Source organism: Perca flavescens, chromosome 3 (genome assembly GCF_004354835.1).
Source record: "Perca flavescens isolate YP-PL-M2 chromosome 3, PFLA_1.0, whole genome shotgun sequence".
Taxonomy (NCBI): Eukaryota; Metazoa; Chordata; class Actinopteri; order Perciformes; family Percidae; genus Perca; species Perca flavescens.
In genome coordinates, this window is record NC_041333.1 from 24,296,462 (window position 1) to 24,584,819 (window position 288,358).

Here is a 288,358-nt window from a genome sequence, read left to right on the forward strand (position 1 = left end):
ACATAAATTATTCTATTTTTGATTCACTATAATTCAGTTATGTCTATTTTAGTATCACTTGTTTGATATAACATGTAAATAAAATACTCTGGTCTTATTTTATAGGAGCTCATGCCATGGGATCATCCGTACCTCAGTGGTGTCTTGCGTGCTGAAAGGTGAGTAGTTGGTATGTCATGAAACTTCAGTTTCAGCCTCAGGTGTCAGATGTTACAAAAGGTGTTAAGGGAGAAGCATGGGACTTCTCTCCAACTCCATTCTAATTCAGGACAATATGATCTGGTATAATCTGCTGCTTCAGCCTTTTTTTAGTGTTTGTAGTTGTGGCATTTTGGCATTTGTTATGTTTAGGCCATTAATTCCAATGTGTTTTAGGACCAGCATTAATTGTTGCCCATGCATACAGCATTGACATTAAGTTCCAGTGCATTTTGCAGCTCGTTAAACATTTGATTGCTACATTTGACACGGGGCTAGATTATTGTGGACAAATTGTTGCTCCTAAACATGAGGACTACAAATTTTTTCTTATCTATTTTTTTTTGGACGATGATGCGTTGTAGTGATGGGTATTCTTGCTCTTTGCCTAATTTGACTTTGATTACAACACTTAATGAAACTCATTTCTCGTTTCAAAGTCATTTAAACAGCGATCATCTAGGTCAGCTGTTAGTAGTCCCATTGAGAGTATTTAACTTTTTACAGATTTCTCTGTTCTTAATGAAGTGCACTTTTCCCTCCTAGTACTCACCAGAGACTAATAACATGATGGGCCAAATTTTCCAGAGAAGTTAAATAAATCTTTATTGCAGACATCATGGACCCCTCATGTGTCCTTTGGATTAGAGAGAGAGAGAGAGAGAGAGAGAGAGAGAGAGAGAGAGAGAGAGAGAGAGAGAGTCACTCACTCCATCAATTTCTCTTTATCTCTGCTTTTCCATAAGTAACCATTTGAACTGGAAAGTGTTCAAACCATATTGAAATGAGGTGTGTGTTAGTGGGAGGGAGAGGGTATACACTCAGCAGCAGTCTGTTATTCATCACTGATTATACACTAGAGTGGTGTTCAAGCTAAACAGGCATTTTGATTTGGTGGTCTTTATCTTATGTGCCTCAAAGCAGCATGAATGCATCCTTTTTGAGCATGGGTGGCCCTCCCCTCGCCCTGAGCTCGGGCAGTCTTGTGGCCTTTGTCCAACAGTTGATATCGCAAATGCGTAATTGTCAGAGGACTTTTAGCCAGACTGCTCACCAGCCTGCATGGCGACATCTACAGAAAGGATGTGCTTGATTTAAAAAGTGTGGTCATTGTATATCTGTAATTGTGTGTGTATGAGGTTTGTTATAACAGGTCTTTTTTGGACATTTAGTCTCATCTGGTTGTTTTAAATACTTTTGACACTCTCCTCAGTCCACTTCCAGACACGGGTTGATCTTGATTCAAATAAGGCTTTTAATAATAAAACACTTTGTTCTGGTTTATGTTTTGCTCATGGCAGGTACAACATAGAGCCCAGTCTGTACAGTCCATATTTGTCTCTGGGTGCCTGTATGGAGGGTTTGAACAACCTCTTCTCTCAGCTGTACGGTGTGTCCCTCATGTCCGAACACCCCAGTGCTGGAGAGGTCTGGAGCGAGGATGTCCGCAAACTGGTAGATCTTACTAATAGTGCAAAATGTCTGGGATTGTGTTGAATCAATGTCTCCTTCTAATAGGATGTTGGTTGAAGTCTGTTTCATGTCCTATGTTGTAGATGGGTTTTCTACAATCTGGTAGCAAAGGTCTATATATTTCAAAGATCAAAGATTTTCAATACTGTGTGTTTTTTATTAAAGCGGCCGCCGTGTGTGTGTGTGTGTGTGTGTGTGTGTGTGTGTGTGTGTGTGTGTGTGTGTGTGTGTTGTGTGTGTGTTCGTGTGTGTGTTCGTGTGTGTGTTCGTGTGTGTGTTCGTGTGTGTGTGTGTGTTTGTGTTTGTGTTTGTGTTTGTGTGTTTGTTCCCAGGCTGTGGTACATGAGACAGAGGGATTATTGGGATATATCTACTGCGACTTTTACCACCGGCAGGATAAACCTCAACAGGTGTGCATACACACATTCATCTATATAGTCTTCACAGGTTCATGTTAGTTTCTCCTCTGAAAATAGGGCTCTCCATATTTTAATCATGCTCTTGTGCTCCAATGTTTAGTTCTTAATTAATTCAGTGATAAAATATGCATCTACATTATTATTATTTTTCGATCAATTTCACCTCCCTTGCCCACCCCCACCTCCTTGTCCTCCTCCTCCCAGGACTGTCACTTCACCATCCGTGGTGGCCGCTGGTGCCAAGAAACCGGTCAGTACCAGCTTCCAGTTGTGGTGCTGATGCTGAGTCTGCCCCACCCGACCAAGAGCGCCCCCACCCTGCTCACACCGGGCATGATGGAGAACCTCTTCCATGAAATGGGACACGCCATGCACTCCATGCTGGGACGCACTCGCTACCAGCATGTGACAGGTGAGGTGTGAGCACAGATTGGACACTGTAACCATGGGCAACTTACTTAAGACATAATGGAGGATTGTACACATGTATCATTCAGTAGGTGTTATTCAAACTGTTTACCTGGCAGACAATAAAGCAAATGTTCAACATTTTATGAGCTCTGTATCTTAACGTGATGGCTATGCAGTTCCCAAATGTCACAAGCTAGAATTATGTTGTTAGATAAGGAGCTATAGGTTATTCATTACAGTGTCGCAAGTGAAAATAGAGTGTAAATCGGATTAAATGTGAGCCCCGAGGAGAGCTTTAGATTATCCAAAGCTGTCATTTGATACCGTTTCACTTGTCAGATAAAGCTGATCATTGTTTTCTCTCTGGTAATTCAAGATCCCAAAAGTATTTATTTTACAATAATAACAATATCTATTACCTCGACATGTTTCCTCAGTGGACACCATGTTTACAGCAGTTTAGACATGCTACTTGAATCACAATTGTATCTGAAAGCTCATAACAGTTGCATTTCCAGTGACTTCTATCTTTATATTTTACCTCTCTAAATCTATTTTTATATCAGATGTTGTACTTGATATTGCATTTAAACATCTGTGGAAGGTTAAAATGGTGTACAGTACCGAGCACATTGCAGTTGTGTGTCAGGTCAATTCTGTTGTGGTTCGACAGACCTTCCTTTTGTTTTAATTTGTGTGTTCTTATGTCTAAGCTTTGACGTCTCTCCTCCAGGAACCAGATGTGCGACTGACTTCGCTGAAGTCCCATCCATCCTCATGGAGTACTTTGCCACTGACTATAGAGTCCTCAGCCAATTTGCACGCCATTATGAAACTGGACAGGTACGCCTAAACCTCAGAATAAAGGCCAACTTGAAACTCTAAAAAACATTACTCAATGGTTGTGGAGGGATATTTTCCAATTCACCATAATTTTAGTGATATTAACACCTTCGTATTTCATTTTAGCTGTGATGTTCATTGATCGGCTGCCGACCTTGAAACATTATTAAAACTTTCATAAGATGAAAATGATGTCCTACTAGTTCTTACTGGTTTATTCTGTCTGTGTCATTGTCTGCTCAGCCTCTGCCTGAGAGCATGGTGGCTCGCCTTTGTGAGTCAAAGAAGGTGTGCGGAGCCGCAGACATCCAGCTGCAGGTATGACCAACCTCACACACACCACTTACAATTATATATATAAAAGTAATTTTCACTTTTACAAGAACACCCAACTAAAAAAAAAAGTGCTGAGTGATGAATAATCAAGCCTCCAGTCCCTTTTAATGTATACAATTATAAACATTTACCAGCATCTTGGGGACAACACAAGCTTCTTTTTTCGACTTGGTGTTCATGAAATCAATACTGACTTTGTCAGATATTAGGTTAAATTATTAAACCTTATAACCCCTTAACCTTGTTGAAGGCTGCTGTTTTTTGGCCTTATCTGTCTTTTAGCTGGTTTACAGAACGGGGATTACACAGTCCTAAACTACTTTAAATTTCTTATCGATGGAAAATATACTGAGTTTAAAAACATATATTCTACCACTGCAGAGCAACCCATTGCATTTGTTTTATTTTAATATATTTGTATGTGACTGATTTAGTAGGAAATATGTTTTTATTTTCTCCTGGCAGATTTTCTATGCTGTTTTAGACCAGATCTACCACGGCAAACCTCAGAACCGCTCCACCACAGAAATCCTGAAGGAGATGCAACAGAAATTCTACGGCTTGCCTTATACGCCCAATACGGTACATCCTCAACTGTCTTTGTGCTATTTAGCACACTGTCTTTGACTTCTTCTGAGTAGCTTGTCTCTTTAAGACTGTGTCTTTAGGCCTATTACAGTCCTTGAGGTGATGATAATTTAGAGAAAGTTCTGTGCATGTTTCCCTAAAGACTCTCCTCTCACTGCTTAGTTGATCACAGCACAGAAACAACGCATACTTGACTGAGGAGTTGTTTTAGCTTTCTACTCTCTATCTCCTCTTTCCTTTCTTTCTGGTTTTATATCTTTCACCCAGGCACAGCAGCTTTTAAGGGATTAAAGCCTTTTTTTTTGAAGCCCTGATAAAATAACAAAGCAGAGGTATACTTTGAATGAGCTCTCCCTGGGGGGAATATTTGAAAGTCTTCCTCCCGGTCCTTTTAATGAAAAAAGATCTCAATTTCCCCCACTTTTGCAGCTGTGGGCGAGTGGATGAGGCCAGGAGGGAGAACGGGAATCAAACATAATAGTCAAGTCATAATTTAGCCAGGAATGGCCTTCATAGAGCATTAACTCTGGGCTATAATTATGTGGGGTGCCATCAGGAATAGAGATTACAGAACTGCTGTATATTCTCCCAAACGTCAGAGTGCCGGCCAGCGTTTCTCCTCACAGGAGTCCTCCCACTCTCCTGCTTGTGCAATGCTTTGTAGCTCCCTCTCTAGAGATTGTGGTTTATGTTATATAGTTTCCCACTGTCGCAGTCGTTCCTCTTCAACTTTTCAAGCCACACTGAAAGCTCTAACAGACACTTTGCCTCTGTGTGCACAGTTAACCGCAGGATCGTTTTCCTCATTTGAACTCTCACAGAAAACTGCAGATGATCGCAGCGCTTAAGTTTCTTGAATTGGATCATCATTGAATCAGAGCAAGTGAAAACAGATTTGTTTAGATCCTTCAATGACAGACTCTACTTAAACCTTTCTTTTCGTTTCTTTTTTAAATTCGCCCTCTGTGTCTCTCTCTCTCTCCCCAACCGTCCTCATGGAAACACAGCTCAGGAAACGTTTCCACAGCAAAGTGAACATTTGAGTGGCTAATAGGTTACAGAGAGCCTCAGATTATAAACATTAGGGTGATGCTGACGTGTATAGTTTATAGAGCATGGTTATCATTTCCCGCTGTGTGCAGAGAGAGAGGAGCAGCTGTGAGTAACATAGACCACATGCTCACCCTTGAGCTGAAGATAATATTTGGAAATAAATGTCAGAAAGCAAGGTGTTCTGCTCGTGTGTGTTGACATTTCTTTAATCTGCGATTCTTGGCTTGAATGCATCATGGTGGTCCCTCCTCTTTTTTGATGATCATCATTTTTAATGCATACAACATATAATCCACATTCCCCTTCCAAACTGTGGAAATGCACCTTAGCACAAGTTAAGTTTAGAAAGAACAAAAAGTGTTTTAACTCACTTACAAGAGGAGCAGAGTAAAAAGCCTTTGCTGACTTTGTCTCCTTTTGTATGTAAGGATCAAAAGGATATTTCGCTGACATGTTACCCACTTGTACTCTCTTACAAAAGTTGACATTAATCATTTGATGCAAGGCAAAGGGTTTAGAAAAAAAGAGGAGCTTGGAAGTCTGAAAATCATTTTCGTGGCACGTTTTGACAAAGCGTTTAAAGCGTCTTTTCAAAGACTCAGACAGCACACTAAACAGCTCTTCAATAGCTGCTTATTTGTTTCCAGAATATGTGCGGCCATAATCCACGTCGAAAATACAATGGAATCAAATAGTCTTCAGATGAAAGGCTCACTCTCCCATTGATTTAAAACTTGAACAATAAATCACAAAACAGCTTTTTGTTTGGCTTTTTTCAATATTTGAACTTTTTCTTTATGCATCAGAATATTTTTTTGTCAGTGTGTGAATTAACTCCAAACAGCTCAAACGGACTTCTAACTTACATGACAGAAGCACTGTATCACTGCTGCGTAGGGCTGACAAAGCAAACTCAGTCAACTTTATCTTGCCCGTGGTTTTCTGAGCCAGGACTTCTCTCCAGAGTGCTATTTACTCTTATTAAAGTCACCGCAGCCCAGAGGAGTCTTGTCAAGTCGACACTTTCGAGCTTAAGCATTTTTAACGGTATTGGATCAAAGAGGTCGCAGGCAGCCCCCAGTTTAAGCTCTCAAATAGTTTCAAAGGTTATTACACTTTGTTATCCAGTACAGGGCTGTACAATATGAGGAAAATATGCGATAACGTTGTTGACTATCGCAATAATGATATTGCGATAAATAAACAGATATCAAAGTGTTCACAGTTCTGCTGCTTTCAGTATTCTGCTAAAATACAACAAATTGCTTGTTGAATTTAAAACAAATGAAAGGAAATCATTTCCAACATTCTTTTATTGAACAAATTGAACATTAAAGGCACCACTAAAGAATGACAGATACATTATAAAGTGCAGTTTTCTACTGATATTTTCTTTCAACTAATACAATCTCTGGTCTTTCGCGATGTCTCAGCCTTTCGCGATGTATTTAAAAAAAAAAAGATGTATTGTGCAGCCTTAATCCAGTAACGTCATTTGAAGGTATTTATTTATCTTGAAAGTGTATGTAATATACTTTTTTTAGCAGGTGTCTTTTGGTGAGGCTGTTTTTAGATTAGCTGTCCACGTTCAGTATTTTAATTCATCCTGTCCTCCATTACAAGGACTTTAAACAGCTTTATAGGCATAACCAGGCTAACACATTTTTATTAGAATTAATGCATAATCATTTCAAGGATCCATTTCTCCTTGCTATGCCTTCTACCTCTGACTCAGTATGTTATAATAAAGTGTAGACGCAGAGGTAGCGATAATGATTTCTCAATACCACCCTGTCAATATAATTGGAAAAATGATGAAACACACTTTTAGTCAATTTTTACAACTAGTGCAGTGCCCGTTCAAAACGTGCCTGCTTGGAACAGGCCGATGGCTTGGCCTGTGGTATTGCTGCTTGTAGCTTTGTCCAGAGCCATTGTTCACCGAAATAACTTACAGAAGGACCTCAAAGCAACCCAACTGTGTACTACTGACTTACTGTGTACTTCTACTGCAGAGGAAAACATTGTACTACAACTTTTACCTGACAGAGAAAATGTACCTGTTACGTTGGAGATTCAGGTTTTCCTCACAAAATTTACAAACTTACAGCAACTAAATACGATATAGTGTCTAGCTTTTGTTTGATATCTCGTGTCGGCAATTTTATTGCATTAGCGAAATGCTCTGATAAATTGGGCTTTTACTGTGAAGGGTAGACATGGAAGAAGTGAAGCCTGCGTTATGCCATTGTTTGTTTTTTCCTCAACCTTTATTGTGCGGTGGCTATATTTAGTTTCTTTTATTAATATTCAACACTGTCCAAACTGCTCCAAATTCCAAACGGCAAGTTCATTGGGTAGCAATACATCTACAAAGTAGATCGGATAAACTGTTCTCGAGATATTTAAAAGACACAAAGAGGGTCCTCGCTTTATAGTTAGTCATTAATATTATTTCTAATATTAAACAACAAAGTATTTAATGCTTTTATATATTCTGTACTCAGGTCTCCCTTTGAAAGTTAGATCACAGTCTCAATGGGTCTTATCTGATTAAAGCTGCCATAGTTAATATTTTGATATTAACAATGGATCACATGTTGTGACTGTGTTATTTCAAATTCAAGTTTCTTTTATTCAAGTCTGCCTCAGCTCTATGGGGCTTTTTGGCTTCTTTTAATCAATTGTTTTGGTGAAGAGTCAGATATTTCCCTCTGGAGATTAAATAAAGGTTATATATAAATGTGGAATGAAAATTGGATAAACAAGACTCCACATAAGTGCTAATGTTACTTCCTATCTACCACATTTGTAAATTAGCAACAGTTTGCTAACAACTTCTTCATAACTGGGTGATCATTTGTCAAATAGGATTACAGGAAATACAGTGACCTGATAATCATTAATAAGTTTAGTTTTTGGCTACAAAGATTAAAGTCACTTTAATTACAAATCACAATAAAATGTACCAGGATTTATTCTGGCACGAACAAAAGCATAGGTTATCTACGTCATTTGATTCAGACAATTAATTCACTTGCAGCTGGTGTATAAATCATTAACATGTTTAAAGTTGTTATTTTATGTGGAGGTAGAAGGAGGTGTCTGCATTCTGGTATGGTTTTGTTAACTATGGCAGCTGCTGTCTTTTCTAAATGGCTGAATGTTTGAGTGTTTGCCAGCTGAATTCCCCCAGACTCCCCGTTTTCAGAGATCATAAAAGCGCTTGCCTTTATAGATATGGAAAGGGGCCCCCTCAGGCAACTGCAGAGAGAACAGAAGAGAGGAGAAGGGGTCTTTCTACCATTTAGGAATTTCCATGTTTTGTCCTTTTTTAAAGAAGGAGCTGGCAGGTTGTGATTTAATGTTTTGTTATAGAGGTTTGTTGGAGGAAAATATGTTTTTTATTAGACCAATATAATGACATTAACAAAGACAATAGAGGCAGCTTAAAAGATGAAAAAGGTGTTTGACGTGTTTTTCAGCAGACATTTAAGTTTTTTATGATTTACTTTTTAAATATCCACTTGTTTAGTTGCTGTGCCAAAACTAGAACCGGATTTTGTTTTTGTTTTGTTTTTCAATTTCAGTGTCTGAAGATGTTTTTTTTATCCCGAGTTTGAGTTGTAATTAACATCTTCAGCCTCGCTATGTGTCTTTTACTGGAATAGTTAGCCGCGGTCATGGAACAGCTTTTCTTTTTTAAAACTTTTTTTTTTTTTTTTTTTTTTTTACGAGCACAAACATTTAAGCCTTTTAAGGCTGTGATGTCCTCCCTCTGCCACACTGCTTCCTGACCACACTCACTGTATCCAACAAACCCACCATTTTAAAATTTGGTCAAAAGCTAATATAGTGTCCCATGGGATAAATGCAAGCCCTCTTTGTGTAATTTCTTCATTTGGGAGCCAGAGTTAACTTCTATCAATTCTCCACCTCTCGGTGAGTTTGTTCTGTCACATCCAGTCTGGTGAAGTAGAACCTGTTGACGTCCAGATTATTTTAAACAGTTTTTTCACTCAGGTGAAGGTGATAATATTGTGGCGTCATTTAATGTTGTTTTTTTTAATATCCCCCATAGGCATGGCAGCTGAGATTCAGCCACCTGATTGGCTACGGGGCCAAGTACTACTCCTACCTCATGTCCCGGGCCGTGGCCTCAATGGTATGGAAACAGTGCTTCGTACAGGATCCTTTAAACAGGTGAGACAGCTGCTTCAATAACAAACTATTAAATTGAGTAGGCAGGGAAAATGTTCATCTTTCCTCCAATGTCCTCACCTTCTTACATAAGACTAGCTCAAATTGGGCATTTGCTAGCCAATTTACTTTTGTATGGGAGAAAACAGGTTTATTATCTGAGACTTTTGGCTCAACTTAATTTCACTTCTTATAAAATGTATTAAAACTGATCGTCCTTGTTATAGCAAGAAAATATAAAAACATTTTTATGGCAAGGCTCATTGCTAAAGTAAAAGGAACGAGTGGCAGCCTCTGATAAATGCATTAACATGTGTCTCTTTTTTAAGACCTTTACTGTAAAAGGGCCATTCAAACGAGTTTAACAATCAAATCCTATAACTGTGAATTTGCATTGGTATTGACTCACCAAACTCCACTAGCCCAAAATGGGGGTATAGGTGGTGAGGTGGAGAAATAGGTTCCATGTTGCTACTTTACGATTTTTGGATTTAGATACAGAATAGTGGAGTTAAATTAAATAAGATAACTTTATTTCCTTACACTATAGGCATATGTGCACATTTGAGTAATGTATATCCAGGCTTTTATTTAAAGTAGGGCATATCGGGTGCCCAGATAGCTCAGTTGGTAGAGCGGGCGCCCATATATAGACGTTTACTACTCCTCGACGCAGCAGGCCCGGGTTTGACTCTGACCTGCGGCCCTTTGCTGCATGTCATTCCACCTCTCTCTCCTCTTTCATGTCTTCAGCTGTCCTGTTGAATAAAGGCCTAAAAATGCCCAAAAAATAATCTTTTAAAAAAAAGGTAGGGCATATTATGAAGATTTTCAGTGGGAAAATCACATGAGCAATATATACCTGCTTAAGGTGGAGAATTGCAAGTGTGCCCTGCAGTTTACCTTTTCATGATACCCTAACCTTCTCCTTTAATGCAGAGTGCCCTCCACAGCTACAGGTGCATCTTCATGTGGAGTGACATTATCAACATGTATCTCCTGTACCTTTTGTGTAATGTTTGCAGGCGTGGGTTTATGTTTTCTGAGAAATCTTGACGCTTCTACTTTTCAGATGATAACTTTTACGATGATTTTTAGATTGATTAATTGATTTTAATAAGTTGCCATATTGGATTATATAATTATTAATTGATTTGCATCACAGTGATGAAAATTACTAATTTAATGATTCAATTTCAAGTCCGTAGAATGACAAGGTCATGAGGTTCAGAGGCATAATTTACAGTTTAGAAAAGTTATAGGTTCAGCTCCTGTACTTCTGTTTCCACAGAGCTATAAGATATATTTTGGTTAACCCACAGTCTTCATTCTCTTTTTAGTCACTCGTTACATTGTGTTCATGGTGAGAGAGTCGCACAAAAAGCAAAGCGTAAACCTGTTTTGCGTTTGAAGTGCTGAGACAGATGCCTCCTGACAGGCCACCTTCCCCTGGATACTGTTTAAGTCTGTGCTGTCTGACATTAAACATGACATTAATATGAAACTCACGCCGACTTGGCAGGTGCTATAATTCACAGACACTCACCAGCATCCAGACCCTCCCTTAACACAAGTGTTTGCCCCTGGACAAAGCACAAAGGCTTTGTTTTGAAAAGCGAAGCCTCTACCGTTCCTCTATCACGTGAAGCCCTGCAGCGTTTTCCCCCTGCCAATCTTTTCTCTTCTTTTCTTTTTTTCCTTTTTTTGTCCTTTGCTCTTCTCTGTCTTCCTATCTTCCCTTTCCCTCTAAAATTGTTTTAGTTCCACCTGCAGTTGTCCGATCTCTGTTTCCTGTCACTTGTCCGTTGTGAATAGGCAGCTTAGGAGACTCGGCCCTGGGCTCTGACTGACCGTGGTGGAGGGGTTGACGGCGGAGAATACAGGTGTCTGTAACCTTATCTCATTCTCTTCTGTTTGCCTTTCCTTTGCTCTCTTTCTTTTTGTCAGGGACATGGGTGAGCGTTACCGTCAGGAGATGCTGGCCCATGGAGGAGCCAAAGAGCCCATGCTGATGGTGGAAGGTAATTTACCATGTCCAACCTTTTATTCCCCCTAAAATGCTGAAAGAATCTATCTATCTATCTATCTATCTATCTATCTATCTATCTATCTATCTATCTATCTATCTATCTATCTATCTATCTATCTATCTATCTATCTATCTATCTATCTATCTATCTATCTATCTATCTATCTATCTATCTATCTATCTATCTATCTATCTATCTATCTATATTTGTTTGGTTTTTTTTTGACTTCGGAATTGCACTTCTAGGCCTTAGTTCTTCACTATTTTTGGGCTTTCACCTAAGCCTTTTGACTCCACAGCTTTCATTCCACCTTTTACTGTACAGGACCCTCCCCAGGGCAGATTTAGCTGTTTTGTACCATAGTTTAACAGTTTCAGGATTCCCCAGAGTTCATCTCTAGGCTTCCTTCAGCTTATGAATTAAAGTGTCAGTCCAATAGCTTCCAGTAGCACCAGTAAGTCTCCTTGCATATGAGGCAGAACAACATTCTTGGAAAAACATACTGATTAGATTACTAGTTACAATTAGTGTCGGTGGGAAAATGTCTGCACATAAAAAGTTAGATAATGTATAACCAATAATGATTAGTGAAGTAACTAAATTAATATATTGTGAACTAGTACTTTGCTTTGTTACAATTTTTGCACATTTGACAAGATTTCTTTTTTGTGATCAAGTTGTTAAAATAAAATGATATAGAGATTACAGAAGAGATAAAGTGATTACATAATAAACAGATAAAATAAAAATAAAATAATACATGAAAACAGTAAACATTGTAATATATTACAAATATTAATTAATATAAGACAACCCAATTTCTCCCAGGAAGATTATCAATTAGCAACAACTTGGGGCAAATAGGTATTTATATATTAAATATGATTGACAAGGCTTCTTGATGTCCATTACAGTCCTATAACCTCACCAGTAAAGATTGAATTGAACATCATCTGAGGGTAAACTTGGCTTGAGTTTGTCATCAGACAGAAGCAGCTCTGTGTTCCATTAGTCAGGTTGTGTTTTTTTTCTGGTGTTCACAGCTGCTGCTGTTGTGGTTTGGCTTGCTCTGTGCTTGAGCTCTAATATTGGGACTTTTTACCAATTTAACACACTTCCTTTTTTTAATCTTTGCAATAAACTGTCAAGTCAGCTCCCTCTGGCAACCACACACGATTCAGTTTATCTGTGTTTTAAACGTCTCCTTCCAGGCAGCGCTGCTTGGAAGGCACTAGGATTAGGCTATGGTTAAGGTTAGGGTTAGGTGCCTTGAAGTCAACAGTCGCAGCGCTGCCTTGAAGTTGATTAGGCAATGGTTAGGGTTAGGTGCCGTGAAGTCGACGTTCGCGCTGCCTGGAAGGAGACGTTGGGGGCTTAAAACACCATCGAGCCACAATTCATGCTAGTCCAACCCTTTTCTAAGGTCACCTATTTGCTCTGCTTTAAAAAAAAAAAATCGTACCTCAATAATATTACGCATTATGCTGTTTGTTTTTTTAGCACAGCAAAAATCCAGAAGGCAGCAAAGACAGACATTGGATGATTACAGGTTTAAGCCCTAAAAACTGCTGACTCTGCAGGGCTGAAAAGACAGATTGGGGCATTCTACTTTGCGTTTAACCAAAGTTTTTTCAGTCACGCTAGCAGCGTGGCTCTAGACATGGCAACGTCGGTCGGTTGGTCCATCACTTTGGTCCAGACTGAAATTTCTAACTATAATAACTAACTCTATAGATTACCATGAAACGTAATATTCCCCTCAGGATTTACTCCTAATAACTTTGGTGATCCTCTGACCATCATCACGTCAAAATTTAAGTTTGTTCAATATTTTGATTTATGACCAAATACCTGCAAAGCTAATGACGTTCCCATCAGCCTCAGCTGTAATTTGTGTTTATTGCTATTATAAGTAGCAAATGTTAACATGCTAAGACCCTAAACTACAATGGTAGACACGGTAACAGCATGTTATCATGTCATTATGAGCATGTTCTCATGCTCATATTAGCATTTAGCTCAAAGCAGCACTGTTCCTCAGTACAGCCTCACAGAGCTCCTAGCATGGCTGGCGAAGTCTTGCTTGGCCATGTGCTTATGTTTCTCTTGTTTTTCTAAGTTTGTAACAATCAAACTGTAGTAATAGTGCCTTCCTTTTACCTCGGAACTCAGAAGCCGAAGCTGGGAATGACATCACACCTGAGTTGAATGCGTTCCATTTGCAATTTGGATTTTCATTGGTTAGCCATTGTTAGCAATGCCAGTTTATAACGCATTACACTGTTTTTAGTGCGTACCAACATGTCCATGGATAGAAGTTGGACAGCACTGTGTGTACGACTGATTTAGTTAGACACAAATAGGACAGAAGTGCTTATATCTGTATGTTATTACAGCTTTCACAACTGTTGATGCACAAAGCAGCCATGTTGGATTTTTAGCTTGCGGTACTCGGTGGTTGTCCGAGTTCCAAGTTCGGAAATCCGAGGTCAGGGGGCGCGTTTCCAACTTTGACCTTGGAAAATCCGACTTCCGAGTACAAATGGAACTATAAATGGAACACTATAAATCAGCTTTAACGTTAATATTGGCGTGACAGGCAAAACCAACTACTTCCTCCTGTTGCCCTCTTCCCTTCATCCTCCCATCACTTCCTCCTCCCCTCCTTGAGCAGTCACTGTGGCATGTCTGGACAGGACAACAGAAGAGAAGGTGAGAGGAGAGTAATATCGGGTGACATTTGGGAGTGTACTGTAAATCTCTCCCCCAGGGTCACCTCCTCCCTCCTCCCTCGGATTGTCCCTCTGACAGCTCCAACCAGGGCTGCGCCCAGCCTCTGAAATTACACCCACCAACAGATCAGATCCTTGTTATTAGATCTACTGTCCAATTAACTGTTGTTAAACTGACAATATTGACTTTTATGGCTACCTTTGAAGTGAATGCAACTCTAATTAAAGGCCAAGGCCCTGTGTGCAGAATAGTTATCAGGGTCATATTGATCCCTCTGGCTGTCTTTCCCAGCCATAAGTCATTGTACAAAACTGTAAAAATGTCCGCTTGAGGAACAATACGAAATAATTTCATTTTATAACGGAACATGTAGATCAAATTAAAAGAGCTTTGAAATGGTTAGATGTTAATTCCAGTTTCACATTTTGGCAGTTTCCCTAATAAATATTTTCAGTCCATCCTGTGCAACTGCATTTATAATAATCATCTGAAAACCTATTAATTTCTTTTTTTATCATAAAATCTATTCCATGTCTGGAGAAATGCTCAAACTAAGATAAAATGTCTCCATATTTTTAAAAAGATCCATCCAGCCACTCTGCCATTTGATGGCTTTATATGTCCTCATATGTCCTCATAATTGACCTTAACATCATGACAGCCATAGTCAGAGTAATAAAAGTACATCAGTGCATGTGCTGAAACATTTAGCTTTTCACCACTATTTGCTGTGGGGTTGAGAGGTTCATAGCGACCATCTTGAATTCCTTTTGGGGAATGGAAAAGGATTTTGAATAAAAAGGGGCCTTTTATATTTATGCCAGAAGAGCGGAGAAGACTAGAGGAAGGACACAGAATCCAGATCCAACCCATTACACATAATCTTTTCAAACAAAGACCCTTGTAAATGGAGGTGTGTAACATTTCCCTGCTATCCCTTTTGGCGAGGGTGTAGAGGGGGCACATGGGCACACAGGGAACCGGAGCAGGCCCAGCAAGGCTAATCAGAGGCCAGTCTTTATCTGCATGGTTCCCTCCCCGCTACTGGATGTTTCCCAGGAAAGACAGTGTTGAAATGTAAACCCAGAGCAGCAGCATCAGGACTGAGTGAGCAAGTCAGAGTAAAAGTAAGAGGGAAGAAAATGGAGAGAAAGGGAAGGCGAGAGTGAAAGGTGATCGACTGACTGAACTGAACCTCTGCTCCTGCCACAGAGAGGGCTTTCATGGCCCAGACTGTTCCCATAGCCCCGACCGCCGAGTACAGAAAATAGACCTACAGCTTGGTAGCGGAGTTCTTTGTCCGGAGGCAGCGTGGCTGAATAGTTCTTATGGTTGCTTGCATAGTTGCTAATAAACTCCAAGAGCACGGTGGTCTGTACAGTCCCACAACACTTTTGTGACAATGATGTATAGTTCAGTCTAAACCGGAGAAGAGGAACTTCCCAGTGAAGATGTAAATCTGCAGAAATAATTTATAGCCCTTACTTAAAAACAGACATGATTTGTGATGAAAATGATCTTTCAGTGCTCCATAAAGCGCATGTTCAGATGGAAGTGTCTCATCCATGACTTACTGATGGTAGTTTAGCCCTTTTGATGACCACATCGCTGTGTAGAAAACATAATTAAAGAAAGAGAAGAAATACTTGACCATACTTGTCATCGCTACAGACATAGATGACAAATTGTTTTAGCTTTTGTGTGATTAAAATGTAACCAAATGGATGAATTTTAAATAAATGTGACACTTGCAGAAATAATTTTAGGTTTGTCTCCGGGCTTGAGAAGTGTCTTGAGTTTTCACAAAGATGTAGAGTCTACAGCTGTGCTTCCAGCTCTCTGAGACTGTACTTTGCCACAATAAATGCTAGATCAGATCTGGTAGACATGTCGACGTAGTTAGGTTTAGGCATATGGAGTGGGGCTTGGTTAGGGTCAGAATAACAGGGCAAGCCAATCAGAGGCAGAATAAGGCAAAAATAAGGCGGGCCATGAGGCACGTCCTGTGACGTCGACAACGTCTAGCGAGTCCGATCTAGCATCTACCCTTTGCCACATGCAGTGCCCTGAGCTAAATGCTAACATGCAGATGTTTATCATGTTTTTTTTAGTTTATCATGTTAGCATGCTAGCATTTTCTAATTGGAACTGAAGACTGAGTTCATTCAACCTTTATCCAACCCTCATTTACAATGACATTGAGTCAATTACAAAGATACACAAAACAACAACAAAGAGATATACTAACAGAGAAGAGGCAATGCTATTATAAAAAATAATAAAGCACCAGAAGAGAAAACTGAGGTGGTTGTTTTTGGAGCAAAAGAGGAACGATTGAAAGTCAGCGCTCACCTTCAAAAGGCAATGTCAAAAACAACACACAAAGCCAGAAATCTTGGTGTAGTCATGGACTCAGACCTGAATTTCATCACCCACATTAAGACAATAACAAAGTCAACCAATTACCGCCTTAAGAATATATCCAGGATTAAAGGACTTATGTCTCAGAAGGATTTAGAAAAACTTGTCCATGCTTTTTATCTAAAGTAGACTTGACTATTGTAACGGTGTCCTTCAGGTCTACCTAAAAAATCAGACAGTTGAAGCTGATTCAGAACGCTGCTGCTCGAGTTCTCACTAAGACCAAGAAAGTGGATCACATCACTCCAGTACTGAAATCTCTACACTGGCTTCCTGTGCCTCAAAGAGTTGATTTCAAAGTACTTCTGCTGGTTTATAAATCACTAAACGGTTTAGGGCCAAAATACATTTCGGATCTGCTACTGCACTACAAACCACCCAGACCTCTCAGGTCGTCTGGGACAGGTCTGCTATCTGTCCCCAGAGTCAGAACTAAACAGGGGGAAGCAGCGTTCAGTTTTTATGCTCCACATATCTGGAACAACCTCCCAGAAAACTGGAGGTCCGCCGCAACTCCGTTATTTTAAATCAAGGCTGAAGACCTTTCTTTTTGATGTTGCTTTTCTTTAATTTCTTATACTGCACTGTGAATTTTATTCTCCTATTTTATCTGTTTTAAATTTTGTATTCGTTTTTTTAATTCCTCTGTAATGTTTTATGTAAAGCACTTTGAATTGCCCTGTTGCTAAAATGTGCTATATAAATAAAATTGCCTTGCCTTGCCATTAAAACTTAGAGAAAATAATTTAATAGATAAATGTACAAATCTTACAATTAATGTAGATAGTTAAATACTTAAATGTAAAATAAAATACAGTTATGTAAAACAATTAGAAATAGGGGTTGTGATGTTTAAGGAACTGTTTTTCCAAGTTCAGACCTAGCTTGTGGAACATGAACAGCTGAGGCTGATGGGGATGTCATTAGTTTTGCAGGTATTTATTCATAAACCAAAGTATTGGAACAGAGTTAAGTTTTGATTTGATGATGGTGCTAGATGAAAAGTCTGACGATCACCAGAGTAAATCTTCAGTTATAATTCATTTCCTGCCAATTTCATGGCAATTCATCCAAAAGTTGTTGAAATATGTCAATTTAAAACCACAAATGTGAACCTCATGGTGACGCTAGAGGAAATGTCAGGGCATCACTAAAGTCAGAAGGATTCATCTTTAGGGGACCATACATGGCCAAATGTAACGTAAATCCACACAATAGTTGAATACTTCAGTCAGGTCTGATGTGGCAGACCGACCAACAGACCAACACCACTAGAGTCACACTTCTTCCGTAGCTAAAAATCATCCCTGTGCATAAACATTTCTTTAAAAAAACATGTTAGGGGCGCCTGGATAGCTCAGTTGGTAGAGCGGGTGTCCATATATAGAGGTTTACTCCTCGACGCAGCGGACCTGCGGCCCTTTGCTGCATGTCATTCCCCCTCTCTCTCCCCTTTCATGTCTTCTGCTGTCCTATTGAAATAAAGGCTGAAAAATGGCCAAAAAAATAATCTTTAAAAAGAAAACATGTTAGATCCAAGGTAGATACATTTCTCAGAATGTGAACATATTAACTTGCATAAATCGGATTGTGCATTTTAATACAGATTCATTTTATGCGTGTTTAGGTGGGAAAAGTTTTCTTACATTAAGAGATTGGTTTACTGAGTTGTGTAGGGTTTATTCTCAATAACATTGCAGGTTTGTCTTCTTTTGTGAAGGCACTTACTCAACAAAAAGCCTCCCTGTGCAGTGTTTGTCATCACCCTTGTCTTGCTTGCTTTCTGGGCCTGTCTGTAAGTGTTGTTTGTAGGAAAAGCTTCCTGAACTTCAAAGGAGTAATTACAGAGGCAGTGAGGTTCGCCTCCAGGTTTGACAGAGGTAACTGCTTTTCACACCTCTACATGTTTCCAATGGTTACAAGCAGCAGCTGAACAGCTTCTGAAGCAGCCAGAAACATGTTTTGAAATGTGTGATCATAAACTCTTAAGTGACTTAGAGCTCTTGTGTGCTAGTTGGTGTAAGAGTATTGTTTTATACACATGCAGGGAATAGGACACTACAGAGGCTCAAGTTACTGCACGCTGCAGTCTGTTCCCATTTTTGAATGTAGAAATTGGCGCACTGCTGCTCCCTTCAACTTGCATGTGGGTGTAATTGGCCTATAAACCTAACAATTAAATAATGAAAGAACAGAACGCAGCCAGCCCAAGGGTCTGGGATCAATGGCTCTTATAAAACAGCCAGTTTCAGCTAAGCCCTCTGATTGGTCAAAGACACTTTCCACCAGTGATTATTAGTGCTCTAATGGCAGAATACAGTTTTTTTTTTTTAACCTCCATTCTGCTATTAGAGCAATACAAGTGTAAAAGTACTTGCTACCCTTACTTTCAGGGAACCAAGAAATACATCGTTTTTTTTTGTAGAAAAGCTGCACTACTCCAAAGGTTGTTCATTAGTCAAATATGCATTTTGATAGTAAAGATCAAAATCTTAAAATTAAACCCATATTTAAAATTTTCCCCAAAATGTGAATACGGTTTATTTATCTGTTTAAATGTAGGTCATCAGACACGTTACTCCCATTTTCAGAAAAACTCTTGCTAGGCAGTAACTCGGATGTTTGATAAATTCAACCAGCAGTAGCTGCAGGCTGTGCAGCAATTTTAAAACATTTCAACTGAGTTTGTGTCCCCAGAGCTGTCATTAGCAAAGCTCAGAGCTGTTAGCCAGCCACATAAGTCTTCATTTGACTGATACCCATCGCCCACCACCCATTAAGTAAATCAATTATTTTGTGCATGCTGTGTATGTTCTCCTGTAAGAGATAAAGCTCTGTTTACTTGAAAGATGTTTTTTTTTAACTTTCTAGAAAAATATTAGAAGTTGCAGCTTCTTTTGGCGCTCAGAAGGGAGGACATGGTAACAGATTTAAATATTCACAAAGATTTACAGTACATGTTTAGTAATTTGTTATTAAAGCAAGTGGCACAAGCCAAAACCTATGTTTAAGTACACTGTCGATATAAAATAAATTGCTCTGGTCTGTATTGAGAAAATAACTATTTTAGACTAAAAGAAGCCGTGGAAGTCGAGCTAAAGAAGAGGGTCTCTGATTTAAACGTTCCCACACCAGCTTAGAAAGATTGGGCAGGGATAGAGAATAAGTAGTGCACTTTGCTTCGCCCAACAAGTCTTGAAGTACCCTTGAGCAAGGTACTCAACTGCCAATAGCTCCAGTGGTGCTGTTCAGCGGCCAGCAGTTTGTCTGAGAATACAGTCGTTTAGAAAGATCCACTGGTTTTTTAAATATTTTGTTGTTTATTTGTCTTATAACACCTGCCCAAACTCTAGTTTCCAAGTTGGCTACACTCCAGGCCCCGAGATAACTGTAATGGGTAGACGCCTTGTTCCTCAATGGTCGTGTCAGTAACCTTATGAATGGAAATGGAAACTCTTAAATATGAGATGACTTACACGGCAAAGCCTCTGTCCTAAGGCTCTCCTAACAATGGACAACAAGCACAGCCTATGTTTAGTTTGGCTCTGCGTCTCCTCGGTGCCTCGCCAAGAGTGAGTGTATAGTGCTGCCCACTGTAATGCTGTCAACTGTTGTAAACCATAGAGGCTGGGAATACTTTATACCAAAGTAGTTCCAGAGAGGTCTGTGGATGAACCCGTGTGTAGGGACACTGTATCTGGGAAAAACAAACAAACGCATTGCTGTTGAACTATTTGATGTAAACTTTCAAAGCTGTGAGCACTGCGAATACAATTCTATTCACCTCCATTGTGTTGCGGTGGAGGCACATATTTTAAAACCTGGACAAATAAATCTAAAGCTATGATCATTCATGGAATTTGGGTGAGACAATCCTTTTTAAATGGAAATGAAAAAAAATGTGTGCAAAAGAATCTGTCTCGGTTTTTATGGTTGTAGCAGTGTAAGCGGTTTCTACACACATTATTGTGATTCATACTGTAGTTTACCTTGCACAGCTGCACCACTAACTTGTGTGGTGCATCCAGTTTCAGCTTTAGTGCTCACTTTTTTTTTTTTTTTTTTTTTTACATTGTTCTGATTGTACCCTGTCTGTTTCGCCTGACTCAGTCCCACCTCCTTGTGTGTATCTATGAAAGCAGCTTCTCTGATCAGATAGCCTACTCCTCCACAGTGTTATTATGACTTTGAGGTTATCTGTGCATTCCTCTCAAACTCTCCCAGGGATGTGGGTTGAGAAAAGACTCACTGCTTATTGTTGTACCTCTTTTCATCTGCTGTCGGTTGCCGCGTGAGACCCAGGTGCTGACACCCCAACCTGTTGGTGATGAGAAGCCGGCGAAGGCGCTGTTGTTTACCTGACTAACCTCTTTCACGATCACGCCTCCCTTTCCATCTCTTACTTTCTCTCCCCTCCTCCTCTCATCACTCTTGTCACGTTAACCCGGCTTGTTTAACACACTAACTTGTGGCAGGCGAGGCTCCAGACACCAGATCCCCCTGTGGACACAGTCAGGAAATTACTAATTACTCATCTATTAGAGAAAGTGCTGGTGACGCTGCAGACAGTGGACTGAGAGTTCAAATTAGTAGCTGAGCCCACAGCTCCGTCTGCTCACACGCTGTAAAAATCAACCAAGTAAACAAGTGTCATGTTGGAACATGTGTGTCTGTGATTATGTTGTTTTTGTGCTGCACACTGCTTCTGGTGACTTGGGAAGATGACTACCCTTCAATCCTTGACTCTGCCCCTGAGCTTTGAGGATGCTGTTCTGTGATTGACCTCTGACCTTTTGTTACATTAGATTATGTCATTATTTTCTCAGTTGGTAACCAACCATAAACAGCAAAGTGTCAGATAACGATGTGTAGGGCTGGGTATCGTTAAAAAATACCGTGACTTTGATACCGTTTCCTGAACAATACAAATTTTTATAAAATCCATTTTAAAAACAAAAAAGGCTACGGCACACATATTTTTATTTATTTTTCAGCTCCTACTACGTGAGCCCTAGTCTGGCTGACACCAGACCCTTCTCAGTTGTAACTGAGAGCAGGTCTGGGAAAGGTTCATTTCCAAAGGGGGGCGTCACCAAGGGACGCTGCTCAAATGTCTCTGGGCGCATTGGATAGTCCTTCAACCAATCAGACCAACAATCCGGGTGACGCTGCGCTTCAGTGGCCATCGTGTTGAATGTAAACAAAGAGCTGCTCGCCGTCGCTGCGCTATCGTCGTCACGTAAAGCCCGCCTCATCGGTTGTGATTGGTGCCTGGATTTTGGGGACATTGGAAATGTGGTTTGAATGGGCTCTTCACCAGACTACTTGCAGAGCAAATCTCAAATTTGCCGGAAGTTCGTCAGGGTTTACCCAGGCAACGTGAGCCCTGTCTCTGTGCGTAACCTAGTTTTTCCTGCGTGCCTCTATGTGTAACGTCACGCAGCCAATCAGCAGCATTATTAGATCTTGGTAGAAGCATGCTGCATGCTTATTGGCTCACTGACACTGAAGAGATTTACTACTTGAAATTTGGTATTGAATGACGAGGCATTTTTCAAAACTCCAAACTATAGAGGCAATTCGTTGGGTTCCTAAAAAGTATTGAATTTGGTGGCCAGCCCTAACGATGTGTAATGTTAAGGGGTCTTCCATCTCGACATTTTGGTTTTATTGCATGCAACTTTATTGTTAGCGACTAGCTAGTGGAGCATTTCATTTGAAAATCAGTAAGGTTGGTTAACGATGCCTTCAAATGCTTCTAATACAAATATAGGTGGTTTTTGCGTTAACTACTCATGTTATGTACTTGTTAATTAGTTGAGGCTGCTGGGGTTTGAAGCTGCAAAACAAATCGCTAATAATACTTTTCAATTGCAATTCCAGCATTTGTCGTGGATGTCAGCCATTATTACAGCACATGAAAACAAGCTGTCTAAATGCTAGCATGGCTGTAGAGTCTTGTTTTTCATCATTAAATGGATATGAATGAATTAAATTTCCTCACAATGCCAGCTCTCTGAAGATGGATTTAAGTGCAACTTGATAAGCTGGCCTCAACATCCTCTGTATTAACGCCTATAATGCAGCTTGAGCTGTTCATAACATTTTGGTCTCCACTTTAAAGGGGCCATCAAATCCCATAGACGTCAACAGTAGTTGCAGCAAAAAAACGTCTTGCAGCCCTTTAATTAGGACTATCATTTATGGTTGGAAGTCATCACTTTCATGTGGCTGCCCTGTTCCCAGGGATCCAGGGGCCTTGCGGTTGTAGTGCGTTAGGGACCCCTGTATGCTGGTATCATCTTGTAGCCAAGGGGCAGGGAGCGACCGGTGGGTAAGAGGAGATGATAATCCCTTCTCTGGTGCTCTCATGCAAGGCGGTTCACTGCAGGCCGGGCCAAACCTGCGCTCAGTTAGTTTTTACCTGCTGAGCCAGTTTCAGGATGGCAGCAATGTAGACTCTCTCTCTCTGTGTGTGTGTGTGTGTGTGTGTGTGTGTGTGTGTGTGTGCGTGTGCGTGTGCGTGTGCGTGTGCGTGTGCGTGTGCGTGACTGTCCATATCTTGCTCTGTGTCCATGCGTTCAGGATCGCTGTGTGAAACTCTTTGTCTCCATTCAAGCGTGCCTGTGCAGACATGCTTGTGTTGAGTGTGTGCGTTTGAGTGTGTGTGTGTTGGAGGTGACCCATGCAGGAAAGAGGGGGAGGGGGAGAGCGCCTATTTACATTGGCAGCCACACAAGGGGAGAAGGGGAAATGAACTGACTTCAAAGCGGGCGTGCAGCTGAATTGTACAGCGAGCGAGGGAGTCCTCCACGCATGAGCTGGCAGACAGGCTCTCAAAACACAGACAGACATTCCCAGGGCTTGCTCGCCGGCTGCACAGTCATATTTCCTTACGGCACTAGTCGCAGTCTGGTGTTACGAGAATGTATGTGTATGAGTGCATGAGCTCAATATCACCCCTATAAAGCACTATATCCCTTTTTGGTTTTGTTAAAGTCAGAAATAGAAGATGTTGAGAATGTCATAGCTGTGTTTTATTACTTGCAGTCCGTTGGATCATATCACCATCTGAGGCCTGTTAGAGGTATCCACAAAGCTCTGAATTTCTGAGCATGTAAACACTTCTTTTTAGTATAGGGAGAGGTCTTTAATGCTTGGATATAATATATAAAGTTTTTCTGTTTTCATATTAAAATACACTGATTAGAATCCAACAGATATATGAAATTACAAGATCCAAATGTTAAAAATAAAGCCATTGTTAAATACATTCTATACTAATGATGATAACATTGCAGCATAACTGGAATTGGAGCAAAGTGTCAGGAGCAGCATGAACATAATTACATTTTAGCTTAATGTGGGATAAAAATAGCACATGGTTTTAAAGATTTCTTAAAAGATTCTCCTATTAGCCAATTTCTTCTTTTTTTTACCCTTAGAGTGCTCTGTTTTGTAAAACCACTGAAGTGACTTCTGCTTAAATGCTGCACTTTTCCTGTCAGAATGAGGTGAGATGATGAAAAAGAGAAAACCAGTTTATCCCAGTGCCCAGCCAGAGCTTTTTCTTTCCCAAAGACAGACGTGCGTTGGACACACACACACACTCACACACACTAAAACCTTCTGCTCTGTGTTTTTGTGTGACAGGGATGCTGCAGAGACAGCCCACCATGGAGGACTTTGTGGATGCGCTGGTGTCTGAGCTCAGCCCAAACTTTGAGACCTTCATCATGGACTCTGAAAGCTGAAAGAGGCCTCTGGCGCCACGGAAACGGTCTTGTGCACTAAAGAAGCACACAGATGCCTGGCTAAGTGGCAGCCGGGTGCACGCTCATTCTTACTAAGCATCTTTACTTTGTAAATTAATAGTCAGCATTTTATATATTGCCGTTGTCCTCTTAAAGTCACATTGACTTATTTTGATGTATCTGGCTAATTCTGCTGTCAATATAAAGTAATATGGTAAGAATAAAAGAATTAAATTGCTACAAACCCTGAAAACTCCCAGTCATCTCTGAATATTGATTATTGCAGATTAGTAAACTGTATCAGTCACAGACATTTTCCCAATGCTCTGGACTCCCTTGCGTCACCATTAATGATATTTCAACAGATTCCGCAGTAGCTTGTGCCAGGTCAGATCATAAAACCCTTTTGAGTTTGTACATGTTATTTTCACCTTTTTGTAGCACTCAACATTGTTAAAAATGAACAGAAAAATGTACTCTGTAATGTAACGTAGCGCTATACATTTCACTACAATCACTATTTCTATGATTTTGGTCATTTCAATTGACTTTATTGTCATTATTCCACAATCTCCTCATTAAATATAAATGTTCAGCTCACATACTAGCAGGACATTGTTTTTTCCTGATCAAATCAGCGAGAGGAAGAATACTTAATCTGCTCTTCCTGTCGTGGTCATTGTTTAGACTTTAAATCAATACCGCTCCATCTGTTTTGTCTGTCAGGAGTTGTGAGGAGGAGGACGACGAGTGTTTGGTGCGGTGGAGGTCAGAGTGAGAGCACTTTGTTATGAATTTTCAGTCAGAAATGGCAAAGTTGTGGTCAGTTTCTTTTTGGATTGTCGTAGCTGTTGCAACATAGCGTAGAAAGTACTTTTAACTTCACGCTGTGTTAAAGCTGTTTAAACATCACACATCAAGCAGAGCCTCTTGTAGCTTGGTTTATAAAGGAGTTGTTCCACATTTACACAGATGCTCCAGAACAGTACAGTCTCTTTGACAAAGTGGCTGTTTACATCTGTTTTAACAGATTCAGCCAGGAATTATCAGCTGAGCTTGGAATGCAGCTGCTCCCTGAAACAGTGTCTTCCTCGCCCCGAAGCAGGCGGGCAAGGCAGCAGCTTCGCATTGTTTTTGAAGGTGTGAACACGTCATCAGCGAGCTTAGTGGCTCTGGCCACACAGAGGCTGCAACGCAGCAGCTTGACTGATTGTCTGGATACGAAGCATCACTACATTAGATGTTTTTGAACCTCAACTACATCCTCCAAAATGATGTTACATTACATTTAGCTGACGCTTTTATCCAAAGCGACTTATAATTGCTATATATGTCAGAGGCCGCACACCTCTGGAGCAACTAGGGGTTAAGTGTCTTGCTCAGGGACACATTGGTTGATGTATCACAGTGCAAATTGAACCCAGATCTCCCACACCAAAGGAACGTGTCATATCCACCGCGCCACCACCACCCAAGTGATTATAAAGTTAAATCGACACCTTTCAACCAGTTTCAACAAAAACTGAACATTATAACCTTCATAATTGTAGGATTTATTGCAAGACTGCTGTATAAAGACAGCATCAGTTCTAGCTAGGTGTACAACTAAGTGTATGTCTTTTGTGGCTCTGGAGGATCTTTGTAAAGTTTGATCTCATCAGGGATTATTTTAGTCACGGCTAAGAAATAACAGCTTTTAAATAAAAAGCAAGTATTCCAAACTCAGAACATGAGTTTGAAAAACAGGAAGGATCTGACGAAAAGACAGTTGAGTTGTAGGGCTGCAATCAACGACAGAATAATCAACTGTTTTGTCTTTAAAATGTGGAAAATTTGCCATCACAGTCTAGAAAATGCTTGTTTTGTCTCATCCAAAAAGTCTACTTGTTTAAGCCCCCAGAGTTGCATTATGGGAAGTGTAGGATTCAGCGTTTTTGGAGGGAAAACTAAATTAGAGACAATTCAGTGGCATTGTTTGAAGTCATTAAAGAATTGAGAAAAGATATTCTTCAGTATGTAAACTTGTTCAAGTGGTTTATTTACAAAAACAATATGTGGAAGTCACCAATCACAACCATCAACACTATAACTGGGGGAAGAAAAGCAAACATATTGTCAGTCATGTCTATGTTAAAAAAAATATTGACCTATTTAATATTTTACAGTATCTACAACACATTTATCACTTAAAGCCTCTTGTAAACCCACACAGGTTATTTCACTTATTCTGACTTATTCGACTCTGCTCAGGTTTAGGGTTGCAACTAACGATTATTTTCATAGTCGATTAATCTGTTGATTTTTTTTCTCGATTAATCGATTAGTTGTTTGGTCTCTAAAATGTCAGAAAATGGTGAAAAATGTGGATCAGTGTTTCCCAAAAGGCCAAGATGATGTCCTCAAATGTCTTGTTTTGTCCACAACTCAAAGATGTTCAGTTTACTGTCACAGAGGAGAGAAGAAACTAGAAAATATTCACATTTGAGAAGTTAGAATCAAAGATGGAAAGTTGGCGATTAATTTGAGAGTTGACAACTAATCGATTAATCTTTGCAGCTTTACTCAGGTTGAAGGTGGGACGGAGCTTTGATGGGAACTTATTACGTCACAAATTTCATCTACCAATGAGGATGATAAAGATGTCATTTAACTGATGCAACAAAGCTAAAAGGAGGCTCAGGAAGATGTCAATCAATCAGTCTAAACACACCCAAACAGTCCTGGGAAGAGGTCTGATCAGCCAGAATAACTAAAACACCTGTGTGGGTGTCCAGGGCCTTTAAACATTCCTTGTCTTAACTTGTTCCATATTATCAAGATTGTCTTCAATGTGCAACATAATCACTTATGCCACTTAATTTCTTCACACCTAAAATTTGTTACCTTTACACACAAAAGCTTCATAACACCAGCTGTTAGATCAGTGGTACAGTTTATGGTCTCCTACACGTGAAGATGCGAGACATTCTCGAGGCAGAGCAGAGGCTCATTTTGATTCACTTTGCTCCGCGGTAATAAGTCATACTTGTCGACGTTTGAACTTCATTCGATTTCACCTTCTGGGCCAACAAGTTCACATTCTGTGTCTGTGTGTCCATGCGTGTGTGTGTATCTCTATCCCTTTGCCCTCGTGCTTTGCTTTTCCTCAGCAGTGCTTTTTTTTGCATTTATGTACATATTCTGTTTGGAGCCTTTGACGAGGGGCTCGGAGGTCAGCGGCAGGCATTTTGAAGAGGAGGCACGACCACATTTGAGAGTGGCTGCTGCTAGTCTGTACGGGGGTGGTGGTGGTGGTGGGGGGGGAGTAATCTGATCTGGGATCTGGCCGCGGCTGTTGTTGAGTCCAGGGTGTTTCAAGGGTGGAACACGAGCCAAAGAAATCCATGTCATCCTGGAAGGAGAGCAGGAAGAGGAACACAGACACGCAGTGATTAGTAACGTATCTACTCAGAGCCGGCCAGCGGCCGACTTAAAACAGGATAGTCTTGTCTACATCAAAGACCTTGTGGTATCTGCTCTTCACACACACACACACACACACACACACACACACACACACACACACACACCAATGTCTCAGACCATAAAACGGGAGCCTAAGAGTTAATTACATGCGGCAGTTTGAAAATCTCTTAAAAGGATGACTACCGTTTTTCCAACCTGGACCCTATTTTTCTATGTTTTTGTGTCTGAGTGACAAACAATCTTTGAAATTTGTCCAGTATTAAGCAAGATTGCTGCAGTCGGCAGCGGCGAAACAAGCTACAATGTAAGTTAATAGGGCAATTGTCCAGCTTGTATTTACCTTCACAAAAGTGCTAATTTTGACACTGACAGGTTCAGATTAATATTCTGTGTCTTGACAACATTATGGAAAGGATTTCTAAGGAGGTCGACCTTTCTGTTAAAGAGTAAGATCCTTTGTTTATACTATAAATATACTTCATTCAAAGTCGACGGAAACAAAATAAAACTACCAAAAGCCGTTTTGGGTCGTCTTTCCGCTTTTCCAACCATCACAACTCTAGTTTTGGTTGAAATGAACACAGTTCACCGATTTACATGTGAAAATATGTTGGTTAAACAAACAAAAAAGGTTTCAAATAGTTTTTAAAGGTCTATCTCTGAAGGGATCCTTTCCATAACGTCAGACACATAGAATATTAATCTGAGCCTGTCAGTGGCAAAACGAGCACTTTTGTGAAGGTAAATACAAAATGGACAATTGCCCCATAACTTACATTGTAGCTTGTTTCGCCGCTGCCGACTGCAGCGATCTCGCTTAATACTGGACCAATTTCAAAGATTGTTGTTTCCATCAGTTCCATCAGTCACTCATCAGACACAAAAACATAGGAAAATAGGGTTGAAAAAAACGGTAGGTACCCTTTAATGTCTGTTGGAACTAGTAAAATACTACACACTCTCAGAGGGTCTACAGTATTTATTTTATACATTCTTTCTCTGTGTTTTCTGGACTGGGAGAGGCCATGTTTTCTTCTTTGAAGTTTGCTCTCACATACTTGCCTCTTTGCTTGACACTCTAAAGAATACGCGGATCATTTAGCAGTTTGCTTTGAGGCAACTAATTTGAAATGCCAAGGGAGTGTCTTAACACACCTAGCCTAACACTCATGAGGAAAACTGATTAATATCCAGGGGGGTTATGAGCAGGGGACTCAATAGAAATGTGTGTGCAGTTTTGTGTCTAGAAAATGGAAATTATGCATAATTAATCAAGAATATTCATAGGTTTCTGGTCTTGTGTATGAGAGCAATATGTCAGCTCACCTTCCTGACTTGATGAGTGCTGTTTGGGAAGAAGTGCATCGGTCACAGCTTCACTGTGTCTCTGTCTGGACCTCTCAGGTGAATTTTCCCTTGACTTGCACCCTTCCTCTTCATCCCCTTCTTCTTCTTCCACCTCCAGTCTCCCTGCATGTTCAGCATGGCAGTGAGGCAGCCCAAAACACTCTGCAAGCTCTAAACTCCCTCTCATCCCACCAGCCTCTGTGCAGACAGACTCTGGGTGTCCCATCTGCATTGGGGTGCCCTCCTCATCCTGATGTGCATTTCTGGTGAGCGTAATAAAGAACACTGTGGTTATTATTCCCATGAATCTGTTCGCAGCCACACCCTGTGGTGCAAGATGCCTCCGTTTTTTCTCAGCGCTTCAAACAATCTAATTAACCCCATTAAATTATGTTTACAGAACCCTGAGCAAACCGTAGCTAAGAATAGCTAATGGGTAATAACAGTGTGTGAAGTTATTTTATGTATATTTTATTCTCAGTGTATTAACACAAGTACGCTCCTTACTTTACATGTTGTATACAGTATAATATATAATGCAGTTGGGACTAGTTGCGCTACAGGAATATCTTCTATATGTTGAGCCATACACTATGTAAGCCGTAACTTATATACCTTGCAAAGGCATGCATTTGTTTACATGATGGTAATTGGATTATGCAATCATCAATATGCACTCATTAAAGTTAATTTAATTGGCAAAACAGTTAAAGTCCTTCTTACATTACACAATAATAAAAGTCATAATTCTTAAGAAGTAAAAAGTTTTGGAACAATTTTTACTTCTTCCAACCATATGTTAAATTAAGAGTCAATGTTGATTTACATATTGCAATAATATCATAATCCTACAATGAATCATTGTGAAAACTAAACTTTCTAGATGTGTTGTTACTTTGGCCAGGTCATCATCAAAAAATTGAATTAGTACATTCATGATTTTGTCCATGTTGATATTAGTTGTCATGTACATTTATTAAAAACGTTGCATTGTATAGCTTTTCATATAGCTAAACCGTTATGTTTATATAACTGCCATGCTGATTCCAAACAGACAGCTTTGTCAAAGCAGTTTGGGCTTCAGATAGCTTTTACACAGTGGCCATAATGCCAAATCGTGTTCCGCTATGAACGTGCACACAGTAACGTATTGTTTGTATCACAAACAAGGTCGGTCAGTAAAGGCGCAGTCGCAGTGGTAGCGGTAGCCGTCGTTGCCGGTAACGTACTTGTATGACTGAGTGCACGGACCAAAGCTTTGTGACTAGCATCTAATGACTAGCATGCACTTTCTTACTGAAGTACTGACAAGTATCTTCCTTGAACATGCGCTGCAGAAGCACCCGGCTCCCTCAATTTTAGGCACCAAGTGCTAAACGGCTTCCCGTCTCCACCCTTTTCCTCTTGTCCTCTATTCATACCCAGCGCCATTTGTTTTTAACTCCTTTCTCAACTAAAACTGTATCTACATGCTCCAAGTTTGATAAACTTTTCCTCCATTTTCTTTTAGCCGCGTTACCACGGAGACCACACTGCACTCTCGCTTTTCGGCAAAGACCCGCCCTACTTTGCATCTGATTGGCTAGAACTCGTTTCATTTGTAGGTGGAAGTTTGATGATTGGCTAAATCCAGCGCATCAAAAACAAATCCCATGTTGACTTTTTAATTTATTTACTTTTTAATAGTCATACGCCAGAAATCGGGCACCAGGCCCGAGTACTTTAAGCCCTGCGTTAGTTAGAGCTGCGTTCTTCTCATATGATTGGTAGTTGAAATCAATTGACTCAAAAATAATTATTTTTTCCCTCACAGCCGCACGTTGGAGACCCGGCATGGTGCCGGAATACTTTAAGCCCTGTGAGCATACAGTTCCTCACCCGTCACTGAGGCTCATCTGGGACTGGAAAGGACTGTTGTTCAGGCTGCGGCCCAGACTGCAGCTTTCATCACAGTACAGAGGTGGGATTAAGTGGACTGGACCTGAACATCGCACACACATATACAATTTCACATAAATGGAAATTCACCCACACGCCATCTCCTCCTAGTCTAAAAGGAACAATAAGGCCACTCTACAGTACACCATTGAAGTTACAATGCTTTCCTTATAGACATCAGTTGTTTGATTGGCTATAGCTGTATTATAAAATCTCTTTAGTCTGATCCACAACCTACCACAGGTGTGTCCAGGCACCAGGTGACACTGGCAGCAGGGTCTTTGGGGAAAGTCGTGAAGCCAGCGTGGGTCCAGGCAGGACAGCTCTGCTCCACTGTAGGGACAATCCTGGGACCTCAGAGAGGCTGCTGAGGAAACATGTTGAAGACAGCCAACCACTGAAACCACGGCCATAATCACCTGTTTAACATTGGGGGTGGGGCACTTGAGAAACTATAATAATATTGTTTACAGTATAATACAAAAGTGTTCATTCAAACTGGTTCCGTACTTTTGATAAGAAAATAAAAATGTTTAATATACTGTATAATAATGTACTATGACTTTTTTTAATTGCCATTTTTATGACATACTATACTATTACTTTGATGCTTTTATAAAATAAAAAAATTAAATTTTTATAAAACTTTTATGACATGTTTATGCCATACTATACTTTCACTTTTTAATGACATTTTTATGGCATAATAAACTATGATCTTTTTAAGGGCATACTATACTACGACTTTTTTATTACATAAGATATGACTATGACTTTTTATGAAACTTTTTACTTTTATTTATTTTTTTTTTTTTACATACTATTCTATAACTTCTTTATGACTTTTTATGACATACTATACTATGACTTTTATGACATACTATAACTTTTTATGACATACTATACTATTACTTTTTTGACTTTTTAACAACATACTATATATACACTTTGACTTTTGTGACACACTATGACTTTTTATGAAATGCTATACTATAACGTTTTTATTAATTTCTATGACATACTATACTATGACGTTTTTATGACTTCAGCCTCTTTTTTCTTTCTTATGCAACAGTTATTTTGTAAATATTTGTTTTCTGTATTTTTCTGTAGTTTTTTTTTCATATTAATGTTTAGTATGTTTGTTTGTTTGTTTGTTTGTTTTTGTGTATGCTCCTTTCACCAAGGCAAATTCCGCATAAGTGTACTTATGGTGGCATTAAAACCTTTTCTGATGACCTTTTGCTGCACTTTTCAGGACATACTATACTATGACTTTTTTGCAACTTTTTAATGACTATACTATACTATGAAAATACTATATTTACTATGACCTTTTATGACTTACTACACTATTACTTTTTTATGACTTTATGACATAGCCTACGACTTCTTTATGACTTTTTATGACAACACTATGACTTTTTTATGTATTGTTGACATACTATACTACGACTTTTTTCAACATACTATATTTGGACTTTAAGATTTTTTCAACATACTATCCTTTGCCTTTTTATGACTTTATCCTGACATACTATACTACGACTTTTTTTGTCTTCGGGAATGTGAACAATAAATACAATGCCGAACCAATCCATTACGAGCTTCACAAACAGCTCAGTGAGATAAGCTCTTACAGATTAAAGGAAGATTGGAAGTTTAGGGTTCAACTCTACAACATACCATGACTTAATTTACATACTATAACTTTTTTTTTTAACACTATACTACGACTTTTTTATAATTTTTTCTTTACATACAACTTTTTTCGACATAATATACTATGAATTTTTTCGACATACTATACTATGACTTTATTACTTTTTCAACATACTATACTATGACTTTTTTTGGCTTCAGTAATGTGAACAATAAAACAATGCCGAACAAATACTTTACAAGCTTCACAAATAGCTCAGTGACCTAATCTGCTAGAGATAAAATGAAAATTTTAGGTTGTGGGTTCAGCTTAAACACAGCCTGACTCTTTTATGATTCTTTTCATAAAGAAAAAAAAAAAGAATCATAAACTACGCTTTGACTTTTTTCAACATACTATACTATGACTTTTTTCAACATACTATACTATGACCTTTTAAAGACTTTTTTCAACATACTATACTATGACCTTTTAAAGACTTTTTTCAACATACTATACTATGACCTTTTAAAGACTTTTTTCAACATACTATACTATGAGTTTTTAATGACTTTTTTTTCCTACATACTATAACTTTTTTTGTCTTCAGTAATGTGAACAATAAATACAATGCCGGACCAAAACTTCGTGTGCATCACAAATAGCTCAGTGAGATAAGTTGCTGAAACTAAGGTAGAAGATTGGAGGTTGAGGGTTTAACTCTTCAGCATACCATGACTTTTCATTAATCTTTTCGACATACTACACTTTTACTTTTTTTCAACACACTATGTTTTTTTTTTTTTTTTTTTTTGTCTTCAGGAACGTGAACAATAAATACAACGCCGGACAAGTACATTGTGTACTTCAGAAATAGCTCAGTGAGATAAACATCTAGAGAAAAAATGAAGATTGGAGGTTGAGGGTTCAACTCTTCAGCATACTGTGACTTTTTATTAATCTTTTTGACATACTATACTATGACTGTTTTAAGACTTTTCAACACACTATACTAGGACTTTCTGATGCATTCTTTCGACATACTATACAATTACTTTTAAGACTTTTTCGACATACTATGACTTTTTTTTCGACATACTATATACTATGATTTTTTTTATCTTCAGTAATGTGAACAATAAATACAATGCCGGACCAACACATTGGGAGCATCACAAATAGCTCAGTGAGATAAGCTGCTGAAAAAAAAAAAAAAAATAAATAGAAGATTGGAGGTTGAGGGTTCAACTACTTCAGCATATCATATCTTTTCAATATACTACACTTTTACTTTTTTTCCCACACACTATACTAGGTTTGTTTTTTTTGTCTTCAGGAATGTGAACTATAAAGGTTGAGGTTTCAACTCTTCAGCATACCATTAGCCTTTTCGACATACTATGACTTTTTTTCGACATACTATACCATGACTTTTTTGACATACTATACTATGACCTTTTAATTACTTTTTTCGACATACTATACTATGACTTTAAGACTTTTCAACACATTATAGTATGACTTTCTTATGCATTTTTTTGACATACTATGACTATGATTTGACAACATACTATACTATGACTTTTTTTCGACATACTATATACTATGACTTTTTTATGACTTTTTCGACATACTACTTTTTTTTTAACTTTCCTTTATTGCTTTTTTGAAGTATAGTTAAAAGATGGAAAGAGAGCAATAGAGAGTAAAGGATGGAAGTTGAGAAATTAAGGGAGAACAGTGCCTGTTGGGGGACATTATACATTACATACAAGCAATATTTTACACTTGTCTTTATTGCCAAGTACATTTGCCATTAATCCCAGCCTTTAGAAAATGAGTCTTCCATAAATTTTTAATCTATATGTGAGTTTCTCCATCATTTGAATGTCACTGATAATAGTCAGCCATTTTCTGTGTTCAGGTGCATCAATCTGGAGACAGTTCTTAGTGATGCCATTTTTTGCGGTTGCAAGAAGAATCTTGACCAAATATTGGTCTCCTTTATTCACAGATCCTTCCAAATATCATTATGACTTTAATTACTTTTTTGGACATACTATACAATGATTTTTTTTTTTTTTTTGGGACATACTATACTATGACTTTTTTGACATACTATACTATGTTTCGACATACTATACTATGACTTTTTTATGACTTTTTTTCGACATACTATACTATGACCTTTTTAATGTTTTTTTTTTTTTACATACTATAACTTTTTTTTAAACTTTTCAACATACTATACTATGACTTTGTAATGCATTTTTTCGACATACTATGACTTTTTTTTTGCATACTATGGCTTTTTTATGACTTTTTCGACATACCATACTATGACTTTTTAATTACTTTTTTCTACATGCTATGACTTTTTTCAACATTACTATACTATGACTTTTTTCAACATACTATACTATGACTTTTTTAACATACTATACTATGACTTTTTTCGACATACTATACTATGACCTTTCAACTACTTTTTTTATGTACAGTATATAGTCAACATACTACCCTTTTTGGGTATAATAGAAATAAGTGCAGTGTTGGTTTGTTGGTGAAAAGTACCCATCTCTATGGCCGAGGTTAAAGCTTGTAAAATGATATGTCCTAATATGTCAAAGTACTGTGGAAGAAGTTCTGATGGAATTCCATCAAATCCTAGCGTTTTCCCTTTAACGGTTTTTAATGCTGATTTAAGTTCCTCTAACGTAATAGGTTGACCCAGTTCTTCTGCCTCCTCTGGGTCAAGAAGAAGCAGATTTAGCTCTTTAGGAACTCCTGGCACTGTGTCAGATCTGGATTGTAGGAGGACAACTTTGAATAAAAGGATTGGAAAGGGGTGTTGATATCTTTAGGATTTGTGGAGATACCTCGGTCTGTGCGGATACTATTGATAGTAGTTCTGGACTCACTTTGTTTTAATTTCAGAGCCAGCGATTTGCTTGGTTTGCAACCATTGAAATAATAATTTTGCCTCACTCTGTGCAATATGAATTCAGCTCTCCTTAGCAAATCATTTAGCTCTGCTCGACTTGTGACTAAAAGAGTAGGTGTAGATTTAGAAAAACATGTCTTTAGAGACTGCTCTAGAGATTTACCACAAGAAAGTTTTAAAACATCAAACACAAGCACTGAACTGCCCAGGAGTTTGTGGTTTGCGGACATTCAGCTGTTACACAAAGCACTGGAGCTGCATTCAAGTGCGGTCGGGAACGTCCTGATGTATAAATGATCTGACGGAAAACAGTAACTGTGAAATATAAAGTCTTGTGCTACATTGGATGGTTAAAGAATACAACACAAGAGGACGTTACACAAATGAGCCATTTAAGTGACACTCCCACTGCCGCACAACCCTGCAGAAAATCGCCGGCTCGCTGTTTTCCAGTCTGAAAGCAGCCTTAGCTTAACTGTTGTCAAAATGGCAGAGCAGGCATTGTTCCGCTTAAAACAATCTAAATACACCTGCAGATTAAAGCAGAGTTGGACTGAGCAGTTTCCATTTATATCTGATAGTCACCAGGAAAGTGACCAAAATTGCATTAAACAACAAGCATTCAACAACAACACATTAACTGAGAAGAAAATGTATACATAGGCAAACTTATTAATATTTAATCATGAAATGATAAAGGTTATTAATTGATATCTGTTTCTGTGATTGATGTTGATGATGTCATAATATTAAATAAAATATAAATTAATCTGGTGATATATTTATGTACCACCCTCCCGTATTTTGAAACCTAAATGTTGGCTGGTATGAATGGGGCGTCAGCCTCAGATTTGTTGACAGACTCAACCCAATGCATACAGCTTGCCCTTCAACTGGATTACAATGCTTCTGAAAGGGAGATGCAGCGCAGGCCTCGTTGGTAAGCTACGACTGTATCCAAGAGGAGGCTAAGTTGAGATTACATTTTTATTACAATTATACTATGACAGTTTTTATGGCATTTTTTTGACATACTTTAATATGGCATTCTTTATGGCATACTATGACATTTTATGCCATACTATACTAAGACATTTTTCATGCCATACTATACTAAGACATTAATTTGAAATATTAATGGCGTACTATGACATTTTTATGCCATACTACATTTGACTTTTTTATGGCATACTATAGCAGGGCTTCTCAAAGTTTTGATGACTGAGTGTTGCCAACTTTTTTCAGTGAAATTCACCAAAAGTGGCTAAAATGCAATTTTAGATTAGTTTTCTCTTCGATTTTGGAAAATAATGTAATGAACTGCGTCGGCGAGCGCCTGGTGGCCGGGTTTGCCACGGAGCCCGGCCGGGCACAGCCCGAACAAGCTATGGCTCCCATCTCTCCAGCCCATGGGCCCACCACCTGTGGGAGGAAACATGGGTGGCAGTGAAGGTCAGGGGCCTCGACGGACCAGAAGACGCTGGCTCTTGGAACGTCACCTCTCTGTGGGGAAGGAGCCGGAACTGGTGCGGGAGGTGGAGCGCTACGGTTAGATCTGGTGGGGCTTACCTCACGCACAGTCTCGGTTCTGGAACCATACTCCTGGATAGGGGTTGGACTCTTTTCTTCTCCGGAGTTGCCCAGGGTGTGAGGCGCCGGGCGGGGTGGGGATACTCACAAGCCCCGGCTGAGCGCCGCTGTGTTGGAGTTACCCCGTGGACAGAGGGTCGCCTCCCACGCCTGCGGGTTGTGGGGAAAACTCTGACTGTTGTTTGTGCATATGCACCAAACAGGAGTTCGGAGTATTCGGCCTTCTTGGAGACCTTGACTTGGGGCTCCAGTGGGGGACTCCATTGTTCTGCTGGGGGACTTTAACGACACACGTGGGCAATGATGGAGACACCTGAGAGGCGTGATTGGGAGGAACGGCCTCCTGATCTAACAGTGGTTGTTTGTTTTTCTGTGCTAGTCATGGATTGTCTATAACGAACACCATGTTCGAACATAGGGATGCTCATAAGTGTACCTGGTACCAGAGCACCCTAGGTCAAGGTCAATGATCGATTTCATAATCGTTTCATCTGATCTGAGGCCGTATGTTTGGACACTCGGGTGAAGAGAGGGGCAGAGCTGTCAACCGATCACCATCTGGTGGTGAGTTGGGTCAGGGGTGGGGAAGACTCTGGACAGACCTGGTAAGCCCAATTAGTGCGGGTAAATTGGGAACGTCTGGAGGAGGCCCTGTCCGACAGACTTTCAACTCACACCTCCGGGCGGAGCTTTTCGTGCATCCCTGTGGAGGCTGGGGCATTGAACCCGAGTGGACAATGTTCAAAGTTTCCATTTGAAGCTGCGGCGAGGAGCTGTGGTCTTAGGATCTTAGGTGCCTCAGGGGCGGTAACCCACGAACAACGTGGTGGACACCAGTTATGAAGAAGGAGTCCTTCCGGGATATGTTATCTCGGAGGACTCCGGAGGCAGTTGCAGGGTACCGAAGGGCCGAAGGGCTTGCCGTGAAAGAGGCAAAGCAGCGGGTGTGGGAGAAGTTTGAGAAGACATGGAGAAGGACTTTGGTCGGCACCAAAGTGTTTCTGGAAAACTGGGGAACCATCCAAGCTGTGTACAGTAAGGATGGGACACTGTTGACCTCCACTGAGGAGGTAATAGGGCGGTGGAGGGAGCACTTTGAGGAACTCCTGAATCCGACTAATACGCCCTCAATGCTAGAGGCAGAGCTGGAGGATAACGGGGATTGTCGCCGATTTCCCAGGCGGAAGTCACTGATGTAGTCAAACAACTACACAGTGGCAAAGCCCCGGGATTGATGAGATCCGTCCAGAAATGCTCAAGGCTCTGGGTGTGGAGGGGTTGTCCTGGTTGACACGCCTCTTCAATGGAAGTCTGGGACGGTGCCAAAGGAGTGGCAGACTGGGGTGGTGGTTCCTCTTTTTTAAAAGGGGGACCAGAGTGCCAATTATAGGGGCATCACACTTCTCAGCCTCCCTGGTAAAGTCTACTCCAAGGTGCTGGAAAGGAGGGTTCGCCGATAGTCGAACCTCGGGTTGAGGAGGAACAATGCGGATTCCGTCCTGGTCGTGGAACAACGGACCAGCTCTTCACTCTCGCAAGGATCCTGGAGGGAGCCTGGGAGTATGCCCAACCGGGTCTACATGTGTTTTGTGGATTTGGAGAAGGCGTATGACCGGGTCCCCCGGGAGATACTGTGGGAGGTGCTCGGGAGTATGGGGTGAGGGGGTCTACCAGGGCCATCCAATCTCTGTATGACCAAAGTGAGAGCTGTGTCCGGGTTCTCAGGTAGTAAGTCGGACTCGTTTCAGGTGAGGGTTGGCCTTTGCTTTTTGTCACCAATCCTGTTTGTAATATTTATGGACAGGAGTCAGTCGGGTGGGGAGGGGTTGCAGTTTGGTGGGCTTCATCGCTGCTCTTTGCAGATGATGTGGTCCTGATGGCATCATCGGCCCGCGACCTTCAGCACTCACTGGATCGGTTCGCAACCGAGTGTGAAGCGGTTGGGATGAGGATCAGCACCTCTAAATCGGAGGCCATGGTTCTCAGCAGGAAACCGATGGAATGCCTTCTCCAGGTAGGGAATGAGTCCTTACCCCAAGTGAAGGAGTTCAAGTACCTTGGGGTTTTGTTCGCGAGTGAGGGACAATGGGGCGGAGATTGGTCGGAGAATCGGCGCAGCGGGTGCGGTATTGCATTCAAATCGCACCGTTGTGACGAAAAAAGAGAGCTGAGCCAGAAGGCAAAGCTCTCGATCTACCGGTCAGTTTTCGTTCCTACCTCACCTATGGTCATGAAGGCTGGGTCATGACCGAAAGGAGATCCACGAAATGGGTTTCCTCAGGAGGGTGGCTGGCGTCTCCCTTAGAGATAGGGTGAGAAGCTCAGTCAAGCTCGGAGAGAGCCGCTGCTCCTTTGCGCCGAAAGGAGCCAGTTGAGGTGGTTCGGGCATCTGGTAAGGATGCCCCTGGGCGCCTCCCTAGGGAGGTGTTCCAGGCACGCCCAGCTGGGAGGAGGCTCGGGAAGACCCAGGACTAGGTGGAGGGATTATATCTCCAACCTGGCCTGGGAACGCCTCGGGATCCCCAGTCGGAGCTGGTTAATGTTGCTCGGGAAAGGGAAGTTTGGGGTCCCCTGTTGAGCTGCCCCCCGCGACCCGACACCGGATAAGCGGACGAAGATGGATGGATGGATGAACTGCTAGTGGTAGTCAAGTCATATTATCTTATCATATGTCCTTTCTCCACAGTGAGAAAGTCAGTGCGTTCTTGTTAAAATGTGTTGCAGGTTCACCTTTGCGCTGGAAATTAATGTTGATCGGTGCCAAATTTTATGCACATTATAAGAGTAGTGAGATTGTAATTACACCCCAGACTAAGACATTTAACAAACCTTGTCCTTGTACAGCAGAGATCTTCTACTGGTACCACTTTATTATAATAATAATAATAATAATAATAATAATAATAATAATAATAATAATGTATCCTTTAGGATGGCTTCATAAATTGTCTTAATTAATTGTTAATTCATTGTTTATTAATGTTTTCAGATCAGTTACAAGCCCTTTAAAATAACTTCTGGTTTGCCATCTCCTTACATAACCTCTTATCTTCTGAACGAAAATGCATTTATTAACAACCTTTTAAGCATTTAGTTATGGCTTACCAACATTTATAACTTCAATTATTACCAAACAAAAGGGATAAAAACAGCCAAAGAAGTTTTCCACAACCTGGCAACTCAAAATGTTGCCTTTTATAAAGAATGCCTTATTAGAAGTTGGTACCTTTCTAATTTATAGAAGAAATGCTTCACATCTATTAAGAATAACAACAGAAACCAGTCTGGAACTTTTGGTGTAATTGATATAAGTGAAATCCTCACAGCTCCAGTTGTGGTGCTTATCTGACTAAATTAACATGCACTCCTATGTGTTGGGAAATGCCTCACAACCCTCTCTGTTCATGAAGCCGATTAAAATTCTTTTGTATAATTTAAAAAGCAACCGTTAGTGTTTTGTAGCAGCTTGCATTGAAGGGTTGCATGTTTGGACTGAGTGAAGAGTATTTAACTTGTGCATTCACCTCACACCATTACAGTAAGAAAAACACATAACTGGTAATGCCTTGGTAACTTCTACCACACTCTTTGTTTCAGGCAAGCTTACCAGGGAAACTTATTGTGATTCCTTCTTTGCCCGGGGACGTTTCACAAACTCAACGCTTTTGGCGTCAAGAATGCTGCTAATTATACAAGTTCCTACAAATATGCAACAATCAGGGTTTAACACTGGAGAGCACAACTGACAGAAACTGGCAATCCGGTTGGTTAAAAAAAGAGCTATGAAATCATGCTCATCTAACTGAATATACTCCTCTTTATTTACGTTATTAAGGGCTCTATAAGTGCCACTCATATTTTAATATACATGTAGTTAGCTCTTTCTTACACAACATTCATCCCTTCAGTGCACAAAGAAATACAAAAATAACAAATATTTTGCTTATAGCTACAATTTGTATATAGCTACAAACTGTGAATAACACATTTGAAAAAACTTATCACTATGTATTTCTTCTTTGTTTGGTCTTTCTGACAACTGAGTATGTTTCGTAATACATGGTAAAGTATGAGCTTTTCCTCCATTTTGGTAATCTTGACTAGAGAACAATTTGTACTAGAGATTCATTGGCTGTGCATTGAAATGCCAGAACCTGGGAGGGGGTCAAAGTTCAATGCTCGCTGCATGGAACCACATGCAACCCTGGCTTGTGAAAAATGCACTGCCTCCATAGTGAGCAGTTGCAGTGGTGCAGGAAAAGTTTAGGCCTCTGCGCTGGTCTTAAGCCTGCATACATTTTTCAAAGCACCACTCTATTAAATTGTTTTAAAGAAGCCCATAAGATACACTTTTTGGACATTCACAAGAAAATATGAACACGCGCACGCAGATGTTGTGACTCACCACTGGGCTTCTTCTCCAGCAGCTGTCTCTTGCAATAGATGACACAAAGGACCAGCAGGGCCAGCAGAACAGTGGCCAGAGCACTGCAGATGACCGCGGCCAGGGCCATGTCCCGCGGGCTGGTCACCACCGAGGGCAGCGGCACCAGGTTCACTCGCCCGCTGCCTGCAAAGAAGGCAGAGAGAGATGAATGTGAAACACAGCTGAACAGCAGGGTCTAAAATGTTGACTGATTTGTTGATTTTCCACATGACAGGGGAATTAATATTAAACCAGAGTAAACACAGAAGAACTTATCTCATATGAATAGCAGGCATGGTATAACCCATGACATGGTGCAGTTATTTCATAATATATGACACTCCTCAGCCAATCAGAGACAGGTAACGTGAGACAAATTTTTCCTTTGTGCCTCAAGCCAGTCATCTTTTTGTTAAGTCTAATGAAATGCACAGAGGAGTTTAAAGAGAAAACGCCTGTGGCAGATTCTCTCTTTATCTGCCTCTGTCTTGTTCTCTACAGAAGATGATTTACAGACCCCCACCGCCCGCCCGCCCACCCGCCCTCAGGCTCTCCACATGCTAGTCGCACAGCCCTGAAATCAAGAAGCAGACATGCTGGTCAGGCTTTTGAAATAGGTCAGATATGAGTATACAGGTGTTTTTTACACTTCTGTGTGTCATTGTCTGTGTGTGGGGGTGAGTTGTGCACATGCACTGATTTTATGATTAAGCTGCTTCAGGACTTGTCACACTCTCATGTCTCAACACTTTGGCCTCAAAAATGTTCCTCATTATACAAGTTCCCACAAATACAGAACATCAGGGTTTAATATGGCTTAATGCTTGATATCACAACTTAAGAACTGGCACTCGTTTGAAAAAACTGGCATCTGCTACATGTTATTATCCTAAAAGGCACAATATGTCATCCAAATGTAAACTGAAGAGTGGCAAAATTCAAAACACAACAAAAACTTGAATCATTCTCAATCTTTGTTTTTTATAAAAAGGATGAACACAATACAACCATGACTTATTTGTCTTTTCTGATACTGTTTACTAGATTTTTTGTTTTGGCCACTTGGACGCAGCTGAAGAAGCTGTAAAAACAACACTGCGTATTATCGATCATCTTATGATATGGTGAACGTGTTAGCAAACAGTTTACAGCCTCTTTACACATCCAGCAGCTACAAAGCAACATTATCATTCATTTAGAGTCGTGTTACTGGACATCTGATAAATGGGAGTGCAATATTCATTCTTTTAGCTCTCTTTTTGGTCTCCACCAACTCCTGAGGTAAATATCTGGCTCTTCAGCTGCTGACTCTGTCTGTCTGTCTGCTGTTTGGTGCTGGACAGGTAGCGTAAAGCAGGTTCATCAGAGCTTTTTCTCTGAAAACAGCTGCGTCGGTGAGAGTGAACCAAAACATTATAGCTGTGGGCCGTAAAACCAAATCAATAAGCTGAAGAACACTAAAATGTTCCGTGAAGCCGAGTGAAACTGCAGAGCCAGGTCATCTTTTACATTACACGAAGGCATTCAATCCATTGTCAATATATTAATGTTGAGCAGCTTTAAGGTTTGGGGTTATTGGTAGTATTTGTAAATGCAGTAAGAAAAAGGCCTTCATTTTCAAGTATAATTAAGGTGACAAACACAAAGCTCCACAATTCAGATTTTTCATTACGATGTAATCTTTTACTCATATTACTTAGCTTGTACTTAAAACTTATGTGAATTTAGCTCAAATTTACACAGTAAAAAAAAGAATGGATTCGATAATAAGATCACAATAAACTGGTGATTCATACTCATACAAATGAATCCCTCACATTCCACTCACTATCAGAGAAATCACCATTGTGTCTAATTACTACAATTCCTGATTGGTGACGTGTAATTCTAATGAAAACAACTACACTTTCCGGTTCTGAAGTTGCCAAGAAATATGGGCTCTTATACAACATATACCTGCGCCTCTGCACCCTACCTAGCAGTGAACAAAGAGCAAATGTCTTATTATGTGTAGGCGGCTTTAGGGATAAGCAGCAATTCTTTTCTGACAGCAGGTTAAAACTGAACTATGACATTAACAAATCATTTGGTGTTCTGGATTTAAATGGAGAGCGGGGTTATGAAAATACAAAACCAGCAGTATCTGCAGCAGCAAGTTACTGTTAATCACACAGAAATTGTAAACAAATAAACAGTAGTCTGAGACTTTCCAGACATCCTGTATGATAACTGAAATATCAAATGTTATCAGCCGCATGACCCTTACAACAACCTCAGTTCTCTGATTTGAAGCTTTAAGAGGGAGTTGAAGAAGAAACCTTAGCACGCCTAAAGTCTCAGGTTGAGTGACATTTCTCTCTGAGGCCATGTACATTTGGCTTAACATAATTGTCTTTGATCATCATCAGTAATCAAATATAATTTTCCTGATCAATGAATGTATGATAGGGAGGGTGTGGGTTATTGCAGAGCAAACATTACAAGTACGCTGGTCTGACACTGTTAAACAGACTGACATGTAGGGAAAAAAATAAATTGCGAGAGATTTTTGATTAATATGGCAAATATAGTGAATGACTGTTTGAGAAAATCTTTTTCAGTGAGCCCTGCTGTTTGCTTTTCAGTACATTATTCATGAAGGGAACTGGTTTCAACCTTTTCACATCTAGGATCTCTTTGTTACACACTGTAAACATTACTTTAGCTTTGGGCAGTTTTTTATTCAGCCAGATAGGGGATAAGGGTATTTTAACATTCCTTCTAAAGGAAAGAAAAAATAAATAACCCTTAGCAGCTTGGAAACTTACCCAGTTAGACCCAGAGGGTACCATAAAGAAGCATTTTGACATACACACTGACACTGATAATGTAAAAAACATGACTTATTACTGTTATTAAAAACAAATACTGCCACATTCCAGATCTTTAAAACTGGTACAGCAGCTACAATTTCAACTGCTAATTAGCAGTTTATTTAAGGGTATTTGTATTACAATTACATTTTTGTGTGCATTTAATCATACTGATCACACTGAACGACAAAGTTTCACCTTTTACACAAGTGAACATTAAATCACAGTAGAGAGACAGGGCACAGGGGTATTCTCTTACTATTAAAATAATATACTGTATATAAAAAAATATATTACCAAAACTGTGTATTTTCTTTTTCATAATGACAAGGAGTAATATCACCATGTTTTATATTCATGTTTGAGACTCATAATTAGTTGTCATAGCAGGGATTACCATCAGAATCTTCCTTTACACAGACACTGTATTGTACTGGTAATACATAACATCTGACCATCGTGTTTATATTCAACTCATCCAAGGTGAGCATCATCTGCCCAGAAACACAAAGGCAGCCTGTTATCAGAGGCCCAGCAGCTGCAGCAAACAGATAAACACTGGGCCATTGAAGAGACCTCACCTGCTGATATAATCTACACACAAACCAGACCAATAAACCACAGCCTTTTATACACTCCCTGCAAGTTGACTTTATGGGATGCCACATACTCCCAATAAAAATGGAGCACTTCTTTACACCTCTAAGACTGTCTTTTTGTCTGCACTCTTTTAAGAGCTTCTTTTACACTGAACTCTGAATAACAGAAGAAAGAAAATAAATATTTTTCTGTGAAAACAATGCTTTCTATTTCATGTTTAGACATGTATAATGGTACAACCCTGAATTTATACCCAGAACCTTGGGTTGACCACTCTGACTCAATTGCCATATGAGGAACAATAAAGGCTTGGACCTGAATCAGATTATTATACATTGTTTTTTAGAGGCCATGCTATTCTAGACCATTACCCTGGTGAGTAGCTTAAAGTAGCTCTTAAGATCTGGCGTCTCTAGTCAGCACGACCTAACTTGAAAACACATTCAAAAATGTAATTCGGTGAATATGTTAACAAGGGAATTAGCTGTTGCCCACTCTGGCTTTCAAAGCTACGAAAATGTAACAGCTTTGCTTGATTTGATGCCATTTCAGAGAGAATATGAAATGTATGAGTTTAGTTCGAGGAGATGTGCATCTTATCATCGGTTATTCCCTTAAATCTTTGATCATGTATTCAGTTTCCTCTACTAGTTAGTGAGCATTCACATGAAAGTCTGTTTTAGATTAGCTTCTCCAGATGCAAGTATACTTGCACTTTTACAGGAACTCTTTTTGAACTTTAATGCCTATGGCATAACGTATTTCAGGCAGTATTATTAAAGTCGGTACAACAGACAAATTTTGCATTCTTTTAAAGTGGTAAAACATTTTACAATCATCACTTCTTGTAATGTGACAACACCTAACATAATTATTGCTGTGAGGTTGTGGTTGGATAATTGCATGATATCTTGATTAAGAGAGCAGTGAGGATAAACTGATCTGCAATCAGCAGAGATCATCAATCCAGCTGCCGAAGTCGGAGTATGAGAATATTTAAAGGCTCAGGTTTGAATTAGTGGCAGGCGATTGTAGCTAGGAATGTTTCCTGTACTTTGCCAGCCTAATATGCTTTGTGCCATCTGTGGTGAGAACTGATTGCATGAAACTTTCAAGTCAGCGAGCATGCTGCAAAAGCAGATACAGATTATGTTTTCTTCATGGTACAAGATGGAGCGGTAAAGTTATCAGGAGGGACAGTGGTTTGTTGGATAATGTTTCATTTGTGTAATCTTCACGCTTAAAGTGGCATGTAAAAGCATAAGAATAAAAATATCAAAGATAACTTGTTGTATAGCTGCACTTCAAATCCATACCATTGTTTCTCATCTGACTTGTGTCAAACCCAGTTGGAAACAGTAATAAAGACAATACAGGGATAAGCTAAAAAGAGCAGGTAGCACTTTTTTGTTTGTGTGCGTACATGTATCGGTCTACATGCCTGTGTGTAGCATGGGCTAGTCAGCTCTCTGAGATCTACTGCGACAGTGAAAAACTCCAGCACATGAAACACATGAAAGAGGCTGAAGAAAATCCATAAAACACAATCTCGTTTTTTACTTGGCTCCTAAAAGCCACTGGGGGAAAAGGGAGGCGAACAGGGGGGGGGGTTAAGATTTACAGTCCACCCCAGACAGCGACTGTCTCCCCTGCACAGATGCACCGTTGCCCAGGGGCCAGTGTGGCCTATTAGAATGATCTGCCCTTCAAGTTTTCACCACCCTCCTCAAGATAACACTGGAGGGAGGGAGCAAGACTTTCAAATATTTGGAAATGCTCCATCGAGAGTCCCTGTAGGAGCTAACTACCAGCTATGTTTTCAGACACAATGGCTATTTTGTTTTGCAGGCCTCCTCCAGTATCAAAACGGGAAGCTGCACAGATGGACAAATGAGCAGATAGAGGGATGCCAGTTGTCTCAAGGCCAGCGTTCATCACACAACAAGATATTTAAAAAGAATCTAGACTGAAGAAGACACTGAATTAAAAACCAAACAAAAACTGGATGGTCTGATGAAAAAAGGATTCTTTACATTTGGGCTTGTGAGCAAACAAGATTTTTTTGAGTTGTCGATATCCAAGAGTCTCCATTTATGTAACACTGGGGTGCTAACCCTGGCTGGGACTGCTCGGATGCTCATGCTGCCAAAAAGTCTCCACAGAAACAGCTGCAGCCTCTTCTACCATCAGGAAGTCACACTCAATTACCAAAGGTATAAGTTCACTCGCCTGTTAGTTTTATGTGGAAACCTGAAATCATAAGGTTGTGCTTAACTACGTCTAATGGCCGGAAGACAGACGTTAATTGGATCTGTAGCCTACTGGAATGTGAGTCCTGCTTTGTGAACATACTGTTACACACCTCCTGTCTCCTTTTTGCATAATGGATCTTTTTTTTATGCTATTGAGACATGTTTTGTCTAGAAATATTAATGAGGGTTTTGTTCAAGGAAGTTTGCTCATTTAATCCAAATTGAGTGCTGAACATGAGTGACATTCTAAGCTAATATAATATATAGTGTTGGCAAATCCAGTATTATGTTAGTGGTATCCATTCAGCTTTTCAACTGCTCAGCTTGTAAATCCAACCATTTATTTGCAAATATAGCATTGCTGCTTGGCTCAGTAAGACTTAGTGAATGAACTATGGCCGCTCCACCCTTTAAAGTCTGTAGTTCTGGTTACACCAAAGACCTTGTGCTGGCATGTTGTGTGTGTGCAGGCTTTGTTGTGGCACTGCAACCTTAGTTTGGTTTTGCTAGCATGTAGCTAGAAGTTCAATAGTGTGCTATAGCTGTTGATGTTTGCTTTTAGACTATTGTATCCCTGTTGTTTCATCTTAAAACATCACCTACAGTGGGAACATTTAAAAAAGAAAAGTCCCACTAATGTTAGGTCAAGGAGGTAAAAGAAAGGTGCTTACAGTGAGGCTCATAAGGAGGCGGAGGGTCCCCACAGAGTATACACTCCATGTCTTGGAAACCACTTAATTTTGTCTTCCTGTAATATCTGTTGAAGACACAGAAATTACATGTTTTAACCTTCATACTACAAGCGGTCATTAACATAGGAGCAGCAAACTCAGTTCATAGTGTTACATATTAAAAATACTGTTCTGTTAAAACATGTTTCTGTAATTCTTCTGTGTCTATTATTGTGAAAAGCAATCAATACCACAACTGTTTGTCCTCTCACCCCGGCAGACAGTCGCCACACACAGCGTTGCTGGTGGTGGAACAGTTGCCCTTCTGGAAGCGGTTGATCAGTCCACAGTCCAGGCAGGGTTTGCACTTCTGCAGGCTCCGGTCCTCCTTGAAGCGACTGCTCCGGCAGGGCACGCACCGGGCATCCTCTCCATAACCAAAGCCACATTCCTGGGGGGATTAACGGAAGAAATACACCGAGTAAGAGGTGGGGTCGGGGTTTGGGGAGATGTGAAGCTGGTGAAAAGAGGGCTTAAATGTGGACTACAAGGGGTCTGGAATTAAAGAATGATATTGGCTAGCGGGATCAGAAGAGAACAATGGCCTGCCTCTTTTGAGAGTCCATCTTACACTGGCAATAATCTCCCTGACTCTCTCAGTATGAATGAGTGGCCTTCCGCTGCAAGACCCAGAAAGGCCAAGCATTTGAATAATAAAGGCCCTAGGGGACACCCACTGTTGTATTATTGCAAGTTTATTGCTGGGTTTTTGTGTGACTCCCTCTCCAAGCAGACTAAGAGTGTCCCGTTGATTGAGAGGCCAGCAAGCAAAGGAAACACTTCAGGAAGGGGGCAAGGATTATGGAGAGAGGTATATGGAGAAAATAAGACGAATACTCTTTTTTTCTTAAACAATTGAAAGTGCACTTAAAAGGCACAGCTTCCTACTACCATGTGACTGATCTAATGCTGAACCACCTTTTGAGCATTTGTTCACCTGAGCTAAGCAAAATCTAAATTATGAAATATATTTGAGGACAACACTTTATTGTTCATCTATGAGTAAATTATAGACGGAAGATCAAATATGAATCTTGTTGGGTTGCAATAGTTATTTCTAGGTATTTTAGAGTTGGATTAAGTCTTTTTTTCACGTCACATTGTTTTCGTGTTATATACAGCAACTGGCAATTTATGAAATGCAGATGTCTGGAATAGTTTAGAAGCAAAATGAATGGTAAAAGGAACCCAATCTTAACACTGAATTAATTCCAAATGTATTAATTGTCATTATTGCTCCAGCTGCTCATTTCCATCTGCCAATGTTAGTCTTGTTAGTCTTGTTGTGGCTCTTTCCTAATTGGTTCTCTGTCAAATCCCTAAAAGTTATGTTGAAAGACAATAAGAAACTGACATTTACATGACAGATGATATTACTGTACACTACACTGAGTGAAAAGACCCTGCAGGGATGACATCATACATTGATCATTCATTATCAGCTCCATAGCAGCTGCCCTCCTGTTGTCCAGTGTTGCCACACTGCAATCCAAAGCCAGAAAGGGGGTGTGTGGGGTGGGGGGTGGGAGGGGGGGGGGCTCATATATCATTAAAGTGAAGGCCAGCTTCAAACAGACTTCTCTCTTCTCTCTTCCCCCGTGTCCCATTTCACTGCCGGGCATGCAGTCCTGCTGGAATGTGGGCACAAGAGTCTGATATGGGGGTTGGTTTTGGGGACGCAGGCTGGCAAGAAATAAAAAGGGAGGGAAGAGGAAAAGATGTGATTGTGGGATGGCACCATTGAGTTGGGACAGAAGATAAGGATTTCAGTCCTTCCATCCATACACATGTGAGCCTGACATTAAACCCTTGGGCCAGGCCTGGCCTGAGGTGCACCAGATAGGGCTGGACTATTGCAGCTGTTGTTATGAACTCTCCATATAAGGCCTTGCTCTCCAGCAGGGCAGCGAAGGGAACAGTGGAGGTAGGGGGGAAACAGAGGGAGTAGACATAGAAAGAGTGAGAAACAGAGAGGGGGTGGCTGATGAGTGATAAAGAGGGGAAAGGCGGAATAAAGAAGACTCGGCCGCCCACTGTTGCAAGCCATGGCTTTGCCTGTCTGAGGGGAATGAAGCTCAGACTGAGCAAGTGGAGGCTGGGAACTACCACGACACTCAACTGCTTTTACTGCTATTACTGTTCCTGGAGAAGGCGCTGTAGGCCCAGCCAGTGCAGGGTACCTCACAGTGGTTCTGTGACCCACTTCCACATGAAGGAAAGGGCCCAGCGATGATTTATCTCCCCTAAGCCCAGCACAAGCTCTGCCTGTGGGGCACCACATGGCAGGATGGGGGCTGATGCCACGTAGACACGGGCAGGTCAGAGCACTGAAAAAAAGAAAAAAGAAAAAAGAAAAAAAGAAAACCGAGCCAAATTCTGCCTCTTTGATCCAGGCAGAACAGATCATCAAGAAGTGATCTCTTTTGTCTTTTATCCCTGCTAACAAAGCTCTACAGAGCTGACATCCTGCACTGACTGAGACTAATTTAGCAGCTGAAAGAAAGACTATACTCTGTAGTAATCTGTGATGTTGAAGTTATTATTACATGAAAAGGGTGAGTACACAATGTATAAGCCTTTTCCAACACAAAACTAACATAAAACGGCCACCAATAACGAAAGAATACATATTCAGTCTGTTAAACCTCACTGATTTGAAAAATATTTTCATAATTTTTATGTTGCTCTACAGGTAAATTATGTTTATATTATTCAAATGAATGAGATAAAACGAAACATTTGGGGAAGAAACTACAAGGGATGTAGTCGATAAAAAAATATAAAAAAATTAAATGAAAATAAAGCAAATCAACATTCAAGTGTGCCTGTCCCTCCATTACCATATTGTACTTTAAGGTGATTATGCGTCAAAGCCCTACAAAAAAAGCAGATGCTTAACATCCCATTTCCCTGTCCTATCTCCTGATCTAGTTTGGGAGAGACTGCCAAGCATAACAGCAGTGTGGAGGGGAGAGGAGTGGTGAGAGCTGGCTGGGACCTGAAGCATGTTCAGACGCAGAGATATTTCTGAGATTAGGAGGGAATCACAAGGGGGGCGGCCAGTCATCTGGTAATGAAACAACGCTGAAAACAATGCACGTTAGTTAAAGCAGTGTTCTGTCCGGGACCAAATACACTCTTACTCCTTTTGTTTTCCTCTATTACACTTTTAGAGCTTTTTTTCTTACTGTCCGGTTTCAACAGACACAAGAATAGTGGAGCTAATGTCTGGCCAATCTGATTTTGACCCTTCTGTTGCTTATGCACTCCTTTGTCTCTCTCTTTAGCAAGTACCATACAGAAGCCCTTTGCCCTGCGAGTGTGGCCGAAGGAAATGTTACACTCTTGCTACATACTACAAGATGTCGACACATCAAAGTTGTGTCCCTGCATTTTTTTTGAACCAATGGCAGTTTTCCAGCATGCACTGGAAAGCAATTCACCCCTTCTCCTTCATGCTTGACACAACACAAGAGACGAGGCAACTTATGAATGAAACCTAGAATGAAATATGTCTGAAAAAGAATAACTGGTTTTAATTGACGTCTCCTCTGTGTGGGTGGTTCTTTTAGCTACAGTTAGTGTGAAGGGGCTAATTGATGTTTGTCAGGTTGCCTATGGGCGGCTTCCAGAGGCAAACTTCCAGAGCAAACTGGGGCACATTCCTCTGGGATCTCTATGGCAGCTGCACAGAGTGACTCCAAAGGTCTGCTATCCTCCCAACAGTCAGCCCGGCATTTCAGAATATGGACAGATTGTCTTGGTTACGCAGAGCTCAGATCAAAAGTTGTTTCTCTGGGAAACTTTCTCTGAGTGCAGGCCTAGGTCGCCACAGTGAGCTGGCATCCTGCTACCTTCAGAAAAAAAAAGAATGAGGCAGCCAATTATTAACCAGGACCCCAGGGTGGCTAGCAGAATTCATGCCTGTTGAGCTGCCATAGGAACACGAGGACTACTGAAGCGTATTACCAACCACAGAGTGCATGTCTGTGTGCACTGAGATTAAAGGCAACTGGGCTTAAATGCATGTGTGCAACAGATGTCAAGGGTGATACAGAGTTTTTTCACTTGAACTCAAAGATGTAGTGGAGTGGAAACCCACCTAAAGTCAGTTTACTAGCATTTTTATTTACAAAAACCCCAAAGCTGCCATTACTATTTATAATGTAAACATATGCCTTACTGTATAATAAACTGAAATTAAGTTGAGGGCAAACAAACAACAACTTCTGAAGCCATTTAGCTTACAGTCCTATCTTGTTTTCTTAGGCCCATCAGGGTGAATGGCATCAGAAAATGGCAGGTATACTTTTATGCATTCAGTAGCTAGTTTATTAGGTACACCTAGCTAGTCTAACACAACAGTCCTGCAATATATCCTATATTCATTAAGGTTATAATGTTCAGCTTCTGTTTAAACTATTTTGATTCAACTTAATTGTCGTTTGTGAGCTGTTGAACTGTAGCTGCAATTGACTTTACTGTCATAACCTTTAACCTTTTGTACTAAACTTAAAAAAAAACTGCACAGGTAGAATTATCTTATTGTTTTAGTTAATAACATTTTGCAAAGCTGCATATGATACAACAGATTACTTGTTAAGATTGAGAGGTTTGAGGTGTACCATTATTTACTGTTAAATGAATCAAAAAAAGTAAAAGGGTTTCTTAATATGTTTGCTTTCCACAAACTGATCAGTGATTATACTTCACTCACCTTTACATCACTGTCTACACTTGCAAAAGTAGGTGCATAGCTGCTGCCAGAGAGGAAAGCCTAAGCTGACACAATAGAGGTCTGTTTGTACAAAGCACACAAAAACCTGTGGCTAAGGTGGTGGAAAAAAACTATTCCCAGTTGAAAGAGCAGCAAGCTAAGGCATGGCTTGCTTCAAACAGTGAAGACAATAAGTTGGACAGGGTGCAATGGGGAAAAACAATGGAAGCCATTCAGCTGCAGAAGGTCAAAAGTATGGGTGTGACTGATTAAAGAGGGGTCGGTGTTCTACAAAAGCTAATAACAGCTTGGCTGTTCTCTGCATGAAAGAGAGGAAGTAATAAATAATGTTGGTTCCCTGGGTAAAATACACTTCTCTAAACAGTGATGTCCATTCTTTACATCAACCCAATGGTTTTACATTTTTTGTGAAGGTTTTTTTCACCACAGGATTAATCCATCCAACTTCTTTTCAGTTTAAGGAAGTTGATTCAACTGACCAGTTATGGATCCTTTGTGTTACTACACTTTCCTCTTCCTAAATAAACAAGTGACAATATTTCTTCCTTAGTGGCTCTATGGAAAAATGTTCCTGTGTGAACAGAGTACTTCAGACAGATCTTCTCTTTTTTAAACTAAAGTTAATTTATTTAAGGTGATTCCAAAACAATTGTGTCCCAACCTTTGATAGCTCCTGTCCTGCATCACACTGCTTGCAGGGTTTACAGTTCTCAAACCGGTCCTTGTATTCCTGTTCTCTGCATTCTCTGGTCTCTTCCTCGGCCCGCACAGGAATCTGAGAGGGATAGTCATTTGGTGAAAGTTAGAGATTTCTGTATTTCATCACCACTTTTTATCCATAACAGAAAAAGCAGACTGAATCCACAGCTATGCATAATAATCTCTTATAATAGTTTAAGGGGATCCACCCCCACCTTGGACTCTTGGGGGAATTACTGGAATTGTAAATTATAGTGTGTGGTCTAGACCTACTCTATCTGTAAAGTGTTTTGAGATAACTCTTGTTATTTGTTACTATAAATAAAATTGAATTGGATTCTTGAAAACAAGTGTGATATTGTTGGGATGAGATAAGAAGAAACTTTAAAGAGCCCTGTGGGAAAATGGTATAGTTTTCTGCTGGAGCAGAATCTAAGTCACAAGCAACAATACAGGGATCGTCAAAACCAGAGACTAGAACGTAGATAGCAAACCCAATTAGGACAGTGCAGTGGACAAAGGTAAAATGATACTTAGCATTGTCAGAGAGTTACCAGCAAGGACTTTACAGATCCACAGTGTAAGCAGTTGCCTGTTTAACACTGGCATGCAGTGCAGTTCAAGTTCAGTTGTAGCCTATGTAGCTCACTTTTGGAGAAGTTTTCCCCAGAAGTTCTGGTTTACTTAGTTTTCATTGAGAAAATGTGCTTGAAAGCTTTGAAACAAAGCTATTAAGTTGAGCTTGAGTTAAGATTTATTTTGTTGAACCACTATTTCCTATCAGTCAAAACTCCAAACGTAGTAGAATATAATTAAATTAAATGGAGCAGGTAATGTAAAACAGTATGTGCAGTGTATCTTTCCTTATAGTTTGTCGACTTCATCGACAAACTATACACACAATAATAATAGATTTTGGGTAATTATAGGCTAGGTGAGCAAATCAAAAACACTAAATTATCTTGCTTACTTGTGCTTAAAATACAATATTTGATGAAATGCTTACCAGAGTTGAATATATGACATGCACAGTTAGAAGCGAGAAGGTGTGTTGAAGGATCCAGCAGACCATTTTGATGAGCCACTGATTGCGTGCAGCTAGAAAACGGACACAACAATAAAAGATTTAGATTAAGTACGTTATCATGTTGTCTCTTCTCTATAAGACAACTGTATTTGGTTGGGTCAAATTTCCTGAGGTAAAGAATAAAATTTTGTTATGATTATACAGGCAAATTCAGGTTTGTTTAAACACATTTAAAAACACGACAATAAAGCAGGTATAGTCTGTGAAGCACGAGTTAAAAATTAACACGCACGTGCAAACTGTAGCAGAGTTAATTGATGCTGTTTAATTAAAGTCCCATCAGCAGACACAGTAAAAGCTCAGACAGCTTCCATAGCTTTACAAGAGGAAGACTTAGGATGTCTAAAAGTCTCAAAACCCCATAATATGTCGACTACCCTACATCCCTAACTAAAAAGCATTCAAATATTCATGCGTGTAAAGCGAGTGTTTACCAACTTCATTATATATATATCATTATCGTCAGTTTCTCTAACAGTGTGTTTATAATAATAGCATATCATACTTGTAATATACATTTAAAGACTAGAGGTGTGTGCCTTGTATTCTGAAATGAACCAAAGGCTTTTGCCGTGAATGTCCAAAAGCTAATCAAAAGCTCTTCTTACCTGCTTAAAAAAAGGAGCCTGTTGATCAAAGTATTGGTTGTTAAAAGTCGAAAGCAGACCGGTGAGAGGTGTGGTGGTGTGTTTCCCGCACCGGTCCGCTCACCATGTCAGCGCTGCCGCTCCAACCCAGCACTACACACAGAGAGAAGCAGCAGCAGCTCGAGGACTACAGCGCCCAGATCAAAGGCGGGGAGATGGGGGTGGCTTTATGGATTTGAAGCGCGTGTATCTGATCTGTGATCAGCCTGCCTACATCAAAGAGCCGGCCGGTCCCACAGAGAGCCAAACACGCAGCCTGACTAAGCTTTTCAGTTAAAGCAAAATGTGATCAATAACAACGTTTCCTTTCAGCTGCGAGTCGAGAGACGATGAAGACGGTTGGGTGAACAAATGTCTAATCAGAAGACGAAGACTCTCTCTCTCTCTCACTCTCCCTCCCCTGTGTGTGTGGTTTATTTGATGGCTGTTTCATAGTAGTCGGTCTTCTGAATTTTGATCACCAGCCATGCGGCTCACCAACAGTGGGGGACCTATAATGGTCCTTCACAGTGTCCCTGCCAGTCCCCATTTACAAGTTTAATTTCTTATTTAGCTTAAGTGACTGAAAATTAACCCAATAACCATACAGACCAACTGTTCTAAAGTATATGGAGATGCAAACTTCTTTTTTTTAAACGTGACTACTCATGACATAATTCTGATTTGTAGTCTAATATGCCTGTGTATTTGAAAGTTGTCGACATTAAATTATTTGATAAGCTTTCATCTCTATGAGCTGCAGATGTCATGACGTCAGTGTGCTGCTCCAGGATTGGCTGAACCCAGCTGAATTGTAGACCTATCTGTTGGGGAAGAGCAGGGTTCAATGTCAAGTTACTGATTTTATCTGCATGGTGGGGGCACACTGGAAAATAGGTACTTATTTATTACTTGCATACAAATCATTCCATTTACTGTATGTATTTGGACTTCTTTCCAATGTTTTCCAAAGTTTTTTTTAATTTAACAAAACACAGCATAAGAAGCTAATTGAATCCCACTTTTTGCAAATTCATCATGGTCAAGGTCTTTTAATTTAAATGCATAAGAAAATGCCACACTTATTATATTATTTTATTATATTGACCTACCTAGTCTTTCTATAAACTTTCTATAAACTGAAGCTTCAACTGATATGACAGAGGCCACGTTGACACAAAATGTACATGATCATATCCACCTCTGGCAAAAATGTGTGCACACACTGGTCTGTGTCTGCACCAAGGCAAAGACACAGAGGACAAAAGTTCAGCACTGCAGCAAAAGTGGCCAATTACTGTACATGTCTGGGCATGTTGTATATCAATTCCAGGAAATCTGTGTCTACTTTGCAAATGTAATTAGCTGTTACTTTCTATTGTGGAATATTAATATTCCAAATGCTTCATACGTCTTAAAACAAATCGGTTATTATTATTACTTCATAAGTTAAAAGTCTGTCATAATTCTTTCATCAGCTTTATGAGTTTTTTTTTAATGAAATCATAGACCAATAGTTATATACTGTAGCAGTCACAATACAGCTATTCTAATTTTTCCTGTTAATGTTTATACTGTATATATTAATGTCCACTGTTTTGAGGCTAAATCTAATCTGCATGTCACTGTGACATAGTCATAGCTGTGAGAGCATTGTACTGCACTCAAAGCTTTCCGTACAGCAGGAGACTAAAGCTTTGCTGTTGTCTCCATCTACTGGGACATTGGTGTCATGGTTTATTAGTTAATTTACTTCTGCTGAAAGTTTGAGTATGTTTACTGCAGTCTGCTATAAAGCATCTATTGAGCAGTTTTGTAATTACGAAATGTATGGATATCATGTCCTACCACTTACTCTATTCTATTATTTAGTATAATATCATATTTATTGCACACTTGATTATGTTCTGTAACAAGTGGAGTTCTAGTCTATAACTGTCTATATATGAGTCGTATTCATAGACTTTACAGTTTATTTTACTGTGGAATTCTATTACATTCTAAAGCATTATCATATTTTTGCATACTCCATATATATAACCAACCCAGTGATATAACGACCCATGGCAAATAGACTCCTATTCTATTATATTCTACTTAAATTCATAGACTGCACAGTCTATGACTCTATTCTATTCTAAGGCTGAAATCACTCCCTATTTACTATATAGTGCACTATATACTGTCCACTATTTAATTTGAGTGTCCGAACTCTGAGTGTGTCAATGAATCTGCCATATTGTGCCTGGTAGTGAATAAGTACATAAGAGAGGGATTTCGAACAGAGCCATAGACTGCACAGTCTGATTCTATTCTATTGTATTCTACTCATGGACTGTATGATTCTATTCTATTCAAGACTGCATAGTACAGTATAGCCTATTAGTCTATTCTATAGCCTACATGGACTGTATAGTCTATGATTCTACACTATTCTAAAGTAGGCTATTAAAATCATACTTGTGCATACTCTACAACTATAAATAATGTCACTTTACAAGTAGACTTTTGTATTCTATTCTGTTCTATTCTATTCTATTCACCCGTGACCCGTCCCATATTTGCTGGTGGTGTGGTAAGTCCCATCGGAGCTTTACATCGCAGCTGTCGCTTTAAGAGACCTGTGCGTTATGGTTAAAACCTGCAGTATGAAACTGTCCAGAGGTGTTTACGACTATTATATGTTCAATCTTAAAACGTATTCCATTCAAACCATCATCTCTTAAGTGTTCTGAGTCGGGTACCTATGGTACCGCGCTATTTATGCGGTCATTTAAAGGAACTTCACTGCGATGCAGAGGACAGGACAGAGATGCTGCACTGAAGCTGCTGCCAGCCTGCTGCTTTCCTAATGTAAGTACCTCTCTCTCTCTCTCTCTCTCTCTCTCTCTCTCTCTCTCTCTCTCTCTCTCTCTCTCTCTCTCTCTCCAATGCGGCATTAGAATGTAAGCTATGGGGTGTTAGGGCACGAGGAAATGTGCTTCAGCAGCAGGCTAGGATATTTTAGTTACAAAACAATGAATACTTTTCTGAATTGGAAATAAATGAGACTTGAGAGAAAATCACTACTTGGGCGGCTGAAATCGTATTACCCTACTCTGGTAAGTTTGAGGTAGGCTATTTTTGCATATATGCCAGTTCTGACTTATTGTAGCCTACTGTGTTCTGTAGGCTATACGACTGTTGTAGTGTTTTGGACGGTGACCCATGATGCCATTTAGAGCAGTTTATATTTTAAGGTGCTGTGACTTTGAGATGATGATGTCATGGTTCTACGTATAGGCGAATCCTGCTGGTTTTGTCAAAAGGCATTGCATCACACTAAACGATGTTTTCAAAACATTAGAGAGATATTGAATGATATATGCTTTAGAGGTCAATGTCAGAATATCCTCTGGATAGTCAGCAGCATCCAAACCATCCCAAATGGGAATAAATGGATAGTGGAATTTCTTAGCCGACTGTCTAATGCAGGGTAGCCTAAAATGTTTTCACCTGACAGACCCTGGTCCTTAACAAAATGTGGCTGATCATCTTTATGGGGCTGTATAGCCTATAGGCCCGTACCTCAGCCACTGATTCTCGTCTACAAAGTTGATATGCGCATCTTGGACTGTCACTGCAGCGTGCTTGCGTCTCTTACGGTCTACTGATCACTTTGGTGTCCTGACTACAAATCCCAGAATTCAGCAGGATAAGCCGCTCAGGCAAAGTTGCAGCTGCAAACAGTCACTGGTGGGACTACGTTTTAGAAGTCACTACTGTCATACAACCTGCAAGGATTTAGTTGACCGGTGTCTTTTGACCCGTAATGTTATATTAACAGCTTTTAGATAATGTTGCTGCTAAACAGGCTATATGCAGACTGATTCTCTTGAATGAGCCTATTTACAGTCAAATAAACTGGAAAGGAGGCAGCTAAAGACACCTCCAAATGAATGCTAAATTGCTTCATGTCTGCTAAATGTGTAGGCCTCAATACTAGGCAATTTGCATAGCCTACATGTTAGAAACTGTCAGTAGCCTAATTATATATACAACAGACTATTTTTCAGTTTGGGGAGTTCTTCTCCCTGTGGTCCAAAAACAATTACAGTTTAAAATTCTATCAATTAACCTGACCCTTTCACCACATATGCTCATTGTTTAAACAGATGGTTTCAAGCCCACCCAAGCCTTGAAAGTATCTCACTTATCAATAGTTTTACTTCCGGAACACTGGGCTCGTAGAATAGGACTGAGTGAAAGCTCTTCGGTTCTCTGCAGACCTTTTTAATACAGTCTATGCTGCAGACGTGTGACTTTAACTGAATTAAAGATAAACTCGCACCATGTGTACACTATAGTGTACATACAGTATTAAAACATAGTAAGTAGGATTATGCAACAGTTATAACTTACATGAATCGTTGTGAATAAAGATAAATAAGCTTCTACGCATGCGTAAAACAAAATGGTTTGTTTGTATTAGTGTTACAGATGTAGCTGATGCATATACAATACGAAATAAACCTCTCAAAGAAAATATATATTGAGTAGTTCACATAATACACCTTTGGGGACTCCCAGCGAAAAGACAAGAGGTAGTTGAGGCCAGGCTGAGAGTGCCTGACTGGATTTAAGACGACACGGAAGTAACCGGGAGTGAAATATCTCGCTTCTACAGTTTTTTGCTCTCGCACGCAGTGTGATTCATTATTATTAGAACATCTCCTTTGAAGGAGTCAATATGTTGTTGGTGGGGAAATAACCATGCCACCTGCTATTGTTGTCGTTATTGTTTCCAGGAACACTGACTGTCGTGACATGTATCAGCTTTTTGAGAGGACCGTGAACGGCGCGCAATGGACAGATTCAAGTGAGTGGGTTTTATTGGGATAACGAGATAACGCTCCCTAAAGAGGCTAAAAAAAATCACCCGGCACCGATACACTGTTAGAAGAAAGCCTCTTAACCACAGTCACATTAACTTATTGAATGCATGTGTCTTCTTGTATCGCATACATCACCAAACGAGGGTTGGTATATATTTATCACACAGTTATACAGAACAGGCAAGTGTTTCGAGGAAAATAACGGTATTCTTCTTTTGCGACAGCCGTTTTCCGGGTGGAGTATTCCTCCGCTCAGTGCAGAAGATAGTCCAATGAATGTTTATGTGCTGGGACACATAACAGCAACGAGATGGCCAACTGTCCAGACCCGTGGTAAGTTTAACATATGCTGTACAATATTTCTGGAAACATTACTAGCATTATGAATATTAGCACTGATAGGCCCTCCACACTATTCAGGTTGTTAACAACTGACAAATCTATTTTCATGTCATAAGTCTCTAACGTTACTGGCCAAGTATTGTTTAGTATGGGCTGCTTTTCAAACATCCTATGCTGGCTGCCACACCCACTCCAGCTCCAGTGAATGCACCACTGTGGACTTGGTTGCATGGGTCTAACTTAGTGCCCTGCTGCTGAATAAGAAAGAATATTTAGCTTTATTGCTGATTAGGAGTTGACAGGCTAATATTTGCCTTACATTAATTACTAGAATTGTTGGGGCTTTGTAAACTATAGAGTGTGGTCTAGACCTACTCTATCTGTAAAGTGTCTCGAGATAACTCTTGTTATGATTTGATACTATAAATAAAATTTAATTGAATTGAACATAGGCCTAAGTAAAATACCCATGTTACACCCCTTTAAAAAGCAGCATGGACCATTTTAGAGTGGGTGGTAGCTAAAGTAATGGCCATTGAGTTTACCAGCAACAAAATGACAGAGGTAGAAGGCCTACTGATGGGAAACAGCACAACTCTCGAGTAGGGGATCAATCAACATTTGTAAAGGTTTTACTTCACCCTGCAGCACTTCAGTGCAGTAAGGCTGCAGGTTGTATGGGAAGATATACAAGGTAATGTTCTCAAAATCAAAATCTAGAGCAGATGTCCAAATGGCACTAATGGACCATTACCGATGGACCTGGTGAGGTTTTCTATTCTCATGTTTCTTTCTAACCTAAACCTTGATCAATAATGACTGTAAGCAAGACTCTTGTGTCCTCTCGAGTTGAGTTAAAATTTGATCTTTGACTTCCCTTTCTATGCTAAACTACAGTGACTATGCAGTCTTGCCAATGCATGCGTAACAGAGTGCTCCAAACAATGAAAAAAAACAAGGGTTTCATTCAACTGTTCTAGATCAATTTTGATACTGATTTGATCTGATAGTAGCCTTGTGGTTAAGACACAAACCATATAACTGCAACATCCCCTCTTGCATTTTATACTTCTCCCTGTTTCCTGTCTGTGTCTCTGTCAAATGAAGACAACATTCAAGACAGCTTATAATGAGAATGTTTCTCATAATGATTTTGCCTACTAGCAGACAGTTACTAATTTCAAAGCTCTACCCACATCCCACACAATTGTATCATAAATGTATCCAAACTTCAAACAAAATGTGTGTATCTAATTTTTAGGTTGCCACGGGTGACAGTTCGTCATGAGTACATTGGCCTGAGATCCTACGAGGTCTCTCCCTTCACATCTATTGAAGATGTTAAACAGTTGCTCTACGAGGAGACAGACCTGCCTGTCAAAGAGCAACGGCTGACTCACAATGGGAGAGTGGTATGTCTTTTTTTCATATAACAGCAAAGGAAATATAGTAAAACATACCATGTACCAATTGGTAATTTTTCCAGGTTGGAATGGCATAGCCAGTTCGTCACAACAAAACAGATCCAAATGAATTAGCAAAATGATTATTAGTTGATAATTAGGAAAGATGTCTGTTCATTGTGTGTATACATTGTGTGTGTGAGGCTAATGTTTTTCATTTTTGGGCTGAATGTTTATTGTTTTGTTATGTAGTGGAAGGCTTTGCTAAAGTATTTTCAGTCACAAAAATAGTGCATGACAGTAGATCAAAGAAAAACATTGGAAAGTAACATTACCTTTTTTGTCCAAACCAAAGACAAAACACAAAAATCTAGGTTTTGAAATTGGCCATAATTAAGTATGTAGTTAAGTCAGGATCCTATTCCAGTCAGTGTTGGGTATTTTTTTTTTACATTGTTGTCATTCTTTGTTGCAAGAAATTCAAGAAATGACACAAGTTCATAATTTTACCCATGTTCAGTTTGTGTATTGTAAATGCCACATTTTTTGTATTTGTCTTGGCGATTTGGTTTGCTTGCTGCTCCATGGTTTGTAACATTTTACCAATAATATTACATTACACAAAGAGAAAAAGATTAACTGAGTTTTTTCTCTGATGGTAGATAATTGCCAGCAGCAGAATACAGATCTGTTGTAATGACAACAGTGCCATAACTGCAGGACAAAATTACGTGATACTGACCAAATCATTAACAGTGCCTTCATTGTTGAGATGCTGTGAACCAAGTTTCCCTCACATGTTTTATTTGATGTTGCTGTGAACAAATTATTGAATCCTTTTTGTTTTATTATTGATCTTATGACTGGTTTGTGTGTGGTGATGGTCATATCTATTTATCTATCTTGCGTTTACTGTGGGCTGTTGGATTCCTACAGAGTAATGCAGTGGTCCTGAACACAGTATCAACTCAGATGACTGCAGTCAAATGATCTGACTCATACTGTGGACAACATGACTAGGCACCTCATTGTCGGTGTATTGAACAAAATGCAATAGTTTGCTTACTGCTTTCTAAGCATAAGAAACAAAATAATTCAAAAGCTAAAACACATCTCCAGAGTAATTAACAACATTTAAAAATTATTTATTTTATTTTCATAGATACATTATAAAATCATATGTAAATACGTTTTATACAGTTTTTCATAAATTAAGGTCTTACAATTGCTTACTATAAAAGTATTTTTTTGTGTGGATCAAACAGATGTGTCAGTAGTGTTCATTTGATTAATTGGTTGTGTCTGTTAGTGTATGGCCTAACATGACTGGAGTTGATCCCCTGTCTTGGGGTTCAGCTGATGGAAAGCACCAGGTGGTGGTCAGTGCTCTACAGCCCCCACTGATCTCATACGCAGAAATGAGCTGCAAGTTAGCCACACCTACACACCAATACCACATACACCACAAGGTCAGGCCCTACAATTCAGAGTTTAATTAAACAAGAGGACTATTTAAGACTGTGAGTATTATATAATGTGAACTGTTTCCTAGAAAGAAAATATATGAAAAAGATTTCCATTGCTCCCTCCAGATATAAGTTTAGATTTCAAGTTGCCTGTTCTGCCTGATGCAATTAAAATGTGTAGCAGTCTGATGGAGGAGGCACTGTGCCAGACACTGTACTTAGCAGAGGGGTGGCATGCCTTTTAGGAGAAACTGAAAGGCAAATTTAGCTTGTTCTCTGTGATGTTAAAAAGCATTCTTCAATGTAAATGCCTGTCTATGGGTGCTCTGAAATGAAATAAAACATTCAGTCCAGTAGCCAATGAGGTAAAACACTACCATACATTACACTAGTATCTTTGTTCGAGAGAGCGAAATGTACAACCAAAGCACTCTGTTGTTCTCTAGATGAATGTTGGATGCACAATACATAAGATAATTTTAAATATTCAATTTTATTGCTGTTTATAAGTCTGATTGTGTTCTGTGTGGGTAGATTTCCACCAATATCAATGTCTTTCTCACACGTCTGACATGTTGAGACAAGAATGCAGCTTATCTACTTTAGCGTATAAGCTCTTGTTTCCCATATTAAATATTAATATGTCATTAAAGACTTAAAATCCTTCATCCTGAATTGTACTAATGACTATTGCACAGTGCAGTGACCATGATGAGGATGATGACTGAGAGATTTGCTTATCCAGAGCTCAGTTTGCCAGACAGCATGTTGATGTGCAAAGACTGCTGAGTGCAGTGGGTCACAGTGTCACCTTGAAAAGCCTCAAATGGCAGGAGCAGCAGTGTTGGGGCCTGGCAGTATTCTGGCGCCCTACTGCATTGATTCGGAAAGATGCATCAGAAAAAAATTGTCGATCACACTAATGTGTGCAATAATGCAGCCCAAAACATTTAACTAGTGCTGTGGTGAGAGACTGATGATACATTCATTCTGATGGGAGGACAACTATCAGTCTGTTAATAGTAAAATGACAGTCAGTTCCAGTTGGCTTTCTAACTGTTTCATGAGTCATGTTTCACAAACTACCTCTGTCAATAGAGGTAGTTTGTTAATCTTTCACAATAAAAATGTTCTGACACAGTACAGGGCAGTTAGTTACATTCTGCTAAAGCATTTACTTTGATTAACTGACATTGCAATTTTGTTGAGTTGATGCCAAATTTGTTGTTACATTTTCTCCATATAACAGACCAGACCATTCAAATTATTTTGTTTTCCTCAATTCAACCCATTTTTGTTGTATGTTAAATTACGCGTTGTCTCCGCATCCTACCTTTCTAGCTGGATGACAGAGTGCAGATCAGGACCTTGGTGCCTGCTGGAAGCCCAGAAGTATCTGTCACACTGGAGGGAAGAGGCCTTAAAGGGGGAGGTAGTATTAAAACCACCACATCTCTGCAAAATAACCAAATCTTACAACAGTTAGGCTTACTCAGCTTGGCTTTTACAGGGAGGTTTGGACAGACTACACCACCGCTAGTTGAGTTTCTAAAAGATATTCTGAGGAGGTACCCTGAAGGTGGACAGATTCTGAAAGTAAGTGTCATGCTACATTATTATTTCACATTTTTCACAGACATTAAATACATTTAGCATCATTCTTGTGGATGTTAGCCTGATATAATTCCCTAAACAGGAAAAACAATATAGTTTTTTGTTCTGTTATTGCTCTGTAAAGCACATTGGTCAGCTTGTCTGTAAAAATAGTGCTGTATAAATAAACTTTGACTTGACTTGACTTTGTTGCTGTATTAACAGGCTGTGGTCGAGATTTCTTCCAGGCAAATGCTATAGTCAATAACATTGATGTCATGGGATTTGGAGAGTGAAAATATGTCAAGCTTGCACAAAAACAAAGGGCACAGTTTTATTTTGGCTTTATCTGCTGGCATCAGCCATATTACAATACATAGTTGCAACATTGCCAGGGTAAAGGGGTGAGGTGTCGCTGGGGACAGCCACTCTAATAATGTGCTCATTTTACTGTAAGGCTGGATAAAAGCAACCACCAAATAAGCTGATGTCATCATGCACATTACATTGCTTAAAACCACAATAAAGGCCCTGCATTCATGAATATATATTTGTTTGTGTATATTTTGTAGGAGTTGATTCAAAATGCAGAGGATGCTGGAGCCACAGAAGTCAAGTTTATGTACGATGAGACGGAGTATGGAGTGGAGTCGCTGTGGTCACCTAACATGGCTCAGCATCAAGGTTAGTAATGACAGTTAACACAGCGCTTGTGTTCGCAAGAATCTCTCCTGCTCAAGTATCATTAAGTAGGTGCTGTGTAGCTGATCCTCTACTCGGAGGGAAAGACAAATACATTTGTTACAGATTATTTAAAAAAATACATTTTACATTGTACCTTTACTGTCTATGTATTTTTAGTTTGTCTAAACTTGTTTATGCTGACCTGTTTTTAACTCATTGTATTGCAGGTACGGCATTATATGTCTACAATGATGCTGTGTTCACTGTGGAAGACTGGAATGGAATTCAGGAAATTGCGAGGAGCAGGAAGAGAGAGGATCCTTTGAAAGTTGGACGATTTGGGATTGGCTTCAATTCTGTGTACCATATTACAGGTGAGGACTGTCCGAAAATGCTAAATATAATTTCTGTTATCGAATGCTTGCAGTACAAGAATTTTCCTGCCAAAATGTCTTCTGTATAACTCTTTGAATGTTTACTTAATACCTATACATTTTTTTCTATGGCGGTTTGGCAAAATTACTATTAAGATGCATTAGGCCCAGATCAGACAGAGCACATTTTAGCAACCTGGGGAGGCTTTTTGTTTAGTTTTAAGTGTTTTGTCCGTGCTTTTGCATTGTTGAGCTCTTCGTGTTTTTTTGCAGTAGCGTCCTAAAGGCGAGAAAAAAAACAACCTCCAAGCAGAAGAAAACGGCCAACGTCATTCAACTTAATAGCAAAATGACGCTTGGTTGACGACGGGTGATTCAATGGTTGCCTAGCAAGAATAACAGAAAGATGCAACTGGTCTGATTGGGACGTCTTCAACAAAAAAGGCAGTGCAGTTCGCTTTGCATTTTGCGACCTGCAAACGCACTCTTTCTGATCACAGTGTAAATGGCTAATTTGAGTTGTACAGCAGAGGAAATTGCTAAAAGGCAGCTAATGATTATTTTCTCAATTAATTGTTTGGTCTATAAAATGTGACAAAGTATTAAAGAACTGCCCATCACAATTTCCAAGAGTCCAAGGTGTCATCTTCAAATGTTTTATTTTGTCCCAAAAAATGACATTGATAATCACAGCTCTAAATTAAAGTTATATTTATTACACTATAGAATTAACAACATATTTAATTTGGAATTTATATTTTTTGTGTTTTTTCTTCTTACTGTTTAGATGCTCCCAGTATATTCAGTGGAGACCAGATTGCCATGCTGGACCCTCATCAGACCCTGTTTGGTGTGCATGAGTCTGGGCAGTGTTGGAACTTGAAGACAGACATTAAGGAGATCACAGAACTGAATGATCAATTCGCTCCGTACATTGGGATGTTTGGGAGCTCTGAGAAAATCATTAAGGATGGCAGCTTTCCTGGAACATTGTTCCGCTTCCCGCTCCGCCTGAAACCTTCCCAGCTCAGTGGCAACATTTACAACAAAGAAAAGGTTTTGGAGCTCTTTGAGTCTTTCAAAGCAGATGCAGACACAGTGCTCCTCTTCCTCAAGAGTGTTCAGAAGATCTCCTTGCATGTGCGTGAGTCTGATGGTACAGAGCGCATGTTGTTTCAGGCTACAGCAACAGAGAATACTGATGATAAGTTAGAAAGACCGAACGCACTAAAAACACTGGGTCAGGCTATTGACAGCTACAGCAACGGTGTTCCCAGTTCTACCATCACGTGCGTCACTTATCAGGTCAACATAGAGACTCAGGATGAAATGGCTAAAGAGACTCAGAGGATGACGTGGTTGGTTTGTAATGGAGTTGGGGGCAGAGGAATGTGTGCTGAGTTGGACTCTTTGGCAGATGATTTGAAGTTCATGCCTACCATTGGCATTGCTCTGCCTCTTACTCTGATCAGTAAAGAAGAAAAAGGTGCCACGTCTGGCTTCTCAGGACGAGCTTTTTGCTTCCTTCCTCTCCCCCCCGGGGAGGAGAGTGAGACAGGGCTTCCAGTTCATGTCAGTGGCTTCTTCGGTCTCACAGACAACCGTAGGAGTATCAAGTGGCGGGAAGTAGACCAGTGGAGGGATCCAGCGGCCTTGTGGAATGAGCTGCTTATAATCACTGTCATCCCGAGGGCTTATTTCACACTCATCACTGAGCTTATTAAAAGGGTGCAGACAAAAAAGGACCAAGACTTTCCATTGTCCCCTACAGCGACCTATGGGGCCTGGCCAGATCCTAAGCAGGTCAAGTCCCGCTGGAAAGCCATCCTCCAGCCTCTGTTTCATGACTTGCTACAGCATCAGATCATCTATTCACTCAGTGAAAGCTGGATCCGGGTGGACCAGGCTGTGTTCTCAGAGCTGGACACAAACGAGGACATTTCAAAAACTGTGATCAACTACCTCCAAAGCTCAGGAACGCAGGTGGCAAAGGTGCCTGCTGCAGTGGACTTTGTTGTGGCTGCCTACATGACTGAGTCCACTGAAGTAAAGAAAGTGACTCCATCTTTGTTGCGGCAGGTGATCAGGAAGTACAAACACAAAGGTCCCTCACAGGAGAAGCTGTTGCTGTTGGAGTTTGTGCTTAGTGACGGCAATTACAGTGACCTTATAGGACTGGAGCTCCTGCCGCTGCAAGATGAGACATTTATAACGTTTTCATCTTCTGTCAGTGAAAAGGATTCCATTTACATTGCATCTGAAGAATACCCCAGGTAGAGATAGAGTGAATTAGTGTATTTTCACTATCAAGTTTTTGCATTTCTTGTCTCAATTACCTAATTATTTAGTCTCTCCTTAATGTACATTTACTTTTGACAAAAAAAGATATCAATAGGTGGAATCATTACAAAATAGTATTTTTTTGACCAGAAATCAACTGGACAGTTTGCCATCTTAAGTCACAGTCAGTGTGTTATTAATGCATTTATATACATATACAAGAGTAGATAGAAGTGTGGTTCATTGTCCATGGCTTTAGTAAGGTTACTGCAATTTGCAAAGATCAGTTTTAAAGGTAAAACATATATACATCTGAAAGGCAGATGCAAATTTGTGCTAGATTATTTGAGAGGTTGTGGCTGTAGTGGCTTTGCTTCTGCCTTTTAAAAGCAGACAATTGCAAAAAACACAAATTGAATGGCAGTGCAAATTTCACTGTCCTTTCATGCACATACAGTAAATGTGGACCTCAGTGCATCTTATTTTCAGTATTCAGAGGAATGTGTTTTTAACAAACTTCATCCAGATGTATTATTTCTGCTCAGCTATATTTTCATTGTTATTTTATCCCATTGGTTTATTTGGACTTCAATGACTAGATCAATGACAGCATCAAACATTGTATATGGAAAGTTTTCACCAAAAGTTTTAAAACACATGAAAATGTCTCACCTTTTCTTCCTTTTGCTTTGTCCTAAGGTCTCTGTATCCCGGACTTGAGGGTCGGTTCATATTGGAGAGCATTAGACCTTCAGTAATGTACAGTTTGAAGAAAGCAGCCAAAAGCAGAGGTAATGTAACTTATTTAATTTACTTGTAATCTCTTCCACATAAATACATGTATGTATAAATAACCTTGGTCCCAAACAGTGACTGGTGACCTTTATACTGTAAAACATTTGACCAATTTTGTACAAATTCTTAACAATAGGATCTGACAGTAAAGCTGAATAAATTAACAGATTGTTAGGGGCAGCTTAAAGCCTTGTGCGAAGTATGATTTATAGTTTTAGTCGTATAAAATATCCCTGTGATGACTTTTTTTGTTATGTGAGTTCGGCCATGTTGTAGTAATACTGGGACAGAAAGGGAAAGAGAGAGTGAGCATGCTGATTTATGGAAGAATTGTTTTTTTTTGCTACACATTCCACTCAACCCACGAGATCAGGTCACTGCCTTCTTATTATAATCATGGTTGAGTATGGCAGTAAGGACACAGACCGGAAATGTGCTGAGTAACAAATTTGTACTTTAAATCCAAAATGAAAGGGCACAGAGAATATTCTAATCCAACATTTAACTAGAGCAATGTGGACTCCTATTCATTTTTATTTTATATATTTTTTTAAGAAATGTAGTATTGCTAAAAGTTTTTACGGTGTCTACAGAAATCTTTCATATGCTGCCCACTCTGGCCCCACCCCTTTTAATGACGTTTGAGTACCACTTTGGAGTTACTCAAATCCCCTGACATCCCCTTAACCTCCCCCCTTTCCACCCATGTCTCACTCTCTTACTCTCCGCAACAACTATTTTTCTAAACTGTGCATTAGGTTGAGACAGGCAGGAAATAATTCAGCATTAAATGCTGATGCTGAAAGACATAATTAATGTTATTAGTAACACCTGTGTTTTACTGACTATGACCTCAAAATGTTTTTTAAATATACATAAGACAGAACCAGAGTAAAATTCATTCCATAAGTCTTAAAATGTGTCACTCAAATTGCAGTGCAACAATACCTTTGGGGGTGCTCAGGTAGGTATTTCAAAGTGTGTCAAGTATTGAACCTTTTTACTATTAACCAAAACTAATGCGTGACTGTAAATGAGCACCATGATAACTGCAGTCAGAAACTCTCACAGATATGAGAAGTTTCTTAAAAAAATCCTTTTAACAAAAATATTTTTTTTTTTAACAAAATTAATTCAAAGGTTAATCTGCTTGTGGCATGTTGCTCTCGAATTTATCTAGAAACTGATTTAGTGGATTGTAAGGACAATTTTAACAGTTGAAATGTCATCCTCAGATTGCTGCATCGTGCAATAACAACAAACCTAATTTTGACAGCTTTGATAGGTAGCATTTACTTCTTCAAAAATAACTAAGGCAAATTAAATTTTTTCATTGTTATTTAAACAGGAAGACCCTGCACTCAGCTGCAAATGCTGAACCCTGAACGATCAGCTCGACTCATCAAGGAGATCCTATCAACAGCCTGGCCAGTTAGAGACTTCATTGTCCAATGGGAACCTGGAAACAGAGAGTTGAAACATCCTACAGTTTCCTGGCTGAAGATGATTTGGAAGCATCTCTATATATATTTTGCTGATGACCTAAGTACCTTTGAAGACATGCCTTTGATCCCACTTATGCCACTTGAGGAAAGCATGGACATAGTTAAGCTTCTACGTCTCAACACTCCATCCCCCATTATTCTTGTGGATGAGGAAGAGGTGGCGCTTTCTGAAAACCTTCTTGACATAATGCAAAAGCTTGGAGGAGTAGTGATAAAAAAGCTGGATTCGTGTTTGCAGCACCCTCTGCTAAAGAATTACATCCATCCTTCCTCACCTGGAATGCTTATGCAAATTATGGATAGATTGCCAACACAACGATTATCCAGCCTAGTCTCTTCTTTCTCAGTCAAACAGAAAATTGCGCTCAGAAACTTTCTTGCAGGACTGTCTGACATTACAGAGAGGGAAAAGCATACCCTGCTTGAGCTTTCCATCTTTGAGAAAGTGGGGACCTGCTCTGAAGGTACCTTGGCATTCACATCTCTGAGAGGAGCTAGAGCTTTACATCACAGGGCCAAGTATCCACCAGATGTGAAATTATCCATAAATCTTGTGGGTTGCTGTGACGAGGAATCAATCCGCCTCATCAAGATGCTGAATGTAGAACAAGTGAAAACAACAGAATGTTTGAAGATTATTATTCAGGATATTGAGAGGGGTTTCTACACAACAGATGAGATAACCCATGTCATGCTTTGGGCACTTAAACATCTGGCGTTTCTAAAAAATGAAAACTCATCTGTGATTGGATGGCTTTCTGCTCTTAAATTTATTCAGTTGCCTTGTGGAAAGTCAGTCAAAGCCTCAGATATTTTTGATCCTGAGCTGGAGATTCTACAGAATCTGTTCTACATGGAAGAGAAAACCAGGTTTCCCACAAGTATATTCACGTCTTCCCCTGATATTCTTCACTCACTCAGACAACTGGGACTAAGAAATGAAGTACAGCTCAGTGAAAAAGATGTACTCAAAGTGGCAAAGAAGATAGAGGAATTACAAAGCTGCAAGGAGCCTGAGTGGGACTTCATAATCAAAAAGGCGAAAACCCTCCTGCAAATACTTAACAGACAAACCAAGTTGGTAAAATCAGCTGATGCTCAGACATCATTGCTAAAACTGAAATGGGTACCTGTCTGCAAAGAAAGACCTCTAACTTATCCGAAATCCCTTGCTTGGGTTGGAGATACTCTCAATATCTGCTCTTTGTCAGTGATGTGCGACATATCCCATGCAGTGCTTGTGGGATCTTCAGTAGCAGTAGTTGAACACACATCTGCAGGTATGAAGAAGGCACTGAAACTAACTGTAGAGCCACCGGTGGATCAAGTATTACAGCACCTAAAAGCAGTGAATGACTGGCATAAATCTCAAGCATTCACCACAGAGGATTGGTATCAATTCCAGCAGATCTTGTTTGAGATATATGGTTTCATGCAGGCTCATCTTGAGGATGCTAGAGAAGCAATGAAATCACTGCCTTTTGATTGGGTGTGGACGGGGAAGACATTCTCATCACCTGGCCAGACAGTCCTAAAGCCCCTCCCTGATCTAGACTTGCAGCCTTACCTGTACTCCCTGCCAAAGACAATTAGAAAGTTTCACAAGCTGTTCAAGTTTTGTGGTTCAGTTGAAGAGGTGGAGTCAAGACATGTTTTTGAAGTCATCAGCACAATCCGACAAAGATGTGAGAGAGAGATTACCAAGGACGAAAGCAAACATGATATCCTACTTTTAGTCAACATCCTGAGATGGCTGTACAACAATCAGATACCTGTAGATACTAACATGCATGTGCCGATTCTTTTTTACAAGGACCCAAGCAAATTAGGGATGAAGCCCATACATGAATGCACCTACTGTGACATCAAGGTTGACGATTTGAATGACTTACTTGAAGATGCATCAGAGCCCATTATATTAGTCCATGATGACATCCCCATGAAAACTGCAGAGTGGCTGAAGGTGCCATGTTTGAGCACAAGGTTGATAAACCCAGAGAACCTTGGTTTTGAACAATCAGGCCAACGAGAACCTCTAACAGTGAGAATAAAGAACATCTTGGAGGAATATCCATCTGTAGCAGACATTTTTAAAGAGCTCCTCCAGAATGCTGATGATGCAAGTGCAACAGAGTGCAGTTTCCTCATTGATATGAGAAAGAACACAGACATTCGAGAGAATCTTCTTGACCCTGGCATGATTGTTTGCCACGGACCCTCCTTGTGGTCTTTCAACAGCTCTGTATTCTCAGACACTGACTTTCTAAACATCACAAGGTTAGGTGGTTCAGTGAAGAGATGTGAAGCAGACAAGGTTGGCAAGTTTGGCTTGGGCTTCAACTCAGTTTATCACATCACTGATATCCCCATCATTATGAGCAGAGAGTTCATGATTATGTTTGATCCAAACATCAATCACATCAGCAAACACATCAGAGACAGGTCTAATCCAGGGATCAAAATCAACTGGAGCAAACAACAAAAAAGGCTGAGAAAATTCCCCAACCAGTTCAAACCTTTCATTAATGTCTTCAATTGCCAGCTTCCTCTAGCTCAGGACTCCCCATACAAGTACAATGGTACGTTGTTCAGACTCCCATTCAGAACAGAGCAGGAAGCCTCAGTAAGTGAAATCAGTAGTTTGTACTACAACACCACAGACATATATTCCTTGGTTGATGAGTTCAGCATATGTGGCCATCGGTTCATATTGTTTACTCAGCATGTTGGAAGTATGGTCTTAAAATACCTGAAATATGAGGAACCAAATCCAGCTGGAGCACAAGATGTCGTCACCATCAACAAAAGTGTGTGGTCATCCAAATCCTCATACGGACCTCTGAGTATCCTAAAATCTGCAGCAAAGGTTATGAAAAAAGTAGCAAGCACCAACAGAGTACCTGCTGATGTTCCCAAGTCTGGCTGCATCATACGCGTTTTGGTGGAGGAGTTTCATAACGTATTCAAACGCATAGTTGATCTCCATTCACCACTGTTCAGAGGCTCAGAAGAGGATCCTAACCAGTACTTTGAGATGGCTGCTAAAGGTGTTCAGACAAGAAGACTCACAGATGAAATGCCCCCAAAGGCAGTCGAGGTCACCAACTGGCTCATGTGCTCATGCATGGATGTAACTGAGGCACTCAAGTTTTCCCTCAGTGATATTGGAAAAAGACTTGGACTAGTGCCTTGTGGAGGAGTGGCTGTTCTGCTCTCAGAAGAAGAGAATCGCAAATGGACAGTAAAGACAAATACCACACCAATCGGAGAGGTGTTTTGTTACTTACCTCTCAGAATTAAAACAGGCCTACCGGTCCACATTAACGGCTGCTTTGCTGTTACTTCCAACCGCAAAGAGATCTGGAAGACTGACACCAAAGGACAGTGGAATTCTGTGTTCATGAGACATGTCATTGTCCAGGCCTATTTAGCAGCACTCACAATGCTACGTTCAATGGCTGAAAGTGGAGAACTGCTCGACTACAGCTATTATGCAGCATGGCCAGATCCAAGTCAGGTGCACGATGACTTCACACTGGTCAGCCAGGGTGTCTACCAAGAAATAGCTAAAGGAGGTGACAATGAGCATGCAAAGGTTTTCTCAGACGGAAAAACCTGGGTGTCCATCAAACACGTCAGATTTCTTGATGATGCCTTACTCTGTAGGCCAGACATTGGTCCTGCTGCTTTCAAGATATTTTTGAAATACCTCAAGAAGAGTGGCTCACAAAACCTCTGTGCTGTTGAGCTACCTGACTGGGTGAAGGAGGGATTTGATGATGCTGGATGTAAAGGGAAGTTGATGGAAAACACCCTGACAGAGAAGCAGTTCTTTTCAGATGTCTTTTTCCCTCACATCCAGGAAATCGACAAAGAGCTTCGAGATCCCCTGATGCATTATGTCTTGAATGAGAAACTTGAAGATTTTTCATTAATCCTCAGGGTTACTCCTTGTATCCCATGCTCTGGCCCTACCAAGGAACTGGTTTTACCTTCCAGACTTATTCACCCAGAGGGAAGAGTTGCTAAACTCTACAACACTGATGATGGAAGATTTCCTGAAGGGACTTCAAACGACTACCTAAACCCTGTGTGTTTAGTGAAGCTAGTGCAGTTAGGCATGGTCAAAGATGATCTTTCATGGGAGGACCTGATTGAACGGGCTCAATCTGTCATTGAGCTTAATGAAAATGATCATACAGCTGCATGCTTTCGTAGTAGTATACTACTCAGTCTCATCGATGAGAAACTGAAGATGAGTGATCCAGGAGCAGTTGAGCTCCTAGAAAAGCTACATGACACCAAGTTCCTTCCATTCCTGACAAGACCTGCAGGCTTTTCACTACCATGGCATGGGAACAACTTTTCCCCAACAACAATGTTCTCTGCCAGAGAACTCTTCACAACTGAACATCAGGAAACCGTGTGTCTGATGAAGCCAATCCTGAATGAGAATTCTCCATCTTTCAAAGGTTGTGGTGCAATGTCATTGGCTGTAAAAGACTGTCTTGGTCTGATAAAGAAACCCTCAGTTGGACTGGTCATCAGTCAACTCAAGAAACTGTCTCAATCATTTGATGGTGTCACACTGTACCAAGAAAACATAACAAATGCCTGTTACAAGTTTATTCATGAGGAAATGCTGCAGGATGAGAATGCAAAAGGACAAATAACTGAGGAACTGAAAGAGTTCAATTCCATCCTTGTGGAGAACACATATGTCAATCCCTCCAAAGTTGCATTCCACCTTAATTTTGATGCAGCTCCGCATCTTTATCAGCTCCCTAACAAATACAGAAACAGCTGTCGTGAGCTCTTTGAAAATGTTGGGGTACAGCCTAGCTTCACAGTCGAGGATTTCGCCACAGTTCTTGAAACTGTGAAGCAAGAATGTGGGCGAAGGGTACTCAGCGAGGAGAACTTCCAGTTGAGTCGCAGAATTATTAGTGAGGGAATATGGAGCTTGATACGAGACAAGAACCCAGAACACTGCCAAGCAAATTATGGTGGGATTCTGTTACCCGACTCCAATCTGACATTGCAGCAATCAAAATCACTGTGCTACAATGACTGCCCTTGGATAAAAGTCAGAGACTCTTCTGTGAAATACTGCCACGGGGATATTCCAAGAGAGGTCGCTGTAAAATTAGGAGCAGTCCCAAAACGCCACAAAGCCTTGGAGAGGTATGCCTCGAATGTCTGCTTCACTACACTTGGGAGTGAGTTTGGACAGAAAGAAAAACTCACAAGCAGAATTAAAAGCATTCTCAATGCTTATCCATCAGAAAAAGAAATGCTAAAAGAGCTGCTTCAAAATGCAGATGATGCCAAAGCCACTGAAATTTACTTTGTTTTTGATCCAAGGATACACCCCACAGACAGAATATTTGATGACAAATGGATCCCAATGCAAGGCCCTGCCCTCTGTGTATATAACAACCAGCCTTTCACAGAGGATGATGTCAGAGGTATACAGAACCTCGGAAGAGGAACAAAAGAGGCCAATCCAGGCAAAACTGGTCAATATGGCATAGGATTCAACTCTGTCTATCACATCACTGACTGTCCGTCCTTCATCTCAAACAATGACATTCTGTGCATCTTTGATCCACATGCACAGTATGCACCTGGGGCGACATCCGTGAGTCCTGGAAGAATGTTTAGAGACTTGGACTCTGACTTCAGATCTCAGTTTTCAGATGTTCTAAGTCTTTACTTGGGAGTCCAATTTAAGTTAGAACGCAGCACAATGTTCAGATTCCCCATCCGGTCTAAGGAGATGGCAAAGACATCAGAGATCAGTTCTGTCCCTGCATCAGACAGAATGGTGCAAAACCTTCTGGATAAGCTAAAAACTGACGGTGCAGAGCTTCTGATGTTCCTCAACCACATGGAGAAAATATCAATCTGTGAAATTGATAATGCATCTGGAGAACTGAAAGTCCTCTATTCTGTGACAGCCAAAATAACCGATGGTGATCGGCTAAAACGCAAACAGTTTCATGCCTCTGTCATTGATAGTGTGACAAAAAAGAAGCAGCTCACTGCCATCCCAGTCCAACAGATAACCTACACAATGGACATAGAGGACAATGATGGAAATTTAACCACATGGATGATCTGCAACCGATCTGGCTTCCCTAACATTGAAAATGTCTCAAAAAGTGTCATCTCAGCTCACAAAAATGAAGACATAACTCTATTCCCACGTGGAGGGGTAGCTGCATGTGTAAGCCACAACTACAAAAAAACCCACAGAGCCTTCTGCTTTCTGCCCCTTTCACTGGAGACTGGTTTACCTTTTCATGTCAATGGACATTTTGCCCTAGACTCTGCCAGAAGAAACCTATGGAGAGATGACAATGGAGTAGGGGTAAGGAGTGACTGGAATAACAATTTGATGACATCACTGATAGCCCCTGCCTGTGTGGAACTGCTGATTCAGCTTAAGCGTAGATACTTTCCAGGTCCTGATCCCACCATGACTGTACTACAAGGTACACCGCTTCATGTTGTTAAAGATACATTGCGGAAATATCTGTTCTTCTTCCCAGTCAACCGACTTGATATACAGCCAGATTGGTACTGCCTGGTTAAAGCAGTGTACAACTGTATCCATGCTGACGTGAAGCGTCTGCTACCTGTAGTCAGAGCAGCGCACATGGACAACTCTGACATGCACTCTGTCATTTACATTTCATGGGTGAATACATCTACTGCAAACAAAGGCAGAGCCTTTTTTGATAATCTGCTTCAAGATGAACTTCAGCACATGAAAAACACAGAGTACAACATCACCTCAAGGAAGTCTGTGGCTGAAAATGTCTACAGACTAAAAACCTTGCTTCTGGATATTGGTTTCAACCTGGTTCACAGCTGTGATGAGACAGCAAATCTCTACTTCTGTTTGAAAGATGCAGGGATAACAGTCAGTTATGTGACACCAGAGGATGTCCGCAACTTTCTTCACACTTTCTCATCACCAGACACATCTTGCCATGTTGGAAAACTCCCCTGTCGTCTCCAACAGTCAAACTACAAGCTAGTTCATAACTTGAAGCTTCTAGTTGACTACTGCTTCAAAGATATAGAAGTAGATGAAGTCACAATTGAGGGTTTGCCTCTGTTGATAACAATGGACACTATGCTTCAGGTGTTTGATTCAAAGAGACCAAAATTCCTGACAACACATCATGAGCTAATCTCATCAAGGAAAGACATGTTCATGAATACACTGTACACCAGGTACAGCAATATTCTTTTGAAGACAGGAGCTGCAAAGATGTTTGACATTAGCTGCTTTGGTGACCTACTTGGGTCTGTTCTTCCAAGAGAGTATCGAACAAGGATCCCTGTTAAATGGAGAGACACCTTTGCAAGTGAATCTTGGCTGAAGAATGTGTGGAACTTCATCAGTGAGAATATTGCTGTCAAGGAGGATCAGGTGGACATCAAACCCTGTTTTGACACAGTGCTTGACATTCTGAAAGACTGGGCTTTGCTACCTGGAATCAAATTCATGGCAAGAGAAAAAATAGTTGTTCCTGAGCATGATGTGCTTTTACCTCTGAGTTTGATGAACATAGCCATATTTCCACATGGCCAAAACGATAAAGTCTTTCACACCCTAATGAAAGCAGGGTGCATTCAGCTTGCAGTGAACAAAATCTGTGTCAAAGAGAATCCCATTATGCCTTTTCTGGCACAACACACAGCCAACATTGAAAATCCATCAAGTGTTCTGAAGGCTGTAGAGTACATGATCCAGACATCTGCATTCAAAGCAGCAAACCTGACTGACAAGGACTTTGAGGCTCTTCTGTTGTATTTCAACTGCAACCTAGCTAACCTCACAAAACAGGATGCACAGAGCCTAAAACTCCTCCCATGTTTTAAATCAGTTAGTGGGAGATACATCAGCATTGCAAACTATGAGACAAACTATGTCCTTGCAAAAAACATTCCCACTGCAGACATAGATAAATGGGCTCACACAGCCTCCTTTGCCTACCTTGCTGACAATCCGCAGCTGAAAGAACTGTACACCTTCCTTGGCTGCATGCCAATTGATGACTTAGAAATCTACCTTCAACATCTCCTGCCAAAGTTTGAGAGTTTTTCCTATGATGCCAAAGTTGTACACATTGTCTACTTAAAGGAGAGACTTTTGTCAATAGAAGAATCATGCAACATGAAAGATCAGCTCTATGACAAATTGGAGGGACTGTTGTTCATCTATGACTACTCAAACAGACTCAGGCCAACCAAGTTTTTCTACGATGAGACAGTAAAGGTGTTTGAAGTAATGCTACCTGCAAAATCATTCATACCAAGTGACTTTTTTAAGAAAGTTGAGCAAGTGTCAAAACCCAAGAACGGGACATTGTTGCTCACCTCATGGATAACCTTTCTGAGAAATATTGGTCTCAAGCACGAAGTGTCACTGCAGCAAATTCTACAGTTTACAAAAGAGGTCAGCATCAAAGCCCAAACGGAGAGCTGGACCAAAGAAAAAGTGCAAACCATTGTCAATGTTCTCTTGAACCACATTTTCAAAGAGAGGACGGACTTGTTCCAGGGTACTTTCCTCAAAGAGCTCTCAATGATACCATTCTTGTGTCCTGAGAGAGCCCCTGAAGAACTCATCAAGCTTCATTCGCAGTACCAAGAGATGAGTGGCACACTTCCTCTAATTCGCTTCAGCGGGTCTCAAGTAAATCCAAAATTTAAGCAAACAGATATCATTCACTTGCTTTGGACATCTTGCCCAATTCTACCTGAGAAAGCTACACCATCAAGCATAAAGGACCAGGAGGGGAACCCTCTCACTGGACAGGAACAACTTGACCAAGTGCTGAACATGTTAGGTGTCAACTTGGACCCACCATTGGAGAAAGTCATAAGCAACTGCAAGAACATCTGCAACATATCTAATCTGGATGATGAAATGGTTAAAACAAGGAACAAAGTTTTAAGGTCCACCTATGAGTTTCTCAATGCAGATAAAAGAGATTTCCGTTACCAGCTCCGTGGGGTGGCTTTTGTCATGGTTGAAGATGGCTGGAAATTGCTGAAACCTGAAGAAGTTGTCATTAATTTGGACAATGAATCAGACTTCAAGCCTTACCTTTACAAATTGCCTCTAGAACTTGGTACCTTTCATCAATTGTTCAAACTTCTTGGTACAGAAGACGTTGTGTCAACCAAACAGTATGTTGAAGTGCTGTGGCGAATTTACAGAAGTTCAGAGGGCAAGCAGCTTGACCCAAATGAAATGAGAACTGTGAAAAGGGTTGTTTCAGGATTGTTCAAGTCCCTCCATAATGATCCAGTGGAAATTCGCAAAGATCTTGAGAGCCTCAAAGATTTGATGTTTTATATGCCTAGTCATGACGGTAGATTAGCTAAATCCAGTAGCTTGGTCTTTGATGATGCCCCACACTACAAGAGCAGAATTCATGGTAATGTTGGCGTTCAGATGCTTGTGGACATGAGCCAGTGCTATCTGGGCAAAGATCATGCCTTTCACACAAAGCTGATCATGCTACTTCCACAGAAACTAAGGCCTAGACTGTTGAGTGGCATTCTTGAGGAGCAACTTGATGAGGATTCTCCAAGAATGTGCCAGTTTGGAGCTCTTTGTTCACTTCAAGGTCGCCTTCAGCTGTTGCTGTCATCAGAGCAGTTCATCACGGGTCTGATTAGAATAATGAAACATGAGAATGACAATGCATACCTTGTGAATGAGGAAAAAGCCATTCGTCTCTGCAAAGCACTTTGTGAAGGATTGAAAGTTTCTTGTTTTGAGAAACTCCAGACAACATTAAGAGTGAAAGGATGTAGCCCCATCCAACACAGTCGCAGCGAAACACTTGCCTTCCTCAAGAGATATGGGACAGCTGTGATTCACCTGTACATCCAGCATTCAGACAGCAAAGACATTAATTTTCTCTTAGCACTGGCAATGACATTGAAGTCTGCAACAGACAATTTGATTTCTGACACATCTTATTTGATTGCTATGCTGGGCTGTAATGACATCTACAGAATCACAGAAAAGTTGGACAACCTTGGGGTTAAGTATGACTCAACAGAGCCTTCAAAACTTGAGCTACCCCTCCCTGGAACCCCCATACCAGCTGAGATACATCACACTCTCCTGATGGATCCCATGAATGTTTTTTATCCAGGAGAGTATGTGGGTTACCTTGTAGACTCTGAGGGTGGAGACATATACGGATCCTACCAACCTACATATACATATGCCATCATTGTTCAAGAAGTAGAAAGACAAGAGGAGGAAAACACAAGTTTCCTTGGAAAATGCTTCCAGATTGACATTGGTTACAGTGAGTACAAAGTAGTCAGTTCCCTTGACTTGTATAAATTCTCAAGACAAGATGAAAGCACCCATGTTCAAGACACCAGTGCCCCATCAACTCCTACAAGCCCAAACAGTCGTTCCTCTGTTCCACGAATGATCCCTCCTGTTTTTCCTGGTAAGGAAAACCTCAGACCCCCCCCTCAAAAACAGTCTCCAAAAAAGATCAAGCTTCATGCATTGCCTGAGATTCTGAAAGAAGTGACTTTAGTAGTTGAACAAGCTTGGAAGCTTCCCGAGACAGAGAGAAAGAAGATAATCCGCAGATTGTATCTCAAGTGGCATCCAGATAAAAATGCAGAGAATCTGGAAATTGCCACTGAAGTCTTCAAGCACTTACAGAACGAGATTAACAGGATGGAGAAACAGACTTTGGCTGATCAGCAAAATACGGACCGAGCTTCCAGGAGATCCTACTCCACATCATCATCTCGCTTCCAGTCAGAGAAGTTCTCATATCAAAGGTTTTATTCATCGTGGAACCAAGAAGCAACAAGTCACAAGTCAGAAAGGCAACAGTTCAGGGAACATTATACAAGCTATGCAGGTTCGTCACATTCTCACCGTTTCTTTGTGCCCCCTACATTTAAGACAGTTGGAAACCCAGTGGAAGCCCGCAGATGGCTGAGGCAAGCAAGAGCAAACTACTCTGCTGCTCGGAATGATCTCCATAAAAATGCCAATGAGTGGGTTTGTTTTAAATGCTACCTAGCCACAAAGCTTGCACTGATAGCTGCTGACTATGCAGTAAGAGGAAAGTCGGACAAAGATGTGAAACCAACTGCTCTGGCTCAAAAAGTGGAAGAATACAACTCCCAATTAACAGGCCTCTTAAATGATGTTCAGATCCTGGAAGGATATGGTGTGGACAGCCTGAGAACTCGCTATCCTGATCTCCTACCGTTTCCACAAATTCCCAACGACAGATTCACATCTGAGGTGGCAATGAGAGTGATGGAATGTACCGCACGGATTATCATAAAGCTTGAAACCTTTGTGCAGCAAAAAATATAATACTGTTGTTGAAGATAACAATAAAACTACAGTATGCATATATCCTCTGTGGAACAGAGGACGCCCATGGCTGTGTGCAATACAGATCATGTGTATCACTTTGAATAAAATTGAAGTATCCAGCTGGCAGCTTAAGGCTCTGTGATGGTGGTTCCGTGGCCCATGCACAGTAAATAAATGTATGGCTCCGATAACCGTTTAGGCTGTCTCAATACACATTTGCTGTAATATGTGAAAAGAAATCTGCATATGCTGTACATACAAATGCTTAAGCAATATGTTTTGTTTACCAAGTCCCCACAATGACGATTTTTGCTCTGAGTTAGATTAAAAATATGCTGTTTTTTTACTTTATCTTTTATAAAAAAAAAATCAATATATATTTTCTTGCTACAGAAAACCAGTTGAGTGTACTTAAAGGATGCACTTATAATGAAGAAATAAACTCTAAATGTCAAATACGGCATATACTGTCATGCAACGTGTCCCATTTGCAAAATCTCAACAAGTCAAGAAAATTACCATCATGTTTGTAAATTTTCTTTTTTGTATTTTTATGGTTGATTTCTTATAATTTCTGTAAAAGTTGTAAATTTTCTGTAACATAGCCAGTCACTTGTTTATGAACAAAGTACTTTTTTTTAACTCCTCATGTACTCGCACTTGCACTGGTAGAGCGCTTGTGTCACCCTCAGCAACTCTGGAGAATCCAACTGTGAATGGAAAACTCTTTACTTTAAATGCAATTGTTTTTTTTCATTGAGGATATGTTTTGTTATAGCTATGTTTAATGTGTGTTGGGCTCGATACATTAACATTTGGTGACTGTTTTACGTTACCTGTTCATATGAACCATGTGTACTCTGGGGCCCTACAGCAAGTCTGCTTTGATAACTTAAGTTTTTTTGTTGTGTTTTTTTTAAGTTTTCGGTAGGGCAGGTATGACTGCAGCTCAGCTTTTGCTTAGAAGTTGCCCAAAATTTGTTTCTTTTTACAGTGATGACCTGTTTGAGAATACTCTGTAGGACAGTGTGATAAAATAAAGCCAGATATACGCTTTTTATTATTTGGACACAACCCTTAACAGGTTAACTTTTGCCAGCATGGAACAATGTTTATATGTTATGTTCATACGTTTTTGGTAATTTTAACTTTTCTGGTTTAAGAAACCTAGAGCAGCACCAAACTGTGGTGCTCATGTGTTTTTATTGCATTATTGGCTTTATTTGACCTTTGATTCAAAGGATTATACACACACAGACCACATATTGTAAATGTAATTTCTAATTATAATTTGTGTATCATATGATCATTGATCATACATCATTGATGTACACTGTGCCATAGGAAGGCCTAATAAATTCCCCTTAACTCTATTGTGTCAAGTTTGTTTATATGTTTATAAAAGATGGACTTTTGAAAAAAAAATGTAATTGTCATATTTTCTATTGCATTCTTTAAACATTTCATTTAATATGTTGCCTCACGTTTGCAAGCAAAACAATTCATTTGTCCTTTTAGGTGGAGGAATATGAATTCAGTTAAAATGTACTCTTGATTGTTGGTATTGACATGGAAATGTCAAAGGCGGAAGGAGTAGCTCTAATGTTTTTTAGAAATCCACACGTTAACAAAAAACTGATTTTCTGATATGACATTTGTCTGAACAATCTTGAGAAAACGTTGGATTTGAAATTTTTTGAATTCTAAGCCAGATCTAATTTTTAAACTAAGGCCACAAATCTGTGCTGTAACAAATACACATTGGGACCTACTGAATATGATAAGAAAGTTTGCTCTCTTGGCTTGCTGGTGTGTGTGGGGTTTGTGCTGATGGTTAGACCAACTGTTTTGTGCATCCTGGTGGTACTGTAGAGCTTTTCCACTAGAGTGCATCAGAGAGCCAATAAACATGGTTAGGGAATGATTAAAACTGTATCCATCTCCACATAATAGCTTTAGTGCACAGCAGAACACAACAGTTTTAAAAGAGTTACAAAATGATATAACCCATTAATAGACTGCCAGTCACTTGGTGCCTTCATCTTCATAAGATTGGATTAGAAAACATGAGACCAGTCTTATCATAAAAGAATAGCACAAAGTTTATTCAACATACAAAAAAATAAATACACATTACACACTTTATCAAAATATGCCAGAACATATGTGAGAAATTGCAATCAACTTATCAATACTGATAACGCCATGAGATATTACTTATGCTAAAAACAGTAATCTGAAAAATTTATGCTAAACTCAATGTAACCATGACTACAAAATATTGCCCTTTTTTGACGTAGTGAACTGAGAATCTTAATCTTACAACAGACGCAAATGTTGATTATTACCTGTCATGCATATTGTGTAAAAACCATAAAATAAAGGCATATTTGGCCGAAAAGGCAAAACGTTCACACTAAGAATCCAAAATTACCTTTATTAGAAATGTTTTGTTTTTGCTTCCATGTTGCCGTGGTCATAGACCCTTGGCTGTACAAACATAGACCAGTTTACTTGTAAGAAAAACTGTCTGACTTGTAGCTAATGTATAATTGAATGCTTATAATATTATAAACTAAATGAAAACACAATTACACACGTGATACCACACAAGTAACACTTTATGGTACCATAAGCACATGACATTTTAAGCTCAACCCTATAAAAGGAGTTGGAACAAAACAAGAAACAAGTCTGTTGTCTAGTGTTCTAGTGCTATTTGAATTTAAGTTAACAAAGAAAAGGATATAAAATCCATCTGTGGATCTCTGAAGTGACAAAATATTTGCTAATAAAAATTATAATATGCTAAAACATAAAAAAAAATACATACCAAGGGCTTGGAGCCAGAAGGGCATACTTAAACCAAAATAAATATTTTAATGACATTCTGTCCTCATATGAGAGATTTATTTTAAGATTATTCTAAGCCCTTGATATGTGTCAATTTAATTATTGCACCACAAGATAATATTGCATAGAATGTAAGCTGTTACCAGCTCCTCAGTGCCCAGCCATGATACTATACTCTCCATGTAAAAAATCCTCCACAAAGTTCTGATGCAGATACATTTGGAACTGAGTGCCAATTTGTTTCAGCTGAATGGTTAGAAGGTCATAATGCAACTAAAAGGATGCATTTCTTGACATCTCCAACATGTATGCCAGCAGGCATTTGAATTTGTACAGGCCTCGATGTGCCAGTGGGATCAGACCAGATGTAAACAGCTGTGCTTGTTGCCTCCCAGAAGATGCATCTACTGAGAGATGGAAAATCGATTACCTTGTCAGTCTTTCTAGCACTCCTGATTCTCGCTGCAAGTGGAGGTGACCCCAGCCTTGGACAGGAAGAGCTTGCCGCTGGGACAGACGCAGACCTCGTAGAGACCCTGAGCATTTCCAGAAACCCCTCCTTCGCTCAGGGGCAGACTCGGCATGCGCACCGTCTCAGCATCCAGCACCAGCTGCACAGCAGACAGTAGAGAGCAAGGACGATACAAGGAGAGACCACAGAGTTGCACTGCATCAACAAGGAAATATCAATCTGTTTCATTCTTTCCACTTAAGGCGTGTGCATATAATACACACATAATGAAACAGTATGCTGGGAGATAGAAGGATGTCCAGTGAGTGCCTAAACAAAGCACTGATTCATAAGGAATATATAATAAAGAGAATGTGATACAAAGTCCACATTCCTGTGGCACAAAAAAATATTGAAAACAGAGAATGTGAGCATTAAAATAAGTTGTTATTATCCAGGACAAGTTCAGTGCAGATAAATACCCAGTTTTCTTCCCTACAGCAAGAAAAGAGATGAGCGTGTGTTACATCCTGCAACTATTTGTCATATAAATGTGCCGCTTTACTGAGAATGCGTTCAAAAAATGTCAAATCAGTGTCTGTGATACAAATGCTTTAGTCAGCCAGTTAGCTGCACCACAACAATTTCCCAGCCCTGATTCAGCCACAATCAATCATCAAAACTCACTCTAAACAATAACATGGAAACTGCAAACCACTACACCACAACAGACCTACAGAGCCCAAACAACTGTTTTGTAAGTTAAAAAGGCAATGAACTCATTACAGCTTACAGACGAGGGTCTTGCTCTTTTTTGGCTTTTAAAAAGAAAGCTCGTATTCACAAATACAGATTAACTCTGCTGGAAGGCCAAAGATACAGTATAGTCCAGTATGATTATAAAAAGTTCTCACTGTCAGTGCCTTACCTTTCCAAGCACTAACAGCTATATATGGATATATGTTGCCTTTTTACAGCAAACTAAAGTAGAAATGTGGAACTAAAGTAGAATGGGTCTAATGAGCTCTCTCAGGGTGATATGTAAGGACAATATCCATCCAGTAAATGGGAAAAGCAGAGCTATTGTTAAACTGCACTTGAGTGAGGTTCACTTGAATGAAATTCGCCGAGGTTTGACCGAGATATTATAGAAGCACGAATACTGTATATATTCCCTTGGTAATCAAAAGAAAAAAACAGACCTGAAGTTGGTGTGTAGAAGACTTTAGGAAGTGAATAATGTTTTTCTTACCAGGCCTATACTAGACTGCAGAATAACATCCATGTTGGAAGCAGCTTCAATGTTGCCCGCCAGCGATTTGAGATGAACTCCTTTTGGTGCGTCCATAGTAAGAGAGCGAGTAGGAGACTCCAACCTAGTGCAAAACAGCTTGGTATTATAAGTACAGCTTCCATCCATATTGTTTATCCGCTTTTTAATTTTTTTTTATTAAACACTACTTATATAAAGCTTGAAAAATCACATCATTACTTTTTTTTTTTTTTTTTTTTTTACATAGTATGTACCTCTGTATATGACATTTTGTTTACTGCAAGGACTCAAATTAATTGAAGCTTCTAAATATCTTCCTAATAATTCCTCATGACTTGTAGTCTTCATGCATTATCCAGTAATATTACCCATACAAGGTGGATCAAATCCTCACCTCAGGTCTTTCAAAAGTTCAGATTTCAGCAAGGGCACCTCTACTGAATGCTGGAAGAATGCTCCTTCAGGACCTGATAGAGAAAGAGACACATAGTTTAACAGCTTGTTGAATCAAGGTGAGTTACAGAATCTACTGCAGGCTGGGGGTCTGATGTACACACGTGTAGACTGATCCTATAATCGTATGCGTAATATTATTTAACACTCTTGAGAGCTGTGCTGATCTGAAAACACGATTTCTGTGATTTCCAAATCACCACCTGTCTGCCATCTAGCAGTCAAAATAGACTGAATTATGGGCTAAACATTATTTGCAACTACTTAAAATTAGCATCTAATGAGCTATGAGAATCTGCAGCAATTTAGCACAACATTTACACTTTTAGCCATGCTAGCAGCATGGCTCCAGGGATGTTGGACTGATGGTCGGTCCACCACTTTGGTCCGGACTGAAATAACTGAACAACTATTACAGAGATTGACATCAAGTTTGTAGACATTCATGGTCCCCAGAGGCTGATACCCGCAAGACCCATGTTTGTCTTTTAGTGAAATATCAACAACTATTGAATAGCCATACTTTGTGTTTTGTGCTAAATAGCAAATGTTAGCATGCTAACCTAAGACGGTCAACATTGTAAACCCTATGCTTGATTTGCATCAGCGTGTTATTGTGCGCATGTTAGCATGTTGAGATTAGCATTTAGCTCAAAGCGCCGCTGTACAGTCTCACAGTAGGGCTACTGGAAGAAAGAGAGGGCTGCTCTCTGTGGATCCAAATTACCTCAGGCATAATGAAGCTATCAGCAGACACTCCCTTCAACATTAATCAGCCATCACAGAGTGTGGTTCGTGACCCACCACAACACAACCAATACACACACTGGACACTAAGAGACAGTAAGTGAAAGAAAAGCTCATGGGGGATGCTCACAGCCTGATCACAGACTGTAATACTTTATCCTTCTACCCTGTGTTGTGTAATATGACATTGTGTGGTACCTGTGCTTTTTGTTTGTTGGTTCAAAACTGTAGATGAAAAAGTACCATATAGATATCCATGCACTCAACTGTATGACATGAATGAAATATGAAAATGAATGCATTATTTGTGCTTGGTTGTTGCATAGATATCTGTCATCAAACCAAATTGCTCCTGTTGAGTTCACATCTGTTGTCAATACAATATTACCTTCCCCCCCAAAAAAAACATTTTCGCCAAGAGGTGTGCAATATTTCCCAGGAAACAGTAGGTGGCAGCAGTTGGTATACCTGTGACTCGTAGTTTGTCTGGTCCAATTACTGCCTGGTCGCCATCTGCAGTGAACAGCGTGTTGTCATTGTGGGAGTTAATGAGCAGATTTCGAGCATGTCCCTGAGCCTCTTTTGGACCTGCAACAACAAAAACAACATCAAGAACACCTGAAGGGGTTTGGAAATATTACATGGAAATAAAACTATCAAAATCAAATCTTTCTCCTCCTGCTATACTTTTCGAATCTGCAGTGCTTAGAGAATAGAATGAGGCACATTCATGCTCAACCACCTCACAGGCAGTGGCACAAAAGTGAGTAAACAACCACCTTCTGAAAAGAAATGTGTAGATTAAAAATGTGTAACCACAATACTGCTCAAACTGACAGGTAACGTATCTGAGGTCATTTTAATTTACCCTTCACTACATTAATGTTAACAGCCCTGTGAGAGGCAAATCTAAAGCAGGTAGATCAGTCAGATTTAACCCACTTCAGCACCTACAACTGTGAACCAGCATGTAATCTTCTCTAACAAGCATTGCACTTTTATTCACAGAGGGCCAAGAGGATGCAGGCTATGCTTTTTACGGCTTAATGATCAAGAACACATAACGGCACTGTGGAACGCGGCAATTAGTTGGGTCATTTGTTGGCCTTTTAATTATGACAAAACACCCCAACGCAGCCGTTGGTGAGCCATAAAAGACGCACAAATATGATCCTCCACAGGCCTCGGGCCCTCTGTGTAATATAGAATGACCCAGAAGCAATGGTAGAGAGAGGAATGTTGCATTTAATGGATTTTAAATGGAAATCGAAGAGATTATAAAAGGAAAGACAGCTTCTTGTCACTGTTAATGTTGGATGAGAAATCGCTGCAGGACAAGGGCATGAATGACTTTACTATTGCCCTCGTACATCAATGGTTTACTTTGTTATGCATGAGTGCTCAATGTGTGTCTCTGTGTGTACATGCTTCCTCTTTCATGATCTTACCCACAGATATCCTCCCTGTGACATCACCATTTTCATTACGGGCATTAAGGAAAACATTTTCCGATGACTGCACTAGAAGTGATGAGTCCTGGGGAAAAAAGAAGCCTTTTTACCATGCCAATATACATGTGCAACATAGAAATTAGAAAATGGAATTCAGCTTTATTATGTGAAAGAATATTTTTAAGATTTACACAACTTGTATGAACTTAGATCAGATTGGTTTATGACCAAATGCCTGCAAAACTAATGACATTCAGCCTGAGCTGCACTTTGTAGCTGCACTTGTTTTAGTTCTAATTAGCAAATGATAGCATGCTAGCAAGCTCAACTAAGATGGCGAACATGGTAAACAAGTACAGTGTCACAGAGCTGCTAATGTGGCTGTAGTCTCCTAGATTGTTTGGTACCACCTTATAACACTTTATAAAACTTTTATAATGATGGCTTAAATTATAGTAAATAAATGTATAAATAAAACAATAATAGAACAACTTTTAAGTTGCCAGGTTGAGTTCTTATCAATGGCTTATAAACGGCCTACGAAGCATTAGTAAGTGATTTACTAAGCAAGAATAAAGCCTTTAGTTAGTTTATACACCCATTATTAATAGTGCCTTATTAGCAGAAGACATGAACCCAAGTGATTGAGTAAGACATGACAAACACTCAGAAAAAGTAAGCTGTTCTAAAATGTTTAAATGAAGCAGCTTTAGCAATAAATCACCACTGTTCCTCTGCAGCTGTAAGGAAGCCCTGTTTACATACATGATCTCCGAAAGGCAAGGCGGTGGCTCACAATTAGACATCCATAGATTACATTAGAGAAAGTGTCCATCCATAAATGAGGAATACATTACCTTTTAATGAGGCCCATAAAGAAGAAAGAATGCAAAAAAAAATTGCTGCTATGAGCAAGAAAAGCCATAACGTGTAAACAACTGCAGAAAAGTGTTCCCATCTGCTGCTATAGAAGGCAGGCCATAAACTACTTTCCACCGCACATTTCCCTGAGGTTAATGGGGAGCTCGCTGCACCCACCACGTGCACTGTGTGGGACTGCCAAATCCAGTTTGTTCTGACACATCTCCCAAAAAAAGTACAGTCAGAAATATGCAATTCACTCACTACAGCTGCACAAAAACTGCTCAGAATGTACTCTGCATGGATCCAACTCACAATCAAGTTTAAGTTTGGTAAACAATGAGGCGCAATAATGGCCAAGCTGTCAGTCACAACTGAGCAAACAGAAGTATGAGAATGAGCTTAGAAGAAGATAGAAGAGGAAGGAAAACAGAAGGTAGACAGGGGGGAAAGAGGGATAGCAGAGTAAAGAAGAATGTGGGAGGAAGAGAAAGAAAAGTGTGTGTTCCTGATTATGTTACTTCTCTGGAGTGGATCTCCTGAGCGTAGACAGGGAATAGAAACTCTGACTCGCCCTCCTCCAGCATGACCCCATCTGAGTTCACTTGTAGGAGTCCCATCCCTTCCTACAAACGAAACGAAGACACATGTATTCGGGTAAAGATGCAGCAAAGCAGGTTTATCAGGGAAATCACAATGTGAAAGCAAAGCCGAATATTTAACAGTAGATCAGCTTTCCAAGTGTGAAACACAAGTAGCAATGTTCCCTGTAGGACAAAACCAGCCGGTTGATATAGCTGTTTAGGTACTTTACGACGTGTGTGTGTGTGTGTGTGTGTGTGTGTGTGTGTGTGTGTGTGTGGGTTAATGTGATGAATACACAATCAAAACTTAAAAATAATATTAGGAAGTGACACTGCCATAACACTGAAGATACAAAGAGAAGCATGGAAGAAAGAAAGAAAGGAGAGGGGGGGGAAAAGGAGAAAAAACTATCCCAGCTGAAAAAAGGGTTGTTGTGCTTACCGTGTTGAACCACATCACCCTGAGGATCCAGATGGTGAGGGCGAAGTTGACCACCAGGATGATGATGAGCAGCAGGACAAACAGGTAGAGGCAGCGCTTCCTCCAGCCATAGATGCCGATCTTGTAGACATGGTCGGGCACCGGCCTGGGCGAGCTGCTGCCCTGGGTGGTGGTGACATATTGCTCCCGCACCATCTGCTGGCTGGGCACATCACACGTAGGCAGGTACAGGGGCAAGTAACAGAGACAGATATTAAAAAAACAAACACACACAGGCGTATTGCTCTTTCGTGCTGTTCGGCCAGATTGGACATGACATGATGCCACAGAGTCAGTGTAGTTTGTCGGGGGTCAGAGAAAAAAAAAAGAGAAAAGCCATGGACAGTAACTATTAATATGTAACACTGGATGAGCAAACGGTTGCTTATTTACACATCCGGCCGTTACAGAACATTAGCATTTATTTGGATTCGCATTTCCAATATTGAGCTCTGTTTTTGGTCTCCACTAACTCCTGAGGGCAATATGTAGCTCATAATCTGCTAAATGCTGCACGTACCATGTTCGCCAGCTAGTTGCTAACTGTGTGTCTGTCGTTAGGCGCGGAGCAGGTAGCGTACAGTGAGTTTTTAGAGCTGCTGTGGTCAAAATTACATTAGGAGAGCGCTGAGAGTGAACCAAAAAACTAACGTTACGCCAGAAAACCAAGAATATTAGCTGAAAGTAAAATCTCTGTAGAGCTCAGGGGAACTGCAACAGTTGATTGAAATTTTGTTACTAAAAGCGACCTCTTCCACTCTTTGTAAATGTAGAAATATTGATTATAGCAAGTACGATTGTACAGTCATGATGACTAGTAACATATTCATACTTATTTCCTGCACAAACTAGTTTACATACATTTGTAGCCATTTACATTATTATGATGGATTCTGATTTTAAGAAGGTTTGGAGAATGAATTCAGACATCAATAAGACACAATATCTGGACTAAATACAATATTGCAATATAAAAGATGGTAATCAACAGATGCTTATGGGTTTTGTCTGAGGTGGATTTCTGCGCTCTTAATCATGTCATGAGTTTGATATCCATCTTTCACACATCCTGTAAAATCTGAATTCACTATGTTCCGTTTAAGTCTTTACATTTAATTGTATGCAAACACGCTGCCTACTTGCCATTCTATACAATACCTTGTTCACACAGTGCACTAGAGTTGCAAAGATTAATCGATTAATCGATTAGTTGTCAACTCTCAAATTAATCACCAACTATTTTGATAATCGATTAGTCGGTTTGAGTAATTTTTTAAGACAAAAGTCAAAATTCTCTGATTCCAGCCTCTTAAATGTGAAGATGTTCTAGTGTCTTCTCTCCTCTGTGACAGTAAACTGAATATCTTTGAGTTTGGACAAAAAAAGACATTAGAGGACGTCATCTTGGGCTTTAGGGAAACACTGATCCACATTTTTCACAATTTTCTGACATTTTATAGACCAAACAACTAAAAAAATAGAAAAAAAATCAACAGATTAATCGATAATGAAGATAATCGTTAGTTGCATCCCTACAGTGCACAGTATATCATTCATGAGCCCAGAGTATGGGCTGAAATATGTGCCACCAGAAACTGAATTTGAATAATTTATATTTGAATTTGAATTGCTAAACTTGAATAATTGCATTGAAAAACTGAATTTGAATCATATAATTTGAAATTGTATTGTTTAATTTGAATCATTGCAATGAAGTATAATCATTGCAATGAAGTATAATCAGTATAATTAGAGAGTTGAGTATATATAGTATAATTTGAAATTGAATTTATTTGTTTGGAACTGAAGTCCAATAAAATTTGATCCTCCTGAAAATTCAACTCTCTATATATCTTCACATTCAGCCGAAGAGGAGTCCTGTGTATCTGCGCCACTTAATCGATTTGCCCTCGATTGCTCTTCCTTCATCCTTCAACTACTTGGATGTTTTTCACAGTAACTTGAAATTTCATTTTGAGAACTGAATTTGAATTGTGAGAACTGAATGTGAAGATATATAGAGAGCTGAATTTTCAGTGAGGATGAAATTTTATTGGACTTCAGTTCCAAACAAATAAATTCAATTTCAAATTATACTATTCAATTTTTCAATGCAATGATTGAAATTAAACAATACCATTTCAAATTATGTGATTCATATTCAGTTTTTCAATGCAATTCAAGTTCAGCAATTCAAATATAAATGATTCAAATTCAGTTTGTGGTGGCACTTATTTCAGCCCATAGTACCAGAGCTCGTGCACAGACCCAGTAGATATCTGGCTCATTGCGCCAATGGAAAACTTGACGGAATTTCCAGCAGCTTTTCAAAAAGTCAAAAGGCAAAGGAAAATACCACTTCTTACAGAGCAGACGGGGTACTTACTGGCTACACAGCAGCAGGCTATCAGTGAGTGAGATGAATTTCAGCATATTTCAAACCGCAGCATGTATTAGAAGGTATGACACCAATAGTAGTTTTCTGTATTCAGCTCACGTGAGGGCAAGCAGAGCTCCAACTGCAGGACTGCAGAACCTGCGAGCGAACCCCCCAGTCAGCACATTTGGACCATCTGACAATGTGACAACAGGGAACCTCAGGGACAGATTTCACAACAACGCGGGAAGTGTGTGTTTTGAGCACAGCGGAGCCAAGGACTGCACAGCCTCACAGGGCTGCAGAGAGAGGAGCGGTGTCACTCTATCGAATAATCTGCATTAATAACCAGACACAGAGAAAGCTGCTTTCACCGAGAACAAGGCCTGAAGAAAATGCTGTGGGTTGCAGATTATTATAAGTCAATAAAACAGAAACCCAGAACAGGCAGAAACAAAGAGAGACTGCAGCTTTCTAAACTGCTCCAAATCTTCATTTTAGAGCCAGCACATCTGAACTTTTTAGGAAGGTTATCTGAACAAAGATGTATCTAGTTTGTCTCAGCAGTGTTTTCTGAACCTGACAGCGACTCCAGTAGCCAGATTGATTTATATACAGGACAGATGTTGCATCTTACTACCACAGTAAAGGCGTTTTCCATCATGTTAAGGGAGCCACAATTCCATACCAAAAAGTAATTCTTCTTTGACATTAACAGATGTTCAGCTTGGGACATCATCACGCTGTGAAACAAGCAGAAAAGGGCTGACAGATTCTGCATACAGTCACATGCTGTATAAAACAACCTCAAATAACACGTGTTTCTGTAAATAATGAAGTAAATATGCCACCCTCACAGCATGGATGATGAATAAAAGCAAACGTGCTCGCTGCTGGGTTCGGAGCACACTGAGGTCCAGGCGATGTTTCAGAGAGCCGATAATAAAGGCCCATAGTCGCCACAGCTCGTTTCTTGCTGTTTGCAGTAAACACAGGGAGATGTGTTGGCATAAAAGGCTGAGAGGATTTCTATGACCAAACCCGCCTCTCCACACGGACTGTCACATGGCCTGCAAGCCCAGCTGTGATGAATAGCTTTTATTTCACAACCAAACAAATGAATCTTGCCTGCAAAAAGGAGGAACACATGTGATATTTCCACATGGTAGAGGAGGTCGAAGGTTAAGTGGTAAGTTATGTGTAATGCTAATTTTTTTTCCTCTTGCATCTCACCTCATTTATATTTATTATTTGTACTTGTGAGAATGAGTCATGATGACAAATCGAATTTCAGCAACGCAGCAGAGAGTAACAGCAACTTATAGTGAGCGTGTATTCTACAACATGGCATTGCCCAGCTAGTTTCACAAACATGGATTCAGTTGGGTTTTATTTTTTGTTTTCTTTCCCAGGGAGTTCTCCATTGAGACTCAAAGGAGGACCAAGATTAATCAGTGTCTGTTAAATTGACCGATTTCAATACTGACTCAATCCCCACACCACATACCTATTAACAACCACAGATCATTTGCGTGGTAACATGTTGATTAGCCAACTTTGCACTTTGGGTCAATGAGCAGTGAGGGTGGAATGCATTTGTTCATTATGATGTTAATGAATTTGATCTAACCCAGTCTAATTACTTTAAAATGAAGGCATTAAGAAGGCCTCTGTACTTCAGCAGCAGTGGGAAGAGGAAGTAGCTTTAAAGCTGGATCTTTAAAGGCGTCTTCCAGCTCCAGTTTCAGTGTTACCATCATCCCTTCAGCCACAGACTGCTCCTTCCATAGCAACCCAAATAAACACTCCGTTAACAGTCTCGCTGCTCAAGTGCCAGGAATGCTGAATTCATGGAACTTTATGATCCGTAATACAGTCTGACCTTCAAGAGAAAATAGATGTATCAGGTCCATGCCTTTTTTAAGCTTCCTGGGGATAGAAAACTGCTTCTTTTTTTTATTAGATTCTTAAAAAAACTTTAAAACAAATATGGATCTTAGACCACAAGTGAGACAACTATATTCAAGTGTCAAAAGCACTGTATATACCTCCACTGCTCCCAAAGAGGAGGAGCACTTTGCTCTCAATTAACCTTAAACAAGTGGTGCTCCTGTCCTGGCTCTGTACCTCTCTGACCTCTGGATGAGAGTAAGGGCCGGGCCGGACAGGCTAAAGGCTTGCCTAAAATCCACAGGGTCCAGCTGTAATTGAGAATCCAGGCTTCCTTCTGAGCTGAGGCTTGACCTGACCAAATACCAAAAGTGTCAGTGAGTTAGGAAAGCTCACATTGTTTAGCTGGAGGGTTTTCACAGAGGAATATTCAAGGAGGAGCTCCGCGTGTTGAGTGATCAAAAGCTGAGCACAGGGCTGAAGTTTCTGTCTGGGTCTAGTGAGTAGCCGGCGTCATGTCTCCACTCTGCTGTGATGCCTTAACTTCTAAAAATAGGACGCAGCATTGTGAACTAAATTTAAAAAAGCAGCACAGGGAGACACACACACACACACACACACACACACACACACACACACGCCATATCCTAGGTATAACTAATGGAAAATAATAAGACACTGGAGTATTGCTCATAACACATTAGTGAGGTGCTCTTTCACTAAAGGTATTTTTGTGTTCTAATACTGATGGCCATGTATGGTAAAACTACAGACAGCTGGCAACCTAAAACGCTTTTTCCAAATCGCAAACTACTTCTGTTAAGGACTATCACAGCACAACGCAAGATACACATAGAAAAAAACATTTAAACATTTGAAGAAATTGTGCATTAGGTCAAAGGTTGCCATTATTAAAAAAATTACCTTAAGAGGAAGTTATTAAAGAAAGATAATGCTATATTGGAGTATTTGTAAAAGAAAAGGCAGAGTACTCACCCGTTGTATGTTCAGGCACAGCAGTCCTCTTTCCTACGCAACAGTAAGCGGAGCTCGAGCTGGTAGTACGAGCAGCTTGAGAAGCAGCAGTGCTTGAGCCCCTGACACGTTTGTCAGCCACTCAACAGCTGCGTGCCATAAATCCTGCTCTGGAAGTGCCCTGGCTAATCACCACAAGACGGCGCTCCCACTCCCCCTGCATACTCACTCTGCCATTTTAACCTTCCTGCAGACATTTGAACATCATCAGCGTGTATGAGAGAGAGACACAAACAGAGAGCAGCAGGAGAATTAACTATCAGTGGACACACACACACACACACACACACACACACACACACACACACACACACACACACACACACACACAAGCCAAGGCTCAGTGCAGTCCAGTCTAATTTGAGACTTCAGTCATTGCTTTCAGATAGCTCTGCTGGGTGACAGGATGGGCGGACCTTGAAAAAGGGCAGTTAGTAAGTCAGAGTGGCGGAGGAGACAAAAAGCAAACAGCAAATCAATCAACAGAAAGGGGCTGAAGGTTGCAGTTGTTGAAAACAAAAAGTTCTGGTTTAGAATTTTTTCTATCACAAAATACAGCTCATTCTCAGAACTTTCTATATGTATTTTAGGTAACAACTAACTCAAGATCATCCTTCAATATTACTAAAATATAAATGATTCAGGCTGTTTTTAACTGAGCCTCTAGCTCACCTGGTTGAGCATGCGACCCATGTAGGCCCCATGTGTCCTTGCCAGTCAGCCTGGGTTTGAATCCAAACCAAGGCCCTTTGCTGGATGTCATCCCCTTTCTCTCCCCCATTTCCTGTCTATCTTCAGCTGTTCTAAATAAAGGGAAAAGCCCTAAAAATAAAAAAAAGTATTAACTGTCACAACTAGCTCAGGAAACGTGACGAGGTGGAAGTCCACGCATGAGATTTACTTAAACAATTTATTAAACTAACTAAACACAAAACAGTGTCAGTGTCAGTGGCAATGTCAGAAATGAAAGCAGCACATGGATGTGTAGCATGTGTGCTGTGGCGGTGTTGAAAGTGCAATGCAACAATGAAGCGTGGATGCAGCAGCTGTCCTGTGACTCCCATGGCTGTCCCAGGACAGTCATGGGAGTCACGGGACAGTGTCTGGGTATCACAGGACAGTGTCTGGGTGTCACGGGACAGTGTCTGGGTATCACGGGACAGTGTCTGGGTGTCACGGGACAGTGTCTGGGTGTCACAGGACAGTGTCTGGGTGTCACAGGACAGTGTACAGGACAGTGTCTGACTGTCCCGGGACAGTCATGGGAGTCACAGGACAGTGTACAGGACACTACTAACAGGACTGGACAGTTTTTGCTGACACTGCTGTGGATGTCAGCTCTAGGAAAGGAACAAGCACAGGGGCCAGCTTTTATAGCTTAAGGGCCCAGGTGAGCCTAATCAGCTAAAGACCCTCCCATTTTAGACAATAGTGGGAGAGGTGTCACATGACATACTCCTGAGCCTGACTCTCCTAATCTAATTTTGTCATTTAACAACCTGAGTAAAATGACAAAATTTGTTTTTTTCAAATTATGGGTAACTCATTTTGTTATAAAACATTTACATGTAGATAGTTTGCGTGTACTCTTACTTAACTGCCGGACTTCTCAAACGTATATGTTAAAGTGGCCCTATGAGATTTTTAACAAGGCAACCTACCACCCGTTGAAGAAAACGTCTGCATGTTACCTTGTGCTCAAGAATAGATGATGTAAAAAAAAAAAAAAAAAAATGAAATTAAAGTAGAGTACCTATATGTTTGGGTATACAAACTTTTGTAACCCTTATTTTTTTTTTAACCTTTCTACCATTTTACAACAGTATGTACCATTTCAAGGGCAGTAAAACCACATAATTGTTTTCATTTCATTTCATTGTTTTGGCTGAATTGACCTGTGCTCAGGTTGAAGTTGGGCGGAGCTATGCTGTGACCAGGCATTTCTACAGCAGACATTTTGACGTGTCAGAAGAAGGAAAGCACAGGTGAAACTAATGTTGCTAAAGATGGCTCTGTAATGGAACACGGTTGTCTTTAATGTTATCAATCACACTTGAGCTTTTTCCGTTATGACATGTCAAAATGTTTGCTGTGAAAAAGGTCTGTTTTGACTTGTCGTAGTAGGAAAAGCACAGATGCTTCCAATAACATTAATGATGGCTCTGTTCTATTCAAGTGTCCACCGTTAGGGGAACTGCCCATTTCTCCAACGCTACATTGTTCCGACCTCTCAATAACCCGAAAAATTCCCTTTGGTCCTACAGCCCACTAGTCCGATGGCCACCAAAGGGACGTCGGACTTTTTCGGGTTATTGAGAGGTCAGAACAATGGAGCGTCGGATAAATTACATGGCACCCCAGTAAGCCATTACAATGTGACAGTGAGCCAGCATGAAAAATACCAGGACCTTGAAACTAAAGCAGCGAAATGGAATTCAGCCATCATTAATCTTATTACCTATTACTGCCCTGCACACTCATGGTGACCGACATGGGTGATTTGAATTATTTTGTCTGATTAGATCTTTTCTCAGGATTGTGTGGGTGTGCATACACTGAGCTTGATTGACATCTCCCTGACTCTCCTGTTAGCTTTGGTGCATTAAGGCAGAACCAAATACCTCTTAAAGGTAGCCATATTACACTTTACTCTTATTTTTGTTTATTTGTAGTTTATTTAAATAGGGACAGATACAAAAAAAAAACATAGATTATTACAGAAATAACAATCCGATGCCTGTATCACAGTGTTTGTAGCCAAGGCTAATTCGCAACACCTGTCCCTAGGAGGGCTTTTAACAGTTCAAATAATAGAAGAAGTCAAATTTTTACAATGAATACAATAAAATGTCCAAAAAAACAGTTAACAGCAATAAAAATAAGTGTAGTAAATAAACACATTAACTCGGACTCACACAGATGCACACCTCACAAACACACAGCTATGTATTTCATATGGCATGATCACACTGCTGCTGCTGTATTAACCATGCTTTTACTAATTTTTTAAAGGTGGACAATTTAAGTATAGCCTTTATATTTGTAGGGAGCCAGTTCCACAGTTTGGCTCCCTTCACGGAAAAAACATTTTGGGCAAAAGAGGTTTTACAAAATGGAATGGAACATGCAGCAGCTCTTGTGGATCTTGAAGATTCCAACCTGTTCACAAATTTACAAAGTGGTTCAGGTGCAAATCCAGCTAAACATTTAAAAAACAACTGTATGTATCTAAGATTAACAAAATTAACAAAGTTTAAAATTGTATATTTATTTAAAATGTAACAGTGATGGAATCGAATGGGCTTGTTAACCAAAATTTTTAGGGCACAATTATAAAGCCCCTCAATAGGCTTTAGGATAGTTTGGCTGGCCTGGTACCAAACAGTGGTTTACATCGCTTTGCTCAATATTTATGTATTATCCTCTATGGAATTTGGACATCACATCCTTTGTTGAAGCTGAGTCGGAAAATTTCATTGAACTGAAGGCTTATATGACCGTACCTTTACATGGGATCTGGTGACCTCACTAAATTCCCAGCATAGCTCCACCCACCTTCAACATGTGCAGAGGAGTCAATCACAATAACTAAAAACACCAGTGTCAACTTGTTCTTACTCCCAACTCGTCAAATACGGCAGCTTAGTCAGTGACCCCTCAGCATCTGATACTGATGCACAAGGCACCCTTTAGTGTCAGTGTCTGTGTTTCAACTAACTCCAATGTAAACCTATCTGCAGCAATATTAGACGCTCAACGCAACTGCTTGATGGCGCCGCTGTGAAATTACATGGTATAAAAAGCGACAATGTCATTTCACCCAGGAGACCGCTGTGCATGTCCTGTTGGTCAACATTAACTTATTCTTACAAGTTAACTACGTACTTACCTAACCCTAAGTTACATAACCAACTACAATCTTGTGTAGTTTTGTTGCCTAAACCTAACCTGCATGTTGAAAATGCAAAGGGATCCTGACCAAGCATCCGTATGTGACAAACTGGGTGTGAGAATGTTGTATGCCTACGCAGTGCCTTGAAAAATGTATTCATAAACAAATAAATATAGAAACTCATAGAGCCGACACACTGCTCTTTTTTAGTGATGCAGCAGGGAAATTAACTAAGTGATTACTGTCAAACATGATTACAAGCACTGACTGCACTATCCCAAATTATAGAAACACGAGTTCCATGTTAAGGGTTTGAATCCAGAACCTTTGGAGCATGTCTTCCCCTCTCCCCTACCTTTCCAGAAGCAGAAATGCCAAAAGAACTATAAAAAAGATGGGTTTCTGTATCACACAGGCACCTTCATTGTGCAATCCAAACACAGTATAAAGGGTTAAAGAGATTTACAGCAGTATGTCTGTTCCACACATTAATGACAATTGATTTAGCAAAAATCTTTACATGACAGTTTTTTAAGACACAGAAAATGCAGTCAGACTTATGAAGAATTCAGTTACGTGTGACAATTGGTCTGCTAAAGTTTCAGAGTGAGGAAAGACCTCCATTGAAAAATAGGTAGTAATATCTTGGTTCTCACAGGCAGATGCTGGAGGAGCTGATGGGTGGTGCATCTATCAGTGGCAAAAATCCTGCAGCTTGTTTTGCCGTTGCTGCTCGAGGTAGTGCTGAGAAGTGACAAAGGGACATCTGACAGCATCCATCTCATGACTCCTGTGTCTTTCATGCCCTGAGCAAACGGTGGGGCTAGCTTCATTTCTTATCAATATCTCATAGCTTTTCACTGCCTGTGGCATTAACAGACAATTGGAAGACATAAATGATAAATCTCTTGTGCCAAGTAACAAATAATTTTACACTGAAAACAAGATCAGTTTAGAAGATTAGAAGACAAGATGTCCCTTTGGATTTATTGGATGACACTAAGAACATGGTGTACATTCAGCAGAACTGAGGACTTTAAAACCAAGGACACTGATAAGTAACACACACAAATGAGATGTGAATGCATCTGGTTGCATATGCCTAAGTGCACTCATCCTCAGTGTGCAGTTTTGAGCATATGCCTGGAAAGCTTTGAATGAACCCACACTGTGCATTTTCAAAATATCCCAAACCAGGTATTTCTATTTTTCCAGTGTCCACAAGAAAGGGGATAGATCCCCATCCACAACATTCAAGGTACACTGCTTTGAAGTTTAAAAGCCTTTATCGTAGCTAGATATTAAAAACTAGACCAACGCATATCATTTAGCCACAACAATAAAGCCCTTTTAACCTTTTACATAATGAAGCAATGTGCCTTTAGTTTTAGAGGAACCCATTCCCTCTTTTAGGACAGCGTTGCCTACATGTACACCTATTGTGTTCTATCACAGTCAGTTCCAAGTAGTGCCTCCTGTTTTTACAACTTCGTTTACAAATCTGAATTTTTGTACACAGCACAGGACAGATGATTGCCCATCAAGACATGTTCTTTGCAGTTAACTCATAATTTAAACATTAAGCAAGCCAGTACCTTGGTCTAGTGCAAAGCTATGTGATATTACCTTAATTTATACCAGACGTACCTACTCTTGTCCTGTGCACAAACACCAACTGAATAGTGTTGTGATCGAGCAACTTTGTTTTTCCATTTACAGAGCCAGGGCTGTGTTTGACCACTGACACACATTTTTCACATAGTTGCAGAAATGACCAAACCAGCAGGTAATCCAATTACGGACACTGGAACAGTAAACAAATACACAGCTGCGATTTTGTCTTTACAGTTTTTATTCATCTTTTATTACAAACGGCTCATCAGAGGAAACAGGAGAACCTGCAAGACAAAAAAAAAGCTGCAGGTCAGTGGATGCAGCAAAAACAAAGAAAAACTCAAGCAGATGTACAGTTTCTGTTGTACCTGATTATGCTTTCTCTGCTGCTTTCTCTGCTGCCGCCTCCTCATCTCCACCCTTGGTGTTACGTGTGTAAATCAGCTGGGCTCTGTGTTTGGACACCAGTTTGATCATGCCTGGAAGACAACAGGACCATGTTCTGTGAGCATACTCATTTTTACCCACACATTAACCATTTCATGTTCACTTATTTTAATTATCCTGCACTGAAACTCACTTGACCAGTAAACCTGTATAACAGATAATTTTAAATGTCAGTGAAAAGTGTCTAAATGCCCCAGGTTCAGAGTTAAAAGATCTTGTTATCTTCTGAGCTATTTGTATACTCCTTATAGAACAAGTATAAACACAAGTGTATGCATTTTAGCTACGCAGTTGATCAAGGCATTGCATCTCAAAATCCATATGACCACAGCCTTTTGACATCACAGAAATCCTGCAGTTTAAGAACAAATAAATTTTGGCACCATTACTGTTATTAAAGGGTCATTACTGTAGCCTATTTGAGTGCCAATGAGAAGTCACTGAAATGTGAAGGGTAACCCGATCAAAGTTCCTACTTCAATTATTTTTTGCAATTCAATTAAAATAATTGAGCAAACACTTAGCAAACTGTTCTTTGTTACAGGTGGCATATACAAAGACACTGATCCAAGTTCACCATTAGACATGTTAACAGTTTGCGTGACATCTGGTGGGATGCAAGTACTTACTATAACTTTTGAAATAGCATTCACTTTAATACTTCTTGCTTTCATCTAGCAATTCGTACTTTAAATATTTCAAAGAGGGGAGTCTAAAGGAGTACATAATATATACTTATTTTGGAACAACAGATGTCAAAAACACTTGGGCATGGATATGTAGCGTACGTAGCGTATGTTACGACACAGCCAACGTGCAGTGCTGATGATTCTGAGACATACTGATGGGATGAGCTTAATGTAGAATCGCAATATTGTAGATGACAAAACACGTTATTGCTGCTGTTAGAACCATCTCCACCCCTAATGATAAAAGATGTATTCTGGTAGATGAGATAACTTGAGGTCAAAAGAAATGTTTAGCACAGCTTCTATTCTAACTCCTATTAACTTTTTCCCTGGATCCACGTTTACAAGGTGATAAAACAATTGTAAATATTTATGGACATTGTATATGACATTGTTCTGCGCTTTTGAATAAATTCCACTTTTCACCCCCCCAAAAAAATCTAAACAATGCTTATAGTGTAGCAATTAAACAGTCATACAATTTTTTTTACCTGAACCAAAACTGAGCATATACACAACCAGAAGACGTGTGGTAAGTGCAAACCACACCCTGGCCAGTGGCATCCTATCAAGACCATCTCCCAATGTGTTAACCCAAACGCAAATATATTTGATTTAGATGCAGATATTTTGTCTGATCCAGTGTGCACCCATAGCCCCCTATGGAGCAGACAAATTCACCTTTGCTAAGCAGCTCCTGGAGGGCGTTCCTGGCCAGGGAGCCACGGATCTTCAGCCTCTCAGACACAACAGCGGGGGTGATGAGCTTGTAGTTCGGGACTTCTTTGTACAACTTTTCGTAGGTTGCCTTGTCGAAGAGGACCAGGTTGTTGAGCTTATCCCTTACTTTTCCCTTGGACCACTTCTGCTCAGAATCACACAGAATATTGTTGCTATGATTAAGAAAGCTCTATACTGCACTTGATCAAAAAGTATTCAGCACAACCCATCATAAGTGAAAGGCCAATTCTGGATGATTAACCAGCGCGTACCTTCTTCTTGGCTTTGCCTCCGGACTTGTTGACTGGGTCCTTGTCCTTCTTGGACTTCCCAGAGTCCTTCTTCTTATCCTGCTTGGGAGGCTGAAAACAGAAGACAAGTTTGACACTCAGACTGGGGCTACATGTGGGACACGTCATTACATGCTTTAATGTTGGTGTATTTAATTATAAAGATGCTTTTGCAGTAAGGTTAAGGTAATGGGAGACAATAGCAGCAGCCTGAGGTTAACTCATCTGGCCGGCATGGGTTGGCCTTGTCTGTATCCTCATAAAGCGTTTTAAGCCTCACGATTAACATTGGTTATTTTCATTGTTAAAATAAACGTACTATTGTAACGTTAGCTAGCTAGTAGGACATGAATGTTAAGCTTCATGTGTACATTTATATAGTTATTTATGCGGAATTGTTGGGCTCATTTGCTGTAACGTTCACCAGTGTAGCATTAAAGCATGGTGGAGCTAACTAGCCAACCAGCCGCTTAATGAGTGAAATGTAACAACGTCATGCTTCATCCACACACTCTTGACATAGCGTAGGAAAGCACATTGCTATCGTCAATTAATCCGAATAATTATAACTCGACATAAGTAACAGAAACATGGATTTTGTTTAATTTGTTTCGACAAAACGTGTAATAATTGTCCTCACCATGTTTCCTCGTCAAGATGTCGGAGCGAAAGGAAGTTCACCCGTGCGAGAGCCCCTTAGACAACCCGTATATGCGGAAAGGGATTAGGGAGTTATGGGAAACTGAGTTTTTCCGTGTTTTGTTGTCTTAAATAATTTTGAGAATTTTTATCGGCTCACCAAACTGCTGCATAGCACTTATATCAGTATGCTTAAGATCAATACGAAGATAAAAAAGCCAAACTAGCAAAACATGAACTCGTTTAGATTTTTAAGGTCTTTTGACACGTTAAGGTCACGTGACACTTTTGTCAGCTGGGCAGGACGTTGCAAAGATGGTGATCTTTAGTGTGTATGTGGTGAACAAGGCTGGAGGTTTAATTTACCAATATGACAATTATGTCCCGAGAGCGGAGGCCGAGAAAACATTTAGCTATCCTTTAGATCTAGTGCTGAAGCACCACGATGAAAAGGTCGTCGTATCGTTTGGACAACGGGACGGAATCAGAGGTAATGTTTTAGAGCATAGTACGTCAGTTCATTTCACTAGCTACCGTCACTCAAGACTTAAAACCTAAACAAGTAAATGTGTTAATAAATGGACCAGTCATCTATGCCGAGCGCTTAATTAGATTGCAGGTATTTGGATAGTTTCCTATTGATTTGCTAAAATGTCCCATACTCTGTCTCTCTGTCTGCATGATTCAATTTACATTGAAAGTAGCCTTATTTTACATGTGGAAATTCATTAGGATTTTCTGTAGTGTACGTATTTCGTCATTAGGCTGTGTTACTTCTCAAAGTCTGACTCTAAACTGTATCGTGTTGTCATTCTCCAGTGGGCCATGCAGTGCTGTCCATCAATGGAGTTGATGTGCTTGGCAAAAACACAGCAGACGGAAAGGACACCCTTGAATATTTAAAGGATCCCTCAAATTACCCAGTGTCTATTCGCTTTGGACGGGCACGCCTGAGCTCCAATGAGAAGCTGATGCTGGCATCCATGTTCCACTCGTAAGTCATATCCATGTGTTTCACAGAGAGCTCTGGGTCTAATGTGTTTCTAACTAGGGACAAACAGATCTGTCTTTTTCTACCCTGACTCCAATTCTGATACCCAAACTCTGGGCTCTGCCAATACTGAGTACCAATCCAATTCTAGTGCTTTTTTCTCCTAACTGGAACCAATATACATCATTCCTCTCCGTGTACAGTAATGAGATGCTGTAAAGACACATTAATTCATATCTATAAGTGGAGACCTTTGTCCTTTTTAAGCTTGTGCACATTTAAATTAAGGTAAAAGGCTTTATTCAATTTAATTACATGCATCTGCATCTCTTCCCCAAAGTACTTCACCTGTGCTTGGCTCAATGTTTAAACCTACTGCTGGTTTCACAGTAAAGGCCTACCATTTTGTGAAGCATAAGCCTCATGTGGTTCAGTCATTTTGATATCGGCTTACTGATCCCGATCCCAAGCATTAAATTGCCTATTTTTGTGTTGCTACCCAGGTTGTTTGCTATAGGTTCACAGCTGTCTCCTGACGTTGGCAGTTCAGGGATTGAGATGCTAGAAACGGACGTCTTCAAACTCCACTGCTTCCAGACTCTCACAGGTCAGTAGTGTAAGTGAGTGTTACTGTAGGCGAAACAAAGACCCATGCAATAAGCCATTATTAGAAAAAAGCAGACAATGATATTGAGTCCCTTTTTATAAAAAAATAAAATAAAAAAAAAAATCTACCCGCTCAGTAACATCCTTATTAAACGACAACATGACACTTTCAATTATTGTATGTTTGACAGTAGTGACATCTTTCTCATTCCTCTGTTCTTTCAGGGATAAAGTTCATTGTGCTGGCGGACCCTCGGCAATCTGGTATCGATGCCCTATTGAGGAAGATTTATGAGATCTATTCAGATTTTGCCCTCAAGAACCCGTTTTATTCTCTGGAAATGCCAATCAGGTAATGGAAAGAATCAGGATGATATTGCCTTCCAATCTGTGGTATTTGTATGTTTTTTACACTCACACATCCAATTGTGTGTGCCCTGCTATCACTATACATTTTTGATTTCCAGGTGTGAACTCTTTGACCAGAATCTGAAGGGTGCACTGGAGATTGCAGAGAAAGCTGGCAACTTTGGAGCTGGATCTTGAGCTAGATAAGACTAGATAGAAGGTGCTATGATTTCTAACCACAACAGATTTACTGACTTCATATGAAGGTGGTTTAAGTTCAGGTGGTGGGGGGAAAAAAAACAAGTGGATTTTCTTTTTTATTAAGTTGGTATCGGACTGGCAATTACCAAATTGTAAATACGTTATGTTTTGTAAATACTTGAAGATTAAATACCATACTGTCTTTAAAAGTTTCATTTATGTTTTTTGGCTGCATATACTGTATATTGAATTAATGAGGGACCTAACTATAGTCTTTCGGGCATTGAGCATAAACTATGAATGTGGCTGAAAAAAACGTAACAACAAAGTATCATTTATTCAAGATTTTGACTGTTCTCATAAGAAAGAATACACATTTTGCCTTCTAGAAAAAAGTTAAAAGTATGTCTTGTAAATCAATCAATTTTAACACCGACATTGTATTATATACTACTTTCTAAACCAGGTTCCAGTTTTGTGCTCTTATCAATGTAATACTGCAATGGCCTTCGGAGAGAAAACCATATTCTAGTTGTGTTTTTGCCACATTTCATTATATGACATGCATAATGTAAAGGCATTTACATTCCCTTGTTGAGTTATTGGTGCCATTTTTACATACTGTAATTAGTGTATGTAGATAAACACCTTCCAAAACAGGTTTTTTTCAACTTCTCTGAGCTTAATTTATGTTATGTCCTGTAAGACAGAAAATAATGTGGTATAAAAAAAGAATAATATGAAAATACAATGATGGCTCAAAGTATCCTCTGGGTGCAGAGGATGAGGGGTAATAATGTTTTAGTTGGCCTTCTTGGACACGTGACCCATCTTGGTTCGGACGTTGCGCAGCAGGAAGAATCCAACAGTGGTGATGGCACAGGTGATCTCTGCTACCCAGAAGGCCATTTCCCACCCGTGGTGCTTGGCAATGGTGCTGAATGGTAGTCCAGACAGGAAGCCACCGACTGAGGAGAGTACAAATGGTTACGTTTTTCAAAGATTAGAGAATATATTAAAAAGTGTATCTTACAATATATAAACTAAACCAAGTAAAAAGTATAACAAAAAAACTATTGGTTTGTATTTGTATTATTAGTGTAAAGGCATTTAGCAGTAACAGCTGTATGTCAGGCTCCATGTGTGTAGTTGATGCACAATGTGATGATTCTGAAATGAAAACTAATCAACTTACCGTTGGCCATCAGGGCAACAATGGCATGTGATGTCCCACAGTAGTTAGATGGGGCACTCTCATTGGCTATAACTCCAAATAACGCTATTGGTCCGTAAGAGGAGAAACCGAAAACTGCACCCAAGCTGAGTATCCACACCTGAAAGTACAAATGAGAGGTACAGCCATGAGCATGACAAAGTTGGACATGCAGTGTGCTGCATTAAATGATCTCTCAGTAATACATTTTTGTCTAATGGGACGTCAGTGTTAGAACAGATACCTTTGAGCTGTCAGGAGTAACTGTGACTCTGAACAGGTACATGGACACAAACATTCCAGCCATCATGCAGATCAGGATGAAATGACGGGGATTGCCATATATTCTCATACCTTGCTGTACAAAATAAGGACATATGTAAAGAGAAGTGGGTTTTACTGGTTTCTATTGTTGCAACATTCCATTCAGTCATGAAATGGAGACCAAAAAGCCGAGAAAATAAAGTGTCATTTCTAGGGCTGTGAGACATCACGACAAGACTTGGAATGTGCAAAAAAGTGGTGCCATACGATATTAGTGAGGTGGTACTAACGTTTTTACCTTATGCGTACTGAGTGACAGTGAACAAGTCACCCTTTTCACAGACGCAGTCCCCCTCTGTGCTAATCAGTAATAATATATCACATATATGAAGTTATATTGTAGAAATAGGAGGGAGCAATCCAGAAATAATCAATGTGTTGTGGTTTAGTAATCATGAACTTCCATGACATGTACCTCCATGAAAGTTATGGTGCAAACAATACCACTGCGTATTATCTTTCTTTGCAGGGAATAGATTGGCTAAATGGTAAAGTCAGTTCTGGTACACATACCTGATTGTGGAGGCAAATTTGCAGAAAGAATTTACCTGAACGGACCCCTTAGGGCAGCACGTGTACTTAAAGAACACCCACACCATTTCCCAAATAAAAAACAAAACCAACAGAGGCTGAGGTAGGATGAGTTTGACCATATTGTGGGAAACCGCTATAATCAAAGCTGCATGACAAAACATATTTAAAATCTTTCCTATATGTACTATATGCAAACTCACTTTGGCCACCGCTTTGTCAGAGAGGTAACCCGCTGCCAGACTGCCCAACAGGCCTCCAACCTCCAGGGCACTCATGTATGAGCTACCTATGAAGAAGAATATAGTGAATTACAAGAAATAATAAGATGACAAAAGTGAACTCTAAGCATATTTCTCAACAGAAATTGGAGGTGTCTCCTCTACCAACTTTCCCATACCCATAAGTGGAGACTGGCCCTTGTCCTGAATGAGAAACAGCTGGCCCCAGTCGGTGCAAGCCGTCTTCACCCCGAACACCACCAGGTAGGACATAGATAGAAGCCACAGGTAAGGTGACAGCAGGAACTCAGACAGGGTGCTTTCATTACTGGAGGATCCTGAACAGGAAGCAGACAGAGTATTATTATACCGATGTGGGGATGGGAAGGATATCTGCTTCTAATCGGATCAATGCTCTTTCTCACTTTGCCTGTGCGTGAACTAGACACAGCTCACACATTTGGCATGTGAGGGGCAGACTGAGTACAGAGTCCACGAGTCACTGACCTTTAGTCACACAACAGAAGAGGCACATGCAAAAAAACACACACATCTGGACACTGCACAGCTAGATGTTAACGGAGTATTGCCTATATTTAAACAAATATACTGTGCCTAATTCAGTCACAGTCAGAGAAAAGGTAGTGGCAAAACAAATTGTGGTTGTTATCAAACTGAAGAATTATTATCATTAATCATTCAGTAAGAGTCAGTCTCACCTCCTTTGCTCTTCTTGGCTGTTGCCTCTATGTTGGGCAGCCCCACCTCCTTGGGCTCATTCTTGATGAACAGCAGACAGAAAAAGGAGGCCACCACACAAATCATTCCAGATACCGACAGTATTGTCCTCCAACTGTAACTCTGGGTCAGCACTGTGGCAATAATGGGGCCCAAGCTGCCAGCCAGATTCATGCTGCAGGACAGAATCGCCCACCATGTCCCGAACTGTGAGGGCTCAAACCACTGACAGCGGAGAAGGGGAAATAATGGTATGAAATCATGAGTTGACAAGAAGTCTCATTTTCTTGCCTTTAAAATACAGGTGAAATGGAATAATTGAACCAGTGCAGTGTTCTGAATTGACAGCAGGTACTAACTGAATGGTGGTCATTTGACAGTTGCATGATGGCTACACATTTAGTGAGGTCAAACATGGGAAGGAGGAACTTTTCACTCATATGTTATTACACCGGTTTCATCTCTTAGGCTTAAATGCATTGTAAACATCCACTGGTGAATATTGAGGAATGCTGAAACTGTATTGAGGTAAAGCAAATTATTGTTTCATTCAAAGATAGTAAAACCCCTAAAAACATAATTGAGTTGGCATCTTACTATAAGCAATGGGGTCCTATATCAACACTCGTTTTTCTGCCAAATCCAATCAGGATTTACCAACATTTAAATAAAATGGGTCGATAGTGGTGGAGTTGTTTTACCACACCCAAACAGTCCTGATGAGGATTATTTGAGGATTTAAGTGTTCAATTCCTAATAAATAACACATTTTAATTCCTTATTTTTGTGCTCTGCATGTATCTGATTTGAATTGTGTTTCTACCTATAAATGAACCCAGTTCAGTTCATAATTTGTTGTATTATGGTGCCTATTTGATCTTAATAATACAGGAACGAAAAAAAACATTTTGAATCTCATGTCACTATATTGCAGCACTGATAAACTGGCTTGTGGCTCGGTACCTTGCGCAGCACTCTGCCACAGGGAGGCCAGCCCAGACCCTGGCCCAGGCCGTTGAGAAACCACAGGGCAGAGAAGACAGCGACAGTGGAGGACCAGGAGAAAACCACATTGATGCCTCCCACCATAAACAGGCCAATAGAGAAGAGCCAGCGGGCGCTGATCTGGTCTGAAAGCACGCCACTGATGAACTTACTGATAGCGTAGGCCAAAGACTGACTGCTGGTGATCATGCCTGAACAAATTGAGGGCAGAAGAAGATGAGTTTACACAGAGCAGATAAAACTTCTAGCAAGATTTTCTTGTCTGAAATATCTCTGGCACACAGCTAATATATAATGCACATTAGAAGTGTACCTGTAATTTAGAGTCTACCAAGAATGTGTCAATATGTCATAGGACTAATAATAATTCTAATAATTCATCCAGTTTTGGATTTTTACAAATGTCCAGTAAAAAAAAAAAGTGTAATGAAAAATGCTAACAGCATTAATTGTGATTTACGTGCCTTCTTATGTAGAAAATGTGCAAAACATGACAATCAAGCATAAAGTTAATACAAAATCAAGAGTCTCCTACCCAGGTCATCCTTATCCATCTTTATTTCTTGCATTATAGAAGGCATCACAAAGGAGAAAGTCTTTCTGTTAAAGTAGTAAAGTGTGTAGCCTACAAACATGGCCAGAAATATAGTGCCTCGGTAGTATCCATAACTTGCTGTAGCCATGGCTGCAGATTTAGTCCTACAAATGGCAAAAACTGGAAGAACAGAGGACAAATCCAGAAGAAGGAGCAAGCTCCTGTCGTTTGACAGACTTCTGCAGCCTGTGACAGTGAACTTTGCTACAGGATCCACTGTATAGAATCAGCTGCTCACAAGGAGAGATGTGCACGCAATCAGTAGGGGAGGTTAATGGTCAACTTCTCTGCCCTGGTGCAGATTTAATCTGGGTTGTTAGCATGTGCTACAGGCCAGCCAGAGGGGTTAGAAAAGGATATTAATCAGTTTGTGACATCAACGCTGTGTATGATCTTTTTTTTTTTAGGCACCTATTTATATAAAAAGGGGACCTTCTACTTGAACAAGTAGTGTGTTCTTTTCATCTGTTGCTGTTTGTTAATCTGAGGATGTTATGGAAGAAGTCCTCAGATTGATGTGGTTAATGATTTACTGTGGAGTCCAATAGTTAAAGCAGACCAGGGGGAGGATCCTCTCCTAAGTGAGGGTGTGTGGTGATCTTCAACAGCAAAAGACCTATCAGACAGAAATAGTGTGTACAAAATGTGTTAAAAAATTGCAAAAGAGAGAGTACACAGTAATTGTGAGTTATGGTCAAGTGAATGTAAATAAGGCATGAAATATCACTGTAAACATAAATAATAAATAATAATAATAATAATAATAATAATAATAATAATAATAATAATAATAATAATAAATGTGAGGCATACATATTCTACAAAAACAATCGTGGAAGCAAACCACTCTGATACCTCATGTCCACTTCCTCTTTTCTGTGTAGGAATGTTATTCACCTCCCAGCTGTTTGCCTGTTGGACGTTTTTGCAAAATAACGTTGCCTTCGTTTTCACTGTAGCCTATAGCTCTTTTTTTACAGTCTATGGTACAGCTGCGGTTCATGTTAAGGCATACATCCATGGTAGAGCTATACATCCATGCTGCAGTCTGTAAAGTTTCCGACTCCGCATTATGTGGATCAATCAACTGGCACCGCCCAGCCACGGAAGACTTCAATAAATATCTAAATAAATAACGTTACACAAGTTAGTAACATAAATGTTGAACCAACAAGTTTCAATGTAACCTGTATACTTCATGGTATACTTAGTGTAGCTAGCTAAGTGTTAAACTTCCGCCTGCAAAGTAACGTTAGCTATCTAGCTCTTGAAAATCAATGCGGGTTACAGTCTGTGGTTACAAAGCACAACGTTACTAACGTCAGCTTAAAGGAGCACTAATGTGAGTGTTAGCAAAGATCCATAACAGTCTCTGGTGTTAGTTAGCTAGCTAGCTTAATGCAGGTGTAATGTCTGGTGAAGCACGCTGACGCAACGTATTTTTCCCCAACCTTCATTGAAAAAAACATTCAAAACGTTACGCGGTTAGGGTTAGAGCAGTGACTGTAAAAAGAAGGGTTAGAGCTAGTTACGTTTTGTCGTGTGATTTTTTTGTTGTTGTTGTTGTTACGCTACTTGTGCGTATAACGTTGTTTTATGAAACAATAAAGATGTATTTAAAAAAAACGTTATCATGCCCCGCCTCCCTTTAGCCCCTAACATTTGTTCCCGTGGCAACAGACAACAAACATTTCCAAATTTTGAACGGATGTCGCTAAGTTGTCAAGTTTATGAGTAAGCTAGCGACATTTAGATATAACAAAACATTTAGCTCGTATTATTAGTCTTTGGAACTTGTTAACAATTAACTAGAAACGTTAGCGTTTAGACTAGCTAGCTAAAACGTTAATTTATTCTCCTTTGCTCTGGACACCAATAACCGAGGACCATGGTAAGTAGCTATAACGTTAACGTTATTAGGGTTGAAATAAGTAATGCCACTCTTCATAACTTGTATGCTATAATGTTAGTTGCTAAATCCTAGTTTTCAAAGGAGTCTCGATTTAGGAGACATTTGTAATTAAATGGGAACGGTTATGTTGTATTCACACATAATATGGTAACGTTAATGTTACTCCCTGTAGAGACTGGCATCCAGCTCCACGAGTTCAAGGAGCAGCTCGGACACCCGCCGGTACCGCATGCGAGCCCCAACCTCTCAGGTGGATGAAACCCTGTTTGGGAGCCCAAAACCGGTGAGTGAGGCGCGTTAACATGTTGTAACCGACCATAGACAATGAAACTGCTAGCTAGCTAAGTATTTCACATTTCTAATGATATCACTAGCTAATTTTCCTGGCCTGATAGCATCAGTTTATGGCTATGGTGTAACTGTTATGTATTGCACGGGTGGTACAGGAGCATCATAGAACTCATCTTCCTCTACTGTTCCACATGCTAACGTTACTTCACCATGCTCCAGCTGTCACCATCAGGAACAAACTCCTCAAAATCACACACACAGCGCCTCTAAAATCATTGGTCTCCCACCTCCCAACCTCCCACCCCTTTACTGACACTGCTATCACACGCAAGGCACTCAACATAGCACAGGAGCCCATCCGCCCCCTGAACTCATGCTTCACTCTACTCCCATCCGGCTGCAAATACAGACTTCTGATCGGTCAGAAAGCACGCTACAGCAAGATTTTGTGCCTGTGTCATTACTGTCCTCAGCAAACTGAAACAATAATACTCAATGTTCTATCTATCTATCTATCTATCTATCTATCTATCTATCTATCTATCCCATCCATCCATCCATCCATCCATCCATCCATCCATCCATCCATCCATGAGATGTTGCTAACAAACCAATTCTGTCCAGATATCATCACAGCTAGACATACGTGGAAACTCAGCCTCCAAGGCCAAGAATCCGTCCCAAAAGAACCAAGGAGAGACTGTTGTTCAAATCGTCACCAAGGACCTCATTCGCAATCTCAGGTAGGCAACACTCATTGATAACCTCCAAAATGGTCTGTCAGTTCAGCCTGTCAGCACATTTTAATAGATGGAAATTTAAGTAGCTAAATGGAATTTCAAATAATTTAAAAGTGGGTGCTATGCCAAGCAAGTAATGAATACTAACTTTATAATCAAATCCTATAATTCAGAGCTATTGTATATCATATGTATAGATTAAAATAAATAAATGTCACAATATTGTAAAGGTGCTTACATTTCAGTGATTATGCAGTACTGAAACATATAACAAACTACCCACTTGTCATTATGCCAGGATCCCATTTAAGGATCCTTCAGGAGAGTCCATTATTCTACCATCAGCTGAGTTTGAGCGGATCACCTCAACGTCCCGGGTTGTTACCAAGGAGCAGAGGGAGGCCCTGAGGGAGGCTTATCACAGAAAGAAAGAAGAGGAAATTGTAGGAAACGTGAAAAAACTTCAACCAAAATTATCCATTAACTTGGAGATTTACAATAAGACAATACTCCCTTAACTCTTTTTTTCAAATATACCTCTCATCCAGAATGCTGCAGAGGAAAGGAAGCGTCAAATCTATGAGGCAGACTTGTCCCGTAAGGAGAACCAGGCACTGACGGAGCTGGAGCGCGAGGCCCGGGACCGTGCTCAGCGCTTAGTGGAGCGGGCCAACGCCTTAAGGATGGAGCAAGAGGATGAGATCAAAAAGCTCAACAACGTAGGAAGCAGCTGTAGACATGTTGACCACGAAAGTTTTAAAATGTGCCTGAAAGTGAACCCGTCAAAGATGGGCAGTACTGCTGATTTTTTGTATTTCTGTGTGTGTGTGTGTATGTGTGTTATCCCCTCAGCTGATTATGGGTGCTCAGTGTCAAGCCACTCGTGACACCCAGATCCAGGAGAAGAAACAGATCCAGGCAGAGTTGTCAGAGGAGGAGAAGCGTCTGGATACCATGATGGAAGTGGAGCGCCGCAAGGCCTTGGAGACCGTGGAGCAGATTGATGAGCTGCGCAAACAGCAGAGGATCGGGTAACACACAAAATCATTTATCGATTGATTTGCACATAAATAGTTGTAAAAAAAAAGAAAAAAAACACCCACATCCTTCTAAAGACATCCATTTTGTAACCAGTAAAGGCAAAGGTCTTTAGTGTAGTTATCGTGTATGTGATGTGCCCGTGTTATATTCCAGGGGAATGCAGAAAATCTACGACCAGATCCGGCAACATTTGGAGGAGAAGCAAGTGCAAGAAGTGATGAAAGAGATGGAGAGACAGCAAATACGAGAGAACCAAGAGAAAATGAACCTGGAAGACCTGAAGGTGCAGACACAGACCATGCAGAGAGAACACTGAACACAAGCACTAGAGATGAACATTTACAGAGTCACATACAGGGGGATATGTACAGTACACATCGCATTGGAGTTTGTTTCTTCTCTGATTGGTTGTCTTCTTCCAGGCCCTAGAGAAGAAGAGGGACGAGCAGCAGCGTCTGTTGGAAGAGATCAAGTGTATCAACAGAGAGACTTTGCGGGCCAAGGAGCAGCGGAGAGAGGAGGAGAAGCTGGCTGACATGAGAGATTTGGAATACATACGGAAGAAAATGGTCAGAAAATACAATTAAGACAAACAGCAGCAAGGGACAGTTTACACCCATAAAGTTCAGTTACATAACTGACTCTCAACATATCTTTGATTTATTCTATCATGAAAATATTATTTTTCTTCATGACCTCTGCAGGAGCGAGAGGCAGAATATGAAGCAGAGCAGAGACGAATCAAGAAAGAGAAGGAGTTGGAGATTGCCAGGATGAGGGCCCGTCAAGAAAAAGAAAAAGACTACAGGGCAGAGCAGGTCAGGAATAAAACTACCAGCTGACCACCACCATAAAGGTGGTACCTGCTGAATTTAATATAACTTTAATAACTATTAATATCACTTTTTAAAGGCACTTATCTTCCTTAGAAATTCATGGGAATTTTGTGTGTCTGTGCATTTGGAAGGATGAGCTCCGTGCCCGGAGGAACCAAGAAATCGCAGACAGAGAATGGAGGAGAAAACAGAAAGAGCTTGGTGAAAAGAAAGCGAAGGAGGAAGCGATGCTGAGGGCGGCTCGCTTGGAGCAGGTTCACGGCAAAGAGCACTTCCTGTCGATTGAGGCTGGCCGGGAGAAGGCAGAGTTTGAGAGACTGCTGAAGTAAGAAAGTTGTTTAAAATTTTTTATTTTTTACTTTTCTTCATATCAAATCGAATACCACTTACAACCTAGTGTAGGATGGTTCAACTACAAATGCAAGTTCAAGTACAAACGCACCTAGTATTAAAGATAAAGGTGCTCTAAGCGATGTTGGGTGACGTTACTTCTTATTGACTTTCAAAGTATTTTCAAACAAAACGAAGACTAGCTCGCTCCTCCCTCCTCCTCATCCCATTCCCTCCCTTCTGTGCTCCAGCGCACTAACCCCACCCCCAAATCCTTCTTGTCCGTTATTGGCTGAACACTGGAACACGGTTTGTGTATGTTTGCATGGTCCAGGGGTCTGTTCCAGGAAGGAGGTTTAACAAACTCTGAGTCTAACCTGATTTGAGCTGATTTGAGTTGGTTCCATCAACTCGGAGTAGGTTCACTCAGGTTTACCTGCGTGCACCACTATAAAAAGGCAGCATGAATGGATCTTTGATACTACGATTCACCATGGTAACAACCACAAACAAACGGGTCGGCGGAAATACTTGTGCACAAACAGCGAGTTTGAACATGCATTTCGTTAAAAAAGCAAGACAGTGGTTGCTGCTGCAACAGAGTGAGAATTGGTGTGGGAGAAAATTGCTGCTCGAGTCAATGCGTGGGCATTAACAGTGTATTAATTTCATATTTAATCACAGTTAACTTATATTACGTGAAAACTGGAATTGTATTACACCTATAATTTCATTTGGGTGCAATCCTGCGGGCGAAAAAGTAAGCTACTACTATATCCCATTCTGAGGCTGCAGTACCATGAGCATTAACAGAACTATAATTTATAATCATTAATTCTTTTTAATGGCTCTCACTGGTTTGTGTCCAGGGAACACTACAAAAAACGTTTCAGAGCGAGTCACACTTTTCTGATGGCTCTGCATACAGTGGCTTTACTATTACAGTATGATCCGTATACACACCAATAAAGAAAACTGCCGTTTGCAAAAAAGTTAATGCGACACAAAGAATCTGCTGGGATGTTAAAGCCTGTCCACGATGGTTGATGTTAGTGATATGAGGACGGATAAGGTATCTACATATCTGATGGACTGTGAAAAAATGTGGAAATGAAAATTAGTTGGGACTCAATATCATCTCCCGACGTAAACTCTCTGTGAAGTAATGCAGCTTTTTCGTCAACAGCATCGTCGACAAAAGGACATGACGTGTTTGAGAAAAAAACTTTTATAATCTGCCTAACAATACGTTTTTTTATTCATGCAGATAACAAACTGCATTAAAATGCGCCAGATACAGACTGAATGAATGAGGAAATGAGAGAGAAGAAACCTAGAGTTTCTCTCAGTCTCCTCCTTCTGACACTGTGTCAGAGGGAGGAGACGCAGAGAAACTCAAGGTTTCTTGAAGAAAACCTGCTCCCAACCAGGTTAGGTTCACAGGCAGTTACCAAAGTAACTGACTCTGAGGTTAAGTTACCTCTCTTTCTGAAATGGAAAACCCAGAGTCATCTCAGGGTTAACCAACTCAGAGTTTTCACTAAACCTGCTTTCTGGAACGGACCCCTGGTTGGACCACTTTGTTTTTGTTGGCGTGTGTGGACCCTGGGCTGTCTACAGAGACCGCGTTTTTTTAGTGTGTTTAGGGGACCGGCAGCTCGCGGATAGTGAGTAGATGTTTTCTGTATGTGACAAAAAAATGTTGTAGCCTAAAAAACGTGTGACATCGCTTAGAGTACCTTTAAGGCTTTAATATTTGTTTCAATTTATTCCTACTAATTTTACACATTCAGCTGTACCATTTTATTAAAATTAGTTTTCACTGCCACTTTTACCTTTCTCCACACAGGGTGCAACAGGAAGCAATCATCAAACTGAAGGAGGAGGAGGAGAGGCAGCGTCAGAAAGCACACCGTCACGCAGAGGTAATCCGAAATCAGGTGAAGGAGCGTGAACTCTCAGCCGTAGCCAAGCGCAGAGAGATCTTCAAGGAGGCCGATCGGTTGATCGAGGATGCCCGGCAGAGGCGTGCGCGCCTCGATGAGATCAGAGAGAAGAAGCTGAAGGAGCTCAAGTAAGTACAGGCGGGTTAATGGGCCTTTCTTGTGGCTGATATTTTTTTGACAGGACTGTCTTTAAATAAATAAATCGGACGTGTTTGTCAACGTGCAGGGCTACGGGGCTCTCTGAACAGTACTGCAGTGAAGTGGAAAGGAAGGCCCGGGCCTGCGTACTCTAATTCACTCACTACTGGATTCAAATGGTACGAAGGCATCCCATTTTCTGTGGTCTCATTTAAGTAGAAAGAACACGTTTCAAGTACTAATGTAACTTGAACATATATAAGAATGTACCAATAAAAGGTTTCTACTGCACTTTAATTGCTTTTGACCATCGGTATGTACTGTGTACATTTTAGTAGTTGGTGTTTTAGGATGACTTCTTTTCTTTGAGGCATTACTACTTCCTCTCACACAGACTGACTCCACAGGAGACTGGGTACAATTTTTAGTTTTTATTTAGGCTAGTATTTCCCTTTCAGTTGAGTCATATTCTTCCACTTATCAATGACAGATCCCCTTTATTATTAATATGCATGACAACAGAAAGGAATTCAACTTATGTTAGGGTTAGGATGACACTTTACACACACAGCTTAAAGCATGTAGGGAAGTTAAGTACATCAAGGTAAATACAGGCTCTTATTTCAGACAATTCTTGAGAAAGAATTGGATGTACTGAGACCTAATTTCTTCATCATAACCATCTAAACAAACAACCTACAGGAGTGTTCATGGATCTAATCAAGCTGTCATTAGAACACCAAAGGTTCCACCAGCCTGTCTTCTTCTGCCTCCTTGTTTGTTCTTGCTGCTAAGCATTAAAAGGAGGAGGAACCAGGACAGGAGAGTGGGTGGAGGACAGATGGGTGGGGTATCCATCTAAAAGTTTTCAATTCTTCATGTTCACATCCGTACACGCAAAAAAAGTAATGGTGACCGAGGGAAACACTACAACACCTGGCATACACGGACCTCAGCACAAGGAGGGTTCCGAGTAAATACGCACACACACACACACGGTACTGTTAAGGGTAAGGGCCCTGGGGTTTGGGAGCAGTGGTCCCGTCCTTGCACATACACAGATACAGTCTCACACAAGCACTGTACACGGCACAAGAGGTCACCTAAATACATGGAGCCAATGAAGGAGAGCTAACATCTAAGAGGGTGGATTGGATAGCCCAGTACAGGCTGAGAGGGGGTTAAAATTCTTATTAAGACCATCAGGTCTCATACTCACTCTCACACTCTCTCTCTCACACACACACACTTAAAACTCCATAAAGCTACACGCCTGTGCAGAATATCCTATCATTACTTAGTGTTGCTAGCTATAGCCATTTAAATGGCAATATATGTTCAAATATTATATGTAACCTTTTTTCCTCCGAATATACAACGATGAAATGCATTATACAGACAAACGAAACAATGAAAGCTGTTCACATGTTCAGTACATCAAAAGTAAGAGCTTCTCTACGTTAATTTCTTCACGAGTGCAAAATCCAATGCTCCTCCACCTACTTCCAAGGTTCGTTGCTGAGCTTTAGCAAGTCCACTTCTGCAAAAACCATAAACCAATAAAAAACAAACATGACAATAACAAAACACAAAAAAATATTCTAAATAAGTAGTCATAAATATGGAATGTGAAAAAAACAAACATGTGGTCCAATTTCTTTCCAAACAATACAAATAAAAGTCCTTCAATGCAGTTAAATGTTTTCTCTTGTAACAGGACAACATAATAAAAAAGTAGTACTCAAAACAAGAGTGGGCTGTTGCTTGCTTGTGGCCCCTGTTGTGAGTAGAGGACCATGGGAAGCTGGTGAGGAACAAAAAGAGAGGACAGATGGAGGGAAGGTGTTGGGTCAAGTTTTGGTGGTGGTGGTGGGGGGTTGTTGGTTGTTCACATGCTATAACCGAAGCTGGGCTGTGGGGGCTGGCCGTAGCCTGGTGCTGCTGTGTAACCGTAGCCATAGGGCTGCTGAGGAGGCACGGCCACGTTGGGCCCTGCTGTGAGCATGAGCTGGGGTGTGCCTGCAACAGAAACATCAGTAGTGAAGAGCATGGCCATAGTCATATCGTTTAAAAAAATATTTCATAGGTTTCCTTAAAAGGTCCCATGGCATGAAAATGTCACTTTGAGGTTTTTTAACATTAATATGGAGTTCCCCCAGCCTGCCTATGGTCCCCCAGTGGCTAGAAATGGTGATAGGTGTAAACCGAGCCCTGGGTATCCTGCTCTGCCTTTGAGAAAATGAAAGCTCAGATGGGCCGATCTCAAATCTAGCTCCTTATGAGGTCATAAGGAGCAAGGTTACCTCCCCTTTCTCTTCTTTGCCCACCCATGAGAGAGAGACATCATGGCTTTCAAACAAGCAAAGTGGCAGTTGGTCAAGGCCACACCCTCACCCTGCCCCCCCCCCTCTCCTCCTCAATAGCTTCAGACACAGAAATAGCACATACTAAGGAAAGCTCATCCACCAAGACTGAATTTCAGGAATGAGACTTCAGATACAGTATTAGGGGACCACTAAGGCCTATATAAAAGCATCCAAAGAGCACCATGTCATGGGACCTTTAACAGCAACACAATTATCATCTTCGAGTGGCCTTTTTTATTTATTTTTTTTACCGTAAACAATGGGTTGAGACTCGGTAGCTTGCTCCTCCTGTTTCCTCAGGGACTCTGAGGCTTCGAGTTTGTCCACCTGTGGAAAACACAACAGTGGCGGTGTCAGACTTCAGTTACACTGTGGCCGACGGGGCTCTTGAAGAGCAAGGGCTGAGGCGCAGAGTTTGTAAAAACTGACCTCTGGGTTATTTCACTGGCTGACGGATGGGACCATTCCTGACTGGCGAAGACGAATATAGTCCAGATTTAAATAAAAACAGGCTGCAGGAGGCAGGCCTTACTAATGGGTTGAGAGGCCCTCTATAAGAGCAAAAGGAGTAACTACAACTAGAGAGCTACTGGCAACTATCAGGCTTGGCTACAACACTGTCAGATACTTTTTCTTTTTGGGGTGGGGGGGGACGACGACAAAGACAAACAGCTACGGGGCAATAATGGTCCCACCATCCAGCCACCCAAATCATCTACTCTAACATGTTGGAGTATGTAGAGAACCGACCCCTCACCAGTACAAATAGATTTACTGAGACCAACATTTCAGTTTTTCACCCATTAGCTAGTGTCCATCTCTCTCTGCACATTTTTTGTGTTAGGCTGCATTCACATACAGTCAGGCGGTCGTAAGGTGTTCCGGCGAAAACGCAGCTCTTCCCAATCATTTTGAATGAGGCTAGTGCGTTTAGGCTGCGGTAGTGATGGTCAAATGAAGCTTCGCGAACCACTGTCTTTATTTTCTGAGCTCACTAGATGGCGCTCTCTGTTCAAAGAAAAGGTTAAAAGGAATGGCAACTCAGCAACATGGCATCAAACGCCACACGCGGGACGCAATCCCGGCCCTCTTGGGTGAAAGTCCTGTGTTTTACCCATCCGCGGACTTGCGTCCTTTCATACTACTCGCTACGGCGAAAATTCACACGTAATGTATGTCAATGGAGGCTAAACAGCGTTGATAAACACGCTAAAAAGCGAGTATGCGTCTTGATAACATGCCAAAATGGCATACGAATTGGCGTGTCATACATACGCCACTTTATGAGATCAGTCTGCAATTCAGAGTGTTTTCAACCCTTTGTCTAGTGAGCTCAGAAAATAAAGACAGTGGTTTGCAAAGCTTCATTTGACCATCACTAGGCTGCGGCGGCCGCAGGAGAGAGCTGGAAAACATGCAGCGGCCTGCGGTGAAAAGTTGAGACAGATTCAACTTTTGGAGAAACGCAGCCCTTCATCCTGAAGGGGCCAATCATGTAACGGGCGGTCAGACTCGGCAGTCCGTTTTGAGGCGGTGTGAGAGTCCCGTACAGTAAACATCACTGTCTCTACAGTCGGTTTTCTTTTTCTCAATGAAATAAAGCTGCCTTCAAGTGCAGTCGGAAATAAAACCGATCTGACGGACAACAATAAGTGTGAAATATAAAGTCTACTTGTGCTACATTGGGTGGGACAAATAACACAATATGACATCACACAAATGGGCAATTTAAGGGACACTCTCACTGCCGCACAACCCTGTGGTTTGAACGCCTCCTTAAAGTTGGTGGACAGAGGACATAACTTGATTAGCCTTTGGTAGCAATCAGGATTTGGCATTTCTGTCAGTAATACTTCTAATACATTTTAAAGCTATGAGCCCAATAGAGGTTAAGACTTGATTCTGAAAGACTTGGCTCTGATGACGCCTTGGTACTAATAAAATAGTTATTAAGGAAAACTTGAGGCTAAAACATGCTTCATGTGCCTGTGTGTATGCTACCTTGTCTGTAAACTTGTGTGTGCCATCCACAAACTTTAATGACCACTTCACTATCATTGTTGGAAATTCAAGGGACTGGTAAAGCACTTAAAGAAATGATTTGAATTCTTTTATAACCTTTTATAATCTATATTGGGGTTACAGGAATAAACACAAACCGATATTAAGTGTATTTATTTGAAAATGCACTGAAAACACATTTACCAAGTTTCTACAGTATAGTGTAAATGATTAATGTTAAATATAGGGCTGCATCTAACATTTATGTTATTAATTAATGGATCATTCCTATGGTCTAAAGAATGCCATAAAATAGTGAAAAATGCCAATTACAATTCCCTATAGTCCGAGGTGATATCATCAAAAGACTTGTTTTGTCCAAATCCAAAACCTAAAGTTATTCAATTTATTATCACATAAGAAAAACATGATCAATTAATTGATTAACAAAATAGCATTCGATTTATGTATTGATATGATTAGTTGACTAATTGTTTTGCAGTGGAAACTATCAAAAATACCTGCAGGTAAGAACAAACATTTTTTGTCCCATTTGCCTATTCTATGATTACCAATTGCCACTATTTGGAAACAAATAATCACAAACAATTTGTGGAGTACTCTCGGTGCGTTAGCAAGTTTAGAAATTTTAAGAGACATGCTCCCGGGCCCATGCACACGGCCCAATTAAGTCATTGCCTGCGTACAAACAGCTACAAGAAGCATGTAGCAGCGTTGAGAGTCAACTTGCTAAAACTGCCTGGTTTTTCTTTGGTGCTTTAGTATTTGCTAAGCAGCTCAGATGCAGACAATGATGGGGAAGAGCTAAAAACAATTCAAAGAGTTAAGCAGCCAGCAAAAAGCTTCAGATACCCTCAGTTATGACAGTGTGCAGCTTAAATACTAAAGAAATCAGTTAAGGACAATGCAATAGGATAGCTTTCCTCTTACAGTGGTTTTGGGTTCAGTTCTCTACATACTATCTGGTTTCTTACGACTACAGTCAGTCAGCCTAGTTAAGCAGGCTGTTTTGAGAAAAGACAGGCTCTTGTTTCGTTTCAGAAGAGAAGGGTTGACAGACATGCTGAAGCGGCAGTTGAGTTATTTTCTTCTTGAAGAGTGCATGAGAGAGAAAGACAGAGAAGCAGAAAGTGGAGGTAGTGTGAAAGAGGGTGGAGGGGATGGATTTGTACAGCCAGTTCAAGGTTTCCAGAAGCAGGCACAGCCAACGATGTCTCATAGCCTGGCCTGAGTGCTGCTGATGCTACCAATGGAGGGGGGTAATGCATGCTTGTCGCTCTACAAAGAACACACCCAAACAGATTATTTGCTCTCATAAACTCAAGCCGTTTGTTGCTTAAAGAGACCACACTTTACAGTAGCAAATACTCCTCAAGAGACCTATACTGTAGAAAAATACCCCTCTCAAAATGCCTGTCCTAATGTTTATGGTTTTTAATCGTCTGTGTTCTTCTATGGCGTTGAGATGAATTCAGTACAAACAAACATGGAGAAAAATAATAGAAAGGCTCTGTAAGAATGGTCACTTAAAATGAAAATAATGGCACTCTACTGGCTCTTTTATTACCGAAATCAGGTCTTACACCTAGCTCCGCTCTATGCTACTACACCACTGTCCAAATACAGTTATAAATATGCACTCACCCCTCTCAACATAAGGATGTAAATCAAGAATTATTAAAGTGATAATGTCTTAAAAATCCCTTTACAATGTCTACAAAAACATACTATTCCTGAAAGGGTCCTGAACTAAGTCAGTATGATGGAGAGCAGCAGACGGCAGCTGAGTGGTGTTACAAGACAGACCAACATTCGCATTAATCTACAAGTCTGGTGAGAAAAGGACCTGACCACAGCAGGTGAGTTTGCTATCCAGAGTGGCGCTCTTCACCCATGCCTAAGGAGAGCTGATGGGCATGCAGGCTTAAGTGGATGGCTCAGTGTGTTTGAGGAGAAAGGCTGTGATGGGGCACAGACGATTATCACTGGACCTGGCTGTTCCCCTCGGCTCTGTGGGTTTTTATAGCATCTTTCAGCTCATGGTTTTGGTTTTTTGGCCCGTAACTTATCGTTCTCGTTTACGCTCACTGCTCTCATAGTGTCGTTGGCAGCCGTTTTCAGCGACCAAGCTCTAGTTCGCCGTACCAACTTAAAATGTCAGGGTTGTGTTTACTGTGTGTTTCCTGCTGACAAAAAACTGTTCCAGGTTTGAGGTGAGGCTTGGAACAAGAACAATTAGCAACGGCCTCATCAGCAAAACTTCAGTGTTCAACTGCTGTTAGCAAAGTACAAGTATATTGTGTCTGTAACTGTAATCCTGCAAATTAAAAAGTATATAAATATAGACCCTGCTTAAATTAGGATCAAAGCTAATGGTTACTGTATTGACATGCCTGAGCAAGTCTGGCGACCTGACAGCAAAATGTCACCACTTTAACAAAAACCAAATATTTACAGTGATCTCTGTTCAATTTCTCAGTAGGTGAATATTATCAGCACTTATTAATAATTAGATGTAATGTCAAGTAAGGAATAGAACTGTCACATCTTAAACACATAAAAGAACTAGATTTTCACACCTCCTCTTGCTATGTGTTTTGTGCGGGTCTAATTAAATAATGGTTTGATCCAGAGCCATCACTGACGACAGCAAATCTAGCAAAGGGACCCTGAGGGATGGGTGTGAAGAGCCCCGCTCTGGAGTCTCGTGGGTTGGTAGGTGGTCTAGTGGAGATGTGGAGTTTACAATCAGAAGCAGCGGAGTGACATGGGGGGAGAGGGGTCATGCGGTTTCTGCTAATTTCACTCCTCCAAACTACAGGCTACAGGGTATGGGAGAGGGGTCAAAAAGAATGATTAGAAAATGGATTCGACTTTCACCTTTTCCTTTATCGCATCAACCTGGAAAGGAAATTCAGAGAGGCAACTTAAGGAGTAAAAAAAACAAATGGAAGTCTCCCAAAATAGAAATTGAGAGAGAGAGAGAAGAGCAAACACAGGGCTGGTCACTTAAAGAAAACACAAAAATCCTGAGAGACAGATGCGGGTAATAACACCACTTTTGATACAAATGCAGACTTGAGATCTCACTGATACTGTGACTTTCCCCTCGTTGCTTACAACATTGTAAACAATAAAATACATGTGGGCCTACAGTAAGTTTGAACACTTAAACAAAATGTACTATGTAGAGTGTTTAATATAGAATGCAAATACTTAGGAAAATGATTTATTGTCACTATACAAATGTTTCCTTGTTTTTATCCATTTCAAGTAACCAACTGGTGGGGTTTTCCACAATAAGCACCAAAAAGTAGTCAGCCACGAGAAGATTCACTAAATGTGTAAATGTATATTTGTGTAATTAACAGCTTATATGATAAACTAAAGTATTTTTGATTCAGTAACATCCACCAAGTTGGCAAATAAATGGAATTATTATTATTATTTTTTTTATTTAAACAAATGCTTCACTCTGGTCCGCTGTCTGTTATGAAAGCAATAGGTGGGTTGTTTTGTATGCCATGTAACAGAGACAAATGGCAGGACGAGCAACACAGCAGTTATGAATCTCCTCTGGAACACATTTGTATGGAAAAGTAGCTTGAATGGATGGAAACCAAAATATAAAAAGGAGAACAACAGTGATGACACATAACTGATAGAAGCATAGAAAGATGAGCATGAATGGAGTAAAGAATAGGCAGTACTGGGGGAGGTTTATCTTCGATACTGTCTGGGGAAAACTGTGGGACACTTCCTATAGTTGAATAGTATTTGCAAACATTTTATTTTTAGAAGCTGCTGGTGCTTTTTTAGGTGTCAGTTGGGTTGAAACCAATTAGGGAAAAAGTATTTAAAGATTCAATTGAATATTTTGTTTCTTTCTGTGGTACACCCATCTGAACAGGTCTGACATTTCCTCAAGACATGTGGGTCTCACAGATAGGCACAGGTTTGCAAATACTAGTTCACAAGTATTAGCAACACCTGACAGCCGGAGAAAAAAACCCATGGTCAATATTCTGCCCATCTATCTTCTTATTACCTTTTGTTCACTGTAGTTACCTTAGAATTGCAAAAGGTATCTATAGATTGATGCAATATACTTTTCTCTCTTAAGAAACCTCCTCACAAAGCCATCTAACTTGTCCTGATACACCACACACACTGGTTACCTCTGGCCGACCCACCTTAGAGAGATACTCCCTCATGACCTGGATGAAGTATGGCATGGAGAAGTCCATGATGTTATGTCGCCAGGCAGTCTCTAGCACCACGTCGGGCCGCAGCAGGTCGTAGCAGGTGAATAGGCAGGCTGCAAAACATTCCTTCTTGTCCTCATTCAGGAACCAAGCCAGGAGCTCCTCTGCCAGCTCGATGTCTTTGGACTCTGATGCGTACTGCATGGCATCCTGCAGAGCGGAAAACACAATTACAGTTCAATAAATTGACTTGGGAAAAGTGACCACATCTGCCATTTTACATTTCAACACAGTCAGTTGGTTTCAAGGTTGAAATGTAACGCTGTGATTTATACTACTTGGAAGAACTGCAGTATATATGGAAAGTTATTATTTGTTTTAGTAGCCATGCACCTTGTAGAGCTTGTCCTTCTTGCAGAGCTCCACACTTTGTTTCCAGCGGTTGTTGCCCTTGAAAAGGTAGGCTGCGATCCTCCTAAACTCAATCAACTCATGCTTCTCCAGGCCCTGGGCCAGCGTGATATTGTCAAAGTTGTCATAGGCATCGATGGAAGCACGTAATGCCTAGATAAGTGTGAGAGGATATAATAAGATTCAACTGAAAATCCAAATTGTTCTCACTTCCACCAACATAAAATATCTAAAACATAGATTATCATACCCTTATGATACACAATGTACAATATCAAAATATCATACCGCATAGTCTTCCTCAATGATGAAGAGGTTGTTGAGTGCCTCATTTACTGACTTGTTGTTGTGATTCTGGACAGACCTTAGGTAAGGTTTAACCAGAGGCAGCTGTTTCACCTAAACAAAGAATCAGAAAAATACATCATCAATGTCCATTTTCAAGTAATCTCTTACTTAAATTTTCTTTTTTTTTTTGTAGGTCACCATCACATATCATTCTCTATCAAAAACCTACCTAATCGGGAACAGTCACTCATAACTTTGATGTGATCCACAACACCATTCATTTTTTGATATTTTGTGAATGTATACAACCTAACACTTTGGAGAATTGTTTACAGAAAGCAATAATGGCCCAGGACCTTGCTGAAGAAGTTGACAGCGCGTGAGTGGTCCAGTCTTGGAGAGAGGACGATGAGCAGGTCGTTCAGCAACAATGGTTTGAACTCCAGATAAAACTGGACGGCCTTGTAGTACAACTCCACATTGGCCACCTACAAAAAACACACACATATAGTCAAATTGAAAATCTACAAATAATTTCTACCACAGTTATAGCTCAGTATTGTGCTTTGGCACTGTTGTTAATAGTATAAGTTGTTACCGGAATGAATACTAGTATCACTAATCAAGTACATGTTTTTTTTTTTTTTTAACCTTGGTGACAATGTCCTTGAACTGGCCCTCCTTCCAAGCATTGGATGGGTGGTTCATCATAGTGATGATGGCGTTGTCGTACTCCTCGTACTTGTCGTAGAGGAACACCAGCTCCCCCCAGAGGTGGGCCTGCTCTGCTGCCCTGAGAACCTGATAAACACACCCAGGTTAGTTCATGAACTTATATTTAAATTGGTAAATTTTTTTTTTTTTTTTTTTTACAGACTAAGCAGAGAGAGGCTAGTAAGACTGGATCAAATCAGTTACCATAAAGTCTAACTAAAACTGTTGATAGGGATGGAACGGTTCAAGTAAAAAATCCAAACCGTTTCGGCCACTAGTCATGATTCTGGGCATGTATGTATTGTTTGGTTCATGTTAGCCTCACAGATTTCAATCACAAGGCTTGTGAAACTGCAGTTGGCACAGATAAGGATATGATTTAAGAAATCATTAAATTACATCCCCATTAAATCCCGTTCTATAATTTCCGCCAACATTTCATCAACACAGTGTTCTTTTGAAAACAGTGCAGTGTGCATTTGGGTTATGTTGTTTTTAATAACATAGTAGCTCTTTTTCTTTTGATTAAAAGACACACACTTTTATTCAAAGTGGAAAAAGTAATATTTCCATTAAGAACTGACGTGTCATAGGCTATGGTTTAAAAAAGTGCCAACGCTAGTTGAGCTTATGCTTCTCTTTTATGTTGATGGCCTTAGTCTATAATCTGGCCATTTCTATATAAAAATAACAACGCTGCATTTTCTGTTTACACTAATAAGGAAACCTATTATTTTAATAAAGATTATAAATGAAGAAGTTTATGTTCCTTATGTTCTTAGCTAGTACTTTTTTTATGGTAAACAGTTAACTTTGTTTGCCAAATAAATAAATAAATGAAAAGCCTGTTGAAATTGTCAATGTACCAAAGATGTACCAAACTGAACCGAAAACTGTGACCCCAAAACAGTGATATGAACCAAACCGGGAATTTTGGGAACCGTTCCACACTTAGTTGTTAATCAAGCTGTGCTTCTACAAAAGAGTATGAGGGGAAGTTACATCTTTTATGCTGTAAAGATTATTATAAATTATTTTTTGTTTCAAGATGTTACCGTTGTTCCCCTAGCCTACCTTTGGAATGTTGACACGGGACCAGAAGAGCTCCAGGTGCTCCCTCATCTTCTGGGGTTTGAATTTGGAGTAGAGGATGGCCAGCTCAGTGAACATACCCATGTGAGCACGCTCCAGTCCAAGGGCAGCCTCCAGCATGGTGATCAGCTCCTCAAAGTAACCGCGGTCCTGAAGGTACAGACAGACTTAATGACACTAACCATAACCAATTAAACCAGTAATACAAACAAAACAAACAGTGCAAAACCTTATTTTCCCCCTGATTTTGAAACCTAATTTAATATACATTCCGGTTCAGATTTGGCTGGGCGGTTAAAAACCCATTTTCCTGTGGTGTGACAGATTTAGAACACATTTATTTTGGCTTTACCAGGACTTTAAATATATCACTTAAGCCAAGGAATGGTGGTTCTGCTGAACCAGCACCGTCAAAACAAGATTTACTGCCATAAAGGTGCAACATAAAGAAATTTCATCTGTAAGCTTTGACTTTTTATTGTAAGACAAAGGCAACAGAAAACCTTACTGTCCAGTTTACTATATGTCTGATACCAGATATGTGGTATATGTGCTGAGTAGTTACTCAGCATTTATAATAAGTGTAACAGGTGAGTTTTACGCTGGCCCCAATTACCCCCATTACCTGGTAGTAGTTGATGAGTTCCTCCAGTTCATCGGCGTGGACGACAATATGCAGGCCACACATTTGGGCAAGACGGAACTCTTTCCCATCTACACACGCAAAACACACCTGGAAGAGAAGATAATCAAATCAAACAAACAATGTGTTAAATAAAGGCTAGTGGACAGTAACTGGCTTTTCTTTTCTGACACTATAAAAGGAAGGCTTAGTGTTGAGCTTGAAATCAGTACAAGCTCTAAAGTGCTACATCTGACTCTTCACTATTCAAAGGACTTTTTCTCCATAAAGAGTTAAACAGTATTGTAATTCCTCACCTCCTTCCAGGTGCGGGTGCTGTTGGCCTTGCGAGCTCCGTCCACAGCTGCCTGATACTCTCCCAGGTGCACCAGAGTGGAGGCCAGACGGCCAAAGTTGGACACATTGTTGTAGAGCAGTTTGGCTGCCTCATACATCTTGTCGTCATAACAACGGTCACCCACCTGAAGGAAAATTGACAAAAAAGGAGTGCACTAGCAAAGTAGCAACTGTTGAACAGGTGAAAGAGAATTAAGTGGTAACAACTGTGTATGTGAGTGAGTGCTGTAAGTCTGTATGCTTCCCAGGACCTACTTGCTGAATGTGAGCATTATTGGGTCCGTTAATGAACTCTTCCAGCTCAGCGAGGCGGTTGGTCTTGGCCAGGGCAAAGATCAACTCTGTTTCAACGTATGACTCGCGGGCCTTCTTACGGGCCATCTGCAGAAACTTGACCAGGTCCTCCCAGTTCCCTGCACACAACAATCAACTCGGATCAGTTTCATGAGCACATCAATCTACAGTATATTTACCAAAACACTATTAAAGTGTCTTCATTAAAGAAAACAATAAATGACAAGTCACACTAAGTTCAGCATTTATCCAAAATTCTTCAGATCTAGGCACCAAATGAGCCGATACGATGGACATTGTTCATCTTACCGCTTTGGGCTGCAGCTTGTCCCACCTCCATGTAAGCAGAAGGGTCATCCGCCTTAATGTAAGAGTCAATGGCTTCTTTGACCAGGCCCTTCTGAAGCTGGGCCTTTGCCAGCTGACTCCACACTGGTGGCTCATTGCAGCGCTCAGCAAACTCATAAGCTCTGTCCAGGTTACCAATGTGCTCAATCAGAACCTGGACAAAATGAGACCACATTCAGATCATGTTAAATCAAGCTCAGTAACACAATTCTGGTGGCCATTATAATCAGGGTTTAGGTCAAGTATGTGATTCCTGAATAACACGCCTGGGTTAAAACTGTACACAGTACAAAAGCTTTTGGGTTAAGGACTCTAGTTTTTAGACCCCTTACAGTCGAGCAGTAATGGGCACTAATCCACTGACCTGCACAGCAGAGGTGTTGACATCAAATTTTCTAAAAATAGCAAAGGCCTCCTCAAACAGCTCATTACTGATGGCGATGTTCGCAATGTCTGGGGCATCATAGTTGTCCAGACGGTTGATGTACTCCATAACACGTGTCCGGTCAGCTTTAATAGCTGTCAGGATGAGCAGATTCTGGAGGTTTCTGAAAGACAAAAGCCAGTCTTAGTCAAAATACATTTTTTAATATTTCTCAATATGATCACAATTCAACTGAAAGCAGTTCATCAGTGAAAAAATAACTGACGGGCTTGTGTCCAAAACTTTCAAAATTGGGCTTAAAGAGACTTGCTTCTTATGGTCTTACAAATATCTTTACTGTTGGAGATTGCTGCATCTTTCGGAAACACAATCACAAACATGCAGCCAGTAGGGGTGGGAGATATTGACAAAAATGAATATCTCGATTTTTTTTTTTCAATATCTTGATATCGATATTCAGACGATATTTTTGAAATCCTTCTAGAAGTTAAAAGAAGCCTTGTTCGGAGGCTATTTTGGTGGTTCTCTTGGGAAAATGTACAAGCAAGATGAAATCATAACAATAAACAAAGGGCTCTGTTCTGTAACATATTGCACACAACCATGTCCTTATTGGAAGCAGTCCTGGAGCTGGGACAGGGCCGGGTCAGACTAGGTTCTGATAGTCCTTCTACTTGGCTGTATAGTCCTTCTGACCGGGATTTATGCTGGGATCAGGAGTTGGATGTGATCTGACTGGCCCAGGTGAGGGAGAGGTGCAGTTCTGTGTGCTTTCTTGATGTTAGAGTATACATGCTCTAGTGTGTTCTTCCCTCTAGTAACACAATCTACATGCTGGGAGAAAGCTGGGGGGGAACAGACTTTAAGGACGCCTTGTAAAAGTCCCCTGTATCCCGTATCCAGGTGATCGCGCTGCTGTTTGTTCACTATGGTTAGCAGTGAACCAAACTTTTGCTAACGTTAGCATCGGGGGCTATGTAGACGGCAGTGTGCTGTTTTCGTGGTAAATAAAATGGTCAGTATATTACCGACAGGGCTCCAAGTCAGGTGAGCCGTGCTGGGCAACGATCCTGCAGTTGGTACTCCATTCATTGTGCACAAAAATGCAGTCCTCCGCCTCTGGTTGTGCCAGAGTTATTTTCTCATTCTGCCGGTAGATAGCTAGCTCGGCGTGCTAGCGCCGACAACAACCTGGAGGGCTCGGTCAGGCTATATCCTCCGGGATGTTATGAGCCGCCTGGAAGGCTCTCGTAACGGCTGTGTTGTATCGTGGTCCTTATTGATTAGTGCAGTGTGGCTGTACGTACTTGTATAAATATACACCGACAGGAGAGCCGCTGGACAATCGCGCACCGCCATCTTTGTTGACATGAGTGAATGTCATAACGCACAGGTAAGAACTAGTAGCAGCTTACTCTCGTGCGGGACGATCGTGATTTTGTACAAAAAATACAGTCAAACAAAACCCTACAGTATTAAAATCGCTACATATAATTGTTTAGAAGGTTATAGTGTGTGTTATTTGTTTTCTCTTTAACTTCCTTCAGCTCTTTTCATGTTTGAGGGGTCGGATTGTACAAATTATGAAATATTCGATATCCCAATTTTGCATATCGTCCAGACAACAATTTGGATATTATCGTCTAAACGATATATCGCCCACCTCTAGCAGCCAGCCATAAACAATTGGGATATACAGGTAACATCAAGCCTGTCTCACCTGTGCTCGCTAAAGACAGAGTTATCCAGGACAATCTTCTCCAGAAGCTCGATGAGCTCATTGGGAAGGTCCGCGGTCATAAAGGCCTTGACTGTGACGGACACCTCCTCTGGATCCTGGGTCTCAGACAAGGCTGTCTGGACAACCTTCAGCAGAGAGGGACAACAGATTTGATACACTTCAGCTTCAGATGTTTTAAAGTCAATTTAAAAAATATCCTAGATTACAATTTGATAATCCTATAAAAAAAAAAAAAAAAAAGACACAAATTGTTAAATGGATCCAATATGAATGCTAATTTTGTTTCACAGACCAATTGCGAAAGCAATGTCTGTAATGCCATCAGCTTTTTGTATTTACAATTTAAGTAAATTAGTTCATGTGGCACAATTTAGTATCAAGAGACGCCAAGGGGACGGACCTGGTCGATGAGTGGTCTTCTGTAATTGTTGGTCTCCAGCAGCACGCTCGCCCACAGCTCAGGGTTCTTGCGCTTTACAAGGTAGCGGGACAGACTCTTGAACAGCGAGTTCTCATTGCACACCTGAAGCATAATATACAAAAACAGTTAACATGAGAGGAAACAACAGTTCAAAATGTCATGAAAGTAATGTAGCACAGTAGAACAACTAAAACAGGTAACATTAACAAACAAAATGAAATGCAACATATTGCATTGGTCACAAAGCATGGCTAACAAGGCTTCCCATGTAATGTAATTTATTTTAATTTGTTAACCATTGTATTTTAGGATGCCTATTGTCAGCCGGCCGGGGACTACAGCTGGAAATTAGCCAAGGAGGCTACAGCTGCACCTTTTAAGCTGCAGACACACCGACCAGACGGCCGACCCTCGGCAGAAAAGGCACTTGGATCGATCAGTCTCCCCGAGTTGGTCAAAAAAATGCCTCGGAACACACCAAAGCATCGAGATGTAATACGTCTCCATAATAGCAGGCGGCGCTAATCTGTATTGTCGCCCAAAAATGAAAACCGGCAGCTGATTGGACGAACGCATCACTAGGGTCTGGTTTCTCTGGAAATTCAAAGACAGACTGTCATGGCATCTTGTTCAGAATACGATCTCATATTGTATTAAAATAGTTCACCGAAACGAGTTTCTGAAAACATTTTAAGTGAGAACTAGGCCATGCAGTTGCTGAATCTGTCTTCATTTCAGATCAACAAAGGTCAGTTTAAAAGATTCGCAAGATTTTAAGAGAGTCTATTCACGCTCATTCCGCTCCCCGTTTCCGGGTTAGCGCTCTACCAATCAGATGGGTCCTTTGAGTCCGACTGCTGGCAGTGCCCGCCCCGCCGATTATACATGTCATATTGGCCAAAATGAAGGCCGATGGCCCCTCGGACAGACGACGGCACGGAACACACCGAACAGACTCGAGTCACTGACCTCGCCAGACCGTCCGACGGCTGATTATCGGCTTGGTGCGTCAGCACCATTACTGTGCAGTTAATTAAAGGGGACTGTCCATGACATTATAAACTAATAAAGTAAACTAAACTAAACAGAATAGGAATTAGCAAATTACTCATAAAATTACCCATATTTTTTTGCCTTTCATGAAAGTAGTATTTCAGTTGAAACTCACATGAATCAGTTCCTGGTCACACTGTCCTCTTTCATAGGCCACACAGGCCAGGTGGGGGTCTCTTTTCTCACAGTACTTGCCGACCACGCGGCTGTCGTAGTAGGGGTTCTCCCTCAGGAAGCGCTCAGGGTTGTTGTTGCTGTCAATGTAGATCTTGGCCAGGGCATTGTGGGTAGCAGGCTCCTCACAACCTTCATGAATACGAGCCTCTAACCAAGGCAGCAGCAGCTTCAGTCTAGAGAAAAGTACACAGTACGGATTTTACAGCACTCTAGCAAGGTTTGAGCAGAAAAGCAACTCATGACTCTATAAGGCCAGGTGTTGACTCAGTGATTCCACTCTTGCTATGCAGTTCAATTAGTTCCTCTCTTCTTACCGATTTCTTTTCTCCACTTCAGCCACCAGTTCGTCTGTGGAGAACTGCCCTCTAACCACCAAAATCAGGTTCTTAATCACATCCTCAGCACAATCTACATCCAGTAACCCTCCAATGACCACCGGCAGACGGCTTGGGTTCACCTGGAATACATTATCTCAAAGTTACAACATATTCAAGGACAAATGCACAACAATAGTTTATTTCAAGTGGCGTGAGGCCATCTGATGTCTAAAGCATTCTTTGCATCAATGACAAAGTATAAAAGGTGTAAGTGTACCTTCTGCACGTAGATCTCAATGTATTTCTGCAGGCTGTTGCGGTACAGGTACAGGACCAGATCGTGGACAAAATCAAAGCGGTCACACACAATGATCAAAGGCAGCTGGTCAGTCAGCTTGGCTTCCTGTACAGATAAATATTTATTGGCCATTAAAAACTACCTTTGTTGAATGATAGTCTGCATAAATTAGTGGCAGACAGTTTAAGATTATTTTAAAGTGACATTTTTATTCTGCACTGGTCCTATTCTGACCTTGAGGAAGTTCTTCACACGTTCAGGGTCGTAGCAGTTACTCTCTCTGCAGATTCTCTCCACCTCTTTGATCTGGCCTGTCTTGCAGGCAGCCTGGATATATTTGAAGTGGACCTCTGGATCCTGGCTGAAGTTCACAATGGAACCCAAGAAGTAGAACAAACCTGAAAGACAAAAAAAGTCAAAATCAAGAGGAGAACTAACTGGAACTTCTTTTAAAATGTGCCGTTTTCTCAAAATGGACAGGAAGGGCAAAGCACTTGACACTCAGTATATTCCCATCATACCTTCAAAGCTCTTGAACGACTCAAAAAGTTCAGTGAGGGACTGAGTAGTGAGCTGCTCATGGTACTTGGAGGCGACCTGGACACAGATCTGCAGGTTCTGGCGGATGTTTGCAGATAGCATGGCCCTCAGACACTCCAGAGAGTCCTCCACTGACAAGGAACCAAAGAAATTCACCAACCACTGCAGAGACAAACAGAAAACAATCAGCAATCTAAAAGCAAATAATGTTTAATCCATTTCTGTTAGTGTTAGTATTTTCTTGTACCTCTGGGTTGAGAAGATGTGTGTGCACCACAGCGCGCTTAATATCATACAGGTCAGTATAATGCTCCAGTGCCCTCTGCAGGAGGCCGGCCTTCTCACACAGCTGTGCCACGTGAGCACGGTCATAGTGGGTGAACATCTGATTGCCCAGGATTGCGTCTGCAACCTGCAAGACATGACACATGGGCAAAGACATTTCAACGTAGTTTGAGGCTTTGTTTGAAGCTGTGTTAACAGGAAACTTAGCAAATAGGCAACAGGAAATTAGATTGTTGGTAAAAGGAAACCTAGTGAGACACTGTTTAAAGCAGAAAAAAACCTTAATGGTTTTCTAATTTCTAATGCATAATACAAAAATAAGTCTAACTGATCTGGATGAATGCTGAATGCAAATCATTAAAGCTATATAAAACTTACAATCATGAATTTGTAAAAGATCATTTTAGCCTTTGGACTTCTGTCGGCCAAATAAACTGTGGCGTTTCAATTCTAGATCAGGTCATTTATGTACCTGTGGTGCATGCACCAAATTCATTTCCAGCAAGCGTGTCTGCAGTGGTCCCTCCGTGGGTCTGTTATTCTTCAGGGCGTCTAGTAGGAAGGATGTGCACTGCTGGATCAGGTTGTACTCCATGAACACATCAACAATCTGGAAACACAAAAGAAAAATAATCATAGATGTCAAACTCCTCTCAAAAAGACTGTTTGGATTTCTCTTTAATCAAATAACAGCTTCCAGATATGACATGTAGGTGCTTATGGTACTTATACATGGTAAAGATGTGTTGTAGTTTCTTTTGTTTATTTTTACCTGTGTAATGTCAGCAAGTGGCTCTTCGTCCTGTACCAGCATCTGGGAGAACTGAAGTCCCTGCTCTGGACTGATCCGCATTACGTTCCTTAGCAAGAAGATCCAGTCTGGAGTGTAGCCCACCTACAGGGACAACAGATCTTTAAGCATGATAGCCCTACATCTAAGGTGCGACATATAAAAACACAGAAATGTAAAGATAACAGAGGAATACAGATTACAACATAGCAAAATAGTCCCCTTCTCTGTACAACAATTGTCTAATGTTTAGGGCTGCCACCTCTTAGTTGATTAGTCGACTAATCGGTTGTTTTGGTCTTAGTCGACTAAGATTTCTTTAGTCCATTAGTTATTTTTTATGCTTATTCATGCTTAATTATTTATTTTTTCAGAAACTTCTGAGCACATTTATGGTAAACACAAGATTTAAAGTGGTGCTTTTGCAGGATTAATTGTGGACAAACTCAGTTTTACAGATGGTTAATTAACTACATTTATATTGTGCTTTTCTAGTCTTAACCACCTCTCAAAGCGCACAGCTCTGTCAATTAAATCAACTAATCGATTAGTCGACAAAATCATGTAAGTGTTAGTCGACTAAGAATTTCTTTAGTCGAGGACAGCCCTACTAATGTTATACATGATAAACCTGGAATAACAAAGTCAGGCATTGTCACAAACCTTCTTGGCATAGAGGACAATCTTCTGGAACTGTCCAGTCTCTGCAAAGCACTGAATGACCTTATTCGGGACGTTGGCTCTGAGGTAGACACTGAGGGCAAGAGTAGGATCTACAGACTTCACCAAGTCTCCAAGCTCCTCAGAGCACTCCAGCTACACACACACACACACACACACACACACACACACACACACACACACACACACACACACACACACACACACACACACACACACACACACACACACACACACACACACACACACACACACACAGGTTACAAATAGATACAAATAACATTTTATAAAGCAATCAAAATGACCAAACTGACATCTATTTGTAATCCTCAAGCCACAGCACTGATGAGTTTTTAGGAATTGGTCAGATTAAATGAAAGCACCATACTGGCAACAACATTTTGATTCCAATCACAGTATTTCACAAACTTGCTCAGTTCTTCCAACAACAAAAAAACAAACAGATGATTATATGCTCAAACATAACTGAAACCAGCAGTACAGTGGTATTTGTAGAAGTGGAGGCGCCAACTAACTTAAATGTGCTTTTGTGGCACTAAAAGTGTAGACTAGATAATCAGTTTTTCTTCCCAACAAATAATGGATGTCTTGCTTTGGAATACATTTTTAATGTTGTGCGTGTTTATAGTTCGTTAGTCCATCACTCAAGCTCTATGACATACCTTGTCCTCTTTCAACCATTTCTCTAACAGTTGCTTGCGGCCCTGTTGGAGGACAGGCCTGCACAGCTCCAGAGACTCAAACTTATTAAGTTGGCCTTGGTCCAGCAAGATGCCAAAGTATTGGAGCAAGGGAGACGTCTGGCCTGGCTGGGCTGGAACACTCTGGAACCGACGGATGGTGTCTGGGGTCCGCAGGATACCCTGGAAAAGAAAAATGAATGGATACACAAAGTAATTAAGTAACAGTGGGAAGATTCAGTTTGAGAAAAGTCATCTTTGAGCATTGCATAGAAGAATGATGGTGTACATTTATGTTAGGTGAACATTATTGACCATAAGATTCAAAAAGATAACTTTTAGAAACTTTAGAAACACTGAAAAACTGCATTCCCAGTTGATCTGTCTAATTGCTTTTAAACTTGTTTTACATAAAGCTGGTGTTTATTGTCATACTAAGCTACAGAAATCTGCTTAGTCTTAACAGTCGGAGCTTGTATTAGTTGAACTGAGAATAACGTCATGTTGTTTGACCCCTCTCTGAGTGCACGGTGGCACACTGGCTGTACCTTGGGTGCATTGGCTGCCACCTTGGCAGCTTCTGAGTAATTCCCTGCTGCAAAGAGGGTGTTGAATTTGCGGGCAAACAGCTCCTCTGCACCGGCAAGGTTGTTGCGGACAGCCATGCGGAGTGCCAGGTCTGGGTTCTGGAGCACATTGGTAATATAGGGAATGATGTTTTCCTCCTCCACGCATACCGACAACACCTGGAAAAGCACATTTGCATGCTTTATTATCTGTACATTACATTTGTATGCATTTTATTCCACGGTCCATTAAAAAAGACAATTACCACTGCAGCAGAAAAAAAACATATGTAGTAATATAACTTCACAAAAGGAATAATTTTTTACCGAGAGTACCTTCGGTAATCTTGGGTTGAGCACCACACATTCTACTCCATGCAAAGTGAACAAAAATACTAAGATTATTTGCAAGACTTTGACACCTGCCTGTATTAACTTGACAGTGAAATGTTGGCATGTTCTTTGTACACACCCCCATTAGAGTTGGGCAATATATCGATATTATATCGATATCGTGATACGAGACTAGATATCGTCTTACATTTTGGATATCGTTATATTGTAATATGGCATACGTGTTCTCTTTTCCTGGTTTTAAAATGATACATTACCGTAAAGTGATGTCATTTTCTGAACTTACCAGACAGTTGTAACTGTTCTATTATTTGCCTTTACCCACTTAGTTATTAAATCCACATTACTGATGATTATTTATCAAAAATCTCATTGTGTAAATATTTTGTGAAAGCACCAATAGTCAACCATACAGTATCATTGCAGTATCGATAGAGGTATTTGGTAAAAAATATCGTGATATTTGATTTTCTCCATATCGCCCAGCACTAACCCCCATATGCAAAAATGGATTTAAGTGAATTATATCCTAAAACGTGTACTTGTCACATTCCTAAATTACACAGAGGGATTGTCGGGTATAGTGTCACATTTTGTGTGTGTGTGTGTGTGTGTGTGCAATACACTGAGCTGTACATGGTAGACCTGCAGGTAACAGCCAAGAGCAATAACAAGATTAGATTGTGTCCTGCAAGCTGTCCTCCAAGCTTAGCCCTCCTGCTGTGACACATGCTGCCTGACACCAAAGATGTTGCTACAGTCTGTTATCAGAGATTTCATCGGTCAAGGTCACCCGACAACAACCAAAGACCTATGCTGATAGACAAAAGCGCTGACATACCACAAGGAGAGTGAAATACCAACAAATATCAGCAATAACAGACCAACTTAGGTAAGAATCTATTATGAGGTATCCAGTCCTCTGATGCCATCAGTCAATTCAAATAAGAAGCAATCTGCAAGATGTAATTTCTTTTGACTCTTGAAGGGTATATATTAATTAAAATTTCACACTATTAGATAAATGAAAGGCCCGAGTAAGTGACATGATTGAAAATAATTAGAGAACCACTGCATTATAGTACCTGTCCTTTCCTGTTGACTCCAATGATACCCGCAGTAGGCTCATGGGGGGCAGTGACAAAAATGGTCTCCCCACTGATCCTGTTCATGTAGATACAAGTTCCAGTCTCCAGGTCATAGAGGTGGATGTAGCCATATTTGGTGATGAGAAAGACTACATCTTGCTTGGAACTGATCTAGGTGTACAGAAAGAGAAATCTGGTTACAAAGTGTAAATAATAAAAAAAATGATCATTATCAAAATGCCCTTCAGCAAGACATTGAACCCAAAGCTAATGAAGTATTGCCAGGTCCCAGTCTGGTGCAATTTTAACACATCGACAGTAAAGTAAAACAGTGAGTCGAACAGCTTCCTGTTTTAACAGCACTTAAAATCAGGGTTTCTGCAGATTTCACCAAGTAAACTTTAAGACTATTTATGACCTTTTTTAAACCATTATGAATGAAATTTAAGACCTATATCATGACATATATAAATATTTGCGGAGCTGTTGTGTGGGTCTCGCTTAGGCAGTGTGGAGGTAGCGCTGGGGCCGGGGTTGGAGACCCTCACAGCAGTTAGATGCTTCTCACTTTTTGTATGAGACTCCAGTGCCCGTACACCCAACGTTCCCAGTTTTATTGCTTTCTTGCATAAGAAGCCATAAATTCAGTTTTTTCAAGCCAAGTATTGCTAAACTTGCACTTCCCCATAGCTGAAGAATAAAATCGTTTTTACGCCTGTGGTACAATCCGTAAGAGACTTGCGCCAATAACAAGAAAGCTGATTGGCTGCAATATAAGTTGCATATTGGTCTCATTTGTAGTCATAATACAGCCAATTATATTTGGACTAGCAAAAGAGAGAATTACAACAAAAAAAAAAAAAATTAGAGGTAGCACTACATGGACGTAAGAAAATTAAGACCTGTTTAAAATTACTTAAGACCTAAAACACAATACTTCAGCGAATTTAAGACTTTTAAAGGGGTGATAGAATGATTATATAGGGTATTTCACACTGTTCCTTAATGTCTCCTAATAGGGTATGTAACATTGGTTGGGCTGAAAATAGCCCGCTTGCTATTTTATGGGCCCTTAACTACCCTGTGAATATGGCCCTGTTTGTAACAAGAGCTTTTCTTCCAAATATGGTATGCTCATGAATATTTAGATGAGCTGCGCTGTGACTGGTTGAGCGAACCATACACACATACATTGGAGATGAGACAGTGCAAAGTTATACATTGTTTGTCTGCTATTTCGTTATTAAATTCATTAATGAGACTTTTTTTTATGCGAGAAATCAACTATATAAAGCTCAAATATGTGCCGTTTTACGAAAATTGATGGCTAATTGCAAATTTGGTAAGACGTGTCAGACTTCATAAGCTCCACACAGTCTGATGAGAAAGCCTGGGCTCCATACCAGGGTAAAGTCACTGTTTCTGGGTTACTGGACTACCGGGGCTCCGCGAAGCTGGCCGGCATAACTATAGTATAATTACAGCTTGAAATTTCGTCACGCCACTTATATTACAGCTACCCCAACGTCATACAAAGCTAACCCTTGTTTCCGAATTCAATTTAATGCATTTTTGTGAATATGAGGAGTTTCGTTAGCTGCTAGTGTCCCTTCAATTCTATGGGTAGAGATTGCGGCTAGTTAACTACACTTTCGGCATAACTAGAGTATATTTACACTTTGAATTTCGTCACAGCATGTATATCACAGCTACCCTAAGGCCTTACAAAGGTTAGCTAACCGATTTGTCCGATTTCAATTTATTGCATTTTTATGAATTTCAGAGGTCTAGGAGGAGGCTAGCTAGCTCTCATTGATAGAGCTCCATCCAGCTGCGGGCTCTATCAAGGAGACTCACGGACAAGAGGCGGTGACTTTGCACAGGTATGGAGCACCGTGGGCTGCCAGCCGTGACGGAGCTCCATCTAGCTCACAGCAGGCTGGGGTCTGTGAAGGACAGGCCGGGCGGCAAGGCAGCAACCCAGGCAGCACCGGCCACTGAACTTCCGACACATAGTCGGACAAAATTTGCAATTAGTCATCAATTTTCATAAAACGGCCCATATTTGACCTCTACATAGTTGATTTCTCGCATAAAAAAAAGTCTCAGAAGTGAATTTAGTGGTAAAATAGCAGATGAACAATGTATACAATTTCTGAGATCTGCGCAACCTATTCAGAAGACTACCTGATCTCAGATCAGTGGTGTAGCCTATGTAAATGTTGGGGCGTGACAAAGGTAGAGACTAGAGCCAAATAAGGTGGAGCAACTGAGTTCAAGTCAACTTGGTGGTTCGTTGAGATTTGGCCGTTTTCAGAGGCAGTTTCAAATTGTGAGTTTTGCAGAGGAAAGAGGTGTCAATGGGATTTTGAGTAGAGGTCGACCGATATGGGTTTTCTCAGGCCGATGCCAATCTTTTGAAATCAGGGTCGGTCGATGGCCAATATATGCTGCAGATTATTTTTGGCCGATATTTGCTTGTTTTTAACCTCTATTTGAAAGATAAAATTTAACACTAATAAGTACTTAAGATACACAAAATTTCTCAACAAAAACATTTATTGAACACTTGAAAACCAGTCTGCACTTGTATACTTACATTAAACATGTATAATGTAAAAACATATATTGTATAAATAAACAAAACTGGTAAAAAGAAAGAAAGAAAATAAACTTAACTTTGTCAAATAAACTTTTCAATGAAAAGATAGTTTAGTGCACTTAGCAGCATTTATCAAACATCTGAGAACAATAAAATAAATTAACCATTTTAACAATAGTAGTGCTGACACACAGTAGCAACCAGCAGCATTTCTTTGTTTTGGTGTTGGCTGGGTGAAGCGCTGCCATAAGGGGCTGGTTTTCTTTTCAGCCATCAGACTTAATGACTAAAAAAGGGGGAAAATACAAGGTTAAGTTAGTATTTTTGTATAGTATCTTCTTCAAGTCATTTTATAGATAGGTATAGATATAAAATCTAACATTTGTTTTATAAATCAGCTAATAATTCAGTGCATTGTAAGTGATACAAGGCTAAAAACGTTTCTATAATCTTCCCAAAAACTGTCCTGAAACATGTATTTTTGTTTTGTTTTGTTTGTTGACAGACAAAGCCAAATGGACAAAACCTAATTATCGCAAAAGGGGGGAAAACAACTTTAGGCCATATGGTCAGAATTAAATGATTTAATAATATTGTAATAACTATAACAATAATGTATTCCACTAGTAAATTGCTGTTGAACGACAAAAACAACCACCATGGCAAAAGGGTATTTTACAACAACTTTGAATGCACTGCGACGCACCGTCTGTGTTGTTCTTCAGACAAGTAGACAACCGCAGCTGCACACTGCTTAACATGCTGCTGTTGGATCATATACACTGAAATAAATCACACTTTACACCGTTTAGCTGTCAGCATTTTAATTGTGTTTAATCCATCTGCTAGCTAACGGTAGGCTAACATTAGCTGCTGACGAGTGTAATGTTAACTAGCGTCACATGCTGCGATGTTTCTGTTATTCTAACATTCGTTTTCGAGCATCAGAGAGCAACGCAGGCATATCAGTGGCTCCGAAATGACTCACAGAATTCCGCGTGGCCATATTAGCAGCGGGTCTACTCTGTACCAACCCTAGCAACAACGCTAGCAAAGCAAAGCCAGTCCTTCACTAGCCCTATGGTGCGGTGGTCTCTTTTAACTACAACTTCTTTCTCTGCATTGAGTTGACAACCCTCTCAAATATAGACACACAAACAGAACAAATAATAAAAGTCTCATATCCACTGTCTGTGATTGCAAAATTCTAGCTTAATTATTGTGACATGACAGAATGACATGACAGCTATTAATATCCAAAGTAGCCAAACGTCATGTCGCCTAATCATGTTTTTTTCTCGAAGTTGGCAGTAACATGTCATACGTTTTTCATTAAATATATAGGACTTTAAGAATTTAATCCTTACCGTTTTCTCCGAGGAACAGCTCCTTCCTTAGGCACTGGGTGAGGTCTGCTCACTCTGCTGATAATTGACTCTAGGTGCAGCGTGCATTGAACACGTGTTCCACAACAACAACAACACCAGGCTGCCCGCAGATGCGCCTGCCTATTAATCGGCTTGATATTGGCCGATGCCGATTATGTAAAAAATGGCAAAAAATCGGCCGATTAATCGGTCAACCTCTAATTTTGAGGTTCTATGTATGTCCTATTTACCCACCAAACGGTCGTTATTCAACTATGACAAGGTAAAATGTTTTTTTTATTCTATCACCCCTTTAAGGCCTTACATTTTTATTTTGAAATTTAAGTTTTTTGTTTTTAAGAGCCCCACGGAAACCCTGTTAATACATCAATAGCTAAATCCACCCCAAGTTTAGACAATTCCTGTTTTTGACAACATCCCTTATATACACCCTAAAACACCCCCTATCTCAATCTTAAAGGCAGTGATGAACCAGTGGGGAGTACGGTTTCCAATCAGGAGGAAATCTTGTTTACAGAACAAAAACATGCATCAAGTACAGGCTCTAAATGTCTTCTCCTAAGTAGTTTTTGTACCTGCATGGCAACAGGGAAGTCATTCTGAGCTTCTGGAGGAAAGAAAACGTCCACAGCTTTCTTTGGAAATGGCTGGTTCCCAGTCGGTGGAGTCCCTACTTCAATGATATGCAGCTAGAAGCAAAAAGACATTGAGATAAAATCAGGTTACAAGGGCCTGTGGATTTTTTTTTTTAAATGTAGTAAATTTGATTCTGCAAGCTCCTGAATGCTTATTGATTTTCACTTTTCAAATGAGTGTATCCTGAGACTTTGCAGTGCTAGTAAATCTTACCTTTCCTCCTGCCTGTCCTCGCACTGCAAAGCAGAACAGGGTGGACTCTTCAGTGTTTCCCTCCATCTTGAACTGTGCAAAGCCGGCGGCATGCCCCTCAATGGGCTGAGACACTTTCCTGTCCACTGAGTACAGCTGCATGGCTCCAACAACACGGTTTTGCTAAAGAGGAGAGAGAGCCCACAAGTTAGGCCAAAAGCATCTGTGATTTATCGTTGCATTACGATTTCTTGGGGTTTTATTGATTATTTAACACCTCTGCTTACAGCATCACTAAGACCATTGAAGTCTCTGATGAAATCTGCTGTTTTATAACACTAACTTAACCAGCAATATTTAATACAAATATATCTTTACATTATACACATCCCAGACATTGAACATTTTTTTGTACTACACTTTACGGTAGGTGAAAATATATATACAGTACACTACCGTTACGTTTGGAATTGCCTGTCACAAAAGCTTGATTCAGTACAGTCAGATGGCTGAGAGGACTACTCTACATTTTTGAATGGTCTTTAATGCTTTATGATTTTAGAAAGTCCTCTTTACAAATAGATGCTATTTTGTATAAAGGGTCTGCAAAAAAGGAAAATTTTGTTTTGTACTAGAATCACACTCTGTTGGAAATAAGATATTTAGATTAAATTTTTTATTTAATGTAGCACAATAAACTGTAAACAGTCAGTTTCACCAGAACTCGTTAGTAGTCCTAGATCTCATTTTAATGGACACCCTGCAGCCAATCAGAATTGAGTATTCACCCAGTCCATGGTATGATAGTATTTAGTGAATGTGTCAACAATAATTTTGTCAAAATGATTACCTGTGCTGAAATGCCAATAAGCAGCAACCACTTCTGTTTGGCATCAGTGCGGTAGTTGATGATCTGGCAGCCTGCCAGGCTGGAGTGACGGTCAAAGACTTTGATTGGCTGAGAATCACCCTCCATGCTCCAATGGTAGACTGCATTGTCTGTGACCAGGGCAACGGTGTTGAGGGAGATCCACTTCCAGAAGGTCACGTCATCGGTCATCGTGTGAGCCTTCATCTTGCTCTTCATCTCAATGTTAAAGATCTGCAGGGTTTTTGCCGCTGAAAATATTCAGAGCTAAGGTTAACGTACAGTGACGCATATGAACGCTGTGACCCCCCCTACCCAAAACATTCTAATAATGATAGTTAAAAAAAAAAAAAAAAAAAAAAAAAAGGAAAAGAAGAAGCAAAATCAGTTAGTGACTAAAGCTACCACGCACAAACCACAGCAAACTTTGGGAGTAAACATACGATTTGAGCATACCAACGTCCAATTGCTAGAGAGATGTTGGAAGTCAGGGTTTAGTTTAAGTAACACCAAAGGACCATACAAAAAGCCAATATCAGTGACAAAACAAGAGGCAAAACCAACAATAGGGCAACCACTGTTTGATCTGCATTCAGTTAGGTCTGATGCAACAAACTGTGAAATGAAATGTATTCAGTTGAGGCTGAATATGGAAACCTCTTGGGATAATGTGAAAACTCATCTATAAGAGATTTTATTATTTGAGAACCTCAAAACAGTCTAGACTGTGTTTAGACTGACATTAGCAATGCATACAAAAATGCAGTCCTTTCATTCATTTCAATGAGGCCAGTGTGTTGACACAGCGAGGGAGGGCAACAAAAAAGTTGAATGTGGCTCAACTTTTTCCACAACGCTATGCAACAGCATAAGGCAAAGCACTACTTTGGCTAAATCTGTGCAGATGCAGGTAAATTAATTTGCAATGTGAACGGGGTATCGCTACAGTTGACCTTGTATCATCGCAATGGATGCCAAAATGATCGTCACTGTAATTATTTTCCAAAATTAAAAAATCCAGTCTCGTAGGATATAAAAGGTGCAGCATTTGGTGTCCGATTATATCCTGGATCCAATTTCATAATCCCACTTGTAAAAAGACGCCTGCATCAATAACACAGTGCTATTTTGGGTCTGGATGCATGCTTTATGATATTACAACTATTACTACACTTTATGTGCTTCTCAACTGGATCAACAATGGCTTTCCATGTTGTTTTGGTACAATGGTCTAATTCTCTACTGATCTTCAACCAGATCAATTAGGAACCAACGTCTACGGGAAAACATGGTGCTGAATGCAAGTCAAAACGAGGCTTTATGGCCCGTGTCCAGCCCTCCACCCCCTTCACCTACTAGAGAAATAAAACTACAGGCATGTTGTTATAGCTCTTAAGGGATTCACTTCGAAATGTAATCCTAAAATGAGGGATGTGGGAATTTGGGTTGGGTCTGAATGCAGATTAGCAAAAGACGACCACAAAGCACACAAACAGATGTGAGGATGAGAAGGATGCTGGACGGATGCACTCACACGCATTCTATTTTTTTTCTAGTCTTACTGGAAGAAACGCAAGCCAATTCTTTGGGTCCAAGACACATTTTAGATTCAATCAGGCAAGTCTCAACCACACTAAACCCCACAAATAACTGTTAATACAGCATATGAGTGACAATGCATACAGTGACATTTCTGAACAAATGCTTTAGTAATACATTTTGATATAGTACATTGAAGACTGCCTCCATAAAATGCAGTGACAAGAAGTGAAAATCAGCAGTATGTCTAGAGCACATATACTGCACTTGAAACAGTATTTATCCAACAGCAACATTCAACATCCAAGCAGTTCTATAAGCCACCTAAGAAGACTCCTTTGACATAATATAAACGGTAGTAGGTCCAGATAGCAGTATTTTCCAAACACAGGCCAAAAGGAGGAAAGTAACCATTAAAGCACCACATTTGGCTTTGATCTCTGCAGTATCCTGGGGCTGGCCGGTCAAGATTGTCCCTGCACATTCATTTGATCTCTGAGACTGGTGTCACAGGTTAATCCATGACCATCATCATTCTCAAAACCTTGCACCTCTAGTTGAATATATAACAATGATAAACCACAGAATTGTGATGTATAAAATAAGAACCAAATAAAGTTAGCTCAGTTTTACTCTCTTGCATGCTTGCTCATTTTCTTTCTCATACTGGAAGCTGGAATAGATAGACCAAGGAAGGCAAACTATTGATGTGCCTTTCTCTGTAATTGATACATTATGTATAATTAACAATGTGCATCTCCCTGTGTCATTATTCTGTGCTTTGCTACATGTGACATCAAAATGGGAAATTTTCTTAATTCTACATATATTAACTTAATGGAAAATTTGGCATATATAATATAAATTATATCACAACAAAGCCAAGGCTAGATTAGCATATACTTGAACGAAGTAGAGAAACAAACAAAAAACAAAACACTTTAACATCACAGGCTAGTGGAACACAATTCTAAGGAGAACTAGTATTACCGTTGTGCTTTGCACATCAGGCACACTAAATAACGCCAACCTCATAGGAACATGTCCACAAGACAGCAATACAAAATGACTTACAATTTATTCAAGCCTAGCCTAAATGTCACTGCTTGCTTGATTTCCCCATGGTTTAAATTACCTTATACATTTTTTCTGCACGTTTTAGCCCTTTTACTACATACGCTACCGGTAAAAAGTTTGGGGGCACTTAGAAATTTCCATTTCACTCCATTACAGACAGAATACCTTAATACATTGTTTTTTAACCAGGGCAGCAGTTTTCAGATTACATTATGCGTTTATATAATTGCAAAAGGGTTCTCCAATGTTTTCTCAGTTAGCCTTTTAAAATTATATCAGATTAGTAAACAGAATGTGCCTTTGGAACATTGGATGAATGGTTGCTGATAATGGGCAATGTAGATATTGCATTAAAGATCAGACACTTCTTTCTACAACAGTTGAGAACCCTTTTGCTATTATGTAAACACATAATGTAATCTGAAAACTGCTGCCCTGGTTAAAAAAAAACCAATGCAACTGATCTCAGCTGGTATTTTGTCTGTAATGGAGTGGAAAGGAAATTTCTATGTGAGCCCAAACTTTTGACCGGTAGTGTACATACATATACATTGATACCAACTATTTTCCAAGGCACATAATATTTTGTAACATTTCTAAATATTCAACCAATTCTCTATTAATGCCGGGGTTTGTTTAAATTCAATTAATAGAAGATTTTTTTCTTCAAAGACCATTTTCTGGCAGAGCTGTGTATTATGTTACATGGGTGCCTTCAAATGTTGACTAACAACTTAAAAGTAACAGAGAAAAACTGTGTTATTTAACTTGGTTTGTTTTTTTAAATGAAGAGGCAGCCAGATTTACATGATTATCACACTGCCTATGTTAGCCCTGAGGTTTGCTACTTGCGAGTCAACCTCTGGGAGGTTTTCGCCTCCAAGTCAGTGTATTCATTAAACTATATTTAATGGATTTGTATGTTTCAAAAAATGGTCAGCTGTAATATAAAATATATGTAGCGCAAATGGGACAAACACACACACACAAAAAAAAGAAAAGAAGGTACAGTCCTTTAAGCTGCCCTCTTACTTTTGCTATGCTTGTTTGTGTTGTTATTGTAAATCCAAGCATTCATTAAAATGACCAAGTGTGCAAACATTTCAAGACAGTGCAAACAGGATTACACTTTGACAACTCATGATATGTAAAATTCAACTCACCGTCTGCAAACATAAGAAAGCAGTAGGAAATGAAAAAAGAGCAAAAACAAGCAAAATAGACAAAGCATTCATGACAGCATGACATTTTACTACCACTAGTACTACGGCTACCTCTCCTAAAATATCAACGCCTTGTACATTTAAATTTGTTACACTATACCTTAGCTACTGAAACTTTTTTGACAAACAGAAATGGGGTGGTCTACATATGAACATCAAAATGAAAAGCAGACTGTGACAGCTACATAACTGACTGACAACACTTTTTTTTTTTTTTTTTTACACAAATGAACCAATGTATTAGAAAAGCACCATACCAAGGTATGTGACCGGGAAAAACTGTTTACTTTTTAGTCTATGTGCTTCCCAGAAACCTGGCACACTCCTATCTTGGTGGCACATAAAGCTATGTGCTAACAGCGCTAGATATGCATTTCAGCTAGAGCTTACCTTTAAGGGCAATAACTTTGCTGGCAGGGTTCATGATGGCACTGTCTGCAGAGATGGGCCTGCGGATGGGATTGTTGGGGTCGGCCATATCGATGATGACAACCTGGGCCTGCTCTCCCACTTTCTCTCTTATACAGATGAACTTGTCGGACTCCATAGTAAGAGTGCTGAATCCAATGTTGGCTGGGTTGATTCCCAGGTTCTGGAGCTGAGATATGAACACATGACCTGTTTTAGTAGCAGCTCATGACCAACATAGTTTACTTTAAAAAATGTCTCAAGGATGATACAAATTAAGTACAATACTTATTTACATTATGGTCCTTTATGTAAAGATAACATATGTAGGAGTCCAAGTGAGGAGGGAACAACATATCAACACCTAAGGCATCATTATCTATCCACTAGGATGATGAGCTTACACATTTAAGTCATCATTTTACCTTCTTTTTTTTTAATAAATTGTATTTGTAGTGGTTACTTTCTTGTTTTTTTATTTTAAGCTAAATGGCAACTTCTGCTGCAAATTCCTGGCACAACAGAATCTAAAGGAACAAGTAGCTCTGATGGTATTAAACCCTGTCAAGCACATGTCAAAAAGACTACCTCAAGTCTTGTTTTCTGTAAAAGTGTCCTTGGGTTACGTGAAAGATGCTTAAAATTGAATTTATTATTAGTCTGGTTTGAGGATGTCATTACTGACAGAATGGGTGGACTACCTGGTTCACCTCGGACAGCTGGATGAATACAGAATAACAGTCTCTCCTCAGCTGTATAAATGGCCTGCTGTCACACAACCTTAAAGGAGAACTCCTGGCAATTTTTACGTTAATCTTGATTGCTATATGTATATGAGTACTGTCAATAGCAAAAAAAAACGAGCCAAATCAGTGCTAGCAACATGGAGCTGCTGCAGCTAATGCCGAGAGAAATTTTGAAATTTATTCCCCCCTCAAAAATAGGTAATTGAGCACTGTAGTGATCCTATCAGTGACTATGTAACTACATGGAAAAGGACCAAATGATGCCTGTTTCTTGTACAGTAATAGCGTTACTGAAGGCTAGCTCTAGCTCCATAGTTACGTTACCCCAAGCCTCTTCCCTTGTGAACACCTCCATTCTTCACTCTTCACACACTACGCTCCGATCTGCACACTGCTGTTTACCTTTTCCTGCTACAACGGATCAAGATTAACGTAAAACTTGCCCGGAGTTCTCCTTTAAGTTGGATTTATGGTTCTGTATTGAATCTACGCCAAAGGTACGTACGTAGGTACGTGTAAATTAAGTACCCTACGCCAGAGCCTAATGACTGCGATTGGCCCGCTTGGCCGTGGCTTGGTAGCGCCGCATTTCCCTCTACTCATTTCCGGGTTCTCCTTCTCCGTAAATAACATGAAATCAAGGAGAGGGTTATGGTGCGTTCTTTTTGCCCACCGAAGTCGATTTACGAGTTGTTTTCCGGAGTTATGAACCGGAAGTTGCAAAAAGAACGCCACCGAGGTCGTATATACAACTCGTCAAGTCGTCTGAACTCAGAGGACCCAGAGTTCACTTTCCAAGATGGCTACGTCGTGCATCACACGTAGTAAAGATTGTGGTTTTCTACAATTTTAAGCACTTTTGTCTTTGTTGTAACCAAATGAAGAAGTCGTACACATAGCACTGTACACTGCTACCTATAGGCATGTCGCTACAGTCTTATTATGAGTTAAATACCGCCTGATTAGTTATTTTGTAGCTTGTGCAGCTGAAATTGGCTAGAGACGCTCGGTTGCTATATGACAACAATGGCTTTAAGCCGAGTCTTGAGCACAAAGCAGAGCAGTAGCCTAACGTTAATCAAAACGTAATTTTCATTTATCAAACTGTGAAATATATTTGTGTAATATGTCAATAACTGGGTGAATAGAATCTTAAATGTTACTAAAAATGTTACAAAAATCCATCTTTTCTCCGACTCGTAGTATTGTGTGACAAAAAGAACGCAACAACCCGCGGTTATTCGTTTTTCGACATGGATGTGACGTCACACTCGAGCTACTAGTTGCGATTACAAGACAAAAAGAACGCACCATTAACTTTTCCTGCTACAGCTTTCCGATTGTGGTCAGAAAGCACAGGGGAGACACCGTTTCTCTGCCGCCGGAGACGGTACTCGCTCCAAACCTAACCCTGGTCACACTCACTTGCTCTACCACACACACTCACTACGCACCCACACATACAGGTTCTGCTATTCTCTTAAAGAAATACGCTAGAACGACGCAGACGTACCAGCGCACAAGCATAAATCCACACAACGGCGTAAGCCACTTACGTAGACTCGGCGTAGAGCCTACTGACAACCATAAATAAGCCTTGTATGTATGTACTGTATGGCATAGGCCTATCCAGTGTCAGTCTGTCGCTAACCACAGTTTTACAGATACTAGCTAGGTTAAGTACATCACTTGTAGGGCTGGGTACCAAACTTTGATCATTTTAGGCACCACGGAATTGCCTCCATAGTATGGAGTATTGAAAAATGCCTTGTCATTCAAAACCAAAATCCAATACATACTGAATATGTCTCAGTGAGCCAATAAGTATGCAGCATGTTTGTACCAAGATCTAATAATGCTTGTAATTGGCTGTCTAATATTACACAGCATGCAGGAAAAACACTACATTATGCACATAGATGGGGCTCATGTGTTGTTGTATTTTGAGAGGCTTGACTACAGCGTACGTCACATAGGCGTAAAGGAGCTGGAAAAAATGTGCCATAGAAAATTGGTATAAAAAAAAAAAGTATCGTTCATGATCCGGTATCGAATTTGCAGTATCGGTACTGACATTTTTTTTTTAACGATACCCAGCCCTAAACTTGAGACATCATCATCATCAAAGGTCCCGTGTAATAATAACATTATAGCTGCATCAAAGCAGCCATCCAAGCGATATACTTTGATGTTGGTCAGGTCGAGGACTGAACAGTGAACACATAACGTTAGCTACGATTAACGTAAGATGACGTGACTCCAACATCCCTCACGACACAATAACGTTAACTATAACGATTAGCTAACATGTAATAGCTATTTGCTAATCTAAATGTAACCATACATAGGTCAATAAGAAAGAGCTGGTCACTGAAGGTCAGGCGAAGTGTTAAATGTTAACTAGTTTCTCCCCCTGGTCGTCGCTGACAGCTAACGTCAGCTAGCGTTGAGTCGACTAGGCAACAGCATCAGTGCAATGAATGAGAGTTGCTAGCCTGAAAAGCTAGTTGTTAGCTTAGCTGCTGACTAAACGGGGGAGGGGAGGTCATTCATTTGCTGCGGGTATTGACGCTTAAAGTTAGCTTGTTAAGATGGGAAATCCACAGATAATGACAATGTTGGTGTTCATATACCTGTAGGTGCTCCTGGAAGCGGATAGGTAGGATTTGAGCCATGGTGGTTTCCTTGATCTCCTCCAGGGTTCTGAAATCCTAGCCGTACAGCTGGCTAGCTAGGCAGTAGCACCGCGCTAGCTACGACCTCCTCACTGTGCGTGTAGGTCGGAGCCAGTCAGCGAAAACGAAGAAAAACACGATAAAAATAATATAGGGTGTTGTTAATCGTGTTCCCTAAATCTGGTACCAGTAAAAATGTCAAAATTGTCCCTCTTCTGTGTTTGCTTCCTGCACTGCATCGATGGATAGCAGTGGCTACGACTGATCTTCTGTCCAAAATCCGCAATGGCGGCGGAAACGGCTCAGAGCCTTCTCAATCCGGAAGCATCCAGGGAGCTCTGGAAGGACACTGGCTCTGGCCCTGTGTTAAGGATGGGTATCATCAATTTTATCTTTATTTTTTTAAATAAAGCAAAATAATACAATATCTGTGTGTTTCTACTCTTAACAGTTTCACAGATTGTAGTCAATTTCTCCATAAAACACACTCACAAATAGCTACGGAAGGCCGTTTCCGCTGATTTGATGAAAAAAAGATCCTGTAAGTCATTATGAGGAACTTTCTCAAAATAATGACTTAGTATCTCAAAATAATAATAATAAATTATATATATATATATATATATATATATATATATATATATATATATATATATATATATATATATATATTCATTGTGAGAATTATTTTTTTTTAATTCAAGCAAAATACAATGTCTGTTTCTACTCAACACACAGTTTCACAAAATGTAGTCTCTTTTTCTCTCCATAAAACCAATTTATAAATAGCCCATGTACTCCATAAAAAATTAGTACACTACATTTTTTAATCCATGATAGCATATTGAGTTTGGCTTGCAGTATAAGGGTGTTTGTGCAATTAAGCCCATAGTTCATTAAATTCAGTTAGTTATTTAAAGAAGTCTTACAACAGGATGCAAAAGATGACTCAAGACAAAGTAATGCATTTCAAGAAGCAGCTGTATTCGACTATAAAGGCATTTCTAATCCAGTGTCTCTAAGCTGTTTTCTTAATATTTCAGTGTAAAAAGCCTAGACTCTATTAGAAAAAAGAAACAGTAAACCCAAAATAACATTTCATAAGAAAACAATCATTGAAAAAAAGAAAAATCCCCATTCACCAGTCATTTCAATTAAAATAGAAACACCATTTCATTTTTGCTAACATTTTCCCTCAAAACAAATATATATTTTCCTTATATATATATATATATATATATATATATATTTTTATATATTTATTCTCAAGGCAGTTGGTCATGGCCAAATTAATTGACCTCATCATGGCCATTTTGTTATGTTTGAAAGTTAGAAAACATAGCTAGAATGGAAGAAAATAACTAGCAGAAGCACAGTGTAGGACCACTGCACTGGCCAACAAATATCTCATTTTGAGTGAGAGGGAATAGTCTGTGAAGGCAGCGTGGCACACAGACACACTTCCTCTGGAACAAGTGCAATGCAAAGAGAATACATTTCTCACACATCATAGAACTACAACACACTCCTCTTCACAGCACTCAGGTTGTCCATCAGATTCCCTTTACTTGTCTCCTCTTCTTCTAACTTCTCTATCTTGCAGCAGTGATGGCTTGTGTTGTGCTGTTTAAGTTCTTAGCCATTGCTGGGAGCTGAAAGTCCACTTGACAGAGAGACAGTGCAGTAGTCAGGGAGTTGGGGACTCTGATCCATCCTCCATTATTGTTATCCATTGTTTTTTCCACCTCCAACTACCATTAGAGACAATAACCTACTAGCAGATGTCTAAACCAAACTATCTGTAGCAGTGTTTGAGGTTGAACAATTGTTTGCCGACTGAGAAAGAGGAAAAAAAAGCATCCCAGCATCTTGCTATTACAGTAAAAATGTGACGAATACATTGTCCCTGAATACTGAAGACTGCTCTATCAGTAAATGGTGCGTCTGAAAGCAGAAGGGAGAAGACATAAGTAGCAGGATTTCTGCAGAAAAGAGGGTTATGATGAGTGTACATGATGATGAATTGGAAGAGCAACTGTGGTTGTAGCTATGCGCTCTGAATCGGTTCAGTTGAAAATGAACACCAAGGACACAAGGGGACGGGATGAATGAACAGGGGAGAGATGGGATAGATGGAATCACAGCCGCAATATTAGTGAGTGATCATCAAAAGTGCCGGATGGCGACATGAGGAGCTTCCCTGGGTTACCATTTATATGAAGTGAATATGCATGATTTTCACATAAGCAAGTATGCTCACGTGTTTGTGTAGGAGAGCGAGAAAAGAGAAAATGTGTAGGAGAAAAGGAGAAATCCCTGGGCTACATGGAAAGGTGCAGTGGAGGAGAGGTCCCAATGGTCCTCAACCACCTCCATCTATCACATTCCTCCGTTACACCTGACACTCAGCAGAACTATGTGCTTCTCTTTTGCAGCTCCTGAATAAAGGCTGTGGAAAGAGGAGAAACAAGCATTAAGTACCTGAAATAATGCATATTCAAGCAAAATGACAGAGTAAAGTAAAAAATAATCTAACCTCCAATAATTTCCTCCTTGACTTTTTGTAGTTCTTTCCGCACCTCTTCCAGAATCTCCTGCAGAATAACAATTGCCAGACAGTAGTTAAACACCCGTACCACTAGTAACCAGATTACTCAGAGAAACCATGTTATGCAAGTAACGCATTTAGTAACCTGGTTACTGTAAATCCATGTATACATACAGTAGGTCTGTAATCGGATTTCTCCCCTAGCCCCAACCTTATTTTAGAAGCATGTCGTTCTTATTTTAACTGTATTGTGATAGAAGACACTGCCTTGTCTGTGTTAGAGGAGAGTGACTGCGCAGTTAGAGGTTTACGAAATCAGCTAACTGGAGAAAGCCGGCTGTAAGTGCATGCAATCTCACTCATTCAAGTTCAGCTCTTTTGGTTAAGAAGTGATGTTGCTGGGCTGATGAGAAATTCACCTGTTTCATTTTCTCTAAATCCGAGTCGTCCATTCCACCTGCATCATTGCTGTTGTTGCCTGGAAGCTTTGGCCTGTGAAAAGACAAGAAACGGACAAATACAGATATAGAAATATTTATGTTTGTATTTCAGCACCACAAAAAAAAAAAGTCCATGGCACTGTGTCGACAGGCCAACTGTCAATCGAGCACACAACCAGAGGGATGAAGCAATAGTGAATACAAAAGTTACAGAAATGTCCACACACCCAAAGATGCAATGAGGGTTAACCTATCTAATGGCGCTTACCCACTGCTAGTACCAGCTCTGCTCGGCTCGACCACGGTGCCCCGTCCTCCATTTTCCATTGTAGATTTAGTACTGCCTCATGGTCATGAAAAATATGAAAAACGTTCTGTGTGTTTTTGATTCTCGGCATGTGGCTGTTTAAAAAAATAATAATAATAAATTATATATATATATTATATTATCCATCCATCTTCGTCCGCTTATCCGGTGTCGGGTCGCGGGGGGAGCAGTTCCAGCAGGGGACCCCAAACTTCCCTTTCCCGAGCAACATTAACCAGCTCCGACTGGGGATCTGAGGCGTTCCCAGGCCAGGTTGGAGATATAATCCCTCCACCTAGTCCTGGGTCTTCCCGAGGCCTCCTCCCAGCTGGACGTGCCTGGAACACCTCCCTAGGGGGCGCCCAGGGGCATCCTTACCAGATGCCCGAACCACCTCAACTGGCTCCTTTCGACGCAAAGGAGCAGCGGCTCTCTCCGAGCTCCTCACGGATGACTGAGCTTCTCACCCTATCTCTAAGGGAGACGCCAGCCACCCTCCTGAGGAAACCCATTTCGCCGCTTGTACCCTGGATCTCGTTCTTTCGGTCATGACCCAGCCTTCATGACCATAGGTGAGGGTAGGAACGAAAACTGACCGGTAGATCGAGAGCTTTGCCTTCTGGCTAAGCTCTCTTTTTCGTCACAACGGTGCGATAGATTGAATGCAATACCGCACCCGCTGCGCCCGATTCTCCGACCAATCTCCCGCTCCATTGTCCCCTCACTCGCGAACACAACCCCAAGGTACTTGAACTCCTTCACTTGGGGTAAGGACTCATTCCCTACCTGGAGAAGGCATTCCATCGGTTTCCTGCTGAGAACCATGGCCTCAGATTTAGAGGTGCTGATCCTCATCCCAACCGCTTCACACTCGGTTTGCGAACCGATCCAGTGAGTGCTGAAGGTCGCAGGCCGATGATGCCATCAGGACCACATCATCTGCAAAGAGCAGCGATGAGATCCCCAGCCCACCAAACTGCAAACCTCCCCACCCCGACTACGCCTCGATATCCTGTCCATAAATACTACAAACAGGATTGGTGACAAAGCGCAGCCCTGGCGGAGGCCAACCCTCACCTGAAACGAGTCCGACTTACTACCGAGAACCCGGACACAGCTCTCGCTTTGGTTGTACAGAGATTGGATGGCCCTGAGAAGAGACCCCCTCACCCCATACTCCCCCAGCACCTCCCACAGTATCTCCCGGGGACCCGGTCATACGCCTTCTCCAAATCCACAAAACACATGTAGACCGGTTGGGCATACTCCCAGGCTCCCTCCAGGATCCTTGCGAGAGTGAAGAGCTGGTCCGTTGTTCCACGACCAGGACGGAATCCGCATTGTTCCTCCTCAACCCGAGGTTCGACTATCGGCCGAACCCTCCTTTCCAGCACCTTGGAGTAGACTTTACCAGGGAGGCTGAGAAGTGTGATACCCCTATAATTGGCACACACCCTCTGGTCCCCTTTTTAAAAAGGGGAACCACCACCCCAGTCTGCCACTCCTTTGGCACCGTCCCAAACTTCCACGCAATGTTGAAAAGGCGTGTCAACCAGGACAGCCCCTCCACACCCAGAGCCTTGAGCATTTCTGGACGGATCTCATCAATCCCGGGCTTTGCCACTGTGTAGTTGTTTGACTACATCAGTGACTTCCGCCTGGGAAATCGGCGACAATCCCCCATTATCCTCCAGCTCTGCCTCTAACATAGAGGGCGTATTAGTCGGATTCAGGAGTTCCTCAAAGTGCTCCTTCCACCGCCCTATTACCTCCTCAGTTGAGGTCAACAGTGTCCCATCCTTACTGTACACAGCTTGGATGTTTCCCTTCCCCCTCCTGAGGTGGCGAACAGTTTTCCAGAAGCACTTTGGTGCCGACCGAAAGTCCTTCTCCATGTCTTCTCCAAACTTCTCCCACACCCGCTGCTTTGCCTCTTTCACGGCAGAGGCTGCAGCCCTTCGGGCCCTTCGGTACCCTGCAACTGCCTCCGAGTCCTCCGGGATAACATATCCCGGAAAGACTCCTTCTTCAGTCGGACGGCTTCCCTGACCACCGGTGTCCACCACGGTGTTCGTGGGTTACCGCCCCTTGAGGCACCTAAGACCCTAAGACCACAGCTCCTCGCCGCAGCTTCAGCAATGGAAACTTTGAACATTGTCCACTCGGGTTCAATGCCCCCAGCCTCCACAGGGATGCACGAAAAGCTCCGCCCGGAGGTGTGAGTTGAAAGTCTGTTGGACAGGGGCCTCCTCCAGACGTTCCCAATTTACCCGCACTACACGTTTGGGCTTACCAGGTCTGTCCAGAGTCTTCCCCACCCCCTGACCCAACTCACCACCAGATGGTGATCGGTTGACAGCTCTGCCCCTCTCTTCACCCAGTGTCCAAAACTTACGGCCTCAGATCAGATGAAACGATTATGAAATCGATCATTGACCTTCGGCCTAGGGTGCTCTGGTACCAGGTACACTTATGAGCATCCCTATGTTCGAACATGGTGTTCGTTATAGACAATCCATGACTAGCACAGAAGTCCAACAACAAACACCCACTCTGGTTTAGATCAGGGAGGCCGTTCCTCCCAATCACGCCTCCAGGTGTCTCCATCATTGCCCACGTGTGCGTTGAAGTCCCCAGCAGAACAATGGAGTCCCCCACTGGAGCCCCATGCAGGACTCCAGTCAAGGTCTCCAAGAAGGCTGAATACTCCGAACTCCTGTTTGGTGCATATGCACAAACAACAGTCAGAGTTTTCCCCCACAACCCGCAGGCGAGGGAGGCGACCCTCTCGGGTCCACCGGGGGTAACTCCAACACAGCGGCGCTCAGCCGGGGCTTGTGAGTATCCCCACACCCGCCCGGGCCCACACCCTGGGCAACTCCGGAGAAGAAAAGAGTCCACCCCTATCCAGGAGTATGGTTCCAGAACCAAGACTGTGCGTAGAGGTAAGCCCCACCAGATCTAACCGGTAGCGCTCCACCTCCCGCACCAGTTCCGGCTCCTTCCCCACAGAGAGGTGACGTTCCACGTCCCCAGAGCCAGCGTCTGCCGCCCGGGTCTGGTCCGCCGAGGCCCCTGACCTTCACTGCCACCCATGTGGCATCGCACCCGACCCCAACGGTTCCTCCCACAGGTGGTGGGCCCATGGGATGGAGAGGAGTTGCCACGTAGCTTGTTCGGGCTGTGCCCGGCGGGCTCCGTGGCAAACCCGCCACCAGGGCTTCGCCGACGAGCCCGCCGTCTGGGCCTGGCTCCAGACGGGGGCCCGGGCTTCCTCCGGGCAGGGTCACTCCATCTCTGCTTAGCTTTTGCATTCGGGTTTTTGAACCATTCTTTGTCTGGCCCCTCACCTGAGACCACTTTGCCTTGGGAGACCCTACCAGGAGCACAAAGCTCCAGACAACACAGCCCTCAGGTTCACAGAGACACACAAACCTCTCCACCACGATAAGGTGATGGTTCACGGAGATATTATATTATATATATATATATATATATATATATTAATTAAACTATAAACTATTTAAAAATTGCGGTTTTGTTCAGGACACCCCTGTCTGCCTAGCAATGATGACGCAGTGATTAGTGACGATTCTCTCTGACCAATCAGTAGTCTGCAGGTTTTCACGTCACCTTTTGGTATTGCCTCGCTTGGAACCTGGACGGAGGTGATACTACAAAAACTACTTGTTGGCAGGTACCAGGTACTTTTTTTCATAATGGAAAACCAAAAAAGACGAGTAGAGTCGAGGCGAGTCGAGCAGTTACCATGTAATAGGAAAACGCCATAAGATCATAACCTTTCTGAACTGATCTCAACCTTGAGGACAATAATTCAGAAATGAAGGCCACCAATATAAAGCAGATGTTAAAGGACAAATCCAGCGCAAAATGAACCTAGGGGTTAATAACATGTGTCTGAGTTTGACCGTTCTCTGGGATATGTTTTCATGCTAATCGAATGTGACCAGTTTCATCGCAAACCACTAATTACCATATGTACGTATACATGCGGGCGCCATCTTGGGAAAACAGTCACGACCAGTCGAACGACGAACGCCATGCAGCGTGAGCTGAACTGTCACTTGAAATCTCCCATGGTCCGTGGTTTCCCAATAAGTCGATAGTAATTACATTTGTGAAATGTAATTACCGCTCCAACTCATTTGACTGATGACTGGCTGAGAGATATTGAACAAAAGAAATTAGTAGGTGCTATTATGCTTGATTTTACAACAGCATTTGATATCCTTGATCATAATTTATTATTGAAAAAACATGAATGTTATAGTTTCTTTTATAATGGTAGCTACTCAGAAGTTGGAGCGGTTAGCTGTGATGTTCCCCAGGGGAGTTGTCTTGGGCCATTGTTATACACTATCTTTACAAATGATTTATCACTTGTTTTAAATAAGGTCAGTATATCGATGTATGCACATGATTCAACTATATGTCTTCATCTACATTTCATGAGTTAAACACTATCCTATCACAAGAGCTGCCATCAGTGGTTGAATGGATAAAGACAAATAAGTTAGTTCTTAATATTTCAAAGACAAAAAGCATGATGTTCAGTTCTCATTATACTCTTCATAATCAACCAGAGTTGAAGCTTTGCATAAATGATGTATCTGTTGAACAGGTCCATGAGACCAAACTTTTAGGAGTTATTTTAGATAGCAAATTATCATGAACTAAACATATAAATAACATGGTTGTTAAGATGGGAAGTGGTGTTTCGGTTGTTAAAAGATGTGCACCATATTTGTCACAAAGCTCAATCAAATGGTCTAATGCAACTCAAGGAAAAATAACTAAATTGCAAATGGTTCAAAATAGAGCCGCGTGTGTAACGCTTAGGTGTGGATATCGGACAAATGTTACAATGCACAAATGTTTAGGTTGGTTATTTGTAAGAAATAGATTATTTTATTCATTGTGGGTTTTTTTTTAGGAATATTCTTGTTACAAAGAAACCATCTATTTTGTATAATAAATTACCTTTCAGTTTAGATATACATGACTATGCGACTAGACATGCCACAAGAGGTAACTTTACTTTACCAAAAGCAAAGACTAATACTGTTAAACATATGGTCATGTATAGAGCAATGTAAGAATGGAATGTGTTACCTGAACAAATAACACAAGAAAGCAGTAAAAAGGAGATTTAAAAGTTTAGTTAAAACATATCTATTGTCTAAAGAAGTTGAGTAGACAAAGAAACAACATTGGTTGAGGTTTAACTAAATATATGTATGTTTTTTCAATTGTGAGATGTGTCCAGAGAGGATGAAAGCCATGTTATAGTATGATAGTATGTGGATGTACCCGTTTAAAAAAAAAAAAAAAAAAAAAAAAAAAAAAAAAAAAGTTGTTCAACCTAAAAGTAAGGAATGCCCGATAACTGCACTGGTGGAGCTATGTGTCTGTCCTTGTCTTGTGTGTGTATTTTTTCAAGAAATTATAGTGTATGTTTAGTTTTCATTTTAAAATTTGTATTTTTCATTTGTGTATATATTGTGTATGCATTATTGCATTGCCACATTTACAATTGAGTTGAAAGGACCTCAGGAAGAATAGCACCTGCAATGCAGGAGCTAATGAGGATCCTAAATAAACAAACAAACAAACAAACTTGGAAATGCATGAATTGTATCTGTTTATTAAAATATATGCACGTGTTCGTCGTTTGACTGGTCAGACTATTTACCCAAGATGGGGAGTGCCTGTATGTGTGAACGGTACGGTCTTTCTAAACTATCTTTTTAATAAACTGTCTGTACACTTACAAAGTTCTCAATGCTTTGGTTTATATATAGGGACCCTCATTATGTTACCGTGGAAGCGTGGTGCTATTTTGAGCCTTGTTAGTGGTATAGAAATAGCGATTTCTTTTTACTTTAGCCGTGCCCCAACAACTAGCGTTACAAGGTAATTAGCGGTTTGCGATACAACTGGTCACATTTGATTAGCATGAAAACAAATCCCAGACCATAGTCGAACTCCGACACATGTTATTAACCGCTAGGTTCATTTTGCGCCGGATTTGTCCTTTAAGTTAACCTAAAGAGGACAGCATCGACCCCAACGCTCAGAAATGACATGTAAAAATAAGCTTTAATCACACGGTCACACTTCCATCTCATTATTCAGTTTTCAGAGGTAACACACTTGACTTGTACACCTACAAGTCCCTTGGGTGCATGCCATTCTCTGATCCATTAGATGGTGCTATCAATACACTACCCCAATACGTAGGTTGCACTGGTGCTGCGCTAACCTGAAAAGAAAAGCAAGAGGAACTAAGGTTGTGAGTGAACAGGGCAGCATGTATACCTGGGACCTTGGGACAATGAGGGGGTGGAGTCCATGCTCTTGGTGATGGAGTTATTCCTGTTAGTGAGACACACACACCCTCCTCTTAGAATGGAAATGGAAGACATTCACACACAAAATCACTCTTGTCCACAGGCAAACCAAGACGCACACGTTCATACCACCACACTCACACTGATGGAGAACTACTCTTTGGGTGAGTTCAAACATGAGACACCAAACACCTGGGGGGAGGTGGGGGGAGGGGAGGGGCGGGGGGGGGGGTAACAGATTTACTGACTATGGCAGCATGGAAATAACTGAATCCTGGATTACCTGGTCATAGACGATTTCTCCCAAGGTCTTCTCAGGGTGTCTGAGAAGGAAAATATATATTTAAAACATGAGTTGATGACATTCACTTGGTATATTACGTCAAATTAATCTCCGAATGTAGTTGGCATGCAACAGATAGAAGTGTTCAGTTCTCACCGCTTTGACCTTGAGGCTCTGAATCATCCTGTATAGAAAAGACCGAAACCTTGTGTTAAGCGTGAGTCATCATCAACCTGCTTCTATTTTAGAACTATCCCTCACCTACAGTGTTGAGCCAAATAAAAAAAATACATTTGTTTCATATCCTTTACAGCATTAAAAAAAAAAAAAATGTGACAAAAAGCAGACGCTTACATTATCTGGTGGCTTCACAGGTGGCTTCTCTCCTGTGTTTGCAGCTTTTCTCCTGATGCAAAGAGGAATTACTTTACGTTTTACCATGCACACCTTAATAGACTAGGGATTTTCACAGAGTTACACAATATATTCGGCACTTTAAATATGATATGTCAAAGGAGAAAGGGCATACATGAAAATAAAAATAACTTTATAGAAAACCATTGCATATTTTATCTGACTACAAACCTTCGCGCCAAGATGGCACTCATTTCACCCATCAAACCACCTCCCCCGCCTCCTCCTCCTCCTGCTCCTCCTCCTCCGCTGTTGCGGCTGGAGTCAGCTCTGCCTATTGGAGGTGCAGGGGCTCCGTCCTCCTGCTGAGGGCAGCAAATAGCAAAAAGATACAGAAGAGTTCAGCAGACATTGTGTAGGCATGATGACTCAAAAAACACTGATGGATGCAGGTATCAAAGCTATGCAAGCAGGAACAACTAAGATTGGATCAATACAGCAGCAGAATGCCATTTGCATTATTAGAGAGGCACATAATGGATTCAACTATAGTTGAGGATACCTTGCCTTCAATAACAGCTACAAAGTAACAGGACTGTCAAATGTTCACTAGTCAATAAAACGGTTTTCTTATGTACTAACCTTGGATACTCTGCGGAGTTTAGCTCCTGCTATGGCAGCCGCCAAGCCACCTCCTCCACCACCTCCTCCTCCTCCACCACCACCATCATTGCTACTTCCTCCTCCCCCTCCACCACCGCCACCACCACCACTGCCACCTCCTCCTCCTCCTGGAGGGGGCAGGGGTGGGGCCGGGCGGTGGTCCTGAGGAAGGTGGTGCCGGCGGGTGAGGGATGCCAACACCTGGAGGAGGGCCAGGGGGTGGAGGAGGGCCCGGTGGAGGAGGGGGCCCTCCAGGGGCCAACGGTGGAGCTGGAGGAATAGAAACTAAAAAAACAGAGAGGGACCATCAGTAATCATTCCCAAACTATTTAGCAATAACAATTTGCCAATGACACTGTGATACATGTGCACTGTCATGCAAGTAAAAGGTCCCAGACAGTTCTTGTGAGAAACGTTGTGATATCGTTGGCTCTACCAAAACAGTGATACTAAATCATAATGTAAGCTGGCCGATTGAGAGCTTTGAGCCCAAAAGACGGCCTGTGTCAAAATTGTGATAACTGTCAGAAATTCAGGACCATATTGTCATAATGCTGCTGCTACAACCCATATCTACACACCAATGTCAGGAAATTATGCAGAATACACTGGGCAAAGCAACATTTAAAAAAGTTAAAATGCATTAAAGCTTTTTTTAAATTGACTTTACGGCACTTTGAATCACTATGCTTTCATCATATCTGAATTACTTCAAAATTGGTATCATTCAGTCTGACAAAGAACTGTGACAAAGATATTATTAGACTTGTCTCGCACAGTATGCAAAAGGCCTATAACATCACTGCTATCGCAGAAATGGTGAACACGGTGTTCACTTAAAGAAGGTCTATGTAATATATTTACTTTATTGAAATCATAAAATGACCCCGGATATGTCCTCAGATATTAAGGAACATGCTAAGTTGAAATACTTCCTTCTCTGACAACAATGCTAAAGCCAGTATGTTCTCCTTTGAAATTTCCATTATGGTCCAACACGTCCGTTTTTGTTTTGGTCTGTGGTGTTGTCCACTTCCCATTTTAACACCTTGGCTGGGTTGCCAGATATGAAACCCAAACACAGCGTGCTGTAGCCATGGAAACAGCAACCAAACGAACAACCAACAGATCAACAGAGATAGATTCTTCCAGACCTAAAAAAAAACCTAAGCATCTTTCTAAGCAGTCGCATGACCAGAGACGTGGTAAAACACGGGTAAATATTGGAGATGCATTTGAAAGATGGAAACCGCTTAGAGCCCAAAAGGACATTAAGATGGATGCCGACATGGCTAATTTCCTACTGAACAGGTAAGCATTAGGGGTGCACGATTCAGAAAATGTCACGATTCGATTCAATATCAATTTTTAGGCTCAAGATTCAATTCAAAAACGATTCTCGATATATAAAAAAAAAACAAAAAAAAAACTGATTCACAGTATGTAAAGGTAGTTACTTTTCCCATGTAATTGCAGTAGACATACAAAAAATAAAAATAAAAATAAAAAAACGTTCTAAACCCTGCAACCCGCGTAAGCATGGGAAAGAGGGGCCACGACTCTCTCCAGTATTTTGAATTTGGACTGCAGTAGCCATTTTAAACGCTAGCTGTCAGTATTACATTTTGCTCCTTTAAGATAAAAAGACAAAGAAAAAGACTACGTAAAATATGAGGAACCAAGACTGGACAGTAGTTAAGTGCATTTATGGTGACCAGCCCAGGTGTTTCCTGACCTGCCGCAGTTTGTCTCTCTCTCTCCTGTCTCTCTCTTTCTTGCCGCTCCAGCTCCTGTCTTTCTCTCTCCTGTCGCTCCCGTTCCTGCTGTTCCAGCTTCTGCTGCTCCAACCTATGTACAAACAAACAAACACATCTGTCAGCGACAAATATATGTAAACATGCTCAAAATAAATCAGTGGATGAACAGGACAAATAAATGAAGCAGAAAGTTATTATTATTTAACTTGGGTGTTAAGATTAGACAGGCTAACCATGAGATAAAGCAGAGATTAGGAGAGCAAATGAGGCATGATGGGCAGTGCCAGCTTTCAGCCATTCCCAGTTAATGTGTAAATGTCCTACAGACTATTTGATTATTTATGCAACACACATGGTAGAACAAGTATGTCTAATTCTAGTATTTGGTATGGAGAGCTATAATCAGCATTTGTATTCAATATACCAGCTTTGGTAAAAGAATGAGAAGTGGATTTCATAGCTTCTCATTAGCCTACCACTGAGAAGTCCACAGCTGGACACAGTGGCCTAATTCAAACTGCCACATTTAACTACTGCCCCCTCTCCCTAATCACATCTGCCACTCACAACAGCTGTATACAGAACAGCAGACGTACAATGTACATGTACACCCACTCAAAAATGCACAGGTCCACACACAAGTACACAATCATGCACACAAAGTGAGAGTCGCTGTACAGCACAGCTGATCCACTTTGGCAAAGCGCCCAGGAAAGGGGGAAGGGAGATGACGTCCATATACGTTTTTCAGATTATTGTTATTTTTCACTACCCTTTGATTTCAGTTTAATACTCTGAATCTATGTTCAGACCTAAAATCATTAATGCAAATGATATCCAACACCTGCATCCATGCTGGATTTCAAAGGTTTTAAAGGATCCCTAAGCTACAGTATGCCATCAGCCACTGGGACAGCTAGAAACTTGACAGACAGTCCGTCAAGCCAATAACAAAGCCTCCCCTACTGTGCAACATATTTCTTTTAAGTCTAAATGAGATTAGAAGGTTAATACCTAGGCGTGCATGGTGTCACCACAAGTCTAGTCAGAGAAACAGATAGATGGATAGAGAGAGGTGGAGTTGATGTGAGAGGTGTCCACCTTGCTGTCTTTTTAACCTTTAACCTACAGGGGCTAACGGAGGGTTTAGCACTGTCAGGCTAATGCCATCAAATCCTTTACATATGCTTGTGATGCTTGTGTGCAAACCCATGTCAATAAGACTACCGCAAAGCCAAGGCAGCTTGACTTGCTATTGATTGTTATGCAACTAAACCAAGAGGATATTTTGCTTTGGTTAGAAACATAAACTTCACATGGCCCCACAGAAGAGCCAACTTGTCTACATAGTAAATTTGCTTCCAAAGCAAATCTACTTTTTAAAGAAATACTGACATTGGTGCGGAACTCTTGTGCTGAATCCAGCCTGCAGACCCAGAAGAAACCTGGCAATGATGTCAGGGTTATCAGCTGGATACATTTCCTTATTATTTTGTTGTTGTTGTTGTTGTTGCTGAATCACAACCAGAGGACATGCAACAGGATTCCCAATAGAATTTGGCCAGCGGTTTATTAAAATAAGCACAGTGAAATAAATGTGGGTTCCATAGTAGCCTGAAGGTACCTTCGTTGTTGTTCAAGCTCTTCTGGAGTAGGTCCATTTGACACTGGGCGGGGGAGCGTTGCATAGCCTGCCAAAATACAACACAGAAAACATTCTTAATATAAATGAAAAAGATTATAGAACATCAATAAGACATTGTTGTGAATGGTTTTGAATGCTCTTGAACAACTTATTATTTGTATTTTATGACACTCTTTGAATTGTATCCAACTGTTTGCTTTTATGTACTTTTATTGGTGTACACACCTTTTCTACACATACAGTTGAGTGTGCAAAGTCTGAGGACCGTGTAGACAGCCATGATGTGACAGAGGGACCAAAAAGGATGGTGTACCTTTAAGGCATTTTATAGTCTTTAATTGCACTATGTTTGCTACACTGTACCAGAGGTCTTACAAATCAGCATTTCTTCTATTTTGTTGGTTCAACAGCACAAGATATGCAAAGGTTCAGATTGAATCATAATAGTAAGCTGGTGTAAACAGAAACAAAGGCTTAGAATAAAACTGATAAACTATGGGGAAACCATACCAGTTATAGTCACATTTTTTGCACAAAGAACATTGTGCAAAGAAAACATTGGAATAAGTTTTCAATAGGTGAGACGTGGATTATGGCAGAATATCAACATAACACAAAACACAAACATGGGCTCACATCTGTTTGTCAGTAATCCCAACAACATGAAAATGTTGTTCTAATATTTTGAAAGTCAGAGAATATCAATTTATCCCAAAAGTTCTAAGGAGAGGATAAGGTTGAATATCAAGTAGCTAGTAGATGCTGATGGAACTGGGAATCTAGTGACAACTCATTTACCTGCATCTGACATGGAGGTGATCACCTCCAGAGCGTGAGCCATGCCACTGGCAAATAGAGTAGCATCCTCCTTGCTGCCAAAGTTGAGCCCCCACACCTGCCGGGCATCCCGCCACTGGTGGAAATTGGGTGTGGCCTGGTTATACTTGAGACCTCTAACAATTGGACAGTTTATAACCACCTGTGGAGGGAAGAGGACAGATGATCAATACAAGGATCCTTTTGGTAGCAAATGGTGAGCTAAATTATTACTTCTGTGGCTTTCTGTCCATATTCAAACAAATGGTGTCAAAAAATAAAAGGTTAGTTTCTGGAAGCTGTAAAACTGTTTAAAAACCCTTCTTATGCTTAAAATGATAGTGTACACTTTCTTTTTGTGGTATTATACTGGTTTATAGTCCACCCAGCAGGTGGCGTGAAGCCTATATACCAGGAGGGGGAAAAAAATTGTTCTGGGTTTGAGTGTTGCCTGAAAGTGCTGACGCACCATTTCACTATTTGTTTAACAGCCTTTGGATTCCACAGAGCAGAGAGGACGAGAGGAGACCCTGTCAGGGTGAATATCATAGCGAGCAACATGCACTGAAAACCGAGGTTAGCAAGTTCAACTGCTACTGCAGACCAGTGGCATTCGTACACTCTCCACCATCCTATCAAAAAGGTAAGAAAGACAGGAGGGACAGACTGAGGATATGACCAGGAACACATTAAAAATGAGGATGAAAGGGTGAGATTTTATCTCTTTTTTAAGTGAAAGAAAGCAGAATGTTCAAAAGGCCTGAATGCCTGTAGAAAAACCTTAATACAACAGTTCAACTTTCAATGCCACTTAATTATACAATCAGACTGGGACACAAAAAATTGAAAGGACAAGCGTAAAACAACTAAAAGTTACTCTGCATAAAGACAGTCAGAGAAAGAACAGGAGGAAACATGAATGTAGAGAGGAAATACAGCGACTCTATATTCTCTCTCATTAGCTCCTATGTGCTCTCATCCAGCACCATCCTAAACTAAGTTGCATGTCTCAATCAGACACAGAGTCCTTATTGGGTATCAAGCTTCTTCCTTAACTGTCACAGGAAATGGTTGAACGAGCTAACTATCTCAGGAAACACCATCTACTTTAAGACCCGTCTCTGGGGAACACTTTGGAGTCCTAAATGTTTAAAAAAGGAGAGAGACACGGAGGAAGCAGGAAGAGCATAGCAGGGGCGTAGTCAAGAATAGACCAACCCAAACGCAGTTTACCCAGCTTATTAACTTGAAATCTGCCAACCTTTATCTGGTGAGTCATAAACTGGTGATAACGACAGAAAAAAACCTTTGTTCTTCTTTTTCAAAATGCATGTCGATTGTCAGGTTTGAAGGGCAGTCTCTTTTCTCACTATGCCAATGTCACACAAAATTAACAATATTTGTTCCACAAAAAAAAGGTCTGAGTGTATTAATGTGTATTCCCTGCCAGGTTAAGCAATAATTATAAAAAATAAGGACAAAACCCAACATGTGCCATGTTGTGTGGCTGGGCAATATAACTAATATGATCTTGATATTTTCAGGCTCCTGACAATATAGGATATATGTCTTGATAGCTTATTCATTACATGCTAACCATCCCTAATAAATGCCATTAGTTGTATTCAGACCAGTACCATATTATAATTAAAACACAAGCTTAGTAAAGCAAGTTGGACACAATCAAAACATGAAGCTCATCTTTAAGCATGCTATCGTTTTCCAGCTTCCTCTCAAAAAATTGCAGGATTGTTCTTATATGTTCTCTCATTCCCAAAGCACAAAAACACAGACAGTAACTACGGCTACTGACATGACAAAATGAACAAAAGTGTCCTGTCAAATTAAGAGATTTTCAGCAAAATAATTCTGTTTGTGTTTTGGCCTGTGTGTTGTTATTAACTGTTTACTGTTTGACAGGCAGGCCGGGTTGCCAGATATACCTGTAAAAACGTAAACCCAGCACGCTACAGCTGTAGTGTTAGTACAGCCATGAAAGCAGCAAACAAACGAACAGGATCAACGGAGATAGATTCTACCCGACCTAAAATAAAAACAATATTGAGATGTATTTGAAAGATGGAGACAGCTTTGAGCCCAAAAGGACGCAGAGTTGGCTAATTTCCTCCTGAACAGGTGGTGCATTAGCTTCAGGCTAATTTATCACTGCTGCAAGGGACGGGCCTTTTATGTCATTTCAACAGTCATGTACTCACATTGAATTATATAGCTAGAGTACCCAAGTTGGTTACTCACAAAAACAATACAGACACAGCCAGTAAAGTGATCCCGACTGGTCCTGGCTAACGTCGCCATGCTAACCCTGCTAACCCTGCTAACTGATAGCTAGCTCATTAGTAATGTTACCGGAGGACCAGGCAAGCGGGCTACGACTGTTTACAACGTGTAGCTTGTTCAGCGGCCATAGCCGACAACGGTGAGTTATTTTAAGCCAAGAGAGGAGGGCTGTAAATTGGGAAGAGAGGACCGTGGGTTTGCAGTGTGTTTAGCGATTGTTGTATTCAGTAGGTGGAGAGGATGGCAAAGTAGTGTTATTTTTTTATTTATTTTTTATTTTTAAAGATTATTTTTTGGGGCATTTTAGGCCTTTATTGATAGGACAGCTGAAGAAATGAAAGGGGAGAGAGAGGGGGAATGACATGCAGCAAAGGGCCGCAGGTCGGAGTCAAACCCGGGCCCGCTGCATCGAGTAGTAAACCTCTATATATGGGCGCCAACTGAGCTATCCGGGCGCCCGGTAGTGTTATTTTAAACTGAAACAGTGAAGCTGTAAACTCTGGTGATATAGTTTAAAAGGTCATCAGTTATGTGCAATAATGGAGCTGGCTGTACACAGTTCAGGCTGTGATATATACTTAGTAAACAATTGACAAAATGAAGGCACTTAAAATAAGGAAAAAAAACACAGAGCAATTGACAAGGATCCATTCTTAGGTATTGCTGATTAAATTCTCATAGTATATAGAGTAAATGTTTTCTATATAGTCACTTAGCTGTGTGGCATCAGAAAAATGGTGATAATGTGAATGAATGGGCACATATACAAAGAGACTGTCTCACACTTGCTTACTCATACACCCTTAGGTAGTTACAGGAAACTACAGGCACCCATGAGCCACACACACACCCACACCCACAAAAAAAGCTAGCAGATATACCTGCTGGTCTGTCTGCATCTTGCGTCCCACTATCCTAAAGGCATTGGTGGAAGGGTTGTGATAGATCTGGACTCTGCTGAAGGACTGGGGTCCAGCGCCCGCCGGCAGCCACTTCTTATTGCCATCGTCATAGATCATCACAGTGGCCCGAGCCTGGCAAATACTCGACTCACTGGAAGACAAAGAGCAAGACAGAAAAAGAACATCAATTATAATTACGAAAGAATATTAATTTGAGTTCAGTTTTGATATCGCACTTGGCTACAGTTGGTAAACGTGAGATTTTATGCGTTATTCTTTTAAAAAAGGTACCGGCAACCAAGCTTTATTTAAACAATTGACATTTGTGGTCTCTAACACAAAACATTTGGTTTATTCTTTCTTGTGACAGGCCTGAAGATCTGTAGAGATTAATAAATCTTTAAGGCCATCTCTAAAAGATGCTGACAAAGACTCATATTTCTTATCCATTTTGTCCTGCGACAGTGACAAGTTATGAAGTTGAACTTCAGTGTATTTATTTATGCTTTATTTAACAGGGACAGATGCAGTATACATAGACAAAACCGAAAACACTCCGATGTAAGTATCATAGTGTTAATAGCTGATGCAGGTTTGCAACACCCGTCATTAGGAGGGCTTTTATGAAACTAAGATTAGAACAGTGAGGTAAACCACTTTTAATAGAGCGACCAAATTGTGGTTAAGTTTGTAGCAAATTTCAAGTGGTCAGGTAGCAAGTTCTAGGACTTTGTTCCTTTCATAGAAAAAGCTGTTGAGTGGGACTTGCCACTTGAAGCTGCTCTGGTGGATCTGATAAAAGGTCTGTAATCTTGTGATATACTTGCTGAGGAGCAAGTCTATTTAAACATTTGAACACAAGCTTTACATAATTAAAATCAATAAAATTAGCAAAAAGGTAGTATTTACTTAAAATGTGATGCAATAATTGTACCTAATTTGTTTTATGTCCACCTCTGTGGATTTAATTACAGACTGGTTGACCTGGGAGCAGGCAGCCAGACCAAAGGACATATTTGATAATGTCCGTGAATTTAGAAACGGCAAGGCACAGTCAGATGTCAAGCAATTTCTCATCATCTTAAAAACAGGTTAAAGGTTATAAAAGGTTAGCCTTAAAATGTTTTACAAATCTTTTTAGCATGACTATTAAAAAAGTTAACTGAGAATCTAAAATTAAATTATACCAAATACTTCCTCTCTGTTACTTGTTCAATGAGCTCCCTTTTCTAACATTCAAGGATTCTGTCACAAGTAGCTTTTTAATTGTAAAACAGATAGAGTTACTGATACAAACTGAAGTTCTGGTGAATCCAACACATTATACACACTTACAGTATGTATGTACAAGTATAAAAGAGCTGAGAAGACCAAGTTAATATATATATATTATTTGACCACTTTCAAATGCTATTAAATTATGGTATGTAGTGTGGGGTGCAGTTGGAAAGGAAGAAATAAAACACAAGGAGAAGAGGTAAGGAGAAACTGGAGACACAGGATGTACAAACACACTAAAAACACGATTTTAGAGATGAGAGCCAGTTCTTCCAGGCTAGCCAGGCTTCAACTCAAGGTCTCACACTGTCACAATACAGTGCTTCTGAAGTGTGGTAGGATACAAAGATCCACCTGATGCTTCACAGTGTAATTTGTTTACATGTTAAGTGTTGCTGATGGTGGTGTTCCTGAAATTCATACAATGTCTGGAAAGTTTTCCGACCTTATCATAGAGAACACCACCACACTCTGGATTTTTGAAAGATTAGGACCTCCTCTACCCTTAAACCTACCTCTTGTATTTGCAACAACATGTTGATTTGAGAGGAGAAAAAGAGATTAGTTTGATGCCAAACAAGATGGGAGGCAAGACAACAAGAGAGGCTGACAAAGACGGGAAGTTGTGTCGAGCTCCTCCAAAGAGGCAAGGCTCTAGGGTCTTCCACCTGCTCTCCATCAACCTCCACCTCAACACACTTCATAAGAAAGCATGTGCTATGAGATCAGTGACCAAACATTTATTTATAGTTCAGTATATATACACAAGTTACAACGCATTCAGGAATGCAAGTTTAGATAGCCATGTTAGAGGCTACATAGTGTCTGCGTAAAGATAATCATATCGTTCATTGTAGAAAAGAATACCACAACAAATATGGCCCATTCAAATACCTCATACACAGGTATTTTGAGGTATAAAGAAATTGGAACAGGTTCAGAAGGTAGAGAGGAACACAGCCACAGAGGAACAAAAGTGGCTGTCTGACAATTACTTTTTTCCATTCCTCCCCCTCCTCTCCTTATTTGTGCCCCTATGCTCTCCCTAGTCCCAGAATCCATGTCTTCCAGCTCTCCCTCCATCTGTCCCGCCCGTGATACAATCTGTTACTTCCTGTGACACAGCACCAAAAGCCACAACCCACTTCCTGCTGCCAACACTGCCTAATAAGGACTGTCTCAGCCTGAACAATCAATATGCACACACACACACATACGTACATAGGTCCTATATTTTCCTAAAAGTAGTTAACATTTCACAACACATCGGGGGGAGGGGGGGTTGTCAATCATAGAAAAGTGTATTCTATAAACTTCAAAGCACCTTCCTGCAATTGTGTTACTTGGCACACGTATTATAATAATCGTGCCACAGTGTTGGTCTAATTTTTCATAGCAACTTCCTCTCCTGTATGCTTTCTGGCAATCTGTAGCTAGAGAGATTTTTGCAGATGTCCCGCACTTATGTTTCCTATATTTTGGCAATAAAACTGGCAAACAAGTCATGGTTGTATGTATTTCTACTGGAAAAACAGACATACTTTACTAAACTATCAGTCGTAACTTGTAATCAAGTGGGATCTATTCTTGGACAATGTTTGGACAGGTGAGAAGTGCTGAGAGAGAAAGGACTTCTAATATACAGTATAAAAAGTGTAATAAATACAGATAGAGGTGCGATGTGGAATGAAAGCCAAGCATTTTAGAGAGGTTATTTAAGTCTATGCTAAGTAGGTCAGGCCTATAAAGTATAATGGCCGATTTTAGCTTATAGCAGCTCTATCTAAACTGATAAATAACAAGAAATACCATGTCAGAAATGGCAGAGATGTGTGGCCGGGTTGGGTCAGTGGGTAGAGCAGGCGCACATGTACTGAGAGGTTTATTCCTCAACGCAAAGGTCCAGGGTTCGAATCCAACCTGTGACAATTTCCTGCATGTCTTCCCCTTTCTCACCTAGCTGTCCTGTCAAAATTTAAAAAGGTGGAAAAGCCCAAAATAATTATCTTTTTAAAATAAAAAAAATAAAAAATGGCAGAGATATGTTAGAGATAACTTAGAACTACCTGCCAATCACATACTTTGTCCGCCAAATAGCAATGTACATTGTCCAACCACATACTGTATCTTGGTCAAAATTATTAAAATAAAAAAAATAAAAAAAATAAACTACTTGAAATGTTTGTGTATGTTAAGCGTTTATGCCGATATATCATTATCGTATGTTTGTAACTCAAATGTCAATATTGTTTGGGCTCTTATGCTGAGGGTGTTCAATAATTGAAAAAAAAACAACACTCAATTGTATTTTGAAATCAATTACTTTTGACGATTATGATTTTTAAATTCTCAGTTTGACAACGTCAAAGTGGATGTACACATCCCTACAGGTTGTTTGCAATATCTTGGATATGTGGTTAAAATATTTGAACTTAAATGAAGGGAACAAAAGCTACACATACCTAGAAAACTAAGTCACAAATATTTTGACAAAAGCAAATAAAGAAAAGATTTTTACAAGGGCGAGAAAGCACTCTGGAAATGGGCTTAACATTGACAGTGACCTTAAATCCACATTAAATTCAATTCAGTTTTATTTATAGTATACACTATGCCCATTGGTCACTGTGAGCAGGTTAAAGCTAACTCGGGTTGGATGGATAAATACTGCAGCGTTCTCTGATCTCATCTGTATCAAGCATGCTGTTGATGTCTGTCCCGCATAGAGGGCTTAAGGGAATTGGGAGGGGGCAGAGACTTCGGACTGGGAAATGGATGCATATTTAATGGCAGAGAAAGTGAGGGCTCAGGAGTGAGACGAAGCAGCTGCATTATTGATAGAACTATGGACGCCGAGGCTAAAAGCGTGTGTGGCACACGCGCATAAAGACGAGGACCCGCACACACTCTCGCACCTGTCATTCCGCCAACACGTGTGTCCATGTGTTGACCCGGTACACTGGGTGTAACAGGCTGCAGAAAACCCACAGCTGGATTTGACTGGACTGACTTTTAGTACTGGAATGAACCACGACAGGCGCAGTCATAAACCATCTATTTCTGTCCTTCCTCGGACTAGGACCACCGGTTTACTAGTGAGGACACAGACGCTGACTGTGGAGCCAAGTCAAATGGTCACTTAGCTTAATAGGTTTTCTCTTAAGCACAAATAGGTCACTAGCTGAGCCACCAAATACCTCACACCAAGGACTTCACAACAGAGGACAAAGCACAGGCAAAGATCACCTGAGTGATATTTCAAATTGCAGGTATACATTGGAAAAAAATAAAATAAAATAAAAAAAACTGAACCCAGTCTGTCTTCACTTGTCATTATTACAGCCCCACATTGAGTTCCTCATCCCTCGGTGGTTTCTCGGTCTGCAAGCGGTTAACAGGAAACCGCAGTGCACGGCCGGGGCACATGCTCTCTTGGAAATGTCTGTATAAGGCTGTGCTCTCAGAGCTTTTCCCCCAAATGTGCTGGCAAGTACAGTCAGGCCCAGTGGCTCTGTCTCTTCCCTCCTCCATTTACCTGACCCTCCCACCACGCTCCTCTGCCACTCTCCTCTGGTTCCTTCAGAGACTAAAGTGATTTGAACCAAGATCTGTCAAGAGATGTCTCTTCGGTGGCATTCATGCAGAGATATATATTACATAATGCAGTTCATATTTACAGTATATTTGGTGCAGTGATAAGAAGGCCCCTAACATATAGTGAAATGGATAGGAGTACATTCATCCTGTGTATCATAAGACAGTTTTACTTAGCCAAATAGCTCACATAACATCAGGGTAACTACCGTTTTTATGTCTAAGAGACTAATGGGAAATTTGTCCAGTATTAAGCAAGATTGCTGCAGTCGTCAGTGGCGAAACAGGCTACAATGTAAGTTATGGGGCAATTGTCCAGCTTGTATTTACCTTCACAAAAGTGCTCGTTTTGCCACTGACAGGCTCAGATTAATATTCTGTGTCTGGTAACATTATGGAAAGGATTTCTAAGGAGGGTGACCTTTCTGTGTGTACAGTAAGAGCCTTTGTTTTTTATATATATATATATATATATATATATATATATATATAAAAACATCTGCGAAATCGCGTTTGCTAAACCCACCAGACTCCATGTAAATAAACAGTAATTTTAGTATCGTAAAAATACACTAGTATTCAACGTTGACAGAAACAAAATAAAACTACGAAAAGCCGTTTTGGGTCGTCTTTCCATTTTTCCAACTATAACAATTCTAGTTTTGGTTGAAATAAACACAGTTTACCTATATACATGTGAAAATATCTTGGCTCTATACACGTTAAAAGTATTGCTTTTTTTAAATGGAGTCTGGTGGGTTTAGCGCTATTGACTTCAGAGCCCTTTCTGGTTAAACAAAAAGGTCTCAAAGAGGTTTTAAAGGTCTATTGCTGACGGGATCCTTTCCAGGTTGAAAAAAAAACGGTAGTTACCCTTTAAGGCTGAGACAAAACACAATGAAGTTACACAGTGTTGTCTAGACAACAAGTAATACCATTTGTCTCTGCGTCCATTCCTGGCTCACTGTGCCTGCTAAATCGTCAGGCTTTTTTCTCCTCTATCCATCCATCCATCCATCCATCCATCTTCGTCCGCTTATCCGGTGTCGGGTCGCGGGGGGAGCAGCTCCAGCAGGGGACCCCAAACTTCCCTTTCCCGAGCAACATTAACCAGCTCCGACTGGGGGATCCCGAGGCGTTCCCAGGCCAGGTTGGAGATATAATCCCTCCACCTAGTCCTGGGTCTTCCCCGAGGCCTCCTCCCAGCTGGACGTGCCTGGAACACCTCCCTAGGGAGGCGCCCAGGGGGCATCCTTACCAGATGCCCGAACCACCTCAACTGGCTCCTTTCGACGCAAAGGAGCAGCGGCTCTACTCCGAGCTCCTCACGGATGACTGAGCTTCTCACCCTATCTCTAAGGGAGACGCCAGCCACCCTCCTGAGGAAACCCATTTCGCCGCTTGTACCCTGGATCTCGTTCTTTCGGTCATGACCCAGCCTTCATGACCATAGGTGAGGGTAGGAACGAAAACTGACCGGTAGATCGAGAGCTTTGCCTTCTGGCTCAGCTCTCTTTTCGTCACAACGGTGCGATAGATTGAATGCAATACCGCACCCGCTGCGCCCGATTCTCCGACCAATCTCCCGCTCCATTGTCCCCTCACTCGCGAACAAAACCCCAAGGTACTTGAACTCCTTCACTTGGGGTAAGGACTCATTCCCTACCTGGAGAAGGCATTCCATCGGTTTCCTGCTGAGAACCATGGCCTCCGATTTAGAGGTGCTGATCCTCATCCCAACCGCTTCACACTCGGTTGCGAACCGATCCAGTGAGTGCTGAAGGTCGCAGGCCGATGATGCCATCAGGACCACATCATCTGCAAAGAGCAGCGATGAGATCCCCAGCCCACCAAACTGCAACCCCTCCCCACCCCGACCACGCCTCGATATCCTGTCCATAAATATTACAAACAGGATTGGTGACAAAGCGCAACCCTGGCGGAGGCCAACCCTCACCTGAAACGAGTCCGACTTACTACCGAGAACCCGGACACAGCTCTCACTTTGGTCATACAGAGATTGGATGGCCCTGAGTAGAACCCCCTCACCCCATACTCCCGCAGCACCTCCCACAGTATCTCCCGGGGGACCCGGTCATACGCCTTCTCCAAATCCACAAAACACATGTAGACCGGTTGGGCATACTCCCAGGCTCCCTCCAGGATCCTTGCGAGAGTGAAGAGCTGGTCCGTTGTTCCACGACCAGGACGGAACCGCATTGTTCCTCCTCAACCCGAGGTTCGACTATCGGCCGAACCCTCCTTTCCAGCACCTTGGAGTAGACTTTACCAGGGAGGCTGAGAAGTGTGATACCCCTATAATTGGCACACACCCTCTGGTCCCCCTTTTTTAAAAAGAGGAACCACCACCCCAGTCTGCCACTCCTTTGGCACCGTCCCAGACTTCCACGCCATGTTGAAGAGGCGTGTCAACCAGGACAACCCCTCCACACCCAGAGCCTTGAGCATTTCTGGACGGATCTCATCAATCCCCGGGGCTTTGCCACTGTGTAGTTGTTTGACTACATCAGTGACTTCCGCCTGGGAAATCGACGACAATCCCCCGTTATCCTCCAGCTCTGCCTCTAACATAGAGGGCGTATTAGTCGGATTCAGGAGTTCCTCAAAGTGCTCCCTCCACCGCCCTATTACCTCCTCAGTGGAGGTCAACAGTGTCCCATCCTTACTGTACACAGCTTGGATGGTTCCCCGCTTCCCCCTCCTGAGGTGGCGAACAGTTTTCCAGAAACACTTTGGTGCCGACCGAAAGTCCTTCTCCATGTCTTCTCTTCTCTTTTTTCTCCTCTAGTGGTTCATAATACTGCTAATATTTTTTGCCCTCACAACAGCTAATTATCATTTTTTAATGATGTTCAGGCTTTTCGAGGCAGTCTTGCCTCCAGGAATAAGTGTCTTTCTGGCTGATTATATACATATATATATATATACACACACATATATATATACACATATATATATATATATATATATATATATATATATATATATACACATATATATATATATATATAGGGCTGTCAAAATTAACGCGTTATTTTGTGCGTTAATTTTTTAATATTTAACTCGTTAAAAAAATTAACGAAATTAACGCAGCTGTGTTTGTTTACTTCATGTGGCGGCTGAGAAACATAATACGTCTCCATAACAGCAGGCGGCGCTACTCTGTATTGTTGCCCAAGTAATGAAAACCGACAGCTGATTGGACGAACACATGGGTTTGTTTTCTCCGGATATTGAGAGCCAGACTGTCATGGCGGCCGTTCAGAATACGATCTCATATTGTACTAAAATAGTTCATTTAGTTCAGTTCATGTTTCTGAAAACATTTTAAGCGAGAAATAGGCCGTGCAGTTGCTGAATCTGTCTTCATTTCAGCTCAACAAAGGTCAGTTTAGAAGATGTTCGTCAGATTTTGAGAGACTAGTCACCTCATTCCGCTCGCCATTTCCGGGTGAGTCCCGACTGCCCTGTCGCCGACTGAACTCTCGGCTCGTTGGAGATGAACTGCGCCTCGCCTGTAAAGTAGACGAGAGCAGGCGACAGCAGCCGAGGACGGTGACAAAAATCTGCTCTCAAGTCAGACAGTTTCTAGCCGTTTCCAGCAGCCTTCAGCAGGACTAAATAAGCCAAATTGTTGCTGCTGTTGTTCTGAAAGATGTTAAACATTCTGAACTTAGCAGAACCTTTCCTTGTTTGGTTTTTTCTTCATATTTGCAAAGTTAAATGATTTAGCATTTAAATATCCATTATTATAAGCTTCAGTCTCAATTTAAAAAAGCGATTAATCGCGATTAATTACAGCCAATTGTGCAATTAATTAGTTAAGTTTTTTTAATCGATTGACAGCCCTAATAAATAAATAAATAAATAAATAAATAAATAAATAAATAAATATATATATATATATATATATATATATATATATATATATATATATATATATATAAAAAATAACTAACAGGGAAGATGGAAACCTGCAGGAGTCATACATACACACACGACAAGCTAGTGCAATCAAACAATAATATCCACACATCATCATGTGTCATCAATAGAACTTCTTGTTTTTTTTACAGCTTTCATAATTGATTCACGACACCACAGGTGGCCATGCTGCACCTTAGATGAACAAACAATGATTCATTACATATTTTCTTTCTTCCCCTACAGTTAAATGTCACATTAAAACCAGACAGGGACTGAGAAACCGTCACTTGGGTATTAAACCACTTCTTCCTTCTCGTCATGGCCGGATACAAATAGAGACAGCATCCCACAGATGATAGTCACGCATGATAAATATTGATATTGTAAGAAAAATGTATCTTATGGTAAACAGAAAACAATTTACTGCAAATAAAAAAAAAGAATCCTATCTGCAGATGTGTATCTCTTTATTTGAAAAAATTAAACCTGGGGCTCATAAGATTTTAATAGGTTATTGTGGAAATATATATATACGTATATACACATACAGTATACACAGAAGTCATTTGTAAGTGAAGAGTGAAACTTGCCCTTTCTACCACAGCACCTGGATAGGTGACACCAGACACACATGGGAAAGTCACGTTGGACTGCAGACAGAAGTGAGAAAAGAAAGTGTCTGTTGCAAAGGAATGCATACACTGCATACAATATTATGAAACCCAGGCTGCACGGTTAATCAAGTGTGGCATCAGAACATCTGCTTGTTAGTTATTACCATAATGCAAAAGAATAGAACTGAATTGTCCTTTGAAATAAGTGTTTTGCAGCCTCATTGCACACACTGGACTGAGGTCATGATGGTCAATGAAGTACTTGACCTCTGATGCTGACTCGGACATGGAAAGTCCACACAATAGCTTGTTAACGCTGGCCTGGTCATCTGACAGTACACTGTCCTCAAACCACCCTCGGGCCACGTAAATGGCTGTCAGTGATGTTCAGCCGGGCCCACATGACTCCAAAAAAAAAATTAAAATTAAAAAATTAAAAATAACATAATCAACCTTTTTGAACAACATACATTTCATGAAACTGGTTTGTTTCTCTTGTCAATGTTTAGTGACTATCACAGACTGTAAAAGTAGGTGCAAGATAAGCTTTCAAAGTGCAGTTCCAGCTGTCCTATAATGTTAATGTGGCCCAATGCCCAGACCCGAAAATAAACAGCTTCTTCTAAAACACAAACAGGAATCTAAACACTTATGCAAATTATTCTGAGGATTCTGCTGTTTTTATATACAGTTAAAAACGTATAACCTATAACAAGGAAATTAAAGAACAAATTCACAGGGCAAACGTGACTTTCGGAGGTTTGGACTTTCAGAGTTGTTTTTTGACTATATTGTCCTATCCACAACAGTAAGGGCTGAATAAAAAATAAAAGGCTTTTAGACTAAGGTTGTGCTAGAAAAGGAGATCTCTAATATACCTCATTTGCCTTTTTCCTCTGCTAACTTTTTTGTGGTTCTCAGCCTGTTTCTTCTCACATAGGTCTGGACATGCTGCTAAAGCACATAAATAGACACACGTGCATTTGCTGCCTCCACAAGTCAGCATCACAGAAACAGAAATCGCTATTTCAGCTATTCTTAAGCATTCCTTCTCAATATCTTTGTCTGAATGGAGTCAGACATCTTCAGCTAAAACTCCTCTACTAAGAAAACCCCTCCGCATTCTTCGAGCACTGACTCATCCTTTGCCTGGCATCGTTTATCTAGCATTTTGGAAAAGTTGAACAGACGTTTGGCCAAGAACTTTCATTTGTTGTGTGACCACTTCAAGAGTGGAGATGAATTCCTTCCTGCTTGTGTGGGGGAGTTGAGTGAGTGTGTGTGTGTGTGTGTGTGTGTGTGTGTGTGTGTGTGTGTGTGTGTGTGTGTGTGTGTGTGTGTGTGTGTGTGTGTGTGTGTGTGTGTGTGTGTGTGTGTGTGTGTGTGTGTGTTGGGGGGGCGCAACTACTGACACACTCAGTGCCCATATTTGGAACCGTCTCACCTCTGTCCTCCTCACTGAGCTCAATTCCTTTTACAGGTTGGAGCACATCCTCCTCGACACATCCAAGGATGAGGCAGGTCTACTTTTCTGGAGAAGTACAATCCACTGAGACGCCCCCCTTTCTCAGCTGCCTGGCTTGTACACAAATTCCTTTACACTAGAGAATACATGTCTTCCCCTCAACTCTGAGCCCAAAGAAGACAAAAAATAAGAAGACCACACTGAATCATAATTTCTGCTTCTCACTCATTGAGTGGCATGAGTGAGTAGACTTTGACCTTACAGTCTACTTTGCAGATAGTGGCTACTTAGATAATAGTCGCACAATGCATTACACACACTAAGCCCAATTCCATCAGCACAACACCAAGTTCATGATGGCAAACAAACTGTAATAAAGAGTTTGAGCGCTCTTGAAGACCTTTGCAAGTTTTCTTTTTTCTCACTTCATGTGAAAGCTTTGCTGCCAACAACAAGTGAGGTCTGTTATCTGATAACTAGTCTGGATCAACAGAAGTATATTTCCAGGATAATTGCCTGACATCTGCACGTGGCTCACGCGCCGGATGTCCCTCACCTTCTGCGCTCTGTGTGCTGGCGTTCTCAAACTTCGTTCGCTTCGGGAAACAACGACTAACTTCGAGTTAGCAAGTTAAGTTTAACACCCTAAAAATGGAAGGGTTTGAAGAAAATATGGATCGGAATACAGAATTTACTATCTTACTGGGACGTTTTGGGACCGATTGGAAGAAGCACACACGGCAATACATTGGTAAGGGCAAATTCCGTTTAACCAAGTATCCAGCTAATTTAAATAGCTCATGTTACTGTATTGTTTGTGTTAACAGTTAACAGGGATGGCAGTGCCACAATAAGAGCCACTAGATATCAGAAGGTTACATTGCAACAACAGTTTGTTTCTCAGTTTTTTTAGTGGCTAGCGCAATTGAATGACACCATGGTGTCCCGTCGGAGTGCACAAGCTGTACCTTCATTGTTTGTTTACATAACTCACTCACAGGGAAAGCAAAATGTTGCCAAACTCGTGACATCAGGGAAGTGGGAGAATTTTCTATTGTTTCTCAGTCATCTCCAGCTGCAGGCTACCACTAAGCAAGCGTTACCCTGTGTCTTTAGCTGCATGCTACCAGCTGGTAAGCTATGCTGTCTGTGTTGTTTTGTTCTTTGGACATGCGCAAGTAGGCGGGGGTGTAGAGAGAGAGAGAGAAAAAGAAATACGTGGGATTCATAGAGCTCTGATTTTGATAGTCGAAATCAAAAGCTCATTTCGATACATTTTCAATTTAAAATGGAAATCGTCATACATACATACATACATAAATACATAAATACATACATACATACATACATACATACACTATGTACTAACAAAACAGCCAAAGTTACATTCAGGTCAATATTCACCCATGACTAAGCAGTGAGCATTAACTATTTTAGCAGATGAATCTTTTAACAAGAAGATGGTCCTCTTTTGACCACTCAACATCAAGATCCCCAATGATACCATTCAAATAGACCAGACTACCGCTTAGACAGAATGATAAGACAGAGTGGGAGGAGCAACAACTGTTTTTATAAACATAATTATGTGCATCGCTAATCATGCAAAAAAAGTGTCACTCATGCAGAAAATGGTTCAGTCTTTAACTGTAGAAGTCAAAACAGGTTCTCCGTTTAAGCCTTGCCTTTTCTGTTTAGTTACAAACAACCACCCAGAGTGTAAGTGGTGCCTAATGATAATAAGGAAACTGCTGCCCAGCAAATAATCTGCTGGGTTTCCTTCAATACTGTTTTATCTAATACAGCCTTTGTGTATCAGTAATCAACATCATACCAGATAAGTGAAGTTAAGATCTGAGGACCTGAAAGACAGGAATGCTTAAGATGGCTGATGGCATAAAGCAGTGTTTATACCAACTGGCATCCATTACGCTCCATTAAGCAGTGGACCCCTGATGAACCCAATGTATCTTTGTGCCCATTAGCAGTGCTGACCATACAATATATCACTACAGTACTTCTGCCCACAACAAGCTTTGGTTTCACTATGTTGTTAGACCCAGGCTCTCCTTTAGCTGGGATGATGTCACTCTCAGTCTGGCTAATGCAAAAAGACCACAGGGTTTTGTAGATGTCTTTTACTTCATTCAGCCACTGTAGAGCTGTTTGTCCTGCTCTACTTAACGCTGGTGATGGCTAGAAGATAAGTCATGTTCCCCTTATAATTGTACAGTCCTGGTGGACCGCCAGGCCAATAGGAACCCCAGTCAGAAATCTTTTTTGAATGCCAAATATCCATTGTGTTTTCCCTATATTCATTCTGCAGCGGCGCACCACCGTGAGTCCATGAATGAGGCAACTTTCTGTGGATAGTTCAAATCTGTAACAGCAGGACAGTTAAGTGTGTTATCTAAACTGCTAAAGTCAGTTGAAACATCCTGGCAGCCTAAAGGTTACAAACAGGCTTGGTAGTGAACATGCTAATGTTCTGACGGATTCTGTGTTTTAAGATGAGCTGGACCAGAGAATATTCAGTTAAAAATAGATCGGTGATGCTGTTTTACCCTCATTGTTGTCTGGGAAGTTTGCTGGGAGTGGCGTAATGTAGCGTTTGATGTGGAGTAGGCCTGCACGATATTGTAAAAAATGACATTGCGATATATTTTTTCTGCGATATATATTGCAATATGAAAAAAAGACTAATTTTTACAAGATGACATAAATACCTCTATTTGGAAATAATACAAACACCAAAGCAAGTAAGCGCTGTGAATACTCTTCTGAAGTGATTTGAGAGGAAAATCAGGTAGAAATACACTGGATGACTGACCTATCAATCCAGGCTAAAGTGAATAATATTACTAATGCATGCATGTTGCTTACTCTAAATTTCAGGTTGTGGTCAACTAGCGGCCTGCTTTGGTTGTTTGATAAATTGATCAACATGGATTGTGATTGGTGGTTTGCTGTGTCTGTTTGGTGTGTTCCGTGCCGTCGTCAGTCGGAGGAGCCGTCAGCGTTCATTTGGGCCGATTTTACTTGTTGAATCGGCCAGTGGGCAGTTGGAATCAATGACCAATTAGCAGAAATGACGAGCGGGATAAGCGTGATGAACACCTCTCAAAATTGGACGAAAATCTTTTCCTTTGTCGATCTGAAATGAAGACAGATTCAGCAACTGCACGGCCTATTTCTCGCCTAAAATGTTTTCAGAAACACGTTTCGGCAAACTATTTTCGTAAAATACAAGATTCCGATTACGTATTCCGAACGAGCTGCCATTATAGTTGGACGCGTTCGTCCAATCATTTTTTGGGCGACAGGCGCCTGCTGTTATGGAGACGTATTACGTCTCACGCAGAACATACGCTTAAGTCAGCATCGCTTCGGTGTGTTCCAAGGCACTTTTTTGACAAACTCGGGGGGACTGATCAGTCCAACTGCCCTTTCTGCCGACGGCTGGTAGCAGCTTTCTGCGGTGAAAAATGGCCGAGAGATGTCGCGATTATGTTGCATTAATCAGGTGATTTCGTTTACCTTTGCAACGTAAATAAAACATTGACTACTGTAGTCTCTCTCTCTCTCAGCAAACTCCATGGAGAACAATGAGGGCAAAACACTGAATCCATCCATCCAGTTAACAATCTAATATTGTCAACAGTCAGATATTTTGTCATACCATTTAGAACAAGGTAGGTATCCCTTTAATGTCTCTGGGTTAGGGTTATTAAACCAGTCAATGAGGACCACTTTACAGCCATAATTGGATTTACATAACAGTCACATACATTTTATGAAGAACCATTATTCGTCAGGTATGGAACTTAATGCACAATACATAAGCAGATTCAGTCCAATCTGGTTATTTTACCCATTTTTTAACAATTTATCAATTATTTATTTAAATTCCTGAGACAAAAGATTCAACGGTTTCAAAACACCTAGCTTAGTGAACAACTACTAAATATGAGTAATGCATGCATGACCAAAAAGCTAGTTAGGGTAAAAGTCAAGTTTAAAATTAGTGATCACAAAAGAAACAATACCATACAGAGAGAGCATAACCGCTAGGCCTGTAACAATTACATGATTGTCTAACCACATCATTTTCAAACACGTTTCCAATACCCACGTACACCCTGTAGTGTCACAGAACGGTAGCTACCCCATGATCTATGGATTCCTACCAGAGTGCAGTTGCAAGTCAAGTCAGCTTTCTAACTTTAGAAATCAACTAAAGCACCTTTATACGTGTTTTAGTAGAGCTGGGCAATATATCGATATTATATCGATATCGTGATACGAGACTAGATATCGTCTTCGTATTTGGATATCATAATATGGTATAACTTGTCTTTTCCTGGTTTTAAAGGCTGCATTACAGTAAAGTGATGTCATTTTCTGAACTAACCAGAATGTTGTAACTGTTCTATTATTTGCCTTTACCCACTTAGTCATTATATCCACATTACTGATGATTATTTATCAAAAATCTCATTGTGTAAATATTTTGTGCAAGCACCATTAGTCAATACTACAATATCGTTGCGGTATCGATAGAGGTATTTTATATCATGATATTTGATTTTCTCCATATCGGCCAGCCTTATGTTTAGTAATGTAGTTAGAGTGTCTATTGTATAAATCTACTATTGTGCTTTGTTAAATTAATGTTACCGTAAATGATGGCACTATAGCGGAAATGGTCATTCATTATGCTAGTTCTGTGGGGATTTGTGGTCTTATTTTTCTAATCTGTAAATAACAACTTGTTTGCTAACATTAGCTAAGGTCCTAAGGGGTATAATGGTTGATGGTAAGTGAATTTTGTTTAGATGTGCCAAATTGTAATTTTATAAGTGATTATTGGTTGAGCTAAAGCTATGCTAGCGGCAGCTGTCACTTGTTGCCATAGCAACTCCAAACATCCTGGGCTGTAACTGCTTCAAGCCAGTTACAGCCCAGAGAAATTGAACACGCTCTGTTTTTATTGATGAGGATGATCGGTCTATTGTCAATTGTATGTTCATTTAAGCAAATAAATACAATGTTTTACAATGTATGACAATTATATTGTTAATTGCAATTATTTCAGAGACAATTAATTGGACAGCAAAATTTGGATTTGTTACAGCTCTAATAATTGCCTAATATAACATAACAGCACAATTAAAGAAGAAAAACCACAAGGTCAGCCACCACAAGGAAACTGGATTTGTCTCCAAGTAGACAATAGTAGGTTTTGTATGTTAAGCAACTCTTGTAGCAGAGCGTCTAATCCAAGAGGCAGGCCAGCATAATGGCCTATTTATGAGTATGAGAGGTGGGAGGACCCAGAGGGGTAAATTGGTTCAGGGGAGGGGGTTGCAGTGATTGGGTGTTTTGGGAGACAAACTCACAGGGCAAGACCACTTCAATAATGGAGATTGTGGAGCGATGAAGCATACAGGCTTTTGTGATCATTTAGACACACTGTCACACCAACTGTACAGCGAGTCTTATGAAGAGCATATCAACATGCAACTCTTTATGATGCATGAAATAAAGTGTATTCTTAATCCATTGTAGAAAAGAATTCCCACAAGCACACCCCAATTACCTCAAATTGTTATTGTTTCTGGGGTGCGGGGTAAGTGTGGATATTAAGAGACCTTTGGTTAAAAAACAAATTTATAAACTGTTTATGTTCGCACTAAAAGTGCTATAATTTCAGGTATGAAAAATGTATCCCATGTATTCGGATACAGTTTGCAAAAGACAATAAAAGGTAGAATCAGAAATGTGTCCAACTGCTAAGACAAGTGCAGTTTTACATAGCTCTAGCTATGCATTTGAGTGAAAATTGAAGGGATCTTAGAGTACACAAATATTGGACTTCAAAAGAGAACAAAAATGCTGTGCAATTGTGCAAAGGAATTAGGGGAACAAGTAGAGACCCATTCCAACACACACTGTTGTGAAAATTACACAACACCGTGCCATAAACGTGATGCTATCACAACACCAATGAGTTTCAGCTTGTTGTCCTTACAAGGAAATATATGCAATAACATTGCTAAATGCCTTAAATAACAGTTACTGTCCTGTTGGCACATGAGGTCAAGACATTGAACATCTGATAGAGGAAGAGGATATGACGGACAGCAAAACTGCAAAGATCACTGTTAGAGCTGCATTCCTTTCCAGTTACTGCCTAGGCAGAAAGAAGCTAGAGCCGACACACAAAAGGAGACTGAGGGGGAGGCCATTTCCCTGCTTTTAAGGCTGATCAATAAAAAGCTCATGCAAGAGTGTAAGGAAGGAGAAAAGCGGAGGAGCCCAGTTTTGCATCGCTTCCAGGCATGTCAAGCTTCTAAACTGAGCACAGGGAACTCGTTAGATTGCAAACAGATGCATTACACCTGTCTACTTATGTCATATGCTTTAATTCTTGAGCCTGAGGCAGCCATACTGCTGGTGTCTGATAGGACATAAGTCTTTTAGTCACAGAGACCCAGTCAATGAGTCATGGTGGGAAACAGGAGTCACCTCTGACAATAACAGTGAATCATTATGCAGATGAAGCACTTCCTGTGTCACATAACCAAAGGATGAGAAAGTCTGAAATGCTGATACAGTGATCTTAGCATTGATTTGTATTTAGGAGCATCTGCTTTGAACCAACAGATGTGCACTAAAGGTTGTCATTGGAGATAACGCTGTACGAGTGAAATAGCAGGACGTTTCTATTGACTTCAAATGTAAAAAAGGTAGCTTAAAGTTAGGACGCATTACTAAAACCTTTTCTCAACTGGGTCAAATTGTTGAACTTTTGACCAACTGACTGCACTTCTGTGTCAACATTCACATACCACAGGCACAAATGACAATGAGCATGAGTGGAGCTGCATTCCAGTCTTTACCTATTATACAAGATGGCATCCACTGTTGAGGCCACAATGGAGGGCCAACAGGAACAGCATCCAGATAAAGTAAGACCTTCTATTATCAAGACAGATTTCACCTATCTGACCTTTGAAGGTCCTGATGAAACTTGAATATAGACAAAAATGTAATAGACGTTAACATTTACATAGTGTGTTTGGTGCAGTCTAGTTGCTGCACTGGTTTATGGTTGGGGAAGTATTTTTTGAATGCAGCTGAGCAACACGACAATAAAGCAGTTTGCTTATCTTATTGCATGATGTGTAATAATTCAATTTAGTACCATAGCGGGGGTACCACAGTGTTTTATTATTTACCATAGTGCCTGTGAGAGAGTGTTGTCAAGGTGATGTGTAAAATACTGTAAATACAACAGTTTACTATTTTTTCTCTTTACTTATTGTGTGTTTATCTTAAGAGTGTCTTGTACTTTCTTCTCTATCCCTTGCTGCTGCAACATCGTTAATTTCCTCATTGTGGGATTAATAAAATGATTTTGATTTTATTATTATTATTATTATTATTATTATTAGCTTATTCTGTATTGTATGTTACCATAACAATCTTTTCTGATCATTGCATTAACTTAATTAATGGCCTCATCAGTTGTTTTTTTGTATGCATTATTGCGATTGTTGCAGGATTTTAGGCAGCTAAAGTGCCTCCTGTTCCTGCTGTAATCAAAGTAACTAAGCAGAAATATGTGCAAAACAAATACAAACCCTGGACCAACCCATGTGCCGAGCTGCGATATACTGTTACAGTAAGGGCAGTGCAATAGATTGGAGATAAAGAACTAATCACACAGGTTATCCGCCCTGTACCACTGTACTCCGCTGTACCTTATGGTCCTGAATTAAACTCGCATCTGACAAGCTTTCAAAAGACAAAAAAAGTTGTTCCTTGACATAAGTGGAGTGCTGCTCTGTTTAAATGTTAAGATCTGAGGAAAAGAAGAAGAAGAAGAAAAAAGGCCCAGCCAGGACCCGTGGCTTCAAAGCATGTAATTGCCAACTGCACAGGCTGTGACAGGATGTGGAATTTGTGTACATGGGCTTTCCACAGATAAATTTGGTTCCCGGCGCAAACCTCTGTTTTCCCAGAGGGCGAAAATAGTAGAAGAGGGATAGGTTCAATGTGTGTCTGTGAAAATGCATGACATGATATAAACAGCAAGTGTATTCTGGGTAGCAGGGTGGCCAGAGCGGGCATTGTGTGACTGAAGGAGCCCCCTGTATAGAGGAGAATCCACCAAGCTGAAGTGCCTTTGAGCAGGACACCGAGTCTCATTTACATGTTCTATAAACTACCCTGACCTTAGTTATAAATACACTGTTGTTCACTTATGTTTTTATATCGTCGTTATTTTTGCATGATAGCGGTTCAGTTTAGGTACGTGCACAATAACACTAAAGTATAGCAGCCAAAGGAGCAAAACAATAGTCAACATGGAGTGTTTGAAACAAATCTATTTTTGTAATCTGACCATCTCAACAACCCGAACCTGGGAATATTTCCCCAAAGGCAGCCACACTTGAAATAGTGGTAGTACCGGTACAAGCTTTCAGTACGACCATGCTAACACGAATACTTTCTGATACACAAACCATCAAGTTAGCAAAGGTCACAAAACCTGCTAAACAGCGTGTGCCCCTGTGAGTTAGTTAAAACAACACCAAAACAGGCAGAAGCTCGAGTTATTTGTGAATGAGAAATGTGATTTGAGGTGTTGGAAACAACTGCTGTGGCGAAACTCCTAGGCAGACCCCAAAGAGATATTATAGGGTCAGAACTGAACATTCGCCTTTGTGAAACCAGTGGCCGAAACACACAAAATGTAGGCTGGAAACACAATGCAGATGAAGGGATTTGAGCCGCTTTACCCACCTCATTGTTCGGCCAGAGTGGAGATCCTCTCCTCGTAGGGAACTTTGGCTGACTTCAGAGCTGAAGCCCGGCTTTAAAAGTCAAACTAGTAAAATAAATAAACGAGAAAAATCGGCGAAAAGGGCGCATCTACACCCGCAAACGGGGTAGCCACTAGCGGTATAAAGAAAGCACACCTCGACAATTTCCTGGTTGTATGGAGCGGGAGAGGAGGGAGGGGGGGGGGAATACAGTAGTGAAGCAGGTTTGTCAACTCCAATCACTATCCCACATTGGTTTGTACGATCTTAAAAGGTGAAGCCGAGAAGAAGCGAGCTACACCAAAATCAGAACTTCTCTTTTCACACTTGCGTTGGTTTAACGCTCTGTTTCTGGAGATTAGAGCCGTGTGTCTGCGCCGGACTTTTCTCCGCTCCCTCGGTCGGTAGGTCTCTGTAATTCACTGTCTGGCCCAACCCGCCAGCTTCAAAGTAGGCTACAATCCGTAGGTGCATTCACGTATGCCTCGTAAAACTCGAATTTAGAAGTATGAGTGGTGTTTCCTCGACAGTTACAGGGACTGAAATTAGAAATATGATAAGCAATGGTGGAAAGTAACACAAGCATTTACTCAAGCACTACGGATAAGCACAATTTTCCTGTGTTCTTTGGGCTACTATTTCCATTTTCTGCTATTACATTTCAGAGAGGTCAGCTATGGCACTGTTTACCCCATTACCATTTATTTGAGAGCTGTAGTTGCTCTTTACTCTGAAGATTAACAGTTTACATATAAAACATCTTATAAACTATATGGTGCATTGTTAAACTGCCCAACAGACTATTAAAGTAGGCCTAGTTCAAATGAGCTTTACCGTCCTTGACCATCTACGTAAATGTAATACTTTTTACACATTGATGTATCTACCACGAATCAACAAGAATACTTTAAGTAGCCTATATTTAGCTGTCAATTCTTCCACTTACGTAAGTGTGAATATAGCACATTTACTTGTAACTAGAGATGGCCCAATACCATTTTTTCTTCCCGATACCGATTCCGATACCTGCACTTGCGTATCGGCCGATACCGAGTACCAATCCGATACCAGTGTGTCATATATTTTATTATGTTTTAACAATTGTATACTACTATGCCTGTATGGATGTGATATGATTTCTATCTTTGTTGTCGGTCTGGCTCAGGTTAAACTCTTTGTAAAACATGAACAAACACAAACAATGAATGCCACAGAACTTTCTTTTATTATCCAGTTTGACAGTCAGTTATAACAAAAAAAGAACATAAATAAACTACTTTAACGTAGATTTTCTTTAGGGCTTTATTACGTGGTATCGGATCAGTGCATAAACTCCAGTACTTACCAATACCGATACAAGCGTTTTAGGCAGTATCGGAGCCGGTACCGATACCAGTATCGGACCATCTCTACTTGTAACAGAGTTTACTAATGAGGTATTGCTAATTTTAAGTAACCACTGACAATAATAATAATAATAATAATAATAATAATAATAATAATAATAATAATAATAATAATAATAATAATACAAAATAGTTTAACATGAAATACTTTAACATTGACTGTTAAAGTAAGGTAAGGGTAGCCTGGTTGACAGGACCAGATTACCCATTTACTCATTAGTAGCTGTTCCTCTTTTTCTTGTATTTTAGGCAATGTAGCCTATTGTATGTGTAGTCTATTATTGTAAATAAGGAAGTATATACAGTACGCTTTTAGGGCAGATGTCATAGTGCTGTATAATAATCGAGAAAATGGAACAGACATAAAATAGATAACCAGTGTATAAACATAAGTAAAGTAGGACTAAATGTATTCAAGTCCAAAGTTCAGGAGCTATGGCCGCAAAGGTGTGATGTCTGTTGGTTTTAATTCTGAAGCAAGATACGACCAATACGCCTTGATCAGAAGACCAGTGGTTTGGGAATGTAGTAACTCAGTAATGTAGGTGGGTGGGTTTATTATTTGACGCAAACCAGCAGCACCCCACTTTGCTCACCATTCTAAAAAGAGTTAAACAGTGCAAAAAAGATGTAGTGGTTTTTATATAGCCTACTGTTAATGCTCTTTTCTGTTGGTGGTTGGTATATTTAATTTCTAATAGCACTTGAAGGCAGCATCTCATCCATGCCAGGGGCAAAGCCAAGCCCTCCACCTCGCCCTACTGGCTGTCTGGGTAACTTCAAGTGTCTATTGTGGCTTTAGTAGTTATTCTATATAGACTTGTATTGAGCAATATTTCTGGAATAAAAAGATAAATGAAAAAAAAAGCAACAACGCCAAACTATAGAAATCTTTTAAGTAACCTGTGTTAAATGCTGAAGTAATACTTTCTAATTCTTATAACAATGAAAGGAGAGTTTGATGCCTCACATGGCCAAATTTTCAAAACCGAGACAGTGCACACTAAAATAACTCCTTCCTAATGGGGACAGAAGTGGAAGAGAGGATGAGAAAGGAATGCATTACGCCTGCATGGCATGTGTAAACATCCAGAAAGCCAATATGCCTTTAGACTCACCACACACACATTTAGACATACAAGATGACAGCTCTGAGCAAGTGTTAGTCTGGTATTTTTTTTAGCCACGTATCCCCTGTTAACTCTGCTGTCTACTGAAGCTCAAACTGTCAAGTATACAACCCCTTTTTTTTGGCCTCACTGTCTAAAAAGCTTGGTCCCATTCCCAGAAAGTAACTCATAAAGAATTACAAACAGTCGTGCAGTAATTGTAGGTTCTTCCTGTGCTCCTCCCCTGTACCACAGCTTTATTTCCAAAGCATGACGTCAGTCGGTCAACGCCGTCCGCAGCTGGCAGCCTGGCAGAAGATTTGTTGGACTGCAGTGAGGGGGCCTCCATGACATTTGGAGCAAAGTGGCTCCAATAGATGTTCAAATATGGGTTTTATCTACATGGAAGATGTGTGTGAGATGGAGAAACTGAAAAATGGAAAACGTGGATGTGCTTGGTCAACCAGGCTGAATTACACCTCTACTTATCTCTCTATCCCTGTGAGTTTGTAGAGGGGCTGTTACGTAACCCGAGCGCACTTCTACTACATCTTACATCAGAGAGTCCAGGACTTGTTAAAGCATATAGTCCTGAGGCAGCAGCGTCTGAAAGCTTCAGCCTCCACTGCTGGTTGAATGGCAGACGAACAAAGAGAATTATACAACTGAACTTAAATTGGGGAAACAAAGTGTCAGTCTGGATGAGGTTGGCAGCAGTTAGCCAGACAGGGATTAGTAGTAACAGTGTAAGCTATTCCAGACGAGCCAATGTTTTGTATTTTCAAGGAAACCCAATGGACATGGAGAATGAGTGTTACTGTTACCCAAGTTATTTCTCTTTCCATCTCTTTTTTACAGGAAAGGAATGTGACTGGAGGAGGATAAAATCTGTAAAGAGGAGCGAGACACAACTGTTCACTAAGAGGTATGGGCTGGAGGCCAGCAGAGCAAATGGCAGCAGAAGGATTTTAGAGAGAGTCCAAATGACATGTCCTAAAATGTAGGCCCTGATCTCCTCATAGGGCAAATACAAGTATCCAAAGTATTCCGATCCTTTACTTAAGTAAAAGTACTAACACCACACTGTGAAATACTGTTACAAGTCCTGTATTAAAAATGTTACATAACTAAATGTAAGAATAATCAAATTTAAATCATTAAAAGAAAAAGCAGCGTGGCCGAGCAGACGCACATATACATAGAGGTTTAGTCCTCGATGCAGAGGTCCAGGGTTTCAAATCGGACCTGTGACAATTTCCTGCATGCCTTCCCCCTCTCTCTCTCCCCTTTCTCACCTAGCTGTCCTATCAAATTAAACAAACAAAAAATAATCTAAATTTTTTTTTTATTTAATCCTTACATTTGACACGTGAACAGGTTTTGCATCGAAAATAAATGATTAACAAAGCAGCTGCCAATACATTCTCTGTCAATCCACTAATCAGTTAATTTACTAGGCCCAATTGTTTCAGCTGTACATGTATATACTTTAATTAATATGAAAACATGCCATTTCAAAGTATGTTTTTGTATGTAAAAATCTTAATTTGTTAAAAGAACTAGTAACTAAAGCTGTCAAATAATTGCAGTGAAGTAAAAAGTACAATATCTCTCTTTGAAATGTAATGCAATAGAAATCCACTTGCATGTCACATCAGATATCATATATCATATATCAGATATCAGATATCACTTACCGTTTACCCATTTGGTCACAAGCTAGTGTTACGTTTCTGAAACCTCTGCAATCACTTCACAAATAAACTGTTAAAATCCTGGACGAGAAACCAAGCATTTTTCATCATTGTCCAATATTACAAAAACACAGATTACTCAACTGGGAAAACATGGTCAAATATTCAAATCTATGTCTTGTCTATAAAATTATTCACAGTTTATCATCCCTCTCCTCTCCACCAGTTTGTCAACATCCGAACAGCTGATCAGAGCAGAACCTGAGGTGCAGTGAGGAGAGATTGTATCATTTCATTTAGGAAAAGTGTATTTGGCCAAACCGCTTTTTCTGTTTGAGCTGCTACTGAGTGGAACCTCACCCCCATAACCATCAGAAATATAAATACATATAGTACATTCAAGATCCAGTTAAAGAAATGGCTCATTGATAATCAGAGCTGTCAACATTACCATTAACTTGTAGACCTGCTCTCGCTGCCCCCTGCTGGCTTCTTGCCTTGTGTGTGTGCATGTGTTCATGTCTTTGTCTGATGATTGTCTGATTGTTGGTCTACTATGTTTCTATTGTACATTTTAGCTTAATAGTACTTTTTACCAAATGTATTATAATTGTTATGTAAAAATGTAAAAAAAAATTTTTACTTTCTTTTAGGGTGACTTTTACCATCTGTCTAGGGACTGCAGATGAAAAACTAACTGTGGCATATTGACAGAAATGTTTATTAATATGCACTGTCCCTGTAATAAATACATAAATAAATGAACTGCATAAGATGATGATGCTTTCAAGTTCCAGTAAATGTGTTGTATCACAAAATTAAAATGGCTCAGTCAAGCTAAAGCATGGTTTCTGTTGTAAAACTGATACATTACTTTTATAATCCACTAGATGGCAACATGGCCTTAATAGCCTCTAGTAAATACAAATGTCTGCTAGACATTTCACACAGCGGTGTACTGGAAAGGTTCCTGCTGTGTTCCTGTATTTTCTCATGTTGTGTAATCAGTGTGAAACTATTCTTTTTTTATTTGTGCTGATGTCTATCTTGGTGAAGTCTCCCTGGAAAAGAGTCAGGCATAAGAATTGAAGATAAAATAAAATAAACGTTTAATTGAATGAAAGTAAACGGTAAATAACAGGTTATAAAAATACAGAACATTTTGCTGCTACCTTTCCTCAAGAAAGACATTTTTTTATCCTAAATACATTTCAGACATAATCATAACAAATATTGCAGCAACTATCAGTCAGTTTTGATATTATATGAACATAAAAAAATGAAAAATTGAATCCAGGTATAATGCCTCAGTCCTATAGTTTGAAGACACAAAGGTCTTCAAACACAAGGGATTTACATGACATTAAAGAAGTGTACATTCTTCCTTGAAATATTTTAGCCTGATTCTGATATTCTGTAGTCTAAATCAGAGATCTTTAAGAGGGGGTCTGGGACCCTTAGAGGATCCTCAGAGTTACTGCAGGGGGGCCCCAAGTTATTTTTTATCTTTTTTTTTGTATGTATGAAAATATACATGAGTCCAACATATTATTACCAAAGATAAATGAATATGTCAATAATTCTTATTTTAATAGCCTAGTATTGTATGCACCATAAAAGGGTATTTTATAAAGGCTTTAGGCGCTACATGTTATTGTAGGACTAGTTTAATATGCAACTCAATTTCATACAATATGTAGATGGTCCCTGCTCTGCCTCCCTTTTAGCAAAGGGGTCCTTGGCCTAAAAAACGTTGAAGAGCACTGGTATATAAAATATATAATATATATACCATAATATATAAATATTTGATACAAATTTGACTGTATTAGGCAAAACACTGAAAAAGATGATATAATTAAAGGGATTCAGTAGTCCCCATCACCCACAGCAAACATGGAGGACAAATCCTTAAAGTGTTCAGGATAATGGAAAGTTTGAACATCTAACTACTGTATTATGGCCGCTTGTCATGGAAAATGTGATACAGTCATTTTGAGTAAGTGGACTTTGAGTTGAGATTGTTTTGTCAGCTGTTACACCAAGGTCAAGAAGGAACTGCCAAGGTCAACAGTTTGATCTGTAATGTTAGGGAAATAAAATGTAGTCTACAAGCTTGTTGAAACTTTCATGAAAAAAATTAAATAAAATGTGGAATTTGTGATTTAAACATCTTTTTTTTTAAATAAAACATATATTTAAATAAGCTACAAATTTGCTGGGGAAATTTGGACTCATGGGTAAAATCCTGACTGGGCTGAGACTAAGGCCCTGCTAGTAGTCGTGTAAATCAAACGTTTTATCAAGATACAATATAATATTGATTCTTTGGACAACAATATCACAATATTTACTGATATCACAAACGATTCGATTCAATTCAGGAACCTGCAATCGATACGAGAAGATACATTTAACACAGTCAGTTCCATTCATAAATATTTACAAAAAGCAACTCAAATATGATTAGTCAATTTCATTACTGAGCTCTTTCAAAAACAAACTACTCTTTTTAATAAAAATAATAAATATAAAGTTTGAATTTCAAAAAAGGTGCATCTTAAAGATGACGATATGTATCAATATTTTCACTTTGTATCCGCTGAGGATTGAATCGATACATCATCAATGTTTTGTACCCCTACCCTAGTCCTGCAACATCATGAAAAGACACTGAATGGATTTTGTAGCCTAATAATATCATCTATCACCAAGTATAATGATTAAGCCTGTATCAATATAAAAATGTTTATGCTAGTTGAGCCCACTTTCTTTGCCACTCCAGCAGTAGTGTTTGTAAATAGGCCTGGGTCTACTGCAGCAGCTCGATACACCTGATCCCTCTTGTTTTGGCTGTCACTGACCGTGTCCTTGCAGTTACTGTCATTCACACTTAAAAAGAGACGAGTGAAGGCAGTGTTTGTGTGTTTACAGAGCTGATACCCTTCCTCATCCACCTGGCCTCGCGGCTCCGACACCCGGACCGTGGCTCTGCTTGAAAACAAATTGCGGCGGCGGCTCCGGTTACCGGGCCCCGATCGATGCGATGCGCTGCGCGGTGTCACGTTGCCCGGAGGCCCGAGTATCGATGCATGGCCGATCGCTATCATAATCACACTTCCCCCCTCTTATCGCTTACCTACTGAATAAAACATCTGCCTTCCTGCTCATGGATCGCTCACCCCCTCCCAAAATCTGGAGGGAAAGAGACTTCTTGAAGTGTCTTTGAGATGAGTGAAGTAACATGAGAAAAGTGCACGATGATACCCAACAAATGAGGTCCCTAAAGTTGTTTTTATCTCAGGCATCTCCAAATAGACCCACCAGCTAGTATGTGACAGTTCTTTGTCCCAGGATGCTGCAACTGTGAGGGGAACTGTTTTTCCAAACCAATGTTACAGAGCTAGGTCAAGTTTATTGAGGACCTACAGCCTATAGCCTATACACATTCTGTGGGCTTCCACTGGTGGCCACCATGCAGCCCGACAAGCAGCTGCTCATTTAGCTTGACATGCCTAACTTCGTCTTCTGAAGCAAACGCTTCTGAAAAACTTTTGCCAGCTTTAGCAAAACAAAAAGGCCCATTTGAATAAACGCAGGACCTGATAGGAAAGTTGGTCAACACAGTCCTGCATGACCAGCCATGGGCTGTCTTTGTAATTCAGCATAACCAGGTGGCTTTAGCTATATTGCAAAGGCCTGTACATAGCTGTTTTCATTGTTGCATTGTCTGTGCACTTTTGTGTGTCAGAACTATAGCCTAATGGATCACTTTTCGTAAATAGACTGAATTTGGCATCAGCACGAGAATGCAACAGTGCAACCGAGACCTTGCTCTCTCCACCTCATTTGTTGTAATATTTCTCTACGCATTTGTATTTTCCTTGGTGCATCCTTAATTTGGGGGTTATGTTGACAGTAAACGTATCCAGTTGAGATGTATTGAGTCCACACAGTTTGCTACTTTTTGTAGATATCAGACATCAAGCAAATAGGGATTTCCTGTGAGATCAGACTGCTGCTGGAATGAATAATCACATTAGGAGGTTTAGCTCTCTAACAAAAACTGTTGCAGTGCAAAACATTATTTTTTTTGAGAGATAATATACTGTATAGAACACATTTAAATCCCAATATGAATGGAACCCCTACTGTAACCCTCATATCAATAATTTTCTATTATTTTCTTATTGTATATTATTAAAAGTGTATCTGCCAGCCAGAGTCCCCAGGCCTCCAGTTCTCTACATGTCTGGATGACTATGAGAACTTAACTATAAATTGTGACACATTGACTAATTAATTTGTACTAAAATTCATGTTTTTGTTCCGCTCCTAAAATCAATATGCAGAACCAAACAACTTAAATGCATGTTGAACACTTACAATTTATTACCAAATATAGTAAGATATATAAGACATAAGAGAAGTAGGCTGAATAAATGAAGTGTCTCATCAAATTACAAAATCTTACCGTATTTCTCTGCTGAATGTCTAAACAATAGCTGTCACGTCACAGCTGGAACACACGTCTAACAGTAAGGATAAACATTTAGTTGTGTTAGTCACAGTAACAGCAGATCAAGCTTACATATAAATGTCAAATGTTACTCTGGGGGCCCGGTGATGCTACAGATTCCATGGCCCTAGACATTACGAAGGGAAAAGTACATTAGCAATGTGGTGTCCAGAAAAATAACAAACAGTAACAAAGCATTCAAGCTAAGGGTAACCACTTTCGTGTTTTTCTCCCCACAAAACAGCAGGTTGAAATTAACTTGGCAATGTCAAAATACTCAGAGCACCTTAAAATGAAATCACTTTTTAAATCATACATTTCAATTAGTTTTGCCTGTTTTCTTTAAAATGCATCCTTTATTAGCACATTTCTCACTGAGATTAGATGACCCAGCTAACATCTGTTTAGTAATTTTACTTTTATAGAAAGTGCAAAAGCAGCAAGTGGTTGACTCATGTGGGTTCCTCCTGGTGGCTGCAGGGCCCTAAGCATCCGCTGTGTTTCCTTACGCCTCAGGCTGGCAGCGCAAAACCTTTTACGTTTTCCGGCCCTTGCAACGCGATCTCCTTAACACCTTTGGTATAAGTCAAGATTTGCCTGGAGCAGGAGTGCAAAAGAAACCTTTACATTAGTCCTAGAAATGTCATAACAAGTTCACTGCATTTCAAATTCATTGCTCAGGTGGATTATCCTGGTGGCTAAGTCCCCTTTATGAGCCAGCAGGCTTCACCTGAGAGCTGTATATCAGTAAGGCCTTCACAGGTGCTGGCCTTAGACACGCTATGGTCAACAGTGAGAGTAGTAAACGCATTGTGTAACGTAAAGTATGATACATTAAAAGGTAAAGATAATAGGAACAGAATACTTTAAGATTCTTTGACACAAACATATTTTCTAATTATAAGGCTTATAAGCTAAACCAAATGGGATTTTTACTTTGATTCAGAAATCATTGCCATTCAGCTTATCCAAAATTGTAAAATGCACAGACAAGCTTACTCACACAATCAAAATCCTGTACACTTGACCACTAAATTTGAGAGCATCAAAGAGCGAGAGGTTAGGTGCCAACTGTTAGAGGGAAGTAAGGCGAGACTCTCTGTTAAGCTATTAAGACAATTAACCTAAGTGGTCAGGAGGGGCTGAGCGGCGGAGGGGAACAGCCTGAAATGGGAGTGAGATGAGGGTGTGAAGTGACAGTCAGCACATCTGGTCTCATCAATAATGCAGCGGGCCTTTAAACGGCAGTTTGTCGCATATTGAGCGCTGCCGACTGAAATCAAGCCCGACACCTAAGATGCTGTCAGGGGAGAGTGAAAGGGTGACAGCGGGTGGAAGGGGAGAATGGTAGGCTGGCAAGGATACCCGAGAAAAAATGGGAGTAAAAACAACTTTTTGCCAAAGCTTTCTCTGATACATCTGATGTGGTGTGCAATAGATGAGAGAGATAAAAAAAAATATATATATATATATATATATATATATATATATATATATATATATATATATATATATATATATACACATACATTAACAATATTTAGGTTAGAAGAATGGAAACACTATAATACAATCCCCAAATATTCAATAATAAAAAATTAATGAGATTGATAATACATTTTCTTTTCTTTTTTTTTAAACATAGAAACAGTTTATCAAACTAGCTTTAAATGTTTTCAAAGCAGGGAGAAACTTGGAAGCTTAAAGCAAAAAAAGGACCTCCACAATGCTTGAATCTATTCATCACTTTTATTATTAAAATGAAAAATACAGAGGACTTCTGTTAACGCAAAACTCTCCAAAAAGTACAGACATCCTTTTGACACTATGTATGTTACAATACAATAGTGACTGCAATGATCCAACAACAAAACAGCAACAAAACAAAGAGGTGTAGATTAATGACAGTCCACCTTTAATTAATTCAACAAAAAGAAAACAAGAGGATAAGAAAAGGGGCTCTCCGACCTATTCAGCTAGACGCCTATAAAGAGTTCATTTTCCTGTGATCAGAGGATTTCTCAGCACGATGATGACAGAGTCTCCCCTCAGAAACATTTTAGAAATGTAGCGGTCCTTATTCACTGGCTTAGACTTTTTCTTTCCCTTCCCGCTCTTGGGAACTTCCGTCCACATCTCTTTCACATTCTCCAAGACCATGTTGCAGTGCCTAAAATGATAGTGAGGGAGTAAAACATTGAAACATAGTATCACTAAGGGAAAAAAAAAAAAACTCTTCAAACTCTGAAAAGACAATGGGCTCATCCAACAACAACAACAAAACTAATACAGATTCATTAAGATGATAATGTGATTGAAGAGAATAATTTTGACTTTGAATTTTCTCTTAGGTACAAACAAAATTCAGACCTGTCATACGAGCCATGTACAGATAATCTACCTTTCTCCACAGAGGAAAAATACTAGTTTAAGAATTATAATCCCTATCCCTGTGGTGTTCGGGTCTGTGGGACCCGTTTTTAATGTTTGCTAAAAGAAAAATTATGCTATTTATTATTTCTTCTAACTCATTGGCTTTGGCTCATTTTCTGTGAAGAACATAAAAAATAACTTATTTTCAATGACTGCACACGGTACACATAACTATTACATATGAGGTGTTCAGGTCTACTGGACCAGTGTAATAATTGTAGGTGCTATGAACTGTGTCCTCCTCCTAACTGGGCTGGCTATGTGTGTGTCTGTGTGTCTATGCATCTGTATGTGTGTGTGTCTGAGTGTAGGTGTCTGTGTGGTAATGTTGTCTTTCTGAACCTGCTATTCCCACACAAAGTTACAAAATTGTTACATTTGAAGCACTTTCACCTGTTCTGATTAAGTTAATCAGTTAGTCATTAAGCACCAATAATGATCCAAAAATCTTGTTTCTATTATTTTTTACCTTTTTATAATGGAATTTCCTTGTTTTCTCACAAAAACGATCATATGATCATAAATGTGATCTCACGGGGTAAATGGCAAATATGAACCATAAATTATGTATATATCAGTGGTAATTGAGGTAAAGTAAACATCTATTAAGTATTTTTACATAAATTGTTATGGCTGTATTGATTTAAAAGCCTAATAATGTGGTGGGTCCACCTGACCCGGGAACATTGGCTGTGTAACAAAAGTATGAACACCACACAAGGGTTAATGTAGAGTTTAAATATGAAACTGAAATAAAATATATAACTCAAACGTAGTGCTAAATGAGTATTGTTGCTTACTATGTTATCACCATGAAGGCTTGACAACTTACTAAGAGTTTTTGGTTTTTTAGACAGTTGCCTACTGACAGCAGGACCTGAAACTTTGAAAGCTTTCTTTTTACTCTTTAGTAACATTTTTGTGAATGAAACTCATCCACACAGAGAGCGGAACATGTAGCCTCATATGGTCATTTTAGGGGGCATCGATAATGTGAATGAACAAATCTCGTCCACTATGTAGGTTACATCTTCATCAAGATGTAACCTACAAACGCTAGTCACTGTTATGCACCTTATTAAATAAAAAAACTAAGACATCTGCGCTGCACCTGCGATCCCCCCCCCGTTTTCTACACTGACCTGTCCTGCCCTGGTTGCACCGGATTGCAGAAGCGCAGAGAACTTTCTTTTTTCTACTGTAAAGTAACAAGTCAGTGAGCGGGCTCAGTACCTGTCAAAAGCCTTGACTCTTCCGAGCAGCTTCTTGTTGTTGCGACAGTTAATGAGAACCTGAGTGTTGTTCTTGACGGACTGTGTGAGCACCGACAGAGGGCCAGTGTTGAACTCCTCTTCCTCTCGTTTCTGGAGCTCTTCGGGGGTCATCTCTGACTTAGGCTTTGTTAAGAGACTCCTGAAAACGACACAACAATACCAATACAAAATGTTAATCATATATAAATTTGATTATTGATTTCTTTTTCTCTTTACTCTGCAATTTTCTTAAGATGCATTGCCTATCTTGGATACCAGCTAACTCCACATTTATAGACTTGGACCATATAAGTTACCATACTGTATGACAAAAGTAAATTGGTATGTAGGCTAACGTTACCTGAACACTGGAATTACATCAGTTTTCAGCCTAAACACACACAGACTAAGGGAACCTGTCTACTAACACATGATACGGACAAGGCTCTAGCATCAAAAACTAACGTCACATTTATGATATATTTTATTACAAGCTGTAACAACGTAACGTATCGCATGCAAGACAACGCGTGCTAAAACACTGTAACGTTAGTGCTTGCTACCATTTGGCTAGCTAGCTAACGTTAGCTTATATCAATGCTATTGTGTGCCTCCGGACTCGCAATTTTTCCATTTGAACCACGTCAGTTAAAAAATGATCAGGTGGTCATTATTTATTATAATTTTAACAGTAATGTAGATGTAGCATGGCTGGGCTGGAATGTATATAGCAACGAAAAGACATATAACGGTAGCTATATCAACTCCAGCTAACCGGCCTTGGCTCCTATCGCGGACTACCTAAAAAGCTAACCTTGTTAGCATTGTAAGTGTGGTTCTCGCTGCTGCGAATCAGAGTTCAGGCTCTGAGACCGAAAATAAATACTTTCTCAACGACTGACTGACAATTAGAGATACGTACATGGTCGCTGATTTATGAAAACAGTCTCTTTAGATCGTGTACCGCTCGTTTCCACCGGGTGCCTTCGTATCCGCAACGATCTGCATTCAATACTCGTGTGGATCAAGCTACTTCCGGGTCAACTAGTACGCGCTTGAAAATGTTGTAATAACTACCGGGTTACTACGGTCCCGTTATCAAAATTACGAATCCCACTATGGCCACGCCAAGACCCGCCCTACGAAGCAGCTCGATTGGTTGGGGTTAGGCATTTTACCTCGAGTGGTTAAGGTTAGGGTTAGGGGATTGGTCAGGGGATAGGACCTGTACATGTAAGCATGGACGCCTGGCCAATAGTAGTGTGTGAACGCTATTGAAGGGCGGGTCTTGGCGTGGCCATAGTGGGATTCGTAATATCGCGTCCCGTTAAAATGTACATCATTACTTTGTAACTGTCCAACGTTGAGTTACTTGTAATCTAGTATTTACATTTATTCTACGTTATACGTTTTCTCCACTACATTTCAAAGAGAAGTATTTTAGATATTTTCTCCACTAAATTATTTGACATTTGCGTTATAGGCCTATATTTAGCTGATAAAGCAAACATTTAGAGTGGGCCTACGATAGCCTACAGTCAATTTTTTTTATAGCACCACCCTGACCAACTACAACATTAAAATACTGATCTTAATGCATCAGTTATAATAACCCTATTAATAAAATAAGAAGACTTCATTGATCCCCAGTGGGGACATTTTGATTGTTGCAGCAGCAGTAACAGAAACACCATGCATACATAAAGCTAGTATTTATTAATAAGAGGTACATAAACCAAAATAGAAAAGAAAAAAATTGAAACAGATGACGTGATGGTGCTGATAGAGTGACCGAACCACAGAGTCTTAATTAAATAGAATATACTGCAAGGATGCATCACATTAACATAGTATAGCCTATGGTGCATGATGAAATAGTGATAAATATGAGACATAGTAAAAGGTGCAGTGTTGTAATAGCCTATATCATAACATAATAATATATATAGCACAACAATATGGTAGAGTATAGTGCAGCAATATAACATAGAATATTACTCATGTGATATGTAATATAATGGATATAATATGGAATAGTATAATAAAATAATACTAGTAATAAGAGCCTATATACTATACTTTGTACAATAACACTGACTAAGTCCATATTCAGCATAATGTGACTAGCCTACTTTTATTTTTGGTACTTTAAGTATTTTTCTCTGATAATACTTACAGTATGTTTCTCTGATAATACTTACAGTATGTTCTCAATTTTGAATGCAATAATCTTAATTATGCAATGGAGTAGTTTTACTGAGTTCAGTTAACAGGTAGGGCCTGCTGCCAGTTTTTTCTGAATACCTATTTGGATTATTACAGGCTGGTGATGAGCATGTGGGGCTGCTGTTTTAGGGTGTGGTATTTATACCGTATTTAAGTACATTAACAACAAAAGCCCTTTCTGTTAAAAAAAATTGTCACAGGAAAAGAGATGGCAGAGAGAGCAGCCAAAGTGATACCACAGACCCAAACAGATAAGTCTTTGTTTTGCTCTTTAAACACAACAAGAATGAGAGGAAAGTGTGTGTGTGAGAGAGGGACTGGGATGTAGGCTATATTATCTTCACAGCAGCAATGAGACATTGAGAGATTGGCTTTCTGGCAAGAGACAGACAGACGCCTGGGGGTGTACAACCCACCCACCTTATTTCAAAGGGTGGCAGCTCTACCTGTGGAAACCACTTGATGTGGATAAAGGCAGCCTGTGTGCTGTTGAGACAGGAAAGTGTGCGGGATTGATTTCCAGAGCTGTAGGGTACTATATCTATATTAACAACACCTATAGCTCAGCCAAAAGACTTAAAACTGTGGAGAGTGGGCCTGTAAAATGAGCTCAGTGTGGCATTAGCCTACATGTGTTTGGACTGCAGTGATGTGAAAACACTTTTGCAGTTGTCCAATTAGGAGAGCAGAGATTTACCTACAACTGAAACAACTGAATAATGTATAATATATCTAATTTATATGCATTTTATTCATGCGATTATGGCCAAATGCATTGCTTTCTTCTCATTGTCTCCATATTCTGATTTACAAACGAACATATTGGTCTTACAATCTGATTTTGTCCCCTGCACATGGCTAACACACCTTCATTTCACATGTCTCACAGGAAAGGCATCTTTTTTCAAAGTATGTGACCTTTTTTTTTACAATGAATCTCTTAAACAAAGAATTAAATTACATATAAATCTGTGTTTGTAAAAATAAAAAACTCTCCCATGATCTACAAGAATATGTACACTATCCTTTTATCTAAAAATAAAAAAGTCCACCACTCTCCCCCTTTTGTGACTCCTCCTCCTTACCCTTTAATTTTTCGTACAGTCCCTTACATATTTTCCCCTTAATATTGATTCTGGTGGCAACATTTCACAAAGTGGGCTTAGTGAAAACAATCGAGAATAGAAAGCATGTCTGTAACTTCAGCACACGATTAACAGCAACAGATATCAGCACCAAAACTGTCTCTGTTAAGTGACAGTTCATTTATCTGTAGCAGGGGGGGTTTATAGATCTGTGGTTATTGTAGAGCTGTTAAAAAATGTGGTTATTTATTACACTAACAGCGAACAGTATCTTCTTACGCCTGCCCCCAAATTCTACTTCGCACCACCTGTTGATTCACAGCTCTGTCCTCTGCTCTCTATGCAGCGACCACAATTACTCATGCGAGTAATAAAACATTATAATCTTCACATTTATCTAGACTGTGAGTTTGCCAACAGTGAAGTTACCTGATCCAGCCCAGTCTGCTTTAACCACAGGCGACTGTGAATGTGGCTGGGCTTGGAAGGGTGACGGGCTGGGGTCTTTTGATATAAAGAGTCTTTTGTCCCATGGAGGCAGCGGTCCAGAAAGCTGCTCTAATCTGTAGCCGCATACATCTGTTTCCTTATGAATTTATATCTCTGGGAGAGGTGAGGAAAAGTTGAACAGGTAGCTAATGATGTCAGCGCCGGGTGAAACACAAGACAGATCAATAAGATCAGCGGGACTGGAACGTCTACCTGCTGAAGTTACATCACACTGTGTCTGCGCACTGTTTCAACATGATGCCTCCTCAAGAAAGAAGTTTCAGGTGCACATTAGAACTGTTGATCAAAAACAGGTAGAGGATCACAGCATGTCTCCGCGATTTCACAAATTGTACTCAAAAAGAATCGTCCGTGTTGTGTGGGCTCAAATGATCAACAACAAATCAACAACAGTAGGTCCTTGATGAGGTGAATAGAAAACACAATAAAAATGCATTATTTATCGTTTAATTACATGTAGGCTAATTCAAATAGTTGCAAAATTAACAAATCGAAGACAATAAATGCAGCAAATTTAACGTTGTATTTTGTTTTTCGTCCATTCACAGTAGGCCATACTTATTTAATATTTTAAAACGATTTCACCTCCTTGGACTAAAAATAATTGCATTACATTTTTTTTTTATTAAGTTAGCTGGAACTATACTCACCCATGCAGAACTTCCTCCGCATTTTAATAGCTTTTAATAAATGTCTCGGTCAACATGTTGGAAAATGAATGACTTCAGACAGAATCATAATTTCGTTAACATTTTATTTCATTTTTTAAATGACATTTTTCGGTATTTTGCAGACAATTTCAGATGATGGCATTCAGGCCTCAAACAGTGACATGCATGCGCGCAAACCACTTCAATTTCTACTACTGGCAAGTGCATATGTATATCTGGAAAATAATTAATGAGAAAAGTAGAAAGCATTGTTTCTAAAACAAGAATATAGTTTCAGTTAACATTATATTTTTTTTAAATTACGATTTGACCCGGTTCCTGGTTACACTGATGTTTAAAAAAAACAAATGCGCAATCAAGACTAGCCTATATATATATGTGTGTGTCAGAATAAGCCCGGTTTAAATATCAATGTACGTGAGACCCTGACTCATGTTGTTCATGTATCAGCTATCTTTTGTTAATCTGACACATTTTACAACACGCGTTCTGATGAAACAATACAAGGCCAGTGCAAAAACATTTCCTATTTCAATTTAGGAATCTTTCACTGTAACGCAAAGACATTATTGGGGAAATATTGCGGACTATTTTTCATTTACCAGGCTTTTCATAAACTCAAGAAAATCCAATCTGCAAGTACTCTTTTAAGTAGGATGCTCTGGCCTTTTATTTACCAACTGTGTTCATCTAAATTCTACAGCAATGTTTTAAATCTTAGATAGCGGGTACAATGACTGTCACTCTATTTTTCTATATTCCAAGATGAAGGGCTTGAACTGACTTGAGGGCAGTAATTTCGAAAGTCATTACAGAACCCCCCGAGGTCTGAGTGGCCGTTCTTGGATACAAATTGTCCCGGAGATGTCTTGGAAGAGGCGCACTCCTCTTGGCACGGACTAAACGTTGCGGCACAAGGTATTTGGTGAGAGTAAAAGTAGCTGGCTTGTCCGGAGATCATGTTAAAAGAGTATGGATCCGACAGCGGCAGGGGACATGCGGGGATGGATGTGGAGAAAGCGGTGCAGGCGGTGCCAATCTGATGGCGTCGGGATTGCGCGCAACTGAGTCCAATGTAAGACATCTCCTGGTGCGTCTGCACGAACCGGTCGGCGGCGTCTACAGCACTTGTTGCACTCAACCGGGACCGCTGTGAAACCATCGATGTGGCGTGGTTTGGGAAGCGGGGGTGAGCTCTCAGATAAGTCCCTGCGCCCAGGTGAGTGCGCACTGGTGTTTGGAGAGGCAGAAACGGCGGCACCGGCCAGTAAAATGAACCTGCTGCGGCCAAGGTCACGCTGGTTGCAGTGCTGGAAGACATCAGACGACCTCCTCCCCTTTTTAGTGCAAGCTTGGTCCTGGAGCCAGCTGCGGCCCTGCGCCGGAGTTTTCCTGATGTGCCACCTATGAAGACGTCCTCACTGCAGGGGTCCAGCATCCAGTAGTTGCCTTTACCCGGGTCATCATAGTGGCGTGGCACTTTAACGAAACACTTATTCAGACTTAAGTTGTGCCTGATTGAATTTTGCCACCCTTGTCTGTTCTGTCGGTAGTATGGAAAATTGTCCATGATAAACTCATAGATACCATTGAGCGTGAGCCTGCGTTCCGGGCTCTGGCGGATAGCCATCATGATAAGCGCGTTATAACTGAAAGGAGGTTTCTCAGGCTTAACGCTTTCTTCTGCTCCAACGTCTTTTTTTAAGTCTCCCTTATTTCCTTCTCGTTTTCCATTTGCACTCACCGGTTTGGTTTCCGCTTTAGTGCACAGTTTGGGGGTTTCGCAGTTCTTTTCACTGTCAAACTTTTCCTCTTGACTGGATTTCTCTGAATGTGCGGAGCGCAGTTTCTGGGACTGAGAAGGATACTCCTGGTCACCCATCACTCCCTCTCGTCTCAACAACAGGCTGCTGATGCTGAAGGACTTGTGAAAAAATCGGTCCGAAGTTTTCAATTCCTCCATCTTAAAGATTAAAGTTACAACTAAAATCCTCACAGGCGTCCGGTGATCAGAGCAGAGCAGAGCGCGTCACTGAACCCACAGAGCAAAGATGCGCTCCTTCAAAGAGGCGAAGAGCCAAAGACGCACCGGTCAGACAGCGTGACAACAAATGCGCATGATCACAGCAGCTCAGGACTCGTTACCATAAAAAGTAGTGCGTTACATTTGGAGGCATAATTTGTGCATGTGCCCTAGGCTACTCTCATCCTCATTTTAGAAAACATAATTAATTTAACTCAATAAAGATGTGTGATCACGTTTCTCGATCAAATCAAAGAACATATGTGACTCAATGTTTTATTGGCATAGGCACTTCTATGTCATTAAAATAAAAATGCAAGGTAAACTCAATAATAATTTAGCCCAAACCGTGCAAAGAGACGTTTGAACCCGGGATAAAATGCAGTCAATCTGTGTGACTGATCGGTGAACTCTCGGGTTTAATTATAATACTTCCGTGACTCATGAAATTTAACCCGCGCCTTGCCCTCTGGGCTGGCCGCGGTTTCTCTCTGCGCCCCTTTGTTGACACCACGATTTGGCAAAATGCCTATAAAAGAAAGAAGTAGATGTAGCCTGAACGATCTTGTCAGTAATAGGCCTAAACATACAACATTTAAAAAAAATAGGGCAAGGTGATTACACTTATTTCTAAACCTGTTATTGCAAGATTCAAAACGTCTCAATATCGTGAGAAAAAATGCACCTTTTAGCAGATTTTATTTTGAAATCACTTAATTAACTACTCCAAATGAAATGCATTACTCACCAGGCAGATGAAAGGTCTGGGCCCAACTTTCTCTGTAGGGAGCCAAACTGTATATTAAGCTCTGCAGGTTGTCTTATCCATGTTGATTTGTGGTAATCTGATCAAAATGTTATTTGTTTGGATGTATCATAATTTAAGCACAGATGCTGCTGCAGTGATTCATCTCATCAGATATGAATGAGGCATGTTAAGACAGCAAGCTAAATAATGTTTTGTCTACCGGAAGGTGCAGTAAATAAAAATGAAACGACTTTAACAGTTCTTGGCACACTTGATAACACAGTACAGTACAAACTTGACACTCTATGGTGTTGCTAGGTACAAGGTACAACACTCCTGCCTATAAAGGATCCAGAAGAGAGTGAAACATGGCCAGGGGGGGATTTGAGTCAGGGTCTTTTATTAATTTTCTGTGACAGCACTGGTTTAAAGGCCACCACACACACACACACAAACACACACACACACACACACACACTTATTTTGTATGTTGTATTATGTAGTATATTCTGATGATGTTCAGCCTATCACAGCTCTGTCTCACAATTATCTTCACCTGAAGCTTTTGAACACACTAAATTTGCTCCCGTATCAGAATCAGATCAGCTTTTTTGGCCAGGTTTGCGTAGACAAACAAGAAGAATTTGACTCCGGCTAATCTTTGCTCTCAAGTACAAAACTCACTTAACCTATAAAGAATAAAAAACAGAAATGACAGTAACTGTTAAGTATACAGTATAACACTGCACTAGAATTTACAAAAAATATACAGTAGCAATTAAAGAGAGGGAAGAAATGGTGCAATATCAGTATAGTCCGAGATTCATGATGCTGAAGCTAAATGTCTTTACTTCCATCTTCCATCGACAGTGAGACAGTTGAGAACCATAACGAAGCAACTTGGAAATCAATTAGTGCACCAGACTTAGTAAATAGCTTATCAAACCATGTAAACCCTTTTGTGCATTTCCATTTAGAACTTTTCCAGGTATCCTGCTTCATAGACAGCACATGGAGGCAGAGAACAGCGTGGTTCTATTCTTTCCAAACTCCAAAGACAAAAAGGAAAGTCAGTGCAATGATATCAGTTTGACAAGAGAATAGTTCAAAACCTGCTTTTTTTCTTCATTTGACTGAATAAATGATTTGCTATACAAATAAAGAACAGCACAGGCTCTGAAAGAGGCAGAGGTTTCTGAACCTTTTTGGAAATTAAAAAAAAGGCATAACCTTAAAAAAACAGGCCTCTTGATTAATATGTTTGGAAAGGTTCCCTTTTTTGGGAAAAAATACAATATAGATTTATTGCGTTTCTGACCGCTCATAGAAGAAAGTCATCCATTTAATCTAATATATAAAAGACAGGGCATTTTTAAAAATTAAAAATGCAATAAACCTTGACATTTCAAAAAAGTTTACCCCACTATCGCACTATGTTTGGTAATAGTACAACAAATGATTGGCCCCTACATAGTGACATGTGCCTACAGATTGACACATACCTCTACTACATTAAACGTGGCGACCAGAACTACACATACAATCTGTTACCATTATACCTTCTCTTAGTCAATTTGATAGGGCATAATCCTTGCGCTGCACAAGTGAGCACTTGTTGGGAATGTTTCATGCACTGCAGAAAGCACGCACTGTTGTCTCAACATTTGTAATCTCCTTGGTTCTTTTTCTGTGTTAAAGATTTCATATTGTGTTGTTTACAGTGATTTTGCAGTGGCACCCTGAAGTCATTTGCATGAAAATACAGCCCTTCCAAAGAAAATTTGGTAGGCCTATTATACAGTAGGATATAGTATATTTTATCATTATTTGAATTAATTCTGTTTGGAGGATTCCCATGACTCAGATTGTGAAACGCAAGCAGCAAGCTCTACTCTGTTGCTAACCCTGTCCTCTGTGGGAGAGGGTGAGCAAAAAATGAATCAAATAATCACAATATTGCTAATAACATGGTATTTATTTCAAAAAGACCTGTAGCTTAACATCAGAACGGGTTAAATCCATGTGAATATTCATCTTAAACAACAGCATCTGGGTGGTGATGGCACAGTGGATATGACACATGTCTTTGGTGTGGGAGTTTTAGGTTCAATTCCCACTGTGATACATCAACCAATGTGTCCCTGAGTAAGACACTTAACCCCTAGTTGCTCCAGAGGCGTGCGACCACTGACACAAATAGCAATTGTAAGTCGCTTTGGATAAAAGCGTCAGCTAAATGTAATGTAATGTAATAATAATCCTAAGGCATTTTACTTATGAATACTTTCATAAGTAAAAAGGCATTTGCCTCCATATTAATATTGCACTTAGGTAACTAAAAAGTAGCATAACAGATTGAAAGAATGTAATCAAATTAACAAGACAATTTTTCTACATGTGAATTAAAGTGCATTGACTTTCAGGCATTTTGCACTCTAAAGCCTATTGGTCTCATCCCATTTGATGGCTCCCTCTGCTGTAAAAGAAAGTCACAAACCTTCCCTTAGTTCAGGGGACAGCCATAAATAAAAAGAATTTGATAAGAAATAATGAGTCAGTATTTATTCGAAATTCTTCTTCATCCTGTCACCCTGTTTATTCCACATCTGGTATTAACGAAGAGCTGCTGAAGGTTTGTTTATGATATGAAACTAGGGAATTTTTTGCAATCAAAACAATCAGAATCTGCAGTGAGCTTTATGTGGTACCCCTCAGTTGTGGTAGTGCAGCATACAGTTTTTCTCCTGGACATTCTGTGTCTCCCAGATCTCTGTGCCCAAACAGGGCAAACTTTGGGTTTAGAAAGCCCTGAGAAACTCCAGATTGCAGCAGCTTTTTGACGGATGACGTTGCCTCTGTGCTTGGTGTGTCATCTGAAAGCAAAATAAGTAGCATTATCGTTATATCTGACTTCTTAACGCCATCCTGAAAGTGTACAGAAACTTCCAATTTTTGCACCCCTCTTTTGTTACCCCTACCTAGACATGTGCTGTCCTCTAATCGCACAAAGTTAAGGGCTTACTTTTGAAATTTCCCATGAAGGCAATCCCCAGTGAGTCATGATTGTTGCCTTTGGCATGTGCCCCAACCACACCCCAGCCACGGCCTTCATACACGGCACCGTCTCCTCCGACAAGAAAACTGAAACACACAGAAAGTATGGTCGAGGATCCTATAGCATTAAAAACAAGCAGAAACTCATTAGAAGAATGACATAATTAAATGTCCTCCAATACGTATACATTGTAAATACAACACTATATAAACATCACTCATAAATGACATTCGCCTAGACAGTTTGAGCAGTGAAGGCAACAGAGCTACTCACTTATATCCAACGTCATCGAAGCCTCTGTCTTTCATGTGCCCTCTCTGAATGCTGACAAGGCGGTCCATACACTCTTTCTGGCCTTTGCATCTAGGGAGGGCAGTGTGGTGTATGACAACTCTCTGGGCAGAGCCTTTCAGAGTCTCCCTTTTTTTAGGGGCAGCTGCTCCCCACTGCTGCCTTGAAACAATAGTCACTGAAAAGCGGTTTGAACGAAAAGCATATTCAAAATAAAGAAGTTGACTTATGCCATAAGTGAAAATATAATTGGCAGTGGTAATTACAAATATTTCGAAATGTAATATATGTAGTGTAAAGCAGTTTGTTGCCATACCTTTTTGTGCCATACCTCCTTACACAGATGCCTTTGACTGCAGCAGACGTGCAGCTGCCTTATCAAGGAGCCTGTTTCTGGAGGTGTGGTCACGGGAAGTACACCTTCCTTGTTTCTATTTTGTTCCACGTGGATGTTTGTGCACACAAATCATATTCCAACTGGTCATGTTTGTTAAGTAATACTCAGTCAATCACTAGAAGATAAGTCTACAGTTGCCCAACAGTTTTTTTTGTGGAATATACGCATTTGAAAAAGAAGGAAGTAGAATCGACACGGTCAACATTCCACACAGCGAGAGAAACACTGTGGCAGTTTCTTTACCACAGATGTGGCGTGACTGCTTCAAAATTATATTTAGAGTCATGTGAGTTTCAAGAAAAAAAATCAGTAGTATCTGTTTTGCAATATCATATAGCGCATGTGCTTTTGCAGTGGGAGGAAACAAGAAGTGGTATGACCCTGATATGATTATGAAGTCTGAAACAGAAGAGGCCTAATGATGCTAATGTAAATAATTATAATGACAAGTATTTGCTACATGTTTTCAATAAATACTCTGAGACATTTGAAACAACTGATTTTTTTAATCTAAAAAATGTCAACTGCTATAAAAAAAAACTATTAACACAATATATTCACAAGATGGTGTCTGACAAACTGCAAGTCATCAAACAAAGATAATTTCAGGGTCTACAAACATCAGCAGTGCTGCAGTTTGACAATAAACTGCCCAGTTAGAGTAAAAAACAACTATGTGAGCTGCATCATTTTGTGAACAGCAATACTGCAGATGAACATGTTAGACCTCTTCATTATCACCAGCTTCACTCTGTCCATCTGTGTCCACAGTGAGGGGCTGTGCAGACGTAGTACAGTCTCATAGCATCCTGTCAGGAAAAGCAGAACATCATCTCAAAATATTAGCTCTTCTATTCAATTCTTAAAATCCAAACAAAAAATTGTGTGGACAACAGGACAAAAGGGTTTCCTCACTGACCACAAAAAACTAGTAAACATATTCCTGGACAAACATTAAGACAACAGGTCACGCATTATGTGTTTTATTAACAATCATCAATACCTCAGCCTTCATACTGTGAGACTGGAAGAACACTGCCTCCTTGTGACCGCATCTGGGAAGAGACATGATCAGGCACAATGTTAGTCGCTCAATGTTACGTCTCATTTCACAATCAGTCAAAGTCCAAAAGGATGGTAGTGTGCCTCAAGGACACATATGCTGGTGCACTTGCACTCACAATGTTCCAGCCCCCCTTGCCCATATAAATCTTTGGACAGCCAGAAACTAGTTGTCTACTACCTGCCCATTTCAAGATGGAAAAGTGGTGAAGTAAATGTGTAGCTGGTGAAGAGAGTCAATCATCCAGCAAGGTAAAGATACAGTATTATTCTCAGAAAATGGCAGGGCAAAAAAGGCTAAATTCCCTGTTGCTATTTGGCTTAAATTTGTCAAGTGGTGGGAATGAGGACTTCAATGAGACACAAGTTTGTTCTGTTTATGATATGAGGGTAACTCGATTATTTGTTAGTATATCAGACATAAAGAATTATAGAAAAGCTTGTTGCTGTGAATTAGGTATCAATTTAAAGTGCTCATATTATGCTCATTTTAAGGTTCATAATTGTATTTGGAGGTTGTACCAGAATAGGTTTATGTAGTTTCATTTTCAGAAAACACCATATATTTGTTGTACTGCACATTGCTGCAGCGACTTATTTCACCCTGTGTGTTGAGCTCTCTGTTTTAGCTACATAGTGAAACACAGATGAACAATTAGGAAACTCCAGAGAGAACGAATGAGGTTGACTTATTATGGTAAAACTTACTTGGGACAGGGGTGGTCCTCTGTCCTCGGGAGTGTTGGATCCTGAGATACATCAGCGATGATTTGTGTCAACTCACTGAAAAAAACAAAACAGAAGCAAGATGCTAGATAACTTTCCAACAATTAGCCCTCAGTGACTGACATTACGTAAATGTGCAATGTAATGTTAGTATTGTGGGCATTACAGAGGTGCCCTGTTAGAAATGTTTAGCTTTATGTGTAGTCACTCAATATGTATTTACACCATTGTAAACAAAATAAGTAATTTCTGCAGTCTGAATGTGCACAATTAAAGTCAATGTGATTCTCTTTCACTGACTTTCGTATTATTATCCCATTAAATGCTGTATCTGAAAGTGTCTGGATAATGCTTTTAACTTGATTTGTCAGTGACCAGGAAACAACCAGAATGAAAAAATGTTAGCCTGTTTCTGAAAGACAGACAGGGTCCTGACTCCTGTGTACACTTAACACTATAGCTGGAAGTCAGCAACAACAAGATATTCAGGGAGTGTCAAGTCTTTAAAACTGCATTGAGAACAGCAGTATGACATATTGATCAATTTCAAGCAAATCAAGAAGTTGGTACTTTATGCAGCACTGTGGTTTCTTTTACTTACTCAACCTCGTGGGTGATCTTGTTGACATAGATGCAGCTGTTGTCTGCCTCTTGTTGGTAGTCACAATTCCTGCACTGTGGGTTGAGTTCAACAAAAAGGTCATTGCGCAACTTATTACAGGCATACAATGGACATTTAATGTCACTGCTGTACTATATTACGACAAGCCACCCCTCTAGACTTTTACTTTTTAGCTCTGTAAGAGTTAATACCAACAACAACCTATCACAGGACAGGACTATGTTATGTCAATATTACCATCAGCATGTTTAGAGTGATCCCTGTTTTCATCACTAATGCATTGCACTCCACAGACACACTACATTTGACTGACTCAAACTGGTGCATGAGCCAACTTCGATAGCTAAGAAAACAAAAAAAAAGGGAAAATCAATTTGGGCTTTTCTACAGGACCAGATCGTTAACATTACTTACCGCATAAAGCAGGATACGGTTCTCCTTGTCTTCTTTGGGGTATAACATGTTGTTACTGGAAAAACAAAGTCAGCTTTTATAGTGGGATCCCTACATTTTCAATTCGTTTTTAAAATAAGACGCAACGTTAGCTATTGATTAAGACAGCGTTAGGTTAACATGCGTTTAGCTTTAACAAGTAACGTTAGCTAACGTTAGATAGCTAGCTAACGTTAGTACAGATTAACCTCTATTCGGCCACAAACTCACCATTCTTGACAAAACCGTATTCCAACAAATCCTGGTTCGTACGTTCCAGTTTCTAAATCCATTAGAAAAACTATATGTTAAAGCAAACCTGAAAAATAATAAATGCGATTCCCTTCTTCTACCGCCTCTATGGCTTCCTACGCTCGTTTGAAAACAGTTCTTCTTCTTCTTCTTCTTCTTCTTCTTCTTCTTCTGGCTTTCCGGCAGCCTTGCGGCAAATTGCTGCCTCTCACAGGACAGTTTAAGTAACATTCTAAAGTATTGTCAAATTCAGTGGAGTAGTGCTGTTGCGGCTTCCACTATCTCAAATTGATATTCAGGGGGATTTAGTAAGGATCTCAATGTCATGTTCTATATTCCCATGTGACATAGCGCAGTGAACAACTGTTCTCTTTCATTTTTGTATTGAAGACAGTCCAAAAGTACATGTTGAACAGTTTGTTTCTGTTTGCAGGTTCAGAGTTTTTAATAATGAGGCTGTGAACATATGACCGCTCTTTTTTGCAGTACTTCCTCCACCCACTGTAGTGCCCAAATTATTATAGCTATTAGCTCGCATTTTTCAGAACTGCTTTTGCTGGGTGCTCTTCTTTATACCCCCACAATTTAAAGTGCCCATATTATGCTCATTTTCAGGTTCATAATTGTATTTTGAAGTACCAGAATAGGTTTACATGGTATAATTTTTAAAAAACACCATATTTTTGTTGTACTGCACATTGCTGCAGTTCCTCTTTTCACCCTGTGTGTTGGGGTCTCTGTTTTAGCTACAGAGTGAGGCATCTCACTTCTATCCCATCTTTGTTGGGAGTCACACACGCGCAGTAGCTAGGTAAGGCCTACTAGCTAGAAGCTAGCGCTGTTAGCAGTTAGCCACCTCGTTCTCAATGGCAAAACACTGCTACAACACACGAGTTCACCCTAATTTACAAAAGAAATTGTATAGAACTACTTACATGTCCCTCGTCTGCAGGTATTCCACGCAAAGTTGGAAGAAGTCTCCCGGCTAATCCTGCCTTGTACTGACCGAAGTTGGAGAAACAGCTAGCTGATGTAGTATTAGCTAAAGTGGTTAGCACCAGAGGTGGTAACGAGTTACATTTACTCCGTTACATTTACTTAAGTAAGTTTTTGAAAAAATTATACTTCTAGGAGTAGTTTTAAATCACTATACTTTTTACTTTTACTTGAGTAGATTTGTGAAGAAGAAACTGTACTCTTACTCCGCTACATTAGGCTACAATGAGCTCATTACTTCTTCCGCTAAAGGCTCTACCATGTGACTGTGTTTCACTAATCAAACGTAGTTGTGCAGTCTCGTCACGTGACCATACTCAATCTCAGCAGCGGGACGGGTTAGCTTTACAGTCGTAGCAAAACAAAAATGTCAGAATCAACCGTCGGCAATGCAGACACAGACGAGGAGGAACACCCCTGGCCTCATATTGAAAGCATGTTTACCTTAGTAAAAGTGCGAAACAGCAGCTACATTATGCGGTGTCTTCGGTGTCTACCAAAACAAACGGACATTTCAGCATTCAGAAACTCAACATCTAACTTGAGGAAACATTTTTTTGTGCTGTGGATAGGCAAATGTTTGTCTTTTAGGTTACATATGTTTTAAACATTTCTTATATATATATATATATCCATCCAAATTTGATGTGATAAGTCTCTTTTAATGTCTTGATCTCCCTGTAGCCTCACAGATTTTTTTTTTATCCACAGAGGGTTCACCCCAACAAACTGTCTAAGTAAACAGACTTACTAGAGACCCACAGAAAGCGCAAGTCCTCCTCTTCCAGTGATACTCCTGCCTTCGCTGCACACACACACACTCACACACTCACACACACACACACACACACACACACACACACACACACACACACACACACACACACACACACACACACACACACACACACACACACAGTTTATGAGAGTTTATGGGCTGCCTTGTTTTAGTTCTGCCTGCAGAGCCTGGTAAAAAAGTATAAAGGTTTGGAAATTTGTGTTACTTGTGCTTATTTATTTTTTATTTATTATTATTTTATTTTTTAAGTACTTGAATTTACCTGGATTATTTTAATTTAAGATATTTTTTAATTCATTATTAATTAATTATTATTCTGAAGTAACAGTACTTTTACTTGAGTACAATTTTTGGCTACTCTACCCCTCGTTAGCACACACCAAATGTTTTGGCCGATGACATAGACGGCCCTGCCGATTTTGACCAGCTCACAGACTGAAGGCAGTATACATTCAGAAACCCGTATCTCACTCAAAACAGCATGGATGTATGTGTGTGGAAGCACCAGAGACACAAAATAACACCCCAAATTCCAGAAAAGATTTTTTTCATAATATGGGCACTTTAACAACATACTGCATTGCCAGTTTCTTTCGTTGAATTGACAATGGCATCTCCCCCATCTCAACCAGTAAAGCTGGGACGGGGGTTGTACGAAGGGCCCCACAACATAACCTCAGAGCCTTGGCCTGTATTACATCCAGTTTTTTTTAAGTGTGATTCAGCTGCTGTTCCATAACATATACAGCCATAGTCTATTCTTGACCTTATCATTGCTCTGTATATCATTAGTAGTGAATCCCTGTCAGCACCCCATGTACTACCTGAGAGGGAACACATTATATGTATCACTTTCTCACACTTATTAACAACATTTTTGATCTGTTTTCCCCATGTTAGCCTCCCATCAATGTACACTCCCAAGAATGTGAAATCCTTAACCCTTTCAATTGTTTGTCTATACATAAACCATTACATTCACTTTTCTTGTTACCAAATATTACATATTTTGATGTATCCACTGAGATTTTAAATCCCCACTTTTCACCCCAGCTAGTTACCTTGTTTAGGGCTACCTGCATTCGCTCAATTGTTTGTTTGATATTTCTGCCCCTTTTCCAGATGGTCCCGTCATCCGCAAACAGGGAAAGTCCGAAACTGGTCCCAATATCCTGAAAAATATAATGTATCATAACATTGAATAGAATTGGACTAATCACACTTCCCTGGGGCATTCTATTATCCACCCTGTCATCAGAAAAAAGAATTTGCAACCCTGACTTGAATAATCCTGTTCTTCAAAAAATCTTGTATCCAATTAGGCATCCACCCTCTTATTCCAGCCTCATAGAGCTTTATAACTAGCGTCTCTTTCCATAACATGTCATAGGCCTTTTCAATGTCAAGAAACACCGCCACTAGGGCTTCTTTATTTACTTTCTTAATATCACTGTCAAGGGAACGCCCAGCATCCATGGTACTTCTCCCTCTACGGAAGCCATTTTGTACAGGTGTAAACCATCTATCCTTCTCTAATTTATACATTAATCTGCCTGTGACCATTCTTTCCATTATTTTACATAGCACTGATGTAAGCGCAATAGGCCAATAAGATCCTGCCTTTGATGCGTCTTTCCATGGTTTTAATATTGGGACCACCACTGCTTGCCTCCAGGAGGAAGAGTTCCCTCTTGCCATATGTAATTTATCAAAGACATAATTTCTTCCAACACTAGATCACTCAAATTATGAACAAACTCATCCTTTCCTGGAGCTGTTGGTCTCCCTTTTCTTATTGCTCTGTGCAATTCTTCTAGTGAGAAAAATGCATTACAAATATCAGAATTATCTTCATTTACCTCCAGTTTAAATCTGCTAAGCTCTAATGTCTCTAATGTCATTTATTTTCCTTATACCTTCCTCACCAATATTAGCTCCACTGTGAACAGCTTTACATTTATTTTCACAGTTTAGCTTTATCCAAATCACTTGTAGCAACCCCCCCCCCCACACTCTAACATTGCCATTTTCTTTTTCCTAATAATTCCTGACATGACATCACTGCCCGCCATATTTCCGTTACTGACGTCTCTACCCCTAGATTCCCACAGTATTTCCTCCAGCACTCTTTTTCTGCAATCTTGATCACTCTTCTTGCCTTAGCCCTGAACCTTTTGTATTCTATTGCATTATTCTCTGTTGGCAAATTCTTAATTCTAATAGAGTGCTAGAGGCCATCCAGGGGCAGGTGAAGACGCCTGTGTCAAGACTGTAGCCTTCTCCTTCGTTGACCAGGACAGTGGCAAACTTCCGGACTCCAGGTTGTTTTGGGTAGCTGTCATTGGCATTCAGCTTGGCTGTGAAGGCAACAGGTCTGCCTAACATGGACAAAGACATACGTTAGTTTCAAAAATTAAACAGTATGAATTTTTTATTATGACTTTCATTTCAAGACAGCAACTCAAACTCTCTTGTATTCCCTTTCTAAATATTTGCAAAATAACGGATTGTCTTTAGATTGCACATACAACAAAGGAAAATGTATATATGTGGCTGGGTTTGGTCAGTTGGTAGAGCAGGTGCACATATACTGAGAGGTTTATACCTCGACGCAGTGGTCCAAGGTTCGAGTCCGACCTGTGACGATTTCCTGCATCTCTTCCCCCTCTCGCTTTCTAGCTGTCCTATCCATTAAAGGCGGAAAAGCCCCCCAATATATATATATATATATATATATATATATATATATATATATATATATATATATATAGGCTACTTTCAGTTATGTAAGTTGATCAAACATATTCATTGCAGTAGCCTACCACAAGTCATAGTCTAAAACATATATCCAGAGCTTTTTCACAAGATTTGATTGCAAATTCGCATGCAAATATAACATTTTTTTACATACAACAAAGATACCCTTACCTATTGCTGCTTAGCAGAAGAGGGTTTTCAGCTGAGTAGCAGGTAGGCTAGTAGAGGATGGATACCCAAACCGAGCCCGTCGGGACCCGACGGTAGCCTATACCAGACGGCCGGGTTCGGACAGATACTTAGAAATGATGTTCGGGTTCGGGTTGGGCTCTGTCACAGCGCGATAAGGCATTGAACATTTTAAATTTAAAAAAGCTTATTATGTAGGTGCACTGTTGTATGCGCTGATGCGCTCATCTGTTGACATTTCCGAATGCCACACAAACAAACGTAGCCTATGTCATTAGTATGAGAAAAAAACGAGATTTTAACTGTGTCGGGCTCGGGTCGGGCTCGGACATAAATATCTTAATGCCTGTCGGGCTCGGGCCGGGTTTGGACAGAATAATGCGGCCCAATCCGCACTCTACCAGGTAGACACAAGTAAAGTGGTTTTGCGGTGTTACCTACGGATGCAACAAAGGTTATGCAAAGATTCAGATTCCTTAAATAAGCTGTGATAATAAAAACTATTTAGAGCTTGACAAACATTTGTCATAGTGTTTTCCTGGCAGTTTAGTGCATTCATAAAGTAACAGGTAACAACAAAATATTGATGTGGTTGCTATGACATTAAGGAAGGAAGGAAGAAAGGAAGGAAGTGACATTGGTAGAACAGTTATGTTACAACAACATCTGAATATCACATGCAGTTCAAAATCTTTGAAGCAGAAATGACAACAGAAGATACATGTAATATAAATACTGTCCAGTGATGGTTTTCGTACAACATTGAGTAACTGGTTAATAGTGAAGAAGACACTTTGCACTGACAGATAAGTTATCAAGCGTCTTTATTTGTCAAATTCTTTAAATTATTGTTAACTAAATAATAAGAAGAATTGCTTGTCTGCACTAATTATAGACTTCCTGTTTGCAAAGGTGGAGTTTAGTGATGGTATTCAGAATATTACATTACAAATAACTGGATTTTGTATGTGAGCAAATTCATAGTAGGCCTATTGACCATGATTTATGTTAAATATCTAAACTGGATTTTGAAATGTCTTTAAATTGATTTTAATCTTCAATCTACACTGCTAAAAAAAAATAGAATTAGTAGTTAGCAGAGATAATTAGTGAGTAAACCGAAGCCAGAGGGGAGATTAAGAGCAGCATTGAGAAACAAACTGATAATCAGTTGTAGTGCCTCTGCCTCTCTACGTGTTGTCCCAGCTCCATATTAAAAACAAATGTTTCAAAATGTTCTTGTCAAGTAAGCTGGTGTTCAAAAACAAGTATTGTTGGTTTTCAGTCATAACAAGCATACAGTTGTGAGATCACTGATCTGCAAATTTGCATTCTGCAGTATTGTGGTGGAGGATACGTGTACAATGTTCATGTTGTTCCTTGTCCCTTATATTGTATCCTTATATGGCATACTGACTTAGCCTAGAGAGAGGATTACACAATGCTGCTAGTAATGCTCTGTCTGTTTAGCAACAGTTGGAGCCTGTATATATATATATATATATATATATATATATATATATATATATCCCCTCCCCATCCCCGAGCCCTTGATCCCTGGGCTAATTCCATGAATCGCCCAAATCTAAATCCACTGATGGAGCAACGGCACACAAGTTGGAAACACAGGGAGAGAGAGAGAGAGAGAGAGAGAGAGAGAGAGAGAGAGAGAGAGAGAGAGAGAGCCATGGTGTACAAACAGACAGGATGGGGAAGATAAACAGGAGCTCATATCAATACGTGCAAAACTTCTCCTTGTCCATTTTAGGAGCAATTATGCTCCTCCTCAGTCAATTCATCTTCCATCAATAGTGGGGCCATGTGCCATCTGTGTGCCTTTTATGTTTCTTTACAGATGCACTAGCGACACAGTGTGCCAACTCATCAGAGGGGACTGTCAAGCTTGGCTGACGTCACCCATCCAGCCTCTGTAATCGAAAGAGACGTTAATCCTGTTCTTCTCCAAAGCCTGCAGCCTGGCAGTGGGGTGGGACAGGGAGGGATATTGAGAGAGACATGAGGAAGGAAGTTGGATACGGGGGACAAGGGAACGCATGTAGGCTTTGGGCTAACAGACAGACTCAGCACAGACCTGGACAAGTGAGACAGGTTCTGTCCTAACTGACAAAGGAATCCAGGCACACAGCCACCTCCTGATCCTCTGCTCAACACCTGGGATATCTAAAGGTTTGGGAACCCCTCCATCCAGGCTTCGCCCTGGAGGCCAAAAGCCTCGCTGAGGGCTCTGCGGAGGGGGAATGCTGTGAGAGCTGCTCACCTCCTCCTGCACCCCTTCTTGTGTCCCCTGAGCTCACCGTGGAGGAGCCGGGCTTCACCACTGTGAGGCTGTGCCAAGATGGAGAAGACATCTGCCTGACAGCAAGTGAGGGGTAAGAGGCTGCTTAAGTTTATGTGTGTGTGTATTTCATGCACAAATATAATTTACACTAGCAAGAACTATAGGTGTTTCCCAGGCTGAATTCCCCTTCATGTACTCAATATTCCCCTAAACTAAAGACACTGAAAGTTCACTCTTGATGCAGGTGGATAGTAAAAGGTATGAATCTTCTCTGGTGCGTGGAACTCAGTAGATTCAATATAAGATCGAGATGAGTGAGCCAACATATGAGACTCCCCATCAAAGTTCTGGAGCTTTCACACGTTTGAATTGTAGACGTTCACTTTAGCAGCTCTCACTTAATGGTCGATTTAGAAGCTGTTTTTGAGCTTTCAAGCCTAATAAATGGTGCAACAAGAGTTTTCTTTAATCCTGGGCATATGTTTAAATGATGTAACAGTTCAGGCTCGGGTGATGCTCGAGAAGTCTAAAATAGTTGTGATAAAACAGGAAACCCTCATGGACTGATGTATAGGTTTCTCAGAATTTCTTCAGCTTATCTATTTCATCACATAAGAACAGTATTTTGCAAGATCCTTTTAAAGGAATGCCAGTTTGTGTTCCATTTATCTGTCCCTTTCACTCATCTGTATGAATGGACGAGAAAGTGAAGGGAGAAATACAAAACGTCCAATAGCTTATATAATACTAAAGTAAGAAAGTGATAAGCAAATTGTATTTGTGATGGAAATATAAATATAAATACTGACATCTTCGTTCGCTAGTTTGTTAGCACATTTTTCAGTTCTGCCACAGTTTCCTCTTTCTGGTCACACTAATCTTAGTGTAAACTCAGTTTGGCACTTAGAGGCATCTAAATTTAGATAAGTATTTCACTGATCATCTGGTTTGTGGTCATTACAACACAAAGAGCTTAGCCTGACACAGTTGTCAGCAACTTAATATCAGAAACACATTCACAAGTGGGTCAAAAATGATCGCATCCTCCAAAAGCTGATCCTATTTAGGTAAGAACAGCACGAGAGAGAGAGAAACTTGAAATTCTCAATTGTTGAAATGTACTTACTGTATAACTTGACCTAAAGCTTATTATATGCTGCTCAAACTGGCTATCTCAGAGAAGACATTTACATCGGCTTCTAGATGGCCTCTGTTATGGCAGACAAAAGTGTGTACCTGCATGTATCCAAAATAAAGAATGAACTATAAATCGGTAGTGTACTGTATATCTAGAGTCTGCAGCCAAGCTAGTAGCTTTGTGAGGCTGCATAGAAGTGCTTTGAGGTAAATGCTAAGGTAAGCATGATAACATGCTCACGATGATAATACTAAACATGCAGATGTTTATCAGATGTGTGATATCCTGCTGTTTTCCACCAAAATATCTCAGTACATTTCCAGGAAGAATTCACAAGCACTTTCAAAATAGTTGGATTACCTCCCTAGTATGATGTCAAATGTGACTCCTGCTGCTCTTAGCAAATACCGAAAAGTACCCGACACAGGGTCTAAAATCAGAAAGACTTGAGATTACATCTGTCTTTCAACTGAAATTTCATTTAAGAGTAAGCTTAAACAGATTTAAAAGATTTTGTCATTACACCAGGCCTCTGAAAGACAAAAAAACATGATTGGTACTTATGGAGAGAGGACATACACTGAGACACAGTGAGAAAAGGAGAGAGGGATAAAAAGAGTATTCGGACAGATCCTCAGTCCCTCTTAATCCCCCGTCAGCTTTTCTGGCGACCATAAACAGATTGACGTTGGATGTGGACACACTGGATGACATTGGATGTGGACATGCTTGTGCATGTAACTGAGATCACAGGATCAGGGCTTGGCTAAAAGAAAACACAGGTGACTTTGGGGTTTTTCATACCAAATGGTGTGAATAGTGGCTGAGAGATGACATAGAGGACTTCAAAAGCTTCGGCTTCTAAGGTTCACTGCCCTTTGTCAGAGCTGACAGAGCCAAAACTGCGCATTTGGCATGTCAGGAAATTAAAATATCAGTGCCAGAGGACATAATCCATTTTGATATCAAACCCTATTTGCACTAATCTGAAGTATGTTTTATGGGTCGGGAGACTCACACAAATAATTTACATAGTCAGACCAGCTTTGGCCAATGACATATAGTACAGAAAATCTCTGACCAATCAAAATCCTGGGACCCTGGATACTGTGATACTAGTGTAATTCAGCTATGACACTGTGACACCATGTTATTTCAAAGAAAACCGGATGGAGTGATTTCATCCAGTGCCGCTGGCAGTCTAACTGTGGACCTTTGCTGTGCTGTGGGAGGCTTATTGACAAGTCAGATAGACACGTAAGAATGAGAGTAATGAAGCCATGTAAGCAGTCAGTAGGTAGTTGTTCTCTACGTGGCAAACATCATTCATCTGACATACAAAGATATATGTATGTGCAAATACTATTTGGTGTAGAAGATGTTAGTGGTTTTGATGGAAAGGTAAGTTTCAGACAAGATCGATTAGACATAGGCATATGTTCCGATAGTGATAGAATCAATGGAATATCCAAATTTATGGGGAACTATGTTTCTAAAAAAAACAAAATACCTACAAAGGCAGACTTCAGATTTGCAAAAAGAAGAAAATGCTGAAAATGGCACGTGTTCCTTTACAGTGTGTGTTTGTTTTTAGTCTCCGTTCTAGCCTCATTACAGCTTTGTTTCCTCTGCAGATACATGGAGGAGATGAGTGGAGATCCAAACTGTGAAGACATGCAAAGGAAAGACCAACGATTGCCATTCCAGGTATATTCGTCGTACTGTGAAGAGACTTGTTTAAATAAGTGTTGCAACACAATAAATCAGACCAAGATTAACCTTAACTCTAACCAAGATCAATTTCATGCTACGTCACGTTTTGTGTTATGTTTATTATATTAAAAGAGGTTTGTCAGAAAATGCTAGACAGTAGGGACACAAATGCTGATAAAAACATGGATTAAAAAACACGAGACACAATAAGTACAAAAAAATCAACGGTGCAGACGTTGCGTAGGTGTGTGTGTGTGTGTGTGTGAGAGAGAGAGAGAGAGAGAGAGAAAGAGAGAGAGAGAAAGAGAGAGAGAGAAATTGTAGGATTAGTCAGTTTGAGAGCGGTCAAAACTGGACAACCTGATTTCAAAACACAATTGCAGATTTCTAGATGATATAGAACACTGAAGTTTTTTGCTGTGAATTAAACTTACTTTCAGTATGACATTTCTGCCCCATTTTCCTCCAGATCTTCCCTGACCCTGTTGAGGTTGTCCTGGGCCCAGAGACCACTTTGAACTGCCTGGACCACGACCATGCGAAGGAGCGTCTACCCTCCATCGTTGTGGAACCCACAGAGGTGAGTGAGGTGGAGAGCGGAGAGCTGCGCTGGCCTCCGGAGAACATGGACATGGAGGAAGACGAGGAGGACCTGTTCCTGGAGCAGTGCATCCCCCCAGCCAATATCGCAGACTGGGGAGAAGAGGAGGAAGAAGAGGAGACATCAGTTATACTGAACCAGCAGCAAGGCTTGACACTCATTGGTGAGTTGGACATGTTATCAAACTCTTTGCTTTACACTCCTGCTTATGACTAAAAAATATATTTTTAAACATCCTAATGCTTTGCTTGGATGGCTTTAGTTTGGTAGAACATTTTCAAAGGCACATGCTTTTAGAAGAAATCATGAATATAGAAAACTTCAAATGTAACCACCCCCACTTAAAAATACATTTTCAATAGACAAACCAATGAGCACAGTGGATTATCAAAGAGTCAGCACTTGTATGCCACCACACTTCTCTAATTTTGGTGGAAAACTGTATTACAGTATCATCACACAGAGTCATTATTTCCAGAAAGCCTTGTTTCTGTAATTTTGGGTGGAAAAGTGTGTGTGTCATATTATATTACATTATATTATTGTATGACTGTATATCCACGGGGAAACATCCAAGCAACACGCTAACAACAACCCCATACCCCTTAATAGCCTAATCACTTAGAAAATACGAAAGCATTATCAACCAAAGTCTTACTGGAGTCTTTTAGTAGCCACATACGTACTCCAGCTACCACTTTCTAAATCTAAGAAACAGCCTAGAAAATTATTAGCAGTACGCTAGTAATGTTGCATAGCATGGGCGATTTTAGACTCAAGACCCCCTAAATTTCATCTCAGCCCCCAAAAAATTATAATACTATAATACTTTTTTTAATCCATTGTTAGAGTTTAGAGTTTGCGAACTTGTCTGTTGGTGACAGAGGACAAACAATTACAGGTTCAAAGGGCTTGAAACAGATTTAATATCCTGTGTCGCTGTAGCCAATGCTATGTACCTGTAACCCAGTCAAGGAAAGGGTCAACAGAAACGTAATGTTGGCCAATCGGAGGAGGTTGTGTCGGACTCCTGCCTCTGGCTGAGTCTCTATCTGATCTGTCAGAGGGAGAGCAGGAACGTTGGTAGTCCCCAGAGAAGAAGTTGGTAATTTCATGGCGCAGATTAGAACCCAAATTGAAACGTAAGCAACTAAAATTGCTGAATGCCAGAACATTGTGTCAAATTGGTCGTTACTACTGTGACTTATAAAGTTACAGGTTTAGTTCCATCATAGTGTTAATAGTCAAAAAACGTTAGCTGATGTTGTTGTTCAGTAGCTAGCTCAGAGATTATCGGCTAATGAAATTACTTAAAGGGTTTAACACTTTTGCAAGGCACTTTATCCGTGTCACGTTCTCATTAGGGGCTGAGCCCCCCTAAAGGTCTGATCCTAGAATCGCCCCTGTTGCATAGCCAACAAGCACATCTAGATTTAAAGGGAAAAGTCACAATTGTTTTTTTTTTTCAAATAATTTTTATTTTCATTTGAACAAATTTAAGTTTAACAGACAAGAACAAATAAAAGAAAGAACAAAGCTCAGCACAACATATATCTGGACAATATTCAGGACATATGACACAATACAAATAAAAATGGCTAATCTATAGCGATGCCATTCAATATAGATGCAACAGTAGAGTTGGTAAAACGAAGATAAGGAGTCCAAATATTTAAGAAACGTCCTTTTGTAGAATGAAGAAGGCAAGTTAGGTATTCCAAAGGAAAAAGCTCCATGATGAGTTTATGCCAAGATGTTTTAGAAGGAGGTTTGTCGCTGATCCACAACAGGAAAATGTTCTTGTGTGCAGCATAGGTGAGGATATCATATAGTCTGCCTGAACCAGGACTGATTTTACTGTCTCTATATCCCAAGAGCAGCGAGACAGGATCACAGGTCAAAGCAGTTCCGAATATAGCGCTCATATCTCTCAGAACATCTTGCCAGTATAACTGAATTTTAGGACAGTACCAAACACAATGAGAATATGTACCCAACGCTGATTTGCATTTAAGGCAACCAGGAGAGGTTTGAGGATTCATTTTATGTCTAGAAAAGTCACTATTTTGATGTATTACATACTTGGGTTGCTTAGGAAAGTTATGTATGAAGCTAATGAACGAGAAAACACAAAGCCACATTCAAAGGAAGACATTCAAAATCTGATATTCTCTAAGACTCTACGAGTTATTCTTTGTTGCCTTTATTTTGAAAAAATACACTTATATTACATCTACAATAAAAGAGACAAAACACCATGCTGACTTTGTGTTCCAGTTTACGTTTCAGGAATACATTCGGGAATTGGGGTGACTGTGGATCTGCCTGGGAGTTATTGTTGAATGCTAATTGTACACTATATTGTGCAATGTTTCTTAAATGCCAAATGTTTGATGCTTTCATTTTTCCTACAGACCTTCAGTCAGATGCATTTAGAGATGACACCCCAACCCTTCCACCGAGCAGCGCTCCGGCCCTCAACTGACTTAACCTCAGAGAACTCTGCACCTCTGATGAACTAGTGAGGAAGCATCCTGATATTAAGTATGTCAAAGCATAGAAACTGGGGAGTTTGTGACAGATGATGCAAAGAGTGAACTGAAAGCCAATGTTGATGAAGAGGAAAACACAAGTTTTTAGATGTCAAACACTGATAACAGCTCTACATGCCAACTGTGACATTTATATTCACATTTAGATCAATGTGTACAAGAAGAGCCAAATACAGACATGCCAGTACGCATAGGAACAGAGACACAAATACACACATTCTCAGGGAAACTATTGCTGACATTGTGACTTTGTGTTTCATTTCCCTTGTTTTCAAATTTTTAAGGGCTCATTGATGTGGCAACACATTTTCTTTTCTTTGTGCTTTGTTCATTTTATATACTTAATCTCTGTCTCTGGTACATATAACAGCCTGTATCTTATTAAACATATTTCTCATAGATCATCATTTTGACCCCACACGTGGCTTTTGAGGACATTTAGCTGGTTTTAGCTTCAGTATGAACAGTATTTATTAAAGCGCTGTAAAATATGTTGGCTCTTCTCTGAAACCACTTGCTGTTTTGCTCTGTTTTGCTGAATCTGTGGAGCATTGTAAGATGTGATAAAACAACAGATTTTATTGAACACATCCAATGGTTATTTTATTTATTTCCCAATAAAGCAGCAATACTGTATCTCAAATTGGATGTCTCATCATGCGATGTTGTGATCTTAAAATCAGCATTTTCCACAGGGTTATACAAATCACTGGTCAGAGGCTTTTTCTCACAGAATTTGTTGTCATGCATGTAGAACCAAGAAAAGGAAGGCAGCTCAATATAGTTAGATTTATATATATATATATTATTTATAATAGATTTTTATAGTTGATTACAACAGTTGTAGACACCATTGAGTTGTAATTGTCTAATAATAGTCTCATTTGTGTGTAGGCCGATCTATGAATTACTTGTATATATGGATAACACAATAAGTTGTTGTGTTAAAATGATTATTATGAATTTGACAATAAAGTATTTTGTCCCACTAATGGAGGGAATTGATTTTTGGCTTTATATCAGGTGTTTAACGTTTAGGAAATGCTATCTAATAAATCCACTGTTCTGGAATCTAAATTACAAAATGATATTATGCAAAATGTGCAAGTTATACCGAAAACCATCTACAAGCTCTGACAGACTGAATAACATTTGCTTTTGTTTCATGCATATGTTTTACTTGATTTGCTCTTTCTTCTAAAGTGTCTAAAGTCTCTTTGGAGACAAAAAATACTGACTTATAGGTCTGAGTTCTTTTAGAGGGCTGAAATGGACAAAAAGTGAAAATGCTCTTTGTCTTACTTCATATCTTTAGTCTACATAGGGATATTGTGCAAGAGAGTGTGTGTGCGTGTGTGTGCGCATGTGTGTGTAAGGTGAAAGGAGTAGCCCATAGAGGGTATTTAAACACACTTAAAAGCAGAACAGCTCCATTACTTCCAGCAAGCAGTGTGGGTGCAACAGTCCTTTGACACCGTAAGTTTTAAATGTTAGTTTTTTGAACCTAAGATATTTTACATAGGCTATTTATAAGACAACTCTATGGACTTAGCCTAACTATAGATAGTTTCAGCATGATAAAACAAGTTATAATGTTGTAATATTTAACAACCTTTTCCTAACTATAGATAGTTTCAGCATGATAAAACAAGTTATAATGTTGTAATATTTAACAACCTTTCCATTTACAGCTTTATCCAGCCATGGGTGACATCTCGGACAATGAATCTATCTCTAATATATCCAATCAAACTGCCTTTTACGATTATGACAAACTGTTTCCTGAAACTTTGACCCCTGAAATTCAACCGATCCAGATCGCGGCTCTGGTCTTCTACGGCCTTGTGGTCCTGCTGGGTGTCCCCGGAAACGCTCTGGTGGTGTGGGTGACAGGGTTCTGCATGCCGCGCACTGCCACCTCCCTCTGGTTCCTGAACCTCGCGCTGGCTGATCTTCTGTGCTGCCTCTCCATCCCTCTGCTCATGGTCCCTATAGTCCACGATGACCACTGGCACTTCGGCTCGCTGGCCTGCACATTAATCAAAAGCCTGTTTTACCTGGTGATGTACTGCAGTGTCCTGCAGCTGGTTTTGATCAGTGTGGATCGCTGGATGCTGGTCAGCAGACCCGTCTGGTGTCAGAACAACAGGCGACCTACGCAGGCTGTCTGCGCGTGTGTTGCTGTCTGGTGCCTGGCCCTGATAGGCAGCATTCCCCAGTTTTATTACACCAAGGAGATCGAAGCAGGTGAAAACAAGCGAGAGTGCCTGACAGTACACACTACAGAACACGGTGCCTGGCTCTTCACATCCATCCGCTTCCTGCTGGGATTCTTCCTCCCTTTCCTGGTGATTGTAGTGAGTCACGTGGTGGTGTACAGGAGAGCAGAGAGCGGGCTGACCCGTGCTCGGACCCGCTCCAAGCGCACCCTGAGGGTCATCCTAGCTGTGGTGCTGAGCTTCTTCCTCTGCTGGCTCCCACTACACATTGTGGACTTTCTCACATTGACGGTCTCTCGGTCATCCATTCACAGCCCAAAAATGTACTTGGCACAGGTTTTAACACTTTGTCTGGCGTATTTCAACAGCTGCCTGAACCCGCTGCTCTACGTGTGTCTGGGACGGGGCTTCAAAGACAGCATGAACCGCTCACTGCGCAACATGCTCCAGTTCATCAGCGAGGACCCCACGACCAGGATCAGCATCACTAATAACGACACCAAGAGCTCGAGCAACGGGAAGGAGACAACTAAAATCTGATGTTGTATTGAGTTTGATATAGAGTGTGTAGTAGGTTTGTAGCAGCCTAGTAGTTTGGTGTCTGTGTGTATGCTTCTTTGTGTTCTTTAAAAAGTGTTGCATCTCCATAGGTAGGATATAGTTTAACAAGGGTCACCTCTTCTCTACTCACTGCACTGCAATTGGGAATCCTAACCATTGGGTTTCACCATAAACTATCTGTGTTAAGTTTTTTTTTTTTGACACACTGGTCAAATAAACTGAAGAAGAACAAACTTCAACATTTGAAAGTGTGAACTGCAACCTCTGCTGTATATTTTGAGAAGGGTTTTTTTCTGATGCAACTGAACAACATATGCAAAGATGTTATCCTGACGATGAAAATCAGGAAATGTTTTTCTTTTTTTTTATCCTTTATTTGCCAATCTGCTAAAATGCCCTGTGAACATTTGTGTCTAAGGCTGTTGCAACTGCTCCCACTTCTGTTTTTTGCTCCTACACAAGGATAGTCTCAGACTGTTTATAGTCATATTGTCATTTATAGGAATGTAGAAATGGCCTGAGTCTCTATAACTCTTAGTTGTAATTCAAGTTTGTTGTCAGAAATATAATTTTATATTAATAAATAAGAATTTGTTCTTGTTATACCTGTAAGACACAGCTATGTCCTCTTGTGTAACAGTACACAAGGAGGGAGCTACACTCTAAATCGCTGATGTTCAGTGGCCAAGGTGCAGATGCATGTAGATTCTGGCCTGAGAGCCATTGTTTTAGTGTGTCAGACCTTAGAGACAAAAAAGAGACAATTTAGGGATGTTTGTAAGTTGTTCAAATACATTCAGTTCAAACAAATGCCCCTCTTTGCATGTCTACAGAAGTCTATATGTAAATTCATTAGCATTTTTTACTACTTGCCTAATGCATGTTTTAGATGGATCTTGTTGTACCAGGTCGACTTAAGATTAAACAAAACAATAACAATGTACCAAAATTAGGAGCAAAATCGCTTTTATTTACAAACTACATTCATTCCAAACAAGGCCACATTATGATATATACAAAAGCATACATATTTACAAGAGTGTCCAAGTCTGAGTCCCTATGTTTCAATGAATCTGTGCACTTATACATACTGTATGTGCATGCATGTATGTACACTGGTACCTCACTATGGCCTCTAATAAACCCATTCCTGACTCACAGACTTGTTGATGCTCATTGGTCCCTACAGTTTACAAAGAGGCAGTGCTGAGTATAAGAAATGATACAGATAAAGGGATGTTCCCTGCTCAGAGATTTACAATCAGCTCATGAATCTTTAGATTGTACTAAGAAAACCAAATGTAAACATAAGTCTGTACTAGAGGCTTTTTCTATAGGATGATGGCTAACTGCAGAAAAAAATCCTTGCTCTTAAGTGTCAAGTCTTACCACGCTTTATTTTATTGGTCTGTAGTTTTAAAAATAATATCCTAATAATTTCAAAAATAATTTCCAAGAAATTTCGTGGAAAGAACTGTGTAAGTTGGTACTGATTGCGGGGGAAACAGAGACAGTGTTCCAATGGTAAACTGCAGTTAATTCCAATTAACTTTTAGTGTAACCAAGCAAGGCTTTTATTAAGTGCAGAGCAGGTCAGCTAACCATGCAAAATGTGAAATTTTGAGCATACAATTTCTAATAATAAATACAATTTCTAGGAATATTGAATTGGGTTTAAATTGAGCTGTTCTCTCTGATTAGTAGCAAATTACACAGTTCTTTCCAGGACACTGTCTAGGAAATTAGTGGAAAAGTTTGGACCCGTCAAATTTCTTAGAAAAGTCAGTGACACAAAACACTCTAATTTCTAGATTTTTGGTGTTTAGCAAGACATGAAGCTTTTGACTATGTACCTATTAGTCATGCAGAATTGTATCTGGCCAACTCGACACTGTAGGAATTAATTAACCATAAAGCTATGATAATTAACTTTATGTCCAACAGACATCAAGGAGAAACTGCATATTCAGTCACTTGTCACCATGTCCATGTCAACACAGTGTAACTCACATTAATGGGGATGATTAAAAATCTGCTAGAGATCATCTGGTTGAATTATCTTGTAGCTGACAACCCTCAGACACTAGACTAATGGGCATTATCCTGCTCTAATTGATTATAATTGGTGTAATGCAAAAAGTCTCTCACTAAGAACATACTGTACTGTAATTAGATGTAGGTAGAGCATACATACTGGATTGGTTAGTTAACATATGATAGGTGACCAAAAGTAGCAGCCACAGTGTTGCTCTGACAATGACTGTCAAACACAGTATTAGGTTAAGGGATTAAAACAGATTTGAGCATTTCCTCAAACAGTAGTCATGACTTTAAGGGACCCTGAGCGGAATCTGAGAATCTTCTTTTTGAGAGCATGGGAGGCTTTGATCTTGACAAAGGCTTTTGGTTGAGAGGGGGCATTGGCAGTGGCCTGTGGTGAAGGTGAGGATGAGGAGGAGGTAGAAGCAAGACGTGGGGGCAGCTGCTGGGGCCACACAAGCCCCCCACTCTCATCTGAGTCACTGGACAGTGAGCTGGAGGCCGGGGAATACACCTCGCTCATGCTGGACTCGGACTCTGCAGGGGCGGCGCCAGCATAGCCCTCCTCTCCCTGACAGAGAGGTGCTCTCTCCTGGAAGTCTGGGTGCCAACGCGAGGTGTGCTGCTGCTGCTGGTGGTAGTTCTGGGTTTGGGAATGGGGACAAAAAGGACCATGGCGAGCTTTTCGAGGGCGTCTATGTGACTGCCCTGCTATGGTCTCCCCTTCGTCCTGGCTGAGCTCTAGGTTGGAGCACCAACGTCGGCTCTCTTTGTGGCTGTTGTGGCCAATCTGCGGTTCACTGACTTGGCTTTGGTTCTGAACAAGATCCCCTCTGCCTTGGTGCCTCTCGGTGGTGCTGTACCTGCGCTCAGGCAGCACTCGCTGGCCCAGGAGGCTGTTTTCAGACTGGGATCGACTGGTTTTACTGCTTGATTTCTTGGTTCTCTGCCGCTCATTGTGGCTCTTCTTAGAAGTTCTGGACTTGGAGTTCTGGTGGTCAGGAGAGGTGACAGCTCGGGTTGGTTTAGGCTGCTCTGAGTTGTAGTGTCTGGGGGAACGCACAGGGGCATGGAAGGCCTGTCCAGGAATATACTGAGCACTTACTAAATTGTTTTTGTGATGAATAGCGGGATGTGGATGTAAGTAATGCTGGGGGGATGGAGGCTCACAACAAAGGTCAAGAGCCCCAACACCACAGTTGGGGTCCAGGGAGGGCAGAGGTGATGGTAGTCTCTCAGCCAAGGAGTGCGGCCTGGACTGGGGGTAGGGCAGGGCAAGATAACAGTCCTCCTCCAAAGATGGGGCCTCTCCTCCACAGGCCTCCCCCTCTAAGAGGTCACAACCCCAGCCCTGGCTATTAGGGTTTGCTGAAAGGTCAACATGGGGCAGGAGGTGGGGGTCCGTAAAGCGCTGCTCTGTGGTAAGAGACTGGGTTCTCCTGTGGAGGGAGCTGTGTCCGGAGGCACTGCAGTATGGGGGGTCGGGGCTCAGTGTGGTGCGAGGCTGACAGGGCCGTGGTGCTAGGGTATGACGCTGGATTAGACTTAGGATGTAACCCTCTACCCTCAAGGCCTGCTGGTAGTCCTCCTCTGTGATCTGATCCTCTGCAGGTTGATGCTGCCAGGGTTGGTTGGCTCCGCTGGGGTCCCACTGCCAGGAGTCCACTGCTGCACCCTCTTCAGCAATGCCCTCCAGAGGTGGGTAAGGGGCAGAGAAAGAACGGGGTAAGGTGGTGCGTGGGACTGGTGCATCCAGTTCTCCATTCAGCATGAGGGGGTCTCCTAATAACAGAAAACAATACTGTTGTAGGCCAAGTGTTTTACATTTTAGAAAAAGGTAAAGAAGAAGTGAATCCGTGCTCTGATTCGAACAGTTTATAATGCCCAAATGCCAAAATGATATGCTATAATTTGCGTTGCTTCACTTACACATAGAACAACAATGTATGTGTGTGTACCTCAGTCTTTCCAGATCTGCTACTTTTTCTTACCCACAGACTTTGGCCTGTTGTTGGTGTAAGCCCAGGAGGAGACCGTCTCTGTGGGCTCAGTGGAACAAGATCTTCCTTTATGCGATTGACCCTCACTCGACTCATAGAAACCTAGGAAATACAATTAGAGAGAGAGAGAGGGCATGCCTATCTTATTTATTATAGCTCACTGTTCATTCCAGTTCTCTAAAAATATGCTGCTCGTGTCTCACTGCATTTCACAAATAGGCCACAAAACAAGATTACAAGCAACTGGAGCATGAATGAACAATAAGAGCAGAAATAACATTACAAACTCATTCCAAGCATATTTCAAAATGCAAAGAGAAAACACGAGTTTCGTTGTATAGCGCATATATTTAATGCAAAAGAATCCCCTCGGTGGCTTTATTGAAATTACAAAGTGCACATTTAGAAACATGTGACAGCTGTGATTACAGAAAAGGTTTAAAACTATGGAAGTACCAGAGCTCGGCAGACTGTCGCCTGCGTATCCTTGAGCTCCATCATAGCAGCCATCGTCAGTGTCGATCCTCAGGTCTCCCACCTGCTGTTCCAGCGCCTGCATCAGGCCCCATGGGGAACTCTGAAGAGCACTCTGAAAATAAATGCACACACATTCAGGCGGATTTATTTTTTGTCTGTATTTGATTGCGCTGTTGAAGAGTAATTTTTTAAATAGATGGTAAGAGGAAACAATCAGTGATTTCAAAAACAAAGCAAACAGTCCTCGCAATCAAATTACTGGTTTGCAGAAACGCTAATCACAGAAGCACAGCTGTAAATCCTTCACTGCTTGTTTCTCCAGCTGCTTTCCAGTGCTCATTTTGTTTGGCACTCAGATCCCCTGTTAAGATGAACTCTGATTTTTCTTTTTATATTATAGGTAGATGGGGTGTTTTAAATTAAATCAGGTTTATTATTATTAAATAGAAAAGAATCCAGTTAGTATAAATTGGATTATGTTATCAACTACTGACCTAATTATAACCATGTATACAACACACAGTCACTTCATTTTCAAAGATGAATATTTTAATCTGATGAAGGAGAGATTTTCATTGTTATTGTTGTGTATGTACAATAAAAAGTAACCCAAATGAGTAAAAACACAAAATGTCAAACGGATAAAACCACAACTCAGATGAAAATGATCCTTTTCTATTTACTAAAATACAAACGCGGCTATCACAAGTCATCACTGAAGACCATCCGTGCACTGCATCTATATCTGTCACTGGGCTCTCTAACGTAAGCAAGCTTACGGGAGAAGCAATGAGTCAGAACATTAATAATTCAAGGACCGTGTTGTCTGTAAAGGCTAGGGGGAAGTTCTTTTTATGTGGGTGGGACACACGCACACACACACGCACACGATCACGGACACACACACACACACACACACACACACTTCTCCACACATATAGACAAATGCGCTTGCTCATACCGCTCAGATAAAAAAGACAATTTAAGAACAGAGAAACACACCATACACACTCATCCTTGTAATTCTTTCTCTAACATGAGGGCCCTCCGCTGATTTATATACATACATATATAAAAGCGCACAAACACACACACACACACACACACACACACACACACACACACACACACACACACACACACACACACACACACACACACAATGGCCCCAGTTCCACTGCTTGACTATTGAGGCATTTCATTTGGTTGGAGGTGATACTGTTGACACTCAAGGCTCATTTAGAGACTTCATTACCAGGAGATTGAGCGTGTCCTCGTAACAAGGTGACACTTTATACATTACAAACCTTCTATGATGGAGCACCTGTCAGACAACTGCTACAGTCTTCTGCACTTCCTGAGCACTGATTTTGTACATTTGTCTGTGTTTGTTAAAACATTGCCTTTAGAAATGTAGACAGGTCATACGGTGTGCAAAGTTGGGCATTTTAACACGGGGGTCTATGGGGATTGACTTGCTTTTGGAGCCAGCCTCAACTAGAGGAATTTCCACGTTGGCTTTATTTTTCAGCCCCGTAGGTTGTGGGGTGTGCCTAAGTGCATCCTCAGAGCTGCTAGCATGAAGACACTTTTGTTGATTAAAAGGTCACATTTAAGGTTAACATTTGCATAACTCTTCCTTCATAGCTGAAGCTTAAAAACATAGCATGTGTTTGTGTCTCAGTGCATGTTTAATCTCCTAAAACTATAATGTGTCAAGAGAAAAATTGGTAGTCCAGAAAAAGTCTGGACTACCATTTAGAGTGGTAATCTTTTGGTCAGTGGGCCAATCAGCGCTTAAGCTCCGACTCCTTTGTCCTGCAGACTTAATGCGGTCATAATGCGAATGCTGTTGAGGCGCAATTGACCCAAGCTAACCTATGCTTCCCACACAACCTCTTCACCCCAAACACTGTCATTTATTTTGTCTCGACAAGGGCGCTTATTGTCTTACTATAAACAAAGCATTAGCATCACTACATCAATATGGTTTTGGGTGGCTCAAACAAAGAGTGGGGAGCTTTGTTTTAACTACTGGTGGGGGATAGAGAAATAGATGGGAGGAGGGGAGACTATTGGAAATCAATTAATCAATTATGCAGATTCACACAATTGATTGCCTACCTCTGCCCACAAATGCACACACACATACTTTGCATGGAGCTGGCTATTAAATTATAATGCTGCAGAAAACAAACAAACCTTTGTGGATGAACCGACAATGCAAACACAATACAACATTTAGTAGTGTGGCTTTGGAGCAGGTCGTCATACTGTAGTAGGGACCATTTTGCAAGCTGGGCATTTGATTGTACTCCATTATTAATGGTCTCACACTGGTTCCTTGACACTGTATCATTACTGTTTTACAGCATCCCCTACTCCAGGCTGGTGGGGGGATGGGGGAGACACGGTGCAGTCAGCCTCACCTAGCCCTTAAGATGTTACGCACTGGGTGTACAACACATCTAGCCTGACGTGGTCATACTCAGATTCTAGTCAGAACTTCCCGACCTCGAATTTTGTGGGCGGGGCTAAATTCGGCTGGCATCCAGGCTACAACACATCAGGACCACCTGCTCTTTCGAATAAAAAGAGACTGACCAGCAGGTGAACCCATGTCTGAACACCATGTCTGATTATTTACTGATTTCACATGCTACGTCTTCTTCTGACCTGGCCTTTAAGAAAATTCCTGAATGCAAAAGCACACTTGGACATTAAATCTGATTCTGATTGAGCTACTAGGGAGTGTAGATGACAAAATGAGAGACAGTTTGACACAAGAATTTCAAGCCAAGAAACAAATAAGCTTTTGATCGTGTGAGAGAGGGGCGCTATAGAGACATTGCAACTCTGCCATCCGAGCTTGGCTGTTAAAAAGAGGATTTTCAACTGTAGATTACACCTCTAACCACTCACTGGTTGAAGGGGTTTGAAACGATAACGCCGGGATATAAAAATCTATGGAACAGGACACATGAGGCATGCAGCAGCACTGCTGGACCCTCTATAATTAAAGCAATGTTGTGACTGGTTCCACACAGAGAGGGCTGTGGGAGGCCAGACACACACACACACACACACACACACACACACACACACACACACACACACACACACAAACACACACACACTACGGCACCAGTTCCACTGCTTCACTAAAACACTGATCTCTTTTTTTCTTCAAATACTGTATATACACACACGTTTAAACGCTTTATTTTAATAAGGTAAATGAAATATTTACGATAAATTTGAATTTAACAGAAGATGACACAGAGGTGCACACAGTGTTTACATAGCCGTAGTGAATGGCATTCATTAGTGTGCTCTGACTCCATCGTACGTGCTTGTAGGCAGAGCAGCAGAGTGGCTTGGCTGTGAATGGAGTCTCTTAAGAAAGACATGCACCAGGCTGTGCTCATGTGTGGGACCAGCTCATAGTCCTTTATGGTGTGTCTGTGGACATAATGCACATATATTTTCAGAAGCTCATTTCCCTGATTGCTTGCATATACAAATAAGCCAAATAACATGGATGTTTGGATTTCTTTTCTTAAAAATGTATTTATTCTTTATCTTTGTGTGCCAACACACAGCGGAGGAAACTACCCATTGATCCAGTCGACTACACAAGACTAACGGTTCTATAGTTTCACTAATGATGTGCTGCTGTCTTTACCTAAGGACACACACAGTCAGTGACGAGCCACAAAACTAAAGCAAGATGATAATTAAACACTTGATTTGAGGAGGAGATAACTTCAGAACACTCAAGGTTTCTAAAAATCAAACACTGCTCCATACAAATGGATGTAGGCCTATGTATGTCACACACTCCTACACACTTCATACATTCTCTTCCACTCTTCAAACACACACAGTAGGTAGTTGAGAGAGAGAGAGAGAGAGAGAGAGAGAGAGAGAGAGAGAGAGAGAGAGAGAGAGAGAGAGAGAGGTCAGAGCTCCTTGCTTTCCCAGCTGCTGTCTGCCGTCCCACAGCTGTCAACACCTTCAACACCACACAAACTGTATCCGGGAGAAAAGGCCTCAGCCTTTACGGGGCACGTTCAAGGCAGCTACACGCACGCGCACACACTGGCAGTCCCACCGGTGTGTTGTTTCTGTGTCACGCCAGAAAACTGCATTTTGGAGACTTAAACCTACATGGAAGATGAGATTGGGGATTTGGCTTGGACGCAGATGGTGACCTGATATCACGAAGACTCAATCTGAGACTTCAATTAGATTCCAGGGAAACAGTATTCTCCGAGGAATGTCTCGTGTAATTACTCACACGCTTGGATAAGCATAACAGTTAATAAACATCGATCCACAGATGCGTTGCTCAGAAAATGAAAAACGGGGAAATATATGCAGCCCTGCGGGGAAACGCGTGTCACCCCTTCACTGGCTTTGGAAATGGCTGTTTTCTGTCAGTGTGTGGATGAGAAACCAGGCTGAAATGCGCTGACAGCCCAGTCCCCCCCCTCTTGCACCAGGGGATATGAATTTACTAAACTGGTGCGTGTGCACACTGGAAACACTTGACCCTCGTGCACTCCGGCTATTATACATCTTTCAAATTGTTTTTTTTATAATTTGCTTAATCTTTGTTTTCTATCAGAATTATAAAAACCAGTCTACAAGCTCAGATGTGAACTAATTTAGGCCAAAATAAATCACAGTGCCCATATCATGCCATACCCAACTGACGCCAGTGTGCGCAAGGCCACCTATGCGCCTTCTCTGTCCTCTCACTGGGGCCTCGCTCGGAATCATTAGTATTCTACTCCATATGCGCCTATTGTTAGGCCCCCGGCGGAGAAGACGGAGGGAGGGAGGAGAGAAGGAGGTGTGAAGAGGAGGCGGCTGATTTAATTTCTGTTTCACCCTCTTTAATAATGGCTTCCTATTGTACCAATGTTGAGACAGCTTGCTGGCTGCGCGAGAGCAGCGGCCAAACAGAAACAAAACTCCCAGACTCAAAAATTAAACTCAAGCAGCATAACGAGAAAAAATAAATAAAGTAAAAAATAAAAAAAAAAATAGGCTGCAGTCCATAAAAAAAAACATAATTTACAGTGTCGGGCTCAGTGGTGCGTTAAACTTTCTGTGGGAGACGCTGTTGTAGTATGAAAGTTGCATTTTTTTTCTTCTTTATGGGGTAACCCAGTTTTGTATTCTCATGTTAATTCTGGAAACATATTTGTCTCAACTTCGCTTGATCTCGACATAGGAAAATCCATCTCATAAATCAAATGGAAGATAGTTACGGCATAAAACTGTTTTCTGCAACAGCGACATACAAGCTGAAATAATAATCCATTTCTTTATGATCTGCAGAGAGCACAAATGCGAGCTTGTTACGTAGTAAAACCTACAAAAGTCCATGATGAGGGAACAATGGGCCATTAAATAGTCGGTCTGTGCTGCAAACGGCGGGTGCTCCACCCCTTGATTTCGTTACCCAAACGGCATAAATCTCAGGCCAAAGCACAGACACGCATTACATCCTTTAAACAGAGACCCTATTAATCAAGTTGAGTAACTTTTTTTTGCAGATAGAGGTCACCTCTACACAAAAGGCGCAGCCCCAACCAAGAGTCCATGCAACGGCCAAGCGGATTACAATAAGGATACGATGTAAAGGCTAGTATTCCAAACTATGTAGGAATGGTAGATGGTGTAAAGTGGGGTTTCAACACACGGTGGGGGTAATATAGTGGGATCTGCTGGAATCCAAACATGCAGCAAAATACACTCAAACTTCTTACCAGCTGACGCCTCAGTGTCAAGTTTTCCTGCCCCCAGCTGCTGAAACACGCCAGCTCTCCTCTGGAGCAGTCTTGGAGCAGAGGGTCTCCGAGAGCCAGGGCCCCCAGCACCAGGCACTCCTGCCTCTGCTTGCGGAGCTCCAGCTCACACAGCCCGGCCAAACTCGCCTCCAGGCGCTCCTTGGTCCGACTGCGCTCCACAGTCACCGGGAACGAGAACGCACGATGCATGGCCCCCAAAATCCCAGATTTACATGCACTATAAAAGCAAATGATTTCCCTAATTTGGTGTTCTCCAATTGGTCCAGATTTACGAGGGCATCCGCAGGCTATAAAGAGCCATGCTGCATCCCATTCCCTGTGATAGTATGGTTGCCTTGGAGCAGCATGGTTTCCCAGACCATCTATGCGCTATACATTTTCTATTTCGCAGCTGTCAAACGCAGGCACGGAGCCCCGCCCTCTGCGACCAGCCACGGAGAGAAAAGTGGGAGTCATCCTCCCCTCTTTGCAAATCCAATCTCAGCCTTCATTGGACGTGAGAGGCTGGTGGGGTGCTGAGCGTAACGTTGTCCCATCCCCCTTGATTCATTACAGTGACGCGTCGACCTCACCCATCTTCCCAACTTGGCTTGGAACTAAATGGACTCCTTCAGGGGACGGTTATTTCTGGGAGAGTAGTAAAATAGCGGGATTGTATTATCCTTAAACGACTGAAAGCCACTATGTAACAATAAAGCAAAGAGTACAATAATAAGAAGACTGATATATATGGTGAAAGAAACTGTAACAACTGGACAGCAAGTAGACAGGTAACAATAACCTAATATGATATCAGGCCAGTCTGCATAGTGTAAAAATAAAGATGCTGCAAATGTAAGACGTTATGAAACATAGCGGATAGTTTAATGGTATTGTGGCACTGGTACATCACTGAATTAATAGGATAATATAATAACAGTGAAAATAGTTATATTTTGTCTTAAAATGTAAAAGTAATGGTGCATTCAGCTGGTATACATCTATATCAGCTATTTGTTTTGTTTTTAGAAATTACAGTATATATTGTTACCTCATTATCCAATCAGGAATCAAGTTTTGTATCCTTCTCCACCTTGCTGCATGCTGCCCCTGTACTGCATGCCTTCATGATGCTGAGGAATGTTAAACACATTCATGTTTGGAAAAATCAGAAACTGAAAAACATCTTTGATTCAGTGACATATTTCAGATGTTAATGTGGTGTTTTTAAGGCATTGGCTACATTAGGTATTTTCTATTACTTTAGAGGTATTGTTTTTGTAATTTTAATTTAGTTGGTCCATTCACATCCCAGTTATTTCAGTCTCATTCTCTTTAGCCTCAATTCCTATGGACTGGCATCCTTAACCTGCATTCACTCTCATAGTTTATACAACATAGAGACAGTGGTAATTAAGAGGTAATTTATGCAAAAGTAATTAAAATGAGACAACAGAGGGCCATAGGAATCCTGTGGGCAGACTGCTCTGAGCATACTGTAGGTAATAAGAAATGTGTGCTGTATGTGCAGCTCCCAAAATAAAGCTTTCAATAGTTTACATCAATATTTTAAAGTCTTTTGCTGCTTTTTTTAAAGTGCAGTAACAGATGAATATTTCATCTTGGAGTCTCATAAAATCTTCCTATAGTACTCCACTGTAAAGTCTCCTGAGGTCAAACTCTTTATGAAATGATTGTGATTTGTTAAAAAATAAAGTATAACGGTGAATCAAGTCTCCAAATATAGCAACACTATTTGTATATTATACATTTTTTTTTTATTCATACTTCCATCTCTACTTCACATGAACCAGAAAGCCACTTTTATCTTCAGTCTCTATGAGGCAAAGTCTTCAGCTAGTCAAAACCTACGCGCAGCGCAGGCTGGATTCTTTTGTCAGAGTGTGTGTGTGTGTGCACACACACTGCAGATATACACAACATATACTTACAGTATATTTATCTCATGTAGAAAGTTAACTAAAAGTCTCTCTAGAAATCAAAACATTTTCTAAAAAAGAAAAGAAAAAAAAAACATACAGTAGAATTCTTTTTGAACAGAACTACACCAGTACATATTTTATCAAGACACACTCAAAGAAGATTGAGAAGAATTTGCTGTGAGCTTGATCAGTGGTCATTTTCAGCAGGTTGTGTGTAATTCCTATCATACGTTAACCAAGGTGGTTAGCTAGTACCGTGTTGCACCAAGGTCTTGCTGGCTCTGTGACAAGCAAGGCAAATGCCAATTAATACAGTCAATGAAGCCGACAATTCATTAGTTGTCAGTGACATAACGGTGGCATCCAGAACTCTCAGGTCACCTTGGTTCCACAGCTGTGCAGCGATAGCAGTCATACAATCGTTTGTGTAATGCAGATAAACTGTGAAGAAGAAAGATTGGAAAACAAAAAGAGCAAAACATTTGTTACCTGCGTGAGGGTCTCGTAGCTTAGATTAGTTTAAGTCAAATTTGTTGGATCCAATAAGAAACATGGAGTTTTGAAGGGAATGATGGTGAAAAAATATTTAATTTGCATAATTGTGGAGATTGATGAAATTAAATTCAGTTCCGCTGTGACAGTTCCTTGGAGGCTCGAGTGAATATCTAATTTGGACAGAGGAGGATGTGCATTTCACAGCAGTTCAATATTAAAATGTGTCTTCTCTATAAACAACTTCCCTCAGCCTTGACAGTGAAATAAAAGTGTCAATGTCCCAAAGATTAAAATCAGGTCAATAAAACCAACGTTGGGGAGTACAACCAACTTAATCAAGCATTTACCATGTTTCGTTCAAAACAGTATGAGAATGTTGTCATTTTTAAAAGAAAAAATGAAATACAAGCTTCTGAGAAAAAAAAAAACATTTCATCTTTCACTTTGAAAAAACATACACTTTAAATCATTTGAAAAACATATATATAATATATATATATATATATATATATATATATATATATATATATATATATATATATATATATATATGACATTTCTGTACCATCATATCCATGAAGTGTAACTTTACTATAATCTTCAGGATTGCGAAAGTGATTTCTATAAAACAGAAAACATTTCCAACCACTAACATTCAGGTCTTATGTGTTATCATAACTCAGTGCCTTCTTAAAATGTAATACACGCACACACACAGCAGGGGTCCAATCCTGAAGCCTTTCTGCTGTTCTCAATAAGTCAGTCAGTAACACGCCATGCAGGCGCACAGTAAAGATACAATTCCCTCATACAAATCACTCATTCTTGCCTTGCCCTGAAATAGACAAGTGTTTCAGTCTTAGATTGGGCTTTGGGATGGGACATTGAAAGAAATTCACATGTTGAATAGAATAATGCACAAATATTCCATTCCAGCAGAAGTAATTTGTTGCACAACAATCCAGCAGGATTAAAATCCAGCCATTTCTAATGAGTCTGGAAGTTGTAAATCACCAGTGTGATTGTCAAATGAACTAAAACACCACAAAAACAATTTCCCCAGCCCTGCAATCAACTCCAAAATAAATTGCTGTCATTTCTTTCTTTCATGCTTTATCTGAAAAGGCCTTAAAGGGCTTTCAATTTCTCTTTTTTTTTTAACACAAGGAAGTTTTGTTTATTTTTAGAAGTGCTTTCATCACTAAAGTCTGTCAGCTGTCAGGGATCGCTGTTGACAAACTCTTAAGAGATGCTCTTTACCGCACCTAACCCAGTATATATATAATACATGACATACATGATAAATACTTCATTTAAAACAACATGATAATTTGTGAAGGTACATTTTGACTTTTCTTTTGGTTCAATTTAGTTACGTAAAGTTCATTTTCATGCTTTCATTGCATCCAAGACAGACACTTGAAATCAGGGAGAGTATAAGTTGAAGTAGGTGTTTTTAAAGGAATAGTTTGACAATTTGGAAAATATGCTTATTTGCTTTATTGCCGAGAGTTATATCAGAAGATTGATACCACTCACATACGCGTATATGCACGCTAAATAAGAAGCTAGAGTCAGGAGATGGTTACCTCTAGCATTAAGACTGGAAAAAAGGGCAAACCGTTTGCCTGGCTAGCCTGTATGCTAGCCAGACGAGTGATTTCCCCTGTTAGCTAAGCTAGCTGGCGGTTAGCCAGTAGGGCCCAGATGGCAACCTCCGGGCCTGAAAAGTGAAGCCAATGCCGAATTGCCTCAAACTTGCATTCTAATGGCCAGCATGGGGCGACTCCACTGGTTGCAAAAAGAGGTTGGCTTTTATAGAACTCTATGAGAAAATGACCCTACTTTACAGCGTCTGGTCGTACTAAAAGACAATAAGAAGTTGACTCTTCATTTTCCCGGTAATTACATTTAGTTTTAACCCTGTTTTTCGCTAGCCAAAATAAGCATTACAGATGCACCAAGCTAGCTAGCGCTAGCTCATAATTTAGCATTTCATTTAGCGCTCCTCACCACCACCACCCTCTCATTTAATATGGTGACTTCTGGCTCCAAAAACAAATGGCGACGCACAAAATGCCAAACTCGAGGCTTCAAAACGGTAGTCCACAAACCAATGGGTGACGTCGCGGTGGCTATGTCCACTTCTTGAATACAGCCTATGGTAGGGCCAGGAGTTGGGTTAGCATAAAGACTGGAAACAAGTGGAAACTGCTTGCTAATCGCTTGCTGGCTGTAGCTTCATATTTAACATACAGACACGAGAGTGGTACCTAACTTGCGGCAAGAAAGTGAGTATGTGAATTTGAAAACTATTCCTTTTATGTCAAGCCACTAATGTGGTGACATGGACAAAGAGTTGCTCATAGAGGGCAAATGAAGGGTTCATCTCCAAAATGTTTTATATCCATTTATCAGAGAAAAATAATCAAGTTCATCTTCAAATTTAGATTATCAATTCTGTCTTCTTCCTTTTGTCAACCATGGATTTTAGCTACATAGTATGTATCAAACACTGACATTAATTGATATTTTAAGCAATCAATCATTTTGGGAAAGTAGGTGTAACTTTGTTTTCAAATGTTGGATATGTCATTTTGGAACAAAACTCTTCGATTGTAAACTGTACCCTGGTGGGGCAAATGCAAGGCGGCATCCAGATGCATTAGCATTAAAAAGGCAGTCTGGCTGCTGAAGCCAGAAAAGAAAAATTAAGAAACATACAAGTGTGGAATGGTAAAAATGTCACACTTTACAGCACACACTTGTGCGCACACGCACGCATGCACGCACTCACACACACACGCGAATATAATCGCGCAAATGCAAAATCATACTTGCACACTGGACATGTCACAGACATATCTGGCATGCATTTTTAGAAGAAAACACTTTTCGTTAGAAATTCCTTAACTGGTCTAGAGCTCTGATAATTTCTTTATGTACATTAATTAACAATAAATATAGGTAATGTTTATATATTTTGAAATATATATATTAAATAATGAAATATTCTTATATATTTCAAATATATTCATAGAATTCTTTCTAATTTGAAACATTTTTAAAGAGATATAGTCACAGTTTAGTAATAAAACATGTAAGAACACAGGTCTCCCTATTGGTCTGGCTGCAGCACCCCTTTTTCAAAAATGAATAGGCTAAGTTCTGGCCTTTTTGTCCAGGCTAATACATTCTACTTCATTAGAAGGATGAGGAATAATGCAACGCAAGTTAGCTAACACTGTGGCAGGGATGACTGATTATGTAAATTGTGTATATCATCATGTCATTTAGATTCTACTTATAAATATTTCAACACAACAGTCTCACAGGGAACCAGCCCTGACGAAGACAACACAGGCCAGCTTCAAACAAGGCAATAGGGACCGACTGGGGAAGCTGAGTTCCTAGCTACAACACTCCTTTTTGGTTGTGGAACGATACCGTACTCTGATCACATGGAGGTTACTAAAAGGACGCTGCAGCCAGGACCTCTCGGGGGACGATAGGTTGGAACAGTCTAGAGAGTGTAGACAGCCATTAAGACTCAAAGGGACCCCCCCACCTTTCTTCGACTCAGTCTCTCCTCGTCTTCTGTTCTTCTTTTATTTTGACACACATAGACTGGAACTGGACCACATTAACACTGACTGAGGGGAGCTAGGTTGTCTAAATGCATGCAGTAGTTTTCCTTCTTTCTCTCTGCGACTCTCTGGTCGAAATGGCTTACAGTAGGATGCACTTGGAAATAAGAGAGTAGAAGGAAACGGTTCATCCCGCAGGTGTAGAGAAGGAGAACCTTCCCACAATGCTTCAGTGATGTTGGGGACACCTCAGTTCCCTGTGTGTGATAGGGGAACTTTCTGTCCGTCAATTTCCTCCTCCTGGGGGTTCTAAGCTCTGTGCACTGTAGACGACTGTTCCACTCTTTGTGTCTATTGGACCAGCTCATCGTTGGTCCCGCCTCCCCCTCTGTCCTCTCTCTTTGTCTTGCTGCTGCCTGCATACTGGTTCACAAACAAAACAGGTCCTACAGTATATTGCACAGCATGCCCTCATGGCCTTGTTGGTGATGTGTCAGTGATAGCGACTTCTCTTCTCCTCAGCCTCGGAGCTGTAATCACTTAAACCAATGCCTCGCTGGAGGTTCAATAAGGAGTCTTTCATCTAAAGAAGAGAAACAAGAGTTAGCTTGTTTATTAAAAAAAGTGAAATTACACTGGCCTACATTAATGCATGGAACAAATAGGAATTCCCTCACTTCCCTTAGGATAAGAAAATCATGACCGTAGCTAGCTATGAGGTCAGTAATTATTTCCTCTCTGCATCCCAGTGTCGTTAATCCGTTTTGAAACATACAGCTATCAAAGACAGCTATCTGTGCGGGACAGATGGGCCACACCGTCTACCTGAGCAGTGCGTGTGCGTCGCGGAACCTCTTGCTTTTCATTTCGGCACCCACGTTAACAGGTTAGAGCAGCCACACAGCCCATGTAAGCAGTGCGGCTCAGGCGCGGTGCACAAACATTACACACACGCAGAAGAAGAGTGAGAGTAAATTGTGACCAGTGGTGGAAGAAGTACTCGGTTCCTTAGCCTACTTAAGTAAAAGCAGCCTAGTAATACATTCATGTAAAAAACACCATCACAAGAAAAAGCCCCGAATTGAAAATGTTACTGAAGTAAAAGTACAGAAGTAGGCTAGTGTCAACAAAATGTACAGACATAACAGTTTTTTCAATTCACTGGTCAAACTTTAGGTGTTGGGCTTTTCTGCTTCCATAACATGTCTTCATAGAGCTGAGCAACAGACACAGTAAAATTCTCAAACTCTCATTTATGGCGCTGTTGTTTTGTTTGGCATGAATGGTTTATGAGTCTTGAGGATAACTGGACAAATGTAGACAATGTTTCATCATAGTGTAATATTTCAATGGGCTTAGATTGTCACGTCCAGTTCCGCTCTTATTGGGTAGAAAACAAAATTCAGCAATCTTAAACATGAACAGTAAATGTCTGTTTTTTTGTGGTCTCAGAATCCAAAGGCATTAGCTTCTTTCTAGGGTCACTCTTTTGCATAGTAAATCCAAAATATTATGAGAAAAGTCAAGTCAAGTGCAACATGCACATATACCAGTTTTTCCACTGACTCTAGTGGCAATTATCTAATAGGTTAATAAAACCACAACACACTGCACTTAGCAGAAGAAGTGTAATTCTCTTTTCAACCTCTGCTGTTACTATGTGCAACACAATTTGTATGTTGTGTGATTCCACTTGCCATATGCATGCATCCAGTAGTTCAGAGTTAGTGGCTCACAGGCGCCCTCTCTCTGTAGTGGATGTAATGCATTTTGCAGTGCTCAATTGTTAGCCTAAAAAGCCAGACCCACATCAAGATGTTGGGTCTGGGAACTCACCATTGGCAGGGCTCAATCTGAGGGGCGGGATGAACGGTTGTCTTTCAAATTCCCTCTGCACGCAATAAGATAGCACTACAACCAGGCAGAGCAACGAAGAAGGTCGCGGAGCTAGTTGATAGATTCAACTTTTGCCGTATCCGGTCGGCAAAACTCCGAACACATCTTCCTTTTTTAAGAATGATTTCAGTGCTGTTCTTTTCTCAAAGAAAAGCTTAACTCCAAGTCTTCCAGAAGACCGCTGTTCCCGGCAGCAGCAGCCATAAGCCCGCCCATCGACTCTATACACGATGTGATTGGCCTGACCAGAGTTTGGTTTTTCCAGCTCGCAAGCCAACGGAGAGTGCCTAGACCCCCCTGGCTGCAAATTAAATTTGCTGCCGCTAGGGTGCATCTAGATTTCTAGGCTACTCAATTGGTCATATATCATGAAATAGTTCACTTGGTGAAAAGGCTAGCTAGCTATGGTGCTAAAATAACCTGTTGAACCTTTATATAGTGTGCTGCATCTGAGCTGACTGTGGCGAGCCAATTCTATGACTGACCAGTACATACAGTATGTTCTGTTCCTAGTTAACATATGCAGTGTCTACCCATAGCGTTATACAAAAGCACACACATTCCCAGGGAATAGTTAACATTTTCACATCACAGTTCTGAAGTGATTTTGAAAATGTCTCTTTGCGTCCGAGTACCTGGTCTAGCAGCACTACTGACGACTTGATAATCTCCCTCCACTTCTGCAGCTCAACGTCATGGTAACGCTGCTGTGCCTCCAGGAGCTGGGCCCACTCCATCTGTGTCTGAGGCAGTTTACTGGCAAACACACACACACACAGACAGACACACAGACACACAGACACACACACACACACACACACACATTAGCCAACATCAGGGTGCAGCCCCTAAATCATGACTTCCATTTTGAGGGACTGCCAACAAACAGTTTGGTAAATTGTTTCAGTAAGCCCAGAGCTATTCAGGGGTAATTTTAGAAGCTCCATGTTTTCCTGTGACACACGTTAATGGCCATATGGATATAATTTAGTGTGTATGTTTTACTGTGTGTGTGTGTGTGTGTGTGTGTGTTTAGGTCTGTAACGGTATGTGTGTGACCACCTTTTGAGCCAAATAGAACTTTGTATTCTAAAATGTCCAAAATATCAAGTAACCAAATAAAATAAGTTCTGTATAAATAATGGATGCTAATACTGTAGGTGTGTGTGCGAGTGTACCTTTCATGAAGCCGCAGGCCTTGCCAGGTTGTTAAAGACTGCGCCGAGTACTCCAGCATCCACAGCTTGTAGAAGAGCATCATGTTGAGGAACACCAGCAGGACCAGGCTGAAGGAGGGCAAGAAGGAAAGAAGGAGATTCAACAAATGAGTCCTCCCCTTTGCATTGTTATTCATTCATGATGCCCTTAAAGGGACAGTTCACCCCAAAATCAAAAATACATATTATTCCTCTTCCCTGTGGTGCTATTCATCAGTCTAAATTGTTTTGGTGTGAGTTGCACAGTGTTGGAGAGCTGTCTGCCTGATTTTCAAATGGAACTAGATGGCACTCTGCTTGTCATGCTCAAAACGCCCCAAAAAATAAATTTTTCATGATTATCACCCGGTTACTCAAGATAATCTACAGATCTGGTTGTGAGCAGTATCATGTAGGAACTATTATCTTTCTACTGAACTACACCTGCCAAACGTATCACCAGTAGAAGAAAGTGTACTCATGGACGAGAGACTAGTGCTCGTAACAGGGCGAGATGTAAACATGAATTGCCTTCTCTACAGCTGAGCTGTAGCAAATCTAGCCCAGGTGAGCTAGCAGTATCGGTTAGCAATAAACTAATTTCCACAAACTAGCAATTAAGCTCACAACCAGGTTTGTGGATTATCTTGAGTAACCAGGTCATGATTTCTGGAAAGAGACATTGGTGCGATCTGAGCACCCCAATATAATGGTTCTATTATATTCGAGAGAAGGCAGACATCTCTACAGCCGATATCTCCAACGCTGGGACATCGCACCAAAACACCAGATTCATAGATAGCGCTACAGGTCAGAGGAACAGTATGCATTTTTGATTTTGTGGGTGAACTGTCACTTTTAAGTAGCTAATGTGTATATGGCAAACGTGTCAAAATGTGTCATAATGACAAACTATGCTGGGAATACTTTTTTTTAACAAATTCCTCAGGCTTTGCTGGCTAACAAAATGTTGTACCTTAGACAGATCCTATGGATGGCAATGAGAGGAGAGGAGAGAGAGGTTACACTCAAGACAACAATGAGATATTTATAAGAAAACTAAATTTGACAAAAACTCCACAGAGCCTACTGGAACAAAAAAGATGAAATAACGAAACAAGTGACTTTCTGTTTGAATACATGAGATGAGCATGTGTCAAATGTACTTGCATCCTCATGTCTTGATACACAAGCATCCCTATGTGAGTGATTGTGTGTGTGTTTGTTTGTGTCTTGTGATGAGTTGCGTACACAAAGCTGATGATGAGCAGCAGTTTGGAGACGCTGTAGAGAGCGAGGCCTGCGGGCAGGTGATGGTGCTCTGGACTCTGGTGTCTGGTTTGTGTGGAGCCTGCCACTTGTTTGATCCTCTGAATCACTTCCTCATCCGTCGGCGTGGTAACGGGGCTGAGCGCCTCGTCCATATGCTGGCTGCGCATGTGGGGGAGTGGCCTCTTCTTCCGCCTCACCGTGGAGTTTTTTATCACCTTCGGAGAGAGCTGGTGGGACTCCAGTATCTCCTCCAGCTTGGCCAGCTCCAACTCTGAGAAGAAAGAAGACAACTGTTACACCTTCATAGACTCACTTAAAGATTGCTAGCTATGTTGGAAAGAAACATTTGCATACTACAGTTTATGGAGTATATGTTTAATTGTTTTCATTCCCATCTCCTCTTTCTTAAAAGCAGGCAACATTTCTACAAAACATGTCACAACATATTCTAACAACAACAAACAACACTCAAGTTTACCTAGATGGCGGAAGTTCTCTGCTAGCCCGCTCCAGAAGTTTTTCTCTATGAAGCCTTTCACCAGCCCCCACGGCTGTTTCCTGTAGCGCAGCTCTGTCGATACCCTGAGAGGCAGACAGAAATGCATTTATACTTATGGATAGACTAACAATAAGATGTAAAACTGGAAATATAAATATGTAAAATACTAAATTGAGAGCAAACTGAAAATTTGCTGAAAACAAAAACAAAAGATTAACATAGATTGACCTTAACATAAATCAATGTCTCATTTGGCAGGTGAGAGCTGTTGGTGTCTGGCCACGTCTTAAGGCCCAGACACACCGACCAGACGGCCGACCCTCGACAGAAAAGGCACTTGGACTGATCAGTCTCCCCAAGTTGGTCAAAAAAATGCCTCGGAACACACCAAAGCGACGAGACGTAATACGTCTCCATAACAGCAGGCGGCGCTAATCTGTATTGTCACCCATAAATGAAAACCGGCAGGTGATTGGACGAACGCGTCACGTGGGTCTGGTTTCTCCGGAAATTCAAAGACAGACTGTTATGGCGGCTTGTTCAGAATACAATCTCATATTTTACTAAAATAGTTCACCGAAACACGTTTCTGAAAACATTTTAAGCGAGAACTAGGCCATGCAGTTGATGAATCTGTCTTCATTTCAGATCGACAAAGGTCAGTTTAAAAGATTTTCATCAGATTTTGAGAGAGTCTAGTCATGCTCATTCCGCTCCCCGTTTCCCGGTTAGCACTCTACCAATCAGATGGGTCCTTTGAGTCCGACTGCCGGCAGTGCCCGCCGATTATATATGTCATATCGGCCAAAATGAAGGCCGATGGCCCCTCGGACAGACGACGGCACGGAACACACCGAACAGACTCGAGTCACTGACCTCGCCAGAATGTCCAACGGCCGATTATTGGCTTGGTGTGTCTCGGGCTTTACTCACCGTAACCGACACTTGTTCTTGGCGACCCTGGTGAGCATGTAGCGGTTGAGAGTGTAGAAGTAATCATGGTAGGGCACATCATGTGTAATGACCTCAGCATCGATGATGTAACACTCACTCTCCTGGCTGGCTTTGTACAGAGTCTGATTAAAGATGGGAAATGTGGGGACTATTACTTTGAAAGCCATCTCGAACTCGGAAGGTATAAATAATAAAAAAATTTTATGGGAGTTGACTGTACCTGTGTCTCAGTGACTGTGGCTGTTTTGGGGGCCAGGGGATTGGACAGCGAGATGGTGTACAAGATCTCTCTTGTCTGGTTCCCAGCCTCCTCTGTCTTCCACGGGTGGTACACCACCTCTAAACAGCCACACGGTGAGATTGCGAATTAATGACGCCTGCAGGGGACCACATTTATGGTCTGCCTTCCCTCCAGAGAGGTCAGGGGTCAGATGTAGAAGCAGCAGAATTACTGACCTGAGAATCGTCTCTGCTCCATGAAGTCACTCATGAACTGCGACTCTGTGAAGAGGATGGCGTAGAGCTTGTCCACACTTAACTTGTAGATCTCATTGATGTACTGCCTGCCATTCAGATCCTCATGAAAGGCCTGTACTTCACCTACGTGTCCAAGACAAGATGACAAATACATTTAAGAGGTGTCTTCACAAGTTAGTTTTGAAATCTGGTTACTAGCATCATCTACATCGTCCTGTTATGAGTGGTGTAGTCTCACATTGCCAGACCTTACTCCACAGCGCTGCGGAACTGCTCTACCAACTGAGCTAATCCGGCCACATTGGCATTTCTTTAAAATCAATCACAATCCTCTCCTCACGGAGCAACGGTGCCTCTGCAAAATAGCCTCGGGAAGGAACTTGTTTTAGTGGAACGTGTACGTTCAAAGGTTGTTTTAGTCGTGCAACAGAAAACTCAGATTAGACAGATAGTCTAGCTAGATGTCTGGATTTACCCTGCAGAGATCTGAGGAGCGGTTAACCATAGTCCTCATATATCGACCAGAGTTTAAAACGGTAAGTAACGGACATCCGGCCAAAATGAAAGACATCCGGCGGAATTTCCGGTGGCACCTTAACAATCCCGGAAGTGGAACGTCGTGGATATAGACTATTAGTATATCAATAAAAGAGTTTGTTACCCTCGTCGTGCGTTTCAGAGGAGTCGCTGAGTTCAGTGGGGATGTCTTCGTTGTCGTTGAAGTCCAGAGAGGGTGAGGGGACAAGACCACCAGGCCCGCTGGTATCATTGTTCTCTTCCAGCAAAAGGGGCAGAGCAAGCAGCTCGCCATCTGGTAGGCAGTCTGCATACTCTTCTGCTGGGAGGTCAAACTGGGGATAAGAAGAACATGAGTATCAATCCCATCAATAATGTTGTCAAGGAAATGTATTAGTTTTTCTGAGCCACAGAAGTGTTGTACTTGATTCAACTCGTATAAATGTGTGTATGTATCCCTCTAACTTACTGTGATGGGTGTGTCATGGTTGCCTGGACTAGGGATGGTGATGTTTGGGACGACCTTCTTATGTAGCGAAGGAGGGCTCCCCTCAGGCTTGGCCTCAGCGCTGCTCTTAGACAAGTTGTCATTGTTGATCTCATTCTCTTCATTGGGAATCTCTTCACTGAACCTGAAGGCACCAGAGAACAGCAACAACAACTTCAGTTCTGTTCATCTCATCTCACATTGTGAATGAGGTTCTTGTAAAACCTGTGTCAAGCAGTGTTTGCAGACTTTTTTCTTTAAGATTTTTTTTTTTTTTTTTTTGCCTTTGTTTGATAGAATAGCTGGACAGGAAAGGGGGGAGGGAGGGGGGGCATGGTGCAAAGGGCCGCGTATAGGACTCAAACCCGAGCCACTGCGGTAAGGACTGAGCCTTAGTATATGGGGTGCACACTCAACCAGGTGAGCTACCAGGGTGCCCTGTTTGCAGAAATTTAAGGTGTGATTTAGATTACTTAGGTGGTTAGATAGGCAGTATTTTACATATCTGATATCACAATTGATATCAGAATGTTTGGACAATCACAGGGATTTTTGATTTCATTAACATTTTTGAAACAAGTCTATATGTGTGGGAAACAAGTGAAAATGATCTCCACTTCACTTAACTAATAGACTAGTATACTATTATCACTCATTAACAAAGTCACAATCACTTCAGGCCCATCTAATTTGACCTCGGTTCAGCCTTTGGAGTAAATCTTTTCTCTCGCATTGCCAGTCTGAGTTCACTTAGAGAAGTGTACAGACAGCTGGATGGAGATAAAAGAGTTTCAGTATTTCCTCAAAGTCGAGTTGACAGAAAACTTCAGACATTGTGATTGCACTGTAGGCCAAACAGATTCAAACCATGGCTCTGTACTGATTTCACCTTTTGAATCCACTTCAGATATGAAGGGAAAATATAAATAAAAGGAAGAGCCAGAGCAGAGAAGGGTGTTTTAAGCCTTGTTGTGTTGCATTTTTACAGCTTAAAGTTTAAAACAAATACTATACATTGCAGTGTATATGATGAGAAGAGAAGCAGAGAAGGATATTAATTGTGTAAAAGGATTAGTTGAGAGAGCTGGAGAAGAGTGTGAAGCTTGTATGTGACTGGGACATGTGAGTGTTGCGGCTCACACTGGGCTCTCTAATTATTTTGCAATTTGGGAAATTAGGTAATCGACTGAAAGATGTTTAAAGCCATAACCATAGTAACTGATGATGCAGCATAAAGAGACTCACCCCATGGTGTTGAAATCATCATCTGGTGGAACATAGTCCTCATCGTCGCTAGTTAGGCCTAGCTCGTTGCCATAGCACTGATGAACAAAGTGCCACAGTTCTTTGGGGCACAGGGGCTGCAATCAACCAATCACAGTAAGAAATGAGAGCACTCACAAATACTGCAGAGTAAAATTATGAACATTACCTCTCAGACAAATATTAGCTGAATCACAAACTAGCAGATCAGATTTGCTTACCTTGTCCAGCAGCGCGTTTTGCCACAGTCTGAACATCATCATGTAAGTCCTATCCCTGGCTCCAAATGAGGTGAAAAAGTGCTGTGAAAAAGAAATGGTAATTATGTATGAGTCTGGTGAGCAGTGGAATGAAATAACACTAACTGTGGAAATTAAAGGGCCAATTTTGTGGAGCATGGTTTAAAGTCTAGTCTAGGATTACTTTAAGTAACTCAAGGCTTCCCTAACGTCTCTTTAGACGAAAATTATTAGATTTAAAACATATTCACTGTTCAGTCTCACATTAGTTTTTAATATAAATGCCTACATTTAGTGTTGCATTCTGTATCATTTACCTTCTCAGTGTCAGTGCAGACCTGGATGGCATTGGGAATGAGGCGGGCAGTCTTTTCTTTTGTCATTGAGCAGATGTCCTTTAGCCGCACTGTCAGCTACACACACACACACACACACACACACACACACACACACACACACACACACACACACACACACACACACACAAGTTCCAAGTATGACCAAATACTGCAGATATAACTAGAATTACCACACTGGTTGCCTCCACCAAACCAGTCAAGTTACAGTTTACATTCATGTCTGTCTAGACTCATAATATATGTAGTGAAGACTTTGAAGCATTGAAACATGAATGCTTCACACATCTTCAACCCGGCAGCACAGAAGATCTATACAATCACCACAGTTTCAAGGTGGGCAACTAAGATTAGTGTCACCAATTCAGTATCTGAGCAAATGTGAAATATGGTCACAATCTGCCCCTTCTGTTCTGAGTTATGGCGTTGACCAGAAAAGTGTTTCTGCAGAACATTATGATGTCACAGAAGTTGACCTTTGGGATATAAAATGTCATCACTTTCTTATTTTATCCAATTAGACATTTGTGTGAAATGTTCTCAAAATTAACATATCAATTATTGACTTATGGCCATAAATGTGTTTTCTGAGGTTACAATACAGTTACAGTACTTTGACCACCAAAATCTAATCAGTTTATCCTTGAGTCCAAGTGGAGGTTAGCGCCAAATTTGAAGAAATTCCCTCCAGGGGGTCCTGAGAGATCGTGTTCACAAAAATGGGACGGACGGACAACCCGAAAATCATGTAAATGCACAGAGATCCTGGGGATTAAAAAGCATACCAGTGTTTCCCAGCGGAAGATGTTGCTATAGAAACAGATCCAGTTCTCAGAGAGGTAGAGTCGTCCCTGCAGGAGGATGTCGCGTTGAAGAGCACAAGAGTAGTCTGAAGAATAAAGACGTTACATTGTTAGAGATAAAAATACCACCACACATGTTAAGTAGGATGCAAAATTACATCAACGAGAAACAACATCACTAAGACAGAAAAGCGTTAAATAATTAATCGAAAAGTATTTCCATCAAGAGATCAGACATGAGAACATGCTGATATCTAATCACATTCATTTACATTAACAGTTAATGTAATAGAGCTCACTTCACTGTTACAAAGAAACCTCACTGTAGTGCATTTCAGTCCTCCCATTGTGTGTATATCTTGTTTATTAGCTGGGGACTCGTCATTACCAAACCATAAACTCATAAACTATGAGGTCAGTTTTACCCTAGAGTTTTATTTTTAATAATGGGTTCATGGCATAGTGCAATATTTAGCTTAGACTGCTGGAAAAGTTCATTACCAGGTTAGAATTGCTCTAAAATTAGTAGAGGATTGTATTATTTTTACATGATCAGTGATCTAGACATATTTCAATCATGCCATGATGTTCAACACCTGGAATGTCCAATATTTGTTTGTGTCTCCTCTCTGTTCTGACAAGATTAATCATTTTCTAATGACTAATAACTTAGCTGCACCCTGCCGGTGCCCTGTGTGTCTGTGGCTTCCACTCACCCACAATGAGTCTCTCTGTGTCAGGGAGCTGTTTGAAGAGTTTCCTAAAGTCCTCATTGCGCTGCTTGTATGTCGGGCTCAGCACCTGCAGTGACAGGCAGAGTCAGAAACACCAACACGCACACACACACTTCCAACACACACACACACACACACACACACACACACACACACACACACACACACACACTCTTCCAAAATCAAAATTTAAACATGCTCTCTGACTCGCTCACTCACAAGTGCCGTCTCTGTCACGCAGACGCAGCCCCGAGTTATTTGTTACCTTGAGCATGTGAAATAAATACCCTTGTTAAAACTACCCACAGGTTTGATTGGGATGTCTGGTGTACTCTAACCATACCATGGAATTCACTCTGTGGGTGGTTTTGACAGGCACTACAAATGGATGTATAGTGAATTGCAAGCATAGGTATGTGGCCTGAATTATCTTTAAGGCTGCATCAGTAATGATACTCAATAACAAAGCGCATTTCCAAAACATCAGCCCGCTGCAGATCATTCAACAACACATGCTGCCATGACTATGAGCATTTACAAGATGAGTCACATTCTCAGATTTGCAATACAGAGCAACAATGTGTCTGACAATGATGCTTTTGTCTAGTGACAAGGGGAAGGATAACTGATGAAACCTCAAACAAAACTGTGCATAGTGGTTTGATTAACCTGGTCAAACAAATGCCTCTCAGCACAGGGAAGGATATGCTATTCAACGTGATTATACTATTCTTTGCTGGGCTTCAGTGGACTTAATTATTTACAGGAGAGCGATGTTTTAAATATCTCCAAATGTGTGCCAAACTGATGGTCCTAACTGTCTGTGCCAGATGCTTCCCTTCAACAGGAAAGCTTCAGGAAACAATAGCTGCCAAGACGATAACAAGATGTATGCCGAGACAAAAGAAAAATATATCCCTTTGGATCAGCACGGGTGGGAAAAGAACATCTTGTTCATATTAAAAATGACTAAATGTGCTTCCCTTGTTAAACAAAGCAGTTGAAATACTGTTTGGGAGTGTATGTTTATGCTTCTTTCTTGCCTTTGCGAAAAATGTGGTGATGAGAAACACTGCCCTGAGTGACATCTCTGAAAGCCCTAAGTAATTGCCTGGAATTGAAATTTGACTGCCTTAACCGCCTTCTTTTTTTTTGCAATCTTCAACTGTGACCAAACATAACTGAAACACACCTACACACTCTTCATACATCAAGTTACTCGCACAGTAACCCGATGAACAATCCAAATAATAGGCCTCTAGGAACTCTGGAAGAATTTAAATAGCTATGACTCATACCCAAACTAGTTGTTTTCTTTAGTAGTGGGGAATTACCATAGGATGCTTACAGCAGCATATAATAAAAAGTGCTACAAAGCCTTTTCTCTGACCCCTCTCTTGTGACTTTACCTAAAAAGAGCTCAATAAATCTGCTCCACATCACTTTAACTCATCTCCATGTGGTTTTCAGCTTCAACAAGTGGAGATCAACTTACAGCAGGGATCTCCTCAGTGTCCCACACAGGATCCTGAAGGTCCGAGGCAGCCCAGCCCCACTCCCAACCCCACTCCCCTCTAGCTGGACCCTGCAGGAGCCACCCTGCCAACGCCTCATCCAGCTCCAGCATGGCCTCCCAGTCCGAAATTGTACAGTCCTCATCCAATTCCATATTCACCACACCAGATCCTATTTGGCGCCTGTATGGCAGCTAATTTTCCAAAACGGGGGCCCAGCGGGCTTTTCTGACGTTGGAGGACTTGTCAGTTACAGGAAAATAAGAGTAGACAGAGCTTGTGAGTCCAGTGGTTTGGAAGCTTAAGTATCTGCCCCGTTTAGCGTGCTGCTCCCTTTCAGCGTTGAGCGGTGGTCACGGCACACTCCAGCCACATGATCCTTGTCTCGCTGTGTTGTGCTCTGGCTCTCTCTCTCTCTCTCTCTCTTCCTTTCACACACACAGGGAGAGGAGTTATGGCTGTTGCCCTCTAGTAACCCCGGCCAACAAGTCCTTTATTATCATGACGGTAGCTTTTTCCTTTTTTCCTGCCTTCTCCTCCTGGTAAGTATATGAGCTGAGTGTGTGTAAGTGGGGTGCTGTCCAGGTTTGACTGCCCTGTAATTACCCAGTTTATGACCAGAAAAGAATGAAGCGAGTTTACTTTATGGAGACTAGAGAGGAGGGCTAATACAAACAAAAATGTAGCTGGGAAGAAAGAGGCTAAGAGGAAAGAAAACGGGACTGACTAAAAAAAGAAAAATCAATGTTTTCAGCCCACTGAAGTATGTGTTGAGACTGTCTTGCTGTCTGTCCAAGTGATTGAGTTACAGAGAACAGATGTGAGCATAACCTCCAGTTACCTCCGGCTGCAAAACAACACCATCAATCTTGACAGGCTCGGCACTGGTTTGCAGTCCAGAGCTTATGTCGCAGGGGGAAGTTGCCAGATAAACATACTGTTTGTTGGTTTTCTTTGACCAATCATTTTATGTATGAAAAGCTGCTGGAATCCAAACTAAAAGGTACCAAAAGTACACATTTGAAAGTTATTTAAGGTATATGTAGCACCCCCTCCTTTCTCCATGCCTTGGTATTGGGGTCATCCATGTACTCATGATACTTGATCACCCTCTGTTACTCTAAGCAGGCAAGAAAGATGCAGAGCTTGCAGCTCCTATTTTAGCAGCACTTTTAAAAACAATTGGTATTTTTAACTAAAAATATTTCAAGAGTCAAGAAGGTGGGCATAGTGATGGAAGTCCCAGCAGCAATGAAAAAAAGATGTTACTACAGCTTGCATTTCATTGACTCCTGCTGGATGAAGCAAATGTGTAGCCCACATTATCTGCACTGGAATTCAGCCATGACTTCCACTTTTCCTCTGCAGGTAATTCCCAATCCTCACTTTAACAGGCCATTGAGGAGATGCAGGAAAAACAAATATGAAAACAATCTTCAGCAGCAAGCCTCTTGAAAAACAGTGATTATTCATGCGCAGCTCTAAAAAGGCCTTTATCCTGTTGGAAAGGGCTTTACATCATGTGAATGAAATTTATGCGGAATGAGGGTTCATCTTCTTAAAAATTAACGCCAGAACAAATCATTCCTCGAAATTACTTGTGCAGAAAGCGGTCCTTTACTTCCTGCTCATTCAATTCATTTTCTCCAATGAATCAAGCAAAGAAAGAGTGCATTGTGACTGATGCAGCGACCGGCGTTCAGGTGACAGTGTCATACTTGGGATGAGTTGGGACTGTGGATACACATTGTTTAGGGATTTGGTTAACTATTAACGCTGGACAAACAGTAGGGGATGGAAGAGACTGGTACTGTAAACCAGGGTGGGGTTTTAGTGTTTTAAGAGGGGTGAGGGCTTGAGGTGTGCGAGTCCATGCTGTTAACAACAATACCATCCTTTTACTGTGGTTGTTAGTCATTTGAAAGGCAAAGTATGTTGGCGCATATCGATCTGAGTGAAGCAATGTGAAAGGCCTGACGTACACTCTCTGCTGCATCGAGCTATGTAGATCTGAACAAATCTAACTGTGGACTGTGCGTATCTCTAACAGGCTCAGAACTCACATTGGGACGGATGGGTTTTTAATCACTGTAGTTTCAGTGCCATGGGAAGTCATCATTGCTAGGTAGAGGTGCGCACATGCACACACTGTCCTACTGTACATGCAGGTGCATCATGGGTTACGACACCCACAGATCCAGTCACAGCCGACTGAGGTAAAAGTACCTATTGACATATTTCACTCGATTGATTGAGCTTCATTATTTATTGTGTGAGTAAGAATCAGTGTACAACATGTCAGGAACATAGCCCTAATGAGACAACCTGTAGGGTGACGGTCCCCCTACAGGTTGTCTCATTGGAACTACAACTTGCGTCAGGTAGCGCGAGTTGTAGTTCCAATGAGACAACCTGTAGGACTAAAATTTAGGTTAGGCTGGTGTTGCTCTATATTTTTCTTATTGTCAACAAATCCGATGCAATACTTGTTAGTAGGATAAACTCATTGCTGGTTTTGTTCTTTTCATGGGTTTTTCATGGGTTTTGTTGTATTATACCATACCCTTGCAGATGGTCCTGCTATCTTGTACACTTGATGTATACTGTGCTGGTAGCAAGCTGTATGCCATCTGTAAACATGACATTTGCATCTGTTAGTCAGAGCAACATCAACTCTAGATTGTCACTTGTGTAGCTCTTTTATATATATAGCGGGTGAGTAGAGGAAATGTGAGTGGCTTACTATAGCTGAGTGCATTAGAGTATTTAAGAAGCTGTCTGGACTTTTTGGACCAAGCCTCTTTTCAACTCAACGACATTTCTCCAGTTTCCCTATCTGCATGGAGGTCCCTGCGTTTTTTACTTATTGCCATATCCATACCCATGTAAATGTCATATGTTCCGTGTTTTTTTTAGGACATAGACACAGAAACAGGAGTTGGGCTGGAGGGAAACATGCCACGACCTAAAGCGCCATGCTCCATTCCCCTGTTGTTCAAAGGCATTCAAGGCTCGTCCAGAGGCCCTTGTGATGGTTTGCAGATTTGTTTAGTACAGTGAGAAAGTCAGAGGGCTTGTTACCACCTGTTGCATACCAGAATTAGAAGTTTGAGTGGTGACAGGACTTTGATCACCATCTGGGACTGGCGACACAAACATCCAGAACACTCTACTATTAACACAATATGAATTAATTAAATAAGACCACGAGAAAAGAATGATTCTGTAAATGAAACTATAGGACTTTAGTTTGACAAATGTCTATTTAAACATGTCAAAATCACTTCCTCCAAAGTGTGGCTCTGCTATTAGGTGGTAACAACACTGACTGAAATCAATGGGATGAGAAACAGGCAGAAGGGGTGTTGTCATTCCACCGGTCTGACAACCAGGATACAGAGCGTGAGAGACAGAAAGTTATCCAGGGTTGCACAAGAATACAAGTCATGCTTACTCTCAGGATGTGTTGTCTTTCATGCTGGGGAGAGAGGGGAAGAGTGTACACACAGGAAATAAAAAGAAAAGAAATAAAACAACATAAAATGGGAAAAAGTCCAATAAACATACTTCTGGAAACACTGAGTGGTGTCAAAGTCCCACACTATCATTCTTGCTCACTCTGTGGGCTTAACTATCACAACAGGCAGCTTTTCAGTGTAAAAGTTGGTTGTAAATAATTATTGAGGGGTTGTTCTGCAGCTCATTGCACGGAAAAGAATTATGCTTGGGTCAGAAATAGAGTTAGTACGCCATCTTGTGGTGCAATATAAAACAGCAACACCCTGGCTTTGTTGTCTATACTGTGTGTACCATGAAGAAGAAACTATAATTATTATACTGTAGTCTTCCCATTCCTTTGATTCCCTGCATCAGAAAGGGCCACCTGTTGCTCTTTTAAGCCCATGCTGATAATCCCAGCCTGGAAGACCAGTAACCCACACTAGTGATCTGGTGCTCCAGTAAACAGGGTCAAGGACAACTTCCTTTCATCTCGTAAGCAGAACACGGCACTAAAAAAAAACTCTGAGAGACTTCCAGGAGTCACCCACATGAAGTGAAATCACACCAGCACACATATACACCCATATAAGACTTCACATATGTTGATAATGTAAATAAAAACAAGGTGTGACTTACGTTGTACCAGCTTTGGCTCTTCTGTGGAGAAAGAGAGAGAGAGAGAGAGAGAGAGATACAGAGGTTGTATTTAACTCTGTGAAACCTGAACGTGCTGAAGCAGGCTTGTGAGTTCATACAGACATACAGAAGGTGTGAAACATGATCGACCCAATTGTACCAAGTTACAGCAGGCCGTGAAGGCCACACTGTACCTCATAATCTTTCCTGCCAGCAATATTACGAATCTCACCACGGCCACGCCAAGACCCGCCCTTCAATAGTATTTATTGGTCAGGCATCCATGAGAACGCAAGTTAACGTAACCCCATTTGTTCAGGTGCTATTCCCTGACCAATCGGCTATCCTAACCTTAACCACTCGAGGTGAAATGCCTAACCCCAACCAATTGCGCTGCTTCGTAGGGCGGGTCTTGGCGTGGCCATGGGGGGGTGTGTGTGTGTGTGTGTGTGTGTGTGTGTGTGTGTGCGCTATGCTGTCTATGGGTGCTAACAACATTGGCATCTTGAGTTCAGCTTGCTTCACGTTTTCTGCCTCTGTCCTTTCATGATGAAGGATGAAATCACCTGTGTGCCCTTATGTGCTTCTTCTGCGCGATGGTGCCGCTGTGTTTTAATGTGTTGGCTGATGTCATTTTCCCCGCCGTGCGTTACATTTAAATCAATGCAACACACCTTACAAAAAGCGTGGAGGTTGTAAATATGACTAAGTAAGATGCATGTAAATTGTTGCGCCCAACACTGTTGAAATTTACAGCTATATTTTGATTTCTTTGCGGGAACACCACCTTTATCTGCTCGCTTTCAGGTCAGAACTTTCCGCAAAGCTTGCGCAGAGATCAACTGAGCAACTTCGTTATAAGTTGCCAAGTTGAGGTGACAAACAGGTTGATTGTATATGGTGTGTGGATTGTGTGAATAGGATATGTTTCATACAAGATCTGGCAACTGGTCAACATTAGACAAACACATTGGTCCGATTATTTATAAAGGAGTTTGGGCCATGCAAATTACGGGAGTTTCCCGGGAGAAATAACAAACCGGGAGGGGTCCGCGAGATAGGGCTAAAAAACAGGAGAAAAACGAGAGAAACCCGGGAAAAACGGGAGTGTTGGCAGGTGCTGAGGTAAACACTGTGTGAAATTTTCCTTCAGTTCACTCACCTCATCACTCAAATGATACTAATATTTACAGAATGACACAAAGTTCTTTGAATAAAACATTCATTGATCAATCAATCAATCAAGTTTAGGAATCTGAGAACTTGAAAGTAATTCCACTCCAAACCTTCCATACACTGCATTAGTACATTAGATACAGTTAAAAATTGCTTTTTTATTATTATACATACATGTACTACAATATGTCCATCTCTGGCTTAAAAAAATCATTCAGTCACCAATAATTTATCTGAAGGCTGTTCCATCACACACTGAAATTATTCCAAGAACCTTGTTTTGAATAATGTTCAACATTTTACAACCATCAGACTGAATTCTTCATAAACAACCAATTGATTCTGTTGCAAGTTTTGTGACAGCAGAGGGCAGCAGAGATGTATCTTAATCAAGACTATGACATTACAATATTTTTCCAGCCACATAAACACACTTTCCGCTCTAACAGTCTAAGAGCAAAAGTCTGAGAGGGGAAACATGCAGGTGATCATTCAGAGGGTGAAACAAGGAAGAGGGTATTCAGGGGGAGAACAGGGAGAATAGAGGGGCAAAAAGTGATATCCAGTGTCTAATTCCAGTAGTACAATACATAAAAGCACCACATTTTGAGTTAAAGCAACAAAGAATAAATCAAACAATTAGCGAGCAACAAAATCTTATTTTTCCTATATTAGAGAGCTTTTCATGATGAGTTATAGCAAGACAACACTGTTGAATATTACTGCATTTTTGCAAACTTGATTACAGTGATAATAATATCACTGTAGATTGAGTGAGAATGTGTTTTTTTCTTCTTATTTTGACCTGGTGGATAGTCTTACAAATGGCCACAATAATTTGCCTCACAATCTAAATGTAGCACAGTTCATTGTACATTTACATTCGATTTCTCTTTTGTGCCAAGGGTGACGGCGTTTGCGTTTTCTCTGTGTCTGATAGGGTTTGGTGGTTATCTGCTGTGTGTGGAGTTAGCGGGCTGTGAGCTGCAGTAGCAGGCCCGAGGCCTGGCTGTGACGATAGCTGGGCTAATGTGGGCTAATCTGATTTGAAGGTGACAGAGACACGAGAGAGGAATTACTTTGAGGCCACTGTCTGGATAAGTTGTGTGTCCCACTGCATTTGACTTTGTATGACTGCACACTTGTGGGTTTGTGAGATTTATGACAGCATTGTTTAGACAGAGAGAGATTATTTATTGTGACTGTATATGTGTGGAGAGAGAGAGAGAGAGAGAGAGAGAGAGAGAGAGAGAGAGAGAGAGAGAGAGAGAGAGAGAGACTATCCAACAGTTGAATAGAGTTTTGCCTGGGACTCTTCTGTGATTTACAGTGGATTGGGTCTGTTTGTATAACTCTGAACTACATCACATTTGGTATACATGTCACCACATCTAAGGCTGTGGATTACAAAACTGGAAACTTTCTTTTTGCTGGATACACAGCTTCAAGAGAATTAATAAGGACCAAATTTCAAGTTTGTTTTGGACATTTAAATCCGATAAATCAGCACAGATTTAGAAACAAAAATGTCTATCAGGATGGCAAGCAGAGCATTACAATTGTGCAAGTGATGGATTCAAACACCAGTGACCTGCCCTGTCACTGCAAACGAATACCAGGGTGGCATCAGTTTTTACATGAAGGGCCCCAATGTAGAACAAGTAGACTTTATATTTCACAATTATTGTTTTCCGTTGGAACATTTATAGCTTTTGACATTTCCGACCGCACTTGAAGGCAGTTTCATTTCACGGAGAAAGAGAGAAGTCTGATCACCGGTTACATGATTGGCCACAGCAGGTTGAAGTCGAGTTGCATTTCTCCAAAAGTTGAATTTGTCTCGACAACCGCCGCAGCCTGAACACACTATCCCCATTTAAAATGATTGGGAAAACTCAGTTTTTCGTCTGACAGCTGATATAGTCAGTGTGAATGCAGTTTAAAAAATGAAATCTGCTGTGTATTTCAAATTACAACATTAAATAATGCAGAATCTGCACTAAATACATTTTACAATAAACTGTTTTACACAGTTCACAAATCCCTGTCCTTTTACATTTATTCAGGGAATGGAAAGCTCGGGAAAGGACACGAGGGACTGGAAAAGGGGATCCTACAGTCGCACAGCTACAGAGGAAGTGGAGAGCCGAGGGGATTTAATGGGGGCCAGCGGGGATTGTCAATGGGTCAAATGAAAACAAGAAGAAATGCTTACTTTAATCAGGTTTAGTCTGTCATACTGAAAGAAAATTAAAGAGAAAACAAAATGTTAACCAAAGCAGTGAGCAACATGAGCACAGAAATAAATAGGAAATGGGAGAGGAGAAACTGAGGTCCAATGTGTTGTGGCTCATAAAACAACTCTGAAGTACATAACAGAGTTAGAGTTACAATGCGATAGTTTCAGAGGTCTGACGTTGCAGCTACTGAATTTGACTCTCCACCTAGCTTGCATGTTACATGAGAAGCCTGATTGATTATTGTTGTGTCATCATCACTATTATCGTCATATGGCATTTGCTGCAGAGAGGCATGGAACCCCTTTCGCTGAATGCACTCTTTTATTTGGATTGCATTAGGGCTAGGGTGATCAAGCTCACGTTGCTGGGACGACCTCACGCCATGTCTGGGGTCATGTGACCACTGCGGACCACAGAGGCTCACTTTGGGGGTTGCAATAGGGTTGGGGTTGGGGCAGTTGGACTGTGCCACAGAAATCAAAAGTAATGTAATCAATTGGGATGTATGTGTGTGTATGTGTGTGAAACTGTGCAAAAAGAGCATCATGAGGCTGCTATTCAAACCAACCTCCCATTTATTGTCTCCCTGTGTCTCCTTTCTGCCGGTGTCTCTAAAATTTGGACACAAATGAGACCCTATACGCTGACTGCCGATAAACGCTGCGAGACATTTAATGAGTCATAGGAAAGAAAGTGGGATGAAGGCTGACAAGTAGTAAATTGGATGGATGAAGCGACAATATAGGCAATGCACTAAAGAAATGACACTAGTCTGTGGTCCCTGTAGAGGAAGGAGAGGGGGATTTTGGGGTTTGTGGTGCGAGAAAAAGAGCAGGACGGATCCTCTCATGTGGCAACAGAGCTGGGCAGCTCAAATAATGATGTAGTTCTGGAGCTCTGACTGGGATGCTGGCAGAATTTTTAAGAGTTTATCCCTCTGCAGTCGGGTCGTTACACAGCATGACAGATATAAAGCTCTCATTACCAAAATGTACCAAAATGGGATAAGTGTGTAAAGAGAGGAGAAGAGGAAGAGGGAGAGGGCCAAAACAAGAAAAAGGGACAGGAAAAGAGAGAATAATGTATATGCGGTATTGTGCGCCAAAAGTATTCATTTTCATTCTTGGAATCTGACAAGATCTCAAAAATAAGGCTGAATTTCTCCATTATGTGAGTATTTGCTTTCTTTTTCTTTAATTTCTCAACATTTGAATTGCAAAAAAGAGCATATTCTGATCCTGACTTTATTTACAGTATATACAGTATGTATACCAAGCTTAACACAAATATTTGAAAATGTAATTAGGAATTTGCTACATTGCATATCACCAGAAAGGAAAAAAAAAGACAGGAGTGGAGAGGGAGTAAGGTTGAGTGGGGGTTGTCTGTTTCAAAAAAATGTCCATCTGCTATGATTGTGGGTGCAGATGGGGCTTGTAACGGTTGCAGTGTGCACAGGAACAAGCTGGGTTCAGGGTGAAGCATTGCAAACAGTGTTCGGACATTTCCACAGAGCAGCTCACAAGACAAGAGGTGGGGCAGAGGGAGGGTGGGCACAGAGATATTTGAAGAACAGAAGAAAGAGTAATGCTTACTTTGGAAAGTCGCTTGTGAGACTAGCATGCAATCAGGAGAAGAACAAAGAAAAATCAGATAGAAAATTGAAAATAAAAAGAAATCAACTGCAAGAAGAAACAGCTGAAAGTACCAACAGAAGAGCTGAACAGTCATTATCAGATGACAAACATTATCATATGGCATGTAGCAGCAGAGAGAGAGAGAGAGAGAGAGAGAGAGAGAGAGAAGGCATGCACACTGTGTTGTGGAGACAAAAATTATTAAAGAAAAAGAGACAAAAATGACAAGTGATTTAAAACAGCAGAGACAGATGAGGACCGAATGAGAAGGTAAATGAAGACGGGAGTGGCATGGCTTATTTCTAACATTTTGAAAGCTCAAACGAGTGCTGAGCATACAAAACATTAGAGCCACGTGCTCCTTCTGTGAAACAACCTGAAAGACTTAATCTGTCACCGAGTTCAGTTGTGAGGGGAGATGAAGGTGAGGAGGACAGCAAATACAACAACTGCACTCTTCCGTTTTGCACCTTTTTCTATCAATGTCAATTGTTTCTTCAATAAGGATAGGATGTCAAACAAATGCAATCACTCTATTTCTGTTTTTGACTCATCTATGAGAGTTGCAGCAACCACTGTTTAGACAAAGAGCTTAAAAAGACATGACAAGCAACAATTAGTAATCAGTAATCTATTCAGTAACCTGTAAATACTCTGTCAATGACAATAAGCTCTACAACCTGCTTTTAAAAGGATAGGTTCCCCCTTATTATTTATTTTGTAATTTACATTTGTTTATTTTAATTTTTTTTTAATCATTCCTCCTGTTCATTCTGGCCATCAAGAGATCCCTTCTTAATAGACTTTTATGCAAGTAAGATAGGGGGACAAAATCCACCTTAAAGGTCCCATGGCATGAAAATGTCACTTTATGAGGTTTTTTAACATTAATATGAGTTCCCCCAGCCTGCCTATGGTCCCTCAGTGGCTAGAAATGGTGATAGATGTAAACCGAGCCCTGGGTATCCTGCTCTGCCTTTGAAAAAATGAAAGCTCAGATGGGCCGATCTGGAATCTTGCTCCTTATGAGGTCATAAGGAGCAAGGTTACCTCCCCTTTCTCTGCTTTGCCCGCCCAGAGAATTTGGCCCACCCATGAGAAAGAGAGAGACATCACAAGCTGGTCAAGGCCACACCCCCACCATCCACCTTGCCGCCCCCCCTCTCTCTGCTTCTCAATAGCTAAAGGCACAGAAATGGCACATCCTAAGTAAAGCTCATTGTGGGACTGGCTCTAGTGGCAGTAATTCTGCACCAAGGCTGAATTTCGGGAAAGAGACTTCAGATACAGTATTAGGGGACCACCAAGGCCTATATAAAAGCATCCAAAAAGCATGGGACCTTTAATGGACTGTTGATTTTGTCCCCCATCACTTAAATTGGAATCCCATCAAAAAAAGAATATCTTGATGGCCAGTATTAGCAGTAGGAAATGTTATGAAGTTCCAATGTTCATATGGGCACCTAACTATTGTTTTAAGAGAGACTTAAGAAATATGTCTCCTTTAAACCCAAATACAGCATATTTCTCAACTGCATTTTAGGCTTAGGTGTTATTTCTTGAATGTCCAATCACAATCTTAGAATCAGGACAAATAAATGCTAATGATAAAGTGTTGGAAGTATCATTCCTATATTATCATGACCTGTCAATGCATACAGTAGTGTGTTGTGGAAATCTGTTTACAATCTGTAGTATGTGTCCATCTAACAGGTAAACAACCTAAAAGGATCCACAGCAAAACTATCTTGACTAAAGGCAACAAATACACAACTAGTTCAGGAAGGATATGGAGTGGAGCACGCATGTTTTTTTGGTAAGTAGGTTAGTAGGTTTTTAATAAGGTGCAGAAACCAACCTTTCAAAAACTAGCACGTCTTCATCGAGTCATTTTAATATTACAGGACTTTGATGAAGACATGCTGTTTGTTATTTGCTGCACCTTATTTAAAGCTGTGCACCAGAACACATCCCCCCAACACCCTGAATCTTTGTCCTGTCTGTAAAACACTGATTTGAGCTCAGAGATGACAGATGCACAAGCTTTCTTTGACCTCTAATTCAAACGTCCCCTTTTGATGAGCATAGAAAATCCCAAAAGTGAGTAAAATAAGCCAAGATCAACTAACAACTAAACACAACACGCTTAAATCATAGTTTTAGGAAAGGAAAGAGAGAAAGTAAAAAACTAGAGAGTATAATGGGATGTCAAAATGAACGGCTGGGATGGAGAGGAGGGTGCAAGCTCTCCTGAGGGGGGAGAGTGATAGTTGCAGCTCACTAGTTACATACCAGTAAGTACAAGTCAATAATCGATCATAGAAGGTGCGTCACTACACTGGGGAAAAAGGAATACAGCTGGGGTGACTTTGACGTGCTTTTGCAGTCAGTTTAGGAATGAATGCACATGTGACAGCAAGAGTTGCCACGTCATCTCGACTGCAGTATCATAGAGTCACTATGATCCCTATAAAATCACTCTGCTTCTAACCTCATTTTAATGTCTATATGATGTGTCACAAGAAAAAGATAACATGTCATATTCTTACTGGAAGTAAACATGAAGGTTGTAGAACTGTTTCACAAGCACTCATACACATGGTTTCTTTTTGCAAAATAAGTGATTGTAACATATTCTTTACGAAACACAGGTATGAGTTTGTGAGTCAAGTGTTAGCATGATGTTGAAGTGTACGGCACAATTACACTGGTCAGAGGTGTAATTGTGTAGAAGTGGTAAAAAGCGTGCTGTGTTTTTATAAATTAAATATGTCGACCTAGCCATCACATACAACAAGTATAATGAGTCGTAATGTGTGCCGTTTATGCTTTTGGTTCAGAGATAACTGAGTTTCATAGAAGCAACTTAAGCCTTATCCTGACCGGTCTAACCTTAATCCATCTGTGTGTGAAATTGGCACCTTGTGTCCCACAGTGAAGCCTTTCACAACAGCTGTTCTGTGAAAACATTAAGAGCGACTTTGTAAGTCACAAAGTGCTGTATGTTTGTTCTCTTCCAGAACCTCTCTTCACAGCACTGACTCTTTTTAGTGGAACGGACAGACTGAGCATTCTTGAAAGGACTGAGAACTTAGGGTGGTTTTAATGCTGAGAGCTGGATACTAAATATGTTTTAAACTCTGGTAAAAGTGTACTACAGTTCAAACTGTGAGGCTACCCTTCATTTATATCAAACAGGTACCAAGGAAATATGTCAAACAGGTAAAAAAAAAAAAAGGAGCATCCCTGGTCGCTCACCTTTGAGTTCTTTCCGCCGCTTCTTGCTGACTGCAGGGAGTATGTTCTCTGGACGACCTGCTCGGGCGTGGAGGGGGATTTGTCAGAGGAGTGGTCTGAACCCTTCTCCACCATGTTCTCACCCTCCTGGCTCTGTGGTGTGGGAGAGCGCGAGCGTTTACGCAGGACTGGTGAGCAGGCGGGGGTGCTCTTGTTTGAGTTACTGGCAGTGCTGAAAGACAAGAGAAAGAGAGAAAGAGGGATGAGAAAATCATATTCTTACAAAAGAAATGATACAACATAGTCTTCAAAATTACACTTTAAGTGCATCTCATGAATCATAATAATACTGTATCAATGTAAACACTAGGGATGGGCATGGTTACTCGACGATCGATAATTGATTATTAAGAATTTCGTCGATCACGTTAATTTGTTATCGATTAAACTAAAGCTGGTTGCGTTGCGTAGTGTGAGTCTTGAAGCAATGAAATTAATTTCACAGTGTGGCAGCAATTAAACATTTTACCACCCGGGGGCAATATTTGACTCCATACTCAGTTACGGCTGCGAGTTTCCCTTTTGATTTCAAAAGTATTCATGAAGAGGACACGGCTAAGTGTGGCGTGGGACCATTTTGATTTAAAAAAACAACTTAGTTCACTGCAAACACTGAGATGCCGTGTATAAGTACAACACGGCCACGACTCAAATGATGTAACCTACCACTAAACAAAGTGTATCCGAGCCTGTTAATGTCGGTGGCGGCCGCGGTGCATCCTGCTCTCAGTCTCAACCTAGCCTAAACTCGGCGTTGGCACGGAGGAGCTGCGATGCACAACGAGCGGAGAAAATTACCCAAGGGATCTGCAAGTTCATTGAGATGGATATTGGAACCAGCATATCACATTCAGTCACGACGTACCATCACCAGACTGATAGAAAATCACTACAAAGAACGGAATAAGGTTCCCAGGGCTGGCCAGGTTAGCGCGGAGGTACCTGTGCATCCCGGCAACACGGCTGTTTTCGGCGGCTGGACTGATGGTCACCAGGTAGCGGTTGCGTCTGACCCCAGATCATGTCAACATGCTTATCTTTGTCAACAAAAATCAGTGGACTGGTGCAGAAGTTGTATGTGAGTTAGCCTACTGGTTATTTTTTATTAGACTTTGTCCGTGCCTTGGATAGTTTGGAGTTACATTTTGACAAAACCTGTCAGATCTAGTATTATTATGTTTTTGGTTAAGTTATTATTTAACATGATTCTTTTTATTTATTATTTTGGAACAAACGACGGTCTCTCTTTAAGAACGCCGGCTCGCAGCTGCAGGTTCTGCTGCTTCAGACCACCGCATATATCTATAATTTATATCCTCCAGTTTAACCGCCACAAGTTGTTCTTCTTGTAATTAAGATCTCATCGAGGAAAAACGCAATGTATTTTTGTATTTTCACTGCATTTTTAACTTAACTAAAAAAAGTTAAATAAATAATAAATTTTAATATAAAAATAGTATTGATTAATCGATAGTCGATCGTTCATTTTTCCAATGATCGACCAAGAAAATATAATCGAATGCCCATCCCTAGTAAACACCATTCAAGGTAGTGTCATTAGTTTAAAGATCAGTGTGTGACAGCAGCACGGCACAGAACCGGTTTCCCCATGCTTACATCATTTGAGGCTTAACAGTCTTGAAGCACCATATGCTAACCCGGCTAATGACAGCTAAGCTAATACGGGAAACCAACAACAACAACAACAGCAGCAGCAGTAGCAGCAGCAGCGATGGAAAAAAATCACTAATGCCACACTTCAAAAGCAATAAGGAAATCTATGTTTGTTTTTGAGCCCATCTGCAATTTGATTAAGATATCGGATCTTTTCCCCTGAAACAGAAGAATGTTTCCATGGCTCTAGAAAAAAGCCACTCTAGAAGACATCACAAGGATTAAATGATCAGAGATACAATGGCAGGTGGAGGTCATCATTCTGGCTCTTAAAGTGGACCTATAACACATGATTATATTCTCTCAAACTGGGGAAGAACTATGGATTTGAGTCAAGTAATCCCTTTCCTGCTTTCCATCGTACGTCGCTATCAGGTAGCCTCTGTGATCCAGCACTAGACACTGAAAACACACACACACACACACACACACACACACACACACACACACCTCAGCAAGAAGCCTTCTCCTCACAATGACAGAAGCGAACAAAAGGCCCTGTAAGTAATCTGTGTGGCAGTGCGCCCAGCAGGCACAGTTACTTGACATGGCGTTATGCAAGCCATTACGTCACTTTTGGCCAATGGCCGCTGTTAGTGGCCATGAATTACTGATCTACTGTTACATTCGGGACTTCAGTGCAGCATAGAGCACTACATCATACAGGGCAGCGTCTGTCTCACTGTCAGGGTCTGCTGTACCAGTAGCTGGTTAATTTACAAAGTCAAGGTCAACAATGGGCCTTCACATCTGTTTAATGCTTGGGGATAGATAATCCACACCTGTATTATGGTATCTCTGACATCAATTTATAGGATTACCAAATGGTCTGAGGTTTAGTGGATGATCGTGACTGTACTGTACATCTGTGTACTCTGCACTGACTCCCGATTAGTCCCTACTGACATGATTAGGAGTACATTTCCATTTGTGTCTTTGAAAGACGTTAATTGTTCGACATTTATAATTTGAAGTAAACTTCTATTGCTGCCACAGCTCAGTGGCAGGTGAATGCCTCCTTAGTGCAGAGCTGCAGTTTTAAAGGTCTCATGGCATGGTAGACGGGAGTGGCATGGCTTATTTCTAACATTTTGAAAGCTCAAACGAGTGCTGAGCATACAAAACATTAGAGCCACGTGCTCCTTCTGTGAAACAACCTGAAAGACTTAATCTGTCACCGAGTTCAGTTGTGAGGGGAGATGAAGGTGAGGAGGACAGCAAATACAACAACTGCACTCTTCCGTTTTGCACCTTTTTCTATCAATGTCAATTGTTTCTTCAATAAGGATAGGATGTCAAACAAATGCAATCACTCTATTTCTGTTTTTGACTCATCTATGAGAGTTGCAGCAACCACTGTTTAGACAAAGAGCTTAAAAAGACATGACAAGCAACAATTAGTAATCAGTAATCTATTCAGTAACCTGTAAATACTCTGTCAATGACAATAAGCTCTACAACCTGCTTTTAAAAGGATAGGTTCCCCCTTATTATTTATTTTGTAATTTACATTTGTTTATTTTAATTTTTTTTTAATCATTCCTCCTGTTCATTCTGGCCATCAAGAGATCCCTTCTTAATAGACTTTTATGCAAGTAAGATAGGGGGACAAAATCCACCTTAAAGGTCCCATGGCATGAAAATGTCACTTTATGAGGTTTTTTAACATTAATATGAGTTCCCCCAGCCTGCCTATGGTCCCTCAGTGGCTAGAAATGGTGATAGATGTAAACCGAGCCCTGGGTATCCTGCTCTGCCTTTGAAAAAATGAAAGCTCAGATGGGCCGATCTGGAATCTTGCTCCTTATGAGGTCATAAGGAGCAAGGTTACCTCCCCTTTCTCTTCTTTGCCCACCCAGAGAATTTGGCCCACCCATGAGAGAGAGACATCATGGCTTTCAAATGAGCAAAGTGGCAGTTGGTCAAGGCCACACCAACACCCTCCACCTTGCCCCCAACCCCCTCTCTCCTCCTCAATAGCTACAGACACAGAAATAGCACATACTAAGGAAAGCTCATTGTGGCACTGTCTCTAATGGCTGTAATTCTGCACCAAGGCTGAATTTGGGGAAAGAGACTTCAGATACAGTATTACGGGACCACTAAAGTCTATATAAAAGCATCCAAAGAGCACCATGTCATGGGACCATCATTATTAACCTCCAGGTTCCTATTCTGCCTTTATTATTGTTTTTATCAAATCTCTGGTTTATTAGGTGGTGTATGTCATCCATCAGCGTATAAAGTCAGAGTGCAAATGCTCACTATGATGAGAGAAAGCAGAGTACATTGATATTCAGCATGCATGATAATCCAACACAGTCTCACGCCCTACTCGTCAAATGTATGACGCATGGTCAAGGACCCTGGCGTCAAGTTTCAACGAAATAGGGGTACCCTTGGCGTTATTTTTCGACGAGGGGGTCCGTCAGATAGACATTCATGTTATTCCCTCACCGTCGGATATCGACGAAGAAAAAAAACACGCCCCCGCCCCTTAACTTTCGAAATCTGTGACAGTTATTGGTATTTTTAGCCCAATAACCGCTGTTTTAATCAACATTATTCACGAGATAGTATCATGGTTTATATGTATTTCTTTTTATGTTATTATTTCGGTATATTTCGGCCAGGGAAACTGGATTGCTTTTTTGTTGATTTATATTTTTTAAACTATAATGCTACATCTATCAACATTTATTTAGATGTTATCATGGTATTCATTTCTTTACTTTAATAATATTATTTCGGTCTTATTACCGGTGAAATATTACAGTATATGCTGTAATACAGAACATTACGATATGATCCGAGCAGGAAGCATTCAAAGCCGATAGGCCCTATCCCACAATGCAATGCGGCCATTCATTTCAAAAAAGAATCGGGCAGCGATCAGCTGGTCTTTAACGCCAGGATCGCTTCAATATACATATATACAGTCAGTGATTGTGTCACCAGCAACAACAAGTTGCTCAGTTTTGTTCCAGTAAGTTATGAACCATAATAACGTTAAAACGAAACCGCGGAAAACTCCGGAAGTGACGTAGTACGTCCCGCTCGGCGGATACAAAGATAAAAATATATAGGCCTAACATTCGTAATATTAATGTTTTTTTCTAATGTTGTATTTGAGGAGTTAAACAATAAAGATAGTTATAATATTAAAATACAGTTTCATGTATTTGTCTACGTTTAAACGAATCCGCGGAAGTGACGTGGAAATTCCACATCTCGTCTGTGAAAGAATGTTCCACGTACGTGAGAATTTACACAATAAAATACTAATAATGAAAAAATTGTGTTTTATATTTAGCACTTTGATTTGCCTTATATATACTATATAAAAAACCTACAGTTGAGTGTTTAGAAATACAGCCTAATGGCTTGTTTGACTAATTTGCATTTGTTTTGAATTGTACTGTTGTGAAAAACAATAAACTATATACAAAGAGAAGCATTTTTTATTTTATTTTCCATACATAGTTATTTAAAAACGCAATTCTCTAATTTTGCAGTTGATGAATATTAATAGCAAAGACTAAAGGGGTAAAACATGAGTATATTTATGTGTGGGACTTAGTGATTTAAAATCACACTGCATTATAGTTGTTTTAAATAAATTACTTTTTTGAAATATCAATTTATGGTAGGCCTAACATATTCATTATTATATTCAGAAGATGATCCTCATATCAATCACCGTGGTTACAGCTTGTAGCCATCCTAACCTTTGTAGCCTTTACTGAGACTACCTTTTCAAAATTAAGAAGGGACTAGTTTTAAGAAGCATTTTCAGGAAATTAAAAGGATAAGCAGATTGTTACCAAGGTTTTTGTTCACTGAGTAAGATGTATATAGCTTTGTTTGGGTATGTATACATATACAACATTTGTATATATATGGCATTTTTGGCACACTTCTACCTCAGCACTACTGCACAAAGACAAAACTCACACATCTCATTCAACCATTTCACAAGCTGAGAAAAGGGTCATGACATGGGTCAGAGCAGTGGTTCCCACCCTTTTTCCTTGGTGCCCCCCACTCATGTCTAAGAAAAGCTGACCCCCCCCCCCCTCCCTTTGAAACTGAAGTTGAGGTAACTCTCGAGATAGAGCTGGGTCAGAGGATATCAGAGGTCATAAATGATGAACCAATCCATCGGCTCTGCTCCTATAGGCCCAATGGTGTTCATATGGACAACATGCACCTTTGGCTGGAAGGCCCGTGTTGAAAGTGTGTGTTATCATTTAGAGCAGACACCCACGGTGAATCAGATGGTTTATGTTATACAAGGCTGCATTACAGAGAATTTTATTATGACTCTCATGAAGGTTGTGTAGAGGAATAGAAACCAGTCTCTCCAGGCAAGCACACAGAATATGGTCTGCTCTATCTTTATTCTCCATGCCAAGTATGAGCTCTTATCCTCTGGCAGAAGATATGGGTAAACTTAACATTTCTAAACTATAAAAACGTTGATGATGATATAGGCCTAATTCGGACCTACCTCAATTAAAACTTTAAATAATGTTGCTTGAGATTGAGGGTGTGCAATAGCTTCATGATAGAAGCATGGTTGTGTTGCTCTTGTCACTGTTTGTGAAAGATGAGCAATAGATTGTTGCTGTGTGATGTGCTTCAGTCTAGACTATATCACTTAGTTCATGTTGTTTTTTATTTTAAGTATGTCAGCTGTATGATAAAACAATATGTCAAGTGTTATTTGTGAAGCATTTGAACTCAAGGCAAATATCCCTCTGGGGACAATAAAGTATCTCCTGCTAAGTGGTCTCCATGATGTGTAAAAATTAAAACGTTGTTGGACTATAGCAAACACATCGTTGGAAAGGTCTCAACCTGGAGAGTAACATATGTCAGTCTGAAGAGGATACATTACTCCTGCTTTGAAATATTGACCTCTGAACCTTGAACCCAGTACATGTATGAAGGCCTGTCATTTAGCAACAGAAGGTGCTACACACATAAAACCAGCTGTTATAGAAAGCTCTGGACCTCAGCTGTCACGTAGATATGGTCACCAAATTACCTACTGTAAGCACTGTCAAATATGGTAATAAGCTATTTTCACCTATTTAACGATTCGATTTTTAAAATCTGATGACACCAGTGTGTTCTCCATCCCAAAAAACCCCAGGGTGTATCCAAAATTATACACTGCCAACTTCTACTTATGAGAAATATACCAATATACTTTAAAACTACAACCCCATAAGAAACGCCACAGAATCTGTTACAAAGCTTGAGCACTTGTAGTTCTTCCGGGTGGGTGGGGGGACTGTTCGGCTCCTCTTTCTGCTGTCTGCCGTGAAATGGCTTGATTCCACTTCAGATTGAGGCCGCCCGCCCGCCGACCCGAGCACACAATATATATGAGACAAATACATGAAACTGTATTTTATTATTATAACTATCTTTATTGTTTAACTCCTCAAATACAACGTTAGAAAAAAAAACATCAATATTACGAATATTATATATTTTTATCTTCGTATCCGCTGAGCGGGACGTACTACGTCACTTCCGGAGTTTTCCGCGGATTCGTTTAAACGTTATTATGGTTCATAACTTACTGGAACAAAACTGAGCAACGTGTTGTTGCTGGTGACACAATCACTGACTGTATATATGTATATTGAAGCGATCCTGGCGTTAAAGACCAGCTGATCGCTGCCCGATTCTTTGAAATGAATGGCCGCATTGCATTGGGGGATAGGCCTATCGGCTTTGAATGCTTCCTGCTCGGATCATATCGTAATGTTCTGTATTACAGCATATATACTGTAATATTTCACCGGTAATAAGACCGAAATAATATTATTAAAGTAAAGAAATGAATACCATGATAACATCTACAGTGGGGGAAATAAGTATTTGACCCCTTGCTGATTTTGCAGGTTTGCCCACTTACAAAGAATGCAAAAATCTACAATTTTAATCATATGTACATTCTAACAGTGAAAGACGGAATCCCAAAGAAAATTCCAGAAAATCACATCATATGAATTTATTAAAATTGATAACCATCTGATGAGGAAAAACAAGTATTTGACCCCCTGGACAAACAGCATGTTAATATTTTGTAGAAAAGCCATTATTGGCCAGCACAGATGTCAAACTGTTTTCATAGTTGGTGACAAGGTTTGTGCACATTTCGGCAGGGATGTTGGCCCACTCCTCCCTGCAGACAGCCTCCAAATCATTCAGGTTCCGAGGTTGTCGCCTGGCAACTCGAATTTTAAGCTCCCTCCAAAGATTTTCAATCGGATTCAGGTCTGGAGACTGGCTAGGCCACTCCAGAACCTTGATGTGCTTCTTCTTCAGCCACTCTTTTTGTTGCTTTGGCGGTGTGCTTAGGGTCGTTGTCGTGCTGAAACACCCATCCTCGACCCATCTTCAGCTCTCTCACTGAGGGAAGGAGATGTCGGTCCAGAATTCCACGATACATGGCCCCGCCCATCCTCCCCTCAATACGATGGAGTTGTCCCGTCCCCTTGGCTGAAAAGCACCCCCAAAGCATGATGTTGCCACCACCATGCTTGACGGTGGGGATGGTGTTCTTTGGGTTGTACTCGGTGTTCTTTGCCCTCCAAACACGACGAGTTGAGTTGAGGCCAAAAAGTTCTATTTTGGTCTCATCTGACCACATCACCTTCTTCCAGGCCTCTTCTGAGTCGTCCAGGTGGTGAATGGCGAACTTCATGCGGGCCTGTACATGTTTCTTCTTGAGCAGGGGGACCTTGCGTGCGCTGCAGGATTTCAATCCATGACGGCGTAGTGTGTTACCAACCGTTTCTTTTGTAACTGTGGTCCCAGCTGCCTTCAGTTGATTCATCAGTTCCCCTTGTGGTTTTGGGATGATTCCTCACACTGTGTGGAGGCCCAGACCGAGGGAGGTTGGCGGTGGTGTGGTGCTTCTTCCATTTCCTGATAACTGCACCGACAGTTGATCTTTTTCTCTCAAAGTTGCTTCCGATTCTCTTGTAGCCCATCCCAGCCTTGTGCAGATCAACAATCTTGTCCCTGATGTCCGTAGAAAGCTCTTTGGTCTTGCCCATGGTGGTGATGTTGGATGCTGGTTGTTTGGGTGTTGACAGGTGTCTTTTATACAGGTAACGAGGTGAGGCAGGTCTATTTGATGTAGATAATTGGTTCGGATTGGGGCTGTGTCTTAAAGAAAGACTAACTGGCTTGTAGGAGCCAGAATACTTGCTGTTTGTCCAGGGGGTCAAATACTTGTTTTTCCTCATCAGATGGTTATCAATTTTAATAAATTCATATGATGTGATTTTCTGGAATTTTCTTTGGGACTCTGTCTTTCACTGTTAGAATGTACATATGATTAAAATTGTAGATTTTTGCATTCTTTGTAAGTGGGCAAACCTGCAAAATCAGCAAGGGGTCAAATACTTATTTCCCCCACTGTAAATAAATGTTGATAGATGTAGCATTATAGTTTAAAAAATATAAATCAACAAAAAAGCAATCCAGCTTATCTGGCCGAAATATACCGAAATAATAACAAAAAGAAATACATATAAACCATGATTATATCTCGTGTCGAATAATGTTGATTAAAACAGCGGTTATTGGGCTAAAAATACCAATAACTGTCACAGATTTCGAGTAAAGGGGCGGGGGGCGTGTTTTTTTCTTTCGTCGATATCCGACGGTGAGGGAATAACATGAATGTCTATCTGACGGACCCCCGTCAAAAAAAAAAAATAACGCCAAGGGTACCCCTATTTCGTTGAAACTTGACGCCAGGGTCCTTGACCATGCGTCATACATTTGACGAGTAGGAGTGAGACTGTGTTGGATAATCTGTGTGAGCCAGGAGACTGGGTTACACACACAAGCAGAACACATGCAAGTTGGGTAGATGGTGTATGTAAAAATATCAATATCTCTCTCAACACATTTAATGTGCTTGATTTGGGGAAGACAAATTAGTCAGGGAAGGTCTTCCCCATCAAATTGTTTAGCAAAGGTGATAAGCCACCCAGATTCTGTTGCATTTCGTTGTAAGATAAATTCATCAATAGACCTAGTTTACGGCAGACATTTTGACTTTTTGACATTTTGACTAGAAAGAAAAACACAGGTGAAACTAATTTCATTAACGACGGTTCAGTTCCTTTAATTGTCCCAGTAAGCCATGACAGTGAGCCAGCATGCACAATACCAGGACCCTGAAACTAACTCTCCTAATTTGGAATTTGACCATACTGATACGGGACAAAAAGGTGTTGTCTGGATGAACAATCTGTCCTGATCCGGTCCGAAATCACCTGTTCTGTTTCAGTGGCTTTTACAGTAAATATACACCCAGTATGTAAATAAATTCAGTAGTGGTCAGAATGTAGCACGATGTAAGAGAGGGGAATTGTGGCCACATCCTCTACATGTCAGGTACTGGCAGGTGGAAGCCCTGCGGTTCTGTTTTTTTAATATCACTGAACCATTTCTTACACTTGGCCACAGTTCTCCTCGGTCAGAGCAACACGTTAACAGAATGTATAATTTCCTCCCAGGATAATTTCATCATCATATGCTGTGGGCGTCTTATTAACATGCTGCATATTTGTTTGTGGCCGTTCTGAATGTCTTGTTCAAGGTTAAGCTAAACAAGGTTAGTTTACTCTTGGGAAGAGTTTTTTTGGGCTGTTCTTGCCCATCTCAAATGATTGAAGTACTTTGAAGTACACACTTGGGGGACATTTTGTGTACTGTACTTAAAAGTACATTGTTCACATATGTAACTGGCTCACAATGGGTCATTATGAGAGACGATATGCATCTTTTAATCCAGCATAGAGATGCAAAGAAGTTTCTTAATATCCAGAATTAAAAGGAACAATTCATTCAGACAGTTGTAGTAGCATGTAGTGTTTAAAACAACACTTTGTCACCACTGCAGAGACCCAGGGTTCATGTGGCTTTGCTTCTACTGGCCATTATCCCTGGTGGGAACAAGTGAGGGACTGTGACTTTGTCCCAGCTTTAGGAACATCTATTGGTTGATAGAGGGATTCAGCATCGATAGGGACTGCAGTGGGAATTACAAGAAAAAAAGGGGAAAAACTGAAAAAATAAAGGCAACACTAAAGCTAATAGCACTACTTAAAGCTACATTTTGGTCACTTAGGGTACATCATAGTAGTACACACTTTTTACTTCCAAGAAAGAGTATCATAATATTCTTTTAGAGTACCGATCCAGCTAGAGGTAACGTAAGGAAGTGATTTTGTTGGTCATGAGTAAAACCAGGTACATCACCTCCAAGTCAGGTCAAAAAGCTATTTAAAATTAGCTGCTTCCGCCTGTGTACTTGCACCATGTGCAACTTGATTTGGAGAGGTGAAAACACACAATGTGGTAATTAGGCTCAACTCTGATAATCAGTAACTTTCCGCATGTTGTCGACAATTGGAATCTACCAGTCTACCAAGAAAGGTACAACCTTTCAGAAGGATCAACATTTGTTAGTAGCAGATTATAGTGGGTCTCAAATCATGCTAGGTGTGCAAATTCAACAGATGGAACTATCATACTGTATCTCTTAAAACTATTATGGATACCAGCTTTAAAACATGAGCAGCAAAGGATCTATTTAGAAAACAGCAACAGTTCCTACTGCATTTGCATTTGGACTTGACTGCTGGAGCTCAACCTCCCATCTATTCCAAGAGCATTTGAACAGGCCACCCAACAATGATCCAGCAATAATGCCATCATAGATCAAACCATTTGGCAGCTGACACAGACATACTGCACACACCACCACCGCATGTTCTCCTGCAAACAATGTACAAGCCCCACAAAAACATATTACTCAGTTTCAAATAGGCAAGGCTAGCATCTTCATATAGTGTGCCAGTGGTGCTCTTTTTAATGTCATATCCTGGCTTGGGTAATAATCTCAGTAGTCTCAGTCAGCACTCATACATTCAGACTCCCTCGCACACTGTAGGTCAGGGTGGATAGGTGTAAGACCGGGTGAGGGTTGAAGTTTAGTGTGAGGATCCAAGCCCTATTAGGTCATTAATTACAGTACACAACTAAAAAGATGAATACTATTATGTCGCCATGTACGTTTAACCAGTAGTTTGGCCTCTTAGGCAAAAGAGGTTGGGACTAAACAAAAATATTAAATACATAAAAAATAATGGCGATATTGAGGTAAGCAAAGTTCTTTGAAAGTTGCCTGAGTAGCAAATATCTTTTATAATGAAGATCTGTGTTTGGGTAATAAAGCCAATAAAAACAAAACAAAACAAAAAAACAGAGAATTGCCTCTCAATACTTTCCCTCCACGCAGAAAGACAGGATTTCCCCGCTACAGGAACTCCCACTTGTTGTTTTTAGCAGATGAGGAATTCACGGATCACCACGCATTTCAAGATACACGGCAGTAAACAATGGGAACACAGATCCATCATCAGCGTCTGAATGACTAAGCCCGATATCAGTCATCCACACAACAGTTTGCTCTTTGAACCAGCGTGGTGGTGTGGATAGAGTGAACACGCAGCTGACGGTAGCGTGCAGAGGAGAAGACAAAAGCATCTCTCACAGATGCTTTGTTAGTAACGGCTTCATAAAAACAGAACACAGAGTTTGACATAAAGCAAGAGTACCTGCTGGCGTATTATCTCTGGACTGTGATGCTGCATAATTAGAAGCTGTAGAATAATAGACACAGTTGTTCACAGCTCTATTACTTCAAACATATGACATACTAATCATTTTTGATGCCACGACCGAAAACCTGCCTTGGGGGTGGAACGATAAAAAGCAACAACACGCTATTCTCTTCAATCTAAAAGGCTTACAGGAAT

General features: G+C 40.6%; 17 protein-coding genes across 27 annotated transcripts in view; 5 read left to right on the top strand and 12 right to left on the bottom strand.

The window, feature by feature from the left end:
- Positions 1 to 25,056, top strand: part of LOC114552445 (mitochondrial intermediate peptidase) — a 29,579-nt gene extending 4,523 nt beyond the window's left edge. Inside the window, exons 10-19 of the mRNA XM_028573238.1 lie at positions 106 to 158; positions 1,500 to 1,653; positions 2,004 to 2,081; positions 2,295 to 2,502; positions 3,235 to 3,344; positions 3,588 to 3,662; positions 4,146 to 4,262; positions 9,403 to 9,524; positions 11,469 to 11,542; positions 24,359 to 25,056. Of these exons, the coding sequence (XP_028429039.1) occupies positions 106 to 158; positions 1,500 to 1,653; positions 2,004 to 2,081; positions 2,295 to 2,502; positions 3,235 to 3,344; positions 3,588 to 3,662; positions 4,146 to 4,262; positions 9,403 to 9,524; positions 11,469 to 11,542; positions 24,359 to 24,459 (1,092 nt within the window). The 3' untranslated portion in view covers positions 24,460 to 25,056. The remainder of the gene's footprint in view (positions 1 to 105; positions 159 to 1,499; positions 1,654 to 2,003; positions 2,082 to 2,294; positions 2,503 to 3,234; positions 3,345 to 3,587; positions 3,663 to 4,145; positions 4,263 to 9,402; positions 9,525 to 11,468; positions 11,543 to 24,358) is intronic.
- Positions 25,057 to 26,941: 1,885 nt separating this feature from the next.
- On the bottom strand, positions 26,942 to 55,844 carry LOC114552498 (tumor necrosis factor receptor superfamily member 19). 2 transcript variants are annotated; one of them, XM_028573346.1, is made up of 10 exons: positions 55,379 to 55,844; positions 54,690 to 54,781; positions 53,646 to 53,759; positions 48,459 to 48,637; positions 48,187 to 48,272; positions 41,791 to 41,955; positions 31,448 to 31,573; positions 31,150 to 31,252; positions 29,251 to 29,534; positions 26,942 to 27,850 (listed from the first exon to the last, which is right to left on the bottom strand). In XM_028573346.1, exons 2-10 carry the CDS (start codon positions 54,753 to 54,755, stop codon positions 27,846 to 27,848), a joined length of 1,128 nt encoding a protein of 375 aa, XP_028429147.1. In that variant the 5' UTR covers positions 54,756 to 54,781; positions 55,379 to 55,844; the 3' UTR covers positions 26,942 to 27,845. The 2 variants fall into 2 exon arrangements, with proteins under 2 accessions (XP_028429147.1, XP_028429146.1); XM_028573345.1 differs by having other exon boundaries at positions 31,448 to 31,576; positions 55,379 to 55,839.
- Positions 55,845 to 60,105: 4,261 nt separating this feature from the next.
- Positions 60,106 to 83,483, top strand: sacs (sacsin molecular chaperone). Its single transcript, XM_028572881.1, has 10 exons — positions 60,106 to 60,254; positions 60,495 to 60,603; positions 61,874 to 62,024; positions 64,823 to 64,913; positions 64,992 to 65,077; positions 65,647 to 65,758; positions 65,986 to 66,132; positions 66,920 to 68,405; positions 69,112 to 69,203; positions 70,556 to 83,483. The coding sequence occupies exons 2-10, from the start codon at positions 60,581 to 60,583 to the stop codon at positions 82,105 to 82,107; spliced, it is 13,740 nt and encodes a 4,579-aa protein (XP_028428682.1). The 5' UTR covers positions 60,106 to 60,254; positions 60,495 to 60,580; the 3' UTR covers positions 82,108 to 83,483.
- A 711-nt stretch (positions 83,484 to 84,194) lies between these two features.
- sgcg (sarcoglycan, gamma) lies at positions 84,195 to 96,836 on the bottom strand. Of its 5 annotated transcripts, none has more exons than XM_028572893.1 (9): positions 96,528 to 96,836; positions 95,769 to 95,885; positions 91,226 to 91,427; positions 90,721 to 90,825; positions 89,336 to 89,423; positions 88,356 to 88,475; positions 87,082 to 87,154; positions 86,667 to 86,790; positions 84,195 to 85,574 (listed from the first exon to the last, which is right to left on the bottom strand). In XM_028572893.1, exons 3-9 carry the CDS (start codon positions 91,418 to 91,420, stop codon positions 85,407 to 85,409), a joined length of 873 nt encoding a protein of 290 aa, XP_028428694.1. In that variant the 5' UTR covers positions 91,421 to 91,427; positions 95,769 to 95,885; positions 96,528 to 96,836; the 3' UTR covers positions 84,195 to 85,406. The 5 variants fall into 5 exon arrangements, with proteins under 5 accessions (XP_028428694.1, XP_028428695.1, XP_028428696.1 ...); XM_028572894.1 differs by having other exon boundaries at positions 95,734 to 95,885; XM_028572895.1 differs by lacking the exon at positions 95,769 to 95,885 and adding an exon at positions 95,928 to 96,077.
- Positions 96,837 to 102,290: 5,454 nt separating this feature from the next.
- Positions 102,291 to 104,965, bottom strand: rps25 (ribosomal protein S25). The gene is made up of 5 exons (XM_028571612.1): positions 104,859 to 104,965; positions 104,201 to 104,290; positions 103,890 to 104,073; positions 102,441 to 102,551; positions 102,291 to 102,356 (listed from the first exon to the last, which is right to left on the bottom strand). The coding sequence occupies exons 1-4, from the start codon at positions 104,859 to 104,861 to the stop codon at positions 102,445 to 102,447; spliced, it is 384 nt and encodes a 127-aa protein (XP_028427413.1). The 5' UTR covers positions 104,862 to 104,965; the 3' UTR covers positions 102,291 to 102,356; positions 102,441 to 102,444.
- Positions 104,966 to 104,997: 32 nt separating this feature from the next.
- trappc4 (trafficking protein particle complex subunit 4) lies at positions 104,998 to 107,212 on the top strand. The gene is made up of 5 exons (XM_028571598.1): positions 104,998 to 105,347; positions 105,677 to 105,851; positions 106,352 to 106,455; positions 106,680 to 106,806; positions 106,922 to 107,212. The coding sequence occupies exons 1-5, from the start codon at positions 105,173 to 105,175 to the stop codon at positions 106,998 to 107,000; spliced, it is 660 nt and encodes a 219-aa protein (XP_028427399.1). The 5' UTR covers positions 104,998 to 105,172; the 3' UTR covers positions 107,001 to 107,212.
- Positions 107,213 to 107,675: 463 nt separating this feature from the next.
- On the bottom strand, positions 107,676 to 113,269 carry slc37a4a (solute carrier family 37 member 4a). Its single transcript, XM_028571640.1, has 9 exons — positions 112,486 to 113,269; positions 111,571 to 112,246; positions 110,994 to 111,226; positions 110,012 to 110,255; positions 109,472 to 109,630; positions 109,275 to 109,360; positions 108,461 to 108,574; positions 108,199 to 108,337; positions 107,676 to 107,971 (listed from the first exon to the last, which is right to left on the bottom strand). The coding sequence occupies exons 2-9, from the start codon at positions 111,716 to 111,718 to the stop codon at positions 107,805 to 107,807; spliced, it is 1,290 nt and encodes a 429-aa protein (XP_028427441.1). The 5' UTR covers positions 111,719 to 112,246; positions 112,486 to 113,269; the 3' UTR covers positions 107,676 to 107,804.
- On the top strand, positions 112,754 to 119,161 carry cfap45 (cilia and flagella associated protein 45). The gene is made up of 12 exons (XM_028571626.1): positions 112,754 to 113,521; positions 113,715 to 113,825; positions 114,458 to 114,576; positions 114,872 to 115,016; positions 115,122 to 115,292; positions 115,426 to 115,604; positions 115,768 to 115,897; positions 116,037 to 116,183; positions 116,319 to 116,432; positions 116,582 to 116,775; positions 118,630 to 118,854; positions 118,953 to 119,161. The coding sequence occupies exons 1-12, from the start codon at positions 113,519 to 113,521 to the stop codon at positions 119,017 to 119,019; spliced, it is 1,605 nt and encodes a 534-aa protein (XP_028427427.1). The 5' UTR covers positions 112,754 to 113,518; the 3' UTR covers positions 119,020 to 119,161.
- Positions 119,162 to 119,280: 119 nt separating this feature from the next.
- LOC114550176 (clathrin heavy chain 1) lies at positions 119,281 to 154,683 on the bottom strand. Of its 2 annotated transcripts, XM_028570779.1 has the most exons (32): positions 154,293 to 154,683; positions 150,896 to 151,103; positions 146,649 to 146,917; positions 145,820 to 145,981; positions 145,546 to 145,659; positions 140,978 to 141,151; positions 139,521 to 139,718; positions 138,955 to 139,155; positions 138,254 to 138,406; positions 137,573 to 137,695; positions 137,273 to 137,410; positions 136,763 to 136,927; positions 136,497 to 136,677; positions 136,210 to 136,373; positions 135,955 to 136,080; positions 135,675 to 135,817; positions 135,299 to 135,533; positions 134,110 to 134,232; positions 133,689 to 133,834; positions 131,948 to 132,131; positions 131,545 to 131,737; positions 131,197 to 131,354; positions 130,902 to 131,066; positions 130,588 to 130,695; positions 129,945 to 130,112; positions 128,808 to 128,957; positions 128,513 to 128,644; positions 128,157 to 128,267; positions 127,851 to 128,021; positions 127,446 to 127,667; positions 121,482 to 121,557; positions 119,281 to 120,883 (listed from the first exon to the last, which is right to left on the bottom strand). In XM_028570779.1, exons 1-32 carry the CDS (start codon positions 154,332 to 154,334, stop codon positions 120,753 to 120,755), a joined length of 5,034 nt encoding a protein of 1,677 aa, XP_028426580.1. In that variant the 5' UTR covers positions 154,335 to 154,683; the 3' UTR covers positions 119,281 to 120,752. The 2 variants fall into 2 exon arrangements, with proteins under 2 accessions (XP_028426580.1, XP_028426589.1); XM_028570788.1 differs by lacking the exons at positions 119,281 to 120,883; positions 121,482 to 121,557 and adding an exon at positions 124,117 to 126,153.
- A 552-nt stretch (positions 154,684 to 155,235) lies between these two features.
- On the bottom strand, positions 155,236 to 192,890 carry vaspb (vasodilator stimulated phosphoprotein b). Its single transcript, XM_028573901.1, is given in 16 exon segments — positions 155,236 to 156,783; positions 156,871 to 156,928; positions 157,302 to 157,374; positions 163,969 to 164,025; positions 164,284 to 164,323; positions 164,440 to 164,467; positions 164,638 to 164,689; positions 164,869 to 165,002; positions 165,280 to 165,347; positions 165,396 to 165,453; positions 165,455 to 165,585; positions 167,036 to 167,148; positions 168,682 to 168,748; positions 169,501 to 169,681; positions 172,698 to 172,869; positions 192,429 to 192,890. Coding segments are annotated over 16 exon segments (1,272 nt in total). The 5' UTR covers positions 192,434 to 192,890; the 3' UTR covers positions 155,236 to 156,748.
- Positions 192,891 to 202,906: 10,016 nt separating this feature from the next.
- On the bottom strand, positions 202,907 to 205,924 carry snrpd2 (small nuclear ribonucleoprotein D2 polypeptide). The gene is made up of 3 exons (XM_028573514.1): positions 205,785 to 205,924; positions 204,843 to 205,022; positions 202,907 to 203,346 (listed from the first exon to the last, which is right to left on the bottom strand). Coding segments are annotated over exons 1-3 (357 nt in total). The 5' UTR covers positions 205,787 to 205,924; the 3' UTR covers positions 202,907 to 203,171.
- Positions 205,925 to 210,099: 4,175 nt separating this feature from the next.
- Positions 210,100 to 211,317, bottom strand: foxg1c (forkhead box G1c). The gene has a single exon (XM_028573991.1). The coding sequence runs from the start codon at positions 211,315 to 211,317 to the stop codon at positions 210,100 to 210,102; it is 1,218 nt and encodes a 405-aa protein (XP_028429792.1).
- A 3,084-nt stretch (positions 211,318 to 214,401) lies between these two features.
- pglyrp5 (peptidoglycan recognition protein 5) lies at positions 214,402 to 215,890 on the bottom strand. Its single transcript, XM_028574492.1, has 4 exons — positions 215,788 to 215,890; positions 215,454 to 215,649; positions 215,148 to 215,266; positions 214,402 to 214,998 (listed from the first exon to the last, which is right to left on the bottom strand). The coding sequence occupies exons 1-4, from the start codon at positions 215,798 to 215,800 to the stop codon at positions 214,823 to 214,825; spliced, it is 504 nt and encodes a 167-aa protein (XP_028430293.1). The 5' UTR covers positions 215,801 to 215,890; the 3' UTR covers positions 214,402 to 214,822.
- A 464-nt stretch (positions 215,891 to 216,354) lies between these two features.
- polr2i (RNA polymerase II subunit I) lies at positions 216,355 to 219,152 on the bottom strand. The gene is made up of 6 exons (XM_028573840.1): positions 218,942 to 219,152; positions 218,693 to 218,747; positions 218,258 to 218,331; positions 217,639 to 217,713; positions 216,872 to 216,923; positions 216,355 to 216,677 (listed from the first exon to the last, which is right to left on the bottom strand). The coding sequence occupies exons 1-6, from the start codon at positions 219,001 to 219,003 to the stop codon at positions 216,615 to 216,617; spliced, it is 381 nt and encodes a 126-aa protein (XP_028429641.1). The 5' UTR covers positions 219,004 to 219,152; the 3' UTR covers positions 216,355 to 216,614.
- Positions 219,153 to 233,437: 14,285 nt separating this feature from the next.
- On the top strand, positions 233,438 to 235,948 carry c5ar1 (complement C5a receptor 1). Its single transcript, XM_028574547.1, has 2 exons — positions 233,438 to 233,482; positions 233,698 to 235,948. Exon 2 carries the CDS (start codon positions 233,710 to 233,712, stop codon positions 234,763 to 234,765), a length of 1,056 nt encoding a protein of 351 aa, XP_028430348.1. The 5' UTR covers positions 233,438 to 233,482; positions 233,698 to 233,709; the 3' UTR covers positions 234,766 to 235,948.
- Positions 235,736 to 245,490, bottom strand: dact3b (dishevelled-binding antagonist of beta-catenin 3b). Its single transcript, XM_028574546.1, has 4 exons — positions 245,084 to 245,490; positions 239,283 to 239,415; positions 238,818 to 238,928; positions 235,736 to 238,608 (listed from the first exon to the last, which is right to left on the bottom strand). Exons 1-4 carry the CDS (start codon positions 245,312 to 245,314, stop codon positions 237,098 to 237,100), a joined length of 1,986 nt encoding a protein of 661 aa, XP_028430347.1. The 5' UTR covers positions 245,315 to 245,490; the 3' UTR covers positions 235,736 to 237,097.
- Positions 245,491 to 248,102: 2,612 nt separating this feature from the next.
- Positions 248,103 to 288,358, bottom strand: part of gramd1bb (GRAM domain containing 1Bb) — a 144,283-nt gene continuing 104,027 nt past the window's right edge. For 4 of the 5 annotated variants that reach the window (XM_028572402.1, XM_028572395.1, XM_028572408.1 and 1 more), the window contains 17 exons: positions 275,784 to 275,994; positions 267,473 to 267,493; positions 261,804 to 261,888; positions 261,070 to 261,173; positions 260,246 to 260,341; positions 259,911 to 259,991; positions 259,672 to 259,787; positions 258,409 to 258,571; positions 258,085 to 258,274; positions 257,403 to 257,546; positions 257,167 to 257,285; positions 256,926 to 257,068; positions 255,972 to 256,075; positions 255,473 to 255,764; positions 254,204 to 254,311; positions 253,661 to 253,781; positions 248,103 to 251,712 (listed from right to left, as the gene is read on the bottom strand). In XM_028572402.1, coding sequence (XP_028428203.1) covers positions 251,623 to 251,712; positions 253,661 to 253,781; positions 254,204 to 254,311; positions 255,473 to 255,764; positions 255,972 to 256,075; positions 256,926 to 257,068; positions 257,167 to 257,285; positions 257,403 to 257,546; positions 258,085 to 258,274; positions 258,409 to 258,571; positions 259,672 to 259,787; positions 259,911 to 259,991; positions 260,246 to 260,341; positions 261,070 to 261,173; positions 261,804 to 261,888; positions 267,473 to 267,493; positions 275,784 to 275,994 — 2,188 coding nt within the window. In that variant the 3' untranslated portion in view covers positions 248,103 to 251,622. Of the gene's footprint in view, positions 251,713 to 253,660; positions 253,782 to 254,203; positions 254,312 to 255,472; positions 255,765 to 255,971; positions 256,076 to 256,925; positions 257,069 to 257,166; positions 257,286 to 257,402; positions 257,547 to 258,084; positions 258,275 to 258,408; positions 258,572 to 259,671; positions 259,788 to 259,910; positions 259,992 to 260,245; positions 260,342 to 261,069; positions 261,174 to 261,803; positions 261,889 to 263,316; positions 263,731 to 267,472; positions 267,494 to 275,783; positions 275,995 to 288,358 lie in introns of those variants that run through there. The other variant, XM_028572415.1, reaches the window with a different exon arrangement.

Excerpts from the sequence above, each read along its gene's own strand:
- cfap45 (XM_028571626.1), top strand. Across the intron at positions 115,017-115,121 it reads GAAAGAAAGAAGAGGAAATT|AATGCTGCAGAGGAAAGGAA; the intron begins GTAGGAAACGTG and ends CCTCTCATCCAG. Across the intron at positions 116,433-116,581 it reads AAGACTACAGGGCAGAGCAG|GATGAGCTCCGTGCCCGGAG; the intron begins GTCAGGAATAAA and ends TGCATTTGGAAG.
- LOC114552498 (XM_028573345.1), bottom strand. The coding sequence starts at position 54,755 with ATGGTCTGCTGGATCCTTCAACACACCTTCTCGCTTCTAACTGTGCAT. Across the intron at positions 53,760-54,689 it reads ATGTCATATATTCAACTCTG|ATTCCTGTGCGGGCCGAGGA; the intron begins GTAAGCATTTCA and ends TATCCCTCTCAG. Across the intron at positions 48,273-48,458 it reads TGTGGCGACTGTCTGCCGGG|ATATTACAGGAAGACAAAAT; the intron begins GTGAGAGGACAA and ends TGTCTTCAACAG.
- rps25 (XM_028571612.1), bottom strand. Across the intron at positions 104,074-104,200 it reads GAGGCAAAGCCAAGAAGAAG|AAGTGGTCCAAGGGAAAAGT; the intron begins GTACGCGCTGGT and ends GATTCTGAGCAG. Across the intron at positions 102,552-103,889 it reads CCAGGAGCTGCTTAGCAAAG|GCATGATCAAACTGGTGTCC; the intron begins GTGAATTTGTCT and ends GTTGTCTTCCAG.
- LOC114550176 (XM_028570779.1), bottom strand. The coding sequence starts at position 154,334 with ATGGCTCAAATCCTACCTATCCGCTTCCAGGAGCACCTACAG. Across the intron at positions 145,660-145,819 it reads GAGGACAGGCAGGAGGAAAG|CTGCATATCATTGAAGTAGG; the intron begins GTAAGATTTACT and ends TTTTGCTTCTAG. Across the intron at positions 139,719-140,977 it reads GAGTCAACAGGAAAGGACAG|GTGTTGTCGGTATGCGTGGA; the intron begins GTACTATAATGC and ends GTGCTTTTCCAG.
- c5ar1 (XM_028574547.1), top strand. The coding sequence starts at position 233,710 with ATGGGTGACATCTCGGACAATGAATCTATCTCTAATATATCCAATCAA.
- sgcg (XM_028572893.1), bottom strand. The coding sequence starts at position 91,420 with ATGGTGCGGGAGCAATATGTCACCACCACCCAGGGCAGCAGCTCGCCC. Across the intron at positions 89,424-90,720 it reads AGGAGATCCACTCCAGAGAA|GACTCATCACTTCTAGTGCA; the intron begins GTAACATAATCA and ends TTTTTTCCCCAG. Across the intron at positions 86,791-87,081 it reads GAACTTTTGAAAGACCTGAG|GTTGGAGTCTCCTACTCGCT; the intron begins GTGAGGATTTGA and ends GTTTTGCACTAG.
- sacs (XM_028572881.1), top strand. The coding sequence starts at position 60,581 with ATGGCCAACTGTCCAGACCCGTG. Across the intron at positions 65,078-65,646 it reads AAGGTGGACAGATTCTGAAA|GAGTTGATTCAAAATGCAGA; the intron begins GTAAGTGTCATG and ends TATATTTTGTAG. Across the intron at positions 69,204-70,555 it reads GAAAGCAGCCAAAAGCAGAG|GAAGACCCTGCACTCAGCTG; the intron begins GTAATGTAACTT and ends TTATTTAAACAG.
- foxg1c (XM_028573991.1), bottom strand. The coding sequence starts at position 211,317 with ATGGAGGAATTGAAAACTTCGGACCGATTTTTTCACAAGTCCTTCAGC.
- polr2i (XM_028573840.1), bottom strand. The coding sequence starts at position 219,003 with ATGGATTTAGAAACTGGAACGTACGAACCAGGATTTGTTGGAATACGG. Across the intron at positions 218,332-218,692 it reads ACCGTATCCTGCTTTATGCG|TGCAGGAATTGTGACTACCA; the intron begins GTAAGTAATGTT and ends CTCAACCCACAG. Across the intron at positions 217,714-218,257 it reads AAGATCACCCACGAGGTTGA|TGAGTTGACACAAATCATCG; the intron begins GTAAGTAAAAGA and ends TGTTTTTTTCAG.
- snrpd2 (XM_028573514.1), bottom strand. Across the intron at positions 203,347-204,842 it reads AGAGTCAAGGCTTTTGACAG|GCACTGCAACATGGTCTTGG; the intron begins GTACTGAGCCCG and ends CTATCATTTTAG.
- pglyrp5 (XM_028574492.1), bottom strand. Across the intron at positions 215,267-215,453 it reads TTCGATGACGTTGGATATAA|TTTTCTTGTCGGAGGAGACG; the intron begins GTGAGTAGCTCT and ends TGTGTGTTTCAG. Across the intron at positions 214,999-215,147 it reads CTTCATGGGAAATTTCAAAA|ATGACACACCAAGCACAGAG; the intron begins GTAAGCCCTTAA and ends TTTTGCTTTCAG.
- trappc4 (XM_028571598.1), top strand. The coding sequence starts at position 105,173 with ATGGTGATCTTTAGTGTGTATGTGGTGAACAAGGCTGGAGGTTTAATT. Across the intron at positions 105,348-105,676 it reads ACAACGGGACGGAATCAGAG|TGGGCCATGCAGTGCTGTCC; the intron begins GTAATGTTTTAG and ends GTCATTCTCCAG. Across the intron at positions 106,456-106,679 it reads CTGCTTCCAGACTCTCACAG|GGATAAAGTTCATTGTGCTG; the intron begins GTCAGTAGTGTA and ends CTGTTCTTTCAG.
- slc37a4a (XM_028571640.1), bottom strand. The coding sequence starts at position 111,718 with ATGGCTACAGCAAGTTATGGATACTACCGAGGCACTATATTTCTGGCC. Across the intron at positions 109,631-110,011 it reads AGCCAAGAAGAGCAAAGGAG|GATCCTCCAGTAATGAAAGC; the intron begins GTGAGACTGACT and ends CTTCCTGTTCAG. Across the intron at positions 107,972-108,198 it reads TGTTGCCCTGATGGCCAACG|TCGGTGGCTTCCTGTCTGGA; the intron begins GTAAGTTGATTA and ends TACTCTCCTCAG.
- dact3b (XM_028574546.1), bottom strand. The coding sequence starts at position 245,314 with ATGCATCGTGCGTTCTCGTTCCCGGTGACTGTGGAGCGCAGTCGGACC. Across the intron at positions 239,416-245,083 it reads TGACACTGAGGCGTCAGCTG|AGTGCTCTTCAGAGTTCCCC; the intron begins GTAAGAAGTTTG and ends ATTTATTTTCAG. Across the intron at positions 238,929-239,282 it reads CGACAGTCTGCCGAGCTCTG|GTTTCTATGAGTCGAGTGAG; the intron begins GTACTTCCATAG and ends TGTATTTCCTAG.